Here is a 288,358-nt window from a genome sequence, read left to right on the forward strand (position 1 = left end):
GAGTGGCTTGCCGCCCATGTGACCGGATATGAAGATGCCGACGACACTTGTCAGAACCACCTTAAATGACCTCACACACAGCCCTGGCATGCATCAGAATATGATGCAAACTTCTTTTTTTAAAAGGCATCTTTGGTTTGCGTTAAAACAACTTCAACGCACGCAATGTTCCGATTGCACCACAAACGCAGGAGTCATCCTTCCCTTTCACAGAGGCACTGAGTTTTATAAATAGGAGAGCATGATAGTGTAGAATAATCATATCCAAGGACCAGTGGTGGGTTTCAAAAAAATTTGGAACCTCTTCTGTAGGTGTGGCCTGCTTTCCGGGTCCACTGGTGGAACCTCTTCTAACCGGTTCAGTAGATTTGACGAACCGGTTCTACCGAATAGGTGCGAACTGGTAGGAACCCACCTCTGGTTCAGTTCTTGGTGATTACATTAATGCCAGTTTTTATGGCAACAATGCAGAAGTAGTTGGCTACTGCTTCTTCTGGTCATAAGTTTAGGCCTTATATGGGGGGGGGGAATCAATTATGGAAGTATGTGGGAGCTCTGCCTTGGGGACAGTCCATGTGAAAAGGAACTAAGAGTCCTGGTAATTTATCAGCTGAACATAAGCAAGCAGCATGATTCATTGCTAAAAAGGCCATGCAATCTTGGTCTGCATTAATAGAATTCCTGCATCCAGTTCACAAGGAGTAAACAGCCCCATCTTATTTTGCGCTCGTTAAATTGCGCTTGGCAATCCCACCTCCAATCCTGGGCTCTGCACATTAAAACAGTCATGGAGAAGCTGGAGTGGCTTTATAAGAAAGCTATTAAGTCTGGAAACCAAGCTCAATGGGAAATGTTAGAGGAACTGGGTACATTTAACTTGCAAGAGGGAAGATGAGGGTTTCAAATATCTGTTCTATGTGGAAACCAAGGGCTGGACAAGGATCAGTGAGTTGAATTTAACACAAAGAAAACTCAAACATTACCAGGAGGAATTTATAATCAGTAAAAAGCTGTTAAGACCGCCTAGAGCAGGGTTGTCAAACTCACAGCTCACAGGCTGATGCGTGATGTGCTGGCCACGCCCACGGCCCGATTTAGCAAAAGGGGAAAAAGTCACGATATGTCATGTGATGATGTCATGACAACGTGAGTTTGACACTGCTGGCCTAGAGCAATGTTGGACTTCCCATTACTGGAAGTTTTCAAAGTGGAGCTGGATGGCCACTAATTGGCCTCCGGGATTGGGCGGCCTATAAATTTAATAAATAAAATAAATGAACTGTCTATGGATTAGTGGACACCTACACTGGATAGGGACTCGGATGACTTTCAGTGACTTATAGCAGTGGTCTCCAACCTTGGCAACTTTAAGACCTGCGAACTTCAACTCTGAGAGTTCCTCAGCCAGCTTTGCTGGCTGAGGAACTCTGAGAGTTGAAGTTCGCAGGTCTTAAAGTTGCCAAGGTTGGAGACCACCGACTTATAGGATCCCTTTCAACTCATACTTTGTGAGATGCGCTGGTGATAAAGGGAACTCAACCATGGTGAAACTTCATCAGAGCTTCTTGGGCATTAATCTTTCCACAGCTTCATTTTCTGCATCTCCAGTTCCCAACAATACTTTTTTTTTTAAAGTAATCTTAAGAATTATTCTTTCAGGCACAGGGTATGACTCCATTAAAAGAAACATTCCAGTGTTTTTCAACTCTTCCTCAGGATATTACTTTCTCTTCTTTATATAATCCAATCTTTTGAGCCAATACTTCGTCTTTAAAAGGTACAGGCTCCTTCTCTTTGTATTTCCACCATCATTAATATTCACCCAGTCTGCTATTGCTACCTTCTTGTCTTGCAGCTATATAGGCTATGTGCATAAATAGATGAAGTGGCTGCAACAAAAAATCATTGAGCAACAAAAAAATAATAATTTCAACAGGTAGTTTCTGGGAAGCCGCAATTTTATTTAATGCATAATATTTTAATTATCTGTTCTTTCAGCTGCATTTTATTGTTAGCCAATTGAGCAATATTTCTAATGGGCAGGTTGTCCATGAAACAAATGAATTTATTAATGCTGTCTTCTATGAAATTGAAATGCTCAGAAGGCAGAGAATTGCAGACAGGCTCAGAGGCATGAGTAGCATTTAAATCCCTTTCATATCGGTGAAACAAAAATAGCTTTGTATTTAGTGTCACAACCCCTGGTATGCCCAAATATGGGAGGAAGCTTGTGACACTAAATACATACCTATTTCCCTGGCTCAGCTGATAAAGGAGGAGAACCTTGTGGCTTAGTGGTTAACACATCTGCCTAAGATGTAATACAGCACAGGTTCTAATCCCAATAAGGGTATGGCTAGCTGATGAGAGCTAAATAGCTTGAAATAGATCTATACTAGTCTCCCTTTATTTATTTATCAGCACAAATACAACAAAAATAGCTTTGTTTACATATATGTCCCACTGATATCAAGGTGCAATGTCCACCCAATGGCTGTACAATCAATTTCCTCAAACTGTATCTGTCAGCTGGTCCTGGCAGCTAGGTTTCCTGGAAGATATAATTACACTTCCCTAATGGCTCCCATAATAGGAACGCAGTGGCTCAGTGACTAAGACGCTGAGCTTGTCAATCAGAAAAGATCGGCAGTTTGGCGGTTCTAATCCCTAGCACCGTGTAACGGAGCGAGCTCCCATTACTTGTCCCAGCTTTTGCTAACCGAGCAGTTCGAAAGCATGTAAAAAATGCAAGTAGAAAAATAGGAACCACCTTTAGCGGGAAGATAACAGCGTTCCGTGCACCTTTGGCGTTTAGTCATGCCGACCACATGACCACGGAGACGTCTTCGGACAGCGCTGGCTCTTCGGCTTTGAAACGGAGATGAGCACCGCCCCCTAGAGTCGGGAACGACTAGCACATATGTGCGAGGGTAACCTTTACCTTTCCCTTTTAATGACTCCCATATTTGGAAAAGTTGCTACTGAATTGCCAGCTCAGGCAAGAAGGAATAACAATTAAGTAAAATGACTTGTTAGTTTTGTAACGGGTTAAGATTAAAAAGCAACAGCACTGATTGAGCAAAAAAGCATACAACTGTCCAGCTATCTGTCCACCCAATCTATTCACAAGGGCAATAAGAGGATAAATTTAAAGGAAGTGTGCTTTGTACGCTGTTTATAGATCCTGGAGGAAAGAGAAGAATATAAATATAATAAAGAATGCCACCACAAATGGTGACAAATTGCACGCTTCCAATTCTTGAAGGCTTCTCCAGAGAAATGGATGATGACGTACAGTATCTTAGATGCAGTAGCAGATAGAAAATTGTTATCGTGGTAACGGAAATTGAGACAAGTTTTGAATTCTCCATTCTTAATTATCTTCCCTTCATTATTCTGAATATGGTATTAAAAAGAGATTGTAAGGCAGTCGGTTGCTATCTCTTGTCTCCTCTTAAACTCTTCTAGCCAAGCTTATTGACCTTGTCTGATAGGCAAAGCCTGGAAGCCTATAATTCTCTTTCATTTCTTCTGGCTTCCCTTTCCTGACCACCAAACTAAACTTTTAGATAGCTCTTCCATAAGAAATGCTAATCTTATTTATAAAGTAGGGAGTCCTTTTGTGAAGAGGTTGCTAAGCGAAACCATGACTGTGCTTCTGTTCTCCTTTGCTTTAAAGTAAAGGTAAAGGTTCCCCTCGCACATGTGTGCTAGTCATTTCCGACTCTAGGGGGCAGTGCTCATCTTTGTTTGAAAGCCAAAGAGCCAGCGCTAGCCGAAGACATCTCCGTGGTCATGTGGCCGGCATGACTCAATGGTGAAGGCGCACGGAGCGCTGTTACCTTCCCACCAAAGGTGGTTCCTTTTTTTCTACTTGCTTCTGAACTTGCTAGGTTTAACAGAAGCTGGGACAAGTAACGGGTGCTCACTCTGTTATGCGGCGCTAGGGATTCAAACAGCCTAACTGCCGATCTTTCTGATTGACAGGCTCAGTGTCTTAGCCACTGAGCCACCTTTACAAACCTGCAAAGGTCTGAATGTAAGGACTGGCCACAAACATACCGTATTTTTCAGAGTATAAGACGCACTTTTTCCCCTCAAAAAAGAGGCTGAAAATCTGGATGCGTCTTATACACTGAATACAGTATTTTTGGCCTCCCGAAACTCTGCCCCCTTCACCATAATGGCCGTGCAGAGCCTCAAGGAAGCATTTAGAGAGCTCCTGGGGGCTGGGGAGGGCAGAAATGAGCAAAAAAATTGGCCCGTTTTTTGCTTAATTTTAACCATTCCCCCCAGCCCCCAGGAGCATTCTATAAGCTTCCTAAAGGCGATCCATGCCCCTTTTTTTATGAAAATGGGCCCGTTTTTGAAAAAAAATGGATCATTTTTTGCTCGTTTTGGGGGCAACCCCCCCCCCCCAGCAGCACTCTGCAAGCTCCCTAAAAGCTATTGATGCCTTTTTTGGGGGGGGAACGGGCTCGTTTTCACAAAAAATGGGCCATTTTGGGGAGGATTGCAGAGTGCAAAAACCTTTTTTATTTTCCTCTTCAAAGCCTTGCTGCGTCTTATACTCTGGTGCGTCTTATACTCTGAAAAATACGGTACTTTTTTATTACTGTTTTAATTCTGAACAGTCACTAAAGAAGACACTTGCTAAATGAAAACTACCTGGACTTGACATCTAGGATTTTTCACTCTCCACATATGAAAATAATCAGTTACTCTCTCAAAATAGGTTTTTGAGCTTCTGGAATCATTTATTCACTAATTATCCAAGAGAAAGTCCCTTTCCACAATACCGTGTAGGGACACACTCAGACACCTCTGTGGCCTCATTTCTATCCAGTTCAAAGAGCAGATCTGTTTATTTTCATTCTTGCCAAACTTGAAAACAAATCTTTCCAGGATCCACCAAGCCAATCACCACTCTTCTCCAGGTGAGCAATATTAAGGTGCAAAAAAGAAATCTCATCAGTGTCCCACCCATAAGCTATCCCAGTTCCAGAAGCAATAACATTTCCCTCTCTCCCAGATTAGCAAAAAGGGAAATAATATAATTGGTTACTGTTCTTTCATTCCAGTCTATATTTTTAGCTCACATTTGTTGAAAGTTTCTTTTTAAACAAAAATTGATTGATTGCTCTGCAGAAAAGGTTATCAGCACCAAAGACATCTTTTCTCTTGCATTTAATGATGCAAGACTCTTGAAAATTAATGACGGGGAAAATATGTTGGGATACCGGAGGCAAGCATTTTCCTCAGCACTTCTAACCATGTTTGCACAGTACCTGTAAACAGCTACTACAGAAAAGGGAGGGATTCCTTTTAAACAATGCCTACAGACAGGTATCAAAAAACAGAAGGTGAAGATGAAGGCAGGAGGTAGAGTGAAGCACAGGTTCCCACCCGTAGGTATACATTCACAGAGTTATTCTTTTTCTTTGCCATTCTTACATTATTATGATTCCACTTAAAAGGTTATAAGTTATAGTTTGGAATGCTTTGTTTACCATCCTTCGCACCTGCTAAGACACCACCTTATTTTCTCTTTCTTTTCTTCCTCCCTTCCTTCTCTACTTCCTTCCTTCCTCCTCTCCATCCCCTTCTTCCTTCCCTTACCTCTCCCCTACTCCTACCCTCTTTCTTCTCCTTCCTACCCTCCTTCTCTTTCTCTCTCTTCCTCCCTCCTCTCCTTCTCTTTCTCTCCCTTCCACTCCTTATCTCTTTCTTTCTTCTTCCCCTACCTCTCCTCCACACTTCTTCTTCCTCTCCTACTATCTCTCCTTCTCCTTCTCTCTCTTCCACCCTCCCCTCCTTTCCCATTCCTTTGTCCCTCCATTCTCTACTTCCTTCCTCCCCTCCTTTCCTTCCTTCTTCCCTTCCTTTCTTTTTCTATTGTTATAGCTGTCTCTTTCAAATCCCAGTTTATATTTTCTTGGGGAGAATTAAGAATATCTAAGAAGGAAAAAAAAGCAACAAAAAATAGAAACAAAATCCTTTGTCAACTAAGACCCCCTTCATCACACAGTACGATTTTCTGAGACTCAGCAGATGCCCATCACCACCTGAACCCTACATGAGATTGGGGGGGGGGGTGGAATCTCCCTAATACAGTGTTTCTCAACCTTGGCAACTTGAAGATGTCTGGACTTCAACTCCCAGAATTCCCCAGCCAGCGAATTCTGGGAGTTGAAGTCCGGACATCTTCAAGTTGCCAAGGTTGAGAAACACCGTTGTAACGTTTCCTGATCCATCTAGGGAACATCATCAGTGTTAGAAGGGAGTGGGATTTGTGGAGAGGAGGAGGAGGAGGAGGATGAAGACTGTGGGGATCTTTGGTGCCCTCTGAGCTTTGTTTTCTTACAAACGTGTCATTTACCCAACTAAGTAACATTATCAGGGCTAGAAGGGAGGGGGGTTTGCAGAGCAAGGAGGAGAAGAAATATGGGCTCCTTGGTGCTCTCTGAGCTTGGCTGTTTCCTTGCAGACGTTTCGTGACCCAGCTAGGGAACATCATCAGTGCTAGAGACTCAGCAGATGCCCATCACCACCTGAACCCTACATGAGATTTGGGGTGTGTGTGTGTGTGTGAATCTCCCTAATACAGTATTTCTCAACCTTGGCCACTTGAAGATGTCGGGACTTCAACTCCCAGAATTCCCCAGCCAGCGTTCGCTGGCTGGGGAATTCTGGGAGTTGAAGTCCCGACATCTTCAAGTGGCCAAGGTTGAGAAACACTGGCCTAGATCATTCTTTATGTGTGGACTTCGACTCCCAGAATCCTTTGCAATGATGATCATGGTGGCTGGGGAATTCTGGGAGTTGAAGTCCCGACATCTTCAAGTGGCCAAGGTTGAGAAACACTGGCCTAGATCATTCTTTATGTGTGGACTTCGACTCCCAGAATCCTTTGCAATGATGATCATGGTGGCTGGGGAATTCTGGGAGTTGAAGTCCCGACATCTTCAAGTTGCCAAGGTTGAGAAACACTGCGCCTAATACATTTGAATGAGGCAAAGCCCAGGGCCGGTCACTTAGGCCTTCCCCTCCAGGCCTCGGACATCGCTTCCAAGGCGTCCCCCCCTTTGCAAAAAAAACAAGGGAGACGGCAAAGCATCGTTTCCCCGCCGACGGGGCTTCCAGCGCCCCCCTGCCCGCTTTTTGCAATTGCGCTCTCCAACAACCTTCCCACCACCGGCCTCCCTTTCTGCCCCGAGGACCACGGAGGCGAGGATGGGGAGCTCCTCAAAAGAGCGACCACCGGAGCCTCCCCGAGTCACGGAAAGACCGCTCCGCTTCTCCGTCCCCCCCATCCTCCCTCCAGCCCCGCCCAAGCCGAATCCCGCTCCCCAGGAGGAAAAGGAGGCAGGGAAGCGCGCATGCGTCTGCGTGCCCTCCTGCTTTCCCCCCTCCTCCTCTTTTTGCCCCCTTCTGCGGCTGAGGCGGCGGCGGGAGCGCGGAGGGCGGCGGGTGAGGGGAGAGCGAGCGGCAGGTTTTGGCGAGGAAGGAGCGGAGGAAAGGACGCGGCTGCTCGGGAAAAGGACCCGGGCAGCGCGAGCCACACCCAGCCCCGCCGCGTCTCTTCCCTGCAGTGGCGCGCCAGGGCTGGTCCGGGTCTGGAGCGCTGCTGGCCGTCGCCCAGCCGCCGCCTCCCCTTCCTCCCCGTCGGACTCCTCTTCCCGCCCCCGCCGCCTCAGTTTGGAAGGGCCGGGAGAGCGAGAGAGAGAGAACGGGGGGAATCTGGGCGCAGGGAAGACGACGAAGTGACCCTTCAACGCGTTGAGGGAGCGAGACAAAGCGCCTGAGGAGAAAGAGAGGCAGAAGGGGGGGGGGGAGAAAAAAGGGGGCGCCGAGCCCTTCCCCCCACATCCTATGCAGCGGGGAAAGAGAGGCCGATCCCGGTGAAGCCTCGCTGCTTCTGCCGCAGCCACGCCGAGCTCCAGACGGGATTTTGACAGATGCCCGTTTTCCCCCCCATCCCACCCACCCCGCCCGCGCGCGGCCATGTAGACCCCTTGTAGATCCCTTGTAGGGGGAGGGGAGGGAGGGGAGGGGAGGAAAATGGGGGAGGCTGCGGAGGCCAAGGAGATGAAGAAGACCTTCATCGTGCCAGCCATCAAACCCTTCGACCACTACGATTTCGCCCGGGCCAAGATCGCCTGCAATCTCGCCTGGCTGGTGGCCAAAGCCTTCGGGACAGGTAGGTGGATGCGCCTCCTTTTTCTCCCATTCTGGATCTTTGCTCTGTTTCTTTGGACTGGTCTGTGTGTGAATCCCTCCATCCGTGGAAGGCAGGGATATATAAGCAGAACGACAAAAGGATAGATAAGCAGAACAACAAAAAGATATATAAGCAGAACAACAAAAGGATAGATAAGCAGAACAACAAAAAGATATATAAGCAGAACAACAAAAGGATATATAAGCAGAACAACAAAAAGATATATAAGCAGAACAACAAAAGGATATCTAAGCAGAACAAAAAAAAAGATATATAAGCAGAACAACAAAAGGATAGATAAGCAGAACAACAAAAAGATATATAAGCAGAACGACAAAAGGATATATAAGCAGAACAACAAAAAGATATATAAGCAGAACAACAAAAGGATATCTAAGCAGAACAACAAAAGGATATCTAAGCAGAACAAAAAAAAAGATATATAAGCAGAACAACAAAAGGATATCTAAGCAGAACAAAAAAAAAGATATATAAGCAGAACAACAAAAAGATATATAAGCAGAACAACAAAAGGATATATAAGCAGAAAAAGAAAAGGATATATAAGCAGAACGACAAAAGGATATATAAGCAGAACAACAAAAGGATATCTAAGCAGAACAACAAAAGGAATGGAGGGAAACCACTCAGAATTCCATCTGCCAGTCAGTGTCGACTGGCGACTACGCGGAGGAGGGCCTTCTCGGTGGCAGCTCCGGCCCTTTGGAACGATCTCCCCGTGGAGATCCGTACCCTCACCACCCTCCAGACCTTCCGCACAGCCCTTAAGATCTGGCTATCCCATCAGGCCTGGGGTTAGATTGTAATCCGTCCCCTCCCGAATGATGAATGTTGTGTTCTATTTTTAATTATGTATTGTTTTATGTCTTACTGTTGGTATTCCCCTCCCCATGAATTGTAAGCCGCCCTGAGTCCCCCCAGGGAAAAGGGCGGCCTATAAATAAACTTTCCAATTCCAATTCCAATTCCAAAGATGCTACCAAGATTATCCTTGATTGTACAGCCTACATTGCGTTCCTGCTACAGTTGCAGTTGACAGTGAATGATGTGGGTTGCCTCCCTGGGAATGGTTTTTTAAAAAAAAAAAAAAAATCAGCCCTCCCATCATTGTGTGCAAAAGGTTGCTTCCTTTCCGTTGACCTCTTCCTTAAATAGACAATTTTCCCCATTTAAATAGGGAGGGGGCCGCAAATAAACTGAAAATAGAAACGTTGCATGGTGTTTTTGACCGCTACGGGTTGTGACTAGTCATTCAGATTAGGTGTCCTTTCAAAACAATGCTCAGGGTTTTTTCTCCTTGGGTGAATCCATTGGGAGAAGCTTGAAAGAAGTATGAAAAGGGGGAGCGTCTTTTGATTGCGATATAGCAGTGTTTCTCAACCTTGTCAACTTGAAGATGTCTGGACTTCAACTCCCAGAATTCCCCAGCCAGCGAACGCTGGCTGGGGAATTCTGGGAGTTGAAATCCGGACATCTTCAAGTTGACAAGGTTGAGAAACACTGCTATATAGGCTGTAAGGAGAAGAGTAGCTTCCCCCCCCCCATCTAAGGCTTTCAGGGAATACTTACCCCCAAAAGAAGAAGAAGTGACAATATTAGGCAATGATAAATAATGGAGGCATCTCCCAAACCATTACAAGGTGACCACCTGTCATTGTTCAGCCTCTCTCCTCTGTTTTGTTATTGTCTACTATAGAATAATGGGGAAAGAGTCCCTTTCTACTTTCAGCTCTTCAACTGTTGAATTTAGTATATAATGTAACAAGATAACAGTTGTGATTTGTTCCTGATGAAAGGTTGGATGGAACCTCTCTTAGAATATGTATCCTGTGGGAAGTGGCTGTTAAAAATTATCAAGTTAAGGTCCAAGTGATGAGCTAGATTTAACTGTCAGTCTGTCTTTTGTGCGGGGGGGGGGTATTATCTTTCAAGGCCTTGTGTTTCCCCTTCTTTGAAGGCTTGTGCCTAAAAATGCTGATGGGCTGGAAATTTAGAACAATACCTAAATTTCAGAAGTGGCATACTGTTATTACATGCCACATAGGATTTTAACTTTGCAGGTACAATCTTGAAAAAAACCATTTTAATTATGCATAGTGGTAATGCTGAAATAATTCTTGTCTGGTAAACGAGTGAAACCGCATTCCTGAATTTCAGCTCCTCGTCACCAAAATAGTACAAGCATCAAATACACAGAAATCAGGTGATGCGTATGAATGTGTGAACTGTAAGCTACAATCCTGGGTGTTGATTGTGTCCCATAGAGGCACTATGCCTCATTGAAGTCAGTGAATAATGTCCAAGTAAACAGACAGGCATGACCAACTTGGAGAAATGTGTACTTTATTCTAAGATAAAGGGTTTAGTAAACATACAAGCAAGAGAGTTGGCTGTTTTCTGTTTACGAACTTTACTCTGTTGATCAAGTGACCACTATTCAGAATACTATTTTATAGAGACATTATTTAAACTGTCCATAATTGTCCTGGTCTGGATTGACTTAATTAAGATTTCAAATATAATTTAGGAAATGATGACAAATAAGTGTATGCCGTATGAAACACAGAAGCATATTATTTCTTTGCATGAAGCAAAAAGCGATACCAGACACAGAAGACCATTATAACATCTCCTCTCAAATCAGTTACTCTCCACAGAGAGTCATAGGTCTTGTAAACATATGGGCTTACTATTCAGAAAAACAACAGATAATTTACACCCAAGTGTAAATGTGGCTTTTGTGTTACGTTTTCATAGTACTCCAATTGTTTCCGAAATAACTTGTTTTGTGACATTATTTACTCCATACTTGAATTGGAACCGCTACTGATCAAAAAACGCTTCTGTTTTTGATCGATCGCCCTTTTTCTATCCTATTCAGTTGGTAGCTTTGAAATTTGCAAATAATAGAGAATAACATTCAGAAAATGGTTGCTATGAGAGAACTGTAACATCCTTGTTGCTAAAATGTCAATTGTCCCATATCATACATTTGATGGAAGGAAAAATCAAACAAGTTGCTGCCTGCTACCATTTCTAGGATGTTCCCCGTCATCTTCATCTTATTGCTGTCTTTCCTGTAGCCATCTTCCATAGGGGATTGGCTGGTGAACAGAGGCGATAGTGAGCATGAAGACAATGTTGGACACCAGTGCTTAGCAATATATCAACTTCTTGTTGAGTTTAATGAAACGTAAAAGACTACTTCCCACGATATCGCCCAAGTAACACCACCGATGAGGCTGACTCTCAATTTAGAGTAGAACCTTCTTCATTTATTTCATTTTCATTTATTAAATTTATAGGCCGCCCAATCCCGGAGGACTCGGGCCGCTTACAACGAAAGAAGAAAAAAAGAAAAGAAAAGAAGTTAAAAAAAATAGTTTAAAATCCACAACACACATATGTTCTAATGGGGGCTGGACCTTAACACTAAGGTCAACAGCCCCAGGCCTGCCGGAACAGCCAGGTTTTAACAGCTTTCCTGAAGGCCATGAGAGTGGGTAAGGTCCGGACCTCTGGGGGTAGCTGGTTCCACAGGGCGGAGCAGCCACAGAGAAGGCTCTCCTCCGGGGGCCCGCCAGCCGACACTGTCCGGCTGACGGTATCCGAAGGAGGCCCACCCTGTGGGATCTTATCGGCCGTTGGGAGGTGTATTGCAGCAGGTCTCGCAGATAGGCTGGTCCTAAGCCATGTAGCGCTTTAAAGGTAATAACCAACACCTTGAATTGCATCCGGAGACCAATTGGCAGCCAGTGCAGTTCCCGGAGGACAGGTGTAATATGGGTGTATCTCGGTACACCCAATATTGCTCGCGCGGCTGCATTCTGGACTAGCTGTAGTCTCCGAACGCTTTTCAGGAGTAGCCCCATGTAGAGCGCATTGCAATAATCGAGCCTTGAGGTGACAAGGGCCTGAGTGACCGTCTGAAGTGCCCCCCTGTCCAAGTAGGGCCGCAATTGGTGTACCAGGCAAACCTGGGCAAAGGCCCCCCTGGTCACAGCCGATAGATGGTGTTCCAGTGTCAGCTGCGAATCCAGGAGGACCCCCAAATTGCGAACCTTCTCTTCTTCATAGAAAGTTAGGGAACTTTTCAAGGGAAGTATAGATGGCCCTCATGATGTCTTGTTTTACTTGACAATTGGCAACATGTTTCTTCTGCTGGGCATTTACCACACTTGCTCCTGGACTGGATTCCTTGACTGCTGTTTAAAATGAATCCTTGTTTTAGTCCTTCTCTAGTGGGTATAATTATACATATATATATTTGTTTTATGGGGGCTTGTTTTACTTTTGGTTCTTTTTATTAAATATAGCTTTGCAATTTGTATTCTGCTCTAGGTTCTTTTATGGTGTCAGTGATGTTTGTTATCGTTAAGAACTATAGTCATCAAGTTGCCCATCTTTTGCCTATTTTGATAATTACCTCATCTGAAAATAAGATCATGTTTTAGCCATTATTGTTGACATTTTTTGGAATGATGCATTGGGCAAATCCAGGTAACTCCAGTTTGGAGCCATCACTTTATGGCTTATTGTTGTTTCTGAGGCCACCATAATTGCTATTTTAAAAAAATCAACCCATAGCAGCTCATTAGGATGTATGAATGAATCACTCTTCTAATTTCCTTAGAATAAAAAGCTCTTGGAGTTGTTTGTGCGTCTCTATGTCATTGCTCTGAAAATTATATTTCTGACAACATGGTTGTCAAACACAGCATTCAGTGTGGTTCTATGACCTTTCACCTCTTTTGATACCTTTATAAAGCAAAAGGACTGAGAATCTTAGGATTCATTAAATCCATCACACCAAACTATCTTCTCTTGAACTACGGTTTGTTATATAGGCCTTAATTAAGTGAATTTATACAAAGCACAGAGGCCTGGATTCAGCCCAAAAAGCAGCCTTACCACCTTGTGGTATAGAGCCGAGGTGGCGCAGTGGTTAGGGTGCAGTACTGCAGGCCACTTCAGCTGACTGCTATCTGCAGTTCGGTGGTTCTAATCCCACCAGGCTCAAGGTTGACTCAGCCTTCCATCCTTCCGAGGTGGGTAAAATGAGGACCCGGATTGTTGCTGGGGGCGATATGCTGACTCTGTAAACCGCTTAGAGAGGGCTGAAAGCCCTACAAAGCGGTATATAAGTCTAACTGCTATTGCTAATGCAAGGCATAAATGAATCTCATCAGTGACAAATATTGAGTGGTTCCCAATGTATGTAACCTATGGGGTCAGTTTCGTGGAAGACAATTTTTCCATGGATTTGGAGAAGGAGGAGGCATGCAAAACCTAGATTCCTTGCCTACACAGTTTAGAGTTGGGTTTGCTGTGCAGCCTGGTGCCTAACAGACAGATACTGGTCCATGGCCCAGGGATTGGGGATTCCTGTAATATTGCATGCAGGGTCATCAACATATAAAAATCAATGCCCTATTAATTTTAGGCAGTCCTAAGCAGCTTTGCTTAGAAACGATTGTGTTTCTGAACACAGAATGGAACAACCTATTTAGGTTGACGAACTGTACTGACCCTGTAAGATTTTCTTAATTCCTGTAAGAATCATCAACAGGAAATATTGCTTATTATTGGGCAATATGAAAATAGACTTGTACATACGTAGGTACATCCATTGTATCTCCCCCTCCAGCGGTTGTTATCAAAACTGCTGTTTTCCTGTTGCTGCTGGCAGCAAGGAGGCCAATTTTTTGCCTTCCAACTATGTATTATCAATGATGGAGGAAACTGGATAAGCTCTCGGCCTTATGGAGGGTATCTCTGTGCAACATACTAACTCATTTAAACCGAACATGGTTTATTAGTAAGCCATGCATTTAGAACTGGTGGCAAGGAGGTAGTTTATGCTGCCTGTTTTCATAATTCATATAGTAGTAAGTCAGGGGTGTCAAAATGCTGGCTCTGCCCCTGCCTGGTTTAGCAAAGGGGGGGTGGGGGGAATCCCAATGTGTCACGTGATGCCACTGTGACAACACAAGTTTGACATCCCTGTGCTAAGCAGTATTAGTCTCCCCAGGCCTTAATCTGAAGGGCAAATCATTGATTTGTACTTTTGGAAATGTTCATGCTTTAAGCGCATTCCTAATGTCTGGGTTAGGCCTTGTTAAGATTCTGATGGGCTTCAGATAAATGTATTGAGGCTCTAGAAAAACTCTAAATAAACAAACTTTTGGTCCTGGCCCTTACAATGACTTTATTGTAACATTCAAAAAAAACCTACTGTCCCTTGGATGCGATGCTACAAAAACACTACCTCTGACAGTGTATTTTAAAGTATTTCATAGAGAGATAGAGATATATGATTATCTATAATCACAATAATGCTTATTGCAATCCTTTTATTTTATTTTATTTTTTAGATCAATTTCATATATACATTCACAATTATATGATCTCATAACTGTTATTAATAATATGTATTTATAACAATTTTTCCTTACTGTTGACAATATACTTGAAGATTGCTTTTTTAACATCCCATAGATCCATCTTATCTTACAATGGTCCTACTTCTTCTTCCCTCCCTCCCTCCCTCCCTCTTTCCTTCCCTCGTTTCTTCTCTCCTACTCTCCTTCCTTCCCTCCTTCCTTCCCTCCCTCCTTCCCCCTTCCCTCCTTCTCTCCTTCCCTCCCTCCTTCCTTCCTTCCTTCCCTCCTTTCTTCTCTCCTTCTCTCCTTCCTTTCCCCCTTCCTTTCCTCCTTCCTCCCCCCTTCCTTCTCTCCTACATTCCAATCCTGAAGTTAGATCACTACTATCTTTGTAGGGAACATATGGGATGGACTTTGCATTATTGTTTTGAAGTATTATCTATGCTTATTCCATTGTGTCAAAAAGTGCCTTGAAGGGAAAGAAAGATACTTATAAAATTAAAAACAAAGTATCCTTCAGTCTGTATTTCCGACTTCTTAAACTGCAAATAAGTTTGCAGTAATTGGTGTTGTAATTGCAACATAAGTTGACAATGTAATATAGTTTGTTTGATTTTAGTTTACGATTGTGAATTCGCCTTTTATGGTTTGGAAATTGTGTTTGATTAGTTTAAAACGTACGGATCAAAATAATTGCGATTGAATCGGCAAACCATAAGTTAACAAAATTAAAAGATAGCATGATTTGTGTATTCAACCACTGAAATATAGTATAACATTTAATGAACTTTTGTTATAAATTACTTATTTTGGAAACGTCACCAAGAAATGTTTAGTAGTCTTTTAGGTCCTATGCAGCAATCAATATGGATTGTTCAAATATAATCCAGCAGAGTGAATTGACTTAATGGCTCCATTTAGTTTGTTTTAGAAGAGCTTTATGATTCTGGAGTATACAGTAGTAGAGTGACATTGTCAATTTTGAAAGGTAGGATTTAGATTCAAGTTGTACTGTTTTAATAGTGACAGGTCTAGAATATCTTCTGGAAAATAAATTTTCAGAAATTCAACTCTGGGAATACAGTTTTGACCAGGCACTTCAGACTGACTGGGAATTGCTTGGAATTTTGAACAACTAGCTTGAGTTGGAAAAGAAAATCTGTTATAGCACGTTAAACCATTACACCTAAAAAGTTAGCTGAGTGGCTTTATCTATAGCAGTGTTTCTCAACCTTGGCCACTTGAAGATGTCTGGACTTCAACTCCCAGAATTCCCCAGCCAGCATTCGCTGGCTGGGGAATTCTGGGAGTTGAGGTCCAGATATCTTCAAGTTGACAAGGTTGAGAAACACTGGATTAGAATGTTGGACAGACAGATTTAATTTACACAATAAAGTAATTATTCATTTATTTGCCACTTCTTTGCTTATATGTTGAATAACCTTGCTACAGAGGGCTTATTCGGTTAACTCTGGAACATTTAAAAGCATTCTTGGTAGTAACAAAAGGTGTATAAGTTTTCTTCCTGACTTCTTGAGATGCTTCTTTCCTCTTGCTCTGGTTGCCTATCTAGATGAGGGTGGGGATTGTGCCGAGATGAAGATATTCCTCTGTCTGTCTGTCCTTTCCATCTGAACAATCTTCTGCAGTGGTTTTGTCCTTGACTAACTGCTTGAGGTCAGCAGTTTGCTGAATCAGGAGGACTACAAGGAATCCAAGTGAGACACAGTCATTTCATGGCGGTTAGCTCTGTTCCTGAACAAGGAATCTTAACTGTGGGGGGGAAAGGGACGACAATTTATGATACTGCATCACGACATCATAACATGACTTGTGCTATTGCGTCAGGCATCATGTCATTGCATAATTGCAATGTTTTCATGATATACAGATCCTCAACTTAACAATAGTTCACTTAATGCAGTGTTTCTCGACCTTAGCGACTTTAAGTCCTATGGACTTCAACTCCCAGAATCCCCCAGCCAGCTTTGCTGGCTGGGGGATTCTGGGAGTTGAAGTCCACAGAACTTAAAAGTCGCCAAGGTTGAGAAACACTGACTTAATGACTCTTTAAAGTTACAAAGGCACTGAAAAAGGACTTAACGACCTTTTTTTCACACTTAACGACCATTGCAACATCCCCCCTGGTCATGTGATCAAAATTCAGGTGCTTGACAACTGACTCGTATTTACGACGGTTGCAGTGTCCCAGGTTCCACGTGGTCACCTTTTGCAACCTTCTGACAAGCAAAGTCAATGGGGGAGCCAGATTCATTGAAAAACTGATTTAAGGACTGCAGTGATTCACTTAACAAGTGTGGTAGGAAAAGTCGTAAAATGGGTCAAAAAATTCACTTAACAAATTTTAGCAACAGAAATCTTGGGTTCAATCCTCATAAGTTGAGGATTACCTATAATGGTGTGAACCTTTCTAACACTCCTGTGACATATTACAGATGTCTGTGCAAAGTATAGAGATGAATAGCAATAGCAATAGCAGTTAGACTTATATACCGCTTCCTAGGGCTTTCAGCCCTCTCTAAGCGGTTTACAGAGTCAGCATATTGCCCCCAACAATCTGGGTCCTCATTTTACCCACCTCGGAAGGATGGAAGGCTGAGTCAACCCTGAGCCGGTGAGATTTGAACAGCCGAACTGCAGAACTAGCAGTCAGCTGAAGTAGCCTGCAGTGCTGCATTTAACCACTGCGCCACCTCGGCTCTGGGATTCTCTAAATAATTAGTGTGCTCTTTTGACTACCTTGGATTTTAAAAATTTCTCCAGAGTTTACTATGGGACCCATAATCTTTTTTTTTTTAAGTATTCAGTATATATATATATTATATATATATATATAATCTGCTTCTCCATATAAAGTAGATTAAGTAGTGTGCAATCAAAAGACACACAAAGAAGCAATAATTAACTTTGAAATTACTAGGCACCCAGAGCCAATCTTGTGTACTGGATAAGGTATTGTGCTGGCGATGGGAGATGCAGTTTCTGTTCTCCTTCCGCTACGGAAGCACACCAGGTGAAGTTGGGCCAATCACGTTTAGCCTAAATACCTGTCAGGATTATTCAAATGGGGAAGACTTGAGAGAAGGAGGCATTATGTATTTCATCTCCAGTTCCAGAATGAAAAGTGCCACGTAAATCTTAATAAATAAAATAAAACTGTAGTGAGACAGGAACATTTGATCTCTTCTGGATGATCAAAATGATGCTCCAATTTCCTACGGGATTTCTATATTGGTCCAATATAGAAGTATTCTAATACGATAAGGGCACTTGCCCTTGAAATAAGTTTGAATATTCATATTTGGTTTCCACTTGGCAGCTGAATTCATTTTTGGAATTATCCGTGAGAGGTTTAGAATTTTTATAGTGCAGCAGACATACTAATTACTCACTTTATTTCTGGGTTGAATATGATATGTTTATATCCCAAGTATGATATATAGCTTGGATCTTTGGTGCTTAAGGGAAGGCCTGGTTTTCTCCCTGCGTTATTAAATCACAATATATAATACAGCAGCATATTATATTGCCAAATGCTACAAGTAAATCTTGTTGGGTGACTTTAAATAGGACTGAGAGTACAAAATGTGCTGCAAATTAATGGTACTTCAAACTTCACTTATCTACTGAAAGTGTGTATTTACATTTGTTAGGCTTTCCCCCCATTTTTTTCCCCAGGAACTCAAGGTAGTGTATATAGCAGTATTTCTCAACCTTGGCTACTTGAAGATGTCTGGACTTCAACTCCCAGAATTCCCCAGCCAGCATTCGCTGGCTGGGGAATTCTGGGAGTTGAAGTCCGGACATCTTCAAGTTGCCAAGGTTGAGAAACACTGGTATATAGTATTCCTTCTTCCATCCCACCCACCCCCTACAACAAACATCCTGTGAAGCACATAGGATTACACCAGAGGTTGGGAACGATGGCCCTTTGATGACTTGTGGGCTTTAACTCCCAGAATTCCTGAGCCACAGCTGACTCAAGAATTCTGGGAGTTGAAGTCCACAAGTCATAAAGGAGCTATCGTTCTCAACCTCTGGATTATATCCTGAGTTTCCATTGCAGATTGGACTTCAAACTAGAGATCTCTCCCTAATTTGGATCTTAGCCCAGTGTTTCTCTCAACCGTGACAACTTTAAGATGTGCAGACTTCCAACGGTTCCCTGGGGAATTATGGGATTTGAAACCCGCAAATATTACAGTTGCTAAGGTTGAGAAACACCACCTTAATCATTAGAACAATACATTCTGATTAGAACACGTGTTGGATATCCTGTAGATTAATTTTAGATAGTCCTTCCTCAACTCTGTCTACCTTTATATTTGGATCCATCCTTATGTAGTAATATTGTACATTGAAGAAAAATAGGCTACCTATTGTAGATTTCTCCAAATTATGTTTTTTGAAATTTCCTACCAGTTTTAAACCACATTGTGGTATGCTGCTTTTAGGAATGGGATGGATGGGGATGATATAATTAGAATATAAATTGAGGTAAAAGGAGGAGAAATCCCTTTCCATTAATTTTATTTGTCTATGCGAGCAATTTGGCTGTTCAAAGATCTTTCTTTACTTTTCCACTTGGGAACATTTTGTACTGTATCGAGTAGACGCACAAGGGAACAGTAGCTTTTAGAAAAGGAGCTCAACTGACGTTGAGGTTGAAGCAGGAAGAGACATCACATCTGGTGAGGAAAAATGCAGATCTCCACTCCTGAAAAGAAAATAGCAAAGCTGCCCATCAGGGTATTAAAGTAGAAAACCTTGATTTTTCTTTATGCCACAGCTTCTTTGGGATAAAAGAGGTTTCGGCTGTCCTTCTATAATCAAGACTCAATCTTTCTGTGGTCAATGCCTTCTGAAAATGGAACGCAATTCCCTTCCTGATGTTACCTTCTTATGTCTGGAATCAGCTGGGCTGATAATCATAACCAGCATTATATTTATGGTGAGCTAGATTGCCCAAACCGCTAGTTTAAACTGCTTATCAACTTTATGTTCTGACTTCAAAGCTCTCTGGAATAGAGGCGAAATCGCCACAGAGCATTCATTTACCAAATTTAGCATGGACTTCCCAGTGAACTGGAATTGAGAGCTTTTCCATAAATCCCTTCATGCTGTAAAGAAACTTGCTGTAAAAATGCCATTTTAATAACTTGTGCAGGTCCTGTTTTTATGAAAATGGAAATAAGAAAGCCTGAGTATCCAATATTCGCAATGAATATGAATCAAAGATCTGTATTTCAGTAGGCTATTTGTTATATCTGTATTTCAGTAAGCTGTTTATTTTAAATACTGGATTGTTTCTTGATGCCAACTCATTTACCTAAAATCAATGGCAACTGCAGGGACTTTTTCTTTTTAAGTCAACCTGGCAATTACGGTAGAGTGATCAAAGCCTTGCCTCTTTGTACATTTATGCAATGTTGACAAATAGCACTGATGTTGTTATTTTTTTTTTTCATTTTCATTTATACTTTATTTGTATGCCGCCCTTTTCCCTGAGGGGACTCAGGGCGGCTCACAATTGAAGGGGGGGGGGAGACAGACAAGTTACAAAACATAGAGTCATACACTGTTAAAAACACAACAGTCACACCATTCGAGTGGGGTTACAAGTCGTTAGCCCCAGGCCTGTTGGAACAGCCAGCTTTTAAGGGCTATGCGGAAGGTCTGGAGGGTGGTGAGGGTACGAATCTCCACGGGGAGTTCGTTCCAGAGGGTCGGAGCAGCCACCGAGAAGGCTCTCCTCCGGGTAGTTGCCAGCCGACACTGGCTGGCTGATGGAATTCGGAGGAGGCCTAATCTGTGGGATCTTATTGGTCTAGAGGAGGTAATTGGCAGTAGGCGGTCTCTCAAGTTACCTAGTTGAGTAATGAAATGTCTGCAAGAAAACAGCCAAACTTAGAGAGCACCAAGGACCCCCCCTCCACATTGGCATATGTACAAAAAAGGGGCAGAGCTTCCATTGCGCTGTCAAGACCCCCATCTTGATTTTTTTAATTTCCCCAAGGGCAGCGCTACATAAAGTTTTCATAAAATGAAAAAGAATTTTACTGATTTTTTTTTTGAGTCTGTTGTACTACCATAAACCACCATTTTATTTATTACAATAATTTGTATGCCGTCTACTCACCAGGTTTTAGGTGGCTTACAGAATGAACATCTCAAAAGCTTGGTCTTTATCAAAGCCACGGAAAAGGGGCTGGAGACAATCCAGAAATTGTCCAAAATTTATGAAGATGAATATTGACTTTAGCTTAAATATAACATTTGGGGTCGAGTAGACATGACAATGGCCAAGTATTCAAAAAGAATAAAACTTAAAACAAAAATTAGGCTGCCTTTCAAATTTCATTCTGTTTGGCTAAATAAAAAATAATTTTGTAATAATCTGTCCTCCTATTTCACATTTAGGTTTTGTTTAATATAAATCCATCTTGTTTACCTGTACTGTTTATTGGAAATGAATTATTATAGTATTAAACTAATTGTTTAGGACAAAGGAGGAGGAAGAGCTATTGTGGTTCATTAATACCCTTGTCAGTCAAATCTACAGTAGTGGGATTATTTGTGAAATATGTTGACATCAAACAAGCACAACTGAAAATGCTCAAGTTCTGAATGTCTTAATTTAGCTTTGATATCAGTCCCACTAAGTAAACCAGACCATGAAATTGATCCACAAGATCACACACCAAGAGATTGACTATATCAACACACCAACTATAATATCAAAATCTTACAACTCTGGTTGTTCTCTACCTCCTTCCTTCTTATACTCCTGTGAATTGGGGGTGGTGGTTATATGTCTGAATTGTTTCTTAACATTATCTGGAAGTTCTGGACTTTTAAAAAGCGTTTGAGCCACTTTTGCCTGGACACAAGACCCTGAGTATCTCTAACATCATCTTCCTTATGTGTAATGGATTTATGCTTGAAATTCTCATAATTTTCTTCAAAATGTGTACCTAGGGAAGACTGCATAAGAGCACATTGTTTTCATACTTTTTTATTGGAAAATGTAATACTTGAAAGGAGTGCTTCCCAAACTTTTCCTGTTCTAATTTTCCCTTGGTGCTTTTAGGTCAAAAGAAATACCAAACAGTTCCATTTATTAAATACTGTAGCAAGGTCAAAAATGTAAAGTATCGTGGAGTGCCCTTTGAGTTTGCCGTGGTACTCTGGGATGCCACGGTTCACAATTTGGGAACTATCACTTAAAAGAGAATAACAAATGTATTTAAGAAAACCTAGTAAGCACACTGGAGGCGAGATTTGGATTTTATATTGAAGATAAACAAGTGATTTGTGTTCTTTTCCCAAATTCATTTACGTATTTGTCCCGCTTCAGGTTTCAATTACACATTCCACTGTTGCTATGGAGATTAGCGATTTACTCAAAAGTTAGGAGATAACAGCAATCAAGGAATGTAAAACAAACAGAGTCTGTGCAGAAGAGAACTTGCCTGGGTAGTTTCGCTTTCAGTAGGAATGTACAGAAGAGACGTCAAATCCAGACAGAATATCAAATGGCTAAGTCAGATTTGACAGCCAGTCCAATATCAGAGTTTCATGAACAAGGTTCACAGGAATGACACGCCAAAGCAGGAAACCAGTTGTTTCCACCACAGGAACAATGGGTCAGAGCTGCCTCTTAAGTCATGCTGTAGCCCAGTGTTTCTCAACCTTGGCAACTTGAAGATGTCCGGACTTCAACTCCCAGAATTCCCCAGCCAGCATTCGCTGGCTGGGGAATTCTGGGAGTTGAAGTCCGGACATCTTCAAGTTGCCAAGGTTGAGAAACACTGCTGTAGCCGACTGTCTTTAATCAAGAGGTTTATTCCCTTGCTTGGCAAGGAGTCTCATAGAACCCCCCCCCCTCTGCTTTTTGCTCTACTTGCGGGGTGCAGGGCTGGGAGGCCAAATGTCAGCATCTTAATGTTGTTATGTTTGATGAGCCTCAGATGATTCTTGGCTTTGTGTCTCCTGAGGCTAACGGAGGTTCTGCTGGAACAGCTTCTTCAAAATCAGATTCAGAGACTTAGTCCAATGCCAAGAAAGTATGTTAGGCATTAAGGAAGGTTTAAGGTTTTTTTTATAAAGGTTTTATTTGGTTTGTATGCCGCCCTATTCCCGGAAGACTCAGGGCGGCTAACAATCAGAAGGGGAAGGGGTACAAAAATAAAAATAAAAGACAACGATTTAAAATACAACGACAGTCGTAACCTCGGATGGGGCTGGAAAATTCAACAGCCCCAGGCCTGCCGGAACAGCCAGGTCTTAGTTGCTTTGCGGAAGGCCAGAAGGGTTCACCCACAAAACTGCGCCCGACTAAACCGCGTCGCTGATGTCATCAACAGGGCGACAACAGCGCGGAGACAGAAGCTGTAAACCCTAAACTTAAAATTAACCCCTAAACCTAAACCTAACCCCCATAAACCTAATCCTAAACCTAACCCTAAACCTAACCCTTAACCTAACCCTTAACCTAACCCTAACCCTTAATCTAACCCTAAACCTAACCCTTACCTTAAGTTGAATCGGCTTGTTTTCAAAGCGCTATTTAAAGCGCCCTTCTTTCTCCGCACTGGCTGTTGTCGCCCTGTTGATGACATCAGCGACGCGGTTTAATCGGGCACGGTTTAGTCAAGCGCAGTTTTGACGGGTCACGGGCCGGAAGGGTGGTAAGGGTCCGGATCTCAACGGGGAGATCGTTCCAGAGGGCAAAACCAAAAGACTTCAACATTTGAGGGACAAATCATGCTAACTCACAACATCTTTACGTTAAATCTATGGTAGTAAGCTATAGGACCGTAATGGTGAACCTATGGCACGTGTGCCCGAAGTGGCACACAGAGCCATGTGGCCTAGCATGCACTGTCTTGCCTGTTGCTCTTCTGGGTTTCTGGCACGCATGCGCACGTAACAATCAGCTGGCCTTTGCGCGCGTGGCAGTGCTGCAAACTGGAAGAGTTGGTCTTTCGGTTTCTGTGTGGACATGCACATGTGCGCCAGCCAGCTGATCATCACCTGGACATGCGCACCAGTAACCAGAAGAGGAGCTGCTTTGGTGAGCATGCATGTGCCGGAAACCAGAAGTTCCAGTTTCCGTCCCACACATGTGCACCGGGCAGCTAACTCTTCCTGGTCGCCTCCCTGATGAGCGTGCACGCACACGCTCCCTTTTTGGCATTCGGTGCCAAATTGTTCGTCATCACTGCTATAGGATAAAGAGAACATCATGTACATTCAGGCAAATGCACTGAATGTACATGATTCATTTGGCTTACTTACTTACATTGTTAGCTGTTTTTATAAGTGAGACAATGCACATCCTTTCATGTGTGATTCAGTGCAAAGTTCACATATATGCCTTAAAGGGCTTATGCTTGTATCAATTGCAGTGTGTTTGTGTATATTTTAACCAGCTTAGTTATCGGGAGAAGGAGTGTAGCTCTAGTTGTATGATTATTTTGTTTGTGGAAACACACTTTAAAGAACTTGGTTTTAAAAGTGGCAGAGGTTTTTTTTTTAAGTAAAAAAATTATTACCTTTGGATGACCTGTGCTAGCTGCAAAAAAAATTGATGGAAGATATTTTTATATGCCAGAGGATAAAACATGCACACTTTTGGAGCTTACTGAGTCCTCTCGGTAAGTGCTACACTCGTATCACATAACCCTCACCGGAATGAACATCGGGGACATAATGGGAACCATAATCATGGCGCTAAATGTCAAAATCTACCTCAACTAAATAATTTAGGGAAATTCCCCCCCCCCCAAAACATGTTATAAGATTATTCTTACGCGACTTATAAACTAAGCATGGTGGTGGCCATATTTTCTTGGAGGGGAGGAATGAAGGGTTTGGTTTGGTTTGGTTTAATTTATTTGTATGCCGCCCTTTTCCCTGAAGGGACTCAGGGCGGCTCACAACTCAAAAAGGGAGGGGAAATACAAACAGAGTTACAAAAACATAGAAACCATACATAGTTAAAAGCACAATAATCATATCATTCGAAGTGGGGCAGCGAGTCTTTAGCCCCTGGCCTGTCGGAACAGCCAGGTTTTAAGGGCTATGCGGAAGGCCTGGAGGGTGGTGAGGGTTCGAATCTCCACGGGGAGCTCGTTCCAGAGGGTCGGAGCAGCCACAGAGAAGGCCCTCCTCCGGGTAGTCGCCAGTCGACACTGACTGGTGGATGGAATTCGGAGGAGGCCTAGTCTGTGGGATCTAATTGGTCTAGTGGAGGTGATTGGCAGCAGGCGGTCTCTCAAGTACCCAGGTCCAATACCATGAAGGGCTTTGTAGGTGACGACTAGCACCTTGAAGCGTACCCGGGAAAAGGGAAAACCTGAAAAAAGAGACAAATTGAAAAGGGGTTCAGGACCCCCCCAAAAAATCATGTTTACATTTTTTAATTTTGCTTTACAAAAAAAATTAAAAGCAAAACTTTATAAGATTGCATATTCTAATAAAAACTGCCAAAACATCTTAGGGAGATATTTATGTGAGTGAGATTCGAACAGCTTGACACAATGGTCAGATATGGGAGATTCCATTCTATACCATCCTACAATGAGCGCGTCTGCATTTGTGGAGCGACAGAGGTAGAATACCTGGCTTATATCCTATTTGATTGTTGCTTGTGTAAAGGGGGTGAGAGACAGGTACCTCGGTCTACAGACCAAACGGATGACCCACTGGGATCCCCATGTCAAAAAAACTTACCGTATGTGTGGCCAGAACCTGAAAATAACATTTAACAGAGCACAGTGCTTAAACAAAATGGTTCAGTTGAGATCTGCATATGTGGGATAGATTGCAGGAATGGCACAGAAATATAATTTTATCATATTTTATCTAAATCTTAAATTATTTTATTCTATTCCCATTTCATTTTAGACTGCATTTTATTCCAATTTCATTTTTAAATCATATTTTATTCCAATTTCATTTTAAATCATATTTTATTCCAATCTCATTTTAAATTGTATTTTATCAAATTCCATTTTAAATTGCTTTTACCATTTTTTTTTAGGTAATAATTTGTTTCTGGAAGTTTTCACTTTGACATGGCCCAAAGGCTAATCAATAAAGACTCAATGTCAATGTCAATAATAAAAATATCTAAAACCAAATACTATATATAAGTTTACTTTATCAATTTCCATATTTTTCACCTGAATGTGAAAGATTGTGCATTCAGTGATATATTTGTGCAATAAAAGTTAAAATGACTTTGTCCTTCAAAGTGTCAGATTGGAGAAAGCAAGTATATTTGCAATTCTCATCTTCTTACCTGTTCCAAGTATTCATCAAAAAGAATTGTAATAAGGCTTTCACTAAAAATAATCTTTATTGATAATAACTGCCAGAGTTCAAAAGGTGCACCAGACTGAAGATTTATGTGTGTTTTTTTGGGGGGGGGGAGAGATTCAGCTTCTAACAATGGAAGAATTTGTTTTAACTCCGTGTCTGAAAGTTTCATAATATTCAATACATTGCAGAACATTTTTGTTTATACTGTTCTATCATGTTTTTGGTGTTTATATAAATCACTTCTAAATGATTTGAAAGATTCTTGATCAGATTATTATTATTATTATTTGCAACATTGAACAGCTTTTGGATGAGAAAAGTGTTTTAATCATTTGACCTGATATTTTTTTCAGTTATTATAGACAGTCAGGGGTATTTGAAAAGACAGGTAGTGCTGGCAGAGTTTAAATAAGTCATCCAACTTCAGTCTTCAAAGCATCTTCTTAAACCTGGTAATTTATGTAGTAGTTCTGTCACCTATAGTTTGTGTTTCTTCATATTCCAGGCTGAAGAGGTGAATTGGCAAGTCATAAATTTAACAAGTAGGCCTTGTTTCCACAGCTGTCCTGTTCTTACTGAAGTAGTACGCTCTTTCTATATTATATCACTTCTGACACTGACTCGTAGAATTCTCTTCCCCACCGAATAAAGCAGCATGTTGGGGAACTTATCAATTTATGTGGCATCTTTATTTATTTAATGGAGTGAGTTTCCTGCTTTTTTTTTCTGAAGCTGCTATATAACCTAGGAGTTTATAAATTGAATTTAAAATAGGTTTTTATTCAACACTTTTTAATTCTTGAAAGAAGTAGAAGAGCCACGCCAATAGATTGTGGTTGGATAGGGAGAGAGAGAGAGAAAGAGAAAGAAGGTCTAAGAGATGTATGTATATACTGTCTCCCCATCACTTCCAATATATAATTTTATTAAAGATGTTTAAATTCTTGACAGAATTCAGTTGAAACCTCTGCGGGTTTCATATTTTGTACTTCTTATTCTTGAAAATCTTGCATTTATTCTATATATTTCATAAATTTCTGTCTCTGAATCATTATCCCAATTTTAAAAAAAATTCTAAACCTGTAAATAATAAATTGTTTTACACTTCTAGACGCAAATTTTGCATATAATTTGAATGTGGAATTTAGTGGAATCGAGGCATTTATGCTGATATTGCAGCAATTATGAAGTCATTTTAATGTATTACGGTTATTTAGAACAGATTATGTACTTGTTCTGAGAATTAGTCATTTTTAACTCAAGGCACGTATGTTTTTTTCCCCCCCAGAAAATGTACCAGATGAGCTTCGAGAACCATTTTATACAGATCAGTATGACCAGGAACATATTAAACCTCCTGTGGTCAACTTGCTGCTGTCTGCAGAACTCTACTGTCGTGCGGGAAGTCTCATCCTGAAGAGCGATGCTGCCAAGCCACTTCTGGGTCATGACGCTGTTATCCAAGCTTTGGCCCAAAAGGGCCTCTATGTTACAGACCAGGAGAAACTGGTGACAGAGAGAGACTTGCACAAGAAACCGATTCAGATGGTGAGTGTTGGCATTTCTGCGTTAGTTATTGATCGTTCCTTGCAGTATTCGAACTCTTAGCAGCACTACAGGGGGTTCACCGACAAAAGGGCGAACGACAAAACCGCGCCCGACTAAACTGCGGTGACAAAACCGCGTGTTCTAAAGTGCTCCGACGAATGAACGCTGAATCGCGCCGACAACAGCACGGCGACAGAAGCGCGCTGTAAAACTAAACCTAACCCTAAACCTAAACCTAACCCCTAACCCTAAATGTAATGCTAAGCCTAACCCCTAAATGTAACGCTAAGCCTAACCCTAAACCTAACCCTAAACTTAACCCTAAACCTAACCCTAAACCTAACCCTTACCTTAAGTTAAATCGGCTTTCTGTCGTCGCGCTGTTATAAAGCACTCTTCTGTCTCCACGCTGTTGTCGCCGTACTGTTGTCGGCGTGTTGATGATGTCACGGTTTTAGCGACGCGGTTTAGTCAGGCGCGGTTTTGTCGTTCACCCTTTTGTCCGGTCATGCTACAGGGTGTCCCCCCCCCCATTTCAATAAATTGGCAGGTAAAATATCATAAACTGAAGATACAAAATAGCTACAGAGTTGAAGAGATGAATTATACTGGTCTTTCCTATTGCCCCTAATAGCTTGAATCATTCCAGTTGAAAAATCTTGATAATTGAAAAATATGGGTGTTTTGCATATTTATTTTAGATTTTTGTCTTGCTTATACATATTTGGATTCAAATTTGGTAAGAATAGTCATTGAAATTCAAATCAGTGGGACAACTTAGGCATGATTGGATGACTTAAATGAATCTATTCTAAGTCTTGTTCTGATTTCCCATGATTTCCTGTTTTGATTAAAACAGTGTAACCTATCTGTCCATATAGGTCTGTTCATTTATACTTGGATTAAAACATATTGAAATGGCTTTGCATATTTTATTTAAATTTTGGGTTGGAAACTGTTGATATCAAATAACTATTTTAAAGAGGTTATCAGCCGTGGTAGCACAGTGGTTAGAATACAATATTGCAGGCTAATTCTGCCGACTGCCCGCAGTTCAATTCTGACCAGTTCAAAGTTGACTCAGCCTTCCCTCCTTCCGAAGTCAGTAAAATGAGGACTCAGATTGTTGGGGGCAATATGCTGACTCTGTAAGCCAGTGGTCCCCAACCTTTTTATCGCCGCGGACCAGTCAGCCTTTGATAATTTTACCGTGGCCCGCTGAGCGCGCGCAGGGGTAAGGGGGCGTTGTTCGCGACGACACATTGATTGTTTATATATCACGTGCGTACCAGCGCGGGGCTCTCTTCCCTGGAGCCTTTGCGCACAGCCCAGGAGCTTTTGCGCACGGCCCAGGAGCCTTTGCGCAGCGATCATGGCCCCCGGCCGCTGCAGCGATCATGGCCCCCGGCCGCTGCGCGGCCCGGTGCCAGGTACCGTATTTTCACGACCATAAGCCGCACTAAAAATCCTAAATTTTGATCCAAAATCGGCAGTGCGGTTTATAACCCGGTGCGCTTTATATGTGGAAAAAGATCTCCCAGCTGCTTTGCTCCTCGCGACTGCAATAGATGTCCAGAGGCGGCTTTTGGGGCTGGTGGGGATTGGATTTCCGGCTCGGTGGCCCCTGTCGCTTCTGGACGTTGTGGGGAGCCGAGGAGAGTGTGGGGGGGAGCGCGCGGCGGTTCTTGGCGCTCCGAGAGGCGGGAGAGGCGCGCGGTTTGGTTTCTCCTCCCTGGGCGTCGCGGCGGCGGCCCCGGGCGCGCCGATCCCCGTGTTTTTCGCATCGGGGCATGCTCTTGCAGCACGCCCCGATGCGAAAAACACAGAGATCGGGCGACGTCCAGGGAGGAGAAATCAAACCGCGCGCCTCTCCCGCCTCCCGGAGCGCCAAGAACCGTCGCGCGCTCCCCTCCACACTCTCCTCGGCTCCCCACAATGTCCAGAAGCGACAGGGGCCACCGAGCCGGAAATCCAATCCCCACCAGCCCCAAAAGCCGCTTCTGGACATCTGTGGCTCCCGGCGCTCCAGGAAGCACCGAAAGCAGCTGGGAGAGGCGCGCGGCTTGGTTTCTCCTCCCTGGACGCTGCAGCAGCAGCCCCAAACTCACCGATCCCAGTGCCTTTCGCATCGGGGCGCGCTGCAAGAGCATGCCCCGATGCGAAAAACACAGAGATCGGTGAGCCCGGGGCCGCCGCTGCGACGTCCAGGGAGAAGAAACCAAGCCGCGCGCCCCCCCCCCCAGCCGCCCTCGGCGCCCCCCGGAGCGCCAAGAACCCTCGTGCCGCTCCTCGCGATGTCCAGAAGCGTCGGGAAATGTGCGGCTTATAACCCGGTGCGCTTTATATGTGGAAAAAGTTAAAAAAATTAACGCTAATTGATACTGCGGCTTTTAATCCGGTGCGGCTTTTGGTCGTGAAAATACGGTACTCCACTGCCCGGCACCGGTCCGCGGACCGGGGGTTGGGGACCACTGCTGTAAGCCACTTAGAGAGGGCAGTAAAGCACCGTGAAGTGGTATATAAATCTAAGTGCAATTGCTACTGCTATTCAGTTTGAATATTACAGTTGTAAGTAACTGCATGCAAATGTAGACATACGAACATAGTGGAAATATTACAGTGACTTTTCCTGATGCCGTCACTCAGGTATTTGGCAAGTACTTGCCTTAAAATCAGCATCTGTTTAGCTGGATGAACAGTGTAGATTAGGGTCAATATTATAGCAGATACATAGTACTTTGCTCTGCATTTCGGATGAAGGGGTAGCAGTATTGAGAAGTACTGATGTTTTTAAACTGATTATTATATAATTCAGTTGATGTAGTCTGGATTTTTAGTGATAAAAAGGATGAAAATTGGAGATTTTAAAATCCAGAATTTAGTCCAAGAATGTTTGATATCTATGTTTAGTTTTTCTATCCAGTCTGCGGTTGGGGGAAAAAAAAGTTGGATAGAATTTGGTATATTCTCTGCTCTCATGGGATAACATCTGCCTCCAATTAGCTGGCAGGGAAGGCATCAAGGAAGCATTGCCAACATTCTTTGCAGCACTCAACAATTCTGTGCCCAGCATAATTGTTTGGGACAATAGCTGTGAGAACAGTTCATTATCAGTAAGACTTTTTTTTGATGGTGTAGGGAAAGAGACACATAGCATGTCTCAGAATAATTAAACAACCCTCCCACCAAAGAAGCTTGAGAATATTTCCCTATTCAAAATAAACTAAAATTTGGATAAATGAAAAACTTTTTGCTAAGATCTTTTGTAGGAATGCAATGAATTAGAAGCATAAACCCACAAAAATGCATCACGGGGGGGGGGGGGAATGCATGCATACGTAAAACCCAGATAAAGCCACCTGTTCAGGTAAGAGCCGAGGTGGTGCAGTGGTTAGGGTGCAGTACTGCAGGCCACTTTAGCTGACTGTGATCTGCAGTTCAGCGGTTCAAATCTCACCGGCTCAAGGTTGACTCAGCCTTCTATCCTTCCGAGGTGGGTGAAATGAGGACCCGGATTGTTGGGGGCAAGTTGCTGACTCAATTTGCTAAAAAAATATTTGTAAACCGCTTAGAGAGGGCTGAAAGCCCTATGAAGCGGTATATAAGTCAAATAAATAAATAAATAAATAAATCTGCTTAAATGATAGATTAGAGAGAAGAACAGCCCTATGAAATAAAGCTTGGCCCATAAATAAAGCTTGTAAATAAAGCTTGTAAATAAAGCTTGTAAATAAAGCTTGTAAATAAAGCTTGTAAATAAAGCTTGTAAACAAAGCTTGTAAATAAAGCTTGTAAATAAAGCTTGTAAATAAAGCTTGTAAATTCTGGAATTGAAAGAAAAGTATCACAGGGTTTTTTTCTCTCTTTACCTTGCTATACTTTCCTCTTCTACAGCATTTTGATACGTTTTGATAAAAGCATCAATGCCTTCTTTTTATACGTGAGCAAACTCTAAATCAATAGGACAATTCAAGCAAAGGAAATTATGGAAACAATGGCAGAAGGAACCTTCTGATGAACTTTGGTAGCCAAGGAGTTTAACCATTATAAGCAGAGGTGGTATCCAGCCGGTTCTCTCCGGTTTGAGAGAACTGATAGTGGTGGCTGCGGGAGGCTCTGCCCACCTGCCCAGAAGCAATGTGTGAGCACTGCACATGCACTGCAGGCCATGCGCTGACACAGCACGTGGGCTCATATTTGCGAACCATAGGGAAGGCAAGTGAATCCCACCGCCGATAAGGCTTTTCGTGTGAAAGCTATATAGGTAATCCTCGACTTACAACAGTCCTTTTAAAGACCATTTGACAATCGAACATCACTGAGAAAAGTGACTTATGGCCATTTTTACATTTATGACCATTCCGGCATCCCCATGGTAACCAGATCAAAATTCAGACGGTTGGCAACTGACTCATATTTATGACGCAGTGTCCTGGGGTCGTGTGATCCACTTTTGCAAACTTCTGACAAGCAATGTCAGTGGGATAGCCAGATTCCCCTTGTGTTACTAACTTAACAACTGCAGTGATTCGCTTAACAACTGTGGCAAGAAAAGTCGTAAAAATGAGGCAAAATTCACTTTAACAAAAGTTTCAATTAGCAACAGAAGTTGAGTCAGGCTCAATGGTGGTTGTAAATTGAGGACTACCTGTATAGCATAAAAGGTTACAAAATGTAACAGAAAAATACACAGATATTAAAAAAAAACACCACAACAAATAAATGGCTATCTTGTTACGTTTTTATGAATTGTTGAGAAATTTGGCTGCAGCTACTTAATTGAAACATTTTTCTCATCCTGTAAATTTCATTTTTGTCCATTAAAAAGAGATCTCCGAGAGCAATCTATGGACTCCTATTTCTTGCTGTCTTCCATAAACATAAACAGATACGAACTCCTTAAAATGTTCTCCTCTGAACCAATGGTGCCTTTTCAATTGGGTTAGTTTTTTCTTTGAAGATGTTTCCCTTCTCATCCAAGAAGCTTCTTCAGCTCTGACTAGATAGTGGGGAATGGAAGGATTAATATGACCAGCTGTCTGCAAGGAATATAAATCCTTCCATTCCCCACCATCCAGCCAGCGCTGAAGAAGCTTCTTGGATGAGAAGCCAAACATCTTCAAGGAAAAACAAAGTTCAGTTGAAAAAAACACCTTTGGGACAAGGTGGCGCAGTGGTTAGAGTGCAGCGCTGCAGGCTACTTCAGCTGACTGTTATCTGCAGTTCGGCTGTTCAAATCTCACCGGCTCAGGGTTGACTCAGCCTTCCATCCTTCCGAGGTGGGTGAAATGAGGACCCAGACTGTGGGGGCAATATGCTGACTCTGTAAACCGCTTAGAGAGGGCTGAAAGCCCTATGAAGCGGTATATAAGTCTAACTATTGCAACTATGGATGATTGAGGACCTCCATAGACCTTCTCTTGTGAAGTTGAATTTCAAGCAACTACTGATTGAAGTATATCTACAGAATAAGGTATACATTTAACAATTTCATATTAAGCCTGTACATGATTTTTTTAATTATAGTGGCATCTGTACTGTGGCCACTGATTAGGGTATATTTTCCTTTGCAACATCTTGATTGGAACAAAGTAATTTTTGGTCTATAGAAGAATTGAACAATTTCTCCGGTCTCTGTCCCTGGAGTTAAAACTCAGAAATTGACTTTAAATTAATATTGGGAGCAAATGCATATATAGCTCTGTTAGGAACAGTCGGATCACATAGTTCCTGCCCTCCTTTAAACCAACTTGTTCATCAGTTAGAGATTTATCCTGTTCTAGACTGTTAAGAAGGGACGCGGTGGCTCAGTGGCTACGACGCTGAGTTTGTAGAACAGAAAGGTCAGCAATTCAGCAGTTCGAATCCCTTGTGCCACGTAATGGAGGGAGCGCCCGCTAATTGTCCCAGCTTCTGCCAACCTAGCAGTTCGAAAGCACATAAAAATGCAAGTAGAAAAATAGGGACCACCTTTGGTGGGAAGGCAACAGTGTTCCATGCACCTTTGGCGTTTAGTCCTGCCGGCACACAGGACCAAGGAGAATGTCTTTGGACTGCTCTTGGTCTTCGGCTTTGAAACAGAGATGAGCACCGCCCCCTAGAGTCGGGAATGACTAGCACACATGTTACCTTTACCTAGATAGTTAAGAAACTTGTTAGAGTAGAAATCATGCATATAATTTACTGAATATGGTCAGTATTGGAAGAGTTTTAGAGAGTAGCCTCTGGCCTGTGAGTGTATCCATATGCACATATTCAAACATCTATTTAGGTGGTCCATATGAACACATATTGGGAGAAAAAAAATCCCCAGAACTAGTTGATAAGTAGATAAACTATTCAATATATAGTGTATTTGTGTGCACGTAGGTATTGAAAAATTTAAAAGCCTATTATCTTTCTTTTTTGGCCAGTGGATTGTCTGAAGTTCAAAGTTAGCTTCCTTTGATGTAAAAACAAGCAATTCATTTTGATGACAATTGGTGGATTTCTTTTCAAGACTGCTTGGATTTTAATCTTCCTTTATTCCCGCAGTGTGCTTGATTTATGAATTGAAGTTAATACTTTGTTTCGAATAGTTCACATCTCTTAAGGGCCAACTGATAAATGGAACAGAAACTATTCCAGCTACCAAAGTACATTAGGACATGTTACATTTACTGTTGAAAATTGTTATATTCCTCCTTCAGTTCAGATGAGAAATGGGATAAGCAAAAAAAAAAGTTGTAGGATTTCTGAAATAGGGAGCAAATATATGGTATTAAGAGCCGGTCACTCACCATAGCTTTTCCAAATCAGCTGCAATACTAATTTTCAGATTCCAGAGAAGTCTTTTATATTAAGTTGCTAACCTAATAAAGGGAGGTGTCAGCATGCCAAGGGAATAATACTGTCCCATTCTTGTATGCTGTTCTTGGATTTTTGCCCAGTTACTCAGTTTTCCATTTCTCCAGCAGCCAGTCCTTAACTGGCCCGCCATAACCCTGTATTCATTAGATGGGAATGTGAGCTCCAGCTATCCCCAATCTATTTCAGTCCAGATAATCATCTTGGACAAGGCCTGTATTATAATAAGGATTAGAGCAGTGTTTCTCAACCTTGGCAACTTGAAGAAGTCCGGACTTCAACTCCTAGAATTCCCCAGCCAGCGAATGTATTCGCTGGCTGGGGAATTCTGGGAGTTGAAGTCCGGACATCTTCAAGTTGCCAAGGTTGAGAAACACTGGATTAGAGGAACTATATGTCAAGTGGCAAGTGTGTTTTTCACCTGTAAACTTTTAATGCATTTTTAAAAATGTAAGACTCCACTGAGACATCGTATCCCAGGTGACTATTCAAATCTGAGACAATTTCAGGGCTGTAGTTTACTTATTGACATTTCATAACATTCCACTTAAAATATAAATAAAACTAAGTATACATTGCTTTTCTATTTCACCTGGACCTGTTATAAAGAGAATATATGCCCGGTCTCGTGGGTGCTTGCAGCTATTAAAATATCTTAGGGACAGAGAAATATTTCTAAAATATTTTAGGGGCAGAGAAAATACCTTGTAATAAAAACATATTTCAAAATTAACTTTAAAGGAAGGAAATATGCTAGAAGGCTTTTCAAATGAATGTTGCAAAAACAAGGAAGGGTAAATGTGCAGTGTTAGCCTACAGATGCTATTACCTGGATATACAAACTTACAAAATCATCCAGTACTTTTTAAATTTACTTTTTGAAAAGGTTGCTAATAGAAAGACTAACCTTATGGCACTCTATTAATAATTTAAAATTAAGAAAAGTAGTATAATTTAAAATAAGATTTTAAATTCTAAATAGTAGGCTCCAACTGAAGAATATGCACATTTCCCCAATCAAAGAATTCTAAGACATTTGTGAAATCATGACTTGTTGAAATACATTTTTTTTATTTTAAAGTTCAGTTTCTCCAAAACATCAGAGTAATGGCAGAAGTATGGCAGTGTGGGATATAGTACATATATATATATGTACGTTCACACTGCAATGAAGCAGATGTTGGTGATTTCTTTTTTCTTGATGAGAGAAAACAATTCTGTGGTTCACATTTCTGGAGATCTGCTCTTGTAATTAAAACGTTATGCTAGTTGTTCGTTCGACAGGGTTGAAATGTTACTCTAATGAATTTGTGTTGAGGGGCGTTATAATAGTATAAATATTTTGAGTGCCTTATTTAAATGTCTGCTTGTGTGAGAGAGAAAGAGAAAAATAACAGAAAGCTGGATGAACTGTTGGATACATACTGCATTGTATATATTTACACACACACACACACACGGACACACAACTGTTGGATACACACATACACACATACGTACGTATATAAATAACTGTTGGATACATGATCTACAGTTCAGCGGTTCAAATCTCACCGGCTCAAGGTTGACTCAGCCTTCCATCCTTCCGAGGTGGGTGAAATGAGGACCCAGATTGTTGGGGGCGATATGCTGACTCTGTAAACCGCTTAGAGGGGGCTGAAAGCCCTATGAAGCGGTATAGAAGTCTAAAAATAAATAAATAAAATAAAATAAATACTGCATTTGTGTATATACCCTGTTTCCCTGAAAATAAGACCTCCCAGGATAATAAGCGGAATTGGGCTTTTGAGCGCATGCAGTAAAATAAGCCCTTCCCCAAATATAAGCCCTCCCTGGAAATATTGCCACATAGCAGCAACCATGAGGTGACCACGTTCACCGCCTCCTGCACCTCAAAAATAATAAGACCTCTCTGAAAATATAGCCAAGCGTTTATTTTTGGGGTCAAAAGAAAATAAGACCCTGTTTTATTTGGGGGGAAACATGGTAGGTAATTCTCGACCTATGACTGCTGATTGAAAAAAAGGTCCAGAATCATGATGGCCACAGAATTGGTCCATAAATCATGATGGCCACATAATGGTCCATGAAGCAATTCCAGCTATGCTTGGGAAGCAACTGTTTGGCAACGATCAATTGCCAAATGCCCTGCAATCATGCAGTCTCTATTTACTATCTTCTCTGTTGGCTTCCCAGAAAGTCAGTGGGGAAGCCGGCAGGAAAAAATACAAGCTGCTGCTGCCTGCTGAGATTCCCTCCTGGTAGGCAATCCCTTGAGAGCTAAAGGGCTGCCTGCCAGGAAGAACTCTTAGTTCCACATGGAGTTGAGATCCCCCACCACCACCACCACCGTGGCAGGCAGCTCTTTGAGAGCAAAAAGGCCGCCGGCTTGATGGGAATTCCTCCGGTTGGCTGAAGGAATGGAGTTCAGATCCTGAACATCTGAACTCTCTTCCTGCAGCCCTTCAGAGGGGGTTCCCTTTTGCAAATGGAGGGAGTTGAACTCAACAGGTAGCACATCAGTTCTGTCCACTTAACAACCTGAGAAGATTACACAATGATCTTAACTGGGAGTCCTGGGGTTGCAATCATTTGAGTGAAGCAGGCATGTGGGGATCTTGCTTAATAATCATTTCACTCAGTCATGTGGTCATCAGTCAAAGACTAGAAAAGCAACAAAGATGATAAAGGGTGTGGAGCAGTGTTTCTCAACCTTGGCAACTTGAAGATGTCCGGACTTCAACTCCCAAAATTCCCCAGCCAGCGAATGCTGGGTTGTTGTTAAGAGAGTTTTGCCCCATTTTATGACCTTTTCAGCCACAGTTGTTAAGTGAATCTGGCTTCCCCATTAACTTTACTTGTCAGAAGTTCGCAAAAGATGATCCCGTGACCCCAGGACATCACAACCTGTGGTGGGTTCCTACCGTTTCGGACCGGTTTAGCCAAACTGGTAACTAGTTTGGCAGCCTGGGTCGCTGTCTGCCACGCCCCCAAACCGGTTCCCCAGTCTCTTCTCCCGTCGCTGGCACGTTTCTGCGCATGCGCAGATCAGTTTTCAGTAAAATGCACATTTTGCTTGTGCGCAAAACGTCCTCCGTCAGTGAACTGGTGGTAAACCAGTCAGGAACCCACCACTGATCACAACCACCATAAATATGAATCATTTGCTGAGCATCTGAATTTTGATCACATGACCATGGGGATGCTGCGACGGATGTGTGAAAAACGGTCATAAGCCACGTTTTTCAGTGCCACTGTAACTTTGAACAGTCACTAAATGAATTATTGTAAGCTGAGGACTACCTGTATTTACTACCTGTGGTCCGTAAAAATTGTGAAGTGTGTTCTTACTCCAGAAATAAGAGAAAGGGCTACTCTAGTTAGGTTAGAAAAATCCGGATGACTCCTAGAATGCAGCTTTCTGTTCAGATTTTTACAACCCAGATATAGTAGCCTTAATGTCAAATGGTCATCAGAAAGCCCTAAGCTATTTATGGAGTTAAAGATTAAAGTCATTTTCTTAAATGGATTTAAGAATGAAGCTTGAAAGCAATTTAGATCCGGGTCATAAACTATAATTTTGCAGACATGGCCTTTGCAATTACCCCAAAATTCAAAGACAGTGAAAACTACAATCATGTAACTTTCTGGGTATTTCAAATCCATATCTTTTAAATTATGGAGTGGGGGGGGGTGAACTTTTATACATTTTTTTGTGTGTGTGCGCTTCCAGATCGGAATGCTTTGTAGATAATCTCATTTCAAATAAAAAGCACAAAAGAATGGTAGCTTTTAATAGTGACATTTAATTCTTATCCTTTCAGCAAAAATTTCCACTCTCCTTTTAATAAAACTGGCCCTTAATTACTTTAAGTAAAGTTAGTATTAGTCATTGATTAAATTGTTCAGGAAAATTCATGCTGCAGCAAAAAAAAATAAAGAATCACTATAGTTTTCCTCTGACATTACAAAAACCGTGGATACTATGAGTAATGTTGTATTTAAAATGGCTTAGTTTCCATGGAGATCGCTTCCAAGGTGAAAGGAAAGGACCATCACTTTTGAATAATCAGCTCAGACATTCCTTTGGCACATGTTAGAAATGCACATCCAAGATCTGTTTCTCTCCCCCCCCCCCCCCCCCCCAACTTCTAATCTTCTTGGGATTCTATAGATCAGTGTTTTTCAACCTTGGCAACTTGAAGATGTCCGGACTTCAACTCCCAGAATTCCCCAGCCAGCATTCGCTGGCTGGGGAATTCTGGGAGTTGAAGTCCTGACATCTTCAAGTTGCCAAGGTTGAAAAACACTGCTATAGATAGCAGTGAAGGGTGGAAATGTATCTGGTTTTGAATTGCAGAATAGGACACATCTGTGGCCGCTTTGCATAAAAACACACGGAGGGCATTGTCTGGCTTGGATATGACTAATGTGGTATTGGGCACTTCAATATGCTAAATCCCATGCCTATATCCATGTTCATGCTGCAAATACATTTTGATGCACACACCTACACACAGAATGAGTCAGTGAAAAAAGAATAGAGAGGAAAGAAATCTTACAATAGAATTAATTCAGTATCAATTTTGCACATTTTCAAAGAATGCCAGGAAAAAAATAGCAATAGCAATAGCAGTAGACTTATATACCGCTTCATAGGGCTTTCAGCCCTCTCTAAGCGGTTTACAGAGAGTCAGCATATTGCCCCCAACAATCTGGGTCCTCATTTTACCCACCTCGGAAGGATGGAAGGCTGAGTCAACCCTGAGCCGGTGAGATTTGAACCGCTGACCTGCTGATCTAGCAGTAGCCTGCAGTGCTGCATTTAACCACTGCGCCACCTTGGCTCATCACTTTTATAGTAAATAGTGAGGATCCATTTGGACGACCATAAAGCTGTGTACTAACCTTGAGTTGCCTCTCATAACAAACCAGCATTCGCAATATAATTTCACTAGCTATGGCATCTCACAATATCTCTCTGTTGGTTTCTAGCAGTCTGATAGTAGAGCGGAAAAAGATGCTGCTAGATGCTGCGTTATTTTCCTTTTCTTTCTGGAGAAAAGAAAAATAGAAATCGCTCAATTTCATTGGATATTGTCATATCTCCAAGTAGGGTTTGTGGTGCATGAAAGCAGATTTCCACCCCATGGATTTACTAGCATCAATTCATTCCTTGGTAACATTTTGACCTGAAGGGATGTTCATGGTAGAAATGTATGAGCAAATATTGCGATTCTAGCACAAGAATTTGAAGGGCGATAGAAGTAGCACCTTCTCACTTTTTAAGTTTGAAAAAAGTTTGCCTTGCTTGGACATTGTTTTCTGAACGGGCTTGTCTCCTTTTTTTTTCATTTGATGATTGGGCAAGAATCCAAACCTGTAGTTACAAATAAAAGGAAATATACAAATCACTTGGATCGCAGAGACTTCTGCTCTGTAAACTCAGTTCTCCCGTAGAATGAGGAACGTGGTTTTACCATTTTTTTAAATTTATCTCTTCCCTCTTCAACCTCTAGAATTCTTCAGCATTATTCTAAAATATGAATGCTCCGTGCAAGGATTAACGGTGATAGGAAAAATGAGTGCGCTGACTTTCAGGTTTTTTTCTGCGTGCAATTCAGTATGCTGGTCATCATCTTGAAAGCCCTTCATGGCATTGGACCAGGTTAGTTGTGGGCCAGTGGTGGGTTCCAGATCCCATTGCAATGGTACACTGCAACGGGGCCCAGCGTCCACCACATGAACACGTGCAGCGTGCGCATGCATACTTACCGCCCGTGATGCTCTGGCTGCTCGGCAGAGCATCACACAGGTGCCATAGGCTCCGTGCGCGTGTGCGAGAGCCCGGTTCAGCTCAAATAGCGGTAAGGAGAGCGGGCGGGCAGGTGGGCCCTCCGGAGCACCATACCGGAACGGTACCTGGTGTTCCTAGCAGGCACCGGTACGCCCATACTGGGGCGTACCGGTCATATCCCACCACTGTTGTGGGCCCACTTCTCCCTGAGAGTATCTGTCCATTCTGCCGTATTGGATAGAATGGGCACGTTCCAAGGTCCTTCTCTGAAATACTGCCAGTGAGTCATAGCAAACACTCCTTTTTCTGTGGCACCCTCTGTCCTTTTGGAGTATTCTTCCCTGAGATCTAGCAAGCCTCCACTTTCTCAGTTTTCTGGAAGTGCTGGAGTAGGATATAGGGTTCATCGACAAAAGGGCAAACGACAAAACCACGCCCGCCTAAACCGTGGTGACAAAACCGCGTGTTCTAAAGCTCTCCAACGAATGAGCGCTGAATCACGCTGACAGAAGCGCGCTGTAAAACTAAACCTAACCCTAAACCTAAACCTAACGCCTAACCCTAAACGTAACGCTAAACGTAACCCTAAACCTAAACCTAACCCTAACCCTAAACCTAACCCTAAACCTAACCCTTACCTTAAGTTAAATCGGCTTTCTGTCGACGCGCTGTTGTAAAGCGCCCTTCTGTTTCCACGCTGTTGTCGCCGCGTTGATGGTGTTGCGGTTTTAGCGACGCGGTTTAGTCAGGCGCGGTTTTGTCATTCGCCCTTTTGTCGGGTCACGGGATATAGTTGGCACCTGAAGATGGTGTTGTTGGTTGAATAAAAAAAAGAAGGGTTGTGGTATCAGGTTTTTGTTTTCATTGTGTTTGGTTTTGCTGCTAGTTGGCTCATTTAAGATTAATATGCATCTTTTAGATAAATAAGTAAATAATTCTAAGATAAAATGGATAAGTGGACACATGAGGACTTAGGTTTTAAATTTACTATTATATATTCAAGCATATGAGAGGGCTAAGTGATACAGTACCTTTGTTTCTGGAAGTAAACATCTGTACAATGTTAAATCATGGGAAATTTTCAGAAGAAATTGCTCATTCTGTTACATTGTTTAGTTCCCATTTATTTCAATGTTTTGTAAAGCTTATGTATTTTGTACTCCAATTACTGATTCCTTTTGGAAATAAATTCTTCTGGCTTCTTTCTATGTTGGCATTCCACCTCCTAGTGAAAACATTATTATCTTTGCAGAGTGCTCATTTGGCCATGATTGACACCTTAATGATGGCATACACTGTAGAAATGATCAGTGTGGAAAAAGTTATTGCGTGTGTGCAGCAGTATTCCTCCTTCTTCCAAGCTACAGACCTGCCCTATGACATAGAAGACGCTGTCATGTTCTGGATAAATAAGGTAGGCATTTCATTTAACCATCACGGTGTTTTTAAAGGAAGGAAGGAAACGATGCGCTTACTTGACTATTATTTGCCCTTTCAGTTACTCACTGAACAAAAATAATGTCAATTAATGTTTGCCTCCAGCTCAGTTTGCCGGATTTCTAAATACTTTACTCTTGGACGGTAAGCTTTGATCATATTTCTTTGCAATGTTTGAATGCAAACTTATATATTTAAACCAAAACCCAAAGCTGAATAAAGGGGGCAAAGAAAGAGCTTGCACAAATATTATTGCTCATTTTCCTGATTTGGAAAATTATTTATTTCAGCCATTGTGATCAGAGGTGGGTCGCTCCAAGTTTGGCCCGGATCAGGCAAACCGGTAGTAGTGGTGATGGGAGGCTCTTCACCACTACTACCGGTTGTGCTCTACATGCGCTCTACATGGGGCAGCCTTTGAAGAGTATTCGGAGACTACAACTCGTCCAGAATGCAGCCGCGCGAGCGATTGTGGGTGCACCTCGGTACACCCACGTTACACCTATCCTCCGTGAGCTGCACTGGCTACCGATCGGTCTCCGGATACGCTTCAAAGTGCTAGTCGTAACTTATAAAGCCCTTCATGGTATTGGACCTGGGTACTTGAGAGACCGCCTGCTGCCAATTACCTCCCACAGACCCGTTAGATCGCACAGGGTCGGCCTCCTCCGGGTTCCGTCTACCAGCCAATGCCATCTGGCTACTACCCGGGGGAGGGCCTTCTCTGTTGCAGCTCCGGCCCTTTGGAATGAACTCCCCGCGGAGATTCGGACCCTCACCCCTCTCCAGGCCTTCCGGAAAGCCGTCAAAACCTGGCTGTGCCGGCAGGCCTGGGGTTGATGAGTTCCCCTCCCCTCTCGACTTGTATGGCCGTATGACTCTTGTGTATTTTAATTATATGTATTGTGTTTGTATCCCCTTTCCCCTTTTGAGTTGTTAGCCGCCCTGAGTCCCTCCCGGAGAAGGGCGGCATACAAATAAATTAAATCTGAATCTGAAATCTGAATCGTCCCACCCACCCCAGATGCTTCTGCTGATGCGCAGAAGTGTCACTCGTGCGCGAGCACAAGCAAACCAGTACTAAAAAAAAAGAAAATGGAAACCCACCACTGATTGTGATACTAACAAAATAAAGTTGTTAATAATCGATTGGATATAACAACAAAATACTTACCTAGGGTTGGTTTAGCCCAATTTTGTAGTTTTCCCCAGGAACAAATCATGACCGTTATTGCTATGGTTTGGACACAGAAGTAGCATCTATGTATGGCAGCCATAATGCACCATTGTTCTCAGGTTGCTGAGGTATTGAAGCAACTCAATAATGGTACCAATAAAGGAGAATATTTGTAGCTAAGGGTTGAAACGAGGGGCCCCTTGGTGATCTCTGAGCTTAGTCCTAGCACTGATGATGTTACCTAGTTTGGGTAATGAAACATAGGCAAGAAAACAACAGAGAGCACCAAGAACCCCTTGACTCAATAATGCTTTCTCTGTTAGAATTGGGAAGGCACTGTTGATATCCTGCAGCTCTGATTGGTGCTATGCTAGCTATGCTAAATCAGTGTTTCTCAACCTTGGCAACTTGAAGATGTCCGGACTTCAACTCCCAGAATTCCCCAGCCAGCATTCGCTGGCTGGGGAATTCTGGGAGTTGAAGTCCGGACATCTTCAAGTTGCCAAGGTTGAGAAACACTGTGCTAAAATGATACGGTAAAACCTAGTGTATTGTACGAATAAATGAAAATAGCCTACCTGGCCTGCTTTCATTCTCTTTTCCATCTGTTGTCAACTTGTTAGCAGACCTTAAATAAATCCAACTGTTGTGCGTGCAGGTTCTGGTTTTATTACAGTCAAATTGGCACTTGCCAAAGATACGTGTTCCTCGTGTATTTCCCACCAAATCCTTAAGATGACATAAACAGCAAGTATAGAAACAAATGATTAAATAGGCATCTATTGATTTCGTGAATCAGTGTGTTAGTGACCCAAGTTCAGTGCATGGGAAAACAGTGCATATATGTTGCGTTTTCTGCTATGGCGCAAAGACAATATTAAAAATGCCTTTTAAAAAACAAGTTCACATCATATTCTTATGCATGCCAGTGCTGCGTGTGAGGGAATTTAAGGTGGTTCTTTTAGCCTTGCGCCCCACAAAGGTGTTGGAGTCCATCTCCCTTAATCAATAATACACCTGATGGAAACGCCAGCTAAGAATGAAAGGCGTATACTAAGTCTTAACCATGACTAGATAGGGAAAAAGTCTGTCTTAGAGTGTCTATGCAATTTCAGTGTCACTTCTAAGTATTGCTAAGCTCAACCACTTTAAAGCTTTAAAGATTAAACCCATTTGGCCTCTCGAGACTCATTTGTACACTGGAAGAAGAACAAGAAAAGGAGAAAGGCTTGTATTGTAAACAATTTTTAAAGCCTTGGCTGCCGCACTCTTTCAAAATTGCCCCTAGCAGAATAATTATACTATTATTTATATCTTAGCAAGAAAGCAGAATTTATTTAAAGCCTAACTTCCTTTGCCCTTTCAGGCAAATGAACATTTAAAGGATATAATGGAACAGGAGCAGAAGCTGAAAGAGCAACAGGGGGCAGAAACGCCAGGAGGTCAAAAGGTATGTGTGCAAAATGTGCTAGTTAAGAAAGATTCAGAATAATTGCAACTAATGAGAGATTTCTCTTTTTAAAATACGTTCTAAGAGATCATTAGTCAGTTTGACGTAGTAGTTGAGGTGCTGATTTAGAGTATGTGAGTTCTAGTCACACCTTAGGCATGAAAGCTGGCCCAACCCACCTTACAGAATTGGTGTGGAGATAATAGGAGAAAGGAGTATTACGTATGTTTGTAGCCTTGAATTATTTAGAAAGGTAATAAAGGCAGGATAAAAAAAATAAGTAAATGAATAAAAATTTCATTCATCATTTAGATCAGGGGTGTCAAACCCGCAGCCCGGATGCATCACGGGCTGGCCATGCCCACGCCTGCTTTAGCGAAGGGGGGGGGAAGTTGCGATATGTCACATGATGCAGCCATGATGCTGCGACAGTGGTGGGATTTAAATAATTTAACAACCGGTTCTCAGCCCTAATGACCAGCTAGGTAGGCGTGACTCGGTGGTCATGTGACTGGGTGAGCATGGCCAACTCAACATCACTCACGTTGATGGGCGCTTCGCCTTAGCTGTTACAATGTAATAAGGGTTAACCGGAGAGGCAGTTTCTGTATGCAGGGCAATAAAGATTAGGCTAGAAACAACACCAGAATGTTTCCTTCCTGCCTTCCTTACAGGATTAGCCCTGTAAAGCGGGGAAAAACAAAAGGAGATTTCTTCCAACAATTGGTTCTCTGAACTGCTTAGAAAGTTTCCAACCGGTTCTCCCGAATAGGTGCGGACTGGCGGAATCCCACCACTGTGCTGCGAGTTTCAAACGCCCGATTTAGATTTTTCTTACAGTACCTTGTTTTAGAGGAAATTCAGAGACATTTTTTTTGTTTTGGTATATTAAACACTAAGAAATAAAATTATTAAAATGAAAAATAAAACAATGATTAAAAACAAAAGTAAACACAGAAAACAGTATGTGCACATCCTTATAACGTGCAAATACATATTTGACTTTAAGAAGAAATGTGCAAACATTTTAAACATTCATATTCAGTATTTCTTCCCAAAATCATGTTTGTTCAGATAAAGGTGGTGTTTTATGGATAGCATTGTTACTATAATGAGTGAATAATTTAAGTCAATATGTTACAAGGTTTTGATGCCTCTATCGCTGTATACTTTTTCAGCCAAAACTGTTTCCTTGCACAAATGGAGCTGCGCACACTCACCAGCCCACTGCTCATGCTCACCCACTGCTTTAGTGGCTCTGTGAAGAACAGGCTACGAAAGTGAATTTAATTTTAAAAATCAGGTGCTTATAAATGAACACCATAATAAGAGCAGAATTTTTTCTCCGAATGTGTACCATGTCACTTAAAGAAGGACTTACTACTCTCCTCTGTATGTTTTATTTTGAAAATGTCATTGTGGGAAAGACACAGAAATTTTAAACTATTGTATTTAATAAACAAAATTACTAACCTTCTTCTTTACGTCAGCTTATAAATCCTTCCCTTCACATGAGTTGTAGTTAAACCATGAAGCTTTTGATTAACAATACCTTCTCATTCCATCTCACCAGGAACCATGCCTACTAGATACAGAATAAGCTAGGATTTTTAGGACTTTGAACTGTGATTTAATATTCTAGTTTGCTCTAAATCTGATGACAATAGTTCCACTGATCAGATAAATCAAACAGGCTAGAGAGATTAGTTAAAGACACGTGCAAATGTGTGTGTGTGTGTCGAGGCTTAACAAGCCAAGACATGATCATTCAGATAGGATCGTAATGTGGGGCTATCCACGGTCATTATAGATGCCAACAACCTCTATTATCTCCCTTGCAGTTTCTTATATTATTTCTTGATAGTAGTATGTCTTGGTTGGCTTATTCTACTGATAGCTATTTTAGTCCGTGGCCCGACAAAACCGCGCTCGTCAAAATAGCGGCAATAAAACCGCGTTGCTAAAGCCACAACGTCATCACCACGATGTCATCACCGCGGCGACAGAAGGGCTCTTTAAAACAGCGCAGCGGCAGAAAGCCGATTTAAATTAAGGTAAGGGTTAGGATTAGGTTTAGGGATTTGGTTTAGGGTTAGGTTTAGGGTTAGGGTTAGGGTTAGGGTGCTGAGTGCTTCGGAAGGCGCGGATTTGCCCTCCGCGGTTATGTCGTCGCGCTAGGGTCCCCTTTTTCCTTAGTGCTTCGGACGGCGCGGATTTGTCCTCCGCGCTTATGTCAGCGCGGATAAGGGCTTCGCAGTTTTGTCGGTGAACCATTTTAGTCACATCCCATATGTGCAGAGTGTCAGTCCTTCGCTCAGTCATGAATAAAATTTTCAAATGTGAACTTTTGGTCCAGTAGTTGCTTAGCCTCAAGAGGAATCTCTCTCCTCCACCCTCGACTCTCCATTTCATTTCATTTTTCTTGGCGTGCGGCTAAACAAGCTCCACTTCTTTCACTTCCTTCCTGCATGATAAATTGAGCTGTTCCTTAGCTATGCGACCATCACAATTAGATTCTGCATCCGTTTTTCTAAAGTGGTTTACACGGCTTGATAATCGCCCTGTCACTTCTAATGTTTTGGCCCTTTTCTGCCCCACGTTTGTTTTCATTATGAAGAATGGAACGAAATTATTTGCTTCATTGGAGACTATAATTAATGACTCACAAGCAGTCAGATTTAGGAATATCAATGAATTAAATTACTCCAGTTTATAGGTCCCTGCCCTCCCACACTTCACTCCTCTGCTGTTATGCTTAGAGGACCACACTCTCTACATTTAAACCTCACAAGGGGTTGAGTTTTTCTGCTCGCCCTCCCCCTGTTCTTCACCCTAGAAAGAACCGTAGAGCTGTTGTTTCTGCAGCATTTTAAAGACAGAAGTTTTACCAAAAATGCACATTAGTTTCAAGTCAGCATAACCTCTACAGTACATTGCCAATATTGGTGATTTTTTTTTTGCTTAATGAGATGTAGAAACATGTTAAGCCTTAAAATTGGATGTATGGATATATGGATGGAAGGTAGGATAGATAGATAGATGATAGATGATAGATAGATAGATAGATAGATAGATAGATAGATAGATAGATAGATAGATAGATAGATGATGGATAGATAGATAGATGATAGATAGACAGATGATAGATAGATAGATAGATAGATAGATAGATAGATAGATAGATAGATGATGGATAGATGATAGATAGATAGATAGATAGATAGATAGATAGATAGATAGATGTTAGATAGAAGATAGATAGATAGATAGATAGATGATAGATAGATGATAGATAGATAGATAGATAGATAGATGATAGATAGATAGATAGATAGATAGATAGATAGATAGATAGATAGATAGATAGATAGATATGGATGGATGGATGGATAGATGATAGATAGATGATAGATGATAGATGATAGATGATAGATAGATAGATAGATAGATAGATAGATAGATAGATGATGGATAGATAGATAGATGATGGATAGATAGATAGATGATAGATAGACAGATGATAGATAGATAGATAGATAGATAGATAGATAGATAGATAGATAGATGATGGATAGATTGATTGATAGATAGATAGATAGATAGATAGATAGATAGATAGATAGAGGTTAGATAGAAGATAGATAGATAGATGATAGATAGATGATAGATAGATAGATAGATAGATAGATAGATAGATAGATAGATAGATGATAGATAGATAGATAGATAGATAGATAGATAGATAGATAGATATTATGGTCCATACAGAACAATAATTGTATGGATTTGCATCAGGGATTGTGAGGTAATGCTTGTGAAATGTCTTAATAGCATTATATTTAATTTATTATTTCTTTATTGAGCTCGTATGGTGCCAAATCTGTTTAGACTCATGGAAAATTACCCCCTCCCCACAAATTAAAACCGTTAAAATGTTTGTGGTAGGACATAACAGTTCGAACCAATAACATCTCATGGTAAACGATGTAAACACTAGTGAATACTAATAGATCCACAGCAAATGGTAAAATGGCAAAGCCTCCAGAGTAGCCTTTGATATCATAAATTAATCATTGTTAAATAAAGAGAGTCTCATAGTAGAACCGCAATCCCATAAGACATAGTCCACAGCTACAAGCTGGCTCTTAACACCAAACCACCGTCCAGAACAGGCCCCTCTTCTCTGCTTAGCAGGAGGCCAGTTTTAAGGGGTTACTACTGTAATATCATTTTCTTCTTTTATTCATTACCAAAATACTGGTGCAAGATTCATCAGTCCATAACAAGTTTTAGGTTATTCATTTTATAACCTATTAAGAGTGAATGAGTTTATCATTAAAAACTGAACAAGATTTGTTTTTCATGATCAGAAGTGGTGTAAAGATGTACTTTTCATTCTTCATGGAAAAATGTAGAATCAAAATGTTCTAAAGTTACAACTCATTTGAAGAGTAAATTGTTTATTTGATTGGAATAATGGATTAGAAATTACCATAACTTTCTTGAGATAAAAAGGTACTATTTACGTGTATTCATCAATTCATCTCCGAATGAGACTTTTTCTGCTGCTGTGGGCTGAAGTGAGAAATAGCAATGTATTATTTTCACATGGGTACATTTAGCAGTGCTCTTTGTAATAAATGAATGCGTCTTTCAAGACAATTAAGTATAATTAATTTTTCGTGCATCTGAAAATGGCTTAAAGAAAATGTAATGGTGGAATTGCTAAATTAAGCCAACGTGTTCATCTTCTTCTTTGCCTGTTGCTTTTTCCCTGATGCTTTCCTTGAAGTCTCCTTCCAAGTGGTTTTGGAAACTGGTTCCTGTAAGTTTGCCATGTTGCTTTATTTCGATTCATTAGCTTAATGTTGTATCAGTTGCTTTGCCAATGTAATGATAGCCCAAACATGCTTTTCATGTCTGCCTCTTTTCCCTACTCAATGCCTTTTAAGTAAGACGCACACACCTCCAAAGGAGATAGCGGCTATAATGTAAGATACTCTGTTGGTCCCATCACCCACCTGGCCCCAGCTGAACAAATACCACCCCAGGGTCCATTTCACAATTTTCAGGAGTAAGGAGTAAATGACTTACAATGCAAGAGGGGGGGGAGGGGAGGAAGGATGATATGATATATTGTTACAATTGCTCATTTATTATATTTAAACACATAATTTTCTACAATAAATTTTTTTACTTCCAAACAAGCTTGGCAGGAGATGTAAGCTCATTTTATTTTGGTTTATACTATCAATTTTGAAAATGAAGAAATCTACACATTCGACAGATTTATTTTACTAGGGAGGGGAAATTTTTGGAGGGAGGATAAATTGTTCTAACGTGTCAGAAACAGAAAGTAGTTGTTATAAAAGATGAAATTCTGGGTTATTTTGGTGTGTGTTTATGGGATACCCATATACACATTGAGACACATATAGCATAGTGTTCTGACCCCCCTCGTCCCACACCAACACACACTCTGAGCCAAAGATACGTTACGGCATTTAATTAACAGACAGACAGGTCCTTGGCAGCAAACCGGCACAGACAAGCTTGGGCAGCAATCCAGCCTGCCAAGCTCACCATAATGTTCTCCCACATTGGTTCCTGCATTGACTTCTGCAAAAGGGGCGTGTGCACAAGCTGTCCTTTTATAGTCTGGAGAGGAGCCTAATGACCACCAGCTGAGTGCAATTACCTCCTGTAACTGTGCAACTGTTCCTTATGCCTATTGGCTCTTCGGTGCCGGGCATCCAGGAACAACTCACTGCTGACGTCGGATCATACTCCCTTGTCTCCTCCCCACTGGTCCAAGGCTCAGGTGCCTCCTGGTGGCCAACCAGCCTCTCTGCGCCCTGCTTGGAATCGGAACCCTGTCCATATGCATCTTGAGTGTTTTGGAAAAAAATTGGAAGACATAATATGAAATAAATGGGAATGAAATATATCCTTAAATGAGTTTTTGGGGACTGGTGACAGAGATATTCTGTGTGAGCCTAATCGTAACCTGCCCCGTTTTATATGCCATTGCTCATTTCTGTTGCTCTGTTGATTCTGTTGATCTCTTAACTCCTTAAGTATGAATATTAATGGCCTAGAAAGATTGTGTTGGTGTTAGAGAAACTTGATTAAAGACTGCAACGCTGCCGAATGGAACTGTTTAAATCTACATAAATTACGAAAATGAGGTGTGGTTTGAAAAAAATTGGATTTGTTTTTTTTGGTAGCTATTTAGTTTAAGAGTTTCCAGCATATCACTCTTTGTACCAATGTTCCTGGATGGTTTTCTTCTTTTTATACGACAGGCTCGATACCGGAAGGAACAGACTCTGCTTAAGCAGCTGCCTTGTGTTCCCTTGGTGGAAAATCTGCTGAAAGATGGCAGAGATGGATGTGCGTTAGCTGCTCTGATTCATTTTTACTGCCCAGAGATTGTTAGATTAGAGGGTAAGTCTGCTTGATTACAATTAGCCTGTTAATCAGACCTTAAACTAGCCTGATTATTATTTTAATAATATTTTAACTGAATCTTTACTTATTTTCCCAATTTGTTCATTGATATTAAGCCAGAGTTCATCGGCTCAGGCATAACAGAATCATGCTTTAATTTCAAACCAGAATATTTGTGCTATCCTTGTTTGGCTTTGGTATAAAAATTCCCAGTTTAATGAACTGAGGTTTTATGAGGTTGGGAAGTTCAAAGTTTAATGAATTTATATGCCTCCCAATCCCGAAGGACTCCGGGCGGCTTACAGACATACATCTTTAAAAAAATAAAAGATTAAAAATAGAAAAGAGAAGCAGGTTAAAAAAGACACATCATGCACTCAATCTAGACAGGACAGGACCTCATTCATGAGGTCAACAGCCCCAGGCCTGCCGGAATAGCCAGGTCTTAGTAGACTTTCGGAAGGCCGAGAGAGTGGGGGGGGGGTCCGGATCTCTGGGGGTAGATCGTTCCATAGGGCCGGAATAGGAATAGGTGTCCTCACCAAACCAGTGCGGTTCAACTGAAAGTTTAACTCTCAATTTAAATAAAATTCACATTTAACTTTTTTTTCTGCGAGATTTTTATTGTGGCAGCATGTTTAATAAACTAATATTTGAAATTACCAGATATATTTTAAAAATTGACTTTTATTTGGGTGTGACAATAAATAATTCCTTAACAGAATGGCAACAGACTTTTCATAAGTCTCTGGCTTATAGCCCCCCCCCCTCCCAGTGCCTTTGCCATTCCTTCAGCATGATTATTGCTGTTCTAAATTAATCCCAGTTTTATATTTTTCTTCAACTATGAGAGAAACAAATGAACTGTAAGCATGATTAATAAAGGTTATTTTTATTAATAGCAGTTTAAAATCTGTACGTAAGTAAACCCCTCCCTCCCCCCAAAAAGTACAATTATAGAAATAAAGCTGATTGCCTCTTCACTATCTCATAGAGAAGATGAATGGGAAAAAGGCAATTTGGTTGCTTAGCAGTAAATAATTACTACTAAGTAGGTTTCCGCTGGTCAAAAGTCAGCAATTTAATGAAATTAACATGTGAATGGTTGCACAGGGCCAAGTACACCACTCACTTGTTCTTGCTTTCACAGAGGCATGTAAACAAATTAATAGGAATCAAGGATTATGATTAACAGTGCCGGCTGGCAACTACAAGGAGGAGGGCCTTTTCAGTAGTTGCTCCGACCCTTTGGAACGAGCTCCCCGTGGAGATTCGTACTCTCACCACCATCCAGGCCTTCCGCATAGCCCTTAAGACCTGGCTAGCCCGTCAGGCCTGGGGACAAAGATAGCCGCCCCTCCCGAATGATGAATGAATGTTGCTCATTATTTTACTTATATGTGTCTATGTCATTGTTTGTATTCCCCCTCCTGATTTTATGTGAGCCGCCCTGAGTCCTCTCAGGGAAAAGGGCGGCCTATAAATGTTAATAAAATTCTAAATTCTAAATTCTAACTGCCCTTGCAAATTGACTTCAAACCAGATTTTGCTATTAGTTTAGAATCCCTTTTTAAATGCACTCAATCCTAATGCAGTGTTTCTCAACCTTGGCGACTTTAAGTCCTGTGGACTTCAACTCCCAGAACCCCCCAGCCAGCATAGAATTCTGAGGGTTGAAGTCCACAGGACTTAAAGTCGCCAAGGTTGAGAAACACTACCCTAATGGTTGGTCAAGCCGTAGAAAAGTATCCCCCTTTCAGGTTTAAACTATTTATTTACTAAGAAGTGAAAGTGAATTGAAAAGCACATGGTGTTTTTGTGTCTTGATTTGTGAAGTATGTTTTTAGTATTAGATGTCGTCATTTCAAAGTATTGATATCTATTAATGTCTACCGAGCTGGTTTGGTGTAGTTAAGGCACAGGCTATAAACTGGGAGACTTTTGAGTTTTAATTTCATCTTTAATTTCATCTTAAATTTGGGGACCTTCAACCCGTCCCTTTCTCTCAGCCCTAAGAAGAAGCAGGAGGCAGTGGCAAACCACTTTGAAAACTTTGCCAAGAAGTTTTAAAACTCTTGTCCAGGCAGTCACCAGGACTCAAAAGCTGACTTGAAGGCAGCAAAAAGTCCAAAAGTATAATTCAACAAAATACAAGTCCATTGCTTTATTTTCTGCGTCTAGTAGTTCCATTGTTTACAAAATCAATAGTTTAAAGGAGTTTAGCTGACTGTGAATTGGCTTTGCTGTGAATAAAACCCTACATGAGGAGTCCTTGGCAAACGTTTCATTTAGATTTAGATTTAAAGTTTATTTATATGCCGCCCTTTTCCCTGGGGGGACTCAGGGCGGCTTACAACTTAAAAAGGGGGGGGGAGACAAACTTTTAACATATAAGACAAATACATAATTAAAACACAACATTCATACTATTCGGGCGGATTGTAGTCTTAACCCCAGGCCTGACGGGATAGCCAGGTTTTGAGGGCTGTGCGGAAGGTCTGGAGGGTGGTGAGGGTACAAATTTCCACGGGGAGATCGTTCCACAGGGTCGGAGCTGCCACCGAGAAGGGGCTCCTCCGCGTAGTTGCCAGTCGACATTGACCGGCAGATGGGACTCGGAGGAGGCCTAACCGGGGAGATCTAATAGGTCGTGTGGAGGTAATTGGCAGTAGGCGGTCTCTCAAGTTTCATCACCCAAACTAGGTAACATCCTATAGTACAGTGGTTCCCAAACTTGGCAACTTTAAGACTTGTGGACTTCAACTCCCAGAATTCTGGGAGTTGAAGTTCTGCTGGCTGGAGAATTCTGGGAGTTGAAGTCCACAAGTCTTAAAGTTGCCAAGTTTGGGAACCACTGTACTATAGTATATAGCATATTAGAAATGAATTCTGGTTTTCAATTTGTTTCTGAATATTGGGAATTGTAGAGCCACTGTCGTTTTTCTCCCTCTCCATCATATATAGATATCTGTTTGAAGGAAACCATGTCGCTGGCTGACAGTTTGTACAATCTGCAATTGATCCAGGAATTTTGTCAGGAATACTTAAACCAATGTTGCCATTTTGCACTGGAAGATATGTTGTATGCTGCATCTTCAGTAAAGGTAAACACGATGGCTGTAGTAGTTGGTTTATTCTCTCCAGAGCTGTGTAAATGCACCCAGGTGCTCCTACTGCTTTCCGTTGCTCTTCCATAATTAAACCATATAATCTATATTTTAATTTATTTTCCAACAGTGATTTATTAATTGCATAAATTTTCATTCCTATACCAACTCTGCTTTCTCCTGCATTGAATCAATTATCTTTCAATATTTGTGAATACGGAATACATTTTCTCAGTGTTTTAACGGAAGCGAATTAATTTTGTTTATCAAAACTTATGGTTTGCTATCAAAACTTAAACATACAATCTGGAATTATGCTAAGTCTTCAAAAGTACCAATTTGCCCACTTTCTTTTCAAAGGGGGGGGGGAGGAAAAATTATTCAGACACCATGACTGGAACTAACAGTGGGGTCTATTTGCATCTCACCTCTTTTTCTAATAAGTTTTCTTTTTCATGAATTGAAAAAAGGAGTTTTCTGTTTAATTGAAGGCAACACTATAATTGTATCAAGGTGATTGGAAATAACAAATACTTCTGGAATGGACTTGTCTATTTGCAGTCATGCGTTTTAATAGCCTTTAGATTTCCATTCCAAAAAGATGCTTAATCTCTTTAACTAAGGTTAAGTTAAGTTAAATAAGATTAAATCTGATGTACCTTTCCTGGGAACTGTGTCTCAGTGAACTATTACACACAGAGTTTGGGCTTATTTTCTGAATAAAGAAAATAATGTCTATCTGTTTAATCTCTGCTTGAGGGTGGAGTGTCTCTGCCATTTACTGTTGTATAAATTATTTTGTGAGACTTTCAGATTAAAAAGTAAAGATCTTTTCTGGCCTGGTTGAAATTTCACCACTGTTAATATTTCCTTAGACTTGCACATTTGAACTAATAGATATTATCATGTTAGCTTACTATAGTGAAGGCGTATGAGATGTTTAAATTGCCAAATTAAAAATAAAGCAATATGCTATGAAAAGTGATTTAATTTAAGCGAAATGTATGGTATACATGTACGGTAAATGAAATATAAAAATACAGCTAAATCCTGCCTAATGTATCTTGATAAATGAACTTGATTTTCTCTAAATGTAATTAATGTTAGGATATAAATATGACTTTATATATACTATAAAGTATGCCATGCTCATTTATTGAGGGTTAATTACTTGCAAATGGAGGAAGCAACTGATAATTTTCCAACTCTTCTTTGTGACACATGCCTCGCATAATAACCTGAATTCATCTTCCTCTAAAATATTAATGTTGAAAGAGCCCTGTTCAAAATCCTCTCTACTAAAAAGCCAGTCAGCCAGAATTATGTCAGTTCCAGTCATCACGCTTCACTCAACACTTAGACAAAACAGCCACACCTGTAGACTTTTAAAAGATTACCATTTTTTCTCCAAATTAATGCTAAAGTTGCTTCCATGTTACACCTTGTGTCAGTGCTTTCTTAAAGATAACAAATGATTGCAATGCCAAATTGGTTTTGTAGGAAAAAAGATCGCATGGCAAGCCTTCTCTTGAAAGGTATATCTCTCAAAGGATTCCCATTCATTCCCATCTTGGTTGAGCTGTGAAAATGATGTCTCAAATGTATCTGCAACAACAACAAAAAGTATCTGTAGGAAAGAAAATCCAGATGTTGGGCTGCCCTTGTGATATTTTAGGGCAGACAAAGAAAACCTCAGGCCCATAGTGTTGTCCGTTAAAGTATCCACATAGATCGTTTTTCCCTCTTGGAAATAAAAGAATAACCATGACTTCGTTGACCCTTGAAATGAAAATGACATGTATATGAACGTCAGTGGTGGGTTTCAAAACTTGTTTGAACCTACTCTGTGGGTGTGGCCTCCTTTGTGGGAGTGGCTTGCCGCCCATGTGACCGGATGGGAGTGGCTTGCCACCCATGTGACCGGATATGAAGATGCCGACGACACTTGTCAGAACCACCTTAAATTACCTCTCACACAGCCCTGGCACCCATAAGAATAGGATGTAAACTTGTTTTTTAAAAGGCATCTTTGGTTTGCGTTAAAACAACTTCAACACACGCGATGTTCTGATTGCACCACAAACGCAGTAGTCATCCTTACCTTTCACAGAGGCCCTGAGTTTTATAAATAGGGGCATGATAGTGTAGAATAATCATATCCAAGGACCAGTGGTGGGTTTCAAATTCCTACCTGTTCGCACCTATTCGGTAGAACCGGTTCGCCAAATCTACTGAACCGGTTAGAAGAGGTTCCACCAGTGGACCCGGAAAGCAGGCCACACCTACAGAGGAGGTCCCAAACTTTTTTGAAACCCACCACTGCTACACAAACATAGACACACACACAGACTGACAGAGAGCGAGAGAGAGAAAGAGAAAGAAAGGAAGAAAGAAAGAAAGAAAAAAGAAAGAAAATGAGTGAGAGAGAGATGAAAGAAAAAAGGGACAGAGAGACAAAAGGAAGGAAAGAGAGAGAAAGAAAGAAAGAAGAAAGAGAGAAAGAAAGAAAGAAGAAAGAGAGAAAGAAAGAAAGAAAGAAAGAAAGAAAGAAAGAAAGAAAGAAAGAAAGAAAGAAAGAAAGAAAGAAAGAAAACACATGGCCGGCAAGCCACTCCCACCAGGTCACATGGCCAGCAAGCCACTCCCACAAAGGAGGCCACACCCACAGAGTAGGTTCCAAAAACTTTTGAAACCCACCACTGCCTCCAACCCCCCATCCTTACATCACAAGCTGCTTTTAAAATAAATGGTTTTCAATATGATATCTCTATAAACAAATTAGAGGTTATATTGGATTTATGCAAGCATCTTGGATAACACTAAACAATAGTTGGAGTCTTTGCCTATTATATAAATAAAACATGTTCAATATAATGCATTTTTAGCAAAGAAAAAAAACCGTAATGATCCTTTTTTCCCCCCTTGAATGGTAAAATTTCATGATGTTTCCATTCCCTTTCGATATTGTGCTGAATATAAAGGCGGTGCATTTTTTTCCTCTTCCAATGCTATTTGAAGGTTGATAACTATGGCAACTAGATGCTTGTTTTCAGCTAAAGGAGACACTCACCGCATGTGAATGATCGTGTTGCTGCTTAGCCATCCTTTCCTCTTTTTGTTTCTCCCTTGATAAAAACTATTACTAAATTAGGAAGTCCTTGATCACGGGTTTCTTTTACTTGAATTGGAAGTCATCGTTATCAGTTTTGGAATATACTGGGCTCCTAAGCGTTAATTTGAAGTTGGTTTAAGACAGTGTTTCTCAACCTTGGCAACTTGAAGATGTCCGGACTTCAACTCCCAGAATTCCCCAGCCAGCGAATGCGAATGCTGGCTGGGGAATTCTGGGAGTTGAAGTCCGGACATCTTCAAGTTGCCAAGGTTGAGAAACACTGGTTTAAGATACCAGGAAGCTGGGGGATTTCCCCCCTCCCCTAAATTGGATGAAATGGAAAACACTGACTGGGTTCACAATTACAGTAAACCATAATATGGTTTATTTTCGACATTACGATGAATGAATGCACACATTGCAGCTTGTCATTATGTGCAAACCAGGCCATTGTGGTTTCTCCAGCAAACCCCCCATTACAACATTAAAGCATAACACTATATGAACATTGGCATTAGTAAATCTGAAACTCCTATGCAGTATTCTGTTAGGTCACAAAGATAAACACGAATAAATAAGTCTGAGCAAAGGCCTCATTTAGAATTTAGCTTATTAAGTCCTATAAAGAATTCTTAGAATTTGGCTTATTAAGTCCTATATAGAATTATCAGAGCTAAGCCAATGATTTTTTTCAGTGTTGAACAATATGGGTAATTATCAGGTTATTATCGTAGGAGTCCTTGAATGTGTGTTAAGACATACGTGTATTCTCAAATTGCTGGGATAGCAATAGCAGTTAGACTTATATACCGCTTCATAGGCCTTTCAGCCCTCTCTAAGCGGTTTACAGAGTCAGCATATTGCCCCCTAACAATCCGGGTCCTCATTTTACCCACCTCGGAAGGATGGAAGGCTGAGTCAACCTTGAGCCGGTGAGATTTGAACCGCTGAACTGCAGATAACAGTCAGCTGAAATGGCCTGCAGTACTGCACCCTAACCACTGCACCACCTCGGCTCTCAATGCAGGCAAAAATATGTGGCTTGGAAGGTAATCTCTTGATTAGAGAGCCTAGTCTGCATAGATACCTTGAACATGATTGGATAAAACCTGGCTTATTTGTGTTTGTAACAGATTAGCCAAAATTTGCCAAAACTTGCCAGTATTGTCCATCCATTTTTGATGGACTGCTGTATGTGACACAAGTACAACTATGATTGGTAACCTAGTCTATAGCTTCTCTGACAGTGGTAAAAAAATTTTAGAACCTCTTCTGTAGGTGTGGCCTGCTTTGTGGGAGTGGCTTGCCGGCCATGTGACTGGGTGGGTGTGGCCAACTTTTAAAATGTGGTGAAACTCACTTAACAACGCTCTTACTTAGCAACTAAAATGTTGGCTCACAAACTCTGGCATTTGAAGCATGCAAGTCTTAAAGCTGTCAGGTTACAAGACCCTTGCACCCCTAACCTTTAGGGGGAAAAACCCCCAGTGGTGTTCAAACTTGACAGCTTTAAGACTTGTGGACTTCAACTCCCAGAATTCCTCCTCTCGCTCTTCATCTTGATGATGTGCGGACGGATGGGGGGGAGGGAGCTGGAACCGGTTCTAAACGGCACAGTAGATTTGTGGAACCATCATCTATAGAAGAGGTTAGAACTGGCAGGAACCCACCCCTGGTCTCTGAGTTAGTATGAAGAAGCATGTAACCAAAACTGTGGTGCAATGGTGAGGGGGTGGGTGAATATCTATGAGGCCATGTGGTGACAAGCATGAAATATGGAAGATTGCAGCTGGAAATGTAGGAGTAAAGTACAGTGAAACAATGGATGAAATAAAAGAAAATAGATAACGGTGTGGGTCTGTGAAATTAGGAGAAAGGGGAAGATGTACAATATATCTCAATAAAAATGGTCTGATCTTGTTGAGTGGAGTTGTTGGATACTAGCATGGAAATGAAAATATAAAATTAGTTATGAATGGAAGAGCTAAGCCAGTGTTTCTCAACCTTGACAACTTGAAGATGTCCGGACTTCAACTCCCAGAATTCCCCAGCCAGCGAATGCTTTTCTTCCTTATTTGTGACTTTAATTTTTTACTATTTCTTATTTCCTTTCTGTGTTTTGATTGGCATTGTTTATCCTGTAAGGGAATGGTAGGATAGGTGTTATTTGTTTCGTTTTGTTTCGTTTTATTGAGCTTGTATGCCGCCTACTCCTGAAGGACTCCGGGCGGCTTACAATAAAACAAGGGAAGGGGATAATACACAAGACAACATATTAAAATATACAACAGTCACAATTTCCGAGGGGCTGGATATTTCGAGAGCCCCCCCGGCCTGCTGGAGCAGCCAGGACTTAACGGCTTTGCAGAAGGCCGGGAGGGTAGTGAGGGTCCGGATCTCCACGGGGAGATCGTTCCAGAGGGCTTATGGTTATGGTTCTGTTCATTTATATGAGTCTGTATGTGGGATTTTTTTTTTTATCCTGGGGTGATGTGTATAAACTCAGGAAAATAATACTAATTATTAAACAATCATCATCATCATGTCTAGCACCTACAGCAAACATTAATCTAATGCCATAAGTGGAAGGAGAGTTCTGTCTGAAACTTTACAGAAACTTACAGTTTCATGTGGTTTGAAAAATATGAATATTTTGGATATATAAATTGGGGAGTGATCTCTCCTCTTGCATTCGGATTTTTAGTAATGGTTCTTGCACAAAATTTGGTCTGGTTACTATCTCAGTACTGATACCATTAGTTTTGTTAATGTGGGTTAATGAGTGATCTAGACAAGTTTACTCAAAAGGATCTTCTAGGAAATGCCACTGAAGCGTCCCGGCGACAGGACTTAATATGCAATAAAAGAATGAGGCAAAATGTCCTGTTAAGAAGAATATGCAAGATTTACAGGGACTTTGTGTGATAGTCCTTGGTGAAGAATGCGATTTCTGTCGCTAAGTGTCACAGTCATAAAGTATGATGTCACATGACCACAATGCTTAGCAGTGGCACTGCCGGTTGCAGTTAAGTAAATCTTGTGCTTTCGTTAAGGATGACATCACATCATTTGCAACCTCGTTAGCTTCCCCATTGACATTACTTGTAGGAAAGCCAGCAAATAAGGTTGCTAATCAACTCACCTGATTGTGGGAGGCCATAACATCATAATTGCAAAATGTTTATGATCGTGTGTTCATGTGATTGTAGGAATGCTGTGACAGCCAGAATTTCAAGGACTGGTCATAAGTACCACTTGTTCAGCAACATCATAATTTCAAATTGTTACTGTATGAGTGGCTGTTAAGTGAGGATCACTTATAGATGCATTTAATTCTTCCGTAGTGTTTTCTCAGTCTGCTGCCTTCTAACTGATTTCCACTCTGCTTTTGCCTTTACAAAACAGCTCTGAATTGTATGCACAAGTAGAGAAGAGGGAGAGGGAGAGGGAGAGAGGGGTTAGCTTAACCTGACAGATTCATGTGATACTTGCCAAGTGATGTTTTGCTCTACTTTTTATCTGGGTGATAAAAGTCATAATCAGAAGTTATTCTGCAGGACCACATATGTTTCAAAAACGATTCAGAATTGCTTCCAACTCAACATGATCAGAACATCTTTATGCTGCTCAGTAGAACAGCTGATCTTTCAGGCTTTTCCAGAAACTTGATAAAATATACAGCGGTTGATTCTTGATTCTTTTTCCGTTACTATTCTTTTTAGGCCCACCGGAAAAGCCTGTAAAAAGTCAGGCTGCTTTATTGAAGAGCAGAGAAGTGTTTGTAAAAAGGTTTGAATTATTTCATCCAAATGTATGTTGAGGATAACCTTAAACCTTGGCTGTGATTCAAGGTTCAAAACAAGTGAGCAAATAGTATATAATGCAGTGTTTCTCAACCTTGGCAACTTGAAGATGTCCGGACTTCAACTCCCAGAATTCCCCAGCCAGCGAATGCTGGCTGGGGAATTCTGGGAGTTGAAGTCCAGACATCTTCAAGTTGCCAAGGTTGAGAAACACTGATATAATGGCTTTCAAAATCTCTGCATTCCTGATACAACAAAGGGGAATCAATTGATAGATAATTTAAATAGTGTGTTTTCGACGAAGGCAAACTTCCATAAGTTCATGTGAACAAGAAATTAATTTTGGATGGGTTTTTCCTTCAGCAATTCTTTTTTCCCTTTGGAAAATCTGACCCTGGATTTCAGACTTTGCAACAAAACTGATCCCATCATTCGCTTAGTGTTGTTGCTCTTTCGATTAAAACCGTTGCCCAGTCCAGAACTCTGGTTATCAGGAAGAAATGCCTGGATAATTACAGATTAAGTTAAGGATTATGAGGATTCTGTATTAAACAGCTTCATCATTGCCAATGTGTGCAAATAACTGACATTTCTTGTTGTTCCCTTCTTCTGTTCTGTTAATAGGTTTAACTGAAGGTTATACAACGTGCTGCACTTCAGATGCTTTGAACTTCAGCTCTCATTAACTTCACCCAGTAGGGGATTAAGGAAATCTTGTGTTGGCTGGGGAATTCTGGGAGTTGAAGTCCATCAACATCTGAAAGTTTGTTGAGTCTGAGAAACAGTGCTCTAAAATAATCCGAATGGTAGCAGATGGTTTATTTCTGATTTAAAGTTTGCCATTGTAGTTATCGCGTCGAATATCCAATCCTTTTTACTCCAAGGTTATAATGGTGGAGAGCCTAGACTCCATGAATTCTTTTCTTCGGAACTTACATATTAACACCAGTATCTTTTATTTACAGAGTAACTATTTAGTGTTCATGGCAGAACTGTTCTGGTGGTTTGAAGTGGTGAAGCCATCATTCGTCCAGCCCCGAGCTGTAGGTCATCCACAAGGTGATTTTTTTTCTTTTTCTTTTAGTTTCTGTGATCTTCTGATCAGCTTCTGTTGTTTAACATGGAACATACGGTGTTTCTGAAGTGGTGAATTATAGAAGCCTACACTGTTCAAGGTCTAGGAATATAACTTATTGAAGCCCTGCTTTTATTTTATGACAAACAACAAGAGGTTCCGTGGTAGATCATGCGTTCTTCAAGCAGAAGATTCCAGGTTGAATCCTGGCGCCTACACACGTTCTTGTCTTTTTTTTAAGGGGTCAAGAAGGCTTTGCATGAATTAAAGCAGGAATACTACCAAGGCGGACAGTAATAGTTTATGTATAACAATAATGTAACTCAGTCGAGAAAGCTTCGTGAGTTTACTTGTGCATCTCATCATGTCTTGGCTTGTGCAACCTCAGTGCTTTAAGGGACAATGATGTCCCTTTGTATCCAGATCTCTGTACCGCCCTATGATTTATATTATGTCCTTTTTGCTTACTAAAGTAGAACTTCAAGTAAGAGCATTCAAAGAACCCTGTTGTTGTTTCTAGCATATATCCTGCTTGGTTTCAGGATTTGCTTGTTTGTGAACTGCATTCCTTCAGTTCACACAATTAAGCTGTCAATCCATGATGGAACAAGGAGTTGTATTTCCTCTCATTATAGAACCTAATCCTGACTTGGACTGAGGAGGAGTACTTGGCCCAGCAAGTTAACTTGTAATGTGGAGCAAATTTTGCATTAATGGTTTAATAGAGAGCTCCCAGTTGAAAAAAAGGTTGCCAATCTCACTTCAATGTTTTCATCAGCTCCTAAACGTAATTGATAACAAAGTGAGATAGGCAGCTAAATGAGATGAGGTACCTAACAGGTATATACTGGGACCAATTGAATTTTTATCTATGTCAGTGTTTCTCAACCTTGGCAACTTGAAGATGTCCGGACTTCAACTCCCAGAATTCCCCAGCCAGCATTCGCTGGCTGGGGAATTCTGGGAGTTGAAGTCCGGACATCTTCAAGTTGCCAAGGTTGAGAAACACTGATCTATGTCATCATTTCTACAACTTTAAATGTGTGAAATATTTATCTTCTGTGCAGCTGAATCTCCAATGGAAGCGTCTTCTGTTCCTCCTACAAATGCCAATCAGAGAAGTTACCCAGGTGTTTTGCATGATTCTGATCTGATAACCAGGTATCAGCTCTGTTGAGCATATCTCTCAATCTTTTTTCTTCCCTTATTTTCCTTTTCCCTTCTCTCAATGAACTGTGCAAAATACTGTATATGCTTTGCTCTTTGGAGTATCGTAGAAAAGGCAATGAATCTTGCCATGCTCTCTCATTGATGTGGAGAAGGCCTTTGTATGTTACAAAAAAAAGTGAAGGTGCCAGAATTAAAGATATGCAAAATGCTAGTGTCCTCTCCTCAACAGGTTAAGGAGATAACATGTAAATGCATATGCCATAGGATGTATGGTGTATCAATCATTAAGATGTCAGGACAGAAGATGGCTATATCATCTAGGAACTGATGTGCTGCTGTCTTATAAATAATATTTTATTAAGCTTCTAAACTACATCCAAGGTTTCACTTTCAAAACTAGTGATTTATTGAATTTCAGTGTCATTCCAATGCTGATTAGTTATTCTACAGAATTTATTCTAGCTGAAATCGATAGTGTTCCTTCTAGAATACGAAAAGCTTGTTGAGTATCTGATGGGTTTATATTTTATCATCAGTAGAATTTTATATATATTTTTGGAACCAAATTGTTGTCCGAGATGCAAAAGAAGATCAGTCCTACCACATATCATATTTAATAGTTTTTCACGTCTCACAAAAAGTTAGCCTGGGTTTATAAGAATCTGAAACTATATTTCTATCCATCCTACTTTATAATTTATCTAGGAAGCCAAGTGATATGCTAATTAGAATTATTAAGCCTACATTCAAGTAGCCACTTCATTTTACAATTCATGTGTAACAGTAGGCCAGGGACTGTCTCTAAGCCTTACAAAGCTTAAAAGTGAGGGATATCCTATAAATAATGTGAGTATTAATTGAAATATCGTATAATATAGAAACCATTAATACATAGAAAAGGCTTAAAATGCCATAATATTTGCAACATAGGCGGTATTTGAAGAGTATGTGCTATTGTAGTGAAGATAACAGATTTCTTAGGTGTGATGGTTCTATATGATCAGAAAATGATCTGCATTGAATTAAACAAAATGCTCATATAGATTAACATAACAATGCTATTATGCTTTATCAGGGGGCAAAGATTACACTGATTTGTTTTAATAAGGAAAAGGAATCCTCCTGATTTATTATTCATTAAGAAGGACATTGGAGCATTGAAATTGATATTGTCCCTTTCTAGTTTTGAATAGGGTTTTTCTAGCTGGGCAGTACTAATGATTTATGATGTTGCCTCGTGTTTTTATTTTTGTGATTCAAGTGGAGTATATGTTTTCTATAATTAGTTGCAATTGAAGCCTTGTATACGGAAGAAGAATAAATAAATAAATGGTACAAGATTGCTTTTTGACACTGCTCTGGACTGTTTTTCAAGTGACAGTCAGAAGTGAAGACACCCAAACAGAAAACTAACAAGTGGTGGGTTTTCTCATTTTTTTTTTCAGTGTGGGGACTTCAACTTTCATACCATCTCATCAGATTCCTCCTCCTCCAAGGCACACACAGCAACAGCCCTACTCATCACTGCCAGGTACCGACATGTAACTGAGTGACTGGATTTTAGGCTATTCATGTTCTGCTATTTCCTTATCCATCAAAAGAGACTGTTTTCTTAGAATCACAAGTAGTCTTCATGAAACACTGCAACGCATGACTTAGAACAGTGTTTCTCAACCTTGGCAACTTGAAGATGTCTGGACTTCAACTCCCAGAATTCCCCAGCTGGCTGGGGAATTCTGGGAGTTGAAGTCCGGACATCTTCAAGTTGCCAAGATTGAGAAACACTGACTTAGAATTACAGGCAGGCCTAGACATACAAACGCAAGGGACCCCAAAATTTCTGTTGCCCAGTGAAACATTTAAGTGAATTTTGCCAAATTTTACAATCTTTTTTTTTTTGCCACAGTTGTTAAGTGAATCACTTGCAGGTGTTAGGTTAGTGACACGGTTGTTAATAGCAATAGCAATAGCAGTAGACTTATATACCGCTTCATAGGGCTTTCAGCCCTCTCTAAGCGGTTTACAGAGAGTCAGCATATTGCCCCCAACAACAATCTGGGTCCTCATTTTACCCACCTCGGAAGGATGGAAGGCTGAGTCAACCCTGAGCCGGTGGGATTTGAACCGCTGAACTGCTGATCTAGCAGTAGCCTGCAGTGCTGCATTTAACCACTGCGCCACCTTGGCTCTGTGAGTCTGGCTTCCCCATTGACTTTGCTTGCCAGAAGGTCGCAGAAAATGATCTTGTCACCCACAGGGCACCGCAACCGTCATAAATATGGACCAGTTGCCAAGCATCTCAATTTTGATCACGTGGCCCTGGGGCAATGCTGCAGCAGTCGGGAGTGTGAAAAAGGGTCATAAGTCACTCTTTTCATGGCGGTTGTTAACTTTGAATAGTCACTAAATCAGTGTTTCTCAACCTTGGCGACTTTAAGTCCTGTGGACTTCAACTCCCAGAATCCCCCAGCCAGCATAGCTGGCTGGGGAATTCTGGGAGTTGAAGTCCACAGGACTTAAAGTCGCCAAGGTTGAGAAACACTGCACTAAATGAACTGTAGTGAGTCAAGGACTATCTGTATTAAAATTATGTTTTATTTTTTATTTATTTTCCTTTAAAAAAAGAGGGGGTGCAGATGACCACCTCTCGACCACTCTCAGTTATCGTCCAAAGAAATGTTAGGTTATAGGCCTTAATTGGCCCAGAGTCATTCCAATAATTTTATGGCTAAAGTAGAATCTGCTTTCCCATTCCTAGTGGGATACCCAGTTCAGTATGCAATTCTAGACCATTCAAATCATTATCGAAAATGACAACACCCCAGCCCTACACATCTGGGTTTAGAGTGCAGTCATTGAGGGGGAGAATGCTTCTATGTATGATCACTCTTCGTACAGTTGTGGATTCTGGGGGAAAACAGACCCTGAAGCCTCTTAGTAGGGTAGAAAAGTGGTGGTTTATGAAAAGAGTGAAGCGGGACTGGAGAAGAGGTGAATGGAAGTGAGGAAAAACAAGGTTGGGTAATCAAAACAACTTTGCAGTTCTCATCAGATGTTTTGCCAAGCTGCATGCATCACACTTCCTTTGTTCCTGGCCTAGGACTGCGGTATTATAAATGCATATTTAATTTATGTAGCCTGCTTTATAAATCAGGAGGGGCAAAAAAATTCATTCCAATTCAGTTTATATTTTCTTTTTAAAACTTTCCAAATAATTATTCTTATGTAGCATTCTGTATTGATTTTAAATAGGTGGCATTAAAAGATCAACATCTATGTCCTACGTGGATGGATATGTAGGAACATGGCCCAAAGAAAAAAGGTAAGATGTTTGCTTATTGTGGATTAATTGCCTCATATAATGAATTAGGTTATTCTTTAATAATTTTCCAGGTGTCATCTCTAAAGTGTCATCCTTGCAAGATAATCATTGCTTATCTTTAGTCACATTTAATAGTCATATCTTGAATAGGGGGTTAAGATTATAGCTCGTTTAGTTTGAAGATACCGTAAAGAATATTATTCTTTAATTCCAACTTGTTGGAATATTTAAACTTCAATATTGATTGTTCTAAGATTTTCTTAATCTTAAAATCCCTTTTAGGTCTTCAGTCCATGGGGTTTCATTTGACATTTCTTTTGATAAAGAAGACAGCCTCCATATGACACCTCCAAACAGAGGAATTACGAGATCTATTAGTAATGAAGGCCTTGTACAGAATGCCAACCGTATGCCCAGACACGTCAAAAGGAATATATCATTCAAGCCTCTGGATGATGAAGAGGATAGTGAAGATTCTGAAATAGAAAAGGATGAAGAACTTTGCAGTGATCTAGAAGCAGAGAGCAATCAAAGAAATGCCAACCAGTTTAACACGTACACCTTACGAAATGGAGCATTGCGAAACAGGTTGGTTACTACTGATGAATTCGACAATCAAATAGAGACACCGAGCATTGAACAGGCGTTGCAGATTATCCATGACAGTGAGGAATCCGCCAACGTCACTCCACCGGCGCAATTCACAAATGGGTTTTTCCTTCACAACAAAGAGATGAGCATCCTAAACTCAAACATAACCCCGAATCAGAGTGGCCCTGATATTATCGCAGACACAAAAGATGTCCTCAGTCCTGTGACTGATAACACAGAAGTAGACACTGGAATACATGTCCCTTCAGACATTCCAGAGACCCTGGATGAAGATTCTACTTTAAGGGATTATACGGTCAGCCTGGATTCTGATTTGGAAGAATCGTCCCGTTTTCTGCAGGAATCTGACAGCAGAGGCATCAACCACAAGGAGCAATTGAGTCCTTGTCCAAGCTCGATAAGTACCAAATCTCAAGCCGGCAGCAGTCCGTCTTCAAGTTCAGGAGTTAGGATGACCAGCTTTGCAGAGCAGAAATTTAAAAAGATGAACCCCACCGACAGCAGAAGCAGTGGAAGCAGTTCTCAGAAAACCACCCCGGAAGGTTCTGAGATGAACATCCCGCACGTCGTTTCTTGGGCTCAAATCCCAGAGGAATCCCCTCTCCCTCAGGGAAGGGACACCACGCAGTTGCTGGCTTCTGAGATGGTGCAGCTGAAGATGAAGCTGGAAGAGAAGAGGCGAGCAATCGAAGCCCAGAAGAAGAAGGTTGAGGCAGCCTTCACCAAGCAGAGGCAAAAAATGGGGAGGACAGCATTCCTTAATGTTGTGAAAAAGAAAAGCGACGGGAGTTCGCCCCTTCGGGAAGAAGCCGCTGGAGCAGAGGGTGAGAAAGTGTTCACTGACAACAGTGAAGCGAAAGAAAAGGAAAACCAAAAGCCGGGTGAAGAACTGAAGAAGACTTCTGAGGTCCTGAAGGTAAGCAGTGAAACTCCCTCGGTGACGTGGCTAAAGCCGCCAAACACCCCAGCTGATGCCGAGAAGCAATCTAATTTGGTAAGCCCTTCGGAAGAGAATTTAAACGAAGGCGACCTTTTAGAATACACAAAATCCATCGAGAAGCTCAACTCTTCTCTCCATTTCCTGCAACAGGAAATGCAACGCCTGTCACTTCAGCAGGAGATGCTACTGCAGATGAGGGAACAGCAAGCTTGGGTTATTTCACCTCCTCAACCTTCCCCTCAAAAACAAGTTCGGGAATTGAAACCTCCAGCGAAGCTCAGCGGATCGTCATCTCCCGTTGTCCCGTTTTCCGTAGAAACACCTCGGCCTTCCCACCAATCCCCACAGCCGTCTTCTAGGAAGAATTCGTCTCTCCCGTGTAAAATACAAAGGATCCCAAGGCCAAATGAACTGAAAATCACGCCTCTGAACCGCACGTTGACTGCCCCGCGCTCTGTGGACAGCCTTCCACGGTTGAGAAGGTTTTCTCCAAGCCAGGTTCAGACTAGATCGTTTGTCTGTTTTGGGGACGATGGTGAACGGAAGCCGACTGAGGTAAAAAACGCAACTGAAGAGGCTTCCGACAAGGAAGAGGCAGGTGAAAAGGATGCCGAGAAGGAAGAGACCGGAGAGAAAGTTGAGCAGAAGTCAGAAGAAGAACAGATGAGACCTCTGGAATCCATGGTATCTGAAGTATTGTCACAGCCTGTTACGGAAATTGTCTGCCTTACTCCGAACGAAGAGCCTCTGAATCCGCCGGTGTTGCCCCCGCCTAAAACTGTGAGTCTCATAGAAGTTTCTCTCACAGATCTGAAGCCACCAGAAAAGTTAGAAGACTCGATTGAAAAATCAGACGGGGAGAGTGACAAAGAACAAGCAGAGGATGACCAGAAAGTCTGCTGCGGATTCTTCTTCAAGGTAAGTGAGTGTGATATATCACAATCTGTTTGGACAATTGAGTTGTAGGGTAGACTGCATCAAATAATGCAATGTGGGGGAAAAAATGAATATTTTGAATATTTTTCACTCATTACAGGTAGTCCTCAACTTACAACTGCAACAAAGCCCCAAATATCTGTTGCTAAGCAAGACAGTTAAGTGAGTTGCGCCTCATTTTATGATCTTTTTGACACAATCGTTAAGTGAATCCCTGAAGTTATTAACTGAATCATGAGGTTGTTAAATGAATCTGTCTTCCCCCATGGACTTTGCTTGTCAGATGCGACCTGGAAAGGTTACAAATGATGTTCACATGTTCCTTAGACAGTGTAAACATAAATACATGCCAGTTGCCCATTGATTGAATTTTGATCACGTGACTATGGGGATGCTACAAACAGTCGTAAGTGTGAAAATCAGTCATAAGTCACTTCTTTCAGTGCCGTTGTAGCTTCAAACCAGAGGCGAGGTGGCGCAGTGGTTAGGGTGCAGTACTGCAGGCCACTTCAGCGGACTGCTATCTGCAGTTCGGCGGTTCTAATCTCACCGGCTCAAGGTTGACTCAGCCTTCCATCCTTCCGAGGTGGGTGAAATGAGGACCCAGACTGTGGGGGGCAATATGCTGACTCTGTAAACCGCTTAGAGAGGGCCGAAAGCCCTATGAAGCGGTATATAAGTCTAACTGCTATTGCTAAACAGTTACAAAACAAATAATTTGGCCTCGCGGCCTTCCAAAAAGCCACCAAAACCTGGCTGTTTCGACAGGCCTGGGGTTGCTAAATCAGGTCCAACCCCCAGCTAAGCCAAATGTATGTTGCGTTTTTTAAATTGTTTTTGTTTCTTTCCCCTATTTGTAATTTTATTTCGTATTTGTAAGCCACCCGGAGTCCTCCGGGATTGGGCGGCATATAAGCTCATTAAATTACGAACTAATTATTAATTAATTGTAAGTCAAGGACTACCTGCATTGCTCTTTGTAGTAGTTTTTCAAAGATCATATTGCATTTAAGATGTTTGAGGAAAGCAAGAATTTTTAGAAATAGATTAATTCTAAAATAACAGGGATTTTGTTTCTCTGATGGTTAGGTTTCCCAGCTATGTTCATACTAATTCTATCTCTTGATACTACGTGGAACTTTACTTAAGATCATGGCCACCTTTCCAGAGAACAACATTTAAAGGAGCAAGAAGAAAAAAAGCATTATGTTTGTTTAATGCACCTTATTTTGAACTTTTCGTAGGCAAAACAAGATGGGAACAGGGCAGTTTTCATTTCAAATTTTCTAGCATAATTGGGGAAGTGGTAGGGCAGTGGTTCCCAAACTTGGCAACTTTAAGACTTGTGGACTGGCTGGAGAATTCTGGGAGTTGAAGTCCACAAGTCTTAAAGTTGCCAAGTTTGGGAACCACTGTGATAGGGGAATTATATGAGGTCAATAATGTTGCCCTGCCTGGACCTTAAATGACAATTTCAAAAAGTTCTTCATTGTTACTAGGATGATCAAAAACCAGAAAATGACATGGCCGTGAAACGGGCAGCGTTATTGGAGAAGCGGTTGAGAAGAGAAAGAGAAACGTTACTTCGAAAGCAGCAATTGGAAGCAGAGATGGAGCATAAGAAAGAAGAAACAAAGTGAGATTAAATGCATACACTAATAATTCTGAAAAAAAGAAATATTAATTTTTAAAGTTTGGTCTATTAAAATCAACCCCCTTTATGATTAGCCTCATTAATCAAGTAAAATTCCATATAATTTACTTATGAAGAAGTCAGTTTTTACAGACTTCCGTAAGACTCAATTTAGCCAAAATACAGTGACTAAACGTGACTGATATAGTAATTAATATTAAAATATTTTATATGTCGGATCAAGTGCGGGTGATTAAATAAGGCTGGAATGTACCACCATGCCCTCAGCATGGAGACGTTTTTTAAATAATAGACAAGTTTAAAGATATCAGCAAATTTGATTTTTATTTTTATTTTTGCCTCATCATCAGAGCACATTACACTCAAGGTTGCAAGTTCTTATATTTCCTTTACTGTTTTTAAATATGAGTAGAAATTTGGCAGTACTAGCCATATAAGTTAGCAACCAGAGAATTTTGAATTTTCTAAATAGCAGTTGTTGAGCAAATTAGCATCTGAAGCAATCATTTTATTCGGGTTATTCTCACTAGGACCGTGCAAATTATTAGAAAATTATTCAGAAGTGATTGGAATTTTAATCACATCATCTCTCTTCTGCTCATTAAATCAGGTCGTTTTTTTCAGGTTTCCATGTTAAGATTTGCATTAATTTATTACAGTTGATTCATTAGGCTTATATTGATTGATTATGTGTCATTAAGTCCTTGACTGTTAATGACCACTCGCTAACAGATAGATTTTCTCCATGTTGATCTGCCCATTTCAAGGTCTTTCTGATCTTCTAACGGTGCACCTATCACTATGTAATTGAGTCAATCTCCTCTCTTTTCTTTCTCCTATGGTGGCAATAGAACCATCTCTAGAGAAGTAGGCCTTCATATAATGTATGAAGCTATTTTGAGCCTGGTCATTCATGCCCCAAGTTAGAAGTCTTGGTTGATTTGTTTTCATGGGTCATTGGTTTTTGGCTGCCATGCTATTCACCACATCAAAGCTCAAAAGCATCAGTGCCTCTTCTTAATCTGCTTCATGGAGGCCTGAAAAGACAGCGAACATCTTCTGAGCCATTTTCAAACTTCTTCTTCTTGTTCATTCACTAAGTCATGACCCCATGGACGGTAGCACAGCAGGCTCCCCTCTCCTCCACTCTCTCCTGGTGTTTGCCCAAATTTATTTTCATTGCATCAATGACATTATCTGATCATCCCATCCTCCGCTGTTCCCTTCTCCTTTTCCCTTTAATCGTGTCCATAGCATAATTCCATATTATTCGTGTCCATAGCATAATTCCATATTATTAACAGTTTTGGAAAAAAAATCAAAAGATTCCACATTCAGATGTTTTTGGGGAGCTGTTTGTGTTTAAAAATCAAAGAGATTATTTCAATGTCAAGAACACACTTTCAAAACAAAGAATGAACGTTCAAAAATTGTGCACATCACGGCTTCTTTATAGCCTTGGCCCATGGATTTATTTTCGAACTCTTCACAAGAAACACATTCGTTTATTATTTCCATCCATATTTAGCCAATTTATTTCATAAGCGTTCATTTTTCTTTAAAAACCCGTAATACTTTCTATTTCAGTTTACCAATTAATCCCCTCACTTTGCTCAAGCTGAAATCTGCTTAATGTAACAGAGAAGTGGTTCCCAAACTTGGCAACTTTAAGACTTGTGGACTTCAAGGTTGAAGTCCACAAGTCTTAAAGTTGCCAAGTTTGGGAACCACTGTAATAGAGAAATGGTTATCAACATAATGAATTAAGATGTACTGCTCTTCAGTTCCCATAATCTCCAATCAGTATAGTTGGCTAGAATGCACCAAATTTGAGATGGCTGCTCCACACCATTTTCAGTTCTTCTGCATGCCAACTTTTAGGAGGATGTTTTTTTTATCCAATATGTCTAATTGCAAAGTAATAATATGCTTCCACATGGAAAATTCAGTATTCCAAAATGTATTTTATACCCAATTAAAAAAAATATAGTATTTCAAATAACTAATTTCTCTTTAACTCTTATGCAAAATAAGTAATATGATTCTCATAGGTTCAATGATTGATATCACAATGCATCATTTGTAAAAATTGGCTCTTAAGGGAGTGTCTGAATCTTTAGACAGTAACACTAAAGCTGTTGTTCCAGTAACTTTTAAGTGGGTGAAATGATGCATCATAATGCAACACTTTTTGAGCCACGATACTTCAAATGGGCTAATTTACAGAATGCATCTAAAATCTGAAGCCCATGATTCCTGCGGAATTCAAATTTGGCAAATTTTTTAAATGGATTTATAACATCAAAAATATCATAAAACAAGTTAATGACATAATACAAAATGTCTTAAAATATTTCCTATGCTGATACCTGGCTGTGCCTGTATAGTTCAGCGTGGGCTAATTTCAAGGCAGATAAATCTCCGAATGTATCCCAACTTTTCCAGTGAAGGCAGAACATTAGGAGTTCTGTCACTGTTGAAGGCATTGAAGAATCTGCTAAGGAAAATATGTCTTGGAAGGAGATCTCGTTAGGTCAGGAGGTGTATAGTATGCATCACTTGTGATCATCAGGAGTGTTCTTATGAAATAGGATTTAATAATCATGATATTGAAATTTCAAGGAGGAAGTCCGAGGAAGAACGTCAGAAGAAGGAAGACGAAAGGGCACGGCGAGATTTTATCAGACAGGAATATATGAGGCGAAAGCAACTGAAGCTAATGGAAGACATGGACATTGTCTTGAAACATCGGTCTCATTTTTCCAAACAGAAGAAGGCCCGTCCAAAATCCATTCATAGGGATCACATTGAGTCACCTAAAACGCCAATCAAAGGTCCTCCAGGTAATAGCGTCTTCCAGAAGAAGACATACTGTACTTGCGCCCCTGTACCAAGCGAGAGCACTTAAGACTCCTATACCGCTTCGCGGTGCTTTTTCAGCCCTCTCTAAGTGGTTTCACAGAGTCGGCGTATTGCCCCCAACAATCTGGGTCTTCATTTTACCAGTCTCGGAAGGATGGAAGGGTAAGTCAACCTTGACCCTGGTGACATCGCTAAATTGCGACCAGGCAGCAGGCGACAGAAATGGTTCCACCACAAAACCGCGGTCGACGGTTTAGTGGACCGCGGTTTTGTCGTGCCATGGACAGAAATAGCCTGCAGTAGTGTATTCTATCCACTGCGCCCCACGGCTCTTTCCCCTTGGGTTAAAATAAGAGCATATAATTTTCTAGGATCTATTAATCCATAAACCCTCTTAAACCTGTTCTACTTTTTCCTTTCTTTCTTAAATCCGTTCTACTTTTTTTTTTCTTTTATGGGGCTTAAATGTTTCGGGGGGTAGACTGTTTCTTTTTTAATGGACACATTTAAAATTACAACAGCGCTTAAAAACTTGAAAACCCTTTTGAATTTTTAATATTTCTGCACACAAGTATGACCTAAAACACAATCTGTTTCCACATGCGTTATAGATAAAAGGAACCCAATTGATGAGTCAAAAGCATTACACTTGTTCACTTATTTGTTGATGAAAACGATCTAATGTTACTTACTTGTGAGTGACAAAAATATGCAAACTTTTGCTTTCAGTAATCCCATCCCCAAGGAACAATTCATTAAAGCCAAAAAATTCTCTTTTGGTTTCATCCATGCAGAGAACATTATTCAATAAACAGGTTTCTGGCTTTTCCTTGTGGTTTTTCGTACATGGCTGACAGGCAACCGTGTTCTCTTTAGAGAGTAATGGCTTTCTCCTTCAACGCTGCCACGCACATCATCATTGTTCAGTGTTCTCCAGATGGTGGCAGAGAAAGTAGTTATTAAACATCAATACAGCTTCCTTTATGGATAGTTTGCAGGATATATCTTGGTTACAGGTAGTCCTTGAATTACAAATGTAACGGAGCCTGCCCATGCCATTCGCAACTCAAGGATTCGTGGGAGTGAATCTCATACCTTTAACGGGATCACTCCTTTTGCCCACACCTTCACTAATCAAACACAAGGGTCCAAGGTATTTCAGGGTGGACAAGGAAATGGGAGGGGGCTAATGATGGAAGAGGCCACATGCATAAGACCACCAAAGCCCCCCTGATCCACTGAAATACCTCATGCTTCCCACAATTGCTTTTTCCCTCCCCACCCATCCTGCCACTCCAGGTCACTCACCATGCAAAGATCTAGCAAGCAGCCTTCTCTCCAGCCCCTCGCCCGCATTCACCCCTCTGCAGTTCCATCTAGGCCTTCAGAGGCCTTGCCCAGCATGTTACAGGCCAAAATGTTGGTTATTACCTTTAAAGCCCTACATGGCTTAGGGCCAGCGTACCTTCGAGACCGCCTGCTGCCACATACCTCCCAGCGACCGGTGAGATCCCACAGATTGGGCCTCCTTCAGATGCCGTCAGCCAGACAATGTCGGCTGGTGGCTCCCCGGAGGAGGGCCTTCTCTGTGGCTGCTCCGACCCTTTGGAATGAGCTACCCCCGGAGATCTGGACCCTACCCACTCTCATGGCCTTCAGGAAAGCTGTTAAAACCTGGCTATTCCGGCAGGCCTGGGGCTGTTGACCTCACTGTTGAGGTCCAGCCCCGATTAGAACGAATGCATGTGGTTTTGTGATTTTAAACTGTCTTTTTTCTTGTTTTTTCTTTCTTTTTTTTTTCTTCTTTTTTTTTTTTGTAAGCCGCCTGGAGTCCTTCGGGGTTGGGCGGCATATCAATTTTAATAATAAATAAATAAGTAAAATAAAATGGAGCTTCTGAGCAATCTGCCCCTCAGAAGCTCCATTTTAGCCGGCATTGTTCAGAACGAATTTTGCCGGGCCTCTGTGGTTCTTCGTAAGGGCAAACTTCCATGATGCTGCAAGATTTGTAGTTTTGGGACTTGTTCGTAAATGCTTATAACCTGCTGTGTCAATGTTTGTTTGTTTTTATTTCTTTTTCTCAGTATCGAGCCTTTCTCTTGCATCATTAAACACAGCAGACAATGAGAGTGTGCAATCAGGGAAGAGGACACCAAGGTAAATTTTCAATTTTCAATTCTTGATTCTTATAGAAATTATCTTAAAACCCTAGCACAATGCTATTCATTATGTGCCACAGCTACTTGTATATCATCAAGAAATCGGTGGCTGTGGTTCTTAGTGGTACAAATAATGGATCTGTTCCTATGATCACATGGCTTCACAGTGGCACCACGTAGGAGGGAGAAGGAATGGCCTTGAGAAACAGAAGGAAGAACTACTAGCAAGGCGACAGTCAGATGATAAAAGAGGCTTGAGACCAGTACAGGGATGTAATCTGAGTAAATGCCTCCTTAGTTCTCACAAAGATAAGGCAAGGGAATGGGAAAGCTCATTTAGGCAGGCAAGTTCTTGTTATTAATATTGCACTGGTTCGGCTCCTTTCTCCAAGGCCAGTCTCAGTTAGTATTGATAGGAATACCTTGTGGGTGGCCAGATGTCTCAGTACCCTCTCTGATTCTTTTTAACATCTATATGAAACGGCTGGCATGATCACCTGATACCATGTGTTCTGACCCCCCTCTTTGCTCGTTCAGAAACGACAGCCACACACAGCTTGCAAAGGAATGTCTTTATCAGTCCCGGCTCAAGCTGGCTGCAAGCCTAAAATAAAGATAGATAAATTCTCTTGCAAAAAGTTAAACAGCCAGCTGCTGGCTGAGGAACTCTGGGAGTTGAAGTCCACAAGTCTTCAAGTTGCCAAGGTTGGACACCACTGCTGTAAAGCACCAGAACGCAGGACGAAAAGCAATGATGGAAACTAATCAAAAGTGGAACCAACCTAGAACTAAGGAGAAATTTTCTGACAGTTAGAACAATTAATCAGTGGAACAACTTCCCTCCAGAAGTTGTGAATGCTCCAACACTGGACGTTTTTAAGAAGAGATTGGAGAATAAATGAAATGAAATGGTATAGGCCTTCCTGCCTGAGCAGGAGTTGTACTAGAACGGGGGGTGGTGGTGTCAAACTCGCGGCCCGCAAGCTGGATGCGCCACGTGCTGGCCCCGCTCGGTTTAGCGAAGGAGAAAAAAGTTCTGATACGTCACGGACGACACCATGACGACGCGAGTTTGACACCCCTGGACTAGAAGGTCTCCAAGGCCCCTTCCAACTCTGTTATTCTGTTATATTTGTCTTTAGCTATTTCCTCATACATTCTTCACTTTAGTATCAAAAATCAAACATTATTTTAAGCACAATGTGTTTTCTGTTTATGGTCTTCCTTTAGATCTGAGTCCGTGGAAGGATTCTTATCTCCAAGTTGTGGTAGTCGTAACGGGGAAAAAGACTGGGAAAACGCATCAACTACTTCTTCAGTAGCGTCTGCTACAGAATATACAGGTTGGTGTTACAACTGTAGTTTGAAAGAAAATCCTTGGGAAACCAAATTTTCCCCAAGGAGAAAATGTTGAATTAATCCATTCCTTCCGGTCAGCTGCATGTTTGGTTTTCAACAGAGAAGAATAGTAATCCCCTCACACGCTCCGTCTTCACCCATTTTCCACTAGCAAATTGTGCTAGACATATTGCAATATGGCTAGCGATTACTTCCATTGGAATCATATTTTTCCACTTTTATCCAGGAATCATGCATTTTTATGGATGGTATAGGTAAGAAAATCATAATTCTTAATCCATATGCGAGTCCCACCAGCCCCCCCTTCCCCCCCAATAATTTTCAGAGACCCCAGATTATGCCACTCATTTTGGTGGCAAAATGATGATTTTCATCAGTGCCTGGAGCTTTGAATGTGCTAAATTGCTTTCTTGCTTTTACTGTTAGTTTGTTAACTATCTTGGCTGCTCTGTGTATTTATTTTTGGGGTGTTTTTATTGTTTTTAGTTGTCTTAACTGTTTTATAGTTTTAGAATTGTAAGCGGCCCAGAGTCTAAGACAGATGACTGTTCTGACCCCCCTCGTCCCACACCAACACACACTCCGAGCCAAAGATAAGTTACGGCATTTAATTAACAGACAGACAGGTCCTTGGCAGCAATCCGCCACAGATAAGCCGTGGCAGCAATCCAGCCTGCCAAGCTCACAATAATGTTCTCCAACATTAGTTCCTGCATTGACTTCTGCAAGAGGGGCGTGTGTACAAGCAGTCCTTTTATAGCCTGGAGAGGAGCCTAATGACCACCAGCTGAGTGCAATCACCTCTTGTACTTGCGAAACTGTTCCTGACGCCTATTAGCTCTTCGGTGCTGAGCATCCAGGAACAACTCACTGCTGGCGTCCGGATCACTCTCCCTTGTCTCCTCCCCACTGGTCCAAGGCTCAGGCGCCTCCTGGTGGCCAACCAGCCTCTCTGCGCCCTTCTCGGAGTCGAAACCCTGTCCAGGGTCCTCCACATCCTCCAGGGCCGACTCATAGGGCCCCTCGCTGTCGGAGTCTGGTGGCAGCTCCAACGGCTCCTGCCGGGCCACAACAGATGACTATGGAATTTGAATGAATGATCGTAGTATTTAAGGCTTGTTTTCCTAAATCGTATTGATCTTTTTTGACGTCCTCTTCCTCTCCCTCCCTTTTAAAAAAAATTAGGACCAAAGCTCTACAAAGAACCCAGTGCAAAATCCAATAAGCACATCATCCAAAATGCACTTGCCCATTGTTGTCTGGCTGGGAAAGTAAACGAAGGACAGAAGAATAAAATACTAGAGGTAAGAATAACCTACAAAGAAATAAAAGGAGAAAAAAGTTCAAATCTAAAGCTGGGAGTGCAGAGGAGTAACTAGATATAATTCAAGCTATTATTTCAAACATATTTAATGAATAGGCTGGCCTCAATGTTTTTAAATATTATTTTATCTCCCTGTTAGTATTTTTATAACTCAAGGTGGAAGTCATAGCTAATACTCCCTCCTCCTATTTTCCTCAGAACAATAACCCTGTGCGGTAGGCTGGGCTGATAGAGAGTGACTATTCCCTTAGTCACCCAGATATGAAATACTAATGGTGCTATCTACCGTATTTTTCAGAGTATAAGACACACCTTTCTCCCCCCCCCCTCCAAAAAAAAGAGGGTGAAAATCTGGGACGTTTCTGAATCTGATTACAGCCTTTTTGGCCTCCTGAAACCCCGCCCCATTTGGAAAAAAAATGGATGTGCCGAGGATTTGGGGGGGCCTGAAAAGTGTTCCTGGGGGCTGGGGAGGACCACAATGAGCAAAAAATGGGCTGGTTTCTTCTCATTTTTGCCCCCCCCCAAGTCCCCAGGAGCACTCTACAAGCCTCCCAAAGCCTATGCAAGCCTTGTTTGTATGAAAAATGGGCAGCTTTTTGCTTGCTTTTGCCCCTTCCAACCCCCAGGAGAACTTTGCAGGCCCCATTTTTCAAACTCAAACTCTCTGCGTGCCCCGTTTTTCGCAAAAAAACAAGGCGTCCAGAGGGTTTGGAAGTCCTGCAAAGTGCAAAAACGTTTTTTAAAAAATTACCTCTTCAAAACCTTGGCGAGTCTTATTGTCCTGTTATATACTGTTTTTTACATGTTTATTCGCACAAACACGCCTATCATTTGTTTAATTTATAAACGATGGCGATCATCCACAACTAAACACATTAGTTCATTCTATCGAATTATTACAAGTATAATTTAAGACAAGTGTTTCTCAACCTTGGCAACTTGAAGATGTCTGGACTTCAACTCCCAGAATTCCCCAGCCAGCGAATGCTGGCTGGGGAATTCTGGGAGTTGAAGTCCTGACATCTTCAAGTTGCCAAGGTTGAGAAACACTGACCTATACATTTATTTCTCTCTTCATGAAAGAGCCCTAGACTCAAATAAATCTAGTTCTTTTGTGCATTTCATACCGCAAAGCTCATGTAATAACAACGACTGTTTTAATTCACCTCTTGAACCCGGAATACTTTTCTAAGAGTCCAGGAAAAAAATCCCTCGTCCTTAAAAGTATTCAAGTTGCATTTTTATCTTTGCCACAATACCAACTTTCTTTTCTCTTTTATTTCCCTGAAGGAAATGGAGAAATCAGATGCCAACAACTTCCTCATTCTCTTCCGGGACTCCGGCTGCCAGTTCCGATCGTTATATACATACTGCCCCGAAACCGAAGAGATCAGTAAACTGACTGGGATCGGCCCCAGGTCAATCACCAAGAGAATGATCGAGGGGCTGTATAAGTATAACTCTGACCGGAAGCAGTTCAGCCACATACCGGCAAAAACGCTCTCCGCGAGCGTCGACGCGATTACTATCCATAGCCATTTATGGCAGAGCAAAAGACCGGTAACTCCCAAAAAGCTCTCCTCTTCAAAGACATAGCTACCCTGTGGGACAAGTTATTTGGGACAAACTTGCACTTCATATTTGCTATTATTACTATTACCGATTTGGTAACCAGGCTCCTTTGAAGAACAAGCTCTCTGTTGTCGTTGCCAACTGGAATGTAAACACAGTGTTGAAGTCTTGCAGAAAACTGACACTTGCGTCATGAACAATGGATTCACACCTGGGGATTTTAGTTGTTTGCTCATCATATCTGGTGTTCCTTTCCTCAGTTCTGCAGTTCTCTGAATGTTTGCACACTTGTGAGAAATTTTACATTTACTGCCTTATAATACTGTTAATGCTTGTTTTGGAATTTGCTTCTGTTTTTTATAACTTCACTGGACTATTGTGTCTTACATGCCACATCATTATTATTATTATTATGGTTGGTCACACACCATCAGCCAGATATTTTAGACTGGATTTGGCATTTTTATCCACCTATCAAGTCCTTCCCAAGCAGCTGGGAATAGGCAGATATTTTTTTATTTTATGAATATCATGCAGATAACAAAAGGCACAAGCCTGACTCACAATAAAATTAAGCTTAGCTAAACTCCTTTTTAACTCTGATTATTGTTGTTATTATTTAAGCACATCTTGTAAGACATATGCAGGATTGCTGCTAGCATGTCTTAAGCTCTAATAGGGAAATGTGGTGTCTACTAATGTTGTGAAGACATCGCCCTTATATTTAACAATTCATCACTGATCCAGGGTAGCATGAAATGAAAACGTATGCACTGGTAGACTTTTTTCCCCTATCCTTATTTTCTTCTTAAACAGGCACCTATTTTTGCCCAAGCTTCTGCTTAAATTGCATCCTGTAATTTTGCACAGATTCTCCCAGCTGTAAGGAAACAAAACTCCACATAAATAAAAACAATACTAATTGTATACAGGCCAACATAGATACATAAATTGGATCCATAAGTCGGGAACGATTGCTGACATTTAAAATCCAGGATTAAATGTGTTAAAGTAATACGCTTCATGTGGGTCTTTTGGAGGAAGTAGAAAGAAAAAGGTGTATCTGGTTTATGATCAAGATGTTGCCCATTATATGGACCAAAGTTAATTTTCTTCCTACAATATAGAGTTGGTTTTATTTGAGTGATTTACTGCATTGGTTAGATTTATGACAATCTAAATCTAACTGAAAGGACTAGGGCAACCTAGAATGTAATGTAAAAATATCACCAGGACATCTTTTCAGTATTGATTAAGGGCTGTGTTGGAAAAGTAATTCCTGTTTGGAACGTTGATTAACTCAGTGTTTTTCAACCTTGGCAACTTGAAGATGTCCGGACTTCAACTCCCAGAATTCCCCAGCCAGCGAATGCTGGCTGGGGAATTCTGGGAGTTGAAGTCCGGACATCTTCAAGTTGCCAAGGTTGAAAAACACTGGATTAACTGACAGGAGGCAGCATTTGAACTTGAAATCCACCCTTATTTTTCCTATTGCTTTTTTCACATCCAAACATCGGACAATTTAGGTGTGGGGTGGGAGGGAAGCTTGGTCGAACCACATTCTCAGGAAAAGACTTGAATTACTGCTCTGGTTCTGTTTCAGTATTGTAAAAAGTGTTGAAACTTAGACAGTATTGAACTCTCTGTCTTATGCTTGAATTTTATAATATATGTCCTGCGGAGGAAAATGTGTAAAACGTTCTATACACTTCTGTTGAAAAGCTTGATTCAGGCTAGTCTTTCACTACAGTTTGATTTTGTTCTTTGTATAGATGATGTACAGGAATGAAAAAATCCTAAATTTAGAGAACAGTTTTTTTAAATTATTAAACAGCCCTAAGCATCAATGTTTCTGGGTTGCTCGTCGAATTTTTTCAAAGATGCAGCCAATATTTTACTGTAATTTATGTTATTATATTTATGTATATTTGTTAAAACTATAAAAAAAATGAAATATATTTGTGGTTAGTTGATTCCTACTGCATGTAAAGGATAGGGATATCTAACTCATCTTTTATCCAAATGTAAACATATTGTATATAGAGAAAAAGTACACACAAACACACACATATATATGTATGTATAAAATAGGAGATTGTTCTATGCATTCTACCCTCTATGCTAATCCTCCAACTAATGGCAGAGGGAAGTTTTATTGCGAACTCAAATAAATGTACACCTAATTTAAAGATAGTTCAAGCATATCTATGGTTAGGAGAGAGAAGTTTGGACATACCATAATTGACGGTGAAAGAAGAAATTGTGTGTAAGAGCTTTGAAACGAAAGTATTCTTGCTAAAAAAAACGAAACATTCTTTTAAAATATACACTACATTGATTCTTGCACACCTAAACAGGATGATTTCTAAAATGTAACAGCAGAGGATATTATTTTAAATTATTGAATGTATTATGAATTTTGTCTACATTTCAGAAAAAAAAACATTCTGTGCAATGTCTAAAAGTAGAATGTGACTATTACAAATAAAAGTCAAGACCCCTGAGATTAAAATTTTACTATACAGTATAATAGGAAAGTAATGACAGGGTTGAGGCTGCTGGTGGTTTTTTAATTTTTTAAGGTTGGACATTTTCTACTAACCATTTCTCTTCATTTGATATCCTATTTGAGAAAAGGAAAGTTTTTGTGAAGAAGCCCTGTGTTTTACCAGTGATAATACATGTGTGCCGGTTCTTTATAAGAAAGGTATTGTTTTTATTGTTTATATGACAGAATTTGCCAAACGTCCTAATTTGGAGGTCAGGTATTTAAAGTCTGACAGTCATGATGGCTACTGAAATTATATGGGAGAGGGGAAATGACTGTTGGGGTATGTTTTTAATTATTTGGCTGTTTAAAGCCAATTTCTGCTTATTTATAATTTAATGGGCACCGTCCGTTGAGAACTGTACAGTGTCTGTATGCTTCCTTGTCCACTTTTTTGGAGCATTGCTACTCCATTCTCTTTTTCAAACGCTGTGCTGTAAAATACTGTCGTATAGCTGCTTACTTAGTACAATGTAGTTCTTCTCTTCCATCTAAATAAAAAGCATGGCACCAAAATCCTAGCAGAGATGTTATTTTTTATATACAATTTCAATTTAGATTACGTAGCTCTATAAGCTATTATACTGCTAGTTTTACCATAGTTAATACTTTTTTGTCCTCCTATCTGTGGTTAGGCAATATCCCTCAAATAAATAGATTTTACAACAGAGTTATCAACTACTTTAACTCAGGGGTGTCACACTGGCAGCCCGCAGGCTGGATGCGTCATACACAGACCACGCCCACCCCAGCTCCGCGACTGGGAAAAAATGTCGCGAAACATCACATGACAGCAATGTGACGTGGCAATTTTGACACCCGTCAAATACACAAAAAACCTTTTATCTAATGGGCCATTTGGGGGAGGAGTATCCATTAAACCCAAATGTCAGTTAAATCCAAAAGATATCTTTTCCCACATATACAAAGTTTGTCTGTCATTTTCCTAACGCGTAAAAACTGCAACAGGCCACTCAGTTTTTTTCAAGCTTGGGGATCATGCGCTGTAACAGCCATGTTGCCATAGTCCTCCTGGAACAGCCCTGTCTTGTAGCTACCTGTAGCTACCTACAGGTAGCTACAACAGTCCCAATCCACTTCGAGCCTAAGAGAGTAGAAACCACAAAGTGCCCCTTTACTTTTTCCCAGACTCCCCAAACTGTCCACCATGACGGTTGCGAGGGTCAGATCACACCATATCCCATTTCCCTGACGGAGGATAATCGTGGCAACTGGACCAAAGTTTATTAAACTGTGACATTTCGTTACTCATTCAACTAACTTATTCAGTCAAATGATTTTTTTTTTTATAGACACAGAGTCATAGAACCGTTGGAGTGAACTAACTCTTAACAGGGAGTTCTCCCCAAAATGAAATGCCAGGTGCAAATGTAGACTCAAATCATCCAGTCCCAAAGCATATAAAAAAGTTAAATCATGGCAATTTCCCTCGGGGCCTTCCCAGCAATCTTCTCAGTGCTACCACCAGTCTTCCCATCAGCCGACCTACCCGCCTTAACCTCTCAAGCAACTTCCCCAAAACATTAAACCTTGTTTTAACTCACTTATTTTGAAGAATGTCCACACTCAAATTTTGTCTGTTGCGAATGTCAAAGGTTTTAGTGTCAATCCATTTATGTATTTTGGCAACTTTTTAAGGTGTGTGAACCTCAACTCCCAGAATTCCCCTGCCAGCATCTGTCCATAACTGCCCTTCATCAAGTTGGCAAGTTTGAAAAACATTTGAACTAGACTCATATTGTGGTTATAACTATAACCGTGTCAGCATTTCTGACTGATGTAAAATATTTATAAATTGGGCTCAATTACAGGTAATCTTCAACTTACAATCGTTGGTTTAGTGCAGGGGTAGTCAACCTTTTTATACCTATCGCCCACTTTTGTATCTCTGTTAGTAGTAAAATTTTCTAACCGCCCACCGGTTCCACAGTAATGGTGATTTATAAAGTAGGGAAGTAACTTTACTTTATAAAATTTATAAAGCAGAGTTACAGCAAACCCCTACCGCCCACCATGAAAGCTGGCGTGACCCATCAAAACCGCGGTCCACTAAAGCGCGCCCGATTAAAGCGCGTACCTGATGTCATCAGCAGAAAGCGCTTTTAAAGCAAGCCGATTCACATAAAGGTAAGGGTTAGGGTTAGGGTTAGGGTTAGGGTTAGGTTAAGGGTTAGGGTTAGGGTTACGTTAAGCGTTAGGGTTAGGGTTAGGGTTAGGTTAAGGGTTAGGGTTAGGTTTAGGGTTACGTTAAGCGTTAGGGTTAGGGTTAGGGTTAGGTTAAGGGTTAGGCTTAGGGTTAGGTTTAGGGGGGTTAGGTTTAGATTTATGCGTTAATTTTAAATTTACCGCTCACAGCGTGCTGTTTTCGTCGCGCTGTGATGACGTCACGTATGCGCTTTCGTCGAGCGCGCTTTAGTCTACCGCGGTTTTGTGGTGGAACCGAAAGCTGGAATGCCCACAAGTGGGCGGTAGGGACCAGGTTGACTACCACTGGTTTAGTGACTGTATTATACCGGCACTAAAAAAAAGTGACTTATGGCCGTTTTTCCCAATTACAATCATTGCAGCACCCCATGGTCTCATGATCAAAATTCAGACTCTTGGCAGCTGGCATGTACTTATGACAGTTACAGTGTCCCGGGGTCAGGTGAACATTTTTTGCAACCTTCTGACGAGGAAAGCCAATGGGGAAGCCAGATTCACTTAACCATGTTACTGACTTAACAACTGCAGTGATTCACTAAAAAACCGTGATGAGAGGTTGTAAGGTGGGGCAAAACTCACTTAACAACTGTCTTGCTTAGCAATAGAAATTTGGGCTCAATTGTCATAAATCAAGAACTACTTCTGTAAAATATTTGCTGTGTATTATCTCAATTGGTGGCTGAGTAACTGATTCAGGATCAATTTTTCCACCTAAGCAGCATCTGAGAACATCTTTGTGTTGGGAGAGAAATACGTCTTATAGTTTCTTCAGAAGAACGAGAGTTTCCTCCATGCCTCCTCCCCAAGTACTCTTCATGTCACCTCTTAGAGCACTTTGAAAAGTAACTGTATTCTTTGGTTGCAAGTAAAAATATGAAGCGTTAAACCTTTTCATGATCAAAATCCAGTCCCTTGGCAGTTGGCATGTACTTATGACAGTTTTCAGTGTTGCCATACCTTGTGAAATGTATTAATTGCATTCCTGAAACTTTAATGCTGCTCATTACTATGATTGAATGATTAAAAATGATTAATATCATCTTTCTATTGGCAGTACTCTTAACAAACGTAGTATTTAGCGTTGCATCACTTGTCTTACCACATCAGCAAATTTACAAAGGTAACAAGACCTGGCAGATCCTCTGAACATAAACATGTTTATGAAAGTAACCAAACATGCATTATGATTTCTTTGAATCACTATTCTTTTTTTAAAAAAAAAACATACTTTAAAACTCATTGTACATGAGTACAATGAAACTCATTGAATTTGGATAAGCAAATGCAAAAGTCTTGTGTAGATATTATTCACTTATTTCCAGATGTTGTTTACTATAATTCCCATCATCCTCAGTTTGGAATGTAGGAAACTATTAAAAATCCCCCAAGGGCAATAATAGGACACTGACATTTCTTCTATGCAAGGTCCTCTTTAAAAAAACAGACTTCCCTCACTAGGACAGCTCCCAACCACACCTCAGATTGACTAAGACGTGTAAACTTCATAAACTGCTCCCCAACTCCCAGGCAAGGAATGCTTTGATATAATAAAAGACGTAAAAATTCTCTCAGGTATAAATATGTTCTTAGAGCCCATCCCTGATTTAAAAAGCTGATATGAGATTTCTGCATCTCAGTTTTTAGTTTCCAGAAGATGAGAAGAAGAAATGCTTTTTTTATTTTTTATCATTTTATCAGTAGGAAAAATGGGTAATAATATAAAGCTAGTTCAAATCAGTGTATTAACATTATTAAATGTGGATTATGTATGTATATATTGTCAGGCACGAAAGACCAGATCCACACGTGAAGGTCAATTACACTGATTTATTGCTAAACAGCCTATGCACAGGAATCTTCTCACTTAACAGCATCTACTTGGAGTTAAATAAGGGTCAATGGGATTCAAGGAGGGATAGAGGGCTTGTAGAGATGTAGGGATTCTAGGCTGTTCCCTCTTTTAACTCTGGCCCCTGATTCTGCCACTTCTCCTACATCATATAGACATTTGATAAATACATCTCTTGAACCTATACCAGTGTTTCTCAACCTTGGCAACTTGACGATGTCTGGACTTCAACTCCCAGAATTCCCCAGCCAGCGAATGCTGAATGTTGAAGTCCAGACATCGTCAAGTTGCCAAGGTTGAGAAACACTGACCTATACATTTATTTCTCTCTTCATGAAAGAGCCCTAGACTCAAATAAATCCAGAATTCCAGAATTCTTCATAAAATGTCAGATGCCATATTTTGAAAGTAATGAAGCTCCCTACTACAGATAGATCTGTAAAACATGTTCTGCCCCAACCTTGGAAAATAAATTAAAAATATTTCTACTTTATTTTTTTATCACACTTGATTTAAGACATTTATAAAGCTACCTCATTAAAATAATTACTGATAGATATATTTCTTTCTCCTGGTCTCCTCCAAGAAAGGGAAGCCTAGTCAATATTCAGAAATTTGAGGTCAGGCAATGGCTACCATCTTCTTCAAAGCAGATGCCATCACCCTTTCATTCATAGATACATTTATGATGGTCCAAACCAGGGGTGAAATTTGACAGGCTCTGAAGAACCGGTAGCAGAAATTTTGAACAGTTCAGAGAACCGGCAAATACCACTTCTGGCTGGCCCCAGTCGGAATTGAGATTTTGTAATATCCCTCCCCTGGAGTGGGGTGGGAATGGAGATTTTGCAGTATCCTTCACCTGCCATGCCCACCACAGGACTGGTAGTAAAAAAAAAATTTGAATTTCACCACTGGTCCAAACCCATATCCTAGTCATGTGACTGAAGGCTTTCTTCAATAAGGAAGGAAAGGATGAAACATCTAAATTTAAAAATAATAATAAAACAATCCAAACTACAGGTAGAAAGCTGATGAGATACAGAAATGGTCTGCTTCCTGAGAATTCACCATTTAAGCTGGCATTTTGGATGGCATTTTGCAAGTGCAATAAGATTGAAGAAGTGTTGACATCCTGGTGCTCTGATTACCATTTATGCCTGAACACTTACTTATCTTCTCTCCTTTCTTCTTTACAAGAAGGAATCATGTTAGGGAGCAGAAGGAAAGTGTGCATACTAAACTTTCAACTAATTTACAGGTTCTAAAATTAATTGCTTGTGCCATTTTCTTAAAAATAAATACTCTCAGCTGTTTTTCCTGTAGTGCCATGGAGGATATCTTTGGGACTAAAATACTTCAATTACCACTATGACCGCACATAGTTTAAAAGCACATCTTGAAACACACCCACAGAATTACTAGTTGCCACAACTATTGAGGCACATTCATATTTATCTATTTGACATTCTCAGGAATAAATCAGTTGATGAAGACAACCTAACATTTTAACATTAAAAGCAGCCGCGCGAGCGATTGTGGGTGCACCTCGCTTCACCCACGTTACACCTATCCTCCGCGAGCTGCACTGGCTGCCTGTCGATCTCCGGGTGCGCTTCAAGGTGCTACTTATCACCTATAAAGCCCTTCATGGTAGTGGGCCTGGGTATTTGAGAGACCGCCTACTGCCAATTACCTCCACTAGACCGATACGATCGCATCGATTAGGCCTCCTCCGAATTCCATCTACTAGCCAGTGCAAACTGGCAACTACCCAGAGGAGAGCCTTCTCGGTGGCTGCTCCGACCCTCTGGAACGAACTCCCCGTGGAGATTCGGACCCTCACCACCCTCCAGTCCTTCCGCGCCGCTTTGAAGATCTGGCTGTCCCGGCTGGCCTGGGGTTAAGATTCCAACCCCACCCGAATTGTGTGACTGTTGTGCTCTCTTTTAATATGTTGTATTGTTTCCATATTGGAATACTGTTTGTCTTTCCCTCCCTCCCTTTTTGAATTGTGAGCCGCCCTGAGTCCCCCCAGGGAAAAGGGCGGCATACAAATAAAGGAAATGAAAATGAATGAAATGAAATGACATTCATACTATCTGTAATCTTCTGCCTATATTTTTCAGCATTTGCTGAAGACACAATTGATAATGCTCCTGTTATCTCATGCATCTATACAATTTGTGGAATACAGTACAAAAAAATTACTGTAGAAAATATTCAAAACTCTGGTTTAAAAAAGAAAATATAAAAAGGCATCTTAATGGCAGCATCTATCCTTTTTAAAAAGATATTTTCAGCATTAATTTAAATCAGTTTGATATACACATACAAAATAAATCCTAGACCTGAGTGTGTGATGAATAGGAATTTCCAGGAGAATCCTTGAGTTTTTTTTCATAAGCCATGTGCATTTAACAGTAGCTTACAACACACTCATCGATAGGAGAGGGAATGGAAAGATCATACCCAGGATGAGGAAATACCTTATATGAAGTAAAGAGCACCCAAGTCTCAAATACCAACCCCTTAGATAGGAACGAAACATTGATCTCTAAGAAGTTTATAGACTACAATAAACTGCTAAGGGTTCACTAACTGTGACTTTTTAAATTTCATTTGACCAACCTATTTCCACAAGATATCCTATAGGCCAGTGTTTCTCAACCTTGGCAACTTGAAGATGTCCGGACTTCAACTCCCAGAATTCCCCAGCCAGCGAATGCTGGCTGGGGAATTCTGGGAGTTGAAGTCCGGACATCTTCAAGTTGCCAAGGTTGAGAAACACTGCTATAGGCATATTTTTAATCAGAAACAAAAGGCTGTCAGAAACTCAAAATATCTCAGATTTACAGATAAGGGAATAGTATTTTAGAGAGGAAAACAGAGCAGATAATATACCCTCAATAATTTTATGCAAGGTTTACCTTTAAAGAATATAATACATACAGTATGCCTGTTAATTACAATCTCTAAAAGATACTCAGATTTTAAGGCTTGTAGCAGATCAACTTTAATATTATCTGGGTGTGGAGGAAATATTTACCGGTAACTATCAGTTTTCTGTATCTTTCTTACATATGATTTTCCTAGACGCACATACACAAAAGAGTTAGCCAGACCTACAATTATTAAGTAAAATATCTGAAAGGATGGAAAATTCCAAAATGCCCTAATGGGGATTGAACACACGTAGTGGGCATGGCATAGAAGACTTCAAAGAATAGGAAACACAGTTAAATGGAATGCAACATTTTAGAAAAATGGAACAGGGTAGCGTAAGGTGAAACTGCAATGGATTTGGGAAGGGGGGGGGGTTGCAAGTTCCAAATTTCCATATAATTCACATGAAAATTGGTCCCTTTCTTTTGAGGCCAAATGCATAATTTCATACAACTAAGAGAAAAATGTCAGGTATGGATTATAAAAAAGGCAACAACTCCATCCCCCCAAAAAACCTCACTCTCAAACAAATGCAAGGAATATCCACACCCTCATTTTTAGAATCTTTTGTTCCCCCAAATCACAGATTAACACAGGCTGGGAAGGGGGGAAAAACCTGTAATCCAGCCAAAATATTATGGATGAGATATGGTTGGTAATGTTAATAAATTGCAAAGGATGATGCTGTTTAGTATATCTCTGAAGTGTTTCCCTTAAAACTGTTCTGAAACTTTACTAGAGTTTATATAATTGCAGATGTACGGCCTGTGTTTTACAAAAAGCCAACTTCAGGTGGAAATTTTAATAAAGAAGGAGTTGTGTGGGAAGAAAGAAGGGGTGTGCCATCCCTACTTTTCCAGCTTCCTCGCCAAGCCTGTTTGCTTCCCACCAACAAAGTTTACAAAATTGAGTTCTAAGAGATTGCTTTGCAGTCCTAAAACTTAGGGTGCAGAAGGATCAAAAGGATCGCTTTCTTTTACCAACCATATCACTATATCCTCTACGCGTGACCCGTCAAAACCGCGGTCCACAAAAGCGCGATCGATGAAAGCGCGCATTTGACGTCATCACAGCGCGACGAAAAAAATTAAAAATTGAAATAAAAATTAAATTAAACCAAGCCGATTCACATAAAGGTAAGGGTTAGGGTTAGGTTAAGGGTTAGGGTTAGGTTTAGAGCGTTAGGGTTACGTTTAGCGTTAGGTTAAGGGTTAGTGTTAGGTTTAGCGTTCAACTCCCAGAATTCCTCAGCCGGCAACCTTGGCCGCTTGAAGACTTGTGGACTTCAACTCCCAGAATTCCTCAGCCGGCAACCTTGGCCACTTGAAGACTCGTGGACTTCAACTCCCAGAATTCCTCAGCCGGCAACCTTGGCCACTTGAAGACTTGTGGACTTCAACTCCCAGAATTCCTCAGCCGGCAAACATGCCAACTTGAAGACTTGTGGACTTCAACTCCCAGAATTCCTCAGCCGGCAACCTTGGCCACTTGAAGACTTGCGGACTTCAACTCCCAGAATTCCTCAGCCGGCAACCTTGGCCACTTGAAGACTTGTGGACTTCAACTCCCAGAATTCCTCAGCCGGCAACCTTGGCCACTTGAAGACTTGTGGACTTCAACTCCCAGAATTCCTCAGCCGGCAACCTTGGCCACTTGAAGACTTGTGGACTTCAACTCCCAGAATTCCTCAGCCGGCAACCTTGGCCGGTTGAAGACTTGTGGACTTCAACTCCCAGAATTCCTCAGCCAGCTTTGCTGGCTGAGGAATTCTGGGAGTTGAAGTCCACAAGTCTTCAAGTGGCCAAGGTTGGAGACCCCTGCTTTAAGAAATACCCTAAATAAATCAATATCCCTGCAGTGGGAAGCCTTCCCAAGCGGCACCTTCCAGGCGGCCAGATCCCTTTCGCACCTTTCCGGGGGGAAAACAGATCCGTGGCGGCGAGGAATCAAGGCAAAAGGGATGCAACGAGCGGGTAGCTGCTCTCTAATTGGGCCCTTCCCACGAAGCCGCGTCCTGCCTCCCTCCCAACCCCGATCCCTGCCGCCGCCGCCTCCCCATCCACTGTTTTCCGCCTAGACTCGGGCTCCGCTCCAGCTACCACCCTCAAACGCCTGGGAAACGCCGGAGCTCCTCTAATGCAGCCGCCGCCGCCGCCCCTTCCCTCGCTTCCCCCATTCAGGCGGCTGCGCTGCCACCCCGCCCAAGCCTCCTCGCCGCCGCCGCCGCCGGCCCCCGCGGGCAGCGATTGGCGAAGCCGCTTGACAACCACGCAGCCGGCCCGACGCCTCTCGGCTCTTTAGGGAAGCCGAGGCAGAAGGAAAAGCCGCCGGCACGGGCCCGCAAGCCTCTTCTTCTTCGTCCTCCTCCTCCTCCTCCTCATCCCTTGGGAAGCCCCCGCCGCCATTTTGTGCGCCTCCCTCCCTCAGCCCGGTTTTCCCCTCAGAATCCCCTCAGAATCGGCGGCCTCGGGAAACGGCCCGCCTTGTAGGTGAGTCTCTCGGGTTGGATGATTCCGTTCGCGGGGATGGTTTTGCCGGGCTTCGCTGAGGTAAAAGAAGCCGCGCGGGAGGAGTTGAGGGGGGCGCGGGAGGCCTCTGAGGGAGGCCTCTGAGGGGATCGGGCTGATGGGGAGACCTTGACCGGCGCCGGTGGAGGAGAAGAAAGGCGGCCTCGGTCGGGGTCCGAAGGCGGCGGAAGGACGGGGCTCTTTAACCCTCTCCCTCCCTCTCTCTCTCCCCTCTCGCCGGTGACCTTGCCTGCCTTCCCGCGTCGTCCCCGGCCGCCCTGCCTTCCAGAAGGGGGTTGTGTGTGTGTTTGTGTCCGTCTGTGCGACCGACGTTGGTTGCGCATCTACGCCCGAATTCTTCACCTCCTGCGCCTCTTTTACATCCTTTTGTTATTGCAGCATCCACAAAGAAGCACAAAAACCAACAACCCTCCCTGGGTTTTTAACAGCACCTGTTTGGCTCTTCCCTCCGGTTAGGCTGCTACTTGGATGATGGTCTTGCAGCCCTGGATAGGATGCTTTCTTTTTTTTTAAAGCATAATGCATATAAATGCATATAAATATATAAAGTTCAAGGATTGAAACCTAGGTTTGCCTTGTCACTGAAAAAGGGGAGAGAAAGATGCGGTGTTTTTTTTTCCCCTCAGCTCTACCTCGTTCTCTCTTTTTTTTATTATTATTAAAAAAGATTTTATTTTAATTTATTTATTTTACAACTCCTCCTTCTTTACATATTGTAGAAAGTGTATCAGCTGGTTTTGTGCATCTCTTCCACCGTCATCAGATGTAATTCATATTAATTCAAATACCTTAACTCAAATATTTACTATGTGAACATCATCATACCTCCACTTTTATTTGTTATTTAAACATCCTTCATCCTTAAATATACCAAGATTTAATACATAATCACATGCTGGCATTTCATTTACTTATTTGTAAAACCCTCCCATTAATATTAAATCCTCATATCCTGTTTTAGCTAAACATCCATAACATTTAATACCAAAATTTTCTAATCCTCCATGTATATAATTTTTTTCCCCTCTGAGCTCTCCTGGTTCTCTTTTTTTTTTAATTAAAAAATTATTTTTTTATTTATTTATTTTACAACTCCTTCTTTACATACTGTAGAAAGTGTATCAGCTGGTTACAAAAGGCTTTTGTGCATCTCTTCCACCGTCATCAGATATAATTCATATTAATTCAAATACCTTAACTCAAATATTTACTACATTAACATCATCATACCTCCACTTTTATTTGTTATTTAAACATCCTTCATCCTTAAATATACCAAGATTCAATACATAACCACATACTGGCATTTCATTTACTTATTTTGTAAAATCCTCCATTAACATTAAATCCTCATAACCTGTTTTAGCTAAACATCCATAATATTTAATACCAAAATTTTCTAATCCTCCATGTATATAATTTCCCCCCCCTCTGAGCTCTCCTGGTTCTCAGGTTTTCAATCTTGGCTTTTTCTAAGAAAGCAATCCACAGCTGTTATTGTCCACTTTGTTTCTTGGGAGTATTAAGTATTACGTGCCTGCAGTTTTATAGCAAAGAGTGGCAATTGTTCCGGATCTATAGTATTTTGTAGCAGGAGTTCAAGATCACTTAAAGAGATTCAGGCAGTCGGATTTCATCACATACTTTCAACAATCCTTTGTCTGCACGATAGGGCTGCAGTAAAAGAAAAAATAGAGATGCATTATTGAGAATGCACATATACTGAATTCAGGTGTGTTTATTGACATATTTGCATAGGAATAAAAATCAGGCTTATGGTTATATGAAAGTTTTGAACTCGACAGCCTATGAACAGATAGTTGGAAATGTTGTAGTGGGTTACGATAACTCATTGGAATACCTTGTTCTTTGTTCATTCAAACGGATTGAAAATGTTAAGAATGCTATGAATATAAAATTGTGCCACAACCCTTATGGAATATAATGGGGCCACTGGTATATTTAGAATTATAGAGAACTAAATGTTAGTGGTTATCCATATGAATCTGTTTACTTTGGCATTACAGTACACACACACACAAACACACACACACAAACTAAATACATATAAACAAAAGATGATGTGCTTGTAATTTATTTTTTCCCTTCTTCTATGTCTACTAATTGTTGCAGATGAATAATATATCACCTTATACTGGTGCCTGTCCTGTCCATCTGTTGTAGTTTAAATATTCAGGAGCCTCCAACCCTTTTGGGGCCATAGGCACAGAAAACATGTTGAGAAAATATTAAAAGCTTCAGAATGCAGTTGCAGGAATTGCTATCATAGTAGACAGGCCCAATCATGAAACACTTCAGTCACCCAAAAAACCTACCGCTTTTATCTTGTTTGAGATTACTTCCAGTAGTCTCGGTCGCCCCCACCCCAGCACATACAGTAAAGATGGATCCATGCCACTGTGTTGCTCTTTATATTCTTATATTCTTTCAGGAGCATCTTTCCCATGTATACTATAATACATAGCTTTTACTTCTCCCATGCCCTCTGCAATCTAAATCACTCTTGGTCTCTATGTTTCTTTCATTCCCTTGCCATATGCCCTTACTCCTATGCCTTCATCCTAACTCAGCCTTCCTGTTCCCTTTCACATTCTGCTGGATTTTGCTGAGCATGGCCCTTTACTCCATGTGTCATTATTATCCTGTTATGCTTAATAATTGCTTGCTACACTAAATAACTTGCAACCTACTGCCAGTTTGGCTACTCCTGTCCCCAAGCCACCTATGAAGTTGTTTCATCTTATCTACCATTTCCTTCCCTTTGTTGAACCTGCTGTACAGAAGCAGTTCACAATAAACCACTCTGTCTTTAAGAATTCCCAAGGCTGTCTCTGGGGCAGTGAAGTCCCCCCCCCCCAAATATCACTCTGTAGGGAAAGGTCTTTTTCCTGGGAGAGCTGGCACCAGAAGACCCTGCCCTTCCCCTGCCATCTACAGTTTGGCAAAATAAATGGGAGATATACATGTTCGGCATAGTGAAAAAGTCGTGGCACAACATAACCGCGGTAGACTAAAGCGCGCCGACAACACCGCGCCGCTAAAACCGCGATGTCAAAAGCGCGCCCACAACAGCGCGCCGACAACACCGCGCCCACAGAAGCGCGATTTAACTTAAGGTGAGGTTTAGGGTTAGGTTTAGGGTTATTTTTAGGGTTATGTTACAGCGCGCTTCTGTCGGCGCGCTGTTGTCGCACGGTTTTGACGGTGCTGTTTTGTCACCGCGCTTTAGTCACACGCGCTTTAGTCTACCGCGGTTTTGTGGTGGAACCGAAAAAGTATCACTGCCAAAGGCAAATTGCTGAAAAAATTTAGGCACCCAGAGAACAGAGAGGAGTATACGCCTGCAGTGGATCAGATAGCTGATAAGATCAGAGTAGGCTCATGCCCCTAACTATGCCTTTTATGACATGTCATTTAAAGATTACACCACTACCCCGTTTGAAAACTGAAGCAAAAAGAATGAGTTCAGATTGATTGTTGGGTAGGTCAATGGTGAGTTAAATATGGTTCCTGAGGCATTTCCAGTCTGTGATTAGCAGGACATGTGCAGGAGTGTGTAAAAGCAAAATACTATTTTATTTCGTGGAGGAAAATATACGTTAGATGTTTTCCATGTCCAGTGCTGGTAAAGGAATTGAAACAAATTCTAGAAGTTATAACATATGTGTCCTTTCTTTCATTATTCTTTCTGTTCCAACAGAATGATGGAAAGAAATGATATGAAAGGATGAAGCCTGTTTGTCTCGGAATGATAACTCAGAAAACTAAACAGAATTGGACCACATTTGATGTTTGGGAAGAAGCTAAAGAAAATGTGTTGAATCTTGCTTTTTCTACAGAATAGGTTGTTGCTTTGAATTCAAAATATTACATGTATTGCTATTGTTGACCTTATCTTTGTTTTGCTTTAAATATCAACAGTTGCATAGCAAAACCAAGTTTATTTTTATTAGTAGCATTTTTGTCCTGCTCTTTAGTTTAAAAAAAAAGACTGAGTGTTTCTTTTAAAATCAGAGATAAGATAAACACAACATTGGGACAACATTATAAAAGGCAGAAGGCAAAAGAGATGAATACACAAAACAAAAGGATTGGAGGGAAACAAATCATTTTAAATCATCTTGGCAAGCAATAAAGCTGAAAAAAGCAACATCATTTGTTCAAGGATTTGTAGAAGTTATACACTTGATCATAGATTGACTGCAAGATCCTAGCAATTAAAGCCAGGGTCCTCAAACTACAACCCATGGGCCACATACAGCCCGCCGAAGCCATTAATCCGGCCCATGCAGGACCACAAGGCTGCCCCACCACATCTCCCCGCCTACCCACTGGCGGCTCTCACCATTCAGGTCAGTGCAGGACTTACCTTTGCGAGCCCCGCAGGCTGGAACTAGAGGGTAAGGCCAACAATTTTGGCCTGCAGAGAGATTCTGAAGGTGGGGAAGGTGAAAAATGGAGCATTTTAGCTTGTTTTGGGCTAAAAGGGGGCTCTTTTAGGCCTGCAGAATGCCTCTGGAGGTGGGTGTTTGTGAGAAAAAACGGGGCACATATACGCCCCAGGAGGCCAGAAACCCAGGATGTTTCAGCTCATTTTTGCCCCCAAAACAGGCCATTTTAGCCCGTGCTTGGCCTGCAGAGACATTCTGGAGGCAGGGGAGGTGAAAAACGAGCTCATTTTTCACCACCTTCACCTCCTTGAGACAGAAACAAGAGACACAGAGAGAGACAGAAAGACTTGTTGATTGTAAGTTTTTTTGGGGTTGAGAAGAATTGCTGAAAAACTGATTTTCCTGAAGTGGACTCTTAAACAACTGAAAAAAGGATCTAGTAAAAAGAAAAGTGAACCAAAAGAGCAACATGCCTACAAAAACAAATAAAACACCCCCAGGAGCAAAACAAATTAAAGTTTAATTTGTGTGCATGGTTTAATGGACTCTTAAATTGGCCATGCCCACCTAGTCACATGACTTAGCCAGCCCACCCAGCCGGTCTGCTGCCCCCCCAACAGTCTGAGGGGCTATGAATTGGCCCCCTGTTTTAAAAGTTTGAGGACCGTGGAATTAAAAGTATTATTGTCTTAACCATTGTTAGTAAGATTTCATTCCTCTGTTTAGTTAGGTGCTAGGATCTTTCAAGAGAGAAAGGAGAAATGATAACTAAAACTGATTGTGTCTGTCTTCTTTGAACTATTGGGATATGTAGAGTCAGCTGTGGAGATATATTGGCCATGAATGCCAGTTGTCACACATTAATAAGACATAATAAAGTGAAAATGAATTTAGATTCTGGTTCTTCGGTGGCCCTATTGATATCAGCCCCACTACAAAGACCAGACCTTGAAATCAACTCCACAGAATGTCTAAAACTATTTGTATTGAGGTTGAATAGATAGAATCTTTCAAGTCTGGCTGAGCCACTTCTGAATGTTATCTAGATACTGTGGGCCTAAAACTGCTTCTGCCTTGTTGGCTTGGCAACAGAACCTGTATATCTTTTTCAGCGTCATCTTCTAGTCTAGATTAATAACAAATAGTTTTTTTTCATATATATTGTGTAGGGAATTGTATTTACTTTCTGTACAAATATTTTCAGAATTAATGGAGCAATCTCCAGATTCATTAGAAGCTGCTTGGGAGGAAAGAGGAATATTGCAAACAGTTGGGGGCATCAGCTTTGTGTTGTTCTTATTATGGTGCATTTAACAGGATTTATTTAAATGATGCAAAGTAATCGTATCATTTGGTGGCGGTGGTTTGTTCTCCGAGCTTGCTGTTCAGCTTCTGAAGGTTTTGTCACCAGGCTAGATAACATCCTCAGTGGGACTTTTTTCAGTTCTTCACTGCTTTCATTGATCTCAAGTGTCACGTGGGTTGTGTGACCGGCTGGTCAGGCCATGCCACCTGCCATGCGACCAGCTAGTGATTCTGTGTGAGGGTCACCCAGTGAAGAGGTGGTTGGTGCCATCGGTTGATCGCTCGATTTATAGGGTTCCTTTTGAGTTTGCAGGCTGACTCCAAATCGATACGTTTCTTGATAGATCTATTGGTTGAATACCAAGCTTCAATGAATCCATCAAATTTGGAAGCTAGACAGCAAGCTCAGAGAAAAAACTGCCGCCAACGTCTGCCACCTGAGCTACAAATATTTTCTATCATTTTTAAATCATAGCATTTTTTCTCTTCATTTCTACATAAATGTTCTGTGTGACTTTGAAAGCGTATTGGTGTTTCCATGGTATCTGTGTTGTTGGACAGCTGATCTGATTTATTTCTGACTCAACTGTAATATATGTGAAACAATTACAAATTGACAGGTAGGGATTTTGCGGCTCCTTTTCCACATTGGAAGCAAAACTCTCCTCAGCCTTCCTTCAGGTTCCTGAGCTTCAGCTCCTGTAAGCGCAAAGATAATCTGAGGACTTTATAGCTCCTCCTCTGTAGTCCAGGCAAAAGAGTTGAAGTAAAGCTTGTTGTCTATTTTCTCTTCTTTCCCCTTTCTTGTTGTTCTGTATATCGGGGATGAAGGAGTTTTATTGTAGCATAACCTGTCTAACCAAGGGGTTGAGGGGTTGGGGGCGCCGTAACTTGTTATTCCTTGTTCCCAAATGTTCACTTTAGCAAAAATGAATATAATCATAATTTGTCTTCAGATGGAAGGTTTGTGGAATGAAAACAGTGGCAGTGTGAAAGTTTCTATAACCCTTCTTGGATAATCCAAACACCTGAAATGTTTATATTGGGGTTGCTGTATTTTTATAAGCTTTCCGTGTTTGTCCTGTCTATACCTGTTCCATATGCCTAAATTGTTTAAAAGATCTACCCTAATATTGCCTTATATTAGGGGATATCCATAGTGAAGAACAAATAATTTATTTATGCATTATTTATAATGCAACAGTTTTATACACCCCTGTTAGTGCAATTAGTATGGGAGGCACACTTAAGATTGCGTAGGACTTTTCTTCTTAGTCCAGCTAGTTTGAGTGCTACCAGTTAGGACAGCAAAAAAATTTCCTTTAGTAATTTATAACTATTTCTACAGTGTCTTCCTTTGGTAATTTTATTAAGGTGCATATAAACTAAACTAAAACATTTCCCTTTAATTTCAATTAAAGATCTAAGTATATGCGCAAATACTTTCTGAGCAAATGGAATCTTCCTAAAATTGCGGTATATACAGTCATTAAAAAATGAAGACAATAGCATTCTGTGATAAGGAGGGCAATGTCCAGTATACCAAACATGATAACATGATCCACATTTAAGTTTATTATATATTGAGTACCAAATATATGTAATCGGCCAAATTTACATTTTATGCACATCAAATTTAAAAGCTACTAATCTAGTAAGCGATCTATGTCAGAAAGCTGTTTCAAAGATTTAGATCAAGTCATAATACTTAGATGGCTCTTTATTCTTATTTAATCCTGATTATATAAAAAGAGTAAAAGACAAATATTGGCTCAGTTATGTTTGTATATTTAATCCACCCAGCAATAGAGTACTCTAGCAGATAAGATAACTATTACAAATAGATGAAAAAGCACAGATAGAAGAAATAAGGACTATTAAAAAAAAATTACAGTCCCAAATAGTGTTTAGTACTTGAATAGAAACTTCCTGCTTCCATAGTAAACATTTAATTATGTACAGTAAATATTTAATTATTCCATCAAAATGTGAAACCTGACATTTAGGTCAATTTTAAGTAAACATAACAGTTAAAAAACTATAACATCTACTATTAATTCTAAAAGGAAAAACATGTTGAAGGTACATTAAGGGGCCTATCTAAATAAATTAAAATCCTTTATTTATTACATGATATGAGTGCATAAGTACAGAATGCGTGTTGAAAGTTTTGCGTATGGAATACCTGTGTTTCTTCAAAGTGTAATTGGGAGCAATTGCCTGGCAGAAGTGATACCTTGATCATTAAATTACCAGATAGTTACAGGTTACCAAGGAATAAGATGTTATTTCGTTGTATTAATTATATTCAAATATTTTTTGTTGTTTGGGAAATATTGTTATAGTAGTTTTATAACATTTGAGTTTGCTAGCTTTTAAATATTTGTGTCATGTAATCTACCTATGCTACCTATGTCAGGTAATTCTTGGGACCCATACAAGTTTTGTCATTGTGACTAGAATTTTTGCATCTTGAATTCTAATCCACCATTGTGTAAGATTCTTTAATCTCTATTCCGTAGCAGTGAATTATTAAATTGAGCAAAAAGCCGAAACTTATTTGTAATAGAAACCAGTCTTCCATAGCTCCTAACCTTATGGATGTTCTGAATTTTACCACATACCTAATATAGCCTAATAATAGGGGAAATGTAAAATGTAGTTCACGCCTGTGGCTGGAACCCACTCCCAAATGGAATGAATTTACTGACTTGTGAAATAGTGGCAGTTACACAATTTATATGAAGACTGCTTTAACTAGTTATCAGTGAATTGATTCAAATTAGACTAGGTGCATGACAAGACATAATTCCTTCATCTTTAATAACAATTGTTTTATAGATGAGGTAATTCAAATTGCCATATTTCTATTCCGTTTACGAAAGGTATACATATCTTTTTTTTTCCTTTTTGTATCTTTTGGCACTACTGCTAAAGTTGTTATTAAGTGTAACTACAGTATAGGTTATTCTCTGTGTATTGTGCTGCTTTCTGCCCAAAAGCATGTATGCATATTTAATAAAATAAGGTGTGTTAATTGCATTTCTTCACCTTAAAATTCAGTTAATTGGTCATATTTCACATCTGTAATATTTTCATTTTAAGAACTCCTTGAATATTTAAACACATCAAATTTCCATATAATTATTATTCAGCTACCAAAAAAACAGATTAAATTTAGGATCCACCAATGCTCGTGGGTAAAAGGATGTAGTAGGATGAAGAGATAGAAGAAATCTTAAGAAGCTCTAAAGATCTCTTAGTTTTGAGTGGTAAAGGACTGTCAGTTTGTTCCTCTGAGATTCCCATTCTAGATAGGAATATTTCCAGGGATCACATTGTTGGAAGAAAAATCCAGTCCAGTTCCAAGCCAGGAAAGAAACACTGGAAATAAAATGAAGGCAAAAGGAAGTATCTGTTTATTTGGTAGCCAGAAACTAGTGACAGCAGCATGTTTCTGTGGTGGCCGACAAAATGGGGTTGAGAGTAGGTACGTTATACATTCTTTTGGTGCTTTGTGATTGAGATGCCTGTTCCCGTGTAAGAATGTGTCCTTTAATATTTTAATGGCTGTTGCCAGATTCCTATGGGGATATGTAGAGGTCATGATTGACTCTACAGACAAAAGGGGGAATGTATCCTAGGTGTTTGTCCCAGCTAATCTTTTCAGCTTTGGCTTGTCTAATTGTGTTGCTTATTGGGAGTCTCTTTGCTTAGCAATAGATTGGCCCAGTCTTTCTGAATGGATACAAAATCTCCATTCCTCTCCAAGCTTCAGCTTGCATCGGTTCTCCTATGGCAGGAAGACTGGGGCTGTTTTCTGCCTTCCTTAAGATTTTTCTCCTCTTCTTCTTTAGGGGAAATATTCTATCCTGCCTCTTTTAATATTAAGAATAAATAATATTTTAATGTGGGCAGGGGTGGCCTTCCTACAACATAAATGTCCCAGTTACTAAATGGGAACTGAAATAATTGTGGGGGGAAAATACAAGGAGCTATTTTCAACAGAGGAAAACGTCTTATTTGTGTTTTGTCATGCACAATGATATATACTCAATTTTCTTTAAGTGACACCTCTAAGCTAGCTGCCCTTTCCTTTTCCTTTTGCCAACAAGAGTATAAAGCAAATTTCTAAGTATGAACATTTATAATTATTCTAATCTTCTATGTCTTAAAATGTGAATGCAAATCAAATCTATTAACTGCAAAAGAAAGTGTTTTGTATTTTATTTCATTCACACATTTTTGGTAGGATTTGAAATGCGACAAAACTAATATATAACACATTCAAAGGAATGCAGTATAAACAATGGGATATGGTGGGCAAGATACTAAGAAATAGGGCTGTGCAATGTACCAAAACAGGAGCTGTGCAAATTGCACTAACATAAATAAAACACCTACCTTGAAAGAATTATAAGTGTTGTATATTTTATAAATTTGGTATAGCTACTTTAAAATTTGATTTACCTGTATTTCCATGTATATTCAGACAACAATTTTGCAAAATGGGATCCTGGAAAAATGCAACTGCTTGAAGAAAGCCAATTAAAACACTTTTTCAACAGTGTTCAAATATCACTTTTGCAGTTTTCCAGAAAAAAAACATCATCTTAATTTTATTTTATTTATCAACCAAGAAAGGAACAGATGTATGAACTTTCATTTCTAAAACATATCAATTGAATTAAAGATTTTAGTTAAGGCTTTCCATAATTGGCATTGTTTAAAACATTTCCTGTTTCTCCAGTGTTTAAAAACAGCATTTTTATTAACAATTTGTATTTTTTTTCCTTGCCCCAAGCGGTTAGCCAGTTAAGGACCATAGAGTTGGGAACGGTCCCTGGGGATTGCAAGGGCAAATACTATTGGACCTGCTTCTGTTAATAATTCATATTCCTTTCAAGGATATTCCATTAATCTCTTTCATCTAGTCAATTCATTTCATCCAGTATCTTCCTCTTACTCCAGTTACTTCAACCTTGCCAACCATGGCTATTTCTTCTACTTCATCCCCCACTGATACCATATGCCCAAAGTCTGATCTACGGATATTATTTTGAATAATATATACTGACTAGCTCGTTTGCAATGGAATATAAATGAGGAGAAAATGTTGAATCACATTAAATAAGTGACATTTTTCCTCAAACTGAAAAGACAGATTTAATAGAACAAATGTAGTACAAAGTATTCATTTGTAATAAATGTGTCTTCTGTCATGTTAATAATTATATACGGTACTTAAGAATTGTATGTGTATTAAAATCTGTATATATGTAGCTATAAGATCAGGTAGAATTTCTGTTTTATTAATGTCTAGATATTCTGTAGACTTCTTAAAAGCTGTTTAATCTTGTTTGTGCTTCTGAATCCTTGTAAATTGAAACATACCTTAGTATGTTAGCATTGCTCTCGGCAAAGATATCAAATGTGAATACCTGTATAAATGATATGAATATATTGAAGGGCATAAATTTTAATTTAAGTTTTTTGTGCTTGTTTAAATAAAAGGTAATGCCAGATGGAATTTACTTAGGTTGGATCTGATTTGTGTTTTTCTTTGCTTTTCAGCCTACACAATGACAGCTGAAGAGACAGTGAACGTAAAAGAAGCTGAAATAGTCAAACTAATACTGGATTTTTTGAACTCAAGAAAGCTTCATATAAGTATGTTGGCTCTAGAGAAAGAAAGTGGTGTAATTAATGGACTATTCTCAGATGATATGCTTTTCTTAAGGTATAAATTATTACCACATTATTAAATATGCTGCAAAATAGGGTGAATTATTTTTAATCAAGATGCTTTAATCCCTGTCAAACCAAGGGCATTTCCACATGATCCTGTTTCTACTCTCCAGCGTCTTTAAACTATTTCGTACAATCCTCTTCACAGTTTGGGAAACAAATACAGAGAACTGGCAAGGAATGCTGGCGTTTGTCGCTGTTCTTCACTTAGCTGATAAATAGGAGAAAGAAAGAAAAAAATATCATTTTCTTAGTCCATTGCCCAAAATTATTCCCATTTTTAAGAATAAAATTTCTCTCACTCTCTGCAAAAAATAATGAAAGTAATTTTACTTTCCATTTTCCATATGTATTATACATATTGCATTATATGTTTGTGAAAAAATAAATAAAAGCAGGATATAAATGAATGAGTAAATAAAATATGTTTGGTTGCTATAAATCTTTCTGTAGTAAAAATCCAATGGAGAACTATAGGGCTTGCATAATATCATATAACCTATTTTGCAATCAGTCATTATCTCAAATCTTTTAATTATAATTGTAAGTACCTCCGATGACTGAAGTAAGCAATGGAAGTTGGCATGTGTCAAATAATGCTAACAGGTTGGCATCCTTCAGCGGGCTGCTTCACGTGTCTTTGGGAATAGACCTAATGTGAAGTATTTCACACTCCACATAAAAGGGAATAAAAGACCTTGATAAAAGCCCCTATCCACAAGACCAAATTCTTTCCAGAGTTACATTATGGGCTACAGTGCAAAGAGGCTACAAGCAGGTAAAATAACATAATTCAAATTTGGTTTGAAACAATTTTAATAAGATATAATTATATTAAATTTTCTCTTTTGATACATAATGTGTGCAAGTGTATCATTACACTAATTATAATATGTTACAAAAGGGGAGATTTAATTGTCTAAAAATAGCAAAAATATTTTAAGTAATTTTCTTGCCTGCCACCTGCACTTTATAGCATTATAAAATGCAGTTATTTTGGGACTTTTCTTTCTTTTGGGTTTGAAAAAAATAAGGCTAATTTTATTTATTTAAAAAATTTTTATATAGACAGTGATATGCCCTGGTCAGAAATTCTAATACATCATACAATGAAAATTTCACATACAGTTTTATCTTTTCAATTATTTTAGCTGTTGCAATTCTTATCTCTTGGACTGTTCCATCAATTTGCCAAGAATTTATATTGTAATTACATATAAAGAGATGTTTATATCCCTCTTCGCACAGTTTTTGTCCAACATAAAAATATATTTTAGTGAGCTATGTACTTGTTATCCTACAGAATTGAAAAAAAAAAATTCAAACTGTATTAGTATATGCATTGATATTGAAGTATTTTAGACAAATTTGTTAAGTATTGAAAGAGACAAAAATATTTACCATCTGTTCTTGGACCAGTCTGTAGGGCCTCAAAGATTACCTGCTAAAATGAGTATATAGTTTTATTACCATAATTGTTTCCAGAGTATTGTATCCTGAAAGTTGACTGTTATAGTTGCAGGAATGATTTGTTTGTTCCTTAGGTCTTAATTCGTTTTTCCCCCTTTCTTTAAAGACAGTTGATTCTTGACGGCCAGTGGGATGAGGTTCTTCAGTTCATCCAGCCACTAGAGTGCATGGATAAATTTGACAAGAAGAGGTAATCAGTTTTTAATGTTTGTAATACCAGTAACTACACATTATATTATGAAATACGAAACACTTAGAAAAACAGAAAGTCTATACTGATGCCAAGAAGATTGCATGAATATAATCACTGGGAGAATTTTCTTTGTCATAAAATACCACAACTGCAACCCTGTTCATATGATTAATTAATGCTGTAATATCACAAATACAAGGATATTTAACTAACCCTGGCAAATTTTGCTGGTTCAAATCGAATTGAAAAAATGGCCTGCAAGCTGCTTTAAAAGATGAACACTTTGTTTCTGACGTTAGCTTTTTTTTTTTAAGACAAACAATTATTTTTAGTGCTATAAATCTAATTGTCTGGGATCATGAGACCATCTGCTGGCAAGTATTGATAGGTTTCTTTTTTCCAAAAAATAACCTCTCCATTGTGCATAACAAAATTTGGAACTGCTGTACAAAATAATAATAATGAAAGGAAATAGATGCAAGAGTGCCCATACAAATTGGTTTATTTTGTTTTGAGATCCCCTTGCACTCACAGAGTTCATACTTCTTAAAAATTAATTGTAGAACTTATTCAATGTATTCAGATGTAGTGTATTTTTCTTTGACTGCCTATCAGTTGAACTAATAACAGTTAACCTTTCTTTATGTAAATAGAAATAAAATAACAGTTAAGTAACTTGTCATTGCTGTAGTCTGAAAATTGTAAGGCAACAACTGTTCAATTTTTTTCACTTTTTTCCCCAAAATTTCAGAAAATTAATCTAAATGCTTTTTATATTAAAATCCATAGAAACTTCTGTTACTTCCTACTTAATTTGCATTTCTATTTTTTTCTACAGATTTCGTTACATCATACTGAAGCAGAAATTTTTAGAAGCCTTATGTGTAAATAATGCAATGTCTTCAGAGGATGAGCCTCATCACGTAAGCTCTGAGACTTATATATAACATCCTCATAGTAGAACATAAGAATCATTAATACTTCTTGATTTTTAGTAGTAGCAAATTCAGTCTTAACTTACCACATAATGACATCTATTGTTAAGCAAAAGCTAAGTTCCACTTAATACAATGATCCTCAGACACCATTTCATCAGAAAGATTGAATGTTGTCATGTTAAGCAAGCTATCATGCTGAATTCCCTCAAGTTGGGCTAGAGCCAAGGTGGCGCAGTGGTTAAATGCAGCACTGCAGGCTACTGCTAGATCAGCAGTTCAGTGGTTCAAATCTCACCGGCTCAGGGTTGACTCAGCCTTCCATCCTTCCGAGGTGGGTAAAATGAGGACCCAGATTGTTGGGGGCAATATGCTGACTCTCTGTAAACCGCTTAGAGAGGCCTGAAAGGCCTATGAAGCGGTATATAAGTCTACTGCTATTGCTATTGCTAAGAAAACCTTGCTGATAATAATATCTTCTTTTAGACTCTTATTTAAACATCCCCGTGTACTGCAATAAGAGAGACGGTGATTTATAATAGGTCCTTTTCATTCATGAGACTCTTACTCTGAAACGTTCTCCCCAGAGAAGCTTCAGTGACATGAAATCTGATGTCTTTTCCCCCCCTAGTTAAATTCCTTTATTTGCCTGAGTTTTTTGAGGTGTGATTTTAATGTGACACGGAAGATTGGAAATGTTTCCATTTCTTATTTATCAGTGAATTTGGTGGTTGTTCCTTAAATTTGACTGAGTATTATTATCATTATAGTTAATCACACAGTCTGAATTCAGACAGGATTTGGCATTTTTGTCCATCTATCAAGTTCTTTCCAAGGACGTGGGATAGGTAGTTGTGGAGGTTTAATGGTGTTAGAGGTATCACAGGATGTAAGCTATTCCATTCCAATTTTGTTTGTTTAGCATATGGCGATGTTACATTAGCCAAGAGACTATATATAATTACAGAATAGTTATTTGGCTGCCGTAAGACACTTAATTCATTTGGTTCATTCATGGGGTACCACAGGGGGCAGGCCAACTTCACACAAGGCTGTTGCAAGTAAAGCTGCCTTTTGCAATTGACTAGATTGGGACTAGATGGTGTTCAAGTGGTGCTTGAACTGCACCCAAGGTGCCTATTGCTATTGATAACTTTGTTTCTTGTTATTAATTGGATTTGTGGACAACCATCTATGAGACATGTGGGCTGACTGAAAAAAAGTAATGCTCTTTTGCATAATAGCAATAGCACTTAGACTTATACACTGCTTCATAGTGCTTTACAGCCCTCTCTAAGCGGTTTACAGAGTCAACATATCCCCCCCCCCCCCAACAACAATCTGGCTCCTCATTTTACCCACCTCGGAAGGATGGAAGGCTGAGTCAACCTACTAAAAAAGTAGTCCAGTTTTAATATCAGACATATAAAGTATGTCTATAAAAAGTTGCTTTAAACGTGGTCTAAAAATGTATATGAGAAAGAAATACCACGAGATTTCATACAAAAATAATATGCACTTCATTGTATTGTTGTGGTCAAGAAATACCTTCAGCAGAGAAAATGAATTGCAGCTATGTTTAATTGCATTGTGATAAACTGACTTTTTTCCCTTAAATAAACAAAAATGTTTTTCCCCCCCGCAGTTGGAATTTACAATGCAGGAAGCTGTGCAGTGCCTACATGCGCTAGAAGAATATTGTCCTTGTAAAGAGGATTATAGCAAACTGTGTTTACTACTCACATTGCCTCGTCTGACTAACCATGCAGAATTCAAGGACTGGAACCCCAGCACCGCACGAGTTCACTGTTTTGAAGAGGCTTGTGTCATGGTGGCAGAGTTTATTCCTGCTGATAGAAAACTAAGTGAGGCTGGATTTAAAGCAAGCAATAATCGCTTATTTCAGCTTCTGATGAAGGGGCTGTTATACGAATGTTGTGTTGAGTTCTGTCAGAGTAAAGCAACGGGAGAGGAAATTACAGAGAGTGAAGTGTTACTCGGAATTGACCTTTTATGCGGGAATGGATGTGATGATTTGGACCTTAGTTTGCTATCGTGGCTTCAGAATCTTCCCTCTACGGTTTTCTCTTGTGCGTTTGAACAAAAAATGCTTAACATTCACGTCGACAAACTTTTAAAGCCTACAAAAGCTGCCTACGCTGATCTTTTGACACCCCTCATCAGCAAACTTTCTCCTTATCCGTCCTCACCCATGAGGCGGCCCCAATCCGCTGATGCTTACATGACCCGTTCCTTAAATCCTGCATTGGATGGACTCTCCTGTGGGTTAACGGGTCATGATAAACGTATCACAGATCTTGGGACAAAAACATCATCTATGTCTCACTCCTTTGCTAACTTCCATTATCCAGGAGTACAGAACCTTACTCGTAGTTTAATGTTGGAAACTACAGATTGCCACAGCATTTGTGAAGAATCACCTGAACGGTAAGTGGTCCTCAATTTTAGATATTTATGCAAAGAAACTTGAAGTTTTTTTTCAGTATAATATAAATATTAAAACTTCTTTTTCACTACAAGATTGTATACATGTTTAATAACTGTAATAGGAGACAGTGCATAGTGATCAGTAATTTAGTGATTGAATAATTGTTTAATTAGTAAGCATTATCAGTGCACAGGAAGGTTTGCAGTTTAGCAATAGCAATAGTACTTAGGTTTGTATACCGCTTCATAGTGCTTTACAGCCCTTTCTAAGCGGTTTATAGAGTCAGCATATTGCCCCCAACAATCTGGGTCCTCATTTTACCCACCTCAGAAGGATGGAAGGCTGAGTCAACCTTGAGCCGGTGGGATTTGAACTGCTGACCTGCAGCTAGCAGTCAGCTGAAGTAGCCTGCAGTACTGCACTCTAACCACTGTGCCACCTCGGCTTTAACAAAGAAAGCCATTCCGTATGTCCAAGCAAAAAACACTATACAATTTTACAATCAAGGGAGAACGTCACTGAAAGAATATGGTTGGGGATAGGAATCAAAACAATTTAAAGTCTGGAGAAAATGTGTTCTGTATATTTTTCAATAGTGTATAGAAACAATAATCACAACATGCATAAAATGTAGTATCCCAACCATATGCATTTCAACAAGAATAGATAATTAATCATTGTCAGATCATAATGCTTTAATAACAATATATAAAAAAGTGTATGTAGGCTGAATTTTCTTTAGAGCTAAGTTGCAAAAGTATCATTAATAGCATTAAGCTGGAAGTTTGCTCTGCTAAGTTGTTTGATTTTTGGAGTGTTCTTCAAACTACTCTTTCTCACCTGTTTTCCATTCTTCTCCTACAGAGGTTAATCTGAACAGTGATAAACTATTTCTCCCATGCTAGGATTAAACGAGATATCCTCCTGTCCTCTATTTAGTAACATGCTAAAACTGTAGTTGATAAACCTAGACACTTTTCCATCCTCTCTAAGCGGTTTACAGAGTCAGCATATTGCCCCCAACAACAATCCGGGTTCTCATTTTACCCACCTCGGAAGGATGGAAGTCAACCTTGAGCCAGTGAGATTTGACTCAGCCAACCTGAGAGTTGACTCAGCCAACCTGAGTCAACCTTGAGCCGGTGAGATTTGAACAGCCAAACTCCCCAACTAGCAGTCAGCTGAAGTGGCCTGCAGTACTGCACTCTAACCACTGCGCCACCTTGGCTCTATTTCAGGGTTTGGATGTGGTTTCTTGTGTAGAGGGCATGCCTTCCCAGGGTCTTTGCTTTTGCTCTCTTGCTAAGAGGGGTTGGGATGCCTCTAAGGAGAATCTGACTAGGAGATACTAGTTTTATGTACTACCACTAGCCATTTGTTAGTTTGGAGCTACAAGATCCACTATATGCTGGCATGAAATCAAAACTGGGATCATTCATATCCTTTGCTTGCTTTGAGACAGATAAGTCTTAGAGACTTGGATTATATCAGTTGTGTCAAATTCAATTTCAATTCAATTTATTAGGTTTATAGGCTGCCCAATCCCGGAGGACTCCGGGCGGCCTACAAAGAACAAGAAAACAAAACAAAATAAAAATAAAAAATAATTTAAAAATTCCCCAACACGCATACGTTCTGATCGGGGCTGGACTCTACATAATAAGGTCAACAGCCCCAGGCCTGCCGGAACAGCCAGGTTTTAACAGCTTTTCTGAAGGCCATGAGGGTGGGCGAGGTCCGGACCTCTGGGGGTAGCTGATTCCACAGGGTCGGAGCAGCCACAGAGAAGGCTCTCCTCCGAGGCCCCGTCAGCCGACACTGTCCGGCTGACAGCATCCTAAGGAGGCCCACCCTGTGGAATCTTATTGGAACACCAAGAGGGTTAGCCATCCATCAAAGCTTGTTCAAACTGCAGAGGGTTTATAAATATCCAATAGCTATCAGGAGGTATTGTGGGGTTGCCGGGTGAAACAAAAGGGAGCAGACCCAGTGCACAGTACTGCCTTTTGGTCACACCTACCATTATTGGTTAGCCTTTTTTTAGAACAGCACTACATCTGTGCTCAAAAGTAGTTTGATGACATTAGGCAGATGTATTGTGATTGGTGGTGCTGTGCAATAGAAGTCGCCTTCCTCCCACTTCACCTTTTCAGTGCTTATCACCTGTTAGGGGATAGATCCCAATTTCAGGAGGATCTCTGAATCGGCAGTATAAAAGCCGGGTCTCTGAACTGAGGAAAGGCCAGTTTGAAGGATCTGGAGCTTCTTGTGCAGACTAGATCAGGGGGATGACCATAACACTAACATTTACCAATAGGAATTGGACGGATTCTGTCCCATAGAAGCCACCAGACCATATCATTGAATGAAGTGTGGATGAGTATGTTCTTGGCAAAAAAAATGATTTTAAAAGCTGAGGAGGATATAACTTATCCAAGTATAGGTTGGGGAACTGGGAAAAGTGTTTTTATGAGAACCCGGCAGGAAATAACAATTGCCAAAACATTCTTGTCCTGCAATTAACTCAAATGAGGAACAGTTCAGAGTCATGGGAAACAAGAGTACAAAAACAGTGAAGAAGAAAGGGAAAAAAATGTTTTTAAAACACACAAACCCATGTCAGTAAACCCATGAAAATACTGAAGTATGTTGCAATCCTGGTGTAGTTTATGGCAGATCAGTGACTGGTAACTCTAAAAATACAAAGATAATTTACTGTCAAGCTAATTTTAAAGCTCTCCTGCCCAGTCGTCAATATCACATTGAAAGTAGCATTTCATGTCCTGTAAAATCTGCCAGTTGACAATTGAAGTAGGAAATTGCATGTGTCCTATTAAGACACATTGCATAGAAATGCTAATATGTACAGAATAAAATTCATAAATAGTAGCTAACCTGAGTATAAATTAAAAATGTTTCTTTCTTTGCCCTTGGTGTGTACAATGATTTTTTATATATGTGCCCAATATAAGCCCTAGTTAAGATCCTGCCCACTCCTGGGTGCACGGGGTGGGTTGAGGCACACGGGTAAAAATTAAGCTAGGGTAGGGATTGTGGGTGGTGGTGGAGCTGCCCTACTACTTACCTTTGGACAGTTGCAGCCAGGCCTCGCGCACCCCAACACCTGCCTTGTCTTGCTGGCCCACTTCTTCTGCGACCGCTTGCCACCTTGCATGCGTCACTCGCGCCCCCCCCCCCCCGGCCTCTGTTTCGCTCTCAGAGGCTGTCAGTGCTACCGTCATGAAGTGAGTCAGTGAAAGACATCCCCCCACCCCCCAAAAAATAAGACTTGGTGCCTTTTTTAGTGGCAAAAAAAATATAAGACCAGGTCTTAGTTTCGGGAAAACACGGTACCTTCTGAGGGACTGAGATTCTAGTAATAAAAGGAAAGTTGAAAGATCTTGCTTGCTATGGATGGGTGGGGTTTACGTGCAGAAAAACTCTTAATTTGATCTGGCTGTTAAACTAAATGTAAACCTTTTTGAAGAAATCTGATCTTGCCACAGATACAGGAAGTCCTCAACTGACGACCACAGTTGAGCCCAAAATTTCTGTTGCTAAGTAAAGACAGTTGCTACATGAGTTTTGCCCCATTTTATGACCATTCTTGTCACAGCTGGAAAATGAATCGTTGCAGTCGTTCACTTTGTAATACAATTAAGTGAATCTGGCTTCCCCCATTCACTTTGCTAGTCAATAGACTGAAAATCGTGATCACATGACCCCGGGACTCTGCAGCTGTCATAAATATGAATCAATTGCCAAACACCTGAATTGTGATCACGTGATCTTGGGGATGCTGTAATAGTTGGAATTGTGAAAAACGGCCATAAGTCACTTTCTTCAGTGCTGTTTGTAACTGTGAACGGTCGCTAAATGAACTGTTGTAAGTTGAGGGCTACCTGTATCTTGTTTGCTTCAGTAGTGGAATATTGCAAGAGAATCATATCAGATGCAGGTGGAAAAATCAAAATGGTTTTCTCTGAAAATGATCTTTCCGGTATTATCTTGAAGGCTTTTTCCTCAAGGTTTCTGATTTTTTTTTTCTTAGTATGCCATTTTAAAATATTATTATAATGTAATAATATAGGGTTTTGTAATGAAACATGCAGAGATAGAAATGCTTTAAAAACAAAAAGTGTACACTATCTACTTAAATAGGGCAAAGCAAAGAGTGTTAATTTAAGAGTGTTAATTTGTGTTAATCCAAAGTGTCAGTCCAGCTGATTGCTTGAAGCATCACATTTTGTGAAGGTCCAGTCTCTTCAAGGCTCTCCCCACTCTGAACATTTAACAACTTACTGAAAAAAGCCTGTAATTTAGGTACTTTAGAATAGCAATCACTATATAATAGGAAATTATTAAATTAAATTATTAATCACAGAACAAAGCTTCTAATATTTCTATATGTTAAATTATTACGGGCAATTCTATGCTGCAAGCCAGAATCCAGCTCGCTGCTATTTTCTAGCAAAGAAAATCTTCTAATGGTTGTCCTGAGAGATAATGCTACCCAGTTCCAACCTTATATTTTATATACGCATACGTTACATAATTTGCACACTCTTTAGTGTAAAACCTGGAGTGATTTTAATTGTGTTTCTCCACCACCTATCATCTGAGATCAGCACAACACAGGTGTGGAGGTAGAAGTTTGGAAACATATTATTATTGTAGCTATATTAGCCATTTTCTACCTGAAATTTAGATATCAGGGCTTGGGGTTTTGGCATATGGTCAATCTATTTATCCCGATATTTGAGCTATGTTTTAGGGAAAAAAATAATACTAAAAAAATAAGGACATGTTTCTGGTCTCTGCATTCATAAAAGATGTGAAACTCCTGTGGATTCCCATAATTCATCTGGCAATGAGACGGCACACCAGAATTCATTCCCAGAAAAAGAGCCAACGAATGGAACACAGAATCAAGGACTAACCAAGCAAGAAAAAAATGAGGTATTTTTTTTAAACTTTCAAATAAAGGACTTCTGAATGTTTTGGTCTATGCAAGCGGTGTCAAACGGGATTTCTTCAAGGTCTGGATCAGCATTGTAGTTCTCCTCCACAGGCCAGCCAGCGGGTGAGAGACGGGATGGACCTGCCCCGTTTTCGGCCTGGATGGCCTGCAGCATCCTGCTGGCCAATGAAATGCATTTATTTATACATGGGCTAAATTTTATTCACAATTGAAATTTTGCCTTTAGTTCTTTTTATTAAATAGGACTACAGGACATTTAGAGGGGGAAATGTGTCATCCAAAAAAACTGTTTTCTAAAACAGTCAAAAGCTTTGACTAAGAGGATTTCCCCACTTTTTGGTGGTGTAGTCCCCGGTATTTCTCCTTCCTTCAAGGTCATTCCAGGTGCATCTGACCTTTGTTCCTTATTTTCTACGACCCCATCTTGGAATGTTTGGGATGTTCTTCTGCCCTTAGAATCACATGAATCTACTAAGCATAGAAGTCAGCAATAGAGAAGATATTTTTTTAAAAAGAAATCCTGACTGTATCAAATCCCCCCAAATAAAAAAGTATTGTGTCTGGTCTATTGAAATAGAAACAAGGTCTTTTATATAGAAATTAGAATAGTGTACATTTATGTGAAAATTGAGATTAGTTTAGCATTTGTGGAAGATTAACATGAGGACAACATGAGGATAAAATGAATGTAACCAATTGGACAGATGCTATTTCCTTTTTTTTAAGGGGCAAACTGTGAAGGATAAAGAACACAAAATATAGAATCCAAAATTACTTCAGCAAGATTTTAATTTTACAAGTTTATGCTAATATTTACCCCTCACTTTGTGCAGAGCAGTTATGTGGTGCAATTATTTGGTGATAATGTTTTCCCCATTTTTAAATATATATATATTTTAGCCAAAACCTCAGCTGAATAGCAGTAGCCTTACGCCTAGGGACAGGAGAGTGGTGCTAAGGGCAGTATTATACATAGGTGACTTCTTTTGGCTAACATGTATGTCACAGCTTATGTTATATGCTTGCCTAATTTTGGAGGGAAGAAAGTGCCTGTGTACTTAGCAATGGGGAGAAACTTGTCCAATGTGAATATATAATAAAGTAGTTACCTACCTTCCTTTCTCTGCTTATGAGGTGATGGTAACTTTCCAGGTAAGACAGGCAGGTAGCTGGCATGAATCAGGGATTATGTCTAAAGATGTTTGGATTTGAGGAATGGCTAAATCTCTCTTTGAAGGTTATTATTTCTTTACTTTTGGAAGCAATATTTTTTTTCAGTTGTTTTGGCATGAGAGATTCTGTTTTCAGTTTTTCCTATTTGGCTTCCTTCATGACATTTCTGCAAATACTTTGAAATGGGAATAAGTAACTTGGTCTCTCTGTAATCAGTGGATATTGGGGAGGAATATTTACTGGCTACTAAATCACAGCCTTTGCATTTCAAAATGCCCAGCCATTTTCTCTCCAGCAATTTCTTTTAAGACTAATTATAAAAACTGAATAAGTATTCATACAATATGACTATCTGGGGTGGGTTGATTTTACTTTGTGCACGTCTTGTGCATTTTGATTAAATTTAATTTGTTGTATTTACTTAACTAAAAGTTAATTGTTTTGTTTTTCATAACTATGCGGCATACGTAGCTGCAATGAGAATAAGGCCAGAATGTACAACGATCACCAATATCGTTATATTGTATAAAAATAATTCAAGAGTTATGGCAAATAACTCTAATAAGAATATGATGGATATGTTCTGCAACATTCCATTTTATTTAATCTGTTTTAGCTTCGAGATTCAGCAGAGCAGTTTCAAGAATATTACAGACAGCGGTTACGCTATCAACAGCACTTAGAGCAAAAGGAACAACAACGGCAATTGTATCAACAAATGTTACTAGAAGGAGGAGTTAATCAGGAAGATGGTTCAGATGCACAACAGAATCTTACAGAACAGTTTCTTAATAGGTTGGCTTTAATGACTTTCTACTTCTTCTATAACAAAATAATAGCAAAAATGTTGACAATTCATTAAATAGTGATAGTTGCCCCCCAAAAAATTAACCTGATTTTAATTTTCTTTCTGACTGGATTACTTCTTGCAGTTTATGAGTAAATAAGATTTTCATATGTCCTACAGGTCTATCCAAAAGTTGGGTGAATTAAACATGGGCATGGATAGTCTGGGAAACGACGTGCAAACCCTCAACCAACATTGCAATGGGACCAAGGGAAATGTATCCATTCCTCCAGATTCTATTCAGACAATAGCTGGTGATAATACAAACATTAACACAAGCACACCTCAGAAATTTGGCTCCAGTAATCAGATACCATCTCTTGAAGAATCACCTGTCCATGGAAATCAGATGTAAGTAGTCAAATCTTTTTGTTGCTGTCAATAGCAAAAGCACTTAGACTTACATACCTCTCCACAGTGCTTTACAGCCATCTCTAAGTGGTTTTACAGAGTCAGCCTATTGCCCCCAAACAATCTGGGTCTTCATTTTACCAACTTTGGAAAGACGGAAGGCTGAGCCTGGTAAAATTCAAACGGCCAAATTGCAGGCAGCCGGCAGTTAGCCGAATAACCCTGCAGTACTGCATTCTAACCATTGTGCCTCCCCGGCTCTGTGCTTTGGGAGGGGAGCGCCTTGGCCAGTTTTTTATTCCCGGGGGCTGCATAGCCAACGCCCTGTAGGTTTCTTGGCAAGATTTTAGTTTTGCCATTTCCTCCTTTCTAGGGCTGAGAGAGGGGAGAGGGTCTCCTTTCAAAGAACTCATTTAATATATGGAGATTTAGTCTAACGGCTGTTTGAGCAAGGCTGAAATCTACAAAGTGTGTTTGTTTGTTTGTTTGAATAATATTGTCTTCAAGGTTGGGAGAGAGGCATTTGGATTTTGAGTAGACAGTATCTTTATTAAGGCCCCATCTATATTGAAGTCCCCTCCCAAGACTATAATGCACGTGGATTCATCAAAATTAGATCGGTGTCATATTTTTCCAGTTCAGTCCACAAGGATCTGATGTGGGATTTCTGTTTTCATTGGGGACATATAAGCAGACTCCAAAAACACAAAAATCCCAATTCCAATTTAAGTGTAATTCTAGCTAAATAGCAAAATACCTCAAATTCCTGAAGGCTATTCAAGCTATTCCTGCACACTTTTAAAATTATTCATTGCAAAATTTGCATTATATTTACTTCAGGGAGAAAACCTTGTTAGATCTAAAAAAGAATTTGAGTTTACTGCTGAAAAGTCATATATGAAGTTTAAAACAAAAGTGCAAAAAAGGGAATGGAGGACAGCAGCAGAAGGCAAAGGAAGTTAGGAGAAAAGAAGGGACTCCAACAGATGATTTCATTGAAAGTGGTCTGCAGTAATTTGGGTGTAACAATGAAAGTTAATTTTAAAAACGTATGTTATGCCAGTGTTTTTCAACCTTGGCAACTTTAAGTCCTGTGGACTTCAACTCCCAGAATTCCCCAGCCAGCTGTGCTGGCTGGGGGATTCTGGGAGTTGAAGTCCACAGGACTTAAAGTCGCCAAGGTTGAAAAACACTGTGTTATGCAAATAGTTCAGTAAATCTCCAATCACTCTCCTAGTGCTCTGAGCCTCTTTCTTTTCAATTACATAAGAATGGATCATGTTTCTGATCTCTCAATTTTAAAAAAGATAAAATGCATTTATCTCACTATGTTGGATTTAATGTTGTGCATTTAAAACAGTGTGCCAGACCAAGCTGCCATTCAGGCACAACATGAAGACTCTTCGGGGATTGTAAGAAAACCAAGAAGTGATGAGGTAGGATTTCACTGCGGTTTACAGAGCAGCTCTCAGCTCTTCTCGCATGCAACTATTCAGACTATAGCTTGAAATCTGCTATTGTTTTGGCATTTATGAAAACATTTAAAAGTTGTTTGTAAATGATGATTTATTGATTAATTGTGCCATTGAATCAGTGTCGACAACAACCACATAAAATATACATTTCCCAAGATGATCTGTTCCGATCCTGATCCTTCAGCTCCCTCATTGGTCTACTCAAGGTTACTATAATTGAATCCACCTTGCAGCTGATTGCCTTCTTTTTCTTTCCATGTTTCCTAGCGTTATGGACTTCTCAAGAGAGATGGGTTTTTGTATAAAATATGTCCAAAATAAATAATTTCAGTCTAGCCATTTGTGCCTCTCATTTAATCCATTCATTTATTTTTGAGGGCTATTCATTGTATTCCTAACAGTCTTCTCTATTACCAACAAAAGATAGAAATATTCTGTCTTTGTTTTTTCAAAATCCAACTTTTGCTTTTACAGAATGTCACAAGGAAATCTTTGCCTGCATGATTCTGATTTTTGTAGGTATAAGAGTTGTCACAGCATCTGACAATATTTTCTGAGCTGTTTGTTGCTACCCCTCCACACCAAGTGCTGGTTTCACTGTTGGTGATTGATTCTAAAAGGCAGAACTATACTTCCTCATTAGCTCTAATGCTGGTTACTGTAGCTGTTGTCATTAGCTTGGTCTTTATTTATTTACTTAATTTTATTTAGTTTAATATTTAATTGTATTCCTATTTACTTCCATTTAGCTTCTAGATCATTTGCATTTTCAGCTATCAAAATAATGTCATCAGTATAGCATAGAACAGTGATGGTGAACCTTTTTTTGGCTCACGTGACTTCCGTTTTAGCCGTAAGGCTGTTTTTTGTCCTCCGGAGCATTCAGGGAGGGCAAAAAATGGCAATATGGCCAAATCGGAAGTGATTTCCGGTTTGGCCGAGGGGCTGTTTTTCGCCCTCCGGAGCCTTCAGGGAAGCCTCCTGAAGGCTCCGGAGGGTGAAAAACGGCCCTACAAGCAACCCGGAAGTCTGTTCTCAAATTTCCGGTTTGCCGGTAGGGCGAAAAATGGCCTCAGCAGAAGTCCAAAGTCAGCTGGCCAGCGCACTCATGCACGCTGGAGTTGATAGGGCAAATGGCTCCGCGTACCATCTGTGACACATGTGCCATAGGTTCACCATCACAGACATAGAATATTGATGTTTCTTTCTCCAGTGTTAAATCATTCTCACTTTTTCCCAATGCAATCTTGCTCAGCATATATTCAATGTATAGGTTTAATAAATGAAGATAGAATTTACCGCTTGTCTTGTTTCTTTACCAACATGGAGCCAGTCTTTTAAAATGTTCCAGCTAGATTGTGCCTTCCTATCCTGTACATAGATTTCTCATTAGGACAATACGACCACTCTAGGATTCATACTTTCTTAGGGACATTTTACAGCTTGACATGGTTGACCTGTTATATTAAAGGATTGTCTGTGCAATCTAATTGATACTATTTGATCATTGATTGCGTTGTGTCTAAGTATTGTCCTTGCTATAATCCTTTCTAATTATGTAAACAAAACTGTTCCTTCTTCTTTGTTTTTCATGTCCTAAGTAGTAAGCAGTTAGCGCTTTGGACTGAAAGTGTCAAATTCCAATCCATTTTAATTAGCCGGTGCCTGAGATATCAATGTGTTGTTTGATTCACTTAATTTTTTATTGTGTTGAGCTTTTCCACTCCATCCTTCCTGTGTTCGACTGTAACTATGCCTTTGTAGCTTCCGAATTTTTTTTTCTTGGATGGCAACATCTCGACATCCAGAAGGATTTAACCTGGTTTTATTATAAATACCATTAATACACACTTAAGATCCTCAGCTCTTCCTCAGTAACATGTTGAGCACCATCCAAGATCCATGATCCAACACTCTACTGTAAATTGCTTTATCTGGTCCAACCATGTGGTTTATCTGAACATCTGTGGTTATCTTTGTACCCTGGGTGATCCTACTCGGAATATACAGTTTTGACATATATTGGCAGTGTGCTTCATTCTTCACTGCAAGGAACACCCCAATCATGCTGAAAGAGCATAGCAGGTTGCACTCTGAAATGTGCTAGTTAATATTCTGTCATTTATTGTTATAATAGGGCGACATCTAGTGACAGTTGTAAATATCAGAAAAATGGCCTCAAATCTCTAGTATTATCTGATAGGACCATAAATTTATATAGTCATAAACACTGATGGAATAAACATCTATGCTTTTTAGAATTGTACATCTGGTGTATCACACCAGATTATGCAAAAAATAGTGCAAGATGTATAACATGTTTAATATGTTATACAATATATGAGACTATATTATTTGTATAATAATTTGGAACTTCAAATTATTAGCTGGATCATATGATGCATGTTTTGGTAAAGGTATCATTAAAAGATACCATATTTTTTGGAGTATAAGATGCACTGGAGTATAAGACACACCAAGATTTTGAAGAGGCAAAATAAAAAAAAGTTTTTGCACTCTGCAGACCTCCCAAAAACAGCACGAGTTTTGCAAAAACCGGCCTTTTTTTTTTCCAACAAAAAGGGCAGGAATAGCCTTTAGGAGGCTTGTAGAGTGTTCCATGGGGGGAGTGGAGGCCCATTTTCTGTCAAAAAAGGGCATGCATAGCCTTTAGGAAGCTTATAAAATGCTCCTGGCAAGGGGGGCGGGGGCAAAATTGAGCAAAATATTATCAATTTTTTCGCTCATTTCTGCTCTCCCCAGCCCCCAGGAGCACTCTATAAGCCTCCTAAAGGCTCTGCATGGCCATTTTGGTGACGAGGGCGGGGTTTCGGGAGGCAAAAAAATGCTGTGTTCAGTGTATAAGACGCACCCAAATTTTCAGCCTCTTTTTTGAGGGGGGAAAAAGGTGCGTCTTATACTCCGAAAAATACGGTAAGTCTATTTAACGTGAAACTTTAAATCGGTTACCATCATTCCAAATACTACAATCCAGTTAAGATATCTCTATGCTTGTAGCTAAACCATTTTTTTTCTGCTAATGAATGGATATAAAACGTTTCACTGCTAATAGATTACCTTAGTATTGATTGCTAAAATGAATAATTCATGTTCCAAAAATGGCTGAAAATGCAATGACCAGGTTAGATCTATTTTTTTTCATAGTTGATGGCAATATTGCAAAGCTCCATCATTTTGAAACATTATTTATAATAGAATGAAACTAATTCTAAAAGCTGAGTTTATTTTCTAATCTTCTACTTTCATTGGACATTACAGCTATCTTTGCATGATAGCTGCTGCAAAGGTACTTTATAGTTCTTATTACAAAATATGTATATTTTTATTAGAAAGTATGTACCTTTCCTTCTGCAAAAGAGTTAGTAATCATATAGAGTATTGATGTCCAAAATAACTTCATGTTTGAAAAGTAAATAAAAAACAATTTAATTAAATTTGGAAGTCATTTTTAGATTTTAATTCTATGTATTAGTTTGTTCCACATCTAACATTTAGATTTCTCTGAACATAAATTTAATTATAATAAAGTTTAGTCTAACCAGAAATATTTAATTTTGAATGACCTGATAAATAACAATGAGTCTTTTCTTTTTCAAACAGAAATTACTAGAAATTACTTTTTTATTTTCACGATTTATACAGTGTTAACCAGTGCTACTAATATTTACATACTAACTGGATTTTCACAGTGACCTATAGTTTTTAAAATGATGCAAGATACTCAGTTATATAGAACTAATGTAATATTAAAAATTCTTATCTAGTCTCATTTACTTCTGTGATGTTTTACATTTCCTGTTTATTCATCTTGTTTTATGTTTATGCGTCATTTGCCTTTTTTGCCGTCTCAAAAGTGTTTAATAAAAATTTTAAAACATTATTTTTTATACTTGCTTCCTAATAAAAAAATAAAGTTCATATTTATATTACTGTTTTTATACAGCAGGATGACAAATCAAAGAAACAGTTCATTTGTATCAATACTCTAGAGGATACACAAGCTGTCAGAGCTGTGGCCTTCCATCCAAGCGGCACGCTGTACGCGGTTGGCTCTAATTCCAAAACCCTGAGAGTCTGTGGCTACCCAGAGCTCCCGGACTCAAGGTACAAAGGACGGATTGCGTTTTTCTCATCACTCACCATGTAATATTTGCATCCATGTTTGCTCTGCTTTTTCGTTGCTCTTTTCTCCCCATTTATTTTTGGGTTCACCGACAAAAGGGCGAAGGACAAAACTGCGCCCGACTAAACCGCATCGCTGATGTCATCAACAGGGCGACAACAGCGCAGAGACAGAAGCACGCTGTAAACCCTAAACCTAAACTTAACCCCTAAACCTACACCTAACCCCCCTAAACCTAACCCTAAACCTAACCCTTACTTTAAGTTGAATCGGCTTTCTTTCAACGCGCTATTTAAAGCACCCTTCTTTCTCCGCTGTTGTCGCCGCGTTGATGACGTCAGCGACGCAGTTTAGTCGGGCGCGGTTTTGTCGTTCGCCCTTTTGACGGGTCACGTTATTTTTAACTTACTGATATAAAAGTACCACTAGAATATTATCTGAAGCATTTTATGTATACAGGTCTACTTAGATTTCTTTTTCCACACTCAAGAAAACATCATTGGGTTCAATTTTTCCTTTCAGTAGCAATTGGGAATTCCATTTAGCAAAGAATTTGTACAAATTTTGTCCATTTGGAGGGGGGAAATATTAATGCATTGACTAGGCCAGTGATTATCAATCTGTGGTCCACAAACCCTGGGGAGGGAGGGGGGTGCATGATATCATCACAGGAGGGCCATGAAGGCTTGAAGAAATGTTTAAATCTTGAGTTAAGTCTTGGGAGTCCGTGGCCATAAAAGGCGTTTAAAGGGGTTTTGTGGTGGTGAAAAGGTTGAGAACCACTGGACTAGAAGTTACAGAGTATAGCATACAATGCATTTTAGTCACTTTCAAGGTAGGTGATTGTAGGTTTTGGGCTTTTTATTTTTTGTGCCCATGAGTCATTTAAGAGAAACAATTGGCCTGGCTTTGTGCCTGAAATTAAACTAGAACTCTCCAGTTTTTAGCCTGCTGCCACCAAATTGGCTTTCTAGATGACTTTAGTACCAATTCATAATTTCTTAAGGTTGTTGTTGATGTTAGCTAAAGCAGACTAAATTCAGGTCTTTTTTCTGGTGTATCTTTCTCTGGGAGATTAGCTCAAAACACACACAGACACACACACACACTTTCATTAAAATTCCTATTTGGATAAATACCTTTAGTATCCAGTAATAAATAACCAAAACCATCAATTCATACTTCATTTTAATAATATGATATAAATGACCTTTTTAACATAATAGCCTAAATAACAATCCTCTGAGGTGATTTATATTAAACTTCAGTTATTGAGAGTGTTTAGAGTGTTTATTATAATTTATAGGCCGCCCTTTTCCCTGAGGGGACTCAGGGCGGCTTACAAAACACGGGGAGGAAAAGGTGACTGGGAGTTGAAGTCCGGACATCTTCAAGTTGCCAAGGTTGAGAAACATTGACCTATAGTATCTTTCCTCTAATTTTGATACCCGCATCCACAAATGACCAATAGCCGGCCTTACATTGGTGATCTTAACGAACAAGTCGTTCAATTAAAGTCATTGTGACTACTGGAAATGCATTTGGGATCACGGTTCGTGTCTCATTTGTATCTTTCTATAAAGTAAGAAATTTAGAAAGTTAAGAAAGGTAATTTTCAATTGGTTCAGTGATTCCATCATTCCCCCCTGAGTTTCTTCAACCTCCATTGTCTTGTGTGGCTGCCAAGCATGGCGAAGGGACCCCCCCAGTGTTGACTGTGCCTTAGATAACGCGACTTGCTGCTTCTCCACTAAGTTGTCGGTTTGCTGTACGAAATATTGCCCCCCCCCCGTGTGTGTTTTTGTGTGACCCATCACAAGCCCCACTTCCACCATGTGAAACCGAAAAAGCCATAAGTGTATGAACTCACATAGGTTATCTTGTGAAGTGTGTTCCTAGTCTCTTTGTAACTATTTCCTTATATGTTGTTTAGCTCCTCCACTGGTGTTCCTCAAAAACTCGTATTTGACTTAGGCAGATCTGCGCTCTCTTCTTCTTCTGTAAAGATCACAACAAAGTAACTAGTATATTTATTTACCTACACTTTCGAATCTTCAGTGCATTGGGGTTGTGGTGTTCTTTTGGCTTCTCCATCATGTGCTGCTTTCCCACATCTAAATATACCGCCTTTCTCTCTCTATATATATATATTTGGGCTGGTTTTTTTCCTCCATGTTTTATAGCTTAATGCACCACTACATTTTTCAGCTCCTGTATCACGATTCTTTTTTTTAAATGCTACTTCAAAACTGTCTTGATTATATTAGCTCTCCGTTGCCATATTAGCATCCTCTTTTATTTGCTCAGTTATACAGCCAAGTAGCAACATTACGTCTTTACTTTTATATACGTTATGTACATATATACATTTTACAGCTACTTGTAAATGATTGTCAAATGTCTCTTTCCTTGGGTCTGTATTGATTAGGGTTATGCTTGTATAGAAAAAGAAAATAATGCTAGGCATTGTTACACTTTCATTAGCATCACAGTTATGAGCCATTGTGTCTGCATATGGCTAAATTGGCTTTCTTATACATTAATTTGTTTTGGCATGTACGTAATACTTTGCCTTCACTGTCTCAAATATATTAGAAGTGGCTTAAGAAAATAAATGTTAGTCTTTCTTTCTACTTTAACTGCATAGACTGCAAAAAAAAATTGGACAGTTCAGTTGTATAAATTAATCTTTGCTCCTATAATGTTAAGAAGTGGATCTCTTCTCCTGCATATATTCTAATTATAAATAAGTAAATAAATTTGTTGGTTTTGTTCTTTGAATGCAATGGTGGTAAATGATGCTATTCAAGGAAAGGGCAGTTATGGAAAAGCTCTCTCACAAAATTGAACTTGTGCATTCCAAAAAAATCCCAGAAACAGCTTCCACAAAGGTGTATTAATTTGGATTGGATAGCTAGGTAATGGGTTTTATTTCAAAGAGTGGAATCATTTATTTCCTAATTCAGCAAGTTGTTGTCTCAAAGGAACAAAATGTAGAGGCAGAAAGTAAATCTCCTCTTATTGATTGAACTGTGGATGAGTTGTAATAGATCAGCAAGTACTATGACTCTAGATTTATCTACATTAGCAACATAGATTTTACTCTCTAAGCCCTACTGTTCTGCTTAGATGCAGAAAATTTTGGATTCCTGGAAGCGGATGTTATATATGTGAAAAGATTTATATAACATTGGTTCCTGAACATTGGATTTGGGAGATCAAAGAATTCCTGCCCTGCATTAGCCCAAGATTTGGGTTCCATAGAGTTTCTGGGGAAAACATCCTATTATTTTTTAAAAATCTCTGGACTGCAACAGGATATGCAATTGATTCAGTCACGTTTTATAGGAGAGTGATACAGTAGGTGTATATATTTTGCTGGAATGCAGAACAAGCAAGGAATATACAAATTATTTCAAGGAGGTTTTACTCTAACGTGGTTCTAATGTAGATATATTGATGTGAAAATAAGGGTAATAAATTGGAAATGCTTTAGTTTAAAAGCCACCCTAAGTAAGATGTGAGAGTTAAACAGTTTTGAAGCATAGTTAATAAATCCCAAATTGGAAAAGAACAAAGATCTATAATTTCTTGCCAAGATTCCCCATCTTCTCTTTTTATTTTGATGCAAATATATGAATAGCCTTTTATTTGGAATTAATAAAAATTTCAGCGAATGAATTACACCAACAACATGCTGTAATTTGGAATCACATCATGGAAGCAAATGAAATATCCATCTTACCTATTGCTTCCCCAATCATTTTAGCAGGGCCTCCCTTCCATTCATCGTAGATCTATAAGATACATAAAGACTGGTGGATCTTGCAGCATAAAATACAATTTTACCACAGGGTAAAACTTTTTCAAAAATATGTTTAGTTAAATTTGAAATGAAAATAATTTATACACAGCTAAATTAGATTGCAGTCTATATTCATCACTGATCTTTTTGAGATTTATTTATGAATGGATATGCATAGAACTGTTTATTGTTGTAGATTATAGAATGTGAGAAAGAAAATGCAAATCAAACTCTTCTAATTTCAATATGTTATTTCATGAAATATGAAAAAAGCTGATGGTGCTTTGTTTGCTTTATTTTTTCTTTTTCTTTTTTAAAACAGACAGTTGGCACATACATTTAATAAATTATTACTATTATTATTTAGAGGTGCTCGCAATAGTCAGATTAATGTTTAAATATATCTTTGTTTTCATATTCACTGAAAATTAACTAGTTTCAACTCAATCTTTATGATCAGATACACTTCTGCTATTTATTTTTGTTTCATATCTAAGAATTTCTCTTTTTGTGTTGTATTTCCTAATACCTTAAATGTATTTAAACTATTTAAAATTGTTTGGGTGAAAATAACTGCTCTTTTCCGATATTCTTATTAAGTCAGACACTATTGTAATTGGATTTATTGGTTCACACATACGTGTTCATGCACATAGAGACCCAGAGTGAAGAATGTAATAATCATTCTAATCTTTATAATGTTTTTAGTGGTAATGGCACTCCTAAACAACCCGCCGTTCGTTTCAAGCGAAACAAACATCACAAGGGATCGATCTATTGTGTAGCATGGAGCCCCTGTGGACAATTGCTAGCTACCGGTTCCAATGACAAATATGTTAAAGTCCTGCCTTTCAATGCAGATACCTGTAATGCCACTGGTAAGTGCAAGCAACTATAAAATGTAATAAATAATAAACACTGGTGATAGAAGAGAAACGAAATAGTTCTTGTGAATAACATAATGGAGTCAAAACTAACTATTCCTTTCAATCCGAAACATTTTAAAAGGCAGTCATTGATAAATCCTAATTCGGATCTTTGTCTGAATTTCTCCTTTCTTAAATTAGAACAATTTCTCTCTGTCTTTATTTCCTACCACATATACATTACATATAAAATTAGATTACAAATGTTGAAGAATAGAAAAATATTAAGAATATTTATTTACTGTATTATAGATGACCTGAACTAGGTTTAGGTTTATTAGATTTATATGCCGCCTTTCTCCCAAGGACTCAGGGCGGCGTACAACATTAAAAGAAACACATCATACAAAAGTTTTAAAAAAATTAAGTAGAATATCCCAAACCCAATTAAAATTGGCAATGACATTTTTTAAAAAAAATTTGAATTCAAATTAACAGTGATCAATAATTTATTTTGTTTTGTTTTGTTTTTCCAGCAAGCCGCCAGGCTGGCTTGCTGGAAAAGCCAACTTTTTAGGGTGCGCCGGAAGGACCGGAGGTTGGGGATTATATATATATCTGTAGGTGTTTTGTGTACAAAAATGTTTAAATCAGGTTTTGTCCGTATTCACGTAATAATGGATAGTACCCAAACTATGGATAGTACTCATTACTTTTTCCTCAAAACTGAGTATTCATTGTTTGATGTCACTCCTTTTCTTCCGATTAGTGCAGGATAGATAAAGTCAAATGCCGCAGTTCTCCTGGCAGAATAAGATATTTTCGGTTCTCCATTATTAATCATGGCAGTTTATAGGTGTTTACTGAAATTATTATTAGATAATAATTCTTGAATAGGAATGCCTTTTAGGGCCGTTTGCTGTTTATTAACTTCTTTAATGGATTAACAGGGGACACAGTTTCCACCATTAATCTACTAAATTGAAGTTTACTGTGATTTAGTTTTTACACGGCAGCCTTAAGTTATTGACAGATTCCACTGCTATTTTCTGCAATTAGACTCTTTAAAAAAAAACAATATAATTGGAGTTTGCTAAATTCCATTTTAATTACCTAGAATATCTCTGTAAATTACCTAGAACAGTGTTTCTCAATCTTGGCCACTTGAAGATGTCCGGACTTCAACTCCCAGAATTCCCCAGCCAGCGAATGCTGGCTGGGGAATTCTGGGAGTTGAAGTCCGGACATCTTCAAGTTGTCACGGTTGAGAAACACTGACCTAGAATGTCTGTGTAAATTTTGCTTCAGCACAACATGAACCCCACTGTTGGAAAAGAAACTTATTTCTCGTACTAATTAAATGTTTATCCAGAATCCTACTATGCTGCCAGGTAAGCCTGATAGCCTTTTACAAAACCACAGCCTTCCCTGGCTGACGTTTGCTAAAACACAGTAACTATATATTTGGAAATATTTTAGTAGGAACATTTGTTTCTCGTTTTTCAAAACCAAGCTTTTCCTTATTTTTACATTGTGTCATAAAATTCCTTAAATGGTTAGTAAACCTATTCTGTACTAAACATATACTTGTTTATATTTTTCCTGTTTTAATGCTTTTAGGGCCAGATCTGGAATTTAGCATGCATGATGGAACTATTAGAGATCTAGCCTTTATGGAAGGTCCTGAAAGTGGCGGTGCCATTTTAATAAGTGCTGGAGCTGGTGACTGTAATATTTATACCACAGACTGTCAGCGAGGGCAAGGTCTCCATGCGCTGAGTGGCCACACTGGTATGTTAACAGCTCATCAGAATCATTAGCTTTACAGTCTTGCTTTATGAAAAGTTTAATAAAGTTTAAAATGCGCACTGTATATTAAAAATATGAAAAGCTACAAGTATCTCTTAATGTCTCCCTTGTGGCTTAAAAGTAACTATTTCTTAATTAAACCGCTTAGAGGGGGCTGTAAAGCATTATGAAGTGCTATTGCTATAGGTGTTAATAGCTTTTTAAAAACCCACAGTGAATACAAATTCATATCTCTTATATACGCAGGTCACATTTTAGCACTTTATACGTGGAGTGGATGGATGATAGCATCTGGATCCCAAGACAAGACTGTGAGATTCTGGGATCTCAGAGTACCAAGTTGTGTTCGAGTTGTTGGAACAACTTTTCACGGAACTGGTATGTTTACTGATATTGACCTAAAACACACATTGGTGATAGCTGTTCAAAAATTTTATTGTACAGAAGATGGAGATTGTCATGGTAAAGGAATAGCTTCTTTATAAATTTGACTAAATGCTGGGAATCTTTTGTTAAACAGCTAACACTATTATTAGAGGGACATTTCAAATAATTAAACGGAATGTTTATTTTGTAAATTGTATATTTAATGGTCAGTATTCCAGTCTCATATTATATGAAAGACCTTTTTTAAACATGTAAAATAACTTGTTTAAAATTTTTACTGATAAATGCTTTTATGAGCCGAGGTGGCGCAGTGGTTAGGGTGCAGTACTGCAGGCCACTTTAGCTGACTGTGATCTGCAGTTCAGCGGTTCAAATCTCACCGGCTCAAGGTCGACTCAGCCTTCCATCCTTCTGCGGTGGGTGAAATGAGGACCCAGACTGCGGGGGCAAGTTGCTGACTCAATTTGCTAAAAAAAATTGTAAACCACTTAGAGAGGGCTGAAAGCTCTATGAAGCGGTATATAAGTCTAATAAATAAATAAATAAATATTGACAAGCATGTTTAGCATTCTCAAGTCAGTCAAACGTTCCTGGTTTTATCAAACTTGCAAAGACAGAATCAGATCCTTCATTATTGTACAGTTGATCCTATGTGAGCACCAATGTGATTGTTAAATGCATCTGACGTCGTTTTGATGAGTATTTTAGAAGATCTACATTAGAATCTTGATTTGAAGCCAGGCTTAGAGCACATAATGGGTTCTTTTCTTTCAGGCAGTGCTGTTGCATCTGTAGCTGTAGATCCTAGTGGTCGCCTTCTAGCTACTGGGCAGGAAGATTCCAGCTGTATGCTTTATGATATTCGTGGTGGGCGGATGGTTCAAAGTTATCATCCTCATTCCAGTGATGTCCGTTCTGTTCGGTTTTCCCCCGGGGCTCATTACCTTCTCACAGGGTCATATGACATGAAAATAAAAGTCACAGACCTGCAAGGTAATTTCACTTCTGAACGATTCCTAAATAGCACAAATGCTCTCCGTCTCTTATCTTTAGATCAACTTCATACGTTTATTTGATTTTTATCCAACCTTTAATGTTTTTTACAAATAAGTCAAGGCACCAAACATGCTTAATATTCCTTTAGCCTCCTATTTTCCACTCAGCAATCCTGGTTTGGCTCAGTGGTGGGATTCAGCCAGTTCGCACCTATCCAGGAGAACCAGTTGTTAATTTTCTAAGCGGTTGGTAGAACTGTTTGTTGGAAGAAAACTCATTTTGTTTTTCCCCACTTTGCAGGGCTAATCCTGTAAGGAAGGCAGGAAGGAAACATTCTGGTGTTGTTTCTAGCCTCATCTTTATTGCCCTGCTTACAGAAACTGCCTCTCCGGTTAACCCTTATCACATTAGATCATCTAAGGCGAAGCGCCCATCGATGTGACTACCCTCCCGGCCTTCCATAAAGCTACTAAGTCCTGGCTGTTCCGGCAGGCCTGGGGCCGTTGAAATATCCAGCCCCACTTTAATTGTGAATGTTGTTGTATTTTAAATTTTGCATTGTCTTATTTATCCCCCTTCCCTTTTTTATTGTAAGCCGCCCGGAGTCCTTCGGGAGTGGGTGGCATACAAAACTAATAAACGAGAACGAGAGTGACATTGAGTTGGCCATGCCCACACAGTCACATGACCACCAAGTCCCACCTACCCAGCTGGTCATTAGGGCAGAGAACCGCTTGTTAAATTATTTGAATCCTACCACTGGTTTGGCCGAGAAATAGTAAATGGTCCAGAATCACCCAGACAGCTTTTATACCTAAGGCGGGACTAGTATTAAGTCTCTTGGTTTCTACTCGAGCACCTTAACCATTGTACCTATTTATCTAACTCTTATACAAAATATGAATGTGCCATTATGGCAAACTACATCTGTCTTCTTTAATTTCTGGAACTCAATAGTAGAATTACCTGTTCTGTAATAGATGAAATGAGGGAGCGGAAAACACAATCCATCTGATTTGTTTCAGGGTACATGAAACGGTTTACTTGAACTAAACAGTATTAATGAAGTTTATGTGCAAAGATAAAGTAACCGGCAGTGCTGTGCAGACATCCTAATTATTATTTCTAATTATTCTTCATAGGTGACCTTACTAAGCAGCTACCAACTATGGTGGTAGGGGAACACAAGGACAAAGTGATCCAGTGCAGATGGCACACACAGGATCTTTCCTTCTTATCATCTTCCGCTGACAGAACTGTCAAACTCTGGAGTTACAACGTATGAATGAAGCACAGATCCACAAGGCAACTGGAGGTGTCTATGAAAAGAACAGCATTTCAGCAAGAAGATGCGTCCCACAGAAACTTGGTTGTTATGAGATGTTGGTGTGTTGGTGTGGATTATTATTTTTCAGTGCTTTCCATGTGATCTCATGCTGCTACGACCTCCTGTAGTCTTGTTGCTGAGGTTTGTTACGAGAGCTCTTGCGAAGTCAATGTGCACTCCAAAAAGTTACATTTATTTATGTGTTTACATTTTGTGTTATTTGCATTCCCTGGTCTTTTGTCTCAATGACAATATTTCTTTTTTTTTTAAAAAATCAGGTTGAATTAAGAGTTCAAGGAAATTCACATGCAATATCATAGCATCCACACAGATTAAGACTTGTTATATGCCACGCTGTACAATGTTGTTTACATCTATCTTAATTAGTGGCCCAAAACCTTTCCCCATCAAAGCTTCATTTAATACGTATAATTATGAACTCTAAAGATGGTTAAAGAGGACCTGACTCTTGATCATAGTAACTAGCTAGAGATTGAGATGTATGAAATGATTCTCAGTTTGAGGCTGTACTTCGTTGGATTATGTTCAAAATTCAAGCTTTTGGTAGGAAAAACATGGGTGTGAAGAGGCATTAGCGTTACTGAATGCAGCAAAATACCTCTGTGTAATGTAGGGAAGCAAACACTCTTAGGTGTGGTTGGTACATGATATCAGTGGCTATAATCCTTCCTACAGAGGCACGTATGTGAAAGTATTGTGTGTGCAGTTAGGAATTTTTCTGAAGTTGCTATAATTACTAATTGCCTTGTTGGAAAAAAAAAAGTAATATATTAAATTGCCCATTCCTCATCATTGCAAAACAGTATAGTAAAATGTTTCAAAAGATCCTCTGGTTACACAGTTTTCTCCTGTGTTTATATAGAACAGTGGTTCCCAAACTTGGCAACTTTAAGACTTGTGGACTTCAACTCCCAGAATTCTCCAGCCAGCTCAGCAGAGCTGGCTGGAGAATTCTGGGAGTTGAAGTCCACAAGTCTTAAAGTTGCCAAGTTTGGGAACCACTGATATAGAATACCATACAAATTTTAAAGGCAATAGCACGGCTTGAAATGCTATGTCTGCATGATAATCTAAAACTAAATTATTTCCCAGTTCAGAAGTTTTATTTGGAATTTTTAATTTCTTGCACTGACTATATAATATAGTTGCAACTTTATTTCTATATTTAGAGTATTATGTTCCTCTATTGTTTTATATTTTCATATTGTACATTTATATTGCTTTTAAATTAAATTCTTAAAATATTTGGATTATTTATTTGAAGTAAAATTTAAGGCTTGGTTCTAATATATGCTGTGCACTGTAGCAAGGCCTTTTTGAACTGTCATTAAAAAAAGTTGAGGTTACTATAGAAGTGTATATGTACTTAATTCAATAAAGAAAGTGAAGCTACGTAATTTTTCTTCCTTCATATGGAAACAACTACCACGAGGTGTATGAATAAGCCGACAATCAATTTTTTTTACCAAAATAACATGAGAAATCCATTACCCACAGATAGGGTGACCCACATTTTTCATGCTATTTTGAATAAAAATCCAAAGGCTGCTTACCCTTGGATGGGCTTATCTGTGCATATGTATATTGGAAATATCTGTACTTTTAAAAACTTTTATCATATATACTCACAGATAAGCCCACCTAAATTTAGGTGCATTTTGCCACCTAAAATATTTGGCTTGTGGAAACCAAAATAGCAGAATAAAGGTTTATACAATAACAGCAGCAATGTAAAATCCATCTGTATAATAAAGATGGTCATCTATGTATTCATTTAAAATCCCTCTGAATTTCTTAACGCCTATGTAAAAAAAACCAGCCAGATTAATATAGTGATTAAGTCACCAGGCTTGAAACCAGGAGATCGCGAGTTCTAGTCCTGCCTTAGGCACAAAGCCAACTGAGGGATCTTGGGCCTTTCTCATCATCCTGGCAAGCAGACAATGGCAAACCACTTCTAAAAATCCTGCCAAGAAAAATACACAGAGGCTTGTCTGCGCAGTTGCCTAGGCCAACTCTAATTGAAAAACACAAACAAATAAATTGGGGGAAAAATAGTAACAGAAGGAATCTTGCACCATCCTGTACACTAATATTTCATAAGGCTAGAAAAAAAACACAAAATGTCTTTTGTTCAGGGATATTTATTCAAGAATCTGCTGCTTTATCGCTGATTAGCGGTTTTATAGTTGATCCTGATCCACACAATGCGCGGCCAACTACTGAAATGCTTCCAAACAAGATACTCTCCTCTGACTATTTTAAGATCAATTTTTGCACCTCCATTCAGCTTCCCTACTAATGGGCCTGTTTTCAGACTTTTTCTTCCACGCATCTGAAAAGTGCCCTCAAGTATCTTGATATGTCTCTAGCTCAGATTAACTGAGTGAAAATAAGAGTTACTGTAGATTTCACAACATTACATTTTTACACAGTGTTAATTGGACCATAAATTCTCTAGTTTCCTTGTCAAAATGTATTATGAGCAATGAAAAAGCTACGTTTGTATTTTGCCTGGTAACAAAAGAATTTTTGGCATCCTACGAGAAACAAATGTCACACAAATTTAGATTACCAAACGCAAAATATCCCTGTAATCTTAATTTTTTTAAAAAACTGATTTTTACTGCTAACTGTTTTTACTAATTGATTTTAATTAATTGCTAATTGATTTTACTGCTAAATGCCTGGTGAATAGGGGAAAAAAAGTTTATCTCGTACCAAAATGTCCATGTGAAATTCCAAGGAAGATGTGATTTAATTGGCATGCCTTGTTAAAAGACTTATTTTAATAGTTGTATACCTAACAAAAAGGGACGCAGTGGCTCAGTGGCTAAGAGGCTGAGCTTGTCGATCAGAAAGTTCAGCAGTTTGAATCCCCAGCACTGTGTAATGGAGTGAGCTCCCATTACTTGTCCCAGCTTCTGCCAACGTAGCAGTTCAAAAACATGTAAAAATGCAAGTAGAAAAATAGGGACCATCTTTGGTGGGAAGGTAACAGCGTTCCATGCGCCTTTGGTGTTGAATCATGCCGGCCACATGACCATGGAGATGTCTTCGGACAGCGCTGGCTCTTTTGCTTTGAAATGGAGATGAAATTGCCCCCTAGAGTTGGGAACGACTAGCACATATGTGCGAGGGAAACCTTTACCTTTATACCTAACAAACTCAATTCACTTTAAGTAGATCCTTTAAAAATAGACCCTAACTCCAGGTAGATGTGGTATATAGAGTGTTGGAAGAAACGTCCTTCTGGGTTCGTCTCCAAGTGGGGGAAAAGACACTGGAGACACGGAGGCTGCTTGGAAAGATGGGTTATTGGTGGACAGAACCACATGGCTTGAACCCTGGACAGAAAAGGGGATCACATGCTTCAACGTTGGTTGAGAAGAAGAGAAGGGCTGAGGGAGGGGCTTGCTAGGTTTTTTATAACCTGTTCAGTCCCACCTCTCCGTTTCCTGTTCCTGTGTAAGAAATGCATTCTGATTGGTTGTCAGACTCCCATAGGGCCATGCAGGGGCAACTCTCTAAGCTGCGCTTTGAGTCCAGGTTTGGTTGAGTTCTCACATGCCATGTGGGGAGTTGGGGCCAATATTATCATGCCTTAATCCCATCCCCCCTGGAGCTGAAGGGGAGAACTCTTTATTATGTAAAGGGACCGGCTTGGCCACCTTAACGGCCCATTGACAAAGTGGGTGGAGGCAGGAAGCTACAAGGGAGCCCTTCTCAATAATAACTTCCTACAAACAGCATAGGGCAGTGTTTCTCAACCTTGGCGACTTTTAAGTCCTGTGGACTTCAACTCCCAGAATTCCCCAGCCAGCTGCGCTGGCTGGGGGATTCTGGGAGTTGAAGTCCACAGGACTTAAAAGTCGCCAAGGTTGAGAAACACTGGTGCCATAGGGAGAAAAGAGAACCTTTCAACAAGTCTGGTTTCAAAACGATTTCAGCAATAGAAGATTTAAGAATCCGGAAGGCGCTGTATAATCAAACAAAAAATAAACCCTCTTAAATTAGGAAACTTGCTCTCGTGGCAAAAAATTGCACAGGGCTGCAAAACACCCCACTGCTTAAATATCCAGCTTCCCCCCCCCCCGTCCCCTCTTCCTAGGATCAGCCCAGGGTCTCCCAAAGGCGAGGTCGCAAAAGCAGCCCTGAGGTCGACAGCAACTCCTGCCTATCTCGCTCAAGTCGCAACTCGGGACCCGGAGCAGAAACGTTCAGATAAGGCAGAAGCTTCTGCTCGGCCACCTCCCTCCCTCCCTCCTTCCCTCTCTCTCTCTCTCTCTCTCTGCAACCGAACATGTTAGCACTTCCCGAAATGCAACGCTGGGCGTCCACATCAGCAGCGCCCGCAGCACTTCAGACGACCGGGCGCCGCGACGCTGCTGCTCCAGAAGCGCTTCGGGTAACCGGGCGGAGAGAAGCAGGGAGGAGGGGGCTGGGCGGGCGGGGGGGGGGGTGCAGAGCAGACGAGGGATTGTGGGGGGGGGGCTCTGCGCCTCCCCCAGTGAGGTTGCCGCTCCCCCCCCTCCTTTTTTACCGGCCGCGCGCGCGCGCGTCCCCGTGCAGCTCGCGCGCGCCCTTGTTTGGTAGGCGGACGTTCTCCCGCTGGGAATTGTCAGCACGTTTTTCCCACGCCCGGTAAAAAAAAAAAAAGGAGGGGGGGGGCTCCAGCTTTTCAAAGGAGGGGCGCGTGCACGGGGCGCGTGGCCGATTCGCCGTGGATTCGTATGGTTTTTTGTGCGGGCGGTTTCCGTTAATCTGCAGCCCGGCGTGCGGGCTGCATGCATTTTCCCCTGCGTTGCACCCTGCACCTACAATCCCCTTTCCTTTCCCAGGTGCGGCTTTACCCTCTTCCTATCTGTGGCTTCAGGGCATCATCATAAGGGAAAGGACCGAATAGTGCGTTTGTTTGACCCGTATTAAAGAGTACAGGTAGTCCTCGACTTACAACGGGACCTTTCAAAGTTACAACGGCACTGGGAAAAAGTGACTTACCGCCATTTTTCACCCTTAGGACTGTTGCGGGAATGCGATCAATGCATTGCTTTTAAATTTGTTTTTCTTCTCTTCCTATTTTAACTTTTATTTTAGTCTCGTTTTTGTAAGCCGCCCGGAGTCCTGCGGGATTGGGTGGCATATAAATTTATTAAATTACAATTAATTATTACAATTACCAAATTTGGTTGCTTGGTAGCTGACTCGTATTTATGATGGTTGCGTTATCCTGATCACTTTTTGGCGACCTTATTCCAAGCAAAGTCAATGGGAGAAGCCCGATTCACTTAACGGCCGGTGGCTAACTTAAAAACTGTAGTGATTCCCTTAAATGTGGCAGGAACGGTCGTAAAATGGGGCGAAATGCACTTGAAACGTTTTGCTTAGCAACATAAACATTTTGCTTAATTGTGGCGGTAAGTCGAACACTACCTGTATCACTTAATTGACTCCAGCAGCTGAAAAGGAGACAAAAGGGGCCTTGTTTGATTTGGACTCAAGTCTCCGGAATGGCCTGTAAATATGTTCACCTCTTCATTTGAGTGGGTGTGTCTTCTACCGTTCATTTGGTAGCCCACGGGCAGGGAGCGCGTGTTTTTCCTGCATTCCGCAACAACAACTTTGTGAGTAGGTGTGGCTCGGAGAGAGAGAGAAGGGACATCCCCTGACTGACTTGAAACTGGCTGTTTTATACAGATAGTCCTCATTTTTTAGTTTTTTTTTTTTTTTTTAAAGTTTATTTATAGGCCGCCCTTTTCCCTGGGGGGACTCAGGGCGGCTTACAACTCATAGGGAAGGGAATACAAACAGTGACACATAAGAACAATACATAATTAAAATAGAACACAACATTCATACCATTCGGGTGGAGGTGAGTTACAACTTTAACCCCAGGCCTGACGGGATAGCCAGATCTTGAGGGCTGTGCGGAAGGACTGGAGGGTGGTGAGGGTACGAATCTCCACGGGGAGATCGTTCCAAAGGGTCGGAGCTACCACCGAGAAGGCTCTCCTCCGCGTAGTCGCCAGTCGACACTGACTGGCGGATGGAACTCGGAGGAGGCCTAATCTGTGTGATCTAATTGGTCGCAAGGAGGTAATTGGCAGAAGGCGGTCTCTCAAGTCTGTCTCGTCTGTCTCATTTAGCAACCATTCAAATTACAACAGGGATGAAAAAGAAACTTTGCAAACCTTCCAAGGCCTGCAAAGCCGAAGGAAGGCTTAAGTAGAACCATAAGCACAGTTGTGGTTTCACTTAGTGGCTGCTCAGCCAAATGAGTGAGTTTCCAGTCCCAACTGTCATTAAATGACAAAAAAGTTAAATAATTAAGTAAATAATTAAATTAAATAGATCTGAGGCAGTTTTCTGAAATAAAGGACTCTCTTTTGTTTTAAAGGACGTATGATCACTGCACCCATATAATATAAGTAAGAAGAAACCAAAGTATGGATAAATGCTATGGATAAATTAAAAATTATTCAGGTTCAATGTAGCAGACATCCCAAAACTGCAAAACAAAATTGTAAATTAATATTCCAAGTGAAATACAGAAGAGAACTTATTAACGTTTTTCCCCAATTTGCTACCTTCCAGATAGCTTGGAGTACAGTATATTTCTCATCCCCTGCAAATCCTGCTCTTACTCACAGGATACCATAGGTCAGTGTTTCTCAACCTTGGCAACTTGAAGATGTCCGGACTTCAACTCCCAGAATTCCCCAGCCAGCATTTGCTGGCTGGAGAATTCTGGGAGTTGAAGTCCAGACATCTTCAAGTTGCCAAGGTTGAAAAACACTGCCATAGGTAGCAGGCTAGAAACTGGTAAAGTTAAGCATATGCCCGTGAGATTGCATTACTACTTTTTAAAAAAATTATTATCATTTATGAATCTTCTATGCTGCCCATCTCATGGAGGTGACTCTTCATTGCTAATTTTCCCTCTTTACACATCCCAACTTGAGGCTCTTCAAAGAGGAATAGAACTTCTATTACTTAATTTATTATTAAATTAAATCTATTATTTAATTTATTATTATCCCAGCTGTACTATTTTTATAAACAACAAGGCGGTGGAGGTAACTGATATTCCTCTCTCCTCCTATTGTCCTTTAAAGATCTGGAAATCCAACCAAGAGCGGGCTGTTCTCCCCAAGAATGTTTATTTGAGCAAATTCCCCCTTTTAAAGCAACAAAATATTTACATCAAATAGCCATCCTCCTATTATCCCCACAATAAAAGCCCTGTGAGGTGAGATAGGCTAAGTGGGTGACTGGGCCAAGGTCTCTCAGCTGGCTTTCATGGCTAAGGTAGGACTTGAACTCACCGTTTACCAGTTTCTAGCCTGCTACCTATGGTATCCTGTGAGTAAGGGCAGGATTTGCAGGGGATGAGAAATATACTGTACTCCAAGCTATCTGGAAGGTAGCAAATTGGGGGGGACACATTAATAAGTTCTCTTCTGTATTCCATTTGGAATATTAATTTACAATTTTGTTTTGCAATTTTGGGATATCTGCTACGTTGAACCTGAATAATTTATAATTTATCCATAGCATTTATCCATACTTTGGTTTCTTCTTACTTATATTATATGGGTGCGGTGATCATACGTCCTTTAAAACAAAAGAGAGTCCTTTATTTCAGAAAACTGCCTCAGATCTATTTAATTTAATTATTTATTTTCTTGGTTTCGCTTTTGAATTTTTCCTTTGTAGAACAAAGTTATAAATATGAACAAAAGCTTTTTATCCTTGTCAACCTGTTTTAGGTTTTCCTCTTTGCAAGTTTCTATAGTCACTGGATGCATTGGTAACAATTTTATGATCTTATTTTATAGTCTTGGCTCAAATAGGGTTTTTAAATAATTTTTTGGGAAGTGATGCAATTTTTATCTTTTTTAAAACTTCTACTGAATATCCAGGCTCATCTACACAACTTAACAAAGAAGAAAACACGTCAGTGTTTATTCATTATTTCATCACACAGAAAAGATTTAAGAGCTGGAACTTGGATTCTAAAGTCCCCTCCAATGTCTGTTCCGAGATGTTTATTTTGTAAGATTAATCACAGATAACAGGCAATGAAACAATAAACACAAACCTTACTCTTGCAAATGTATCCAGTCAGTTTACTGATAGAAAATATTACTTATTACGGGGGGGGGGGGGTGAACTTTTTTCTGCTCTTTTTCTTTTCATTTGTGGTTGGCTTGAATTCAGGATACTAATTCATCGTGAAAATGAAAGCTGTTTAATCATTTCTCTTCCAACAGAGAAATCAAATATGGGGTTGAGTGATGTTCATTATATTTATTCAACAGCATTGAGTAGGGTGGACTCTTCCCTGTTCAGCCTCCCGTATTTGCCAAAAGGATGAAATCAAGATGGTTTACGTACATAACAGGGGTGGGTTTCAACCGGTTCGCGGCGGTCCCTGCGAACCGGTTGGTCACCGAACCCGGAAGTAAGTAACTTCCAGGAACGGCGAAGGGCGCGCCCGCCCGCCTGCGGTCCTTACCCGGTTTTGACGAGTTCTACGCTTCCATGCATGCGCAGGACGCATACAGCGCCTGCGCGATCGTCCAGGAGCAGCTGGAGCGTCGCACAGACGCTAGTACGCATGCGTGCACCACACGCGTGCACGAGGACGCCGCCGGCCCCGTTCCAACCGAACCGGTTGGAACGGGGCGAGAAACCCACCCCTGGTACATAAGTACACAAATAATATTCCTCTTTTGAGCAGAGGTTGGCTCATGCATTGCTAGGAGATAGCTAGGTGTAGCCAGACAATTCCACAACTTGGAAAATATTTGAGCACTGGATGGTTGAGTTTGCCCTGAAACTCCTGCGTTTTTCTAAAGTCATCCAATGTTCTCCCCGACAGAGGATGCTACTTTATTTGCTCCTGTATCCAGCCCTGCTGATAGGAAGTAGTGAAGCTCAGAATGACGATTGGATCGACCCAACAGACATGTTGAATTACGATGCAGCATCAGGAACAATGCGAAAGCCTGCCGAGGTAAGCATAGAGAGATTGGAGTCACTTTGGATAGTAGCACAAATGTAATAAATGAATATTATTTCTTTATGATGCACATTCAAGGTCATCTCTAGAGCCGAGGTGGCGCAGTGGTTAGGGTGCAGTACTGCAGGCCACTTCAGCTGACTGCTATCTGCAGTTCGGCGGTTCAAATCTCACTGGCTCAGGGTTGACTCAGCCTTCCATCCTTCCGAGGTGGGTAAAATGAGGACCCAGACTGTGGGGGCGATATGCTGACTCTGTAAACCGCTTAGAGAGGGCTGAAAGCCCTATGAAGCGGTATATAAGTCTAACTTCTATTGCTATTGCTAGTTAAGGTAAGTTGTTTACCTTAACTTAGATATCAGGAATCCCTCCTTTTTTGGAGACACAAAGTCATCAAAATCAAGAACTTAACTGTTCTAGACTACCATTGAATGTTTATTCGTTAACATATACTTTACTATGATACTAATAGTGAAATGATAACCTTAGTTAGGATAAATAACCGGGCCATAGAAATGCTAATGAATACATTTGGTGATTGTTAAGTAGAAATGTTAACATCTCTTAGATTGTCTGAGATGTCTAATGTCTATTTTCTTAGCACGTAATTAACTAATTTGGGATTGAGGGAAAAGTCCTATAAATCCTATTAATAAATCATTGTTTAAAGACGGCTATAAAGGTATAATATTATGTGGGCCTGTGAAGAGGAGAGGTGAGATAAACAGTAAATAATTTTTAGTCAACTACGATAATAACAAGGAAATGTTAATGGACAATATTTAATGATACATACAGGTGTGTTATGGGGAGGAAATGCTTAGATATCTTACTTAACTGTCATAAAGGTGTAATGTTATTGGAGATCTATTGAAACTGCAAATGAATGCCAGTAGGTGGTTGTGTCTTTAAATATAAATGATTCTAGATAAAAAATATGTTTAAACAATGGTAACCAAATGAGAATTGTACAGGGATAGTAAAATATATAATTTCTCTTTCTTGACTTAAAATGTACAACTCGATTTGAATGAAGCATATGTAAGGATTGTGGAAGAAATGCACGGAAAATATTTGTAACCAATCGATACGCTTTCTACAAGATGTAATGAAAGATTATTCTTTTTTTTGTGTTTTTGTTTAACTAAACAATAAAAAAAATCCGAAAAAAAATCAAGAACTTAAGAGTTTGAGCTTTAAAGCTTTGAAAACGGTTTTAAGAATCATAAGGATCCACAAAAGAGGGTTTGAAGAAACTAGAATTGAATTGATGTTCAGGCCTTCCATTTCTGTTTTTTTAATTACTCCAATACCATAAATCATGTGTACATTAATGCGCTCACTGAAAAAAATCTATGTGGACATAAACATTTTTGTATGTATTATCATTCTTAGCAGCTGTTCTGCATTTTAGTTGCACCCTATTCAAACGTATACAGTTTTCACTACTATCAGGAGGAAAAACATTTCAAAGTTCATGACTATGAAGAATTTTGTGATGAACATCGGTGAACTGTGGACGATAGTCAGCATAATCAGAGAGGGGAGTTCCTCAATATGACCATAATTGGCATTGTTGACCAATTTGCTGTTCAACTGAAACCAGTATATATTTTTGCTGATCTCTCCCTTGTATATCTTTTTTTTTTTGGTAGAAATAAGTAGAATATAGCAGCTTTACTGTTCAATACTAACAAATGATTAAAATTGCAGCATGGGAATCAGGATGGTTTTGAAAAGAATAGATTACCACAAACAAAAGTGGCTGAAGAAGATCTAATGGAAATTTCCAGGTGCCAAACAAAACTAGATTCTGTAACTCATAAGGTTAGTTTGCACACGTGCCAGTTGATTATGTATATTTTTAATAAAATATTGCTTGCTTGTAACGTGAATAAATTTGATCTTGTTAAAATATCTATTTTATATTGTTAGTAGATAATCCCTCGTATTAAAAAAAAATAAAATAACTGCTGTTAATGTTCATGGAAATTTTCAGCTAGACGCCAGCTGAAATTTTTCAGTATAGATTTTGTTAAACATTTCAAAGTAACAGAACAAAGATAAAGAACAAAGGAAAGGAAAGAAAGAAAAATACAAATAAATAAACAAGATATTTACAAATATAGAAATTATAATTTTACAGCACATCATTATTTAATTGTGAATAAAGCTTAAAAATTGGTAGTCTAAAGAAGCATAAATATTAGGAACCATGGTCAGCAAAATATAAACCATAGAATTATAAATGAGAATGATTCCACCACAAAACCGTGTTCGACTAAACCGCGCTCGACTAAACCGCGTAGCTGACGTCATCAACAGGGCGACAACAGCGCGGAGACAGAAGCACGCTGTAAACGCTAAACCTAAAATTAACCCCTAAACCTAACCCCCCTAAACCTAACCCTAACCCTTAACCTAACCCTAAACCTAACCCTAAACCTAACCCTAACCCTTAAGCTAACCCTAAACCTAACCCTAAACCTAACCCTTACCTTAAGTTGAATCGGCTTGCTTTCAAAGCGCTATTTAAAGCGCCCTTCTTTCTCCGCGCTCGCTGTTGTCGCCCTGTTGATGACCTCAGTGACGCAGTTTAATCGGGCGCGGCTTAGTCGAGCGCGGTTTTGTCGTGCCACGAATGAAAATAAATCCTATCTATATCTTTTTTACTAATCATAATGTATTCATTTTGTTTTCCTTGTTTATTTTATTCTATTATTTTATTTTTGCTTTGTTTAAACTTCTTTTTTTATTTCTTTGGGGTTTTTTTATAGTTGTGAGCTGCCTAGTCCCATAAAGAGATAGGAGACAAATAAATTTAATAATAATAATAATAATATTCAACAGATCTGGAGGTTTTCTAGACTAGACAACAATTTGACCAGGATGCATAAGGACTCCTGCCTTGAGTAGGGGGTTTGACTAGGTGACCTTATAAGTCCCTTCCAGCCTTGTGATTCAATTTTACATATTATTAAAAAGTCTGATCTAATTTTGAAATCCTATAAAATTGAAATATTGATTTTATGCATAAAGAAACCCGAATTTTGGACGTGATATAAATCTGTGTATTAAATTGTAATCTAGAATAAATTCTGTGTTAGATTTATTTTTAAGATATGAAATTAATCTGATATTAAAGCTTACTCCCATAACTTGGTTAGCTGTTCTTCCATAGACAGGATCAAACATCCTTTGTAAGGAAAGCGTATACTATCCTTGCAACAATTCGCACATATACAGCTAATTCAGTATTCTTTGAAGGAATGTATGTTTTATATGGTTATACTATATGATTTAGTAAAATATAATCAAAATATCTCAGATGGAAATTTCAATTTTAGGATTTGTTTCATTCTCGTTTGAATTGTTTTCCAAAACTTTTGAGTTTACGGTATTGTTACCAGAGATGTGAAAGAATGATCAGATCTGCTTCTTATATTTCCATCAATTTGTACCAGAGATAACTTTTGGAGGACTTTTATTTTTTTTTCAGCTTGATGAATATGAAAAAAAATATAAAGTCAAATTACACGAAAGCAACAGCATTCATGTTTTTAGAAGATACTTGAACAAGATTTTAAATGAAGTTGGAAGACTTGGACTAGTGAGTACCCAAGAATCATTTAAGAGTTTTGAGCACATTTATTGTGCTAACGTACAAGAGTTTGAATAACTAACTACCCACCTTAAAAGAAACTGGTCGATGGAACAAATGGTTCCACCACAAAACCGCGGTAGACAAAAGCGCGGTCGACGAAAGCGCGTATGTGACGTCATCACAGCGCGACGAAAAAGATCGAAAAATGTAAAAATAAAGCGAAAACCTTACCCTAACCCCCCCAAACCTAACCCTAAACCTAACCCTTAACCTAACCCTAAACCTAACCCTTAACCTAACGAAAAACCTAACGCTAACCCTTAACCTAACGCTAAACGTAACGCTAACGCTCTAAACCTAAACCTAACCCTTAACCTAACCCTAACCCTAACCCTTACCTTTATGTGAATCGGCTTGCTGTAATTTAATTTTTATTTCAATTTTTCGATCTTTTTCGTCGCGCTGTGATGACGTCACATATGCGCTTTCGTCGACCGCGCTTTTGTGGAACGCGGTTTTGACGGGTCACGGGAACAAATGGCATATATCTGTTAAGAAGCCGGCTACAAAGGCAGAGAGGAATTGTTTGAAGAGGCCTTGGTGTGCTTGATTTACATGTGTAGCAACTTGAGATAGAATTTGGGAAAGTCTTGGTCTTGGTGCCTTCTTAACGTTGTATGACAATCAGCATGATCAATTACTTAGGATGATGCCATTAAGTGGAAACCTTTTTTTGGGTGGTGGACACTTTTGGAATCCTCTGATCACGTTATGAGTAAAACTCACAAAGTATTTGCCAAGCAAAGGTACAAATACAGGTTGATGCTGCAGTGGGCTTTGTGAGTCCTGAAAATACTTGGAAGGTGAACTCAAGTTTGTAGCCGCACTGAAGAGAATTATCTAAGTGGCGGAGCTGAACGTACTCCCGATGTTTATTATCTAAGTTGCCCAAAGGGCCTGAGTGGGGCAGAAAAGTTTTAAGTTTAATAAATTTATAGGCCGCCCCAATCCCGAAGGACTCCGGGCGGCTTACATAAAAGACAATTTAAGAAGTACTAAAAAGTAGAAGACAAAGCAGGTTAAAACACAACACACACTCAACCGTAGTGGGGCTGGACCTCATTCAAGAGGTCAACAGCCCCAGGCCTGCCGGAAAAGCCAGGTCTTAATAGACTTTTTGAAGGCCGAGAGAGAGGGGAGGGTCCGGGTCTCTGGGGGTAGATCGTTCCATAGGGCCGGAGCAGCTACAGAGAAGGCTCTCCCCCGAGGAGCCGCCAAACGACATTGTCTAGTTGACGGCACCCGGAGAAGGCCCATCCTGTGAGATCTTATCGGACGCTGGGAGGTATGTGGCAGAAGACGGTCCCGTAGACCGTTAAAAGTAAACGTAAATGATTCCGAGGCTGCCACGGCTTTATGGTAGTTTCTGATTTAATATTTTGCTTTAACAATGCAATAATACTTTAAAAGCTTTAAATGCTTTCAGAGCACATTTGGCTGGTGGCTGCTACAGCAGCATCCAAAGTATATTGTGATTGGGGAGAGCAACGTAATGTTCAGTGTAATTTGCAGCCAAACCCACATTTCCTTTAATTCCTCATTCTGGAGGGCAGTGTTTGATGACTACGCTTGACCCTTTGAAAGGCCACCCAATCAGGATTTAGCATATGACTGACCGGCTAGGATAGCTTTGCATGGATTTATTCTGCAAACGACTTTTGGCTGGTTTGATTATTTTGTGTTTTGTTTTATTTTAGCCCAATGATAACACCAGGGAAGTGCATTACGATGCTGAAATCATCCTCACCAGACAATCAGTTAATGAAATTAACAAGTTCCTCAAGGAAGAAGGCTGGAAATCTGCATCTCTAGATGAAGCCGTTAATAGTATCCTGATTAATTTTAGACCTCATGATTATGAAACTTGGAAATGGAAGTTTGAGGACACATTTGGCGTTGATCCATATAATGTCTTCATGGTAAGGGAAACTTTCTGAAATACAATGTCTTATGAATGGGAAATCTCATAACACGAGTAACAAAATGGTTACTTACCCCCAATGCTAAATTAGTTTTAATGATAGGAGTTGGTGGATTGCGTAGTTAGGACCCTGGGCTGATGTTTGAGACCCGGTTGCTGCTGCGGGGTTCCTCTGCTGCAGGCTCCAATCACTCATTCTGGCTCCGCAGTTCATAAGTGGCAAATGCAAGTAGATAGATGGGTACCATTTTGGTGAGTAACTTAACAGGGACATGTAAAGAGAGGGCGATGTCAACCTTTCAACCCAGAATCTTTTTAGTGCTCCCGATACGATTGTAGTAGTAGTTTTAATGATGAACAAGCTACAAGGGAAATGCACATCGTACTAAAAAGAAATCAACAAGCCACACACACCAATAACGTGAGAACAACTTAATTTTATGGGATTTTCTCAACAGTGATGAAGCACCTCAATTTTTTGACTCATTTGTTCAGAAATGAGCAAAAAAGGAGGAACGATATGAGCTAGATAATTTTCTTGTCATAAGTAGTTTCCCGCTGGGAGTTGAATAGAATTTGCGATTATTACACTGTCTACTTGAGAGTGTAAAAACGAAGCGAGATGAAGCCTCTCCCAGTTCACAGTGCATTATCACAAGTTATAAAAGATGATAATCAATCATACTTATTTAAATTCAGTTTATTCAGCATATTTTTAATCACAAGGTAGAAATGTGTGTGTTGAAGTTAATAGATTCTCACCAACGACATTCCTTGTTATTTTCCTCCAAAAGGTTCTTTTATGTTTAGCAAGTATCTCAGTCATCATTGCGACAGAATTATGGGCACGTGTTAGTTGGTTGACTCAGATGAAGCGCCTTATGATCATCAGTTTCCTCATCAGTTTTGGGTGGAACTGGATGTACCTCTATAAGGTAAACAACTTTATAAAATTTATAGAGCCGCGATGGTGCACTGGTTCGAATGCAATGCTGCAGGCTACTTCTGCCGGCTGCCTGCAATTTGGCAGTTTGAATCTCACCAGGGTCAAGGTTGACTCAGCCTTCCGTCCTTCCGAGGTGGGTAAATGAGGACTCAAGTTGTTGGGGGCCATAGGCTGACTTTGTAAATCACTTAGAGAAGGCTGTAAAGTACTGTGAAGCGGTATATAAGTCTAAGTGCTATTGCTGTTGTTTATAGTTTATAGTTTTTTATACTTTTATTGATTTGTATGCCGCCCACTCCCGAAGGACTCCGGGCGGCTTACAATAAAACAAGGGAGGGGGGAATAATACACAAACAACATTAAAATATACAACAATCACAATCTCCGGGGGGGCTGGATATATCGAGCCCCCCCCCCCCCAGCCTGCTGGAGCAGCCAGGACTTAACAGCTTTGCGGAAGGCCAGGAGGGTAGTAAGGGTCCGGATCTCCATGGGGAGCTCGTTCCAGAGGGCTGGAGCTGCAACAGAGAAGGCTCTCCCCCGGGGAGTCGCCAGCCGACATTGTTGACCAAATGTGATTGGACACACAAGGAATTTGTCTGCGGTGCATAAGCTCTCACTGTAAATTTATTTAGACAAATATACTCTCTCCCCACCCCCCATCTCTTTATCTCTCTCTCTCTTACCCCCCCCCTCCCTCAAAAAAAACCCTTGCACATTATGGTACCCACTTTTTAATTGCATAGTCTCAGCAACATAGGTAGGTATCAATTAGTGCTAATAATGAATCCCATAGAATGGTCACATTATTCAGATTTCCACTATTCAAACTGATATTTCTATAGAAACATAGAGCAATTGTCCAGCTTGACTGAAACATGTAATGAATTTTTTTAAAATATAAATGTTAATGTATATTAATGAAAAAAGATTAAAAGAGTATAGGGGTTTATATGATTAGCATACAAAATTCATTCCTACCCTTGAATTAACTGGATTTTGGCTCGCTTTAAACATGACCTGATATCAAATTATAATTCTCACTAAATCGAAAAATCACAGTTTGAACTCACATTAATCACAACCTATTTGTATTGTGAATGATAGATGTGTTTCAAGCTGGAGTAGTTGTTTTGACACACACAGCTGGGTTTTTTATTCAATAGACAGTGACAGGGCTGCTTCAAGATTTGAGTGAACTGTGCTTGCTCATTATAGTGAAGAATTTAGATGTGTTGGGTACCATGAAGCGTATCTATAGCAATAGTAGCAATAGCAGTTAGACTTATATACCGCTTCATAGGGCTTTCAGCCCTCTCTAAGCGGTTTACAGAGTCAGCATATCGCCCCCAACAACAATCCGGGTCCTCATTTTACCCACCTCGGAAGGATGGAAGGCTGAGTCAACCCTGAGCCGGTGAGATTTGAACAGCCGAACTGCTGAACTAGCAGTCAGCTGAAGTGGCCTGCAGTGCTGCACTCTACCCACTGCGCCACCTCTCCCTATCTCCAAAATGGTAACTAAAGGCAAGATAATTTTCACTTCTGTTTTTAGTAAACTTAGCCGCCCGGAGTCCTCCGGGATTGGGCGGCATACAAATCTATTAAAATTACAATTACAAGAGGCTACTTCTAATCCTAATAGATTGTGAAACTGCTTTGTTTCAACAAAACTTAAATGGTTATGGCACTGGCAGCATTGTAATTCCCCAATGTGTCTTCTTTATAAATGGGTTTTGTTCATAAATGGTTTAATGAGAAGCTGCTGTTCCAAAATGCATTAGTTCAGCAGCACAGATATGATAATTTTGCTCTGCAAAATAAGCTAGTTAGGTGACATTTGCCCAGTTGGTGTCAACCCAAACAATGCCACAGGTTCTGGTTTGAGAACTGGAGGAGGAAGTATTATCTACGCCACCCTGGATTCCTGAAAGAAAGACATGGGATATAAGCCTAATCAAAAAATAAATGAAATAAATTCTTAGTAACTAGTAACCTAGCGAAATGAGATACTGATGTTGAGCCCATCTAAGGACAATCATTATGACAGTCGGTTGAGCATCTCCTCTGCTGCTGCCATGAATAGTTTTTGCTGATGAGGAAAAGGACCAGAGGTGGGTTCCTACCAATTCGCACCTATTCGGTAGAACCGGTTCGTCAAATCTACCGAACTGGTTAGAAGAGGTTCCACCAGTGGACCCGGAAAGTAGGCCACACCTACAGAAGAGGTCCCAAGATTTTTTGAAACCCCCCACTGGTCCTTGGATATGATTATTCTACACTATCATGCTCCTATTTATAAAACTCAGTGCCTCTGTGAAAGGTAAGGATGACTACTGCGTTTGTGGTGCAATCAGAACATTGCGTGTGTTGAAGTTGTTTTAACGCAAATCAAAGATGCCCTTTAAAAAACAAGTTTACATCATATTCTTATGCATGCCAGTGCTGTGTGTGGGGTAATTTAAGGTGGTTCTGACAAGTGTCGTCGATATCTTCATATCCGGTCACATGGGCGGCAAGCCATTCCCACCGATCACATGGGCGGCAAGCCACTCCCACAAAGGAGGCCACACCCACAGAGTAGGTTCGAACAATTTTTGAAACCCACCACTGGAAAGGATACAGAATATATAAGAATGTTTCTTACATATTATCCCATTCATCTTATTTTCACACCAGTCTTCAAAGGTTAGCGGCTTTGGGGTCCTCTTCCTTCCATGTATACACCATTTCTGAAGAGGTCTATTCTCCTCATAGGAAGGAGTGACAAAAGACCTACCATATTTTTCGGAGTATAAGACGCACCAAGATTTTGAAGAGGCAAATTAAAAAAAAAGTTTTTGTACTCTGCAGACCTCCCAAAAGAGGCCCGTTTTTCACCCAAAAAAGGGCATGCATAGCCTTTAGGAGGCTTAAAGAGTGCTCCCGGGGGTTGGGGGGGGCAAAAACGAGAAAAAAACATCCCATTTTTTGCTCCCCAGGAAAACTCTGGAAGCCTCCTAAAGGCTACGCATGGCCATTTTTGCAAAGGAGGTGGGGTTTTGGAAGACCAAAAATGCTGTATTCGGTATCCAGATTTTCACCCTCTTTTTTGAGGGGAAAAAGGTGCGTCTTATACTCCGAAAAATACGGCAGTTTGCATGGTCTTATTGGTAGGTGGAAAGGAACAGACCTATCCATTCCAACATTCGCTCCACGCATTGCAGACATAGAACCTCTAAGACAGTGGTGGGTTTCAAAAATTGTTCGAACCTACCCTGTGGGTGTGGCCTCCTTTGTGGGAGTGGCTTGCCGCCCATGTGACCGGATGGAAGTGGCTTGCCGCCCATGTGACCGGATATGAAGATGCCGACGACACTTGTCAGAACCACCTTAAATTACCTCACACACAGCACTGGCATGCATAAGAATAGGATGTCAACTTGTTTTTTAAAAGGCATCTTTGGTTTGCGTTAAAACAACTTCAACACACGCAATGTTCTGATTGCACCACAAACACAGTCGTCATCCTTACCTTTCACAGAGGCACTGCGTTTTATAAATATGAGCTTGATAGTGTAGAATAATCATATCCAAGGACCAGTGGTGGGTTTCAAAAAAGTTTGGAACCTCTTCTGTAGGTGTGGCCTGCTTTCCGGGTCCACTGGTGGAACCTCTTCTAACCGGTTCGGTGGATTTGACGAACCGGTTCTACCGAATAGGTGCGAACTGGTAGGAACCCACCTCTGCTCTAAGAACTACAGCTTCCATGTTCTCTTATTAGTCTCAACAGTGATGGATCTACATTGGATCATTTTCCTTTTAAGGCACATTGTAAATGAAAGACTAAAAAAAAAAAATAGATTCGGTGATTTTATTCAAGAATTGTTGAATCCTTTAGCGGGTTTTTGTTGTGTATATAGGTGGCCTTCGCTCAGCACCAGTCGGAAGTGGCCAAAATGGGAAACATTGATACAGTCTGCGTGGAGAAGATGCAGGTGATGGACAGCTTTTGGGGTAAGTAGCTTGTCATCTCTGTTCTGCCATTATAACCTTTTCGAGCCGAGGTGGCGCAGTGGTTAGGGTGCAGTACTGCAGGCCACTTCGGCTGACTGTTATCTGCAGTTCAGCGGTTCTAATCTCACCGGCTCAGGGTTGACTCAGCCTTCCATCATTCCGAGGTGGGTGAAATGAGGACCCGGATTGTTGTTGGGGGCAATATGCTGACTCTGTAAACCGCTTAGAGAGGGCTGAAAGCCCTATGAAGCGGTATATAAGTCTAACTGCTAACTGCTATTAACTTCTTTTTTTTTTAAATACACGCTTTTATCGCTATATTGCTTTTTCTTTCACAGAATTTCAAAGCAAGTATATGAAAAGAAAAAAATCAGAACACAAATGAAAAATAAGACAACAAAATGAACAAGTTGAAAGTTGAATTTTTTTTTTTAAAAAAAGTGATTTTAGGTTTTAGGTTTTATTAACATTTATAGGCCGCCCTTTTCCCTAAGGGGACTCAGGGCGGCTCAGAATTGAAGATTTGAAAGGAAAGCCTTGGATGCCGAAATGTCTAATACAGTGTTTCTCAACCTTGGCAACTTGAAGATGTCTGGACGTCAACTCCCAGAATTCCCCAGCCAGCATTTGTTGGCTGGGGAATTCTGGGAGTTGAAGTCCGGACATCTTCAAGTTGTCAAGGTTGAGAAACACTGGTCTAATAGCATCGGGGTGAGGGGAGAATAGTTTTGGGCAAGTAATCTTCTCAGATACTTTTCAACACCCTGATAGAAAATTTAGATAACTGGTTGTACAGATTTGAAACAAATTGATAGACCTCTCAGCAGATCTGAATAATACTTGGAGCTTTTCAAACCCTCAAGTCTTTTATTTCCAGTTATGCCTCAGTTGCCAGAGGAGAGGAACCCCTTCCTCCAAGGGTCTTTTCTTAATAGGGTGCCTCTTCTATTAGCTTGAGAACTGCCAGCCCTGCGAGGTAGTACAGATCAGCACAAAGTATGAGTTTGTGGGGGAGGTTTTGGCTCTGGGAGTTGAAATCCATCCATCTTAAAATTGCCAGGGTTGAGAAACAGTGCCGTAAAGTATTACTGAAGTAATTACAATTTTTATTTTATTTTTAAAGCAGCTGATTTCTGCTCATCTTTGAAATATAGTTTTGGTTTGACTGAGTGATTTCTTGCCTTTTTGACCACAGAGTATTTTAGAACTTCGTTTACGTTCCAAGATGATCCTTGCCGAAAATACCACGAAATCCTCTTGGTAAATCCGATTTTGTTCGTTCCTCCAACAAAGGTATTATTATTTTTTTAGATGTTTTCGTTTTGTTCTGTAGTGAAGCTGTCAAAGTATTCTAAAGTTTGTTACTGCCTCTTGTTTTAGGCCCTGGCTGTTACATTTACCAATTTTATAACAGAACCACTGAAGCACATAGGAAAAGGAATTGGTGAATTTATTAGAGCTCTCATGAAAGAAATCCCAGTTCTTCTACAGATTCCAGTGCTGGTCATAATGGCAGGAGCAACTTTAGTAAGTATCTGCTTGAAGGGGGTTCATCTGGAATCTTGGGCTGATGTCCCACAGTACCAGCTATAAGCTCCCAGAGACCATTCAGGGTGATTTGAATGCTAGGAAAAAAAACATCTTGCTAGCAAGATCAGTTCACTAGCGTGGCACGACAAAACCGCGCTCGACTAAGCCGCGCCCGATTAAACCGCGTCGCTGACATCAACAGAGCGACAACAGCGAGCGCGGAGAAAGAAGGGCGCTTTAAATAGCGCTTTGAAAGCAAGCCGATTCAACTTAAGGTAAGGGTTAGGTTTAGGGTTAGCTTTAGGGTTAGCTTTAGGGTTAGGTTAAGGGTTAGGATTAGGATTGGGTTTAGGGGGGTTAGGTTTAGGGGTTAATTTTAGGATTAGCGTTTACAGCGTGCTTCTGTCTCTGCGCTGTTGTCGCCCTGTTGATGACGTCAACTACGCGGTTTCGTCGAGCGCGGTTTAGTCGAACGCGGTTTTGTGGTGGAACCGTTCACTAGTGGAACTAATTACTAAATTGTGTTTAGTCTCCTTTGTTTGACGAGTTCGGTTGGGTTTCCAGGCCCATCCCAAATCTATGATCAGCACATATCTTGTGTGTATGACCTACAACGGTCCCAATGAATTCAGTATGAGGAATACACTGGAATTGGATACCTGACTTTGTTAAAAAAAACACTACAATCTGCTTTTGGTGAATTTCTCATACTGCCACTTACTACTCAAGAGCCGAGGTGGCGCAGTGGTTAGGGTGCAGCACTGCAGGCCACTTCAGCTGACTGTTATCTCCAGTTCAGCGGTTCTAATCTCACCGGCTCAAGGTTGACTCAGCCTTCCATCCTTCCGAGGTGGGTGAAATGAGGACCCAGACTGTGGGGGGCGATATGCTGACTCTGTAAACCGCTTAGAGAGGGCTGAAAGCACTATGAAGCGGTATATAAGTCTAAAAAACAAACAAAAACAACAAAAGGTTGGAGGGACAAATCATGTACAAAGGGCTGTTTGAAAGCCATTGTTCTTTTGAAGACAATCCACAATCATGTTCTAGGTAAATTATCCTGGACTGGGTGCCTGGTGGCGCAGGTAGACATCGGGTTGGAATTTAGCAAGTTTTTGTTTGAGACCCAAGTGCTGTTGCGTGGTGGGGCGAGCTCCCATCATCATTTGCTCCAGCTCCTTGACGGGGACATGATACCTGAAGGACCGTTGCCCCAGATGATGGTGATGTTACTGGCTAATCTTTTCAACCTGGAAGCAGCTTAAATGGTGCCTTCAGCATGAATGGGATGGGATCCTGGACCCAAAACTGACGTATCAATTAAAATTAATGCAGTGTACCGTGATAAAAATGATTTCGTTGTTGAATCTACAGGGATTGTTCTAATACTGGTTTAGAGTTCATAATCTAAAAGGTTCAGATAAATATTTAAAAAAAAGATTAAGAACTCTTAATCTTTTAAAGAAAGAAATGTCATTTAAATACTCTTGGTAGTAAAGCTTGGAAGCAAATAGTTGAGAATATAATATTTAATAAGAAATGTTAACATATAGAGCAGTGTTTCTCAACCTTGGCAACTTGAAGATGTCCAGACTTCAACTCCCAGAATTCCCCAGCCAGCGAATTCGCTGGCTGGGGAATTCTGGGAGTTGAAGTCCAGACATCTTCAAGTTGCCAAGGTTGAGAAACACTGATATAGAGTGTCCCTGTTTGGGTACATGTGGATGACGTCCAACAGAGCCTTTGTGTCAGCAGAAATTTGGTTGTTGGATCAAATTCCCTTTCTTCTGCACCTTCATCCCACCAATTTGCCTGGAATTTATCCCATTTCTTTGGAGGGTCCTCCAAAAAGAGTTTGGTGGCATAGCTTGGCGAGGTTGCCGTAATAGAAAAGACAGGACTGTCACTACTGGATAAGTAGATAACAACGTAAAGATGAGTAAACGTGAAGATTGGAATTGCAACATTTCACTTGGGCGCTTACACAATTCTTTCCTAGATTTTCTGCTACGGGGCAGGGAAATCGGTCACTAGTCTAAGAAGTTTACAACACCAGGAAAGGCCACAGCCTCCTGCTCTTCCCCCAAGGGATGGGAATCAGCCACCGCCAATGCTGGAGCCGAAGCAGGATGGGGCGGATGGCAAGGCGGGCTACTTGACTGGCAACACAGAGGATATCCCGGGAGGCCCTTACGACAGAGGAGATGCATCAAGAAGAGACAGACAAGCCAGATCCGACCATAAAAACAGCGTAGAGGTTGTGCAAGCTGGCAATGCGCTGGATGTTCCAGCAGAAGAACATTCTAAGATGGCAGCCAAGGTAATTGGAAGGATGCCGGTTTTAATTCTAATTAAATTGGGTGCGTTTGTGCATTATATTCATCCACTTTTTTCTCTTACTTTTTTTTTTTCTTACTTTATTTGTATGCCGCCCTTTTCCCTGAGGGGACTCAGGGCGGCTCACAACTCAAGGGGGGGGAAAGACAGACAAAGTTACAAGACATAAAGACCATACACAGTTAAAAAAGCACAACAGTCACACCATTCGAGGTGGGGCTACAAATCTTTAGCCCCAGGCCTGTCGGAACAGCCAGGTTTTAAGGGCTATGCGGAAGGCCTGGAGGGTGGTGAGGGTCCGAATCTCCACGGGGAGTTCGTTCCAGAGGGTCGGAGCAGCCACAGAGAAGGCTCTCCTCCGGGTAGTCGCCAGTCGACACTTGGTTACTTACTTTGTGGATAAATATATATTTTGGGAAGAACAAAAGAACGCAAGCAAAGTGAATAATTTCTAGTAAATCCATTTGGAATTTGGAGTGGAAAATAAGCTTGTCTAAAATTAACTCCCTTTGAAAATTTGTAAGTAAAACAGTTTCTATACAGTTCATTGAAATATTTAAAAGAAGTGAATAATTGAGATTGAAATGTGTGTGTGTCCACATGCGTCTTATTCACTAGAAATTTTGGACCTTATAATGTGTTAGACTCCTCTCTCTCAAGTGGCATATCACTGCTATTACTCCATGTAAGGTTGGTTGTTGCTAAAGAGCCAAGGTGGCGCAGTGGTTAAAAGCAGCACTGCAGGCTACTGCTAGATCAGCAGGTCAGCGGTTCAAATCTCACCGGCTCAGGGTTGACTCAGCCTTCCATCCTTCCGAGGTGGGTAAAATGAGGACCCAGATTGTTGGGGGCAATATGCTGACTCTCTGTAAACCGCTTAGAGAGGCCTGAAAGGCCTATGAAGCGGTATATAAGTCTACTGCTATTGCTATTGCTAAGTAACTCACTGATACTAGAATCTCTTACAGAGTGAATTAAATCCTAAAGAAGAGAATCAGGCTAATGACGTAATGGAGAAAACCAACAGAGATTCAGACCTGGAGAAGACAAACATTGTTGAACGTAGCCAAGGGCCAAAGCATTCAAAAAGTAATGGACACAAAACAAAACGTGGCAGCAGTGAAGACAGAGTTGTGAGGCGAAGACGGAATCCCAAAGCCCCAGAATTTCAGGGGAAAGAAAACGGCTCACGTGGATTGGAAGAATCCAGAGGCAGGATTATAGAAACCTTGAACCCTTCTGTAAGTTTAAAATGGATTCACTCTTGTGTATCTTAAAGCCAATTTGGCCTCCCATAACAACGAAATGGTAATGAGTAAATGTAGAATTAATTGTTCCTGTGTGCCTGGAGTCCGTTCCTACAGGGATAGTCAGACATGCATGGGAAGGCCAATAATTTCTTTTTTTTCTTCTTTTTTTTAGTAAGAGGAATAATTAGATTGTAAGTTGTATAGTTTTAAATCTGTTACGAGAGTGAAAGCAGTGAATACTTCTTTCCCAGATTTACATAGCTGTTCTCCAGATGTCTTTAATGATTCACTAGGAGAAAAAGAAATTTGTTGACAAGTGCCATTTTTTTTTTAAAAAAGTGTGTTGTTTACTCATAAAGAAAAAATAAATTCAATTTATTAATTAACTAGTCCAGCTAGAAATGCCACAGCAGTATTTTAACCGTACTTCATGGACTGATTTCAGGCTACAGTTGTGGAATTGGGTGGTGTACAAGTGAAACTCGAAAAATTAGAATATCGTGCAAAAGTTCATTTATTTCAGTAATGCAACTTAAAAGGTGAAACTAATATATGAGATAAGACTCATTACATGCAAAGCAAGATAGTTCAAGCCGTGATTTGTCATAATTGGGATGATTACGGCTTACAGCTCATAAAAACCCCAAATCCACCATCTCAGAAAATTAGAATATTACATGCAATCAATAAAAGAAGGATTGTACTTAGAACAATATCCGACCTCTGAAAAGTATAAGCATGCATATGTACTCAGTACTTGGTTTGGGCCCCTTTTGCAGCAATTACTGCCTCAATGCGGCGTGGCATCAGCCTGTGGCACTGCTGAGGTGTTATGGAAGACCAGGATGCTTCGATAGTGGCCTTCAGCTCTTCTGCATTGTTCGGTCTCATGTCTCTCATCTTTCTCTTGGCAATGTCCCACAGATTCTCTATGGGGTTCAGGTCGGACGAGTTTGCTGGCCAATCAAGCACAGTAATCCCACAGTCATTGAACCAGGTTTTGGTGCTTTTGGCAGTGTGGGCAGCTAGAAAATGAAGTCAGCATCCCCATAAATCTTGTCTGCGGAAGGAAGCATGAAGTGCTCCAAAATTTCCTGGTAGATGGCTGCATTGACCCTGGACTTAATGAAGCACAGTGGTCCAAAGTCCTATTGCTCAGTGGTCCAAAGTCTCTTTTCTGATGAGAGCAACTTTTGTCAAAAGCACCAAAAACTGGTTCAATGACCGCGGGATTACTGTGCTTGATTGGCCTCTCCATTCTTCCGCCATACTCTGGGTCCTTGGTTTCCAAATGAGATGCAAAAGTTGCTCTCATCAGAAAACACCTCAGCAGTGCCACAGGCTGATAGCTTGAACCATCTTGCTTTGCATGTGATGAGTCTTATCTCATATATTAGTTTCACCTTTTAAGTTGCATTACTGAAATAAATGAACTTTTGCACGATAATTCTAATTTTTCGAGTTTCACCTGTAATTCATTTAATAATAAATGACCATTCTGAGCTTCGCTGCTTTATAATGAGAGTGGGAAGGTGGCTTTTTTTCCAGTTTAATTTATACACTTTGGTGAATTTCTACTCCAGATAGCTAGGAAATATTTTAATGGGTGTGGAAAGTGTATCTGGGGTGTGGGTGGGTGGGGGTTGAAGACAAATTGGCAGAAATTAGTTTTCTGCCCCTTTCAGCCACGATGTCTCCCCACTGTAGTGCATTCTCACATGATTTAATATTTCCTTTAAATATTGTCCTTGATGCTCTCTGCACTTGGTTATTTATCATCAATGTACCAATATTACCTAGTTTGGTAGTGAAACATCTGCAAGAAAACTCAGGGAGCAGCAAGGACCCTACAATTCAACCCTGAGCTACAAATATTCTATTCTACCAGCACAGCACTTCTCTCTCGTGAAATTAATGACCTGACAATAGCAATTCTCGTGAAATTTATGGAATTTAAGGGACAAGGTGCTGTTCTCATGCCACATTGTGAAGATTTTCAGGACCTCCAGGTGTTGTTCGTTAATATACAAGGACTTTCTGAATTTCTAGAAGAGTGGTTGGTAACTTAAAAAGTTGGGCAGTTACTTAGTCCTTAAGTGAGATTCACTTATAAGTAACTCTCCATAAAGATTAGAGCAGTGTTTCTCAACCTTGGCAACTTGAAGATGTCCGGACTTCAACTCCCAGAATTCCCCAGCCAGCATTCGCTGGCTGGGGAATTCTGGGAGTTGAAGTCCGGACATCTTCAAGTCGCCAAGGTTGAGAAACACTGGATTAGAGACTGACATTTTTAAATTGACATTTTTAAATGACAAAATATGTTGTGCAACATCCAACTGTATCTAAGGAGGACTTCGGTTCCACCACAAAACCGCGGTAGACAAAAGCGCGCTCGACGAAAGCGCGTACGTGACGTCATCACAGCGCGACGAAAACATCGCGCTGTGAGCGGTAAATTTAAAATTAAAGCGAAAACCTTACCCTAACCCCCCCAAACCTAACCCTAACCCTTAACCTAACCCTAAACTTAACCCTTAACCTAACGCTAAACCTAACGCTAACCCTTAACCTAACGCTAAACCTAACCCTAACCCTTAACCTAACCCTAACCCTTACCTTTATGTGAATCGGCTTGCTTTAATTTTATTTTAATTTCAATTTAATTTATTTTTAATTTTTTTCGTCACGCTGCTGATGACGTCAGGTATGCGCTTTCGTCGAGCGCGGTTTTGTCTACCGCGGTTTTGACGGGTCACGGAGGACTTCACATGTATGGAGTATTTAACGTTCTGTGTCATATTTTTCTGGCTCAGTTTCCACTCCATTGCTTTCCCACTTGGGATGGGGGGGGAATCACTTCCTTACAAAGGACTTAAGATACACCTTAAGCAGGAAAGAGAAATCATTGAAGGAGAACGATCAGATTGGTAGCTATACTAGCCCTCTTCTGTGATAAAAAGATTTAAAAATAGAGGACGAAAGAAACTGTTCAAAATTTTAGTGTAGCTTTTTCCCCTCCTCTGGACTGTTGAGGGCAACAAATTCGTATTGTGGATGAATGAATGTTTGACTCCAATGCAACAGAGGTTGTGGCTTGTGAAGATATTTGGTAGGAGGCTTTTAAATAATTGAAATCTTCTCCTTACAGGAACAGTATCAGAGGAACTCTGCTTCCTGACAGACCTCTCTACCAGATAGAAGCCTTTTTTTATATAAAAACAAAATATTTTTAATCAAAAAGAATTCATCGTTCTGAAATAAAGAAAATTATTCACTTTGTAACCCCCCCGGTGCATCTTGATTAATCAGGATGTTTTTCTCCTGACAGCTCCGAGGCATTTTGAAAGGATCTTACAGAATTATGTATTAAATATATAAAAACGTGCGAGAATGTTGTAAATACGGCTTGACAGTGAAATAAAAGATTTTACTATATATGGAACTTGAGTGTAATTTGTACTGTGTTCCTAAATTAGGAACATTTCAACAGTTCATTTTAATTGCAACCCAAGAGCAATCATAAAAAAATGAAATTGGATCATAAATGAGCTTAAACTTAAGTTAGGCTTTGGGAAATAGTTGGGACTTAGTATTAATTTCATATTGAGAGAGTCAGAATGGTATGTCTGTGTTCTCGTGAATGTCCTAGTCTGTAGAATAGAATTTAATGAATGCAAACACTTGAGATCTGGAGGACAGCATGGGGTTCTACAGCAGTGTTTCTCAACCTTGGCCACTTGAAGATGTCTGGACTTCAACTCCCAGAATTCCCCAGCCAGCATTCGCTGGCTGGGGAATTCTGGGAGTTGAAGTCCAGACATCTTCAAGTGGCCAAGGTTGAGAAACACTGCCTTGGAACCTCTCCAGAGAACAAGAAATTGCCCACCTGTGCTCCACACAGCCGCTCCTCGTGAGGTGACGGCAGGAAACCATTTCTTTACAGGTTCCAACTCCAGAAGACAAAAGGCTCACTCGACAAAGGGATCATGCATCTTTCTTGCAATTGCACTGGACCTTTTAAAGGATAGTTCACATGCCTCACTTCGTAAACCCTTTGAGGAATTACCCATCTTACAATGGTAGGCAAGGACAGCCAAGATTATAGGAAGCTGGCTTCTTGTTAATCAGCACTTGTGTGCTTAATGCTCGAAGCATTGTTAGAGACCCCACACACCCATTTTATGATCTGTTTTTGTTGCTCCCTCTGGGAGGTTTCAAAGTATTTCTAGGACTACCAGATTCTGTAATAGCTTTGTTCCCTCTGCCATCATCTGGTAAACTTGCAAGGTTCGTTTTTCTCACCATGTACATGTATATATCTGAACTAGACTTGTTTTTCTGTGCCATGTATGTGGGTATATGCATAATTCTGTATTTATTTTGTCATGTTTATGTAGTGTGTATTGGAGGTGGTGACCTTTTGAGAGCTGTTATGCAACGGAATTTCATTTTAATTTATCCCGATTAGTATACATTCAAAGTGACAAAGTTATTCTAAGTCTTCTAGAGATCTTACAAATTTGAAGGGTTATTGGGCGAGTTCATTTTCAAATCCGAAAAGAAAAATTACAAGTTTAGAATATTTGAAATAAACAGCAAAAAAGCTAAGTAAGATTTTAATCTAAGAAAGTTATCCCAAAGGTGTTTTTTTTTTCTTTTCCAAAAGGGGATCTGGATTTTCTTGGTTTTTTCTTTCAAAAGGTTTTGATTCTCATACAAGAAGCTTTTCCAGTTCCGACTGACTGGAGGGGAAGCTGATGGGAAGCATAACATTTTCAAAGAAAAAAATCAAGGAAGTCCAGTCCTCTTTTGAATAAAAGAGCCAAGGTGGCGCAGTGGTTAAATGCAGCACTGCAGGCTACTGCTAGATCAGCAGTTCAGCGGTTCAAATCTCACCGGCTCAGAGTTGACTCAGCCTTCCATCCTTCCGAGGTGGGTAAAATGAGGACCCGGATTGTTGTTGGGGGCAATATGCTGACTCTGTAAACCGCTTAGAGAGGGCTGAAAGCCCTATGAAGCGGTATACAAGTCTAACTGCTATTGCTATTGCTATCTGCAGTTTGGCGGTTCAAATCTCACCGGCTCAAGGTTGACTCAGCCTTCCATCCTTCCAAGGTGGGTAAAATGAGGACCCGGATTGTTGTTGGGGGCGATATGCTGACTCTGTAAACCGCTTAGAGAGGGCTGAAAGCCCTATGAAGCGGTATATAAGTCTACTGCTATTGCTATTGCTATAAAAACGCCTTTGGGATAACCATGAAATAACCTGGATGATTGAGAATATCAATACATATCTAAGAAAGTTATAAACCATTTAAGAAGCCAGACTACATCTGAACTTTTTTGGAATTATTAAAAAAAAAAAGCAGTTTCTTTTAGGAAACAAACTTATTCTGGCAATCCTGGCTATTGAAAGTCATAACAAAGATTATTCCATTATAGTTTTTGAAACTGGCTACTGAAGGGAATTAAAGGTTCCAAGAAGGGGAAAACTCCCAAGCTGGTTTTTGATATCAATTAATACTGTGTCTTACAAAATGGCACAATACAGAAAACATTCAAGGAGATTTTTGAAGAATGGAGTCAGAAATTAGTAAATACAATAGCAACCCTGTCAGTAATGATGTCTGCTTCTATGGAGATACTATGTCCAAAGATGTTAATAATGAAAGAACAGATATATATGGAACAAATTTTATCTGATAAGATAAAGTATAAAATGTAGAGCTGCAAATGACAGGCGAAAAGAATGTTTTGGAAAAGAATGTTTTACTGGATATACAAAAGAAATTGGATGAGATTTAAAAATTAAAATGAAAACACAAAGAAATTGAGAACAATGATCTGGAAAATATTTCTTATTGGATCTACAAAAGACAGTTATTAAAGCCTTGAATAAAACTGCACAGTGGGATAACTGAAATCAACTGCTATAAAATACAGGTAGTGCTCAACCAACAACTGTAATAGAGCCTGCCCATTACAGTTGAAAGTCATGGCAACTTTTAAGCAAAGCAACCATGTGGTTATCTCACTTAGAAATCCCCAGACCTGCTCTTCCCAACATGGCTGTTAAATGACCACGTGGATCATTAAATGGCACACAGGTTTCTCAGGCCACAGGGGAGACCCTGGAAAGCCTAGCACAGCCCCCCTAAGACCCCCTCTGCTTCAAGACACCCCATGCTCTGCTTCATGCCCTTTGGGGTCCAGAGGTCTTTGACCTGTCACCTAACTGGATCACACTTCCCCCCACCCACCCCCCATTCTCATATACTTTTATGGGATAAGTGAGCAGGGCCCGCTACCGTTGCCGCATCTCTACAGTCAATCCTAAGGAGAACAACCACAGGGACACTGTAGCGGTCATGCCTTCAGAACCCGGCCATAAGCAGCTTTTGGGGAGAGCCAACCGGAACTTCAAATGGTCATTAAATGACCAATTATAAATTGAGGATTACCTGCATGTGATTGAATTAGTTCATTTATTAGAAATAAATGAATAGACCGTTTAATTGATCAAGTTTAAAATTGAGATTTTAAAGTTCTGGCAACATTTTGTGGTCAGCTTGCTAGAATTGATTTATGGATTTGCTTTTGAATAAGAGATGAAATTGTGGGATGAAGAGATACCTGTAACCTTATAGATGGTAAAAAGTTATTAAATTTGCTTAAACTTGTTCTATTTAACACTAGAAGTCACTTCTTATTTTTTCTTTGTCCCCCTTTTTCTTCAAGTTTAGTTTATATAAGCTTTTATTACTGTAATAAAATTTTTTAATATTTTTTTAAAACTCAATGAGAGGTGATGTTGAAGCCTTTGGATACTTTGTTCATGGCCTAAACTGAATTGACTTTTTTTCCTTGCATCGACTTAATACTGTTTTATCGATAAAAACATAAAAAACACAACAGTATTAAAAAAATTTTTTAAAAAAAAACCACAATACCATTCATTTTAAAACCTTCTGTAATATGTAAAAATTAGAAAATGAATTTATTTCTACAGTTTACATATTTTAGCAGAAATAGTTGTCCAAAATTTGTGACAAAAGTACCTTAAACACAAATTGTATTAATAAAGGAAAACAGTATATCTACATAAAGAGAAATGAACAGAAAAGCAGACAGTATGGAAATAAAACTATACAGATGACTTTAGAACCAGTATTAAATGTCTGATTTTAAGCCGTGGTAGTAATGACTGTACCGTATTCTATGTACACATACTGAATATTTTCAATATATATATATATATATATTTTTCCCCTGAAGGCATTATATGTAAACTATCTGCTGCTGCTTTACATAATCCTCCCTTGTTCTTTCACTTGAGCTTAGGTCCATCAGGTAGAATTTGGCCTCTTCAAATTAGATGGTGGAAAGACTCTCTGTTCATCCATTCTGTTCTCCTGCGATCTCAAAATAAGGCTGAAGAAATCTTCATCAGGAACGGTTGGTCCTTTTGGAATGTTTGGTGGTGGTTCACATCTCTGGTCATCTAATCGAGAGCCCTAGAAAAAGATCATATTAAAACCACTGTTTTATTTTAGTGTTTCAGCTCGTCAATTTTCCCATGGGAACCTTACTAGCATCCATTTCAAACCCGAGTGTCTTCCAGAACCATTCTGAACAGTTATTCCATCAGACTAGATGACTTTTATTTTAATGTTCACTTGATGAACAAACAATTACATGTAAAAGAAAACCCAGAAGTTCATAGAGGAAAGTGGCATTGAAATGCTGCCTGCCGGTCCTTACATACACCGAGTCTTCCTGCAAAGTGATCAAACCCTTCAACTTTAAGTTCCATAGTTGGATAGTAACGTATGATCAAAAGACTGCAGTCCTACACACTTACTGGGAAGATGGTCCACCAACTCAATAGTACTCATTTTTAAAAATGAATGGGATGCTCCAAGATACATTAATATATAGTATCCCCCAAAGCACTGCAGCTAATAAGTTTCCTGCCAGACTGAGCGTCCTGGAAAACAAATGGAGTGGTACTTGTTGTTTGAGGGGAGCGAAGCGACATCTGAAATAGTATCCAAATGAGTTTTAACTAAAAAAAATCTATCTAACGTAACTGTTGAATGGCAATCTGTTAAACTTTGGAATACGAATTATCCTCTCCATACCAAATATCAAGTGCTCTTAAGTGCCTATCTAGGTAATATACATTAATAGAAAAAAGAAAGTATCAAAGGCTGAGGAAATCCTAAATACTAGAGAAATACAAAGTAATTCTGAAGACAAGACTTTTGAAAGTTTTATGTTAAAACTACATAAATCTTTGCAAGTCACTAAGCATACAAGAGGGGATTTTGCATATATCTCTAGTAAGCACTTTAATTTTAAACTCATTTGTGTGCAGAAAGATAAATCTGTTTTCTCTTGATAAATTTTGGTTTTGTTCCAATAAAGAGAAGAATAGGATTCCACAGGCAGATAACAAAATACACAATAATCACTATACTCAATCTGTCAAACACTGAGCTATGTTTAATTTAGATTTAAAATTCACCTTTAAAAAACAATACAAAAACCAGTTTTGTATAACTAACATGATTTTGAAGAATTGCTTTGGAACTTGCATGGCACATATATATGGCACACTCATTAAAGCAGCCTGACTTTTTTCAGTTCTCTATATGGTTTACTATGAACGAACAACATTTTACCATTATTGTTTCTGCTCAAATAGCTGCCCCCTCCCCCCACCAAAAAATTGGATATATATATATATCATTTTGCTGCATTAGGTCTATGGTTGTGCAATGCTTTAAAGACAGGTGCATCAAAACGTGCAGCTCTTATCTGCAATTCATTACAATCATGCAACTGTTTTAATAAGTCACAACAAGGCTGCACTCGTACATTTGATGCATTTCTTCAATAGCACAGTCCTGTTACCTTTAACATGGCTATTCAAACTTCCTATTGTAAACCTGTTGGCATATTACCACTTAACAACACTTCAAGGCTTAACAGAGATATGGGAAGGGTAATAGCTATCTAAGGCAGTGTTTCTCAACCTTGGCGACTTTAAGTCCTGTGGACTTCAACTCCCAGAATCCCCCAGCCAGCAGAGCTGGCTGGGGGATTCTGGGAGTTGAAGTCCACAGGACTTAAAGTCGCCAAGGTTGAGAAACACTGATCTAAGGTATCTCAGCAATTGTTTAACGTTTCAAAAGAGGCACAAATTTTTGACTTATTAATACATTAAGGAATATTATTTAGAGCCCCATTATAATTTAAGATAACATCTAGGCTAAGAAGTTGATTTTAATAAAAGGAGGAATTGGAAAATCCAATCTACTTTTCTATTTTTGGTCCCCTGCCAAAAAATTGAACTTAACATTATGAGATAAAATTGCTTAATTAGCATTAAAAATATTTTAAAGAACATTATCATGTTTTTTTTAAAATACTTTCAAATTTATTGATTGATTCAACTGACAAGATACCACCAGGAGGCTCTATGAAATAGCTACTTGCGTTAGAATGTCTTTTTAAGAATACATGCCACACAGAATATCCAATCAACCAAAAACTCACCTGGCATTTTATTAATATATCAAAGAAGTCATCATCTGGTTCGCTGTTTTTGCTGGCCATCAGGTGACCAAGGACGGACTGACTATTATGTTGATTAAGACGAAGCCCAGGTAAATTGCTGGCACTGGCTCGCTGATCATCTAAACGTCTACTCTGAGAACTAGCAAGCATATCTAAAAATTCATCTGTATGTGGAGAGAGCATTGAAGCAGAAAAGGCTGCAAAACAAAATTAAAAAAAAATATGTAGAAAGCAGTAAGAGGTGCAACGATATACTGGTTAAGGCGATATCGAATTTCATTTAAAGAGGTTGCAATGTTGTTTAGGCTTTATAATTAATTACATTTTTGCATAATTCTGGATGTTGTGGCAGAAGCCGTCACTGTCAGTCTGTTCCTGTCCTGGAAACAATATCGCTGATCATCCATTCGGTTGCTCTGAAATCGGCTCAACAAGTCAAAAAATCCTTCGTCTCCAGGGACGTCTAAGCTGCTTTTCTTAAAAATAATAAAGTGCAAAAGTAAATACAAATAATACCAGCCATTTATGAAAGAGCAGGAGAATTTTAATTCAAACTATGTAACTCAGATTAAGTATTATTATGGGAAAGAAGTGAAAAGGTCCAGTGAAGAAACATTAAAAATATTGGAGCTATGAAGTTTGATATAATGCTATCTCAACATGAAAGAGCATTTCAACTTAGTATCTCACTTGTAGATACAACTTTATCATCAAACATTCAATTCACATGTACCAACAAAACTCATGTATTTCATTTCCAAATGTTTATTCATACATAAGTATTATTTAACTGAACTTGTAGTCCAGTGGTGGGTTCTGGATCCTATTGCAACTGGTACGGTGCAACGGGGCCGGGCGTCCACCACATGAATGCACGCATGTGTGCACACGCACACATGCATACTTACCACCCGCTACGCTCCAGCTGCTTGGCAGAGCATCACACAGGCGCCGTATGTTCCATGTGTGTAAGCCCCAAACAGCTCAAATATTGGTAAGGAACGCGGGCAGGGGGGGCCCCTCTGGAGCCCTGTACTGGAACAGTACCTGGTGCTCCCTGCAGGCATCAGTACGCCCGTACTGGGGCATTCCAGTCGTAACCCACCACTGTTATAGTCTTACAATTAGTCTGAAATAATCTAAACGTTATATGTTCTGAATCAGTTACAATTGGAGTGGCATGTATGGCTCGTAAATAGATAAATATACATGAGAGTTTTCATTTTAAAAAATTAGGCAAAACAATAAAAAACCTGGCATATTTCTAAAAATGCTTTCACAGTAGTAAAGTATATATTTTATACTATATCTAAAGTATATTTATAAATATAAAGGATATAATTTTATAATATTTTATATTATATAAAAAATAAAATACTGAAGCTTTAAAATGTTTATTTCTCCACAAATACCTTCTGTGAATTTAGTTGATGGTCAATAGAGTTACTCGTATCCTGAAGAACTTTAGAAGAAGTAATATTTTTGTATTTTTTCCCTTTCAATCGATTTACAAAGTGCAGTTTTGCTGAAGGTTTGGGAACCAATGGTTTCTGTTTAGCTAGAATTTCACTGTTCCAATCCTGAACCTAGGAAACAGGTAATAGTGTATACTAAACATTTACCAGAAAACAGTTTTTCACTATATGAAATGTAAGTTAATTTTATTTTTCCACGCAAACATGGCTAATTTCTTCATCTTTGCAAAACTAGTGCTTTAACCAACAATGCAAATCAAATGTGACTATTTGAAAAAATTCTTATCAGCAAATTCTGTATTTCCAAGGTGCTAAACATGAGGCTGGCAATCAAGCTTGGGGTCACATCAATGTACAGATTGTACACAGATACAATGGCTCCTTGTTCGTCCCAACTCTTTATATAGTTAATGTAATCCTTAAAATATTTTGCCTGTGAAACTTGGAAAGTTAAAGGTTTTCTGCAGGTCTCCTCTCTTTCTTGCTCTTTCAACATGCCTTTGGGATCTGAACAGTAGAATTCAGAGAGGGAGAGGGGTATGAAAATGTCAAGGATTGGGTCAGGGATGATGCCTTGACCTCTTTACCCTCTTCCCATAAATGCTATGAACAAAGGTACTAAGGGCCCAGAGCATTCCTCAAATGACAAAAGGGTCTAAAAATCCAGCCAGCTCTCCCTCCCAAACTGAAAATGAAAGAAAAGAGAAAGGACGGTTAGATAAGCTTGGAGGTTTTAAAAAAAGAGCAATCTAGGGGTTGCAGGGAGAAGGAAGGGGGGGGGCAGTTTTGGAGTCCATTAAAAGGTCAACTCTAGATAAGAGTACCTAGTTTGCTGTTTTCATGTATTATCATTTTGACTGGTAGCTCATTGCTGTAATTTAAATGAATCTGTAAGAAATATACCTTTATTATAGGAAGAACTACCGTATTTTCACCCATATAACCCGCCCACGCAAATAACCCGCCCACGCATATAACCCGCGGGTTTTCCGGATCGTGTAAAATATCTTCCGTATACCCCGCCCACGCATATAACCCGCGACGAGTAAGAGAGAAGGGAAACAGCTGAGATGGGGGGGAAGAAACGGAGAAACAAGCCTGCGCAAGCTGGGGAAGAGGAAAGGAACGGAGGAGAAGGAAACAGCTGAGATCGGGGTGGGGGAAGAAACGGAGAAACAAGCCTGCGCAAGCTGGGGAAGAGGAAAGGAACGGAGGAGAAGGAAACAGCTGAGATCGGGGTGGGGGAAGAAACGGAGAAAGAAGCCTGTGCAAGCCTCCGATCGTGTAAAATATCTTCCGTATACCCCGCCCACGCATATAACCCGCGACGAGTAAGAGAGAAGGGAAACAGCTGAGATGGGGGGGAAGAAACGGAGAAACAAGCCTGCGCAAGCTGGGGAAGAGGAAAGGAACGGAGGAGAAGGAAACAGCTGAGATCGGGGTGGGGGAAGAAACGGAGAAAGAAGCCTGTGCAAGCCTCCGATCGTGTAAAATATCTTCCGTATACCCCGCCCACGCATATAACCCGCAGGGGGGCGCTGTGCATGTAAAAACCGCATATAACCCGCGGGTTATATGGGTGAAAATACGGTACTGGTTAGACACTGTCCAAGTTAGTTTACAAGATTTTTGCACAATTTAACAAATAAAATCCCTAAGGGATAATGCTTTTATGGTAGAAAATTTGTATACTTTCTTTCATACCTATATTGTTACAAAATCAATGCATTCTTTTCTGGACCCAATATTATGAAATATTTTTTTACAAAGCCACTTCCACTTAAAAGACACCAACCTTCTCAGGTGTTAGTTTCATAAGTTCCAACTTTTCCATACTATGGCGACGCCCTAACCTCTGTTTAGTGCCTAGAATTACAAAAATTAAGTAATGGGTTACTTTAAAGAAACATACACGGAACAACTTAATGGATTTCTTAATTTATAATATTTACTGAAGATGATCACCCCAATAAAACTAATAACAGAACTATTCTAAATTTGACTGTAAAAGCAATGAACATCATACTGACATAACTATTAATTTGAGGTAAATTTTTTATTTTTCTTTACAATGTTAAAAAAGACATTTAAAATGTTTTAATGGAGGCAAAAGAAACCATTTAAAAGCCCAAATGCTGAGAGAGATGACTCCCTGTCCACTTAACCGGAAGAGTGAGCTACGTGTCTCACTCCAGGCATGTAATCTTCAATGACTGTTAAAGTAGGGAAGGGATAATTTGTTCTACCTCCAACATTTTGTCCCGGCTTATAGTTATTTTTTTACCACAAAGTTCAGTAGCTGCAAGCTGTCTTTAAAATAATATATAAATTGCTTTGTATACTCTTTGGCATTCCTCCTCAAATCTTAAAATCCAACCTAGGACACAAATCATTTCCTTAGCACTGATAATGGCCTGTATTTATATATGGCCCTTATAGTATTTCATTTTTCAATCTTTTTAAATAAATTTGTACAAGGAGATTTAGGAGGCTATGGCCTCAAATTAGCTTCATTTTTAACAAAGGTTAAAAATCTTTGGACAAATACATTTTTGCACAAAATAAAATAGGAACAGAAACTATATACAACATTTCTATGGTGGAAACTTCTATACCAGTAATATTGACTTTCCTCCATATCTATGGTAAGTATTACAGGATCAATGCATTATTTTCTCTTCTTTACATTTAGCAGAAGTATCCAGCAGAATTCACATCAAGTGTTGCGTCTAGCATTTATCAAGATTCTGGAACACTTTCCTTGCGGGCATTTCTTCCAGCCCTTATTGGTGATCCACGCATTTAGGTCACATGGGGAGACATGCAACTTCCTCTCAGCCCTAAGACATTGACCCAACCCAGAAGTTTCTCTTTGTTGTTGGCGCCTCCATGGCCTGCCTGCTGCTTTTGCAACAGTTAAATTTAGTGTGCTTCAGTGGGGGAAACGTTGCCTCCTCCGGGGGGGGGGGGAGAGAATGGGGTGCATAGATCTGGCCAGCGGGGCTGCCCTGGAAACAGCAAAGGACCGGCCTACAATGTCTCTGCCAGCAAAATAGAGTATGGGAAGGCTGCGGGCGGCACTCCCGAGCTCCGTTTTTGCTGGCAAAGGATTGCAAGATGCAGTTGTAGCAAAAACGGAGCTCACTAGGACTGCGGGAGGCCCTCCCAAATTGCATTTTCGGTGGCAGAGGGTTGCAGGAAGCAGTCACAGCCATAAACGGCATTGGGCATATTTACCATTCAAGTTATAATCTGGAATCTGATTTTCAGTCATCACTGAGTTGTTTGTGCTGAAACTAAGACCAAGCACCATTTGAAGATCTGAGAGATTAAGCTTAGCTGTCAATTCTCCAGTCTTATCTCCAACCTGCAATCAAAGATATTACATGTTTTATGTAAATGATTTTATTTAAAACATGTGAACCATTCTGAAACAATCTTAGAATGCTTACAAAATATAAAACCAAAGCAATCCCCGTTCTCAAGCTTTCAGTCTGTTTTTCTTTAAGTTTAGTTAGTCAATTTATTCCAACTACATACAGTACATACACAGACACAAAATGCACACAATCAAGAATTAAGAATATGTGCACATACCTCTCTTGAAATATCTAAATGCTTTTCTGCATAATGCATAGCTTGATCATGATTCCCCAAAGCTGTGCACGCATTCCCTAAACTCCAGCATGCTCTTCCTTCACCAATTCTGGAACACAGTTCAATAATATGCACATCAAATACTCCAGTTAAAAATAAGAGAGAGCTTTTAAATACATTTAAATATATAAATGATTTTAAATAGATATGTAGAATTCAAGGACCCTTAAAGATCTTAATCATAGTCTCCAAACTCATTCTCAGAATTTGTTGTTGGATTTAATCCTTAACAGGAGAAAACCATATATAATATGTAAGGTACATTAATTTTAATTTATCATATTAACTCTAATTTACTTGTTTTGCCTGTCTCAATGTAACAGTCTTAAAATGTTTTTAAAGTTATAGCAATATTTGAATTAACAAATTGCTACATATTTCTATATCTAAACTACAAAGCTTAGATATAGAAAGCACACTAATCTCTGTGATAATGCTAATCAATACAGAATAAATATCTATTAATTATTGGAATATTTTAGAAATTAAGCATCACATAACATTATCCTCCCTAGTTCAAAAAAGCTTCATTTTCTGTTGGAAAAAGGTTTCCAAAAAAGTTTATAATGGAGAAATTTTAAAAGATCTGGCAGATAACTTCCATATTAGTGCCAAAAAAAGTTGCAGTTGAGCCCATATAACACTAGATTTAACAGAGTCCTTTAACTTTATGTATATCTACAATTCTAAAATGATTGATAGACTCATGGATTTGGCTAAAGTTGCTCATTCAGATTGATATAAGAATGTAAAATGGGCAATACGGGAACAGTTTAAACGCCTATTTTAATCTACCAGTTTTTCCACTTGGTACCCAAATGCCAACAGAAAACCCCAAATCTTTGATTTGTGCTTCAAAGAACTAACATAGGAGCAAACTCCTCCAATAACAGACAGAATATCTTTATTATTGCAATTAATACTACAATCTTCTATTAAACCATTTAGAATGGAGATCCTGTCTATACAAATAAGGCAATATTTCTATAGAGAACAAAAACTGTATTACTACGTAGCAATTAATTTAAAGCTCTTACCTGTCGTTTAATTCTTCAGCAATTGCTAAGTGTTTCAGATGATAATCTATGGCCTTCTCATAATCCTGAAGTAAGGTATAGGTGTTTCCAAGGCTGTAACACGCCTGGGCTTCCACAGCCCTATCTTTCAGCTGCCTTGCAAGTTGTAATGTTTTCCTACAGGACAAACAGATACAATATTTATTTATACCAGTGTTTCTCAACCTTGGCAACTTGAAGATGTCTGGACTTCAACTCCCAGAATTCCCCAGCCAGCGAATGCTGGCTGGGGAATTCTGGGAGTTGAAGTCCAGACATCTTCAAGTAGCCAAGGTTGAGAAACACTGATTTATACGGTTCAAATCACCAGTCAATGTATCAGAATACAGTAATGGACAGTAATGAGATTTACTGGATCTATTATAAAATTCAATGCAATAATATACCACTGCTCTTTAAATAATCTGGAAAAAAATGTTTAAAAAATTATACAAATCCTTGTCCTTTTCAAATTGATATATATTATGGCATACATTAATACTGAAAATGTATTACTGCCATTACCTATTTGTCAACCAATTAATGTGATAAATAATAATCAGTAGAATAAGTGACAGGTAATCAGCATGTCAGGAAAACTAGTCAATCATTATGGGCATTTATAATATTTCCTTCTGCTATTATTCAATTTTCTCAATTATCCAGCAATAATCTCTCTTTTTCTAAAGCCAGTTTGAACAACCAGTATTTCCCTTCTCTATCTGCACTGAATGATCTCAAGCAAGATACTTAATGTGCTATATTTTCCTAACCTTATAAATTAAATTAAGTTACATTGCTAAGGAATATAAATGAAATACCACACAGAGTAATTAGATGCAATTAAAAAATAATGGTACTTTTGCATAATTACCAGGGAGAAAATTTTGCAGGTATCTACCACCTAAATTTGTCAGTGTTTATATACCCAGATGAGGGGTTTTTTTTGTTTCCAATCAGTTAAAGAAGCTCTGTTTCAAATGCTATTAGCACTGAAAAACAAATTTAAACATCCTGTTCTGGGATAGAATTGATGTCGTATTATATTTTCAATAAAAGCTATATTCTATTTTATGTATAAAATAGCAGTGTTTAGTGCCATTTTGTACATGCTTTTGTAGGAGTGAACCTTATTGCATTCAGTTAATCAAGTTTAGGCCTAACCTTGGCAATTCTTTCTGTCTCTGGGATGAAGCTCAGATAAGATGGTTCAAGTACACTGCACGTTCATAGCTCAAATCCAGGAAACGCCTAACTATTCAAATAGATATTCTATCAGCTTTCGCATTTTATAATTAAAACATATTAGGTTTTATAGAATTATGATTGGATAAGGTTGCATTTATTTTCTTATATATCAAATTTAAGCAATGTTTTATAAAAATGATGAAAAAATGCAGCCAACAGTTGAAGACAACAAATAAGTATTATTTTGAAATAGCTAAAGCTAATGAAATTATGCATATTTCAGAATGAAAACTTAAAAGATCTGATTTTAAGACCTCAGCAAATCAGAGTAAATGTATTAATAAAATAATATAAAACAATACTCAAACTAACTTATAATATTCAGCAGCAGTTTCAAATTCTCCCAGGAAGATATAGGCATTTCCAAGATTACTGTAGGCTCTTCTTTCTGCAGCTCTATCACCAAATTCTTTTGCAATCAAAAGGCGCTAGAAAAGAATTAGCCTGTTAATTATTGTAACAATGTTCAATGCTATTGCCAGAATAAATCACAAAGTGAATACTAAGATTCGCTCTTTTTCCCTTTCTAAAACATATTTTTACCAGAACACTTTGTATTATAGAATTTGAATTACGACTACCCTGTTTCCCCAAAAATAAGACCTCCCTAGATAATAAGCCAAATCAGGCTTTTGAGCGCAGACGCTAAAATAAGCCCTCCCCCAAATTAAGCCCTCCCTGAAAACATTGCAACACAGCAGAAGCCATGAGGTGACCACACTCGACGTACCTCAAAATAATAAGACCTCCCTGAAAATAAGGCCAAGTGCTTATTTCAGGGGTCAAAAGAAAATAGGACCCTGCCTTATTTTCGGGGAAACACGGTATAAAGGAGTCTGCCCATCACGGTTGTAAGTCATGACTGTTGTAAACTAAGTTTGGCATGTGACTGACCTGATTTTAGGATCTTTTTTCACAGCAGTTATTAAGCAATGCTGCACTTGTTAAGCAAACTAGTTGTTTGCCAAAAATTGGAAGTAAATGCTGGCTTTTAGCAAAAGCATCATAAAATGCAGTTAGTTATGCAACACAGATGTAAATCAGTCCTGGTTGCCAAGTGCCAAAAATTCTGTCATGTGGCTGCGAGGGGAGGGGACAACCACTGGAACTTCAAATCCGGTTCCTAAGAAGTCCCCCAGTAAATCTATTGCAACTTCAAACAATCACTAAGCAATTAGTTGTAAGTTGAGAACTGTAATATACAGAAAATAATTTTAAAGTGTCTCCAAAAGCAGGCTGGAAGGTAACAACATACTGTGTTTCATTGTATGTTCTGTGATGCAACATAATGTCATGCTGGCCATATGACCATAGAACCATCTCCAGGCAACGATGGCTCTTTTTTGGCTTAAGGAATGGAGATGAGCACCACCCCTAAAATCGGTCATGACTAGTGAGGTAAAACCTGCAGGAACACCTTTACCTGTCTTCACAGTTCACAGTAGTATCTGTTTTTCAGCCCAATAATGCACTTTAAAATATCACACGCATAATAACTATATCAGATAATCTCCTGTTTACTATTTTAAAAGGGTACATTTTAGCTTTCTTTTATAAACGTCATAGATATTTCCTTGAATATCCATCTTTCTGTATATATTTCATATGAGAGACCAAGGAAACAATAGTATATGCTTCACTAACTTTACCCAAATGCAGTAAATGTACTTAAAGAAATAATGTAAACTACAATGAACCAGAGCACACCAACATGCATTCTCTTATACCTGTTCATGGGCAGTAACAGCACTTCGGAAGTTGCCCAGAAGATAATGTGTATTTCCCAAGTTTCCATAGGCACGTCCTTGGGCAGCTCTATCTCCCAATTCTGTTACAATTGTCAGGTTGTCCCTATTTAATATTCAAAGTTTTAAAAAGCAATTCACTAGGTTTATAATGGAAGACATATACAAGTAACAATTATGAAAAATAATTGTTTTGGTAATTCAAAAGAAAACATTTTATGAAGATTGATTTAATGTTCATTATACATTACTACTTGCCATCCTCTTAATGTGATGTCCTGAAAATCACCTGTGATTTCACATGCTATAAATTATAATAACAATATTGATGGCTGCTATCCAATAGTTCTTATTTTTCCTTCTTAGACATTCATCTTATTTACCGTATTTTTTGGACTATAAGATGCTCCGGACTATAAGACACACCTAGCTTTTGGGGAGGAAAACAAGAAAAAAAAAACCTCCCTCTGCCTCTCAGCATCCATCCAGTATTCATCTGGCCTGTTTGCCGCCATGGTTGGTTTGCCGCCACCGCAGCCCGCTCGCCACAATTGCAACCTATTCGCCACCATAGCCCATTTTGGAACAGCTGATTGGTGCCCTAACAACCCCTCCCCTGCCACAATATTCGCTGTATAAGACACACAGACATTTCCATCCACTTTTTTGGGGGCGGGAGTGTATCTTATACTGTGAAAAATACAGTAAGTTGCTACTTCAGAAGAAATAGAGTTGAAATTTTAAATTATACTCAGTTTTATCTAAATTTTATCTCTTCCCATTTTTATGCATTAAGATCGCAAAATTAAAAGTGGCTTTAAAAGAATTAAAATAACGCATTTTAATGTAAAAGGATGGTTAAAAACATTAATCCACTACTAAAGCTTTTCTTACTGATAATAATCTGCAGCTTTCCTCAAGGCAGTTTTAACATCATCTGGAAATTCCCCTGGATCATGGGTACCTGCACAGGCAACGCTTTTACCTTTGGAGTGATACACATTTCCAAGATTATACAAAGCTCTTGCTTCTCCCACCTATAAATACAAATAAAATATTTTCTTAAAGTTTTTTATGCTGTATAGCTACTCGTTTAATTGAACAGAAAAATCTCTTATTTCCTGTGAGAAATCAGGTGGTCATATAATCCACCTTTTGGTATCTTCTGACAAACTAAGTTAATGGGGAAGTCAGATTCTCTTAACAATTACCATGTTTCCCTGAAAATAAGACAGGGTCTTATTTTCTTTTGAGCCTTGAAATAAATCCTTGGTCTTATTTTAGGGGAGGTCTTATTATTTTTGAGGTGCAGGAGGCAGCGAGCGTGGTCATCTCATGGCTGCTGCTGTGTTGCAATATTTTCAGAGAGGCCTTACTTTCAGGGAAGGGCTTATTTTAGCACATGCACTCAAAAGCCCAATTGGACTTATTATCCAGGGAGGTCTTATTTTCAGAGGAACAGGGTACGTTTCTAACAGCTATGGCAAGAAAAGTCACACAATGGAGCAAGTCACTTAATAATACTCTTGCTTAGAAAGGAAATTTTGGGTTCAATTGGGGTTTTAAGTCAAGGACTGCCTGTAGGAATTTTTACTATTATATACTATCCCCACACTATCCTCTGTTCACATCTTACATATTTATAAGTTTTGTATTATGTCACAGAACAATATTTTCTCCAAAGCCTGATGATATTTTTTGATCTCCACAATACTACTTGCAGGAAGAAAGTAGCAAGAATATCTTCCGATTTTTTTCTTTTTTCTTTGGATCAGGGAGATAACAGCTAAAGATACCATCGCAACCAACTAATAACCTTGAAGAACTTTTATCAAAACAGTATTATTCTATTGCTGATATCAGGTTGATCTTAAATTTGTAACAGTATTCAAAGAATACACAGTGTTTTTTCTTTCAATATTGACTGTAGTGATTTTTCTTACCTTATCACCTAGATCTCTCGAAATATCAAGGTGCCTCTGACAGCAAACAATTGCTTCTTCAAAATTCCCAAGGACCTTTAAGGTATTCCCCAAGTTGCCACTAGCTTTAGCTTCTCCTACTTGATCCCCAATTGTCCTGAAAATTCAACATTTAGTCAGTCCTGCTTTTCTGTTAAAGTCAGCTCAATCTTGAGTAGCAGAAACATTTTTTATTAAACTTGGCAGCAAGTTTAATAAAGTGCCAGCAACTATACGCTCATTATACTTAAACATTTTACCCCCAGTCTTAATTATCTTAACTCATTATAATCGTTATTTATTTTTTCTAGTTCATTTTTTCTCAGATACAGATCTTCAAATCTACCAGTATTCCCAACTAATGTATAGTCATTCAAAAAAAGGTAAAATAACACCATGTGATCCATATTAGGGAAAGAATATATTCCATATACACAAGTGCCAATGAATGTGTTTGGACGTATTTTATATGTTTGGCTATACTGTACTTCACAGTTATAAGCATAACATTATACCGTGGATATACTATGTTCCAGATAAAATATATCTAGAGTTTATTTTAGAACTCAGAGGATCAAATACCCAATTATATAGTATAAAATATATATTAAAGGTAACGTAATATTATTCTGAGGGTTTAATGTATGTCATTTCTTGTGAATACAATATAATGCCTAAGATAAATTACACATCATTCTCCTGAAGGATAAAACTTTCCTATCTATTATTCTGAGTGGTTCCTCATAACAAATTTCACTTACATGGCTAAGATAATCTGCCCTATCCAACAGCTAAATCATATGAAATGGGGTCATTTTGGGCAATATTTAATTGAACAAATTTTTAATCATTATCACAAAAAGTGATATCTAGATAAAGTATAAATAACTTTATAGTGGTTGGAAAAAAATATGAGGCTGTTATTATGGGAGGAAGGAACCATGAGTATTAAGGTTGGCTTGGAGAAGTTACATAGTCCTAAAATGGAAGGACGTGTAAGAAAGAAATTCAAAATAACCCCACCTTGACTATGTTTAGTGTAAGACAGGAAAAGGCTTTCAAGAGTTTGTCATTCCATTTTACTACAATAAATCACTGCTGTAATTGTTTCTTGAACTGGCCTATCTTGAAGGGCTGACATAAAAGTACCAAAACCTGCATTTACCTTGCCAGAGTTAAATCATGATGATGATATTCCAAAGCTTTTGCGTATTCATGCAAGTAGAAATAGGCATTGCCCAACTGGCTATAAATAGCACTGAGTGTTTTTAAGTCTTCTGTTCCAACCTGAACTGCAGCTTCAAAGAAAGATACCCCAGCTCGACAATCCCCTGCTTTACATAAACGCTCCCCTTCCAAGGCAAGCTCCAGGCATGATGCTTCCATTCTACAAATATGAAACATAACAAAATTTGTGTTTTCAAATAATCATGATTTCTTCTACTAGTCACTGAAGCAAAATAGAAACATTAATTTATCTCAAATACTTATTGAATTTCAAGTATTTATTGAAGCATTACTTTTGCATCAGAAATTTAAAATGCACTCTTATTAGTCCCAGTTAGAAAAGGAGGAAGGCTATTGGGTATTGGCAGTGGGTAGTAACTAATGAGAGGGCAAGTGTGCTGGTGGAATACTGTAATGCAGTTAACAACAGCAGCACAGGTGGTCTTCAAGTAATGACCAATTGTTCAGCAACCATCCAAAGTTAGTGCTGAATGAGTGGTATTTATGACTAGTCCTTGAAATTCTATGCCTCACAGTTACATGATGATGATTTCTTTCGTTCCCTGGAGCTTCTCACAAGCAGGAAATTTTTCTAGGCACTGATCTCCAAATCTACCGGAAAGGGTAGGGAAGCTGGCAGGAAATTGTTCTTGCTCCTGCTTTTTTGCCCACCCACACTCTACAGCCCCTATCCACTGCAGCGTACTCTCCCATGGCACCTGCCCATTCTTCGGAGAACCTTTTAAGAATGGCCCTTTGCACACCCACTGGCATAGCACTCCTGCCTCTTCCCATTTATCAATCTTTGCATTCTTGGGACTACAGTAACAACCAGGACCGCTGGGACTGCTGTCACTCATTAATTAGAGTAGTCGCATGATCTCAGTTTATGACTGCATTGCTAAGCAATGCAAATTTCAATCCCAATGGCCACTGTAACCAAGAACTACCTGTAATAGTGGCATCTAAGGGGCTTTCTTGGTCCCTATTTTCCTGGTCTCCATTCTCCTCTTTGCCTGGCTTGAAACACTATGTAGGATTATAAGCAAATTTGAGCAGAATTAAAAATCTGGGAGGAATGGTAGTACTTAAGCAACTTTTAGAGCTAGACTGCACGATCCAGCCAAAAAAGCTGCGCTTCAACCATCTTTCTACTTGTAATAATAAAAATGCCAGCATCTGGCTTACTGTGCGACCAGCCATATCTTTTTTTAAAAGAGCAATTATCACATTGTATGATATAACATGTAATTATCCTGCGCATATTCTGAATAAGATAATCATTGTTTCCTACTATTTTCCTAATGCCCAATAGACTTTTATAAAAATAATCTTTCATATGAACTATTTAATGTGCAAATACCATAACTATGTTAATATTTTTCAATCTTAAACTGCCTTTTATTTTTTTAACCACCATGAGACAGATCAAATAGTGTATAAAGCTACTATTTCTACTTTAGTGTAATACAAAAAAATTGTGAAATTAAAGATGACAAATATACACATACAACTACCACAATCATTTAAAGGAAAAGCTACATTCTGGAAAAGCTATAAGGAAGTCATACATAACTGAGAAATTAGGGCATATATATATATATAAACTTTGTTTCAAATGTAGGAAAAAAATCACTCTGAAGAGAAGGTCTACTTCCTCGTTATTTTAATAGATTTTTTGATAAAACCACAATTAGAGATCACATACAAAATGAAATTACTGAAAGAATACTATACCTCTTAGCTTTTGCCATTCCGCAGCCTAAGCACATCGATATGACAGACATTCTTAGCTTGTGCAGGGAAAGTAAAATATTTTGCCCCTGAAGGGTCCCAGTTTGCCTACCTATATAACATACCTATAGCATTTCTCAGGAACAGCCAACAGGTATTTTCTTCCCTTTTATTAAAATGATATAACAAAATTGACTACAGCACTGTTATAATTGCAATAACAAAAGATTTAACCCTGTAGTAGGGTAATGTTAACTAATCCTCTCCTCTCCTGATAGGTTCTCTCCGGGCGCCTTATGTTAAATGTCACATCCAATTAAAATTAAATATATTCCACCCCATACCTAAAAGATACAATCCTATTAATGATACAATAAATGGTGTAATCCCCTCAGACCACTAATTCATTTTTGGCTTACGGGTATGTATATATGTACTGTCTGTGTAAATATTTGTGTGTGTATACAAATACAAAAACACAGACACAATGTTTTTTTTAAAAGCTGTGCAATACAGTAGCAAAAAATGAAATTGTAATTTTCATTGTATTAATTTGTATTAATATTCCTAATTTTAAGGAGGACTCAGGCAAAGTGCAATAAGTTTGAAACAAAAAATGAAAACTTTTCCAAGCCTGGAAAGTAAGAAAGATCTTTTTTAAAGTTTTGTCTTGATGGGGGGGGGGAAAGGGGGGGGAGCAGGTGCAGTACCTTAAAAATTGTCAAATAGAAGGCCAAATTGTCCCCTATTATTTCAGATTTTAATACAAGGAATAACATATTTAAGCTAAAAAACAGAATTTTTTGAATGTTAGGACAGAAGTCCAACCACTGTAACAATTTGAGCCAATTTTCATCCTTTGCTGAGTGCATGTAAGTAGGTTTGGATACACATTTGTAATCCATGGATTAATTGGAATTACTGCACAAAATAAGAGTTTGGATTTTTATCTAAATGACTCCCTCTAGCCTTATGTAGCTATGAAAACAACTTCCTTTCCCATGAACAATTATTATATAACGAAGTACTCAATAAATAATACAATTTAGGTAATGTAGGATAGAGCTCTGCAGTATTTTGGGTTTGAAAGTACAAATATAGTACAGGACTGCATTTCTTTAAAACATTGTCTTTTCCTGGGACTGCATAGCTGCCTATACAACTGAACATCATCCTTTAAAAAGGTTTTTAGTAAAGTGTTCAGTCTTCGAATTTATTTAAATCGGAAGCACTGCCCAGACAGGTGTATATGGCACTTTAAAAACTTTTCTCGATTTATTTGTATAAACCAAGACAAGCATCAATTTATCACACTGCAGCCTTGTTTTGGATTCTAGGTATACTGATATTATGGATGCAATGTAAATATTTGCACTAGACTGTTGCTTAAGATGCTTGATTTTGCATTTAAACAATCAACCCATTTTACTCAGATCCTTGCATATCATTTCCTGTATTCATGTACAGATATCATTCAATAATTTATCCTGCTTTTTAAAAATAATACTGTCAATATTTTAATTCTTCTCAAGCTTTAGTCCATTTTATTTGGAAATGCTGTAATTTCTTTTACTTTAAATTACAAAAAGTATCATTCAATAATCGTTTAAACCAAGCAAGCTAGTGTTATTCAATAGTCATTTCAACAGTTTTGAGAAACAAAACCAAAGAAGTTTTGTTAACAAGCCAGGGGCTCTTTATTATAGTGAACAGGTACAGCAGGTTCAAGTGTGATGATGATGCACAGGAAACAAAGTATATATTCCTACATTAAGAGTGAGAGAGAGTTAGAGAGAGAGTCTATGCATGCAATTTTTTTGACAAAAATGGACTGTTTTTTGCTCATTTTTGCCCCTCCCTCCCCGCAGGAGCACTCTGCAAGACCCACCCATCCCCCCCCCGGTTATTCATGCCTTTTATTTGGAAAAAAAAATGGGCCTGTTTTCGTGAAAAACGGGCCGTTTTGGGGAGGTTTACAGACTGCAAAAACTACCCTCCCCCTTTGGAAAGCTCTTTAGTTAGAGTGATTGATGAGAATTACATTGATTAAGTACTGTGCCAGCAGAAACAAGTATTAGGTGCTGCAGGTTGTCAGCGATTTCCTTCTCCAGCACATGAATACACCTGAAAACACCTGGAAACATCTACCTACCTACCTATCTACCCTCTCTCCCTACCTACCTACTGTATTTCTCTATCTATCTATCCCTCTACCTACCTACCCTCTTCTCTCTCTCTCTCTACCTACTGTACTTCTCTATCTCTCTCTCTCTCTCTATCTCCCTCCCTCCCTACTCTCTCTCCCTACCTACCTACTGTATTTCTCTCTATATATCCATCTATCTACCTACCTTTTTTTTTTAAATTGCCTCTTCAAAACCTTGGTGCATTATGGGAGAAGAGACTGCAGCAAATAAATCAAATCCATATGAGGAAACTCACTATTGCAGATTTATCTTCGTAACTTTGGCAAAAGTCTACAGGTGTTTTTAGAAAAATAGATCCAAATGATGATAGTGCTACAAACACAAGATTCATTTTATCCTACATGAACTAACAGGGATGTATTAAATTACTCTTAAAACAATGTACCAGGTACACCTGTTAAACACCATTCCTCACATATGTAGCTCCATAGCTTGGCTCAGCACAGGTAAAAATAAGGAAGCTTCAAGCAAAATTTGAAACATTAAAGAAAAGGATCATTTGTTACAATGCTGTTATAACAGATGTTACAAGCATATGGAAAAGGTCAATCATGGACAAACTCTAATTTTGCAATTAAAATGAATATAATAGGATAATTAATCATACATAAACTGAGCCATTGAAATATTGTGAATAATTAAAGTAAGCATTCAGATACAAGCCTTAAGTTAATTTTTCAATGTATTAAAAATTAGTATATATGCCTACCTGTAACGAACATGAAATGAATTATCTTCACACATGTTTAACAAAATGACATCTTCCATCAATTCACATTCTGAATGAATTTATTATCAATTAGGCAGCATGTAGAAAAATCACCAAGGAATGAAAAAATATTCTCATAACAATGTCCCAATACGTCATTCAAGCCTTGGAGTTAATAAAATTCAAATTCTTGTTGCAGTATTCTTCCTTGATTAGAAAAGGAGGTTCTTATCAGATATCACTTATATATTCAGAAGTTGTGTTACAATCTGTGTAAGTCGTTCAGTTGTATTTCTGCAACGAAAGTAGAAAATGCTGTTTTCAATTTCATTTGTATAGTGTCAAATTACTTTAGTTTTAAATTTTATCCTGATAAATTGCTGCAGTGGTAGAAAAATATCAGAATGAGAACTCAATATCATACTCTCTTGCATATTCCCACTAGAATTGTACACAAAATGGAAAATACACTGTTTCAACCAAGAAACAAATACTGCAATTTCTGGAAATTCCACTGAACCTAGAATGGTTTTGTTTTTCTATCTTTTGGCCAAAACAAAATCTACAGAGAGGTTGAGTATGGTTTCACTGATCATGGCCAGTACAAATGAAACTGTCTGTCACATTAGCTTTAGAAGAGGAAAACAAGAAAAAAAAACCTCCCAGCATCCATCCAGTATTGATCTGGCTAGCGTCCTTGCAGCAAACAGCAAACAGCCTGGTCAGTTTCAGCATATTATCGCAGCATGTGGCTCGTCAGGGCTCCCAGCAGGTGGTTCGTCAGGGCTCCACTCCATTGCACCCACCACTGGTGAACTGAGCTGAGTTGCCATCGCCGCCCGGAAACACTGGAGCCTTTGCTGCCAAACAGCGGACTGGCGGTTGGCTCAGCTTTCCGGAATACCAATCAGCTGTTCTAAGCGATGGGAATTGCTGCCGCCAATCTCCACCACCGATGCCAAGAACAGCTGATCGGCGGTATTCCGGGAGGCCAATCCAAACACCGATCAGCTGTTCGATAGCGAAGGGTCCAGTGTTCCCCGGTGGCAATGAGTGGTGGCAGCGATGACAGGTGGCAGTGCCAAACACCGCTGCCACATCAAGCCCGCTCCCCCACTTTAATATTTGCTCTATAAGACGCAAAAGAAATTTTCCCCCACTTTTTTGGGGGGGAGTGCATCTTATACTGTGAAAAATACGGTATGTTTTCATCCATCTCTGGACTAAACAATAAAACAACTGTTTTTATTCTATATCCAACACAAACAGGAATATTTTGGTTCAGAAATAAACCACAAGAAAGTACCTGTTCTGTACAGAATAGTCTATGTAAACAAATATTTCATTGAAAAAAAATGAAATATTGGCAATGTGACTAATAAACACTACTCGTTCCTCAACTGAAATTCCATACAAACTATCCTGAATTGCTCAGTAATTATTTCACTTAATGATAAAGTCATTGAAATGGATTGTGGTCACTAAATGAGGAGTGGGTCTAGTAGGAAGCAAGAATTAAGAGACCTAGTTTAATCTAGTGATTAAGGCACCAAGCTAGTAACCAGACTGTGGAGACTGTGAGTTCTAGTCTTGCCTCAAGCATGAAATTGGCTTGATACCTTTGGGCCGGTCACTTTCTCTCAGCTCTACTCACTTCATAGGGTGGCATTATCGGGAATATAGGAAGAGGAAGGAATATTAAATATGCTGGCCTAATAAAGGTGGATAAAAAAATTCAACAGACAACTCTCTAGAATAGGTATGTAGGGTCTTTGGATCATGGGGCTTTCTTCCTCATCCCATCTTCCATACAATAAAAATTATTTTTAATCCAACAAAAGTCCTATCTTTAAAAATCTGATTGTTATACATAACAGCGTGTCAATCAGAAAATGAGGTTTATCTTTCCTTTTCTATATGCTACAAATCAGAGGTGGTATTCCACTGGTTTGGACCGGTTCGCCTAAAACAGTAGCAGAAATTGCAGGTGGCCCTGCCCACCCACCCCAGCTCTATGGCATCCCATCTAGGCCCCTTTTTTTGTTTTAGCAAAAAGCGCATGTGCAGAAGGCTTAGCACATGCACGGAGGTGGTGTGTGCAAGCGAAGCAAGTAAGCATGCACATGCGCTCACATTTGCGAACCGATAGGGAAGGTAAGTAAATACCACGCCTGCTACAAACCATTGAAATTCTTTTAAATCAATTATACATCCACATCAATCTTGGTTAAGTATCACACAATTGTGGATTTAATTAGGATTAATACTAAGCCTACAACCAGCAATCTCTCTTGAATGGACCCAGTCTAATCAGAACAAAGGTCATAAAATGGGGCAAAACTCAGTTAATAACTGTCTTAGATAGCAATGAAATTTTTGGCTCAATTATGGTCCTAAATCAAGGACTTTCTGTACAGATGAAACAAAGGAAAATAAGTGCTTGAAAGGATTGTAATTTATAATACATCACAATCTTAAAAGAATGTTTTTAATAAAAATTGGTATATGTCACCAGATAAATTTTCTCGAATAGATGAAGGCATTTCATATTTATGTTGGAAATATGAACAAGAAAGGCCTTTTTATCAACTTTGGTGGAGATGTGAAAAAGTTAGAATTTTTTTTATTCTAATACATACATTGAATTAGAGGATTTTAAAGATTAACACACAGTTGAGACCATATTTTTTTTCTTTTACGATTGGCCAAACAGCTGGGGAAAAAATCAAGAAACTTCATTTTTGTGTATAATTGCAGAGACATTATTGTATGCATAGATGATGGAACTTGCTGAGATAGGTAAGTTGACTTCTTGGATAAGAAAAAACAGTAAAAATACAAATGACTGCGGCTGAAGTGGCAGTGGTTAAAGCTGTGGCTTTCCGCACTGCCACACCAGCCGTAATTAGCAACGAACCGTGAGATTGCTCGCAGCGACGGCGGCAGCAGTAGAGGGGAGTAAGGAGCACGACAGGGGCCGAAGGGATATACCCATGGGCTTGTCGCTCTGTCCGACGAGCCGATTAAGCCTAGAAGAGGCCCGAGGCTTGAACCCCTCCAGAAGGCTCAGGGAAGCCGCAGAATCCCCAAATTTCAGATAAGGAGGAATTTGGAATAGCAAAAGCCAATTGATCGAATTAAGAAGGAATTTGGATATGAAGTTTTGCAAATTACCGTAGTTAAATCAAGGTAGGAGAGATCAAAAGACACAGCTTGTCCAAGGATAGGACTGAGTCTAAGCTGGGAGGAGCTATCCCAGAGGGCATGACTTATCAACTGGTAGACTCAGTCCTATTGGATACTGACAGAGTTAACCCATGTCTGGATGATGTGTCCACCTACTGGAGAATTTATGGTTTTGATTATTGGACAAGATACATTATAGAAAGAAGAGACTTGTGTTGTAACCATAAAGTTCAAATATAAATTTGTAGCTGTACTTATAACTGCTGTAAAAAAAAAAAAAGCTACAGGTAGTCCTTGACTTAAAACAATTGAGACGGAAATCTTCAGTCATTGAGGAAAGCAGTTAGGCAAGACATCATGCGCTACTTGGTGCAACCACCATAATCCCTGCACTCCAGGGTTAAAAACCTGCCTGGTGGACATACTGACACCTGTGAGGGGGTGGGGGCTAAATCCCTCCAGAAGGCAACCCTGTCATTGTTAAAAAAGTCTGACTAGAAAATGTCTATCCTGAAATCCAAGCAGGATTTTAGCACAGTGTTTGCAGCATGGGGCGTTTACAGCCAGCCCCCCCCCCCCCCCGAGATAAGAGAACTCCCTCTTGTTTCCTGAGAGGTGACAGCAAAATGACCCCACGCTGCATCCATCCCAAAATCCAAGCACATGGCAAATGCACCATGCTGCAAACACTCTATGCCAAAATTCTGCTTGGACTTTTCCAGCCAGCCCCCAGAAATCTGGGATAGTGCTAGCAACCTTTTCTGACTTTTGGGGGAAGCTGGAGGGAAGATAGCAAATGGCAATCCCATGAGCACAGAGTGGTTGGCAACTAGTTGCATGTGTGAACAGGTTCCCAAGCCCCCAGGCCATAATCAACGTGTAATCATGGAAGTGCTACAAGCATCATAACTTCAAGGGAGTTGGTGAGTTCCTTTGTTCAGTGTCTCAATTTCTGATGCTGAATGAATGGTTTAAAGCAAAGACTGCCTGTACTTCTTTGTATTTTTTATTTCATTTTTTGCACTTTTAGCTTTCTGTTTAATTTTTTTTTCTCTGTTTAGTTTGTATTCATTTTTTTTTTAAATACATTCAAAATTGCGAGGTAGTCCAGAGCTTTAAAGGATTGGCAGCCAGCTTCATTAGGTTTTGTTATATAACTTCTGAATTGCAAATTCTTAATAGAAAAAAAAATCAGACCTAAGTATCGTTTTCTGCATTCGTGTTTTCATCTGCTGGCCAAAATCGCTAAAAAATAAATAAATTAAGCAAGTGCTGAAAATATGGCTTTGGCACGACTCCACCTACCACCCAATGCTACACAAGTTTACAAATCCAACAAAATAAGAACCGTACAGTTAAAAAGAGGACGCTACGAAGCAACCCGGGCAAGAGAGAAATGGTGAAAAAACGTCTGTTGGATCCTAAAAAAATATCCTGTCATGTAACATCCATTCAAGCCAGGTCATCCAGGGGACCCCCCCCCAATTTTTTTTTAAAATACTGATTGGGGAGGGGGGGGAGAGCGCCAACTTTCAGAAGACAACGTTAACTATTAATCCTTTCCAGAGCAAAGAAAATCAGCATTAATGGGAGAGAAATTCTCTGCAGATTTCCCCCCCCCCCGAAAACGTAAGAGGCACTTAGCCTCCATTTGGTCTCCCCATTTTGGCATACTTTCCCCCCCCTCCCCTTATAGAGATGATGAAAGAAATGACTTCCTACAGAGATAAAGCCTGTCTCCCTAAATAAATAAATAAATAAATAAATATTTTGTTGTATTTGTGCTGATAAATAAAGGGAGACTAGTATAGATCTATTTCAAGCTATTTAGCTCTCATCAGCTAGCCATACCCTTACTGGGATTCGAACCGTATTTATATATATAAAGTAAAACGTATCCCTCCCCCCCCAGGAGCCTCTGACTAATCCAAATGCTGAAAGAAATGACTTCCTACAGAGATAAAGCCTGTCTCCCTAAATAAATAAATAAATAAATAAATAAATAATGTAAAACGTATCCCCCCCCCAGAGGAGCCTCTGACTAATCCAAATGCGGCCCCTTCCTCACAAAACCTGAGGCGAATCCTCCTCCCCGGTACGGTTTTCCTTTCAAAATGGCTCCCCTTTTAATTATGCGGCGTCCCGAACACGGGCAGCCCTTCTTCTCCCCCCCATCACCTCCTCACTGTCTCTCAGGGGGCATCTTCTGCCTCTCCCCCCCCCTCCGTTTCGTCCCCACACCAAGAGGCCGCCGGGACGCTCCCCGTTTATATACCAGGCTCAGCGGTGCCCACGAAGTGTGTGTGTGGGGGGGATTCCTTTTTCTCTCGCTTTCATTCCCCAGCGGCCTCGGGTTAGCCAGCAAGCGAGCGAGCGAGCAGGCGAGGCCCTCCCTTCGGTCATCCACAGCTCAAGGCCGTCGTCTCCGAAAATACCTCACCCCACTTTCCCGGGAGGCTTCCCCCACTTTTGCCTTCCACCTGCCCGGTTCAAGGAAGGGCGCTCCCCTCCCCCCCTCCGCCCCCTTGCGTGACGAGGGGAGAGGGGAGGGAGGGGGCGGGGGGAAAACGGAAGGGGGGAAAAAAACGGCCACCCGCGCGCTCGCGCCGCACGGCGCACGCGCCTCGCAGCCCCCGCCCCCCCTTTTTTTCCCCCTCCTCCTCTCTTGTTTTTTTAAGGCGCCGCCTTAAAAAAAACAAAACGGCCATCCGCGCGCTCACGCCTCAAGGCGCACGCGCCCCCTTTTTTTCTCCTCTCGTTTTTAAGGCGCTGCCTTAAAAAAAACAAAAAAACGGCCATCCTCGCGCCGCACGGCGCACGCGCCCCGCAGCCCCCGCCCCCTCTTTTTCCCTCCTCCTCTCTTGTTTTTTAAGGAGCCGCCTTAAAAAAAGAAAAAAACGGCCATCCGCGCGCTCCCGCCCCGCAGCCCCCCCCTTTTTTTCCTCCTCCTCTCTTGTTTTTTTAAGGCGCCGCCTTGTTTTATTAATCCGGCGCTTGTTCCGCCCCGCCTCTCGGCTCCTCTCGGCATCTTTTTTTTTTTTTTTGCATTGGCCAATCGGTCACGCTCTTCTCGGCATCTTTTTTTTGCATTGGCCAATCAGTCACGCTCTTCTCGGCATCTTTTGCATTGGCCAATCAGAAGAAGGAGAGGGTGACGTTGATGACCCCGTCTCCTCCCCCTTTTTCCCCTACGGTTAGGTTTATTTTCCGAGGGGAGGGGGAGAGATTTAAAGGGACAGCTCCCCTCGCGTCGGTCTCGGGCGATGGGAAAGGACCAGGATGGTTACTTCTGTGCATTGACAGGATCACGCAATATATAGAATAGATCGTCCTTTCGTTCACTCTTTGTTTTTAAACTATTGATGTGAGCACACCAGTCGCTCCTGCACAGGGAGAGTAAAGTACAGATACGCCTCGAGTTAACAGTTCATTCAGTGACCGTTCAAAGTTACAACGGCACTGGGGGGAAAAAAAGTAAGTTGTGACACTTTTTCACACGACCATTGCTAATGGTCACGTGATCAAAATTCAGAGGCTACCAACTGACTCATACTTACGACGGTTGCAAATGCCCCATTGTCATCCGATCACTTTCTTTGCAAACGTCCGACCAGCAAAATCAATGGGAAAGCCACATTCCCTTACACAACACAACTGTCGCTGACTTAACAACTGAAGTGATTCATTTAACAACTGTGGCAAGAAAGCTCATAAAATGCAGGGGGGGGGACTCATTTTAACAATTGTCTTCAGCAACAGAAATGTTGAGCTCAGTTGTGGTTATAAGCAGCGGTGGGATTCACTTTCCTTCCCTGCCAGTTCGCAAATGTGAGTGCTTGTGTAGGTGTGCTCACTCCACTCGCATGCGACTTTTGTGCATGCGCAGAAGGTCGCGCATTGCATTGCGGTGGGTGGGCGGAGCCTCCTGCAGCCACCGCTACTAGTTCACCCGAACCAGAGAGAATCGGCTGAATACCATCTCTGGTCATAAGTCGAGAATGACCTATATATATGCAGAAGTCGTGAGAATGAAGTTGTTGACAGCGTCTGTGAAAAACAATCATTCTTTAAGCTTCATTTCCTGCCGTTTCTGAACTAATCCAAAATATTAATATACTTGTGAATGAAGGTGCATATGCTTGCCTCCATTCTTTGGGACATGTTTCAATAATAGCAATAGCAGTTAGACTTATATACCGCTTCATAGGTCTTTCAGGCCTCTCTAAGCGGTTTACAGAGTCAGCATATCGCCCCCACAGTCCGGGTCCTCATTTCACCCACCTCGGAAGGATGGAAGGCTGAGTCAAGCTTGAGCCGGTGAGATTAGAACCGCCGAACTGCAGATAGCAGTCAGCTGAAGTGACCTGCAGTACTGCACCCTAACCACTGCGCCACCTCGGCTCTTCCAATCACCTATGTGAGTTGAGGAATATGCTTCCCCCAAACTTACTATAAACTAGCTTTAGGTTTCAACTGACCATTACATGGGGTTCTTCTATGCATGCACACTTTTGTTATATCTTTTGTGATTATTACATTATTTATATCCTTAGGGATTTTTGGTCTGTTGCCCCCCACCCAAAGTTATAAGATGGGGCAGTTAATAAGTGTGTTAAATATGTACAGTACAATACACCTATCAAATCCTTTTAGAGGATTCCTTCTAGAAAGTAGATTGTAACGTTCCCGTGGTTCGCCCATGAGGCCAATGTTGAGAAAAGACAGGACACAACCTTTCTCGGGATGGAGCGACCCAGATTGGGGGTCTGAGAGCCCCTTTTATTGAGATAGGACAAAGGCAGGAGGAGCAATAGCACGTGGTTAAAAACAGCCTGTAAAAGTACAATTTCTAATCTACTGCTCAGGGAAGTTCTGTCTATATATGATCAAATCCTGGGGCGTCATTGGTAGGGCACATCTCAGGATGTTATGTTATGAATTATCAGGATGTTATGGAGTTTTAGGAGTTTGTTTTCTCCTGTGTGGTTCAGCGTGGCTCCGCATGCCCTGGTATGAACTGGGCCATGGGTGACACACACCTACACAAGGAATTATATTACAACAGTAGATAACCACTGTTCAAGAATTGTATTAGAGTCATGCCTTTCCTTGTTCATTCACTAGATGCATATTCTGCCTTTTCTTGGAACCCAAGGTGATGTGCAAAGTATTGTCCCATTTATTTCCCCTCAACACTAACCATGTGAGGAAGTTTCCGACAATATTGTGTTTGCATAACACTGATCCACCAAACCACTTTGACCTAGTAGTGAGTAATATGGATTAATTTTTAAGCTTGGCAAGCCTTAAAGTAATGCTTAAGAATGGATTCACTGGAGCTGAGGATTTAATTGGACCTGCTCTTTTTTCTTTTAAATTACAGAACGAACGTTAATGAAATTGGCACGGCTAGAGAAAGGGTGGGGCAATAAAATAATCAGTTATTCACCCACAGTTCTTGGCACTGTTTCAGAATAAATGTATTCACCCAGGAAAAGGTGGGGCGGAAAAAATCATATTTAATACTTGCTTGACAGCCAGAACATGTTCATCCAAAAAACTTGCTGTAGTAGTGCAACTTATCTGTGGCGTGAGAGTGATTAACGTAAGAGAACCGCATTATTAAACGCTTAACAGGCCATACATTCTAGACAATTTGTTATCCCCTTCAGCCATGCAATATACTATTTTTCCTATGATACAAGTACCAGAAATTCATAATCCTTTCTTACAGTGAGTACTGCATGCAGTTTCTGCATTCATTCGGAAAATTATCTGTATTGCTAAAATACCTTTTTAAGTATTTCGCTGGGAATTTGTGACACCTAATAAACAAATCCTGATTCAGCCTGTTTGAACACTCCCTTTATTTCAGATAGGGCTAGATAAAATTTTCTGGTCTCTTGCCAAGTCAGTATATTTTTCCAACTATATATATATATACATATACAAATAGATTTAAATATTAGGGCTCCTTAATGTGCACAGCACATTATTCACTGTGTATGTGAGCTTTGTGTCTCAAATATTAATAACAAACTGACAGGAATTTTAATTTTTTTTTTTCAAATGTAGCTGAGGGAAAAACAACTTCATTTGCTCTTTAATTAGAAAAAATGTAACTTGTTAAGAAATGCAGCTTTTAATTCCTAAAACCTTACTTCAGATGAAAAGGGCTACCCTATTTGCATGCTGGTGATAGAAAAATTGTGGTCTCTCATGGGGTATGCGTTGAGTAGTGGCAAATTCAATCAGCATATTTTTTTTCTGCTAAATGTTCAAAGGGAGAAAATGTACACCTAGGTGCAAGGCATCTTTTTCAGTCTTCTTTATACGAGACTTTCCTATTGTACCTAATAGTGCATTTGTATTTGTATTTGTATTTATTTGTCTTGTATGCCGCCCACTCCCGAAGGACTCCGGGCGGCTCACAATAGACAAGGGAAAGGGGATAAATAGACAAAGACAAAGACAACACTTTAAAAACACAACATTCACAATTTCCGTGGGGCTGGATGTTTCACAAGCCCCCCGGCCTGCTGGAGCAGCCAGGACTTGGTGGCTTTGCGGAAGGCCGGGAGGGTCGTAAGGGTCCGGATCTCCACGGGGAGGTCATTCCAGAGGGCTGGAGCTGCAACAGAGAAGGCTCTCCCCCGGGGGGTCGCCAGCCGACATTGGCTGGCAGATGGGATCCGGAGGAGACCCAACCTGTGAGATCTGATCGGTCTGAGGGAGGTAATTGGCAGGAGGCGGTCTCTCAGGTACCCAGGTCCGATGCCATGCACAAGGCTTATTTTATAGTTTATAATATAGCAAAATTGCTCTATAACAGTTGAACATACGCTTGTCAGATTGCTACTTTCCGTTTTGGGAGAAAATTATACTTTAAACATTGCCAAAAAGGGGAGAGTTTATAGTGGGAACAGGTATAGTACTTCATTCTCAGATTACATGTTCTAGCACCATGATGGTAAACCTATGGCACGTGTGTCACAGGTGGCATGCAAGCTGTCAGCTCCAGCATGGACATGCGCTGATTTTCAGCCTCCCGGAAGGGCCAGGAGAGGCCATTTTCACCCTCCTCAGGCTTCACGATCCATTTCTGAACTTCTGGGTTGCCTGTTGGGCTGGTTTTTCACCCTCCCCAGGCTCCGGAGACTTTCCTGAAGCCTGGGGAGGGCAAAACCACCTCCCCAAGCCCCCCCCAAGGAGGAAATACCAAGCTCAGCTTGGAGGCAAGCAGTGTGGCGCGTGGGGGGGGGGTTGTGTGCGCATGTGCATGTGGGGGCGCACTTTGCATTATGAGTGGCGGCATGTACGTGCGCTATTGCATTTTTGGCACCCAACAAAAATAAAGTTAGCCATGGCTGTTCTATCATATCTGTTGGTAATAAGTGCTTTTTACTGTGCAAAGCATTGCTTTATGAGAAGATTATATTTCACTAAAACAAGGAGTAAAATAATTAAGAAAACTATCTTTTAAAAGGATTTTCAAATTCTGGCAGAAATGCCCAGTGATGTCATCCCTTTACAACTGCTAAATCTACATTCTTAGAAATTACCTACCTAGAGATAATTCATGAATATGGTGCAGAGGTCTGCTCATGATCTTAGGAAGCAGTCCCATATGGTGTCTGGAGTAGGTGGTTAAATAATTAATTTTCACAAATAAATTATTTAAAGTCCTTACATGCAGATAGACAGAGAGCCTCAAATGTTACATTTCACTTATAAACACATAGAATCAGTCCCAGTGAAAATAAACATTATTTGATAAATAGATTAAGTTTACTTTAATTTCAGGCTTTCAAAATGTGGACTTGTTACTCTTTATTCTCTTTATGCTGAATATCCTGAATAAGGGCAGGATCAAAGTAGCAAGTAACCAGGTGAATGGTTGCATTATTAAAGATACTGTACTTCTCCAGGCCAGCTGTGTTCAGTATAGAGTTACAACTGACGAAATAAAATACACTTAATAAAGAAGAGCCTTATATTTTGGTTACAACTAAACTAGATCAGAGAAAGCCGTGTAAGGATTTTTATTTTGCTTGCAACAACTATCTTTGTTTCTTGAAAATTAAACAAATATTTCCCTATAGTATGTAAGTATCAAGGTTCATTATTGATTTACCATTATGTGATATATACAGTATATAATTTCTACTTTTTATAATCTAATGAAATTTCTTATATTTTTGTATATATTGAAGTTCTTAGCACTATATACATATGTGTACAGAGCGACTTTTATTGGGAAAATATGTGTATTGGAAGAAAGCTAAAAATGTCTTAAAACAAGCATGCAGATGTTAATATTAAGTTTTTTTTTAAACTTTTGTAATATGTGTTTTTTTTAATGTTGTATGCCGCCCTGAGTCCTTGGGAGAAGGGCGGCATATAAATCCAATAAACCAAACCAAACCAAACCAAACCAAGTTTGTTTGCACTTTATAATTATGACCTAGATTCAAATTAAAATTTGTCATCCTGGTGTATTTCAAAAGTAGCACATTAATGAGTTGATTTATATAGAAAGTGGGAATGTTGGAGGAAATTTTATATAAAATCACTATTTTGTATGTGTCTAATTTTTAATCACATGTGAAGCCGTGATTCAGTTGACATAGATAATATAATTGTTCTGATGTGCATTGTAGGTATATGTGTCTTTCAACCCAAATTAGATCCTTGGGTTATCACATAGACTTTTTTTTGGGAACAAATGCAAGCATCAAATGATGAGTCTATGAAAATTTTACAGAAAGGAAATGGAAGATTTACAATATTTAATTGTCTTCTTATTCATAACTCAGATAATTAAATGTGTTCTCTCAAATCTTACAGAGCTTGAAATCATGCAGGATATGATCAAAATAGAAGTAATTTCAATATAACAACATTCGCTATATGAAAAGTAAGTGAATAGTGTATTATTTGATATGCTTTACTCTGAGGACAATACTGACAATGAGCAAGAAGATTTGCCTTATGATGGAGATCTACAACATAGAGATCAATGTAGTTGTGATTCACAGAATTTAGAAGAATTTATTTCTGTAAAATATGTCTCCCCAACTGTTTCCACATTGACATCTTCTATCAGCAACCTGTCAAATGAAAATTCAGACTGCCAAAAGCAATTGTCTCAAAGGAAAGTCAATGCGGTGCTATTGACGAACAAGAATGTCGTAGAATTTGCCATGACATCAGGAAAGGAAATACAATTTGGCGGTTTTACCAGTTCAGGAAGAAATGAAGAGTTCTCCAACTCAAAAATGTCAGATGTCCTTTTACGTCATTTTCCAACAGAAGACTTCACATACCAATTAATTGATTCTGAGACTATCCCAGAGATATCGTTTACTGACAGTTTTGATGAAACAGTGCTAATAAAAAATAAGAGTTCAGAAAATACAGGGATATTTCCCCCCAAAGAAGAAATGAAGAATACTGAAAGGAAAGTAAGTTGTAACTTAGTTGTCAAAAATTGGGATTTGACTCAAGATAAGCTATCTTTAATAGACGAGGGTGTTCTTGTTCGTAACCGCAAATACTGCAACATGGATGACTCACAATTTCTAATTCAGAAGGAACCTGGAAGACTTAATGAAGACTTAAATTATACCTCTACCCACAAAGATTATCAAAATCAACAATACTTTCTAGATAACACTGAAAATTTTCATAATCCCCAATGCAATGAACACCAGGTTTATTACAGACTTCACGATTCCTCTGAGACTTCTCCAAAAGTCAAAGAATTAAAAAGAAGTAATGAAAGCTTTGTTTTTAAAAGAACGAAATCTTCCACAAATTTGCTTGGCAAAGATGTGCTAGAAGCATTCACATTTTTGGAATCTGATACAATCAGAAATCAAGAAGACGAAAATGGAACTTTTGAACTTGATCAACAGCTGGAGGTAGATTTAAAGTGATTTACCCTGCATATAAGCTAGCTCTGCTTCTGTATGGATAAATTCAATCACTGGTTTTTGAGTTAGATCTCCAAATCAATGCTGGAAACCAACTTTAAACATTTGTTAATTTAAATTAAATACAAGGGGGTTTCTTCCGGATTCTTGGTTGTGGGGGGATTGCAATCCTAAACCACTTCCATAGTCTTATTAATAGAATGTTTCTTAATAAATATACATACAATTATACTGCAATAAATGCAGTGTGGCATAAATGTGCTGAAGAATATTTAAATGAACTGAAATTCAATGGAACTTTAACAAATAAAATTACAAATTAAGACTAGTTTCTGATTTTTTGCCTATTCCACGCCCACTTTATTATTATTATTAGTAGAGTCCATTGCTATTCTGGAATCAGGCTTGGAAATCACTGGTTACTGTGAAAATAATTTTAATTGTTCTTTATCATAATAACTCAAATTATCTTTATTTATGCTAACAATTCCTAGTTTCCAAATCATTAATCCATTATTTCCAGTATAAATCTCTGGCAATATTACAGTAGTAGCTAATTTAGGACAATATACTGGCTCAGAACTCTCCTTTTATTTGGCATTTTCTTCAAATTAGCCAGCTTGCTAGCTTTTCAGCAATATTATGTATTAGAAAGGGCTCGTTTTCCAATCTTCCTCCCTTTCTACGTTTGCAATGTACTTTCCCATTATATCATTTCATTTTCATGTTTTCTGCATTCTTATTTTTTTTTAAGGTTTTAAGGTATGCTGCCTTGAATCTGCCCAGTTTGATGGCCATATGGATTTTAATAAATAATAAATAAAACTACAGTAGTTAATATATTGTTCTCCTGGCTAATGGCCTGTGTTTTACTCTGATTTTTTTTTCTGAACAAAATTCTTTTTTTTCCCCCCTTCACAGTTCTTGCAGGAATTGTTAGCAGCTTACTGACTATAGAAGTTAGAATGCTTTTGAGTATCCTATGACATAGATCAGCAAATCTGTACCTATGGATGCTCAAGGGTCTAAAATGATACCTTTAATTTTTAATACAAATTAAACTTTTAATTCTACACTTCTTCAAATGTATGAAATCTTCAGCCCTTGTTTAGGCATTGGTATGCAAAATCCCATGAGATCTAGGAGTAAAATTGCTAAACCCTCATAAGATTTAAGGTGATTTGGGGAACCTGAAATGGGAACCTGACTCCTGCCTTTCGTCATTGTAACAACTACAATATCTACAGTTGTTGAACAACATTTAGCAACTTAATGTTATGCTGAAAATATTAACCACATTCAAAAATGTTTCACTGCACCTTTTCAAACTACAGGTGCTGACAAGACAAGCTGAGGTTCAAAATCATATCGACCACCTAAGATTTAATAGTCCTAAGGTAAATCTCTCGGAATAAGAAATCAATTTCGTTATTGAGGATAACTTCTTAATAAAAAAATAATGTATTTTCTTTTTCTATAGCGCTATCAAATTGTATGCAGGGTACATAGTTTACCAAACTTAAATTATATTACTGCAGGGTACAGTGGGGATTTAAAATTAAACTGAATACAAAAATATTAAAATCTTGTTCAAAAATATTAAAATCTTGTTCAGAAAGAATGTTTTTGCCTGGCAATGAAAATATATTGATGTAGATGAAAGTATGTTTTCCTAGGGAGAGTTTTCCATAAATAAGGCACCTCAGTTGAAGAAACTTTTGTGTTTTTGATAACATCACACTTCTGTTTTGGAAGAGGGCTTCTGAAGGTGAGTAGAGTCCATACCATGTACTTAAAAGAAAGAGAAATTCCTTGAAATATTCATGGCCCATGTTATGAGAACCTCGCCATCATTATCGCAAATCTCAATCCCCATTGCCAAATTAACTTTTGTGGAACAACTCAGCACTTCCTGATTTCTGTAACTAGGATTGCTGCAGTTTGTGATTAATATATTTACAAATTTCGTTTTTCAAAAGTTGGGCAGGAAAAATAAAGAACCAGTTAGCTGTTATCCTCCATTTTCTTTATTTTATTGTAACACTGGAGCTTTAAATAATGCCTTAATTTATCCCCAACATCTACCTTATTCCCTTAATTCCTCTCCTTCCTCCCAATTCTGAAAATCACCCCAATTTTTTTCTCCTGTTGGTTTGCTTTACTCTTTTGATATTCAAAAGCTTTCAGTCCCAAAATTTAATTTATTTATCTTTTAAAGCATCCGATGATTAAAATAATTCATTGGGAAATCAGGGATAATAGAATTAATTTCCTAATGTATTTTCCCTCTGACTTATTTTATATATAAAAGCTCTGGTTTCTCTTCAGATCATACATTGTTTTTAGAAATATTTTATCTAGATGTTTGCCTTGTTTTTCTTAGGACATTGCAGGTTCTGTTAAAGTATGCACAGAATTTTTAGAGTTGACAAAGTAGTAATGTTTAGAAGCTTTTAATTTAACATGATAACGTTATTTTATGTCCTGATTTAGTATCTGGCTACAAGTTATGCTTTCTGTGCTTACTCTGAAGGTTCCACCACAAATCCATGAAGCCCTTATCCGCAGAGACATAAGCGCGAAGACTAATTCGCGCCGTTTGAAGCGCTAAGGAAAAACGCGACCCTACCGCGATGACATAATCGCAGAGGGCAAATCCGCGCATTCCCAAGGACTCAGTACCCTAAACCTAACCCTAAACCTAACCCTAACCCTAAAACAAACCCTGAAACAAACCCCTAAACCTAATCCTAACCCTTACCTTAATTGAAATTGGCTTTCTGCCGTGGCGCCGTTTTAAAGTGCCCTTCTGTTGCTGCGCTGTTGTCGCGGCGGTGATGACGTCGCGGCTTTAGCGACGCACTTATGTCTCTGCGGGTAAGGGCTTCGCGGTTTTGTCGTGCCACGTAGTCTGAAAGCCACACAAAAGATTTTATGGATGGATGAATGGAAGGAAGGAAGGAAGGAAGGAAGGAAGGAAGGATATATATATATATGTATGTATGTATGTATGTATGTATGTATGTATATGTATATGTATATAGTATGTACGTGTGTGTATGTATAAAAGGATGGTATAACTGAGAGAGCAAGTGAATGATTTCTGTTGTTAATACTGATTTTGCACTTTTCAGTGATTGTGTATATTTTCAGATACCTCCTTGTTCAAATCCACATACAGCAGAACTTAGTATTGAAGCACAAAGTACTGGAATAGCTTCCAAAATAGCTTCTGCCTTTTCTCCTGCAACCATTCCTATGGAGCACATGTTTGGTTTTTCCCAAGCCCCTCATCCAGGTACTTTAAACAGACTTTACAAAAAAAGCAGGTTGTTGCCTTGAGAAAATTGTCCATTTTTTATTGATCTTTTTAAAATTTTATTTGTAGACTCACGGTCTAAAAATATAACTTCTTCATTACCGTTAGTTGATGCAATAAGACAACCATCTGCGAAGACTCCTTTTCTGCAAAATATAACAGATGAGACGGAACAGATATTAAAGAAACAAACTGAAGAGCTGAAAGCAAATGTAATGCCACATGTTAATTTTTGAAATGTTTGGATCGTGACCTATTTTATTAACCTCTCATCTGCAAGTTCAAATGCAATGTACTTCTTTCCTTTTTTTAAAGGTTGAAATATTTTCTGAGTGTATTAAACAGAATGTATTCTCAGTACAAGAACATTTTCAGGTAAATTCAACTTTATATGTACTTTTAAAAGACAGGAGCTCCATTTGAAGACAATCCATTTCCATGATGTAGTTCTGATGTAGAAGAATTGGGTCAATCTATCCTCCAAAGCACCTGAAAGCAGGACAGGGAGCAATGGGTGGAAATTAATCAAGGGGAGAACCAGTCTAGAACTAAGGAGAAATTTCCTGATAATTATAACAATTAATCAGTAGAACGACTTTCCTCCAGAAGTTGCGCATGCTCCAACACTGGAGGTTTTTAAGAACAGATTGGAGAACCATTTGTCTGAAATAACATAGCTTGAGCAGGGGGTTAAACTAGAAGACCTTCAAGGACAAGGTGCCTTTCAACTCTCTTATTCTGTTAATCTGTTCTTAATAGGGACTAAGTTTAATTTATTAAGCAACCCTAGGCTGAAAGGAAAGTTACATGGCAGAGTCCCATCATTCACACACCCACTGATTTATTCCATGCCTTGACCTACAGCATTTCCTCCTTACTTAAATTGGTGTGTTTTGAATCGCTTTTCTCATTGAAACAAACAAGAGGGATAATCTGTGACTTTTATCAGACAAATAAGGAAGTTCTGGATTCGAATTTTCTCTTTACACACCCTGTTTCAGCTGTTATGGGAGCTTGGTTTTCTATGATGGGGAAATGTTTATTAATATAGCAGTCCCTGAAATTATTCACATAACAGCACAACAATTTGATTTCGTTTCAGTCTTCCTACACCGGCCTTCGGCAGAGTTAGAATTCCTACAGCAGCTCAGATTCAGTTTTTTGCCTATATAAGCGATACTGCGTGATTTTTATCATTTCAGAATGTTGTAATATAGTTGCAGAGCCACGCTGAATCACACAGGAGAAAACAAACTCCTAAAACGCCATAACATCCTGATAGTGCATAACATAACATCCTGAGATGTGCCCTATCAATGACGTCCAGGATTTGACCATATATAGACTGAGCAGTAGATTAGAAATTGTACTTTCACAGGCTGTTTTTACTCACATGCTATTGCTCCTCCTGCCTTTGTCCTATCTCAATAAAAGGGGCTCTCAGACCCCCAATCTGGGTCGCTCCATCTCGAGAAAGTTCGTGTCCTGTTTTTTCTCAACATTGGCCTCATGGGCGAACCACGGGAATGTTACATTTGGTGACCCCGACGTAATATGTAAAGCAAATTTACTGCATACATTTTGAGATGTAAATGGGTGAATGTAACTATGACTTGAATACCCTGTGTTAGAAGTTAGCAAAATAGTTGAACTCAGTATAGTTAGCCTTGTATGACAGAATGGAAACCACTAAGTATACAGAGTTCCTAGCCCTGTAGTACTGCACAACTTATGACCACTTCTAGAGAGCAAATAGATGTGTGAGGTTACTGTTTTGTGTGATGCTTCCTCCTCTTCTATTAAATTTGATTCAGAAGCCTACGTGTGCATGGACACCTCCCGCATGAAAAGGGTGTGTAGAATTCTGCATAGAGTAATGTACCATTTAGACATTTTAACAAGCGCTTATTTTCACAGAAGAGGTACTTTAAGTACTGAAGCAACAAAATTATAACAGTGCTCAAGGAATGAGTTCGATGGGTGATGTTTGGCAACAATTAAAGCTGGAAATCAGTTTAGAAAGTTTAATGTCATTCGGATTTAATAATTCTGTTTATATTGTTTCTTCCAAAATTGTTGGTATTATGTATCTGAGGAGAATTTGACATTTCAGTTTCTATTAATGGAATAGATTACTTGAATAGATTTATAGTAAAATTAATATGGAATTAAATGATTTTATTATTTTTTTAATGAAGTTTTTGCAACTTTTAAAAGAACAACTGGAGCAACTGGAACATAATTATGTAGCCACCAGGGAAAAGCATTATGCTTTGCAACTTCAGAACCATAAGCATTCATCAAGAACTATTGGAAAATTTGATGCTAACAGGTCCAGTATTAATGTTTTAAAATAACATAGCTGTAATTTTTTTAACTATACTATTTTGTTAATATTGCAATCTGATCTTCTGTACCTAGAAATAAAACCTATTGATGCTTTCAGTTATTTCAGTAACTAGAAATAAAACCTATTGATGCTTTCAGTTAAAAATACGTATTTGAAGCCTTTCCAAATCCAGTATTTACTGTCATAATCTTTTTTGTTGGGTAAATATTTAATACTTTATAATTATAAAGTGATCATTGAACAGCCCAAAATGTAAAATAACTGAATAGATAGTAACCAACTCACTCTCATTGTCACAGATAAAAGTATAGTAGTAAGAGCAGGTAAATTTTTTCTACAGGTAACTCTATTACTATTAAAAGATGTAGGCAACATAGAAAAATATAGCTGGAAGATCAAAACTATGCCATTACTATCTCATAGTATAGAGCCCATTTTTCTTCTTGGTTCTCTACAGAACTGTCTATCAATTTTATCCTCCAAAACTAAGCCGTTTCTTGCTAAATCTAACTAGCGTTTTCATCACTGCAAACATGTTGTATTTTACCATTCAACTTCACTGTTTTCAGCAAATATTAAACATTATCTATCATAAAAGTAGTATTTCAATTTCCAGTTTCTCATTTATTTTTCTATTGTTTCATACCTTACATCTGATAATGAAAGAACAGAGCTAAATTAATGTTATATATAGTTTTGAGTGTTTTGTGTTTTTTTTTGTATTTAGAAAAGTAGAAGGGGAAATATTTAAACTTGGGACGTTCCTTGACGATATCAAAGAGAAAATTGACAAGACATTCGCTTCATATTCCTCAACATATATAACATCACCGTCATTCACATCCCCCCCATCATCTTCTATTTGTTCAAGCTATTCTGCGGTAATCCATTATTCCGTATTTTGTAAGTCTTAAAGACTGATTAGTGAAAAAAGAAAATAATGTAGTCTTCAATCCAAAGGAATTTTAAAAAATCATTTTCTGACATTTAGTAGAAACTGGCCCTTAATAAGTATTTTGTTTCTGTTAATTTCATCCAGAAAATTCTTTTCAAAATGACAGCTGTTTCTTCAACAAAAATATTTTCTCAATTATCCAGGTTTAATGGCAAGCCAGGTTATATGCTATAATCTTAATCAGCATTTTTAAAGCAAAGACAGAGCACTTTCAATTCATTTATTTTTGCATGTTTTAAATAGATGCATTTTGCTTCCTATTTTTCTCTTATGCTTCTTTCAGAGTCCTTTGATTACAAGTACCAATGAACCTCCAAAAAGAAATGTTGCAGGACTAAACATTCCCCAAAATGAGAACTACTGGAAGAAAAAAAACCATCCTGTAGAAGGAACTCCACAAAAGGCATATAAAAAATCTCTACAAGGCCACAGCAACCATCCATCCCAGCAAATGTAAAGTTGAACTTTTACGATAATCACTGAAATTGATTAAATTTATTAAGGATGTCCCTCTGGCTGAGTTGAGATAATATTCCAAGTAAAAAGGTGTAATAGGCTATTGGTTACTTTCCAAAGATAAATTGAAAAGAATGTTATGTTATGTTTTGAAAAATAAACACTAAAAATGGCTTACTCAAACACAAGCTGAAATTTAGACTTGCGTGAAAGAATGGAATGCATTCAAACTGAAATTATATAAATATATCACTGTGGTTAGAATTCAGAGTGTTCTTTTATGTCTGACTCAGTGTAAATTAAGAATGTTAGGTTTTTTTCTTTAAATACCAATGGGCATGACATCAGTTTGAGGAAATTTAACTATTTTGTTTGTTTCAGCTTTTCTGGACTTATATGACTTGTTATACTGATTATTATTTTTTCTAAATGCCTGTTACATAAATTAAGTGATTGCTGCTGAAGATTTTAATCTATTTTTTTTTAAGAATATGATTAAAGGTTTGTTATAAAATGACATCCACTGCAGCTTCCTTTAAATCAGTATCTACGATTGGGACAAGTATAATAATACTCTTCAAAGTTGAAGAAACTTGCTATGAGGGTTGAAATTAAACAACATTCTTATTAGAGAAAAGGAAGACCTTAAAGAAGAAATTTTTAAAGATTCGTATTTTGCTTTTTCCATAGTCCTCTAGAACTGCAGAAGAAAAATATCCATTTAAAAACAATGTCATCTGGGGACAAAGGAAGACAACAAACAAATAGGCATATTCTTGTAAGTCAAATTCATATTTAATCTGCTTAATGGTTCAATAAATTACAGTTTAATTATGTAATAAGTACATGGCTATAAATTGCTATAATGTAATTACGTAATAAGTACACTGCTATAAAGGAATGTGCTAAGTTGTTTGTCATTCTTATTGCTTAATTTATTAACCACTCTATATTTTATTTTATTTTTATATTTTAGATAAAAGAATTTGACCAATACCCCAGATCCCATAAAACAAAACAGAATTATAACAACGAACAAGAAAACACAGATAGGTAACTTCCCAAAATATATTAAATTTGCTATTTTTCCTTTCTCATATTCTTTCCATTTCCATGATGGAAAGAGAGCCGAGGTGGCGCGGTGGTTAAATGCAGCACTGCAGGCTACTTCAGCTGACTGCAGTTCTGTAGTTCGGCGGTTCAAATCTCACCGGCTCAGGGTTGACTCAGCCTTCCATCCTTCCGAGGTGGGTAAAATGAGGACCCGGATTGTTGTTGGGGGCGATATGCTGACTCTGTAAACCGCTTAGAGAGGGCTGAAAGCCCTATGAAGCGGTATATAAGTCTAACTGCTATTGCTATACTGCTATCTTTCATTGTTAGGCATTGTTCTCTTGAACCAAAACCAAATATTATCCAAAATGACAATTTCACTATGTAAACTTCAGAGCTTTTTATAAATAGAATTATATTTATTGGTGGTAAATGCATTCATTCATGTGTTGCTACTCATTGGCCAAGTATCAGAATATCGATCCAATTAAGTTTCAATATTTCAGATAGTAATCTGATACTACACAATGCTAATCTTCTTTTCATTTCCATTAGGAATTTAAATGATCTTCAAATAAGATCTTCAGTTCTAGCAAATTTAAGCAGCAAAGAATCTAATGAGGTTGATTTCAGTTTATTGAATGAACAAGGTAGAACAAGATAAAAACAAACATTTGTGTTTTAATAAGCAATTAAATCATTTAAATAAGAAGCATCCATTAATCAGTTTTTTTAACCTGTAATATTTTCCATAGGAAGATCAGCTTTAGATACCTTTGAGAAAGTGAGACATTCTACTGATAAGTCTAAAATTATTATTCATCCTACATTGAAAATGCAGTTATCAAGAAATAAAATATGCTCCTTTTATTCTAATAGGTTCGTATGTGTATTGCTAAACATAATATGAATCAAATCAGCATCCTTATCAATATAAAATGCAAAAAACCCAAGGAAGTTTACCTTACAGACTTAAATTGCAAGCCTACACATTTACTTAGAAATGAGGTCAACTGAATCATATGTATGTATGTATGTATGTATGTATGTATGTATGTATGTATGTATGTATGTGTTACCATACCAGGGGTTGTAACTTTAAATACATACCTATTCCCTGGCTCAGCTGATAAGGAGAAGAACTCTGTGGCTTAATGGTTAACACATCTGCCTAAGATGCAATACAGCCCAGGTTCTAATCCCAGCAAGGGTATGGCTAGCTGATGAGAACTAAATAGCTTGAAATAGATCTATACTAGTCTCCCTTTATTTATTTATCAGCACAAATATAACAAATGTAACAAAAAGGCAACAGTAAAAAATATTGGGTTTCTGTCTGGATGGTCTCTTGTGACGAGCCGAAGGACAGAAAATGGAAGTAGTGATCTTCCTCCCATATTTGGGCATACCAGGGGTTGTGACTTTAAATATATACCTTTCACCCTGGCTTGGCTGATAAGGAGTCGAGCCCTGTAGCTCAGTGGTGAACACATCTGCCTAAGAGACAATACAGCACAGGTTCGATTCCCAGCAAGGGTATGGCTAGCTGATGAGAGCTAAATAGCCTGAAATAGATCTATACTAGTCTCCCTTTATTTATTTATCAGCACAAATATAACATATATCCCAGATAAGTGATTATTAGATTTCAAGAAAAACTTTTCTAGGAAGAAGATAATTAAGATTAGCAAGATTTATTTCTGCATAAGCTTGCATGGGATTGCATCATTACCTGTATGTTTGCTGTTAAATTTCAGTTAAGTCAGTGTTCTATTTTATTTTTAATCTAGAAACAAAACAACAGAATACAGAAAAACAACACAAGGACATTCTGATTGTGAAAGATTTCCAATCTTCTTTGAAGGAAAACCAGATTTAGATGTAACAGGTATATAAGGTGTCACTTATTTAAATTCAGTTAAAGTAAGACTGAAGTTTCTTTAGCTTCTCAAAAAATTGCTCTCCATCAGAAGAAAGGGATGGCCTTGAATCTAGTATATATGAAAGAAATCTTGTGATAATTTCTTTAATCTTCAGGTCCCACACATTTCTTTTATCAGAACTGGCACTGCATTTAGGAAATTGTGATACTCACTTCTCTCTTATAAAAACACTAAGCACTTAAGCAGAGTAAACTAATCCTGCATGTCCTTTGATTTATTCACAATCTCTTAATGAATTACGCTCTCCTTCTACAGCCATATATAACATGTCACTTAAGATAATGAAATTGAAATTAAACCGCGGAGATAATTCATTGGGTCAGCTTGTTCTTAGTGACAAATTTAATTCCACATAAGAAACAGACTTTTCCTTCTGTGGCCTTTCGATAAATGCACTAACAAAAATGGGTCTGAACACCAGCTGTTTGGGAAGCCAAATAATGACTTCTTGTACTGAGTTTGTAAGGTGACAAATCTGAAGTTCCAAAAGACAACTTTTATCACATCCCCTTCATTATTCCAAACTACCTTTTTGTAACGTTCCCGTGGTTTGCCCATGAGGCCAACGTTGAGAAAAGACAGGACACAACCTTTCTCGGGATGGAGCGATCCAGATTGGGGGTCTGAGAGCCCCTTTTATTGAGATAGGACAAAGGCAGGAGGAGCAATCGCATGTGAGTAAAAACAGCCTGTAAAAGTACAATTTCTAATCTACTGCTCAGGGAAGTTCTGTCTATATATGGTCAAATCCTGGGCGTCATTGGTAGGGCACATCTCAGGATGTTATGTTATGAACTATCAGGATGTTATGGAGTTTTAGGAGTTTGTTTTCTCCTGTGTGGTTCAGCGTGGCTCTGCATGCCCCGTTATCCACTGGGCCATGGGTGACCGCTACGCCTACACAAGGAATTATATTACAACACCTTTTAATATTCTTTTCCTTAACACAAAGACATTTACATTAGTAAATCTAGCCATCCTTTTGAATCCGATAGAAGGGCAGCCCAATAATATTCCTTACATAATCTATAGTAGATTGCCTCTGCAAATGCTTGTAGGCAGCTGCATTCCTGTTGAACTTGTGGCTATATCATGAAAATGCTCTATATTACTGCACCACGCTCAATGCTGTTATTCCTTATTAACTAATATTTCACAGAAAACATTAAATAATGTTCAGAAATATTTTACAGAAATTGCTTTAGTGCATTTGCAATTTAAAAAAACCAGTGAGCTTAAACTTGCCAGCTTGAAACAGCCGACAGCTATTTAGGCTACTAAAATTATAGTTTTCTAAAGTGAGGTATTGACTTGTTTATCATATTTAACTATTTGGATCTATGCATGTGCCTATTCATATCAACATTTTACAAATAAGCCTATTTGGTTTGCAGGCATTGCTTATAAATTGTTTTATGATTACAAATAGATAAACAAACAAACAAACTGAAAGACACTATAGAATGCTAATTAAAATAATAAAGCAGATAGAAGATGAAGTGATATCTTTTTGCTAGGAAAAGGCCTAACTTAGTCAGTTCAATTCATGCATCAACTGGTGGTCATGGCAACCAAATTTTATTTATTTATTATTTATTTATTTGTCTTGTATGCCACCCACTCCCGGAGGACTCCGGGCGGCTCACAAAAGACAAGGGAAAGGGGGGAACGAGACAAAGACAACATATTAAAAACAAAACCAACATTCACAATTTCTGTGAATGCCATATTAATTAATTAATATACTATGGTTAATATCAGGGCTCTTTCAATGACTATGCCATCAATCATAAATGATAAATAATACATTAATGAAATTTATTATACACTCCCATACTTTAAGGTTGATACTTTTATAGCGTCTAACATGGCTGTATAACTTTTGTGGGCTAGGTGATGAAATAGAAGATATTTCATTCTGTGACCTACGAGAAAGTTCGTCTAGTAAAGTTGACCTGGAACCTCAAATTAAACCTCCTGGATCATGGATCCACCATGGACACAAAGAACTAAATAAAGGTAAAACACCTAACATCTCTTCATCCAGGAAAGAGAAGTACACACAAATGTTACAAATCCAGTATAATAAAGCAACCTAAAGCGTAGAAAATAGAGAAGCTTATAAATGTGTCTCTCCAGGTATACATACACACTCATGCATTCTGTTACTCATACAATATTTTATTTGGCACTTAATAGATTACAGCTTAGAATTCCAAAATTAGAATGCCATTGTAGAAAACAAAAATTACCTTTGTAGATGATTTATGTTTCTTATAGAAGAAACTAGGGAGGCCGTCTAATTCAATCCAATCAGAATAGAGCTGGAAGAGACCTTGAAGTCCTCTAGTCCAATTCCTTGTTCAAGCAGGAGACTCTATGCCAGTGTTTCTCAACCTTGGTGACTTTAAGTCCACAGGACTTAAAGTCACCAAGGTTGAGAAACACTGCCCTATGCCATTTCGGATAGTGGCTGTCTACTCGTTTCTTATAAAATCTCCAGTGATGAAGCCTCTACAACTTCTGAAGGCATTGACCAGATTGATATGAGAGCATGTGCTCATTCATAAGCTTTTAGGAACTCAGAAGTGAATTTTAAGGTCATGTACCTGGGTCAAAATTGACCCGTTCACTATGGACCAGAGAGTTACAATTATGTACCACCTGGAGTTTCAGAATCATTTCGCAAGGGCAATCCCATTCTTAACATATTATGGCTTTGAAGGATTCTAGATCCATAGGGTGATTTGGAGAGATGCTGTAAGAAACTCCTTAAATGAGCTTTTCCCCCCTGAAACCTAGAAAAACTGTCCATTGGATTTGAGGTCAAATAAATATAATATACATGGCTGCAGGGGGCCCCCCAGAAGAACTTTTCCCTTTCAAACCTCCTTCGCTGCAGTCTTGCAATGTATTACGTAATTCAATTTAGCAGTTATATTAGCTATCTATATCTAAATTATACCTAAAAAGTTAACAAAGGACCACAAAGCTGGTGAAAAATTGTGGGTTTAGGATTATGGTAAATTGCCTATTCTGGGTGAGACTGACTTCCCAGATTCAAATGATTACTTTGCTTTTACAGAACTAATCTGTGGAAACAGAGTTTGCAGCAAGACAGCAGCCAAAAAAAATAAATCTCATTATACATTTCAGTTTATATCGATAGTTCTCCCCATTACGGGCATAAGCCGTGATATTTACAAAGTGGGTTATCATGTGAGTGATCTATTACCTTTTCTGATGTGGTCATTAAATGAATGGCTGCTGTCATTAAGTGAATCTGCAGTCTTTAAGCGAACCAATTGTTCGCTGTGGGGCATTTTTGCAGAAAATCACACACTCCAGTTTTCAGCAAAACAAAAATATCAGTCACTTGAATCCAGGATGCTATAAACCGCTGTAAACGCAGTCACATGACAGAGGGGAACTGTCCATCTGAGCTTCAGAGCTAGGTCGTAAGTACCTTTTGGGAGTCTGTTGTAACTTCAAACAATTGCTAAACGATCGGTCATAAGTCAAGGTCTCCATGTGTTGCAACGTATTTTGTTTTGCTGCGTGACCCGTCAAAACCGCGCTCGACTAAGCCGCGCCCGATTAAACCGCGTCGCTGACGTCATCAACAGGGTGACAACAGCCAGCACGGAGAAAGAAGGGCGCTTTAAATAGCGCTTTGAAAGCAAGCCGATTCAACTTAAGGTAAGGGTTAGGTTTAGGGTTAGGTTAAGGGTTAGGTTTAGGATTAGGTTTAGGGGGGTTAGGTTTAGGTTTAGGGGTTAATTTTAGGTTTAGGGTTTACAGCGTGCTTCTCTCTCCGCGCTGTTGTCGCCCTGTTGATGACGTCAGCTACGCGGTTTAGTCGGACGCGGTTTAGTCAAGCGCGGATTTGTGGTGGAACCGTTTTGCTGTAGAAAAAGTTTGAACACAGTAAAGCAGAATTTGGCCCATAAGTATTAATCTTTTCATAGCCTTTATAAGTTGCCGTCTCCTAGCAAAAGATTGTATTACCATCTTCCAAGCCACCTTTTCTAATAATTGAAAGGCAGCATTATAATAATTCAAAACGTTTTGATATTTAGGGCAGGAACTGCAGATATGTTTATTTAATGAAATATAATTATTTTCAGGTTCGTCGCAAAATAATTGGATTGCTTATCAAAAAGAACAGAGAGAAAATTTTATAGATAGATGTGACAGGTAAGGTCTGTTACAGTTTGAACCAATCAATAGCCAATTGTGCAAACTTGTACTTTGGTGAAACATTAATTATGCAGACATATTTAAGTTAAAAGGGAAAAATTGTAATTGTTGGATGTCTTTGCTATTGTGCATAAATGCCTGAAATCAGTCTGTCAAATAGTGCATTATTAACATCTTGATTTAAATTGTTGGATTGCCAGGTTTTCTACATTTTGCATATTAAACATGGAATGTACTGTATGAACATTTTTTTAAATTTTCTTATGCTCCGTCTTTTTAGACAGAATCTATATATTCCCCAAACTCGCTATCCAAAGATGCAGGATAACATTATCCTTTCACCACAGTACCTCTCTGGTAGCAATATTAATGGAAGGAAGTCAGTCAGTAATAGAAGAAAAAGGCAAAGTAAAGACATAAATAACACGGTAAGACAAGATCATCATTTACAAAAGCAATATTGTTTAGTGCTTGGTGGAAAGTCTGAGAAATTTATATTTCTGATGTTTTTAAGAATTTTGAGTTGTCATGCTCTCAGTCCTGTTGTTTAGGCAATGGGCCCCAGGAAACAGGTCTGTTGGAATGAATCCCTGCTTAGATTTGGTTGGCCCTGATCTTGCCTTTAAAATCCTGTTTTCTTCCTTAGGCACTGGTATAAAAGAACACCTATAGCCAAACGCGTTTGTATATGTGGTAAAGGAGAAGTGGAAGATAATTCACACGTTCTATTACACTGCGAGCTATACAGAGCTTGTAGGTCTGCACATATTCTGCCCTTATTAGAGAGATTGCCAGGGAGGGCAGACCATTTTTATCTAGGCTTTCTCCTCCAGGACACTAACCCGGTTACCACGTATGCAGTGGCAAAGTTCTGTGCTGCTGCAATGTCCATAAGAAAAAAAATTGGCTTCAGAATTATAGCACCATCTTGTACCAATTATCTGGACATCCCTCTAACAATCTTTGGACGATTATGTTATTATCCACTTTTAATGTCAATACTTTTAAATTATATTTTAATGTATTTTTAATATAGTGTAAAGACAAATGTATATTGCTGGTCTTTGATCGTAATAAAGATCTTACTTACTTACTCCTTAGGCACTGGATATGGAAGCAGTATGATCTGTTGAATAAGTCCCCCCCCACTGCCCCCTCCAGCACTTTATGTGTTTGTATGTGGCTGCTTTGGGCTTTTGTTTTAATGTTTTGTTCTATTAAGTGATTTTTTGTTGGTTTTTTATTGTTTCTTAGTGAAGTATTCTGCCCTATGTTGTATGCTCGCTAGGGGGTGTATATATACCAATCAATGAAATGACTACCGTATTTTTCGCAGTATAAGACGCACCTTTTTCCCTCAAAAGAGGCTGAAAATCTGGGTGCGACTTATACACTGAATACAGCATTTTTTGCCTACTGAAACCCCACCGCCTTCACCAAAATGGCCGTGCATAGCCTTTAGGCAGCTTCCAGAGTGCTCCTGGGGACTGGGGAGGGCAGAAATAGGCAAAAAAATGAGTCATACTTTTGCTCAATTCCCCCCCCCCCACAAGCCCCCAGGAGCACTCTATAAGCCTCCTAAAGGCTATTCATGCCTTTTTTTTTTTTAAAGGGCTCATTTTTGCGAAAAACGGGCTGTTTTGGTCTACAGAGTGCAAAACCTTTTTTTTTTTAATTTGCTTCTTCAAAATCTTGGTGCGTCTTATACTCTGGTGCGTCCTATACTCCAAAAAATACGGTAGCTAAAACTAGATTGTTTAAACTAGCTAACAAAATATATTTGATGATTATGAAATTTTGGCTTTAACAGATATTAAACTGCACTTTGGATAACGCTATACAGATGGCAAACAATTTGAAGACAACAACAGAGCTTATGATTCAAGCCGTCTCAGAAGATTTAGCCAAAGTCAAAATTCAGACATTATCCAGTGGAACAGCTCATCAGTACTGACAGTGTATTTTGGAGACTAATAAACTATATCTAGAATAGAGGTATTCCTTGCAAAATTAAAATAAGACTACTGGAAAAAGAAACTTCTCATGTTGGTTTTGATGTTAGCTAAATTCTGTGTCCAAATAAATCTAATTATTTTTACGGACCATCTTAGATACATCACAAAATGTTTTAGTTTCCTTAAAAAATTAATGGTTCTTTACAATCAAATATTATGCTAACAAGTGATATGTTATCTACATTCATAAATGGAGATAGTCAATACTGCTACTCATATTTATCTCCTAAATGCACTTGCCATGTTTCAGAGGTGTCTTATTCATTCACCTCAGCACCATCCCACTAACTTCCTGTGCAAGCTAGGAAGGACAGGGAACAGCCAAGATAGCATACTATTATTAAGTAACAAACCATAATGCCATCAAACATGGGTTTTAAATTAATAAATTACCCAATGATTCTGGTAACAAATTAGGAACTGTATTTCCCAAATGTACGTGTGCTAGCGAAGGACACGGTCATTTAAATAAGCAATCATGGTTTTTTTTTCCTAATCCAATTTGTACCATTTTGAACATCTTTAAGCTCCCAATTACCCCTGTAAGCCATGGTTCCACCACAAAACCGCGTTCGACTAAAGGGCGCTCGACGAAACCGCGTAGCTGACGTCATCACAGCACGACAACAGCGCAGAGAAAAAACCACGCTGTAAACGCTAAACCTAAAATTAACCCCTAAACCTAAACCTAACCCTCCCCAAACCTAATCCTAAACCTAACCCTTAACCTAACCCTAACTCTTACCTTAACTTGAATCGGCTTGCTTTCAAAGCACTATTTAAAGTGCCCTTCTTTCTCCACGCTCGCTGTTGTCACCCTGTTGATGACGTCAGCGACGCGGTTTAATCGGGCGCGCTTTAGTCGAGCGCAGTTTTGTCGTGCCACGGTAAGCCATAACTCTTCACCTTCTCTTCTCCTGCTCCAATCAATACTGCAGTTTTCCAAAGAAAGAAAGAGGGAAGGAAATGACCAACTGGTCTATACTGCAGTCTTTAAAGATTCTCTAGAAACACAAGACAACACATTCTCCAATGTTCTTTAATTATGGTAAAGTGTTTATTACATACCCGAATTTTATCCAAATACCATAAAAGTTCCATGCAATCCCAGACACATATATTTTATAATTTATATCAAATGTCTCAGAAAAGAAGTTAACTTTTTATCTGTAGTTTACTGCAAACTGTTTTCAATGAAATTGAAGTTGCATAGAATTTTGTAGCTCTACATCTGTTAATTGTGAAATTGTGTTACAACTTTATATTTTAAGTTTCTTCCATAGTTTAATTTAATAACATTTTATAACCACATATTTAGAAACAGACATGTTTCCATGATAGAAAGTGTACACTATTATTGAAATTATTAGCATATATACAAACATGTTCTCCAAGTCTTAATGTAATAGGTTGTAGTGATGAACATTCCCTACAGTGAATATTTCACAACAAAAAGTCAGTTATTATATAACGCAAAACAATATAAAAACACAAGCTGTTGCATGCACTTCATTTTGACAATCTTCCCATTCCCCACCACAATGAAAAGCAGCAATCTCAAATGATAAAAAAAAACAATTCTAAATAACACTTATTTGTAAAATATGTACACAGAATACAGCCCAGTTCAAACTGAGTGCTCTTAAATACCCACTGATTTCAAAATGAAGTTGCAAAAACAGTTAAACTGTTTTCTTCCAGTGAAACCAGGGGTCTTTAAAATGCTTATGTCCAGCTAGATTACATCCATAATATCTATAGCATGATTTTTTTTTTATCTGTTAAGTTCAGCAGAAGTGAATGTCTCACTGTTTCTACTCATCCTTCAAATACACACTATCCTTTGGTTTTGTTACAGTAAGTGCTTTTACATCATCCAGAAGTCTTTTAGGCGTCACAGTGTGAGTGGATCCTGGTAAAAGAAACAAAACACACAACGCATTCATGAACATTAATTTACCACATTCATCACTGATAGCAGACTAGATTAGGGTTTTTCTAATGTGCAGAAGAAAAACGAAACATGGAAAACTTGATATAGTTCTATTAGAGCAGTGTTTTTCAACCACTGTGCCGTGGCACACTAGTGTGCCATGACATAGTGTAAGGTGTGCCGTGGGAAAAACACTTTATATATAGTCAATATAGGCACAGAGTTAAATTTTTTAAACATTTTCTAATGGTGGTGTGCCTCGTGATTTTTTTCATGAAAAAAGTGTGCCTTTGCACAAAAAAGGTTGAAAAACACTGTAATTAGAGAGTAAGGAGAAAGCAATTGTAGGGACATTCATAGCAATTTTTTTTAAATAGATGTTCATATTGTCACTTCATTATACGTATAAGTATGTACTTATAAATAATTCAAGGCAACAAATTTACCTAATACTACTACTACTATTTTCCCCACAACAGCCCTGTGACGTAGATTGAACTGAGAGAGAGTGATTGGCCCAAAGTCACCAAGCAGCATTCATGCCGAAGACGGGACTAGAACTCAAGAGGTGTTCTGGATGCCTTAATAACCACTAGATCAAACTTGATTTCTAAAGTAAAGTGTCAAGTTTATCAAGCAACATTCAAAAATTTGCAACTGTTAACAATTTATCATTTTTTTTCACTGGAACCAGGTTTTCTTTCAACCAATTTTCAGGAGCCAGAAAAAAGCCTGAAAATCGTCAGACAAGACTGGAAAATGTATCTAAATACAGAGCTGAAACGTATGTAGTCCAGATCAGGAATGCAGAAATAAGGCAAACATTCGTAACCGCAGCAGTTAAATGTGAACAGGAAAAGTAAGGACTTAGATCAGTGTTTCTCAACCTTGGCCACTTGAAGATGTCTGGACTTCAACTCCCAGAGTTCCCCAGCCAGCATTCGCTGGCTGGGGAATTCTGGGAGTTGAAGTCCAGACATCTTCAAGTGGCCAAGGTTGAGAAACACTGACTTAAGATGTTCAGAAAAACTGGTTAGACATGCAACTGACTTCTGTGCACCATTGTTCCTAAACTCCAGCATGGTATATCTGATTTTCCTCATTTATTCCTTTCCCCATTTCCTTTTAAGATGCTTCTGCCATGGGTGGTGCAGTGGTTGGAATGCAGTATTGCAGGCTAACTGTGCCCATTGCCAGGAATTCAATCCTGACTGGTTCATGGCTGACTCAGCCTTCCATCCTTCCGAGATCGGTAAAATGAAGACCTAGATTGTTGAGGGCAAATGGCGACTCTGTAAACTGCTTAGAGAGGGATTGTAAAGTACTATGGAGCCGTATGTAAGTCTGAATGCTATTAGCAATAGCAGTTAGACTTATATACCGCTTCATAGGGCTTTCAGCCCTCTCTAAGCGGTTTTACAGAGTCAGCATATCGCCCCCAACAACAATCCGGGTCCTCATTTTACCCACCTCAGAAGGATGGAAGGCTGAGTCAACCTTGAGCCAGTGAGATTTGAACAGCCGAACTGCAGAACTGCAGTCAGCTGAAGTAGTCTGCAGTGCTGCATTTAACCACTGCACCACCTCGGCTCTTCATTGCAATGTATAAATATTGCTATTTGTACATTGCAATGAAAAACCTGGCGGGTGGAACCGCACAGCAACCATGCAAAAGAGAAGGGGGGGGGGAGAGAGAAAGAAAGGCAAGATAAACCAGCCTTGTCCTACTCACCCCTTTAGAAAAGGGGGGGTCCCCAACCCTAGGACTGTGGACTGGCACCGGTCCTCAGCATGCAAACAAGCAAAGCCCCATCCGTGGGATGCAGGCATCACATGAAACCACTCTCCCTCCGGTCTGCGGAAAAACCTCTCTCCACGGAACCGGTCCCTGGTGCCCAAAAGCGTTGGGAGGCCACTGCTTTAGACCTTTCTAGAACTTACCTTAGCAGAAAAATGGGAAGAATGCAAAGTAAAAAGTCACAAATCGTAAGATTTTGTTCTTTTTTGTGGCGGCTATTAAGCAAAAGCAGAAATCATATGCAAATGATCATTAAGGAAACGCAGTTGTCCTAAGTGCAAACTCATTGTTTGTTATGGACACTGTTTTGCCGAAAACCCAAAATGCCGGTTTGGGGCAAACCATTGCAAAACAGTCATGTGACTGTGGAATGCTGTAATACAGCAATAGCAATAGCAGTTATATACCGCTTCATGGGGCTTTCAGCCCTCTCAAAGCGGTTTACAGAGTCAGCATTATTGCCCCCACAGTCTGGGTCCTCATTTCACCCACCTCGGAAGGATGGAAGGATGGAAGGCTGAGTCAACCTTGAGCCGGTGAGATTTGAACAGCCGAACTGCAGTTAGCAGTCAGCTGAAGTAGCCTGCAGTAATGCACTCTAACCACTGCGCCACCTCGGCTCTTTTAAACAGCCTTAAATGTGGCTGTGTTGCTAAGTGCCACGGGAAGTGGAGCCTTGGGCATCTTGGGAGTGGGGAAGGCCTTGGGGGCACCAGGGCAAGATGACCTGTGCCTGGGCTAGGCCTCCAACTATCCAACCTGCCCACCTATCCAGGAGGCACCCTGCACTCCGCTTAATGATCCACGCATTCATTTAACATTTCATTAGGGAGAGCAAAGATGGGGAGATCGTTAAGTGAGATGTTTCACCTAATGACTGCCGTGTCATGTGACCATAATGGGCAGGTTCAATTATGGTCATATCACAAGAATTATCTGTATTCAAAAGATAGGCAGAATGGCTTTCCCTATAATATGTTTGTGTTATTTCATTTTCAGTGTTTCTATCTTTGTTTCTTTGAAAGTTTTCCCCTCTTTTTTATATATTAAAGCAATAAAACTATTCTTAAAAGAAGGCTTACCAATAATAACTTCACAAGACTTGTATGCCTGAGAAACTTCGTAAGCACAACGGATCTCTGAATACGTAATGCCTCCAATGACAAAGACAATCAACTTTGCACCACCTTTACGTTCATCCAAGTAACTAGTTTTGGGTTTATGGCGAGCACTGTAAAGGGAAGGACAAAGAACTGTTCAAACAAACTATCGGGAAAACAAGGGGCAATTGTGCCAAGTACATTTAAATTCCTAACCTCACTGCTCCTGAACCATTCCAGGGTGCCGGGCACTGTGAACAATAAGGCCACTCTTTTGAATCTAATTTATTTTCTATAGCATCCTAGAAAGCAAAGAAATATGATCCTGTTATACGATTCAAAGATTCACATTACCTGTAACCAGCAACCAGGTTTAAAGCCTGTATACAGTAAGAAAAAATTCTTAGATTAATGGGCAATACATTAACAAACGATCGGAACGGAAGTTGCCATTTATGAAGCACTTTCGCAATGAAAAGACATTTCATAGTCATTTCATAATTTATGTTCAGCATTCCAAATATTTATCACTTCATGTTCTTATTCCAAGACAAAGCATCTTGTTCATAAAACTAAATAATTTTCTACTTCTACACTGATATTAAGAGGAAGACAGAGCTTTTAGATATGTAGTCAATTTAAGGAATGAAAAATGCTGTATATTTCCAGCAATATTTATTAGAGTTCAGTGTGCGTGCGTGTGTGTGTTTGTATGTGTACAGTGTGTATGTGTATGTGTGTGTGTTTGTGTTTGTGTATAGCTTTCTATTAAATCTTTGAAGAAAAGCACTTCTTTTTTCAGTATTTTAAATATTTAAATATATTCTGGGACTTTTAAACTATTTGGCTTCTTGAAGGTACTTTCTGCATGTTACTCAAATGCTAAGAACTGAATAAAAAAGTGTGTGTGTGTCTTCCAAATATGCCATTAGTTAAGTTTTGTTGAAGAGAAATGGACATCTGTAGTCTTTCATATTCTGCAGAATAACTTTTTTCTGTAAACCAAGGATACAGCATGGCTAAGAGTGAGGAATTGTTCCATTAAATCTACACGTACACAGTCACGTGCTCTCTTTAAAATTTCTGCTTAAGCATTCTTCATGAAAAATTTACCTCCATGATATCTTTAACAATGGGTGTCCATCTAGAAAGCTGAAATGTTCCTTCTGAAGGGCGATTCCTTCTTGATGGCCTTCGTTGCATTGCAGACTAAAAAGTCAAATGTTTATTATCATCTAAGAAATCAGATATTCAAACAAAAATCCACAATAGGTAGTCCTCCTAAGTTGCAACTTAGCTAACTGCTTTGTTCTTCATAAACCTAAATTATCTACCATAGCCTGAGATTCCACTAAACATTTCTCTTGTAATGCTCCATTCCATTCAATAAGAAAATATGTACGATCCAGCTTCAGAGTTCAAATGTCTTCAGGCACAGTGTAGTAATATGAGACCGGTATAGTTGTAAGTTCAGCTTTCCTATCAACTATGAATACATTGGTTGCCCTCAGATAAGCATTACATCTGAGGTTTATCTTTATATCCACTTTAACTTGAGATAATTACGCAAACCTTTTATTAGGTTATTGAGACCATTATAAAACTTTTTGGAATGCTTTCTTATAAATTCAATATGATCAACAGCTTTTTGTGCTATTAATCTATATTCCGGGGGGGGGGGGGAATCTCTGACTGTGTTTCAAACTTTCATTGTCATTAATTTTAATAAATTGTTCTAATTATAATGACTGCTAACAGAGGAATTTGAAAAATTAAGCGAGAAGATAAAAATTTGCAAGACTGAGAAACAAACTAATGTACGGTATGAGAACCTTGAAAATAAGAAAAGTAAGATAGTTTTCAGGGAAAAAAACTTGTATTCCTTACTGTAGTGAGGACAGGCACACCAAGGTACTTCCAATTAGTTATCATGTTGCTGTCATTTTCTATCTGTACGTTTTGGATCAACTTGTCCAAATTTTCTTGGGTTGTTCCTTTTTGATAAATGTGACATTTTGAATTAGTAATCAACAACAACTGTGTAGAGTAAATTGTAAGTTGCGTTAAACTATCAGTGAAAACCTTATATGCCATAGGAAATTATACCATGCTGAATGTTTCCATCTTGCCAGTGTTTATCACCTTTTCTTAGTTATACTACTCAAAATGTAATAATTTTTATTTTCATGATTTTAACAGATCATCATTTAAATAGTATTTCTCATGATTTTTCATCACCCTCCCTGAAACTTATTTTCCTATCGTTTCCTTTCCTAACTTATTTCTCTATTTCAGAGAATAATGCAATCTCCTGCTTTCCTGGCAATCTCACCAAATTAAATAATGTATATTGCCAAATGAATTTCTGTTAAAACTGCAGTGAAATCAAATTATCCTAGGATTCAAAAAATGATGGGGCCTGCCGAAGTACTGTCTAGCACAGCCATGTTTTTATTTTTATGCATTCAGAAACATTTTCTTCTAATAACCCAGTTCTACAACAAGCAATGTACAATTAGCAATCATCTTAAGAGCTCCTGACACTACAAAATAGTAACTATAGCTTTCAGAGGGTTTATATGATAAATGTAATGCTTCACCACATCTATATTTTATCATATATTTACAATATCAAATTATAAGCTGAAGTGGTTCTGAACTGTATATGAAGCAAACCTTACCATTTGTGCTGAAGATATAGAGAAGAATAGCTCTTATTTTATCATAGCTATCATGGCTTTTATTAAGCAGGACTGGAAGGAGAACCCGCATTGAGTCTTTCACTTTCTGTCCCTCAGCATCTGTTCCAAGAGCCAAGTCCTAAATTATAAACAAGAAAATACAGCAATAATTTTAGCATAATCTTCACTGTAATATTACAATGGTTTCATTTTGCTCAATAGTGGTAACTGTGAGAGGGATCTTGGGAGTCCTAGTGGACAACCATTTATTATGAGCCAGCTGTGTGCAGCAGCTGCCAAAAAACCCAACACAGTTCTAGGCTACATAAACAGAGGGATAGAATCAAGATCACGTGAAGTGTTAATACCACTTTATAATGCCTTGGTAAGGCCACACTTGGAATACGGCATTCAGTTTTGGTCACCACGATGTAGAAAAGATATTGAGACTCTAGAAAGAGTGCAGAGAAGAGCAAGAAAGAGGATTAGGGGACTGGAGACTAAAACCTATGAAAAACGGTTGCAGGAACTGGGTATGTCTAGTTTAATGAAAAGAATGACTAGGGGAGACATGATAGCAGTCTTGCAATATCTCAGGGGTTGCCCCAAAGAAGAGGGAGTCAAGCTATTCTCCAAGGCATTACAAGAAGTAATGGGTGGAATTTAATCAAGGAGAGAAGCAACTTAGAACTGAGGAGAAATTTTCTGGCAGTTAGAACAATTAATCAGTGGAACAGAAGTTGCCTCCAGAAGTTGCGAATGCCCCAACACTGGAAGTCTTTAAGAAGATGTTGGATAGCCGTTTGTCTGAAATGGTATAGGGTTTCCTATCTAGGTAGGGGGTTGGACTAGAAGACCTCCAAGGTCCCTTCCGACTCTGCTATTGTATTTGTATTTGTATTTAAGCCTTCATTCCAGCTATAGAATTTTGAGGAGTTTCTTGTCACATTTGAACTTTTAGTGAAAGTCCCATTTCCCACACATAACTTTTACTGGATTATTTTGCTAGGTTCCAAACATTCTGAAAATATCAGAAGCAAATAAAACAGAGCTGCATTGAAACATGTTTTAGTCAATCTTGAAGTTCATTATAAGAATTGAATTCACCGTATCTATTTTATAAATAAATCATTGTGTTGCTTGTTCTCTTCCTACCCTTAATTAAAAACTAACAATGGGACACTATGGCAATTTCATTTCCAAAAGTTTAGAATCTGATACAATTAAGGCCCTTCCAATTATCCATGAGCTAAAAAGACTGCAAACCACATTTTTGTCCTAGAAAAGAGTGCACTGCTCAAGTCACGTCAATATTCACATATGTTAAGTGTTACTTCATCTTAAGGTAAACTATGAAGCAAAGTTGAGGGCTGAATCTAGACCCCAAACCATTCAGAAGTATCTGAGTCCCATCTCCAACATTATTCGGTTCTCCAGGCGTGATGGAACAATCTTCTCATGTTTTGCTGGACAAAACAGAAAAGCAGCATTTCCTATTTATTTCATCCTATGTAGACTGTCTTTAAAAAGGTAGGGATCCCCTTTATAATATCACTTTAGTGATTTCTCTCTGTGAAGTAGATGGGCAGTTTTAAAATTAGACAGATGGATAGTGCCAGGACTGCCATCTTGCTGCACCAGCCATACTTCGCCAGATGCCAGTCTGCCATAGATTATGGGGGGAAGGAGCTGCGGGGAGGAAGAGGGTGGAGACTGGGAATTAGGGAAATCGAAATTACTCTTGGTGCCTTTCCTTGGGAATTGCTGAGAACTAAGGTCATGGATTGGAATGCAACATCAACTAGCCCACCAAGCCAGGGACTTTTACCAAAACAATTTGTTTGAATATAATTGAACAATTTGAGATAACCATGGGGAAGGTGGAAAAAGTTAATTAGAGCTTTGAGGCACGAAACTTCAGATCCGACTTTGCTACTGTGTAACCACTTGGCTTTAATAAAGTGTACTTTGGTTAATAATGGATTTCTTTTTTAACTGACCAAGTCGGGACGATGCATGTATGGATGGATAAAAAAATATTAATTTAGGCTAGGATTTGTCTAGCATAAAAAACCCAGGATATTTGAATGCTTTCACATACCTGTTCCACTTTGCACAGCTTTTCTATATTACTCTTAAATTTATTCATGCAATCTTCAGCTATGTTAAGGTGCACAACTTGCTGCAAAACAGAAGGGGGGAAAGCTTATTTTTTTTCTGGAATTATGCTAAATTATGTTTACAATTCAAAAAATCATTGACAAACATTTGTATTTCCTAAAACCGATATGATAATATTTGGATGTAAGTAAAAAGCAATCACATTATTCTAGGCAGACGCTGTTGTAAATGAACAAGACTTACAGTATAATCAAGGCTTTTTTATTTCTGAGACTATAGTTGTAATAGTCAGAAGAAAATATAGCTTACTGAACTTAGAATGATGTACCTCTTATGAAGACATGCTTAGGCTTATCATGACATAATGTAAATTATTGGTTTTTTTTAATGAAATTCAGAATATTGTTAATAGGAATTCTTGAGGGTTAATATAAACAACTGCAGCAAATTAGAAAGTTCAGAATCACAAAATGTAAGCATTAAATCCCTGAGACTCATCAACAGTTATACAATCCTTTGAGGTCTGCAGTGGTATTTAAATTACTAAAAGCAAGAGTAAATAAACTATGATCTGCTCCAACAATAACCATAATAAATATACAAGATCTCTTTAATTAAAATACAAAACTACCTAAAAATCATGGTTTTCATACACAATACATGGTGTACTAATACAGGTATATCTATAGTCATGCTTTTATCTCAGCATAATTTGGGCACAGTTTTAGGCCATAATCAGGATTTAAAAAGAAGTCAAAATTTCCAATATAGTATGAATTATCGAAGCTCAATCATTCTGCTGTGAGCTAAATAGATCGTATAAGTTAAAACTGTTGGCTAGCTCTGAAAATTGGTTTCCATCTTCTTCACCTACTAACAAGGAAATTTCACCAATTTTATAAAATAGCCATATTAAACATGACAATTATTATTGATACATAAGAAACTGATAGCTGCCAGGTTTTTTTTACTACAAATTATGGTATTTATGTGTGATGTGTCTGGGTAACAAAAAACACTGGAGAACCGTACAATGAGTAAGGGATATATTCAAACCTGATCATTATTAATATAGCTAACAAGAATTTTTATAATAAATTACCTTCATATAAATATCATTCTGGATAGAAATACTGAATAGATGTTTATAATATTTTGTATTTTTTTTCTCTCAGAAAAATGTATACTTTCAAGTTTGTCTCTTCCTTCACTTCCTCCCTCTGCCATTTTCTTTTTTCTCCCTTTTCATTGCTGATTTATTTTCTTTTTAACTATATTTTTAAAAACTGTTTTCTCCCAGTTTGTCATATAATTTTCTGCTTACCTTAGTAATCTGCTTGCGAAAGTAGGGCATCTTTTTCATAAGTTGGGCCAGATTAGTTAATGATATCTGGGGGGGGGGAAGCAATTGTAAAGTCAATTCAAATATTTCATATTTAACATTTCTTTTTGTTCTCTTAATTTTTTCATCCAAAGATCAGGAAATAACATTATATAGAGGCTCGGTGACACACTGGTTAGAGTGCAGTATTGCAGGCTACTTCTGCTGACTGCCGTCTGCCTGCAATTTGGCAGTTCAAATCCCACCAGGCTCAAGGTTGACTCAGCCTTCTTAGGTGGGTAAAATGAGAACTCAGATTGTTGGGGGCAACATGCTGACTCTGTAAACGGCTTAGAGAGGGCTGTAAAGCACTATGAAGTGGTAAATAAGTCTATGTGCTATTATTATTAACACAGAGTACAAGAAAATTAGCAAGATTACTGTCTTGTAGATAAAGTAACAATATTGTCGGAATATGTTTTATGGACTTTAAGCCTACCTAGGATTTTAATCATTTGTCAAAATAGTTAAGTACTAAGAGCATTTTATACATAATTACCAAAGTATTTATAAATGGTGAGTACACAGAGAATTTATATATAAAGAAAGGAACAAGACAAGCCTTTACTACTTATATTGACTTTGGAAGTCTTGAACAGGAATATTAGACAAGATCCAGAAATTAAAGGAATGGAGATAAGAAAGGAATGATATAAATTACCAGCATTTGCAAACAATTTGGTATTTATTGTAGAAAATTCATAAACTATTAAAAAATAGAGGTGTTTGGAGAGGTAGCAGGATTGAAGATAAACACAAAAATTCTTACTTTGCCTTCTGTTGCTTTCCTTTTTGAAGAAACTTCTTTCACAAGTTTTGGTATTTCTCTGAAAGTTTAAAAGAAATCATATTAAATTAAACATACATAGAACAGTTGTCTATAATGTTATTTGCTTAATGACAAGCATTGTCTCAACCTTTTTATCCAGGAGAAACTTCTGAGTAATTTTCAGATCTCAGAGAACTCTGGAAGCTGAGATGTGGCATGTAAAAGACCCCCACTAGTTCAGCAAATGTTCAATTTTTTTTGTGTGAACACTGATTTAGAAAAAAAAATTCTGAATGAGCTGGAATGAGCTGCCCCCGGAGATCCGGGCCCTACCCACTCTCATGGCCTTTTGCAAAGCCATTAAAACCTGGCTTTTCCGGCAGGCCTGGGGCTGTTGACCCCTTGATGGTGGTCCAGCCTCGTCTGATTGGGTGTCTGTTGTGTTCTTTTTTAACTTGTTGTGTCCCATTGTTTTAATAATTCTTTTTAATTCTTTTTTCATTCTGCAAGCCGCCCGGAGTCCTCCGGGATTGGGCAGCACAGAAATTCAATAAATGAATGAATGAATGAAATGATCATGATCTTTCATAGAACCTGTAGTGCTTTCTCTTGGAATTCTAGAATTCAGAAGAACCCCCGTTAAAGAAAATCCGTTTCAGACAAACACACATTATGTATGTGTACCTAATACCACAGGTTGGTGAGAAAAAAATTTTTTTCGTTCGGCCAAAATAACAAAATGAGGAGGACAGGATATTTCACCATCAAATAACTTTGTGAGGTGCTTATATTTTAATATATCTACAGAACACTGTGGGTTCCCAACCCCTGGTAAAAAGTGTATTTGAATACACACAATGAAGCACTGTAAGCAGAGTTATTCCATAACTGTGCTTACAATGGTTTTAACACTTACTCCAAAACATCTGCAATATGTTTGTGCCTCATTTTTATCCAAAGATCATCGTCTTCCTCTAGAATGGCTTCCCTTTCCTTCCCACTTGCACCTTCGGTTTTATACCTGTGTTTAAAAAGCAGTTTATTAATTTTAATCTATGAGGCGAAACATACAAATTATTTTTAGCACAGATATCTCAAAAATTATGGAAAAGCAGTATTACAAAGCTCTTATTTCGAATACGTATCAAGAACCTGATGAATCTGATGAGAAAAACCAGTTGCACTTTTCATGAAGTGCTGCAGTTTTAAGCATCGCCTACGTCCCTAAGTAAATGTGGAGGAAATATCCCATATGGAAAGTTTATGCTGAAAGTATAATTATATTAAGTTACAACACCACATATAAAACAGTGTGAACTGAAATGCAACACAGATTCCCTAAACTCAATTATACATTTATTTAGAGTGCCTAGCTTCTCCTTTAGTACACTGAATTTGACACCACTCAGTTCTTTAATATCCTGTTGTGCACAGAATATTCTATTTTACATAAATAAATAATCCAAATATTAACTTCACATGCAATCATAGCAGACTCTGATAAAATAACTATTTAATTCACATATATTTATAGCTAACATGCTTAGCATTACATTTCCAACTAGTAAGCAGATTACTAAAGACTGAAGGAATACTACAGAGCGTACTAAAGTTATGCCACGAAACACTTTATATGCATAGAAACTCACAGAAACTGATTCAACCAGAAAGCAGTAGAAATACAAGAGGGGAAAATTGAAAGTTAGTTTTAACAAAAGTTATCTCATGGCTATAATACTAAATAAAGTACTGACTACTCTTGAAGCATTTCATCTAGCTGAATGCTACAGTTGCTCACTAATAGCTTTATCACTATAGTTTCTCACTAATCACTTGTTTATATTTGATATACAGATATTAGGGCTGGGCAAATTCTTCAAGGTAATTCCTTATGAATGCACAGGATTGTGTAGGAAGCTCCTCTTTTCCCTGAGACATGTACCGTATTTTTCGGAGTATAAGACGCACCGGAGTATAAGACATACCAAGGTTTTGAAGAAGCAAATTAAAAAAAAAAAGTAGGTAGGTAGATAGAGGGATAGAGAGGGAGAGAAAGAGAGAGAAATACAGTAGGTAGGTAAGGAGAGAGAGTAGTTAGGTAAGTAGGTAGGTAGTTAAAGGGATAGGGAGAGAGAGAGAGAGAGAAATAGAGAGAGATAGAGAAATACAGTAGGTAGGTAGGGAGACAGAGTGGGTGTAGGTAGGTAGGTAGGTAGGTAGAGGGATAGAAAGAAATAGAGAGAGAGAGAGAGAAATACAGTAGATTCGTAGGGGGAGAGAGAGTAGGTAGGTTGGTAGGGAGAGGTAGGGAGAGAGAGAGAGAGAGAGAGGTAGGGAGAGAGAGAAGGTAGGTACGTAGGTGGATAAAGGGGGGGAGAGAGAAATACAGTAGGTAGGAGAGAGGGGGGAGAGAGAGAGAGAAGGTAGGTAGGTAGGTAGGTGTTTCCAGGTGTATTTATCCATGTGCTGGAGAAGGAAATCGCTGACAATCTGCAGCACCTGATTTTGTTTCTGCTGGCACAGCACTTGATCAATCTAATTCTCATCAATCAGTTAAAGAGCTTTCCAAAAGGGGAAAAAAACATTTTTGCACTCTGCAAACTTCCCAAAAACAGCCCGTTTTTTGCAAAAACAGGCCCATTTTTTCCAAAAAAAGGGGGGGCTTGCAGAGTGCTCCTGGGAGGTGGGAGGCCAAAAATGGCCCATCTTTTGCTTATTTCTGCCCTCCCCAGCCCCAGGAGCTCTCTGAAAGCCTCCATAAGGGTATGCACGGGCATTTTTGCGAAGGGGGCAGGGCTTCGGGAGGCAAAAAATGCTGTATTCAATGTATAAGATGCACCCAGATTTTCAGCCTCTTTTCTGAGGAAAAAACGTGCGTCTTATACTCCGAAAAATATGGTAGTTCCTTCTAAAGCTACTCCAGGCTGCCTGTGCACATGGATGCATGTAATGTCACTTCACCAGCAGGCAGAAAGAACCGAGAACAAATGATGAATAACTATGCAAATCTTGGAGAGAGACACTGTTGTTTTACTAATCCAGAAAGAGGTGGTTCATAGCCACTCCCTTATGTCCCTACAATCTCTTCGGAAACACTTACATAAGTCATACATACCAACAACTTACTCTTGGATTTCTGCAGTGAGATCTGAGGCCTGTTTAGATGTCATTTAAAAAAAACATATTTAAATGATTCTAAGCTGCCTTTAGGAACAAAAATGCTATCATGTTTGGCTGTTCCAGGAAATAAATTAAAATACATGTGGAAGTTCTCAAGAAATCAAGTCTTTCCATTCTAGGAGTTTACAGAGAGATTGAATTAGTACTGCAATTGCATAATGGCTTGTTGATTATTAATTTAAATTATGCCACAGAGGAAAATATCTCACCAAAGGTACTGCTTCTATTAAAAGTGCTCTCTAGAACAGTGTTTCTCTACCTTCCCAATGCCACGACCCTTTAATAGAGTTCCTCATGTTGTGGTGACCCCCAACCATAAAATTGGTGTCTCGGTTCCTAAAATCATCGAAAATATGTGTTTTCCGATGGCCTTAGGCGACCCCTGTGAAAGGATCGGTCGACCCCCAAAGGGGTCCCGACCCACAGGTTGAGAACCACTGCTCTAGAACAATGTTCCATGATCTATTGCCCTCTAAATACATTAGGACAGTGTTTCCCAACCTTGGCAACTTGAAGATGTCCGGACTTCAACTCCCAGAATTCCACAGCCAGCAAATGCTGGCTGGGGAATTCTGGGAGTTGAAGTCCGGATATCTTCAAGTTGCCAAGGTTGGGAAACACTGCATTAGGATACATTTCTTTGAACTCTAGCCAAATCATGTTTGGCTGTCCTGAGAAATAAATTAAAATACATGTGGAAGTTCTCAAGAAACAGATAATCCAGGTTAGTTCAAAACACAAAGCAAGGCATTTCATAAAACATACAAATGCTCAGTTTTTCAGCTGTCTGTTGCAAATAATGTCATTTCGGCAGTGAAATCAGAAGACAGTATTCCCAAGAAATACTTCATAGGCTATTTTTTGCTTAAAATGAAAATATGCACAAAAGTACATCAGAGCAACATATGTTGATGGGATACACTGGACATTAAGATACTGAAATGTTGTAGCCTAATCATATGCTATATACAACTTTACTCAGAAATAAGTCCCGCCATGCTTTCTAAATATTAATCACTAGCAGCTACTTTTAAAGATTATAGGCTAAATCATTCTTTTCACGATTACGATAAATCAATGGATGATGATATGGTGGTGAGAGAAAGTCAACCCTTTAAAAGTATCTATAATTAGAATACAATGTAATGGTAAATACTGTGACCTACAATGTGATCTGAGTTTTGTTTAATTTCAGTAGATAATGAGATCCTGCTTAAACAAACAAAATAGTGTACTTTGTTGGATATATTAAGTCATATTAACCGTAACTGTTGGAAAAAAAATCTATGAAAGTTTGTAGAAATTTGTAGAAATAAATACCTCCTACTATATGCTTTAGGTCATACGACAACATTTCAACAGAGTTAAGACCAGAACTCTGACTTAGCCATTCCAAAGGGGGAAAAAAACCTTCCTCTGCTTTAGCCATTTTTCCAATTAGATCATTGTCACACATGATACGCCTTCATTTAAATTTCCGCGTCTGGATGGATAACCTAATATTGCTCTGTAGAATTTGCTGGTATGATACAGAATGCACTGAATATTCTCAATGATTAGGAGCCATCTAGATCTTAAGCCGGCAAAACAGCCTCAAACCATGATATTCCCATTGCCATGCTTCATATTTGTGGTGAAGTTATTTTGTTAGAATACAAAAACCACAATGTGGTTTTTTCCCCCCTCAAACACTTTAAAGGCCAAAATTCCACTTTGTCTCATCTGCCCATAAAGCCCACTGGATCGTCTGCATGGTTTGGGGGAAACTTGAGATGGGTAACAATGGGTTTCTAGAGAACAATGATTTTCCTCTTTGGTATCTTTCCCGGCATACCGCTCTCATTTTAGTGTTTTCCATGTGACTCAAACTATCTTAGTTAGATGCTCAGATTGTGGCATATTATACTAAAGCAGTGGTTCCCAAACTTGGCAACTTTAAGACTTGTGGACTTCAACTCCCAGAATTCTCCAGCCAGCAGAGCTGGCTGGAGAATTCTGGGAGTTGAAGTCCACAAGTCTTAAAGTTGCCAAGTTTGGGAACCACTGTACTAAAGGGTTCACGCAATATTCTCTCACCATATTTAGGCAGAAAGTTTTCTGTTGCCTCCAGTGCAGAACCCACCATGGGTTTGTGACTCTTTAAATGAAAAAATCGCTAAGTTTCCATGGGACTGGGGATTTTGTTACCATAAGGAGCATGCCAGAATCTTCCCAGCTCCAAGAGTCAGATTGCACCACAAAATCAGATTGCACCACAAAACATTTTACTTCTTGGGATATTATTCAGACAATAAAGGATTCTCAAGAAAACAACAACTGAATGAAGAACTGCTGGTGACCTTCTACCGCTGCACCATAAGAGAGCATTTTAACTTACTGCACTTGTGTATGGCAGATAGGACAATGGCAGGATAGGACAGCTCTCCAGAGGGTTGACATCATTGCCCAGAGGATCATTAGTTGCCCTCTCCCCTCCTCGGAAGAGCTTTATAGCTCCCGCTGCCTTAAGACAGTTCAAAACATTCTTAAAGATCCATCTCATCCTTGGCACCCATTTTTTTGAACTATAACCACAGGACAATGGAAACAAGGACAAATAGGCTGAAAAACAGCTTCTGTCTCAGAGCAGTAACTATACTGAATTCTACTGCATATTAATGCAGTATGATGGGTTTTCAATTCAATTGTACAGAATGTGAAGGGTGTGTGTTTTTGTTTTATTTTTATGGTTTTCTTACGTATGATGTACACCATTTAATCTCATCGTATGATGTGCAATAACAATAAAGGGAACTATTAAACTATTGATAGACAAAGAGAGCCTGAATACAAAATTGTATATTTGCTTATGCATCTTTAAGCTGTTGCAGTTTGAAGCTACAAATCTGCGATTAGCGTATAAAGATCAAAATAAAGTTATACTTGCTTATATGTATCGTTTTCAATTGGTAGCAGATCGTAAGCCATTGCCTGAAAAGTCAGCTCATGAAGCACAGTAGACACAGAGTCAAAGCCACGGTCAATTATCAACAGCTGGGAATTAGTTTTGCCCTAAGATAAAAAAACAAAGAAACTCTGACATACCTTTTTGGCAATAAGATTCAAGATTTAATGAATTTGTATGCCGCCCAATCCCGAAGGACTCCAGGCGGCTTACATAAAAACAGTTTTAAAAATACTAAAAAAAATTAAAATACAAAGACAAAGCAAGTTAAAAGAACACAACATGCACTCAACCTTAGTGGGGCTGGAACTCAATAAGGATAAGTAAGTATAATCTTTATTGTCATTGTACTTAAATGCAACGAAATTGGTTACAGAGAAAAGAAGAACAGGAAGCTGATTAAAATTTAATGTGCAATTTTCTCTAAAACTGTTAAAGTCTCTTCCCTACATAGCTCTCCCAAGGAAAGAGAAAGCAGAGTTTAGAAACGATAGCAATGGAAACTAATGTTAAGAAGCATCAGACAGCAAAACCAAAATGCTCCTTTACCACCCACAACACGCTAATGAAAATAATATTCAGAGAGAACAGGATTTGATACTCTACTCCGTTCTCTATGAAGAACACGTGTTACGTTCTTCCATTGAAAGAATGGTGCTATCCCCAAGTCAGTTTTTTTTATTGAAACAGAAATTATATGCAGAAGTTACGTGGTCTCAACAGTGCAATTATGTTTTCCCCCTCTGGTTGTTTTTGCTTGCTTTTCTTCTTCTTTTTTTGCAGCTTCTTAACCGTGAGTAAATTTCACATTCCACTGATAGAAGAGCAAAAACTCCTTTCTAAGAGTATATTTCAAAACAATTCAATAAAAACTGCCGCAGTAACGGCACTTTTCTTGCCCAGCTGTACTTCCAAAAGATTGAGAGGAAGAAGCTATCTCTTATCGTTCGAGAGAAAACTGAGCTTTCACCCTTACCTTTACTTGACCTCGCTCATCAATTTTGTAAAAGTTTTCAAGCTTTTTTTCAACTAGCTGAGCAAGGTTGCTGGCATTATCCAAAGGTTTACTGAAAAGAAAAAGAATGCAAATATTTATCTTTTAACATTATTAGCTCATTAATGGATCTTTTAAAAAGCATCCACTCAGTCCTGCAGAAATTAAAAAAAAAATTACATATTTATGCACTGGAGATTGCTTTAAGCCAATGTGGACTGTACAGATTATAGCAATAGCAGTTAGACTTATATACCGCTTCATAGGGCTTTCAGCCCTCTCTAAGCGGTTTACAGAGTCAGCATATCACCCCCACAATCCCGGTCCTCATTTCACCCACCTCGGAAGGATGGAAGGCTGAGTCAACCTTGAGCCGGTGAGATTTGAACCGCTGAACTGCAGATAGCAGTCAGCTGAAATAGCCTGCAGTGCTGCATTTAACCACTGCACCACCTCGGCTATTCAAATTTAAATTGTAAGTTTACACCTTATTTGAAAGCTAACAGTTGGGGAAATCTACAGCGCATACAGGTAGTCCTTGACTTATGAACACAATTGAGCCTGGAATTACGATTGTAAATCATTGTGGTGAGGCACCCAACGGCTGCCTTGTTCAATAACTGCAAACCGGGAATGTCTAATTGTGATTTGCACGCTATGGGTTGTCAAGTGGAAAAAGTCCCCAAGTAAGGAGCACTTCCCCCCATCTCTGCTGGCCAGTCTATATAGTAGCACAAGTGGCAGCCATTCCAACTGCTCAGCTGACCGTCACTGTCTTGAGCTGTTCTCCAAGCCGGCTTTTTTCCCCCTCTGGAAGAAGCCTTACTTACTTTCTGCATCCCGTTTTATCTGTAAGCCCTCACAATGTGCAGAAGAAATGGGGCACATGCAATATGGGGAATGAGGCTTTTAAAGCAACACAAGAACAACTTTCCACCCATCCCATTTTTGCAAGAACTGGGGAAGACCAGAAAGTTTCTAATTGCAGAAGAAAGGGATGCCTACTTGCAAAGCTGGGCTGCCAAGGGAAACGGAAGCCCACTTGCAGAGTGGGAAAGGATCATCAGCTTGGGGAATGGACTGAGGTGGTGAAAGTCAGCTGGGCAGCATGGACAAATGCTGCTACTGCTGAGTATCACTGTGCAGGGTGCCTAGATGGGACAGAAATAAGGATGCAGGAGTTGCAACACCCTTGCAGTCATAAGGGCAGGCACACTATTAAGTGTCTGAATTTTCATCACGTCTCCATGGAGGTGCTGCAGCCGCTGTAACTTCAGGCTAGGATCATAACTCCCTTTGTTCATTCATAATTTTGAACGGTCACTGAATGAATGTCACAAGTTGCGAACTACCAGTAAATGTCAACCGCTCTGCTATTTAACTGTAGCTATTTGCTGTTAATCAGATGAGTTGAAAGGAAGGAATTAGGCACAAAAGCAATATTTATCAGCCACTTGACTAGGACAACACATTTTTCTATCTTACAATGGAATTACAATTTTCTATCTTTTTGTTTTGGAAAACAAAAAAATGTTAATGAGTGATAAGATGCCGTCAGAAACCTAGGAATTTGAATTAACAATTCCACCCAATATTTTGCTTTTGGTTCAAAACTCTCCCTGACCTCAACTAGTCCTGAATTTCCTGACAGTCAAAAATAAAAGCTTTTAATTTACATCGTAACTTGACAATAGAACTCAATCTCCTGCACGTTCAGTAGATTTTGATAGCAGCGGTGTAGAAGTTTAACAAATGCATAAAGAAATTTAAGATCCTTTTCACATTCCAAAATAATATACTTAATGTCCAGATTGCTTAGGCGTGGAATTCCATTTATATTAAGCTAACATAACCCTCAATAAACCCTTAATGGTATAAAAACAGTGTTTCCAGACTTACCTTTTATATCTGACTCCTGGATTTTCTTCTAGAGTAGCACATAAGGTAACAATTTGCTCAGCAATTTGTTCCATGACATTATCATTTGTTTTCTCTATGTTGGGACTATAACAGCGGTAGAATGGATTTGGGACATCAAGAGTAAATACCTAAATCAAGAAACAGTTTTGTTACAGTCAACTGTTGGCCTATACATTGTCAAAAATATTAAAGAAATATATGTCAAACATGCAGGAGAAATATAGGTCAAATGTACAGGAGAAATATAGGTCAGAAGTACAAGAGAAAGGCAAACTCTATTATGGATATTTTTAAAAGAAAAATCTAAGTGGCTGACAAATAGCCCCAAGCAAAGAAGAACTCACAATACCAAAATATACATCTTACACTCTTGCTAATATACTGGCACTAATACCTGAGGGGGAAAGCCAGGTCTTATGGAAGGACAATAGGATCGGGACCAGAGTCGAGGTGGCGCAGTGGTTAGGGTGCAGTACTGCAGGCCACTTCAGCTGACTGTTATCTGCAGTTCAGCGGTTCAAATCTCACCGGCTCAAGGTTGACTCAGCCTTCCATCCTTCCGAGGTGGGTGAAATGAGGACCTGGATTGTTGGGGGCGATATGCTGACTCTGTAAACCGCTTAGAGAGGGCTGAAAGCCCTATGAAGCGGTATATAAGTCTAACTGCTATTGCTATATAGATTTCATGGAGAAAGGCACTGTGACAAAAGAAGCACGTTTCCTGAGGCCCATTAGAAGACTATTTCAGAGAAGGATCCAGAGCATGGCTATCCTTTAAATCTGGCATGACAGGCTGAGACCACTAGAGACAGACATGTATCCTGGATCCATGCTGTGCAGGACTTTAAAGGTGGTAACTGGCACCTTAAATTGAATTGAGAAGCATACAGGGAGCCATCACTTTAGCAGTGAGGTCACATGGGTGTGCCTTGATGCACCCGAGATTGCATGCACTCCTACATTGTGAATAGGTGGAGTTTCTGAATACCTTTCAAGGGCAGCCCTGTGTAGGCTGCACTGCAGTAATGCGATTAGGAAGTTACTAAAGCTTGAATGAACATGAGCTGAGCCTTCTCATTCAAGAATGAGTGCAAGTGATGCAAAAGGTGGGATTGTGCCAGGAGTCTCCCAGCTATGCTTGCCATCTGCTCCTCAAACAGCAGCTAGAGCAGTGTTTCTCAACCTTGGCCACTTGAAGATGTCCGGACTTCAACTCCCAGAATTCCCCAGCCAGCATTCGCTGGCTGGGGAATTCTGGGAGTTGAAGTCCGGACATCTTCAAGTGGCCAAGGTTGAGAAACACTGAGCTAGAGTATGAGTCCAAAATGCCCCTCTAGCAGTCTCAAAGTCCACAACAGCTGAATCTTCTAAAAATTAAATCATCATTTGTTGTTCCCAAGACAGACCCCAATGCCTCTGGGCACTGAAATAAGGCATTCTGGTTGATATATTACAGTTGGGTTATTATATAGAGCCGAGGTGGCGCATTGGTTAGGGTGCAGTACAGCAGGCCACTTCAGCTGACTGCTATCTGCAGTTCGGCGGTTCAAATCTCACCGGCTCAAGGTTGACTCAGCCTTCCATCCTTCCGAGGTGGGTGAAATGAGGACCCAGACTGTGGGGGCGATATGCTGACTCTGTAAACCGCTTAGAGAGGGCTGAAAGCCCTATGAAGCGGTATATAAATCTAACTGCTATTGCTATTGCTACATTCAAAACATCTTTGGTGCACTCAAGTACAACTGAGATTCTTAAAAAGTTTCTTCAGTTATCACCAGCATTGCTTTACACTGAACTGTATTTCATCTGATTCATAATTACAATATTGGTAAACTATGCCAAAAAACTTAACTCTAGGGATAATCATAAGCCAAATATTTTCAGAAAACATACTATTTTCACTAATGCATTACTCCTCACTCTCAAGAGATTTGTGTTTAGTAACTGGAACATGTACTAAAAGGAGGATCTAACATCCCATTCATAGGGAAAACTCTCACAAGTTAATTGTAGGCCAATCACTCTTTTGCAACTCAAAAATTGTTGTGAGAACAAAATAGGTGGGCAACTATAGTAATATAATACTCTGAGTTCCTTGGAATAAGAATAGACAAATATTAAGTTTAAAGAATATATATGCCAAATAAGAACCACTCTTGCAGTTCTAGTTTAAACAAAACATAAGACATAAAAACTCTGTTAGGTTTTCTGGTAAACAAAATGCATGTTAAGGCCACAATATAATACAGCTGACTTTGAAAATAAGCCGAGTGAAATAACTGCTTCTATCACTATGTAAATACATTTACCAATCCCTAATTAGCCATTGTTTTTCAGCTAATGAAAAATTGGGAGTGGGCCAGAGAAGAGAGATGTTGTCTATATAATACTTCCACCCTGTGATCTTAAAAAAGTTCTAAAAGGAACATAAGGAAACCATTTAATTAGTTTTGTATAATTAGTTTTGTATAATGCTAAAAATGTGTTTTTATGGAAAAAAATAGATCTACAGATGTGATTTGAGTAACTTCATATATTTTTCACAATTTTACATTATTTTGTAGTCTTGCAAAAATATACACTCTCACCTCAAAGCAATTAATTTAGCTACATTTAATGTTTTGAAATGTATGGTATAAGATTTAAAAATAAAATAGAGAATTAGAGTATTAACTTTACCTGAGATTCATTAGGAATGAAGTTAATATTAATTTCTTTGCATCTTCTGATAGCTTTCGAACAAGATGACTTCATTTTATTGAAAAGTTTGTCATCACAAACTAAAATGGGAAATATAATATATTACATGTTTTCAGTTTTTCTGCAACAAGTAAAATGCATCACCCTGTCAGTTAAAAATACTGAAATATATCTTGCAAATATGATGCATTTTTCCATAGCTACTTTCAGTTTATGCAAAATATTCCATACATAGTTGCAAACTACAGATCTTTCTTGACTTTTTGATATATGACCTAATCTTTCACATGCATGCTTTGCCATTTTCTTGCAAAAAACTTATTTCAATTTTGATTTTGATTTATGACACGTCAATTGCTTAATGACTATGGTAAAACGATTAACAATTGCCTTAAAAGTAATTGTAAAGTCAAGTCCGGTCATATAGTGTCCCGACTTAGGACTGCAACGACTACAAAATTCCAGACTCTATTGTGGTCCTAAGTGAAGGACTCCCTGTAGTTTAAAAACAAAACAGGCCAATTTGCAGACTAAAATATTTAATCAATTATTTTCATACTGGAATATTAGGGTTTGTCAGACAATTTCATATCCTAATTGTAGCCCAATGTAGCCCATGCTGTTTTTTCATTAGAGAATTCCATCAAAATAGCTAACCAAGTCAGCAGATATGTGTAGAAAATGAAAGTAAATTCTTCTGCATGCGACTATTGTTCCAAGCTAACATGCAAACCCTTATGACTCATGTTAGTATTGTTTAGATTTCCCAAATAGAATAATTTCTTCAGTGTCATGTGAAGCTCCAATAATCTACTACCACCCTGACAGTCTACAAATAGTTAAATGTTCCTTGTTTTAATCACCCTCACCCAATTTTAACAGTAAATGAAAATGCCGTTCTCTCATTTACACTAACAGTTATAATTGAAGATCAGTTATTTTTTCAATCTGTAAATACTTACAGTCAGTGAAGTAGACATAGGCCGCTTTGTACTTGCTGGCTGATTTACTTGCAAAGTCATTTATAAGTCCATCTACAGACTGAATGATGGGGAAAAAAAGTTGGAATAGCTGAAAGGCATCTCTGGGGATAATTAAATCTAGCATTATGTGTAGGATTTAGCAAGGGCTTGAAATCGGACATCTGTCACAAATAGAAAACCAACAGGTATTTTTTAAAAATGGCCTTAAATTCTATCAGTCCTCTCCTTAATGGCAGGTCTTCTACATTCTTCTATGTACTCAGCACATGATGGGAATTAGAAAACCGTACACCTGCTGCAAGGTTAAGGATGTAGAGTTTATGACTCTACAGCAAACAAATAAATAATGTATGTAGGGGATGCAAAAAGAAATATCTTCCTATACTAATCTATGTTTACCAACTGCTGAATCTAAACATATTGTCAAGAAAGAAATAGCCTTGAATAGACCTTGAGTTTGAGTTTATTGGTCTTGTATGCCGCCCACTCCCGAAGGACTCCGGGCGGCTTACAATAAACAAGGGAAGGGGATAAATACACAAAACAACACTTTAAAATACACAACAGTCACAGTTTCCGTGGGGCTGGATATTTCGAGAGCCCCCCCGGCCTGCTGGAGCAGCCAGGACTTAACGGCTCTGCGGAAGGAGGCCGGGAGGGTAGTAAGGGTCCGGATCTCCACGGGGAGGTCGTTCCAGAGGGCTGGAGCTGCGACAGAGAAGGCTCTCCCCCGGGGAGTCGCCAGCCGACATTGGCTGGCGGATGGAATCCGGAGGAGACCTAACCTGTGAAATCTAATCGGTCTATGGGAGGTAATCGGCAGGAGGCGGTCTCTCAGGTACCTTAAATTAGAACTTAAGCCATCAGTGAGCAAGTATATAAATATGTAACCATAATGTAATGCCATGATCCCTACATAAAGTAAGGAGAAGCAGACATATGGCAAAGCACTAGTAACATTAGGCAAGAGCCAAGGTGGCGCAGTGGTTAAATGCAGCACTGCAGGCTACTTCAGGCTGACTGCAGTTTAGCAGTTCAGCTGTTCAAATCCCACCAGGCTCAAGGTTGACTCAGCCTTCCATCCTTCCGAGGTGGGTAAAATGAGGACCCAGATTGTTGTTGGGGGCAATATGCTGACTCTGTAAACCGCTTAGAGAGGGCTGAAAGCCCTATGAAGCGGTATATAAGTCTAACAATTGCTATTGCTATTGCTATTAAAACCCGTCCATCCAACCTAAACATACTCCCGCTACTGCTGAGAATTCCCCTCCATAGGAAGTGTATGGGACTTGGGTCAAGTGATAGATCTTGGAAATGGCTACCATGTTGTGATATGCTTTGACTAGAACTATGTTTAGAACTCTCTCTCCTTGCATTACAAAAAAAATAAAAAAATTCAATTAACTGCCCACACATTTCTTGCTTGTGGTTTTTTTTTTTCTTGGCTTGCCTTAAAACAGAATAAAAAAAAGAATTATTCTTCTGGAAACTAACCTTTGTTGTAGGCGTAATAAGATAAATGGCTTTCAGGTGCGGGACTGGCTCACGGTTTTTGTAAACATTCTCCACGGCTGCAAAATAAGATATTAATTATAAGAGTTGCATTTGCATGCTAACTTTAAAATACTAACATATGTAAATACAAGATGAACTAAGGTATAAGTTGCTAGATTTTTTTAAAAAATTGAGAGTTGGAACTGAATGCTGGATCCAGATTGATGAAACCTCTCTGGAGGAAGGAAAAATCACTAGATAGCTCCTGTGACTCCAGATAGCTATTCCTTGTGAATAGACTGCAGGGACTGTTATTTTACAGCTGGCTTATAAATTGAGTGGCTGGGAGTTGAGGATTACATCAATCCTATACCATAACACACCCTTTTAAGGACACAAAGCTCTATTCAGCTTCATTTCTTTCTTCACTTTTGGACTTTTTAAAATTCTACTGGAAAGATTACGGCCTTTCAAATTGGCAAGGTTTCACTGAGTTCACCAGGTGAGTTGTCTTTTGGAAGAAATATGGTTTCAATATGATTTTAAAAGCTCTAGTTTTTTTTTTTTGTTTTTTTTTTGATTACCAGCAAGGAAATTTAGAATATGGAGTTTGAAAAGTTAACAACAAATTAACGGTCCATATGGATTTTGAATCATAGTTTTGAATTTATTAGAAGAATCATTCCTGTGGGAAATGAAGATTGTTTGGGGTTTTTTAGAGAAAAAGCATGATAATGGAAAACCTAGAAAGTTTGACACAAGAGATATACAGTAATAAATTTGTATTGTTTACAAATAAATTTTAAAAAGGAACAAAAATCCTTAATAGATGTTTTTGAAGACTGGCCTGCAAAATTACTTGATATGAGAGGCAGTACATGTACAGTACAATGAAATTACAGAAGAACAAGGTACAACAATTAATTTTGAAATTAATTTGAAGGTGGGCTTAAACCAATGAAAAGCATATGGAGAAAGATGTACCATATACTGAAACAAAAGTTACAAATGTCTTACTCCTTTAAGGGAAATGTAGAACTATTAAATTAAAAAAAATGATTTGGATAGCTTTTTCTTACTGTATCTACAAAAGAGTACAGTTAAGATCTTGAAGAATTTTATGAAAAGAGACAAAAAAAGTGCGAAAGGACAAGTTTTACTTATTGTATGAATAAAGAAGCCTATTAAAACTTTCAAATATTTTTAGTTTAAAAAAAGATGAACAAAAAACAAATTCTGAGACTCTTATTGAAAAGGTTAAAAATTAAGACTCCTAAAAATTCAGGGAAGGAATAAAAGGTTGGCTTACTCAATCAAAGTTAAAATATCAAATTAGCTATATCTGGTTTCTCTTACTAGATTTTTGCGGATAAAGAAGAAATGACAAGATTTTTGACCTTTTGTTGTTAAGAGAGGAGTTATGTGATGAAAAGAGTTTATGTTGTATTTAAAGCTATTAACATTGTTTTACTTGTTGGTATGAAGGGGGGCATTCTTTTTGTTTTTCCTTTCTTTTTGCTCTTTTTTCTTTTTTTAATATCCATCTCCTTCCATTTTTATTAGCTTTTATTCTTTCTATTTATAATTCTTAATATAATTATTTAAAATAAATGAATACAGTTTTTAGTTTGCCAAAACTATGCCAAGGTGATTAATTCTGCTTAGCAGATACTTACAAGTTATCCCTTCTGCAAGTAGGTCTGTCATTTTACCACATGATGACAGCAGCCTGGTAGTAAAGTCATCTAGAAGAATTATCTTCATAAATAAAAGTGAAAATCAAATCAATAGTTCAGACAACTGAGTACCATGTTAGACTTCAAATTACATTTTGGTAACTTTGAGGTTGAGTGAACTTGAACAACAAAGTCATGAATATTAAAAATACTTTTTATTACAGGATTACAATGCCAGAATGCCAAATCAATTATCTGACCCTTGCCTTGGCTATGGCTCTTTCTCATATTCCTCAAGGAATTACATCTACTATCAATATTAGAATGAGCTTACGCTGAAGTCAATTTCGACTACTACATCTTTCACTCATGTACCTTTTACAGAGACAAAATGTACACACCAAACTTTTAATTCCTCAAGTGTATACAAGTACATAATCTACAGTATTTAAACAATTCTTAATAGCAAGATGGGCAACATATAAATTTAATAATGCTAGCTAGATTCAGACATTATGCTAAACCATAATATGGATTTTATGTATTATACAATCCAAACAACAATACTTTATTCAACAAATCATGGATAAATCTTTCTTTAGCATAATGCGCAAATGAAACCAATGTGTATGCAACAGCAGGATTACATTAAAGAAACACTATAAAAATAAACTGTAATTTCATGTCTCACAAGAGCACGTTAATGAATATATTTGCTTTAAAGATCCACCAATTCAGATTCTATTACTAAGAAAAAGTAAAAGTAGATTCAAATACAATGGAATCATGTGGGTCTCCCAACTGTGATTTCACAACTGTGGCATTGTATCAGAATACTCAGCTCCATGCCAATTTAATTCATGTTTATGTTGGACAATAATAAAATAGATTTTAGATGCTTGGATGCATGCATGTGAAAGATTAGGTCATGTATCAAAAATCCTGGTCCAATTTTTTTAAAATAAAAGTGAATGCCATGATTGGGTCCAGAAACAAATATATTGTTACCATGGAAGAAATAAAACTAAATCTGTATATTCCATGTAGTGGGGGGAAAAAAACCTGGATTGGCTGAATTTGGCTTACCATGCTATCCAGCTATTTGTTTAAGTAAAAAACAGCTGTTCTGTTTCAAAAGAGTATACATCTTAAAGGTATACTTCATTTGTTTGGTTAAAATGTTTTAATTTACAAAATAAATACATTGAGTGTTTGCCACACAATAAATTGAATTATGTTATATTTGTTTGGCATTAGTATCTGTAATAACATCTTTGTTTACTTTACTTCATATAAAAGAATTGACACACTTCCAAACTGAGCATCTGGACTTCCCTTCAGATATCTATAGAGATGTACCTCACTCCAATAATTCAACAGCTGCCCCAAATCTAGGTATCGGTATATTGTATTTTAATAATCTATTCACATTTAATTTTGCCTTGAATTACAGATAGCCTTTCATTTACTACCACAATTGGGCCCAGAATCTTGGTCTTTGAGCAAAGCGGGGAGAACATTTGCTAGTATTTTCACGAGATCTGAGGTCAATTCCTCTAGCACACCAAGAAAGGAAGGCTAACATTAATGCTGGCCTTCATTAGTGTTTTCCCCTTCGGAGGGGAAGGGAAAAAGGAAACAAATGCTAGCAAGCTACCGAAGGCCAACATTTTGAAAGGCTCAGAACTTTGGCCTTCCCTAGGATTCAGTGTTTTCACCTATTCTTACAACATACAGGAAGATTTCACTTCCCTTCAAGAGGAAGGGAGAGGAAATCCCTTAGCACACTGGGAGGAATGAATCACCCGGCCGCAAACCTTCTCTACCCGCTTTCCAATTGACTTTCTGGGGATGCCAGCAGAGAATATTGCAAATGGCAATTACATAATCACAGGCATTCAATACCTGGTTGTAAAAGCAAACAGGTTGCTAAACATTCCAAATGTGACTGGGGGGAGGGGCTGGCATGATATCTTATGACAGGTGGAAGTGCTTTACGAGCTGAAAGGCACCTGTTCTGAAGCTGTTATATTCAATGACTGGTCAAAGTCAAAGATTACCTGTACAGAGAAACATTAGATAACTACTTGACACAAATATCTAGTCCCATGATGGCGAACCTATGGCATGCGTGCCACGGGTGGCACGTGGCGCCATTTTTTAGGGCATTCAAGGCATTGCCCTGTCAGCTCCAGCGCGCATGCGCACACTGGGCAGCTGACTGGTGTTCTTTTGAGGCTTTCTTGAAGCTTTCTTGAAGCCTTCGGAGTGTGAAAAAGTGACCCTAAGGGGCAAACCGTAAGGTCAGGAACAGTCTTCCAGTTTGGCCATAGGGCCGTTTTCCATCCTCTGGAACCTTCCGGAGCCTTCCCTGAAGGCTCTGGAGGGCGAAAAACAGCCCTACGGCCAAAGTGGAAGTCCGTTCCCAAACTTCCAGTTTGGCCGAAGGGCAAGTATTTTGCCCTCTGGAGGCTTCAGGGAAGCTCCTGAAGGTTCCAGAGGGCCTCCAGGGGGCGGGGGAGGCTGTTGTCACCCTCCCCAGGCTCTTAGAAAGCCTCTGGAGCCTGGGGAGGGCAGAAAAAGTGTGCCAAAAACATGTGCGTGTGTTTCAGGCTGGTCATGTGCGCATGTGCGGGGTGGTGGTGTCGTGTGCACAGTATTATGGGTGGGGCACACCCACACACGACCCCTCCCCTGTGACTTCAGGTGACTATAACAACTTAAGATGGTAGTTGCATCAATCCCATTTGCCATTGTTAAATAAATCCTGTGCAGCCACAGTGTCCCCGTCATGTGGTTGCCATTTGTAACTTTCTGCTGGCTTCCCTATTGACTTTGTCTGTCAGAAAACAGCAGTAAAAGTCACAAATAATAATCACATGATGCAGGGACATTAGGATGGCTATAAGTATAAGGACCTGTCATTAGTTCTCATCATTCAGCAGCATTGTAACTTTGAATGCTGTTAAACAAGTGGTTCTTCAATAAGAATTACCTACCAACCCTTTGATTTATTTGTTTATTATAGCATTTATAGGGGCACCCAACTCAAACCAAGTGACTCTGGGCAGTGTATAAATAAGATGAGCAAAGCATAATCAGTCAATACATATTTTATTAAAATGGCAATCAGAAATGAAATCTTCCTCAACTGGAATCCAATTCATCCTGATCTCAAGAGACAGGTCTTAATTACTTCCTTAAAGTCATATAGGGTTGAGACCTTTTGTACATTGGGATAAATACTACTCCTTCAGGAATAATTTCCAATTTTTCCTTATACACTAGGAGACAGAATAGCACAGCCTCAGCCCAACTATGCACTATTCAAGGCCTTTTCTGTTGACTGATCAAACTTCTTCACCCCTCTTGTGAATTGGAATAGAGGAAATCACTGCTTCTTCTTTCTGGACCCTGAGATACTGACAGAATAAGAAGGTGACTGTGCTTTAAGCACCCTGACATGCCACAAGATACTGGGTGGTATTTTCACACAACTACCAGATAACTCCTGCAACAATTCTCAACTGTCAACACAAGTGAAAGAACACAGTTCTACAGTCCATCTACCCTGCCAATCAGGTGTCACAGGAACAAATCACATCCATGCTGCTATGAAGGAGAGGTTCTTCTCTGATGTCACTCTAACAGTTGTATCTCCAAACAGCCCCTGCCAATTTCAACCGTACCATTACAACCACCCTCAGTGTTGCTGTTCTCCCTACTGCCCCCTATAGCTCCAGACGCAGATCCAACAGGAGTTCCAGCAAGCTATCCCAAGCAGAGTAATTCCTATAGACCTTGATGAAGATGCCACAATAAGTGATCAATAATGCAGATGATTAGCAGTTATAACCATAGGACCTCCTCCAAAGAACTATGGACCCATTACATTCCTACAAAAACTTCCAATTACCACTAACATTTTCCATTACACATTGAGATGTACCTTGAATAAATGATTTTTAAAATATACTATATAAGTCATAGATAAACCAGTTCAATAATTTTTTCTTACCTTCCATTCTTCTTCTTTTCTACAGTCATCAAACACTGATGCTTTTAGTTCTAAAAGAAAAAAAATATTATTACTATGGTTAAAGTGAAATAATAGAGAAGAAAGGTTTTAATTAGAAATGAACTACATTAAAAATAATATTCCCATACAAAGTAATATGTAACATTAAAGAATTAAGCTGGTCAGCATTACAAAGTGTGTTGTAGTACAGTAGTACAAAGTACTGTAAAAACAATAATTCTTATTATGTTGGCACCTTATCCTAATATTCTAATTAAATGTGACTTATTTGAACATAGATAGAAATAGGAAAGCATGGCTTTCACATCTTCTGGGTTCCAATTCCAGATTTGCAGGGCAAGCACAAATAACTTTAGGTCAAGACTAGAATAAAAAAATCACTGTTTGCATGAACTATCAGTGTAGAATTGGGATAAGGAACCTATATAAGAGCTCTGTAACTTGAGATCTACTGTTCTAAGTGAATCTGAAACAGTCCCTATCTTGAATTACAAAGAACTAAACTTAATTTTACGAAGTAGTAGACACATCCACTGACCTCTACTGCTAGTATGTCATGCAAATGAAGTCACCGTATTCAAAACAAAAACAGGTATATTTCCTGTAAATTCAGGTATATAATTACTACTGAGTCTTAAGTCAAGCTTTAACCTTCTTTTATCTTTTTTCACTAGAAAAACAAAACAATGGTATAATTCTATCAAGTCGGTTATATTTTATAAATTTATATTTTATAAATCCTAAAATCATTAAGTTGGTCTCATAAAATTGACCTTTACATGATCTTATAAATACAAAAATCATGGAATATATAAAATGAATATAAACGTACCCATTTATAAATAGGATAAAGACCTGTCTTTAAAATCATGAATATATGCACTATATGCCAAGCATCTTTAAATTCGATAGAGTAATATTAAAAAAATATGCCTAAACAAACTTAGTAGATGTTGCAAGACAACTCATAGCTTGTTACTTTAGATCACAAATATGGTTTGTGCAACAACATATCAAAGAATCAGTTCCTTGGTTTTTAATATTATTTTCAGGATGTTTGCATCCAGAATGTAGGTTATGATTATTGAAAAACAACAACCAAGTGCCAAACACAGCAGCATATGCTTTTATCAGACAAATGGGGTTTTGTTCATTTCCCCTTTTTACCTACTATGTTATATTTATGTATTTAAATGCATCATATGGAAACTGTAATTATCATAAAGGATTTTTTATTCTTGCAACTGAAACTTTCCTATAATAATTTCTAAATTAAAGTTCTATACTAGGTGTTTTTTTTAAAAACCTGGGATTTGGCAAGAATTTGAATGGGTTCCATGAAACTAAGGGGAAACAAATATTTTACTCTCTTGCAGTTTTTTCCCCCTCTAGCTCTTTCCTTAGTCACTAAGGGAAAGGGTGATGAGGCTTCTCAGTTGACACTCGGTTAAACACACCCTTGATAAGGGTTTCCAAAGATGTTTGTAACAGTTCTCTGGTGTAAAAAAGGATTGAAAATCCATGCTCCATATAATTCTGTATCCTTAATCTTTACACAAAATCGTAATTATTCTTCCAGATCTTTTCTTTCAAACTTCCCGGAGGTAAATGCATTTTGGCTTTACTGTCGGTGAAATTAAATGAATTTATAGCAAGCACTGTTTCTCTTGGCAGTGGTTATTTTTCTAAATTTACTATAAAATTTCGACCATTAATATTTCACTTTACAATTTATCATAAGGGCAAAAACGTTATTAGCCTTTATCCGCAAAATATCCATTTGGGCTCATATATTGGAATGCAGAACAGAAAGGGAACAAGCATGAGTGAACAAATTGGTCTGAGAGGAAGCAATAACTTCTTACTCCATCCCCCCTGGGGATTTTTTCAAGTTCATTTCTGAAGGTAAGCATGTGCCTGTTTTTCCTACGGAGTTAAATAGGGCTGGAAATGCCTGTAATTAACAATTCTTACTTCAAATTTTTTCAGAGTAGAAAGGTTAAACGGTTAATTAAAATCGATGTTAACGCTTCTCCAAATTTATGATTAACAGGTAAATAATTTCTTCCAGTCTAAACCAGCAAAAGATTCCCTTTTTTAAAGGAATCTATATCAAATGAATGTATAAATACTAGGAAAGGAGCAATTCTTGTAAATATGTATGTTGAGATATCTTAATATCTTTGCTATTATGGCACTCATTTAATAAAGCACAATTAAATTAAGGTAAGCATGTTACGTGAACACGGCTGATGGGTCACAATTTTTTTTTAAAGAAAGGAAACATTAAATCATACCAGAAGTAAAAGCAATAAGATCAGAAAAAAACAATGCCATAACCATGCTGATTTGCGTGCAACATATTTTCATTACTTTTCCTCAAAAGGCAATAATAAGAAATATGTATAAATACCACAAATGCATTCCACAGGGCACAATTAGATAAAGGACCCTTTCGCTTATCAATCCTTCAAGTACGACCCCTATCTTTAGTTTCAAAAGAGATGACCAAGTTGGAAGCCTACATAGCACAATCTTGTACGCAGAGCTTTGAAAATAAATCCAAATAAGATCTGAACTTTAAATCAACCATCAGGCCCCACCCATTTAGTTAGGCATACAATTCAATAGCTTCATCCATTCCAGGATAAGAACTGTCAAAATAAAAGAATAAAATAAAATAAAAGAACCTGGTATGGATGATGTATTCCACATATGCCTGAACCTTGATCAACCGTATTTCCATGCAACCATTAAAAAAAAAAACCCTAAAGGTCCCACAGAACGTTTATTAAAATTAATTTATGCTCCTCGCCTTCAAGGAGCTCAGGATACAGTAGGTGGATTGATGACATTTTTTTTATCTAGAGCAATCATAGCAGATAAACTAGGTCAATTTTCAACTGCATTGTACAATTCAGAGTTAGGGAAGCAAACTGAAATCAGATCTATGAGGTGGCTGCTTGCAGGGGATGCTAGTATTCTCATTTGTTAATCTCTTCTGCTTTCCCGAAAAGCCACGTGCAGAGAAATTAAAATTCCAAAATGCCAGTTCTAAAACAACATCCATCAATTTCTATCTTGAAATTGAAATATCTCTTTCCCCATCCTAAGGCACCCAGATATCTGATTTATCATTTTCTCTACCACTGCAGTAGCAACCTGCCCCAGAGCTGGATCATACATACTGCACCAGGCTCCCTCCATCCCTACACCAAGGATGGGAATGGATTTAAAAGACAGTGGATGGGTGTGATGTGGGTGTGTTGTGTGTGTGATATGAGAAAAAAAAAGTCCAGAGTCAATGTGTCAGTCAAAGCCATTTCCACAGGTGAATTCAGTATATTATATTTTAATACATACTGCACCAGCCTCCCTCCATCCCTACCAAGGATGGGCATGGATTTAAAAGACCCTCTGTGTGTGTGTGTGTGTGTGTGTGTGTGTGTGTGTCTGTGAGAGATAGAGAGAGAGAGATGAGAAAAAAAGCACAGTCAATGCTGTTATTATTATTGTTATTATTCAAGATTCAAGATTTAATGAATTTGTATGCCGCCCAATCCCGAAGGACTCCGTGTCAGTCATAGCCATTTCCACAGCTGAACTCAGTATATTATATTTTAATACATACTGCACCAGCCTCCCTCCATCCCTACCAAGGATGGGGATGGATTTAAAAGACCCTGTGTGTGTGTTGTGTGTGTGTGTTTTGTGTGTGTGGTTGTGTGTTGTGTGTGTGATATGAGAGCCCAGAGTCAACGTGTCAGTCAAAGCCATTTCCACAGCTGAATTCAGTATATTATATTTTAATACATATTGCACCAGGCTCCCTCCATCCCTACCAAGGATGTGCATGGATTTAAAAGACCGTGTGTGTGTGTTGTGTGTGTGTGTTTTGTGTGTGTGGTTGTGTGTTGTGTGTGTGATATGAGAGCCCAGAGTCAATGTGTCAGTCAAAGCCATTTCCACAGCTGAATTCAGTATATTATATTTTAATACATATTGCACCAGGCTCCCTACATCCCTACCAAGGATGGGGATGGATTTAAAAGACCGTGTGTGTGTTGTGTGTGTTTTGTGTGTGTGTGTTGTGTGTGTGATATATGAGAGCCCAGAGTCAATGTGTCAGTCAAAGCCATTTCCACAGCTGAATTCAGTATATTATATTTTAATACATATTGCACCAGGCTCCCTACATCCCTACCAAGGATGGGGATGGATTTAAAAGACCGTGTGTGTGTTGTGTGTGTTTTGTGTGTGTGTGTTGTGTGTGTGATATATGAGAGCCCAGAGTCAATGTGTCAGTCATAGCCATTTCCACAGCTGAATTCAGTATATTATATTTTAATACATACAGCACCAGGCTCCCTCCATCCCTACCAAGGATTGCATGGATTTAAAAGACGGTGGATGGGTGTGTGTTGTCTGGGTGAGTTGTGTGTTGTGTGTGTGTTGTGTGTTGTGTGTGTGATATATGAGAGCCCAGAGTCAACGTGTCAGTCAAAGCCATTTCCAGGGCTGAACTCAGTATATTATATTTTAATACATGGGAATGGATTTAAAGGACAGTGGATGGGTGTGTTGTCTGTGTGTGTTGTGTGTCTGTGTGTGTTGTGTGTCAACGTGTCAGTCAAAGCCATTTCCACAGTTGGAACTCAGTATATTATATTTTAATACATACTGCACCAGGCTCCCTCCATCCCTACCAAGGATGGGGATGAATTTGAAAGACGGTGGATGGGTGTGTTGTCTGTGTGTTGTGTGTGTGTGTGTGTGTGTGATATATGAGAGCCCAGAGTCAATGTGTCAGTCAAAGCCATTTCCACAGCTGAATTCAGTATATTATATTTTAATACATACAGCACCAGGCTCCCTCCATCCCTACCAAGGATGGGGATGAATTTGAAAGACGGTGGATGGGTGTGTTGTCTGTGTGTTGTGTGTGTGTGTGTGTGTGTGTGATATATGAGAGCCCAGAGTCAGCGTGTCAGTCAAAGCCATTTCCACAGCTGGAACTCAGTATATTATATTTTTAATAAGACACCGGGCGACCTTTTGAAACGCAGCCTTAAAAACCGCCGGAGGAGAAGCGTCCCAGGGTGACCCTCTGAGGGACCCAGGCGAAAAGGGGCGGCCGTGCGAGGGAAAGTCTGGCAAGCGGACTTTTAAAAAGACGGCCACCTGCTTACACATCCATATAGCAGGTGAAGCGCTTCCCGAAGCGGGGAAAAATAAAATAAAAGCTTCGCCTCGACCCCTCGAGAAGATGCAGCCGCACTGAGGGCTCCACACACAGCGGCGCCGCGACCCCAAACGACAGGCGTCCGCCACCACCACCGCCGCCGCCCCTTCTTCCCAGCCGCCTCCCTCCCTTCTAACTTGTTCGCCTCACGAAGACCGATTCCGCATCGTCCCCCGACCGTGCCAAGGCAAAAAGAGGACGCCCGCCTTAAGGCCCGTCGTTTGCAAACCGGGCTCCGCGGGCTCGGCTCAGCGCGGAAGGGAAGGAGGAGAGCCGCGCGGAAGGGAAGGAAGTAGCCGGGGCTTCGGGCACTCACTCTGCCACACCAGACTCTTCAGCCCCCGGTCGCCGCTCGCGGCCGCTGCCGGCGCCATCTTGGCTCTGTGAGGGGAAAAAGGAGAGGGGGGGGGAATCATTCCGCGGCCATTCAAAGGCCGGCACGCAAGCCCCGCCCCTCGGCTCTCCAGGCCCCGCCCCCGGCCTTGCAGGTTTGCGGCCGCCTTTCGTGCCGAGCTGACTCGTGACGTAGGTGCCGCAAGAAGACGCAGGAAGCCCCGCCCACGCTCTCGTGGGGAGGCTCATACGGGCGGGAGCCCGGCTGCTGAGCGGGAGGGGGTTTCGCTCGCTCTCCTCCGTCTCTGCGAAACGTTGCCTAATCCAGTGTTTCTCAACTTTGGCCACTTGAAGATGTCCGGACTTCAACTCCCAGAATTCCCCAGCCAGCGAATGCTGTTTTCACCCTCTAAAGCAGTGTTTCTCAACCTTGGCCACTTGAAGATGTCCGGACTTCAACTCCCAGAATTCCCCAGCCAGCGAATGCTGTTTTCACCCTCTAAAGCAGTGTTTCTCAACCTTGGCCACTTGAAGATGTCCGGACTTCAACTCCCAGAATTCCCCAGCCAGCGAATGCTGTTTTCACCCTCTAAAGCAGTGTTTCTCAACCTTGGCCACTTGAAGATGTCCGGACTTCAACTCCCAGAATTCCCCAGCCAGCGAATGCTGTTTTCACCCTCTAAAGCAGTGTTTCTCAACCTTGGCCACTTGAAGATGTCCGGACTTCAACTCCCAGAATTCCCCAGCCAGCATTCGCTGGCTGGGGAATTCTGGGAGTTGAAGTCCGGACATCTTCAAGTGGCCAAGGTTGAGAAACACTGGCCTAATCGGTCTATTAACCCTATGAAACGTCGGCTGAACCCGAGCGGCGGTTCGCCGGATTAAACCCGGGCTGATCTGGCTGGCGCAATAAGGGTCAGCAACCGTGAACCACCGGCAACGTTTGGGTTCTCACAATCAACGGAACTCCCCCCCCCCCCGCCGCACCATCCAGCTAAACGTGATGTGCGAATCCAACATAACTGAAGGGACCTTTTTTTTAAAAAAAACAACAACTCAAATCTCAGGATTCTTCTGTTATTTCTTAACGTTCTGTCTTTGCTACTGTAGGAAGTGATCACCCAGCCCCTCTCCCAGAAAAATGAAATATCCTAGGAAATATTGAAAAGGCGGAATATTTCTCTGGATGTGAAAAGGAAGAAACTTGTTTTAAAAGACAGGATAGCTGCCTGTAGCTTCCTGCCCATCCCCACTTTGTCAATGGGCCCTTAAGAAGGCCACGCTAGTCCACTTTACATAATAAAGGCTTCTCCACTTCAGCTCCAGGGAGGGATGGGATTAAACCATGGTAATATTGGCCCCAACTGACCACATGGCATCTGAGAACTCATCCATACCTGGATTCAAAACACAGCCTAGAGAGTTGCCGCTGCATGGCCCCATGGGAGTCTGACAACCAATCAGAATACATTTCTTACACAGGAACAGGAAACAGAGAGGTGGGACTAAACAGGGTATAAAAAGCCTAGCAAGCCCCTCCCTCAGCCCTTCTCTTCTTCTCCACCAACATTGAAGCCTGTGATCCCCCTTTTATGTTCAGGGCTCAAGCCATGTGGCCCAGTCCACCATTAAAACCATCTTTCCAAGCAGCCTCCGTGTCTCCAGTGTCTTTTTCCCCACTTGGAGCCGAACCCAGAAGGACATTTCTTTCATCAATGTATTACAATTGCTACTACAATTTGTTTCATCACACCCACATGACGATTTGCATAAAAATCCAATGCAGCAAGAGACTTGGTAATACTGGTCTACCGAGTTGAATATATCATTTATTTCTAGTTTTTAAGTGGCACTAGACAACTCGTGTCCTCTTGGGGATTGTTTCGGAGATATTTCCTTACCTAAATAGAACAATAGAATGACCACAGGTAGGCAAAAAAGCAGTGGGAGTGGGAGTGACTTCTGAATTCCTGCCAGCTTCCCCATTGAGTGTCCTTATGGGAAGCTTCCAGGGAAGATCAGAAACCTCCCTTCCCCTTTCTTCCAAAACAGGCAGAGCAGGGAGATAAATGGGTGATGCAGGATGGGAGAGGGAACAAGGCTTTGCAAGTCTGGCTGGGAAGCTGACAGAGAGTATTGAAAATGAAGATCATGTTCTGCAACAGCAACTCAGTCACGCCGTGGCAAAAAGAGTTTTAACAGTCTTTAAGATAGTAATCACTGCTTTTCTTGCAAACCTCAAAAAATCAATCAGTTTCTCAGCCCTTTTTTTCTGCAACTTGTACATGGCAATGCTGAAATTTAGCCACATGTAACTGGCAAGATAACTCGTTAAAACTGTTTGAAATTTAGAAAGAGCATCATTAAAAAATAAAAATAGGATTATTGCCTCCTTTAGCCTTTTTTCAAGGGACAGGGCTGATTTAACACTCCTTAATAGCAAATTCTTACAAGGTCTTCTCCTAAGTGGAAGCTAGTAGAGAAACAAGATCCAATCAAGGAAGGCTTCTCAATTGCTTGATATTATTATGGAAAGGTTTTACTGGTAGTCCTCAACTTACAGTAATTAACGTGGCAACCGTTCGAAGTTACAGCAGCAGTGTAAAAAGTGAATTATGGCCGTTTTTCACACTTGCTACTATTACAGCATCCTCGTGGTCACCCGATCAAAATTCAGACCCTTGGCGACTGACTCATATTTATGACAGTTGCAGGGTTCCTGGATCAGGTCCTTCTGCAAACAAAATCAATGGGTAAGCCAGGTTGGTTTAACAACTGTGTTACTGCAGTGATTCACTTAACACATGTGGCAAGAAAGGTGCAAAAGTCACTTAAATCTCTTGCTTAGCAACCAAAATTGAGTTGGGCTCAATTGTGAATGTAATTTAGGGTTATCTGTAGTGGAATGCTCACATGCTATTTCTAATGCTTGAAAAGAACCGGCGATCTTGTATCAAATCCTGACATTCCGGGGGGAAAGTATCAAGTTTCTCTATTTAGGTTGTTATGCTATGCTATGATGTGTGTTGTGGCCCAGCAGGAGCCGTTGGAGCTGCCACCAGACTCCGACAGCGAAGGGCCCTATGAGTCGGCTATGGAGGATGTGGAGGACCCTGGACAGGGTTCCGACTCCGAGCAGGGCTCAGAGAGGCTGCTTGGCCACCAAGAGGGGCCTGAGCCTTGAACCAGCGAGGAGGAGACAAGGGAGAGTGATCCGGACGCCAGCAGTGAGTTCTTCCTGGATGCCCGGCACCGGAGAGCTAATAGACATCAGGAACAGTTGTGCAAGTACAGGAGGTAATTGCGCTCAGCTGTTGGTCATTAGGCTCCTCTCCAGACTATAAAAAGGACTGCTTGTGCACACGACCCTCTTGCAGAAGTCAACGCATTGACTAAAAGTTGGAGAACTTTGGTAACTCGCTTGGCAGGCTGGATTGCTGCCAAGGTTTGTGTGGATGAGCTCTCAGATGCCATGTGCTCAGCTGAGTAAAGTTCCAATATTATCATGCCTTTCTGTAGCTGCTGCTGAAGTCTTTATTATGTAAAGTGGGCTAGCCTGGCTAGTCTTAATGGGCCTATTGACAAAGTGAGGGTGGGCAGGAAGCTACAGGCAACTATTCTGTCTTTTAAAACATGCTTCTTTTCACATCCAGAGAAACATTCTGCCTTTTCAATATTTCCTAGGATATTTCATTTTTTTCTGGGAGAGGGCTGGGTGATCACTTCCCACAATGGTTCAGTCTCACCTGGCATTGACATATATGATGTTCCCGACCTTGTTAAAATGCTTTCTATCCACAAGGCCAGAGTAACAATAATTGTCCCCTTCGTCAATACTGATCCTGCCTTTGTTCTGAGCCGCTGCTAAATGGTGAATTGTGGATGTACCATTTGCTAGAGGCCAGGGGATATTTCCCTTACTGCTTTTCAGCCTTCCTTGGGAAATGATCCATCAGTCAGGTCACTGCTTCAGACTGCGTGGGATTATTATTTTTTTGTCAGAACTGCCTGTCTTCTTCAGCCTTTTGCAAAATACAATGCACCCTCAAATTCATAGAAGGATCTGATTTTCTGCACCAATTAATTTTGTTTTATAATGAAGTCATTATGGAAAAACAATGCGACACTGAGGATTTTCCATCTGAAGAGATATTTGTTAACCAAGAAATGTTGGATACAAATTCGTAGAATGATGCAAAGGGTCTTAAGATGCCATAACCCTAAATTTTGATCACATGACCACAGAGATGCTGCAATGGCCATAACATCAGGGACTGGACATAATTACCCATTCGTTTAGCACTACCGTAAACATCCACTGAGCAAAAGGTCATAATTCAAGACCATTTGTATCTATGTATTTATGTATTCACACACACATTTTGCATCATTCTTTTGGGGAATAAGTCTTGCACTTGACTTTAATAGGTATATAGTTCCCTATTGTATATTTCACAATAGGTATATAGGTCCCTATTGTATATTTCACATGAGTAGACTAACTTGTGAACAGACCTGTTTTATTCATGTTGGTCCTCAATATATTGTCAGAACTAACTTTTGAGAAAGTAGTTTACTAAGATGTTACTATGTAAGATGTTAGTTTCTATGTATGCCTCCCATAACGTTAAAAAAAAGAAAGAAATATCTTTACATGAATAGATGTAGATTTATTCTGTACAATTTTTACAAGCTACTTGTAACTGGAGGAGGAGCCACAAACTTGGATGCTGAAGCCATCTGATCACTTTCTTAGAAGGTGAATTCTGTTCTAAGTGGTAATTTCATTCCGTTGGTGAGAAAAGTAGGTATACGATGTGCGGAGGCTGTAAACTATTCCTTTCCGCTGGATTGTTTCTGATAAGTTTGAAAATGGTGAGTCTGTCTTGTTTATTTCTTAACCTCTTCCAGGAATTACTTGCTTTAAAAAAAAAACCACTTTCAGTCTTAATACTTTCTACATCTTCTTTTCATTTATGAAACTTTTAAAATTCTGAAATGATGCTGGTTTTTAAAAACTATTTTAGGTTAAGATCGATATTTCAGTCTTAATTAGTTTAGACTTTAGACTATATGCAACCTTAGATGCAGAAATGTTTTACAATACATTAACTTTTTCATCTTATCACTCAATTATTTATTTGCTTAGCAGCTCTGGGTATTTCATTTTTATGAGATAATGCAGGATGAAAATGCACCTTTATCATAATTTTTTAACTCAGTTCATAATTTAAAAGACATCCTTTAAAAAGAATGTAAAACTCACTTTAATTAAATATCTTATTATTTATTTGCAGCTGTAACATAGTTAGCCCAAAAACGAGTTTTAGTTTTATGATTCCTGTATACAATGCTTATTTAAAAGCTTGAGCTCGGTTCAGTTTATTCCCTAGTATATTATTTTGGTGTGATCTAGTGACACAGCTATTCAGAAATAAATCAGAAATTCAATCCAATGCATAACTATTTAACAATTAGGTTTGGTGAATTATACCTGGCTGCCTCAACTGTATAATATCTTTTTGTGTTTGCAAGTGTCATTTGGTCTAAAGAGCAAGTTTAACTGATCAACGGAGTGACCTAGAGATCTTAGCGATATAAACATTTTGGCTTGTGGACAATAAGTCATACATAACAAATGATATCCCTTAAAGCACCATAATGCATATGACAATTGTGGCCCTAACAAGAACATGGGATAGAATGAATATTTGGAATTCTCTTACTAGATTTGGGGTGTGTGTGTGTTGCATTCAGATCTTCTAGGGAAAATGGTAGGATTGTGTTTCACATACCTGTGTGTCAGCAACTGGGAACTTTCCCTTCTAGAATAACAGACAGATTTTGAAAGGAAAGATTCATTAATAATATGAACTTCTGAATACTAGCCCATTTCATTCATAGCCTTGTAATTATCATATTATTTAATTAGTAAACATTATTGTGACTTAGATGTAAAGTGTTTTAAATAGATTATTATATGTAGATGTGAAGGCTCCTTTAATAGACTCATGTGCATAAAACTTAAAATGCATAAGTAGGGAGCGGCTCCTATTGAAAACATTCAAATGTAAAGTACTACCGTGAAAATTCCTAATTATTCTGCCATTACATTTTATTTTTAAGGTAAATATCTCAGTGCTTGTTTCTGTTACTAATTTTCCAAATCTTTCTTTACAGATTATTTCTGCTGAAACAGGTAAAAAAAATTTAAGAAATTCTTTTGTCGTTAAAAAAAGAAGATATTAAAAATCTACATTTTTTTGCAAATGATTTTAGAACTTAATAATTGAAGGACTTGGATGGATTGGATTGGATTTATTACATTTATATGCTGCCCTTTTCCCCGAAGGGGACTCAGGGCGGCTCACAATTCAAGTCAGGGAAGGGGGGTACAGACAGGGAATAAAAAAGACGAACATAACAATACACAATTTAAAAGCACACAACAGTCATACCATTCGAGGAGGGGGGCAAAAGCTCTTTAGCCCCAGGCCTGTCGGAACAGCCAGGTTTTAAGGGCTTTGCGGAAGGCCTGGAGGGTGGTGAGGGTTCGAATCTCCACGGGGAGTTCGTTCCAGAGGGTCGGAGCAGCCACAGAGAAGGCTCTCCTCCGGGTAGTCGCCAGTCGACACTGGCCGGCGGATGGAATTCGGAGGAGGCCTAATCTGTGGGATCTAATCGGTCTAGTGGAGGTGATTGGCAGCAGGTCTCTCAAGTACCCAGGTCCAATACCATGAAGGGCTTTATAAGTGATGACTAGCGCCTTGAAGCATATCCGGAGACCAATAGGCAGCCAGTGCAGCTCGCAGAGGACTTGTATTGCATTTGGATATTTTTTAAATTGGAACCAGGAAAGTGGGGGGAAAACTGAACACGACTTTTGTATCTGTTTTGCAGGTTTCACGGTATCTGTTTATGATGTGACATCAAGAACTGTTTCTCTTCGTTGGCCTAAATTTCCAGATACCTCTTCTTACAGAGTCACAGCAACCCCTGCGAACAATTTGGGTCACACTTTGATGGGCCATTTCAGTGATATTACACTTGTGGCTACTTTGTCATCGTTGGCCCCCAACACAGTTTACACTCTGACGGTGGATGCCATTGATAAAAATGGGGTTATACTAGCTGAAACACTGATAAAGCAGTTAACAGGTTAGTATCGGATAGTTTGAAAAATGAGAATTGGGTGACTGGGAATTGTGGGAGTTATATTCGTATTTCCCAGCATATCTGTAGAGTGCCACATTGAAAAATGTTTGTGCGGTCAATAGTGATATACACGGATCAGCAGTCCAACTACCCTGTTTTCCCGAAAATAAGACCTCCCCGGAATTTAAAAAATAACCAATTGGGCTTTTGAGTGCATGCGCTAAAATAAGCCCTCCCCTGAAAATAAGCCCTCCCCTAAAATATTTAAACCCCCAGGGGGGAATTGCCCCATGCGCCCACATGTACCTTCCATCCATGCGGACCAGCCTCCCAGAGGCTGCTCCCGCAAATCCTAACTACCACGCCCCTTCTCTTAGTGGCGCCTGCAAAAAGAGCGGCAGGCTCATCGTCGCTAGGACTTGCAGGAGTGTGTCGACAGAACTTCCGGCCTTCTCTGAATCCACTGATTCGCAGCCCGCAGGCCGAGGTTAAGGGGCCAGAAATAATAAGACCTCTCCAAAATTAAGGCCAAGCACTTATTTTGGACGTCAAAAGAAAATAAGACCCTGTCTTATTTTCGGGGAAACATGGTAGTTAAAGGATTCTCTTTGATCTTGACTTAAACCTCCCTTCAGAAGTCCAATAATTGGACTCTACTGTACTACTATGAATCCATCTTCCTTTCACTATGAACAAATGGAAATAAAATGGACAATTTCTATTGTATAAATTGTATTGTACACTTCCATTCCTCCCACAAATTTTCATTTCAGATCTGTCTTCTTAATACTAATGGGTGTCAGCCTTTCTGGGTAAACCAATAGCAATAGCAATAGCAGTAGACTTATATACCGCTTCATAGGCCTTTCAGGCCTCTCTAAGCGGTTTACAGAGAGTCAGCATATTGCCCCCAACAATCTGGGTCCTCATTTTACCCACCTCGGAAGGATGGAAGGCTGAGTCAACCCTGAGCCGGTGAGATTTGAACCGCTGACCTGCTGATCTAGCAGTAGCCTGCAGTGCTGCATTTACCCACTGCGCCACCTTGGCTCTGACAGGACAGGAAACATTACTAGATGAACTAATTATATTTTATTGTAAGGCTACATTAACAGAATCTTGTAAGTCTGAAGTCTGAAACTTCCCCTCACTATTTTTGACTATCTGAACAATTAGGCTGGGTCCTTCCTACATTTATTTCTCTAGCTGCTAAGGTATTTCATGAGGCCCCTGTAGTTTTTTTGTCTGATTGTTTCCTAAGCAGCATTTCTTCCCTTCAAGGTCATTCGCACATTCCATTATAATGGAGAGTTGATGAAAAATTGTAACAGCTAATCCTATCAATTGCATTTCTCCATTCACAAACTAGGTCTTTCTCATTCTGAATCACAAACTAGCTAATGAAAAATTAGCCAATTAGGATCTGGGTGGTTAGTTTACAATTTACTATAAACTGTAAAAGTAGTAGCTAGTAAACTTTGGGTTAAGTGTGTCATCACAGAAGTGATGCATCCTTTTCAATCCTTTCTCCTGGGCTTCTTATAATTCATCAGGCAATTAGCTGCTTCAATTTGAACTCCTGATGACAAAGGAACCACTGTATTCTTTGAGATATATTCATCCCTGCGTTTAATTAGAGAGGTATACGATAAAACAGTTAAATCCACAGAGGATTTCGGTAATGAAATAAAATGAAGCGCGGTGTTCTGAATTTTACCTGCCCACAGGTCTTTATAGTTTGTGAACAGAAAATTTAAATGTGGTTTTGAAGAAAAACACTTGCAGTGAAGTAGAAAGTAAAAAAAGGCATGTTATTTCCGCTACTGTACTTCCTTTTTTCTGAATAATTTCTTGCTAGCGAGAAGTTTTGTTGAATAAGCGTCCTTGCAAAAAATAATAATAAGAAAGGAGTGTGTGTATCTGAGTAGCTAGTTAGTAAGCACTGAATGAAAGGATGTACTGGCTTAAGGGAAATACAAGGGAAATATTGTTCAAAAAGAATTCGCCTTTCTTGCATTAGAACACCTCCAGGAAAATTGCCAAGGTTTCTGAAACCCCATTTATTGTGAAATTGCTGACTGTTTGAGAATGCAGTTTCTTTTTCTTTTTTCCTGTCATTTCCTTCATGAATTCTCTTCCCCACCTATACTTCTTTCTCTATTAAAAAAAAAGTTTTTGTGTACAGGTAGTCCTCAACTTGCAACTGTGTACAGGTAATCCTCCTTTAGCAATGAGGTTATAGTGGCACTGAAAAAAGTAACTTGCAACCGATACTCACTGTTACAACCGCCACAGCATCCCTATAGTTACATGATCAAAATGTAGGTGCTTGGAGGGTTGAATAGAATAGAATAACAGAGTTGGAAGGAGCCTTGGAGGTCTTCAAGTTAGCAGTAGCAATAGCAGTTGGACTTATATACCGCTTCATAGGGCTTTCAGTCCTCTCTAAGCGGTTTACAGAGTCAGCATATCACCCCCACAATCTGGGTCCTCATTTCACCCACCTCGGAAGGATGGAAGGCTGAGTTAACCTTGAGCCAGTGAGATTTGAACAGCCGAACTGCAGAACTAGCAGTCAGCTGAAGTGGCCTGCAATACTGCACTCTAACCACTGCGCCACCTCGGCTCTGTTTCTTGACCAGAAAGTCTTGAAAAAGCACTTTTGGGACTTCCATATGCTTATTTCTTCCGCAGTCTATGGTTTAAATCATCTTTAATCTTTCTCATTCATGAAAAAATTATCCCCCAGCCCCCATGTTTCAGCTGCTAGAAAGCCAGGGTATAATATGCAAAGTTTATTGGGAAATCTCCTCCCCATCTTTTGGGAAGGTAGTTTTATGTGATAAATATAGTTTTGATCACTCATTGGTGGAGTCTTGAGGAAGAGTCCACATTTTAGGAGAAAAGTAAAAATACACACTGGGGATTAATCAAACAGGCAACCTCCAAAAATATTTATTTTTATTTATAACATATAAATATAAAAATATATAATATTCCTCCCTCCCTTTATTTTTCCTACAACAACCCTATGTAGTAGGTTGGGCTAAGTAAGAGTGACTGGCCCAAGGTCACCCAGTTGGCTTTCTTGTCTAAGGCAGAACTTAGGCCCAGGGTACCTGCGAGACCACCTCATTTCACCCACCTTGGAAGGATGGAAGGCTGAGTCAACCTTGAGCCGGTGAGATTTGAACTGCCGAACCGCCGAACTAGCAGTCAGCTGAAGTAGCCTGCAGTGCTGCACTCTAACCACTGCGCCACCTCAACCCCCTGCTTACGCAGGAAAGCCTATACCCGTGATGGTAAACCTATGGCACACGTACCAGAGGTGGCATGCAGCGCCCTTGCTGTGTGTGTGTGGGAGCTATCATCCCAGTTCAGCTCTGATGTGCATGCGCGCACGCCTCCCGCCGACCAGGTGGTCTTTGCGTCTCTGCCCTGCATGTGTGTGTGTGGGGCTCGTGAGATGGGCGTGGGCGCCTGTGTGGCATGTGGGGAGGAGTGCATGCACAGGGCGGTGGGGTGCATGCAGGGGGGTCATGTGTGCATTGCATTTTGTGGGTTCAGACATGTGCTTGTGCTTCGGCCATTTGGTCTGGAAAAGGGTAGCCATCACCTATACCAGCGATGGCGAACCTTTTTTGGCTCGCGTGCCATAAGTGGGGGGGCTCTTTTCACCCTCCCCAGGCTCTTATAAAGCCTCTGGAGCCTGGGGAGGGCGAAAAATGGCTTTTAAAAAGGGTGAACTCAGCTGGCCAGCGCACGCGTGCCCAATTCATTTAACAACCACCTTGCTTAGCAATGGAAATTCTGCTTTCAATTGTGATCATAAGCCAAGGACCATCCGTATTGTTCCCCCGCTGTGGTCTTCTATTATGTTTCTGGAATCAGATACTGCTAAGAGAACACACACACAGGGTAAAAGGCACTCAAGAGTTCCTATCTTTGAAAGAACCATCCACATTCAGCAACTTTCCGTACGACGTGTCTTGATTTTGAAATGATTGACGTTCTCCTCCCTTTGTTGAAGCTCCTGAGATTCCTGTCATTGACCAAGCCTATTCAAAACTGAGCACTAGCATTACAGTGGAATGGGCGGCTGTCACAGGGGCATCCAGTTATCTTCTGGCAGCTCAGGACGGAGAGATGTTCATTGAAACCATAGTCACAAATTCACCAGGGACCGTGACAGAATTGAAAGCTGCTACGCTGTATAAAATCACAATCCGATCTATAAACACGGGAGGAAGAAGTCAGCCTTCCGCTTCAAAGAAAGCAAAGACAGGTATACTTTCTGATTTTATTTCAGACACTATACAAGTTATTAAACGTTGAGGTGATCTCTGCAACCAAGCTAAGGCTGTGCAAAGCCTTGGGTATGGAGACGGAAAAATCCCACAGAATATATGGGAATGTTTCTCTAACGCTAATCATCAGAACAATATATATTGTTTCCTGGACTGGTGCTACAACTTCAGAGGGTGGGCCTGTAAAAGGAAATGATACAGTTGCTTTAAAGAGTTGCATACGGGACTAAGGAATTCCAGATAGCTTGTGATTAAGATCAGGAACGATATAAATTGTTTAAAGTTAGGGTCTCGAAGGTATGCGGGCCCTAAGCCATGTAGGGCTTTAAAGGTGATAACCAACACCTTGAATTGCATCCGGAGACCAATTGGTAGCCAGTGCAGCTCATGGAGGACAGGTGTAACGTGGGGTGTACCTCGGTGCACCCAATATAATATGTTTTCCAGGTTGACACTTTCCCATCATTTATTATTGTCTGTTAAGGAATTAGGATACATAAAAATATTGCACCCTTGTGTCCATGAATTGTAGGAGAAAATATGAGTTTTATAGCTATTTATAACAGATGTATTTTTACAGTGGATAACTGCATATTGCTATGTTAGAATATATATGCCAAGAGTACATACAAATATTATCTAAGAAATATCACTACTATTACTGACTTAGACTGATATGTTACCTTACCTCATCTTCATTTGCCCGTATACCAAATCTCACTAAATCTAATCTGTATTTTCGCATTTACAGTGCTCGCTGCCCCTATGCTGATAGCAAATTCTCCGAGTGGTAACAACATTGTGGTTAGCTGGAATGCTGTATATATGGCTGTTGGATTCTCTGTGTCTATCATAAGATCAGATGGTTTGGGTAACATGTTAAAAGAAAATACCACCAACAACTCCCTAACATTTTCCAGTTTAGATCCAGGAACTCTCTATACCATCAAGGTATATGCATGGGATATCTATGGGATACCTGGAGATGATTTTACCTACAACCAAAGAACAAGTAAGAAGCCAGCATCTTTTTTCAAGGAACAATTGCATTTCAATAAATATCATAACGATTAAAGAAAAAGATTTTTTTTGCTTATTGCCCATGGTTTTAGTAGCAACAATACTTGAATAACCATTGCATTTTCAATGTTACTGCTTTCTTTGAAGTGTTAAGACAACGGGCTGTTGTAGATGATGAATGAAGAATGGAAATATAAACAGTTCTTATAACTTCAAATTTTATCTTCAAATTAGGCAATTTAAGCAAGCATCAGGGAGTTGATGTTGCCATTTTGGCTGTATTGGTTTCTTCGTTGTAAACACCTTTGCTAGAAATGTAAGCATTCATATACACCGGATTTATACCTCACAGTGAGAATTCGCTTAACAATGTTAAGTTCAATAAGCCACCTTTTGATAGCTTCCCACAGTAAGCCAAGCCATAAACCAAGATTTGATAACTGTTATAAACTAAACTAGAAGAGAACAGACTGTACCATAATTTTAGTGTGATGGTTGAAGCTATTGTACAGTTAGGGGGAGAGCCTTCTCTGTTGCAGCTCCAGCCCTCTGGAATGATCTCCCCGTCGAGATCCGGACCCTTACTACCCTCCCGGCCTTCCGCAAAGCCACCAAGTCCTGGCTGCTCCAGCAGGCCGGGGGGCTTGTGAAACACCCAGCCCCACGGAAATTGTGAATGTGGCGGTTTTTGTTTTAAAATGTTGCCTTTGTCCAGTTTCCCCCTTCCCTTGTCTATTGTGAGCCGCCCGGAGTCCTTCTACCTCCACTAGACCGATTAGATCCCACAGATTAGGCCTCCTCCGAATTCCATGTCGACTGGCGACTACCCGGAGGAGAGCCTTCTCTGTGGCTGCTCCGACCCTCTGGAACGAACTCCCCGTGGAGATTCGAACCCTCACCACCCTCCAGGCCTTCCACAAAGCCCTTAAAACCTGGCTGTTTCGACAGGCCTGGGGCTAAAGAGCTGTTGCCCCCGTCTCGAATGGTATGACTGTTGTGAGTTTTAAATTATATATTGTTATGTTTGTTTTTTTAAATTTTTTGTCTGGTATCCCCCTTCCCCGGTTCGAGTTGTGAGCCGCCCTGAGTCCCCCTTTGGGGGGAAAAGGGCGGCATACAAATACAATAAACTGAACTGAACTGAACTTCGGGAGTGGGCGGCATACAAGACAAATAAATACAATAAATACAATACAATACAATAGATTAAAAGCTCTTTTTTTGTGTGTGTTTGCATTGTAATGACAATGGGATGTTGTTAAAACTGTATTCCAGGGCCTCGTGCACCGGGAGATGTTCAAGTGATCTTTGATAGTGAGTCTTTGGGAGCAACGGTTTCTTATATGCCAACAGAAGGCGCTTCCAGTTACAGCATTGCGGCCTATAGCAACACTTCCAAACGAAACTGTAGTTCAATTTCCATTTCCTGTACTATCTCGCCGTTGGAGTGTGGAGCTGAGTATTCCCTGGCGGTGGTAGCCAGCAACGAAGCTGGTCCTAGCAACCCCGCAGAGGCTGTGATTTTCAAAACTGGTAGGTGAACATGTACGATCCAAAAATTACATCACACAGACAGAGGGATGTAAAACAGAAAGACACGTGGACTATTTTTTATGGAAATGAAATATCCAAAATATTGAACTGTCTTCCTTATAAGATAGCAAGCCTTGTTTTACGAGCTGCCTCCACTCCTTTTATTTCAGCTGAACTCTTTAAATATTTTATGTTTGTGTCTGTGTGTGTGTCTGTCTTGAGTATTGGCAATTGCCCGGAAAAAATCTTAGTAGCATTTTCAGAAATGGTTTGCTATCTTCTTCTTAGACTTGAGAGAGAGAGAGAGTAACTGGTATATAGTTACCCAACTGGCTTCCTGCATAAGACAAGATGAGAATTCATTCGTCTCTCAGTTTCTTGTTTAGTAATGTTAATGTCACCAAACAGTCTTTTAGATCCGGGGTCTCCAACCTTGGCGACTTTTAAGATTTGATTTCAACTCCCAGAATTTCCCAGCCCGCATGACTGGCTAAGACAGTGTTTCTCAACCTTGGCCCACCTGAAGATGCACGGACTTCAACTCCCAGAATCCCCCAGCCAGCATTCGAATGCTGGCTGGGGGATTCTGGGAGTTGAAGTCCGTGCATCTTCAGGTGGGCCAAGGTTGAGAAACACTGGGCTAAGGAATTCTGGCAGTTGAAGCCCACAAATCTTAAAAGTCGCCGAGGTTGGAGATCTCCATTTTGGATCATACGCAAGAATAATTTCCTCCAAAATCTGCAATACTGACACCTGCTTAATAAATTTATTTTAAAACAAAAATTACTTGATAGTATAAAAACATATCAATAACATATACTTATACACCGGATTGGTGCTTGCCCCTGTGTTACTGCTGCTAGAAATAGCAGGCAGTATGTTTCCTAAATAAGAGAAGCAATCTGGAATTAAAGAGAAACTTCATTAACAGTGAGAACAATTAACCAGTGGAACAGAAGTTGCCTTCAGAGCAGTGGTGGGTTTCAAAAATTGTTCGAACCTACTCTGTGGGTGTGGCCTCCTTTGTGGGAGTGGTTTGCCGCCCATGTGACCGGATGGGAGTGGCTTGCCGCCCATGTGACCGGATATGAAGATGCCGACGACACTTGTCAGAACCACCTTAAATGACCTCGCACACAGCACTGGCATGCATAAGAATAGGATGTCAACTTGTTTTTTAAAAGGCATCTTTGGTTTGCGTTAAAACAACTTTAACACACGCAATGTTCTGATTGCACCACAAACGCAGTAGTCATCCTTACCTTTCACAGAGGCACTGAGTTTTATAAATATGAGCATGATAGTGTAGAATAATCATATCCAAGGACCAGTGGTGGGTTTCAAAATTTTTTGGAACCTCTTCTGTAGGTGTGGCCTGCTTTCCGGGTCCACTGGTGGAACCTTTTCTAACCGGTTCGGTAGATTTGATGAACCGGTTCTACCGAATAGGTACGAACCGGTAGGAACCCACCTCTGCTTCAGAGGTTGTGGGTGCTTTATCACTGGAGGTTTTCAAGAAGAGACTGAACAGCCACTTGTCTCAAATTGTAGAGGGTCCCATGATTGAGCATGGGGTTGGTCTAGAGAAGACCTCCAAGGTCCCTTCCAGCTCTATTCTGATTGATTAAAGACCATTTCTGACATTTGCTGTGTAAGTTATGCAGCATGGACTGATTTTGTTGCCATCTTCTTTGGCTTTGCACTGGGCTACAACAGCGACGGACTTATTTGGTACAGGTGGACCGATAAAAGCAGACGTGCTACAAAATCACATCATGTCAGGTGCAACAGATGAACCTTTTTCAAACATCCCATTGGCGGGCAGTTTTTTAAAAAAACTGCTGCAGTTGTTGTTGTCCCGAGTTTGGTTTCGTATGAGAAAAGTTAAAGAGAGTTTTGTTAAAACCGTTGCAGTCCCTTGCGCTCCAGAACGTATAACCATTGAGGAGAAAGAACCGGGCAGTTTGGCCGTGTCGTGGTCCGATGTGGATCTGAGTGATTATTATGTGGCTTTTGTGAAAAGTGATGACGGCTTGGAGGTGCACTGCAACACATCGTATACCCGATGCCTTTTCCAATCAGATTGCGGCTTCACCTATTTCATCAGTGTCTTTGCCTATAACAAGGCTGGGCAGAGTCCTTTAGGTGACATATTTAACTATACTACAGGTAAGGGTAAGTTTATTTCTGTATATTCGTGCCCTTGTGATCTCTAGGCTGGAGTACTGCAATGTGCTCTACATGGGGCTGCCCTTTAGGAGTATTCGGCGACTCCAGCTAGTCCAGAATGCAGCCGCGCGAGCGATTGTGGGTGCACCTCGCTTCACCCACGTAACACCTATCCTCCGCGAGCTGCACTGGCTACCTGTCGATCTCCGGATACGCTTCAAGGTGCTCCTTGCCACCCATAAAGCCCTCCATGGTAGTGGATCTGGGTACTTGAGAGACCGCCTACTGCCAATCACCTCCACACGACCTATTAGATCTCATCGATTAGGCCTCCTCCGAGTTCCATCCGCTGGCCAATGCCGACTGGCAACCACGCGGAGGAGAGCCTTCTCGGTGGTAGCTCCGACCCAATGGAACGATCTCCCCTTGGAGATTCGTACCCTCACCACCCTCCAGACCTTCCGCACAGCCCTTAGAATCTGGCTATCCCATCAGGCCTGGGGCTAAAGATTGTAACCCGCCCGAATGGTATGAATGTTGTGTTTTAATCATGTATTGTCTTATATGTAAAAGTCTGTTTTCCCCCCCTTCCTTTGGATTGTGAGCCGCCCTGAGTCCCCCCAGGGAAAAGGGCGGCATATAAATAAACCTTCTAATCTATATTGGACAGACTTTGCACAAAGTTAGCAATTGCTTTAATAAATGATAAAGGCAGTAATTACGTGACTGTCGTGGCCAGTGACAGGTTTTCATCTGTAATGGCGTTAAGCAGGACAGAAACAATCCCACCTCTGCCTGAGGAATGAATTGTTTTAGATCAGTGTTTCTCAACCTTGACAACTTGAAGATGTCCGGACTTCAACTCCCAGAATTCCCCAGCTAGCTCTTCTGGCTGGAGAACTCTGGGAGTTGAAGTCCACAAGTCTTGGGAGTTGATACTTGGGAGTACTCCTGGACCCACAGCTGACTTTTGATCATCATTTGTCAGCTGTGACCAGGGGGACATTTGCCCAGGTTCGCCTGGTGTGCCAGTTGTGTCCCTACCTGAACCGGGAGGCTCTCACAACAGTCACTCGTGCCCTTGTGATCTCTAGGCTGGAATACTGCAATGTGCTCTACATGGGGCAGCCCTTGAAGAGTATTCGGCGACTTCAGCTGGTCCAGAATGCAGCTGCGCGAGCGACTGCACCTCGTTTCACCCACGTAACACCTATCCTCCGCGAGCTGCACTGGCTGCCTGTTGATCTCCGGGTACGCTTCAAGGTGCTAGTTGTCACCTACAAAGCCCTTCATGGTATTGGATCTGGGTACTTGAGAGACCGCCTACTGCCAATTACCTCCTCTAGACCAATAAGATCGCATAGATTAGGCCTCCTCCGAATTCCATCAGCCAGCCAATGTCGACTGGCAACTACCCGGAGGAGGGCCTTCTCGGTGGCTGCTCTGACCCTCTGGAACGAACTCCCCGTGGAGATTCGTACCCTCACCACCCTCCAGACCTTCCGCACAGCCCTTAAAACCTGGCTGTCCCGACAGGCCTGGGGCTAAAGACTTCAACCCCACCTGAATAGTATGACTGTTGCGCTTTTTAACGATGTATTGTCTTCATGTTTGTAACTTCTTTTTGTCCTTCCCTCCCTCTGAATTGTGAGCCGCCCTGAGTCCCCTCAGGGAAAAGGGCGGCATACAAATAAAGTATTCTAATTCTTAAAGTTGCCAAGTTTGGGAAACACTGGTTTAGATGAAAGAACCAGGCTGGTGTCAACCTGGTTTTAATTCAAGAATGAGCAGTCATTCTTTCTCTCCTGTCGAGTTTTTTAATTCTGCGGGAATCATCTCTTGATTACAGTTCTCATCGTAGGGCCTGGGTTAATAAAAGCAAAAAGTAGATTGGCTCTGAAACGTCTTCAGGAAATCAGACTCCTGAAATGCCTCCTTCCAGTTATGATTGGGTGGATTTTTATATTAGAAGATCCTTGATGACCCAACAGTAGGGCCACTGCCACTTGGAATAGCAGTGCCGAAGTACCCAAGAGTTGTCCAGCATTTTTTTCTTCTATCATAATATGACAACATAAGAACCTGTTCTGACCCCCCCCCCTCGTCCCACACCAAAACACTCCAAGCCAAAGATGCTTTACGGAATTTATTAAGAGACAGACAGGTCCTTGGCAGCAAACCGGCACAGATAAGCCTTGGCAGCAATCCAGCCTGCCAAGCTCACAATACTGTTCTCCAACATTAGTTAATGGGTTGACTTCTGCAAAAGGGGCGTGTGCACAAGCAGTCCTTTTTATAGTCTGGAGAGGAGCCTAAGTACCACCAGCTGAGTGCAATTACCTCCCGTAACTGCGCAACTGTTCCTGACGCCTATTAGATCTCCGGTGCCGGGTATCTAGGAACAACTCCCTTGGCTCCTCCCCATTGCTGACGTCCGGATCACACTCCCTTGGCTCCTCCCCACTGATGACGTCCGGATCACACTCCCTTGTCTCCTCCCCACTGCTCCAAGGCTCAGGCACCTCCTGGTGGCCAACCAGCCTCTCTACACCCTGCTCGGAGTCGGAACCCTGTCCTGGGTCCTCCACATCCTCCAGAGCCGACTCCTAGGGCCCCTCGCTGTCGGAGTCTGGTGGCAGCTCCAACGGCTCCTGCTGGGCCACCACAAGAACCCATGACTAAATCCTGATTTGGGATGTTTGCATTGCAATAATTTGCTTTATTATTATTATTTTTAGTATTGTCTTAATCCCAATCCTGCCTCCCTTTTTCTTCCTCTTAGCACCTTGCTGTCCTAGTAATTTTAGCCCGGTGTCTGTGTCCAGCGACACCGTTCAGATTATCTGGTCTCCTGTCCGTGGTGCTGAAATGTATGAAACCAAAGCTGTTGCCTTGAGCAGTGAGTTACTATGCCGTGATACGGCCACGACCTGTACCTTCTCAGCCCTCGAGTGCAACACTCAGTACAATATCACGGTCTATTCATTCAGCGAAATCAGAGGCAGCAATACGTCATGTGAACCCAAGCAGGTGACAACAGGTACGACCCTAGCCTTTATTTTAAAGCAAGACATCGATTATAATAAGGTGAAATGAGACTTGAAAATAAACTAATAACTGCTATCTTATGATGTCCATGTTGGAAGTCGCAGAAGAAAACAACGATGTGTACATTTATCGCCACTTCAAAGTACTTTTGAGAGGAGGGGGGGGGGGAAATATCCAAGAGAACAACTTAAATAAAACTGCTTTGCATTTCTTTTGAAAATCTGGGCATTGTTTTTCCCGGTTCCACCACAAAACCGTGTTCGACTAAACCGCGCTTGACGAAACCGCGTAGCTGACGTCATCAACAGGGCGACAACAGCGCGGAGACAGAAGCACGCTGTAAACGCTAAACATAAAATTAACCCCTAAACCTAAACCTAACCCCGCTAAACCTAATCATAAACCTAACCCTAAACCTAACCCTTAACCTAACCCTAACCCTTAACCTAACCCTAACCCTTAACCTAACCCTAACCCTAACCCTAACCCTAACCCTTACCTTAAGTTGAATCGGCTTGCTTTCAAAGCGCTATTTAAAGCGTCCTTCTTTCTCCGCGCTGGCTGTTGTCGCCCTGTTGATGACGTCAGCGACGCGGTTTAATCAGGCACGGCTTAGTCGAGCGCGGTTTTGACGGGTCACGGTTTTTCCCCATGGAAATTGTTTCTTATTGTCTGTTAAGCACAATTACAGCAAAGGAACGTTTGCTGATTTTCCTTTGTTTTATTTTGGCTCTAATAATGTAGTATCAATATAGTTAAGCCCTTGATTACATTATTGTCATGAAGTAAAGTATTCTTCAAGTCATCTGGATTCTTAAAATCTCCATAGACATATCTACATCATATTCTTGGTGACACTATAGAAGTGAATTTGGCCATTGGTCTTTTTTTTTTAATATGCCATTCTAGCCTACAGCCTTGATCTTCTTCACAAGTTTGACCAAATTCTGCTTAGCTTTTGATAATACTTAGTTCATGACAACAATGGGATTTGTTGTAAACTACTGAAAGTCATTTTTGTTGAATCCAATAAGATACAATAAATAAATATTAGAGAAGATTGTGCCACACAATCTCTCTCTCAAAAAAAAGTATATCGAAAATTATTATTTTGAAATTTCAAATAAAAATTTGAAAGAACAGGATTGCAGAGAGATGACATTTTGCAGTATGTGTGGTGTATTTAGTATTTAGTATTTAATAAATTTATAGGCCGCCCAATCCCGAAGGACTCCGGGCGGTTTACAGAAATAAATAAAGAATTAAAAACAGAGGAAACAGATTAAAAAACCACATCATGCACCCAATCTGGTCGGGGCTGGACCTCAGCAATGAGGTCAACAGCCCGGGGCCTGCCGGAATAGCCAGGTTTTGATAGCCTTTCGGAAGGCCATGAGAGTGGGTAGGGGTCCGGATCTCTGGGGGCAGCTCATTCCATAGGGTCAGAGCAGCTACAGAGATGGTGTTTCTGCTGTTGTATTATTCGACTTTCAGTAAAACTGCAGATGTTATAATGGGTATCTCTTTTAACACAGTACGTGTCACAAATAAGAATGTGGTATTTTCTCTGCTCTTTCTATAACCTTTCAGCTCCGTGTAGCCCAGAAATATTAAACATCTCCAAGGACAATCTTTCTATAATTAGTGTGCACTGGCACGCCCGTAGTGATGGAGCAATGTACACTGTCACAGTAAAAGGAGAAGCGGGAAAATGGTATTGCACAAGTTCTGGAAATTCATGCTCTATCCCTAACCTTCCATGTGGGTCCTTGTTTTTCATCAATGCTGTAGCAACTACAGAAGCAGGTTACAGCTTGCCTAGTTACAGTGTCCCATTGGAGACAGGTAAGGAAAGTATTGCAATAACACAATTGAAGTCACCAGTGTGCGGCATACACAGCTGTTGCAAACGTCATCCCACCCTTTGTGTCAGCCTCTGCTTTGCTGCTGCTTCGGCTGCCATTGAAATGGGGAGGGAGGGGGGGCATGGTATTTGGGAGGGGAATCATTATGTGCTGGAGGAAGATTCTAGACGCTGGCCTGACCATCTCATTGCGCATGTGGAGGAAGGGAGTTTCCCCGCCAAGGTTAACTGTCCAGCATTCCAACCTGATGATGGGTTTTGAAGATATCTCCCACCTGACAGTTGGGTGCATTATAATTGGACTATGGACTGGGGTGCCAAGGGGAGGGGATTGACCTATGCATGATATTCATTGCTTTCGCCCCTAATTAACCAGATTCAGCTTTGCTTTGTTACTATTCGTTTGTAATTAGTAAAAGCACACTTAATTTCAAACAAATGGAGTTGAGTGGTTTCTTTCCTGATTATTAAATGAAGTAGCACCTGACTTGCTTTAAACAGCACAACGGGTTTGTAAGCCCACTTTATAAAGGGCCCCCATACCATAGATATAATGTGGCTGTCCAGCACCAAACTGGTTGTGGAAGGACTCCAAGAACGCAAACTGGTTCTTAAATAGAGGATGTAGCTCCACTTAACATAGATGTAGAATTCTGAAATAAAGCCGCCAGCAATTAATTCTCAATTTATGGCCACAATTTAGCCCCAAATCTCTGTTGCTAAGTGGGACGTTAAAGGAATTTTGCCCTGTTTTGCGACTTTTCTTGCCACAGTTGTTAAGTGAATCTGGCTTCCCCACTGATTTTGCTTGTCATATGGTTGCAAAAGATGATCCCTACAACTGTCACAACTATGAGTCAGTTGCCAAGCATCTGAATTTTGATCACATGACTTTGGAGATGCTGCAACAGTCATAAGTGTAAAAAATGGTCATAAGTCACTTTTTTCAGTCACTTTTTTTCAAAGATGACCAGTACCATTTTTTTCAAGTAGTATTGAAATTATTTATATGTTACACAAGTTATGACGGGTCTGTTACCCATGTTACGGACAATTTATCATCACAAACAGCAAATTGCCAAAGATGCTAAAATATCTTAGTCACCCCGTAAGAATATGGCTGTGAGCCGCGCGATTATCAGAAACTCTTTTTTTTTTTAGCTTTTTAAAGAATTTTTTCCTGTCTATTTGCCCAAACCGGCAGGAAATTTTTTTTATTTCATTTCATTTCATTTTATTTGTCTTGTATGCCGCCCACTCCCGGAGGACTCCGGGCGGCTCACAACAGACAAGGGAAAGGGGATAAATAGACAAGACAACACTTTAAAAAGAAGACGCAACATTCACAATTTCCGTGGGGCTGGGTGTTTCACAAGCCCCCCGGCCTGCTGGAGCAGCCAGGACTTGGTGGCTTTGCGGAAGGCCAGGAGGGTAGTAAAAATGCTTTTAGAAGCACAAAAAATGCTTTTAGAAGCACAAAAAGGAGCTTCTGACGATCGCGCAGATCAGCTGTGAGCGCACGAGCATTGGAAGCTTCCCCCCCCCACTTCTTAAAGCATTTTTTACTACCGGTTCGGGAGAATAGATAGTAAAAAAATGCTTTAAAAATTAAAATAAGTTGGCTACGCCCACCCCATCACATGACCCCTCAGCAAGCCACGCCCACCAAGCCACGCCCAGAGAATCGGTGAGAAAACGTTTTACGTTCCACCCCTGGCTAGTAACAAATGCTAAATATGTTCTTCCTTTTTTCCCCAAGATCCTTGCTGCCCAGCTTATCTTTCAGTAACTCAAGTGACACAATCCACGGCCAATATCAGCTGGTCTCCTGGGACTGGTGCAAAGGCATACATAACCATTTTGGAATCGGACCAAAGACAAGCCCGGTGTCGTACCCTCCAAACCTCTTGCCTCCTGGGGTGTGTCACCTGTGGAACTAACTACACTGTTACTGTCAAAGCAGTTAGTGAAACAGGTTTGATCTCTGACTGCACATACAAAGGATTTTCTTCTAGTAAGTATGTGAAATTGCTGATTAAAACTGCTGTTGAGATACAAGAATGTAAAAACAATGTTTGCATGCGATTAGTAATTTATGTTCATGGGCTTGAAATCTGAAAAGGGTTAGTGAAAAAGAAAAGGCCTTTCTGGATCCTCTCTTCTCAGCTCTTCTTCTTCTAGAACAGTGTTTCTCAACCTTGGCAACTTTAAGTCCTGTGGATCACGTCACAGCTGGATGCTGCAGCTATTGTAACTGGGAGACAGTACCTGAATCGTTATCATGCGCCCATGGGGATGCTGTGACGGTTGCAACTTTTGAGGATTTGTTGCAAGTGCCATCATAAATTTGGTCATTGAATGTAGTGGTTGAAATCAGAGGAGTATCTATAAGAGCAAGAAAGCCTTCATGAGTTTTCTTTCATTAGGACACTCTTACTTGTCCCCTCGTAATAAATAGGTGCACGTCATACATAACTAATTCAATTTTTATATTTTCAGCCTATGTGACGCCTGATTATGCGGAATAAGAAATCTTTTTCAGTTTGCTATCCTGGCTTGGAATATGTGTCTTCAAGTAAGGTTTAGGTTTAGGTTTAATTTTATTTATATGCCGCCCTATTCCCAGCGGGACTCAGGGCGGCGCACAAACCCAAAGGGGGGAAGGGAAACACAAAAACTACAAATACAAGCATTTAAAAATAACCAACAGACACACAAATCGAGAGGGGAAGGGAACTCATCGACCCCAGGCCTGCCGACACAGCCAGGTTTTAACGGCTTTTCGGAAGGCCTGGAGAGAGGTGAGGGTCCGGATCTCTGCGGGGAGTTCATTCCAAAGGGCCGGAGCTGCCACAGAGAAGGCCCTCCCCCGGGTGGTAGCCAGATGGCATTGGCTGGTGGACGGAACCCGGAGGAGGCCAGCCCTGTGAGATCTGATGGGTCTTTGGGAGGTAATTGGCAGCAGGCGGTCTCTCAAGTACCCGGATCCAACACCATGAAGGGCTTTATAAGTGACGACTAGCACCTTGAAGTAAGCCTACTGTCTGCAGTTTTCTTGGCAAGATAGTGATTCATCATTGCCTTCTTTGTAATTTGTGAGCGAATAACTAGCTCAAGGCCACTCAGCTGGATTTGTACCTACAGTGAGTCTAGAATTTACAGGTTTCTGTTTCTAGCCTGGTGCCTTCACCGCTACCTCAAACTGGCTTTCTGGAGGCTGCAAAAGGTTTGATCAAAGAGGCGTGTTATTGCTGTGGTGGAGGAAATGGTTTTAGATTTGTTTCTTTAATTTATTCTTATTTATTTTATTTTATTTTAAATGTGTTTTTATTTTCCATTTCCATTTCGTACAGTCACATATATACTGTGCATAACCGGGGCCATATAACATTAAACAATAAACACAGCCATTCCTCTTGTCAACAAAACCCCCCAAAATAAAGACCCAATGTACCTCTTCGACCCTCCATACACCCTTTCTTTCACCCCCCTCCAACTTCCCTTCTTCCCTCCATCATTCCCCTCTACCCTACTTCCCCTCCCCCTCTACCACTCCTGATTTGTTTCTTTAATTTTAGGGGTTTGGAAGGCAGGTAGGATTAAGGAGGGGGAAATAGTATTTGAAACATCTTTGAAAATGTTAGCTCATCCACTCTATGCCCTGCAAATAAAGCATGTGAGAACTTTATACTGGTTCCATGTTGCCATCACTTCTAACACTTATTTATGACGATTTAGCAATAGCAGTTCGACTTATATACTGCTTCATAGGGCTTTCAGCCCTCTCTAAGCGGTTTACAGAGTCAGCATATTGCCCCCAACAACAATCCGGGTCCTCATTTTACCCACCTCGGAAGGATGGAAGGCTGAGTCAACCCTGAGCTGGTGAGATTTGAACAGCCGAACTGCAGTTAGCAGTCAGCTGAAGTGGCTTGCAGTACTGCACCCCTAACCACTGCGCCACCTCGGCTCATAAAACTAATCAATTCCAACATATAATCCAGCTGAGGCTGAAAGTGAGCTGTTTGAAGACCCAATAGGAACTGACAGGGTTCACAAAACGAACACTGAAGTTGCAAAACCGTCCTACCTCCTTCCTTTTGCTGAAATGAGAAGAGTCTCAGGACACCATTTAAGTTTTCGCTGTTATCTGTATATAGAATGCTTTTAAATGCCAATAAGTCAGTGTTTCTCAACCTTGGTGACTTTAAGTCCTGTGGACTTCAAGTCCCAGAATTCCCCAGCCAGCTGTGCTGGCTGGGGGATTCTGGGAGTTGAAGTCCACAGGACTTAAAGTCACCAAGGTTGAGAAACACTGCAATAAGTGATAAGAAATTTAGGTATTCAACAGTTGCCTTTTAAGTCACCAAAGCTGCAATTTATTTCGTTGTCTCTTAGGTCCTTGCTGTCCATCTGGGGTGAAATTATACAGACTGGGCAACAATAGCATCAGAGTATATTGGCGCAGTTCGAAAGAATCCATAAATCACAACACAAATCTGTATGGCTCGAAAAGAAATTTCACCTGTATATCCGTCGGAGCCCTGACATACTGTGACATCACTGAGATACCCTGTGGGGACGTCTACATGGTGGAAGTGTCACCTCTAATTGATCGTAATAGGGCAAAGATTGCTTTTTGTCCTAAGAAAATGTATTCAGGTAAAAAAAACCTAAAAGGGATTGCAGTAGTAAAAAGAAAATTTGGGTGGGACAGTGCTATGAAGGGAAATAAAAAATACACACATTATTAATCTGGTTTAAGATGATGTCTGGCTGGTGAAGTGTGGCAGTTGAAGTCCACAAGTCTTAAAATGTTGACAAGGTTGGACATCTGATTTACACATTGACTGGCATACACACTATTACCATTAGCAATAGCAGTTAGACTTATATACCGCTTCATAGGGCTTTCAGCCCTCTCTAAGCAGTTTACAGAGTCAGCATACTGCCCCCAGTCTGGGTCCTCATTGGGGCAAAGAATTCAGTGACATCGTCTTGGCCACTCCCATCCGGTCATATGACTGCTAAGCCACTCCCACCCAGTCATATGGCTGGCAAGCCACCCCCCCCACTCAGTTACATGGCCGACAAGCCACTCCCACCCAGTCACATGGCCAGTAAGTCACTCCCACAAAGGAGGCCACACCCACAGAGTAGGTTCCAAAAATTTTTGAATAGCAATAGCAATAGCAGTTAGACTTATCTACCGCTTCATAGGGCTTTCAGCCCTCTCTAAGCGGTTTACAGAGTCAGCATATCACCCCCAACAACAATCCGGGTCCTCATTTTACCCACCTCGGGAGGATGGAAGGCTGAGTCAACCTTGAGCCGGTGAGATTTGAACAGCTGAACTGCAGATAGCAGTCAGCCGAAGTGGCCTGCAGTACTGCACCCTAACCACTGCGCCACCTCGGCTCTTGCCAGATTTATCAGTCCATCTTTGTGATGGCTGTTAACAACATGGCAACTCTCTACATGGTGTATAGGCAGCTATTTTGTAACGCATCATTTTCATTCTAGTTTTTCAATAATCTAGTCCATGAAAGCTTGTTGACTGCTGATGAGAATTTTGGAAAAACTGCTAGCATTTATTTAGAAATAATATCAATTAGACTCAAATTTACCAGTGTTTTTCTCTTTGTGTGTGTGTGTTTTAAATCAGTGTCGATTCCCGATGACTGCCTGGACAGATTTCTTGCCAAAGTTTTTCCAATCAGGTTTGCTTCCTTCCTGGGGAAGTGTGTGTGACTGGCCCAACATCACCCTTTGAGACTAAGGCCCGACTATCTCCTGTTTTCTAGGCTGATAGCTTCCACACTAAACTCTTCCCCAGCTTTATCCTAGATTAGTTCCAAATATTGATTGTATTTACAAGTTTATAAACACACTGATTTCATTGTATAAAACTCATCCACCGATTTTAAGCTTTTTTTAAAAAAAATAAGCCAATGTAATTTTTTTTGAGAAGTATTTGCTCTCAGTTAAATACTTACCTTTGCATGTTTCTCTTCTAGTGACATGTTCTGGAAACTCCGTAGGAATGGGTAAGTGGATTCTTAATGCCCCTTTTGGTTAAATTAGTGTACTTAAGCTAAGCTTCGTCTAACTGGGTATTTAGATATTTGTATCAGAAACTCATCCTATCTGATACAATTTCTGTCTTAACATTGGTGTTTTTCTACATAGAAATATATGGTCAAGAATGTCTATCGATCTATGTTCAGAACTACGTGAAATTTGGCACGCAGTATACTACAAACTTTTAAGTTCTTAACACTTGAAACTGCTAAATGTAGCTGAAGGGAATGAACTAAATGTGGCAAGAAAGCCCCAGCCACTCTGCTTAAGCCAACCTCAAGGCATATTACTTAACCCCGGAAGGAAGCAAAAACCATTATCAAAGCCAGAGGCTAGTTTATATTTAATTGATCTCAAAAAGCTAAGGCCTAATTAATACACAGCGGAGACTAGGGCTGTTGAAAAAGCATTTCAGAAAGGTGGTTATAGCAAACCATTTCCATTATTATTATATATGAAAACGGTGTGTGTCCATTCTGGCTTGACCCGAAGATAATTTCACTTTTAAATTTTCAAATGAATTTTCTGAAATTACCTTCCTTCTTTAATGACTAATCCTTACCAGAAATGAGCAAAGTATTTTAAATCTGAAACTTTCTGCACCCACGAGAGATCTATCCAACATTACTAGAACAACTGCAGTCTGAACATGGTTTTGCACTCAGAAGCAATCACGTTTAAACAGTGTGTTGGGATAGCACCTGGGGCATTAGATAAGCAGACTGAGCTTGGACTGTTTCAAACAATAAACATAATACAGTATATAAATTATCCCTACGTATCTTGAATAGGGAAAAACCCATTGTCCTGAAAGAGACTAAGCTCTTAGCACTTCTATTACAAAGTAAAACACTGGATCAGCTTTGTTCCTAAAGCGTCAAATTGAGGCAGAGTATAAAAGAACTCAGTACCTTAATTATTGGATTTAAATGCATATTTTAATACAATTTTCAGTGATTTACAGAGGAAGAAGTGCAGATCAGCATCAGGTGCTGAGCGAAAAAACTGAAACAATCCCGTAAGAATATTTAATACTGTCTTTGAACTGGGATGTAATGCTTGTTATGCCTTTTCATTCTATATCCACCTTATCACTGTACTTTTTTAATCACTTGTTTTAACAAATGTGTACCATATGTTTTAGTCAGAAAAGATGCTATTAGAATCCTTATAAAAATTCCACCATGTAATTATTATTGCATATTTATATCCTTTCCACAATGTGAATCATTATGGAGAGTTTAACACTAGAAAATGTTTTTCCTGTATTTCTTTGAGGATGACACGCAGGCTATTTTCACTATATAGATTACTATTAATAAACTAATAAGCACCATAAACGTATCAAACTAGTTCTCCATTCTGTTCTAAAACCACAGAGCCAATTGGCTTTTTCAGTAGTTTTGCTCATAGACTAGAGCAGTGTTTCTCAACCTTGGTGACTTTAAATCCTGTGGACTTCAACTCCCAGAATTCCCCAGCCAGCTATGCTGGCTGGGGGATTCTGGGAGTTGAAGTCCACAGGACTTAAAGTCACCAAGGTTGAGAAACACTGGACTAGAGATCTACTCTTTACACAATGAACTGCAGTTTCTATTGTATTTGCAAGGCCCAGGCTGACTTGTTTTTCACAATGAACTGGTGATAACCACAAATAAATTAATCCAGTCTTTATTCCAGATATTTCTTATACAGGCCACTAGAACAAATCTACCAAACAGATATGAACTTTTGTGATATGATTTATCTTTCAGTTCGGCATTTTGACATTATCTCACAGGTAATAAAATGTTTTAAAATTTAGTTCCTGTTGTTAGAGAAAAGTTCTTCAGCTCAAGCAATGATCACAAATCTTTGATTAAAAAAACATTATGCATTACGAAAGGAACACTATGAAAATGTTTTATTTTAAATGTCTCATTTATAAAAAAAGATCTGACAGTCTGAAACTTAAAAGCCTGGTATTTGATCTTATTTTGCCATCCTGCCTCCCTCAATACATCTTTTGTTAGCCTAAAGGTTGTTTCATGAATAAACAGGGCAAGGGCATAACGTAACAAATGAAGAAAAACATAAGGTAATTTGTATTGAAAGAATCTTTACATGAACAATAAACACTAGCCATAAAGTATATGTAGATATGGTACATAGGATTATCGATCTTAAATGTCCCTGTGAGGTAGCATTGACTACTACATAAAACTCAGCCAAATCTATATCCCTGCCTTAAATTGCTACCTCCTTTGAAAAGTCTAATCTAATTATAACACATTCTTGAGCTTCACAGTTAAAAATGTATTTTAAGTGTGTTCCCAAGACAACAGTTCTAGAACTGCAACCTTCATGGATGCTGAATGCACATAAATATTTGAGATATAATACATGTTCAAGACCCATCCTTAAAAGCTTCTGCCATACTATTATGCAAAGCACAGCCATGCTAATGCAAAGATAGAAACCATAATTCCACATCTATAAAACAAAGTAGAATTAGTGGCAGTTTTATTGCCGTGTACAAATTTAACCAACATGGCAACCATGCCAAAGGAATTACAACAGTTTCAGGACATATGTACAGATTGTACATTTCAGAAACAGTTGAACATTTTTTTTAAAAAAAAAAAATGCACAAACAGATTTGCATCATGAAATCGAACTAAACAAATGGACTGGAATAGCCAACACTTTTAATGGGATTACGAAGGCACTTCCCTACTCAAAATAGGAAATGACAATCTGCAGCCTAGAGGGAGGTTGAAGAAGAGTGCTCGTCAACTACTGCACAATCTCAATTTTAAGAAAAAATAAGCAAGATTTCAAAACATTTATAGGATTCAATGTGATCCATTTCTGAATATTTATACAGTCTCATCTTTGTTTTTAGATTGTTTTTCTTGATTCTCTTGTTCTGTACTTTGGCTCCCCTGGTGATCGTGTTTATCTGAGTGGTCCTTATCGCTGTGGTCGTATCTGTGGGAACGTTCTTTGCTTTTGCTACGTTTCCGCGACCTTTCTTTACTAGGACTCCGGTCTCGTTTCCGAGACTTTTCACAGCTATCAGTTCTTCCTCTGCTCCGGCTTCTGCTCTGCTTGTTTGATTTCTCTTTACTTCCACTTTTACGTTTACTCGACTTGTCTTTGCTCCTGCTTCTGCTATGCTTACTGGCGTTTCTACTCGTGCTCCTGCTCCTATGCTTACGATCCCTGCTCCGGCTCCGGCTGTGCCTCCTCTCCTTTTTGGCATCTCTTTTTTCATCTTTATGCTTCCTTTCATCTTTCTTGTCTTTGTGCCTCCTTTCCTCTCCTTCGCTTTTACCTTTTCCGTCTTTCGATTTTTCTCGAGAATGCTCTCTCTCTCTAGACCGATCTCGTTCTCTTTCAACACCCCTCTCTTTGTCGTGGTCACGCTCCTTCCTTTTATTCCTTTCGTTTTCCTTCTCTCTCTCCCTCCGGTCTCCCTTCCGATCCCGGCTTCGACTTCTGTGCCTTTCCCGGCTTCGCCTCCGTTCCAATGCGCGATCAGAGCTCCGGGACCGTCTCCTTTCCCTCTCTCTCTCCTTAGCTTCACGCTCCAACCTTTGCCGCTCCCTTTCCCTTTCCAATTCTCTGTCAAAACTGGACGAGCCCCGTCCTTCGCGATGATGACTCCTGCTCCTTGATCTTCTTGGTGACCTCCGAGGACTCAAGGATCTTCTTGGAGACCTACATTAAAGTGACAAAACGTTTTAGAAACAGAGTTTTTTTTTTCAGAACAAGATTTTAACTGTAGAACATTTAAACTTTTTCATCTATTGGGTTGTCAACTTTAAGAATATTCTTTTTTGCATTATTAATTTATCAAACCTGATGTAATGTGTAATAAAATGCCCAGAGGTAGGGTGCAACCGTTTGACCAATTTCTGGCATCTACTTAGCATAATGAATTAATTGTATTTGTACAATGCCCCCCAATCCCCAACGAAACTGGGTGACTATTTAATTTGAGTCCCCTTCGGGGGAAAAGGGCAGCATATAAATTTAATAAATTGAATTGAATTGAATTTACATTAAATACTTTATATCAGTACTTAATTGTCATCCCCATCAGAAGACAGAAGTCACCTTATATAAATAAAAGAATCCAGAACCATAAAATCGCAAAAATGATATTTTAGAAATAAAGATCAATAAATAAACTGAGAAGATGTAATAGCAGGGTACAGTGTTAGAGGAATACAGGGCAGACAAAAGGGATCGTTAAGGGGGGATGGCATTGAAGTGTACACTGCAGTTATAAATGGCAGGCTGCTAAGTAACCAAATGTTGGTCACATGACTTGCAGGGCGCAAGAACAACCATAACTTCAAGGACCAGCTGTAACTGCCATTCATTCAGCATATCCTAACTTTGAATGGTCATTGAACAAAAAGGTCATTGAGGACTACCTCCATATGAGGTGTTCAAATGAAATTTCACTTCAACCACGAACACCTAATAACTAAGTCCATTTATCACAACTTAACCACCATATGGGAATATGTACCAATCTTACAGAGGAGCTGAGAAAATAAGATGAAGCAGTTTGTTAGTTCAAAGCGATGTATTATTTGTGCTAATAGCAATAGATAAATAATATTTTACAACAGCAAAATAATGCAACAATTATGCCAAATTACTAGAGAATGATTAAACAATTATTTGAGAAAGTTAAACTATAACCTTGAACGTCTACGCTCTGTGTGCCTGTCTGCTTCTTCTGCTCCCTCTTTGCCATCCTTCTTGATTTTTCTAGGTCTGGCTTTAATCTGTTGATCAATGTTCTTTTGCACCGGGACAGGAATTCTTGGAAATAATGTAGAGAACCATTCAAGCTTAGTCAGAAAAGAGCGCAGCATTTCTCCAATGGTCATCATGCAGCCACCACCTGCTTTCACATCAAGGTCCTTCAGAAACGAAACACAAAACACAAAACACATTCTGGTTGTGAGAAGCTATTTAAAATTTATCTAGAAACAAATGCTACTTATACTGATTGCCGTATTTCAAATACGATGGCTTAGCTGTTTCTGCTGATAATTAAGCTTATATGTAGTCTCGCATCTTTGCATTTTGCAATTTTTCTGGCTGGAAGTTTGATTTAATACCCAGGCAATGCAGGTAGAGACTATTCCTGCAGCCAGGCAGTTCTTAGTAAATCAGGTCGAAATATTAGCATAACTGAGTTGTATTCTATTATCACATATGGTTACTCCATAAAGGAAAAGTAATTTGTTCTACATTATCTGGTACTTCGAGGACTATTGTCACAAATTAGAACTACCATTCATCCATACTTAGGATGACCATTCCTGTCTAAAAATGATCAGAAAAGTCTGTAGTATAAAATGGACTCTACCTAAATAGGAAGCAATAGCAAACCAACTGCCATGAAGCAGTGAGTTTTCTAATTTAGAGTTATGCAACAAATAAATAAAGTAACAAATAATTGGAAACGCATAATCCATGATGACCATTGTCTCGGAAAAGGGTCATTACCGCATGAAGGCCTTCTTGCTATGCCCTCTCACAGCTCAGGACATGTTAGTCAGCTATTGTCAGGCCCAAACCTATAGTGCAAGCACACAAGGAAAGTGAGATTTGTTATCTAAAACAGGAACAGAAAATCTGTATGTAAAACTGCTTGCACTCACACACATTTAAGTGTTCAGAAATACAGTTTTTCCAAACAAAATCGTTGCAAATATTTTCTTTTCTAAAGAAGAAAACAACACATTAGCTTAAATGTAGTTCCTGAAAAATAAAAATAGAGTATCAATGAATTCATAAAAACATTTATTTTTAGGCAAATATATATTTATATATATAGAGAGATGCTTTTACACCTTCAACACTGGCAAACTGGAAAAAATGTTAACATATGAAAGTGATTCCTCTGTATTCCTGCAGTTTTAGTTAGTTGGGTAAAAAACTGAGCCATGAATTTAGTTATGGATAAGAACTGAGAATGTGAAACATTAATGAATTAATAAATGTGCCAGTGTTGTGTATGTGCATGTGTAATGAATGAAAAAAAATCCATCTAAGTCTCACTTTAAGAGACTGCATCACTCGATTTCAATAATCACTGTTATTGTATATTATTGTATAGTATACCGATACTACAACTTAAGCATGTTCATGATAAAACCTAAAGAATTCATATCCGATCAGTATTTTTTTTTGGGGGGGGGGAGGGGGAGAGAATTCAGATAAACTAATGTATGGGGACTAGAGGAATTTAACATTTAAGCATGATATATAAGGAGTTCATAATTACTATAGAAATTTGTTTTTTGGGTTTTTTGAAAATTTAAGTTCAGTGGACAATTTTGGAAGTGAAAACATTGGAGAACAGAATATAACAGTCTGTTTATTGTTTTAAAAAGTGGCAATTCAAAACTATCAATGTACTGCTTCCTAACAGAAATCACCTTTGAGTTCTGAGAAATGATTAACTTCTAATAAAGTTATAAAGCTAATCCAAGTTTGCACATCATTAAGGATGAAAATTTTTACTGCTAAGATTTTGCATTTCATAAAATATTTAAAATATCAGAAAGAAAAGAAAAAAGAAAACAAAGTATTACCCTTGTTGACATACCTCCTCATCATCGAGAAAGGATTCAAACCAGTCCCATAAATCTTTTGGAGGCTGTGTGTATCTAAAATATAAAGTAACTGTGTAAATGTAACATTTTTTTCTCCTGTGGATAAAAACTTAGTTTGTAATTAAATACAAAACTACTTACCTAATATACATGAATCCAAGGGCCCTAATGTATGGGGAATCTATATGAGTTATTAGTCCCATCACTTGCTTACGAGTAAGCTTCAAAGTAAATAACTTGTACAAGAGGCAAAAGGCTGTGGACACAATACCTCCAGTTCCAACTCCTCGCACCTTTCAAAATGAGAAGAGGAAAAAAAAAACCCGATAATTGATTCAACAGAGGAACAATATAGGTGAGGGTTTTTTGTAAATAAATTATTTTCTGTGCTCAAATTTTTAGAAGGAAGAACAGATTTAGGTGTACGTAGTACAAGAAGCTACATTTCCTCTCAATGAAATGACATTATTCCAACCATTCAACTAGGACTTGCCTTACATTGCTTAGGGGAGAAATATTTTATTTCCTTATTTAGATTTATATGGTCACCCATTTTGCCAGAGTGAATTTGGGTGGCTAACATTAAAAATAAATCAATAATAATAAAAAGGTCAACACATGAAACCTGTTTTCTCCTTCACACATTTGAAAAGCTTGAAGAGAAAACATATACATATAACTTGTCTGCATATTTGTTCCTCTTAGAATAAAGGATATATACGTTATGCATGCATGGTGTTTGCTAAAATGGGAAGTAATATTCTAAAATGAAAACATCTCACATAGTAAAATATTATTTTAACTTAATGACTTATTTACCTAAAGCTTCATTATAAGTGTTCTTTTTTTAAAAAACTGAGAACCTAGAATTTAATAAAAACTAGCATTTGATTAAATATAAAATATAAAAATTAGCACTGCATTTATCATTAGGAAAGATTATGTTTAATCCTCTTAATCTCCATTATAACAATAAATAGGCTGTTGGTTTGAGCTCTGAGCTTGGTAGTTTGGTTGAAAACATTTAGTCAACATTTGAGACCTCCTCAGTGGATTTTGAATTGTGCTCATCTCTCAGATCATAGATCTTTAAATACCTAAGGTATCAAAACGTCGTAACTTTGAACAGTCACTAAATGAATGGTTATAAGTCGAGGATTACCTGTAGTTCAGTCCATTAAAAGTCTTGTTCATAACTCATGGAACATATTTTTATTTCAGAGAGAGATTTTTTAATATTTACTGTTATGAAATGTGTTTGAATATTAGTAGCTCGGGTTGGAAAGTAGGCCAACCCAAGCTATTAATACCGAAGGCATTTAAAGACCTGTGTTCTGATAGACAAGAACAATTCAAAGCGCACTGCCAACGTCTCCTTAAATGGTGAACAAACATTTGCAACCAAGTTGCCAAGCTCAGAGCTCAAACCAACAGCCTAACTACCAGTCAAAGCTACTAATATTCAAAAACATTTCATAATATATAACAAATATAAGGAAAATTCACTCTGAAATAAAAATATGTTCCACGAGTTATGAACAAAACGTTTAATGGACTGATCTACAGGTAATCCTCAACTTACAACCATTCATTTAATGACTGTTCAAAATTACAACAGCAGTGAAAAGTTGACTTATAAGTTTCCATATTTACAACTGTTATAGCATTCCCCATGGTCATGTGATCAAAATTGGAGCACTTGGCCATTGGCATGTATTTATGGCACTTGCATTATCCTGGAGTCATGTGATCGCCCTTTGTAACCTTCCGTCACAGCAAGCCAACGGGGAAAGCCAGATTCACTCAACAACTACATGATTCACTTAACTGTGGCAAAAGGTCATAAAATGAAGCACAACTCACTTAATAACAGCCTTGCTTAGCAATGGAAATGTTGAGCTCAAATCCACTCAAAAGTCGACCACTTTTGTGGGTGAAAGCTTGCAAACTAAAGTTTTTAATTGGTCATTTTGAAAAGATTAACTTTTTCTTTTTATAAAAAAAGCTCCAAAATGCAGAAATCACGTACTTCTACTTACCCCTCCGCACATCCCTGTTTGACCTGCAGTTTTTCTGCTTCCCTTCTCCCAAGGCTCAACATGGGTAACCTGTAAACAAGTAACAAATTAATTAAATCCACCATAACTTTATATTTACATTTGATTTTCTTCTCTCGGACACAATGTTATTATAATTTTATCGTCTCATTAAGCATATTGTTTCTGTGCATTCCAAACTTTAAGAAATTTGGACATGTCTCAATTACTATGAATCCCATGAAGAAGTGATGAAAAGGAACATCACCAAAATCATAACATCTTACGCTACTCACTACCATAAATTGATAATGCAATAAATAAAATGCAGAAACTATTACACCACTTTTTAAAAGTGCAAAGAAAAAGAAAAAAAATAGGATTCACAGTAGCAGACCTAAGCAGATATTTGTATAATTCAAAGAATGAGAAGAAAAAACTATTCTTAATTTCCTCCATTGAGTACATAATGTAATAGGTCAGTGATGGTTAACCTTTTTGTTGTTGGGTGCAAAGCGTGCCCCCCCATGCGCATGCGCGCACAACCTCCCGTGTGCGAACTGCTCACCTCCAGGCTGAGCGTGGTATTTCTTCCGCGGGAGGCCGTTTTCGCCCTCTCCAGGCTCCAGGAAAGCTTACGGAGCCCGGAGAGGGCAAAAAACAGGCTCAATGGGCCTACAGGAAGTTCCTTTCTGAACTTCTGTTGGGACAGTTTTTTGCCCTCCCCAGGCTCTGGAGGTTTTCCTGAAGTCTGGGGAGGGAGAAAATGGCTTTCCCTGGCTCTCTGGAAGACGGAAAAGCAGGTGGCTGGTGTATGCATGTGCACTGGAGTTGATGGCTCAAGTGCCGGCAGAAACGGCTCCACGTGCCACCTGTGGCATGCGTGCTATAGGTTTGCCATCACGATAATAGGTGTTAAAATAAGTTTCACAAACACACACACACACCTTATATGTGGCTTTTATTATTTTTAAAATATCTAAATTTGGAGCACACTTAAGTATGTAAACAACATGTGGCCATTTCTTTTGAATAATTCATTTTAAATCAAGAATTGATTTGTAAATTGCAAAAATAAGGAACTGTTTATAGTTTGAAACTGAATGAGAAATATATATACATCCATGGTTGAAATTTTAAACTTAATTGCAGAAAAATTAAACAAAATAAATAAATCTGTAGTACAACTTTGTCTGATAATGGTGATGTTTATTCTCCTCCCATCTTATTCAAATATCCACATTTAATTAACTAGGAGCTGATTCTCTAACAATGTCATGTTTGTATTTGTTTTGGCATTGAATATAATGACGCAAATCATTCTCCAGTTATCAAAGACCTCTTATACACAACCACTTTCATTGATCTTAAATCAAAAAACCAGCAAACCAGAAGTGACTTCCGGGTTCCCCGTAGGGCCGTTTTTCTCCCTCTGGAAGAGGGCGGGGAAGGCCATTTTCACCCTCCCCAGGCTCCTAAAAAGTCTCTGGAGCCCTGGGAGGGTGAAAAAAGCATCCCAAAAGCATGTGCGTGTGTGTATTGGTCGCATAGTATGGGTGTAGCACGCCCGTGCACGACCCCCCCCCCCCTCTGCGATCCCCCCGCTTTTGGCACAGGAGTCAAAAAAGGTTAGCCACCACTGGCCTAGAACATTTCATAATTCAGGCTTATTTTATTTATCATACGCATTTCTAAATCAACACATATATAATATACTGTTGATTTCATGTATTTCTCAATGGCCTGTTGAAAAGCAGCATCCACATTTCTGAATTTTTTTTCTTATTGTCACCTTAAGAATCTTTCAATTAGAATCCTGTCAAGCACCTTCCCAGTGATATATAACAAAATCTTTTTGCATACACTTTTGTTATACTTCCCATTGTATACAGTATGGGAAATTCTTCCGCCCAGAGCTTCTTTTGAAGGTGAGATGGGTAGCCTATAAATCTAATCAATAAATTCTTCCAATATGTCAAGGTCAGAGATAGTCTTCAAGCACACTTTAAGGAAATCATACAAACAAATGATCAGTAAACTACACCAGTGTTTAAACATTTCTCTAACTATGTCATCTAAGACTTCGGCCTTACCATTTTTCAGTATTTCGCATTCTCCTTTTCATCATGTCGGACATTAAAATTTATTATATTTGTTTAAATTCTATTCTTTATTATCACTGCAATACAAATTATAAATTCTTCTTCCAGCATTCCACTTTTGCTTCAGCCCAATTTTGCAGCATTTTTGTATCATTTATTTTTGTATCTACAGCATCTTTCACTTCAGCTTTCTACCAAGTCTCCTTTTTCCTATTAAAATAACTCTACCTGCTTCTATGACACACTATATTGCAATTATTTTAATTGTATTCAAAATTGCTTACACCGATTTTCCATTTATCCTGTGGGATGACTAATTTATTTTCTAACAGTTTGTCATAAAGGACTTGTATTTTTTCTTCCTCCAGTTATTCTTTCATTTGCCTTTTTTATGTCCATTTTCCCTCAAAGGCAACCCGGCACTACCTAAAAATGACATATCCGACAATCAGAAACTTTCATCACACTTCTTCCCTTCACTGATTTCCTCAAACTTTTTATCATAAAAAGATGATAAACATGATACATGTTTTTAGATTTCTTGGTAGTCTTCCAACGAACCATGATTTACATTTTTGCCAGAAACTGATAGCGAACAATGGGTTCACTTTACAACTATTGCAAAAAAGGTAAATAAAATTAGTTATGTAACTTAGTTATGTAATGACCTATTTTTCTTATCAAAATTCACGATCATAATTGCTAGGCTCAATTTTGATCATACATCAAAGACTATCTATATATGGATTACTTTACTATAAAAAAGTTCTTTTCTATGAACCTGTAATCCCAAGGGTGACATGTATGTATAAAAAAAGAAATATTTTTCAATACAAATACTTGCCAGAGACTAATGACAATATTGGGCTTTCAAATGGCTCAGTTTTGTATTCATTTTTGTTCTCACACATTCATTCATAACACTTCATGACTTTTTTTCCTGATTTGCATTCATTTAAAATGTCACCTATTTTTTTCTCTAAACTCATTCCTGGTGCTTTCAATTGTACTATAAATGAAACACAATGTGTATCTTTATATATACCCATACAATCTGAATGATACTAACTTCATTCTTTCTGAAATAGCTCTTACCCTTTAATTTCATAATTAAACTACATCTTCACTTCCATGCATGCATTTATCCATCAATTCCACAAACCCACTTTAATAAACCTTCCCCCTCTCTTACTGACAAGTGCAATCAAAAACATATGACTGCCACCAAGTGGGTCTCTGTCTCTGTCACCCATAAGGGCTTTGATCCATCAAGGCTTTCACATAATGTATGTCAATAAGATAAGTGTCATCTAAGTTGCCAACTTTAGTTATCACATCCAGCATTTTCTGGTGAGAATAGGACAAATGAGTGATTCAGAGTGATTCTGACCAATAGTACCTCAAACACACCCACAAATCCAGATTTATGGAGTAGGTTTAGATAATTCTGTAGAAGCTAGGATCTCCAATATAGAGATTACCTTACGATCCCTTATGTTGCCTGCGACTTAAAAATATAAATGGGGTGTACTGACACACATTCACAATATTCAATTAAAAGAACTGAAATTTAATAGAAAATGTTAAGAAGCAATTCCTCCTGTGTAATGCTAATACAGTAGTTCTATTCTGAAGGTATGGATAAGCATTCAGAAAATAGAAAATGAAAAGATTTATCTAACTCGCAGTTCGGAATACTTTTTGCACCTGATCAGATTTTTTTAGATTACATTATGGGCAAAAAAATTAGCAAATCAATCTTTGAATACCTTCTCAAGGGTGAAAACCTAATTTCACATTGTACAGGTAGCCCTTGATTTACAACTGTCCATTTAGTAACTACTGAAAGTTACGGCACTGAAAAAAAGTGACTTGTGATCATTGTTCACAGCTGCCACCTTTGCGGCATCTCCATGATGCAATCCACATGTTAGTTTAGTATTTTTTGTGTTTCCTAGTAAATATTTA

At 39.5% G+C, this 288,358-nt stretch overlaps 8 protein-coding genes and 1 long non-coding RNA gene across 11 annotated transcripts in view; 5 read left to right on the forward strand and 4 right to left on the reverse strand.

Moving 5' to 3' along the window:
* Positions 1–8,055: 8,055 nt before the first annotated feature.
* On the forward strand, positions 8,056–79,979 carry CAMSAP2 (calmodulin regulated spectrin associated protein family member 2). The gene is made up of 18 exons (XM_087719193.1): positions 8,056–8,200; positions 27,263–27,522; positions 41,418–41,579; positions 44,146–44,229; positions 49,022–49,054; positions 50,535–50,676; positions 53,644–53,783; positions 61,667–61,760; positions 62,844–62,937; positions 64,392–64,477; positions 66,199–66,268; positions 66,551–68,738; positions 70,256–70,392; positions 73,033–73,253; positions 75,357–75,429; positions 76,662–76,774; positions 77,976–78,094; positions 79,408–79,979. Exons 1-18 carry the CDS (start codon positions 8,062–8,064, stop codon positions 79,711–79,713), a joined length of 4,461 nt encoding a protein of 1,486 aa, XP_087575319.1. The 5' UTR covers positions 8,056–8,061; the 3' UTR covers positions 79,714–79,979.
* An 11,419-nt stretch (positions 79,980–91,398) lies between these two features.
* WDR47 (WD repeat domain 47) lies at positions 91,399–130,724 on the forward strand. 3 transcript variants are annotated; one of them, XM_087719197.1, is made up of 17 exons: positions 91,399–91,747; positions 95,508–95,651; positions 103,078–103,243; positions 104,828–104,911; positions 105,753–105,837; positions 107,495–108,297; positions 113,131–113,257; positions 115,069–115,247; positions 115,420–115,650; positions 117,011–117,086; positions 121,090–121,250; positions 123,203–123,286; positions 125,783–125,952; positions 127,561–127,731; positions 127,996–128,127; positions 128,911–129,129; positions 130,275–130,724. In XM_087719197.1, the coding sequence occupies exons 3-17, from the start codon at positions 103,086–103,088 to the stop codon at positions 130,415–130,417; spliced, it is 2,823 nt and encodes a 940-aa protein (XP_087575323.1). In that variant the 5' UTR covers positions 91,399–91,747; positions 95,508–95,651; positions 103,078–103,085; the 3' UTR covers positions 130,418–130,724. The 3 variants fall into 3 exon arrangements, with proteins under 3 accessions (XP_087575323.1, XP_087575322.1, XP_087575324.1); XM_087719196.1 differs by lacking the exon at positions 95,508–95,651; XM_087719198.1 differs by lacking the exons at positions 95,508–95,651; positions 123,203–123,286.
* A 4,046-nt stretch (positions 130,725–134,770) lies between these two features.
* CLCC1 (chloride channel CLIC like 1) lies at positions 134,771–158,584 on the forward strand. The gene is made up of 12 exons (XM_087719200.1): positions 134,771–134,888; positions 139,365–139,499; positions 141,219–141,332; positions 143,005–143,115; positions 144,867–145,088; positions 145,885–146,025; positions 149,939–150,032; positions 151,228–151,325; positions 151,413–151,559; positions 153,562–153,882; positions 154,868–155,140; positions 158,298–158,584. Exons 1-12 carry the CDS (start codon positions 134,784–134,786, stop codon positions 158,325–158,327), a joined length of 1,791 nt encoding a protein of 596 aa, XP_087575326.1. The 5' UTR covers positions 134,771–134,783; the 3' UTR covers positions 158,328–158,584.
* On the reverse strand, positions 152,235–159,199 carry LOC148044516 (uncharacterized). Its single transcript, XR_015697243.1, has 2 exons — positions 159,036–159,199; positions 152,235–152,507 (listed from the first exon to the last, which is right to left on the reverse strand). It is a non-coding gene; the product is annotated as an uncharacterized LOC148044516 (long non-coding RNA).
* A 2,902-nt stretch (positions 159,200–162,101) lies between these two features.
* Positions 162,102–187,455, reverse strand: GPSM2 (G protein signaling modulator 2). Its single transcript, XM_087719199.1, has 15 exons — positions 187,211–187,455; positions 181,750–182,043; positions 177,038–177,259; positions 175,855–175,990; positions 174,806–174,948; positions 173,894–174,017; positions 172,479–172,594; positions 170,901–171,056; positions 169,804–169,912; positions 169,444–169,573; positions 168,002–168,072; positions 166,144–166,317; positions 165,054–165,207; positions 164,711–164,928; positions 162,102–162,663 (listed from the first exon to the last, which is right to left on the reverse strand). The coding sequence occupies exons 2-15, from the start codon at positions 181,806–181,808 to the stop codon at positions 162,496–162,498; spliced, it is 1,980 nt and encodes a 659-aa protein (XP_087575325.1). The 5' UTR covers positions 181,809–182,043; positions 187,211–187,455; the 3' UTR covers positions 162,102–162,495.
* A 6,359-nt stretch (positions 187,456–193,814) lies between these two features.
* On the forward strand, positions 193,815–211,405 carry AKNAD1 (AKNA domain containing 1). Its single transcript, XM_087720744.1, has 16 exons — positions 193,815–194,858; positions 196,205–196,267; positions 198,024–198,168; positions 198,214–198,401; positions 198,505–198,564; positions 200,388–200,521; positions 201,267–201,420; positions 201,778–201,947; positions 202,641–202,728; positions 202,927–203,003; positions 203,559–203,653; positions 203,759–203,882; positions 204,794–204,891; positions 209,074–209,143; positions 209,427–209,574; positions 210,957–211,405. The coding sequence occupies exons 1-16, from the start codon at positions 193,878–193,880 to the stop codon at positions 211,098–211,100; spliced, it is 2,739 nt and encodes a 912-aa protein (XP_087576870.1). The 5' UTR covers positions 193,815–193,877; the 3' UTR covers positions 211,101–211,405.
* Positions 211,406–212,184: 779 nt separating this feature from the next.
* STXBP3 (syntaxin binding protein 3) lies at positions 212,185–248,547 on the reverse strand. The gene is made up of 19 exons (XM_014066819.2): positions 248,433–248,547; positions 242,854–242,903; positions 238,836–238,917; positions 237,160–237,236; positions 235,645–235,723; positions 234,662–234,762; positions 231,962–232,110; positions 230,045–230,135; positions 229,051–229,175; positions 223,861–223,965; positions 222,945–223,002; positions 222,119–222,184; positions 220,775–220,855; positions 218,674–218,812; positions 217,880–217,986; positions 217,106–217,201; positions 216,209–216,294; positions 215,975–216,123; positions 212,185–213,073 (listed from the first exon to the last, which is right to left on the reverse strand). The coding sequence occupies exons 1-19, from the start codon at positions 248,530–248,532 to the stop codon at positions 212,976–212,978; spliced, it is 1,839 nt and encodes a 612-aa protein (XP_013922294.2). The 5' UTR covers positions 248,533–248,547; the 3' UTR covers positions 212,185–212,975.
* Positions 248,548–253,264: 4,717 nt separating this feature from the next.
* Positions 253,265–276,648, forward strand: FNDC7 (fibronectin type III domain containing 7). The gene is made up of 13 exons (XM_087720745.1): positions 253,265–253,324; positions 254,576–254,648; positions 255,350–255,607; positions 259,635–259,889; positions 260,663–260,923; positions 262,207–262,464; positions 264,379–264,633; positions 267,416–267,673; positions 269,272–269,526; positions 271,305–271,559; positions 273,944–274,207; positions 275,563–275,592; positions 276,581–276,648. Exons 1-13 carry the CDS (start codon positions 253,265–253,267, stop codon positions 276,646–276,648), a joined length of 2,550 nt encoding a protein of 849 aa, XP_087576871.1.
* A 633-nt stretch (positions 276,649–277,281) lies between these two features.
* The window catches only part of PRPF38B (pre-mRNA processing factor 38B), a 13,332-nt gene continuing 2,255 nt past the window's right edge, over positions 277,282–288,358 (reverse strand). The window contains exons 2-6 of the mRNA XM_014061781.2: positions 284,292–284,360; positions 282,394–282,545; positions 282,246–282,306; positions 280,325–280,548; positions 277,282–279,328 (exon numbers count right to left, since the gene is read on the reverse strand). Of these exons, the coding sequence (XP_013917256.2) occupies positions 278,485–279,328; positions 280,325–280,548; positions 282,246–282,306; positions 282,394–282,545; positions 284,292–284,360 (1,350 nt within the window). The 3' untranslated portion in view covers positions 277,282–278,484. The remainder of the gene's footprint in view (positions 279,329–280,324; positions 280,549–282,245; positions 282,307–282,393; positions 282,546–284,291; positions 284,361–288,358) is intronic.

This window comes from Thamnophis sirtalis, unplaced genomic scaffold, assembly GCF_051295495.1.
Source record: "Thamnophis sirtalis isolate CommonGarterSnake01/CBP01778 unplaced genomic scaffold, rThaSir2_p1.2 scaffold_7, whole genome shotgun sequence".
Lineage (NCBI taxonomy): Eukaryota > Metazoa > Chordata > Lepidosauria > Squamata > Natricidae > Thamnophis > Thamnophis sirtalis.

Coding starts and splice junctions, on each gene's coding strand:
- STXBP3 (XM_014066819.2), bottom strand. CDS start 248,532: ATGATTCCCCCCCCCTCTCCTTTTTCCCCTCACAGAGCCAAGATGGCG. Junction 216,295..217,105: donor TTGTTAAAGATATCATGGAG/GTAAATTTTTCA, acceptor TTTGCTTTCTAG/GATGCTATAGAAAATAAATT. Junction 213,074..215,974: donor GTCTTGTGAAGTTATTATTG/GTAAGCCTTCTT, acceptor TTCTTTTACCAG/GATCCACTCACACTGTGACG.
- AKNAD1 (XM_087720744.1), top strand. CDS start 193,878: ATGCTTTACTCTGAGGACAATACTGACAATGAGCAAGAAGATTTGCCT. Junction 203,883..204,793: donor TGCTCCTTTTATTCTAATAG/GTTCGTATGTGT, acceptor TTTTTAATCTAG/AAACAAAACAACAGAATACA. Junction 209,575..210,956: donor GTAAAGACATAAATAACACG/GTAAGACAAGAT, acceptor TGGCTTTAACAG/ATATTAAACTGCACTTTGGA.
- GPSM2 (XM_087719199.1), bottom strand. CDS start 181,808: ATGGAAGATGTCATTTTGTTAAACATGTGTGAAGATAATTCATTTCAT. Junction 172,595..173,893: donor CTGTTACTGCCCATGAACAG/GTATAAGAGAAT, acceptor ATTCTTTTCTAG/CGCCTTTTGATTGCAAAAGA. Junction 171,057..172,478: donor ACTGCTGCTGAATATTATAA/GTTAGTTTGAGT, acceptor TTTGTCCTGTAG/GAAAACATTACAACTTGCAA.
- CLCC1 (XM_087719200.1), top strand. CDS start 134,784: ATGTTAGCACTTCCCGAAATGCAACGCTGGGCGTCCACATCAGCAGCG. Junction 134,889..139,364: donor CTGCTCCAGAAGCGCTTCGG/GTAACCGGGCGG, acceptor TCTCCCCGACAG/AGGATGCTACTTTATTTGCT. Junction 153,883..154,867: donor ATTCTAAGATGGCAGCCAAG/GTAATTGGAAGG, acceptor AATCTCTTACAG/AGTGAATTAAATCCTAAAGA.
- FNDC7 (XM_087720745.1), top strand. CDS start 253,265: ATGTGCGGAGGCTGTAAACTATTCCTTTCCGCTGGATTGTTTCTGATA. Junction 260,924..262,206: donor TACCTACAACCAAAGAACAA/GTAAGAAGCCAG, acceptor ACTGTATTCCAG/GGCCTCGTGCACCGGGAGAT. Junction 264,634..267,415: donor CATATTTAACTATACTACAG/GTAAGGGTAAGT, acceptor TCTTCCTCTTAG/CACCTTGCTGTCCTAGTAAT.
- WDR47 (XM_087719197.1), top strand. CDS start 103,086: ATGACAGCTGAAGAGACAGTGAACGTAAAAGAAGCTGAAATAGTCAAA. Junction 104,912..105,752: donor GATAAATTTGACAAGAAGAG/GTAATCAGTTTT, acceptor TTTTTTCTACAG/ATTTCGTTACATCATACTGA. Junction 129,130..130,274: donor AAAAGTCACAGACCTGCAAG/GTAATTTCACTT, acceptor TATTCTTCATAG/GTGACCTTACTAAGCAGCTA.
- CAMSAP2 (XM_087719193.1), top strand. CDS start 8,062: ATGGGGGAGGCTGCGGAGGCCAAGGAGATGAAGAAGACCTTCATCGTG. Junction 49,055..50,534: donor GGTTTTGGAAACTGGTTCCT/GTAAGTTTGCCA, acceptor TTTATACGACAG/GCTCGATACCGGAAGGAACA. Junction 78,095..79,407: donor AGAAGAATAAAATACTAGAG/GTAAGAATAACC, acceptor ATTTCCCTGAAG/GAAATGGAGAAATCAGATGC.